Raw genomic sequence first — 220,625 nt, 5'->3', positions numbered from 1 at the left:
AACAGGACAAGGGGTGATGGTTTAAAACTAAGAGGTTTGATTTAGATTAGATGTAAGGAAGAAGTTTTTTACAATTGAGGTGGTAAAACATTGTCACAGGTTACCCAGAGAGGTTGGGATGCCCCATCCCTGGAAATTTTCAAGACCAGGGCTGGAAGAGGCTCTGAGAAAACTGATCTAGTAGAATCCATCCCTGTCCATGGCAGAGGTGATGAACTAGACAACCTTTAAAAGTCTCTTCCAACCCTAATTATTCCATGATTATAGGATTCTGTGATCAGAGGCCAGACCTCCACAGATGTGGGTGCACCAAGCTGTTACACAACAGGCAGGAGATGCTCTCTTGGTTATTTTGCAAGCCCAAGCCCTTCCTGATGACACCACCTTTTTTTTTTTTCCCTCTGCACATCAAGGCTATAATTTTGGCAAACCATCAGTGAGGACTCCAGCATCTTTTTCCTGAGCTGTAATAGCCAGCTTAAGTTCAGCCTCCCCTGTTTTAGATCATATTTCCCTATCCAGGTCACCCTCTTTAACTACACTGAAAGGATTGACCTTCTGTTTTTCCTTTTGTGAGCTACACTGAGAGCTGCACTTAGCAAAGTTCCACAGAGTACATCAAATATCCTTTCAGCAGTCTCCTGCAGCGATGGAGCATCATCTGACTTTTCTGTCAAAAGCTGAAACTGTGCAACAGCAGAGTTTTGGTCCCTAATCCTGGGGGTACAGCTCTTTGTTATATTCTTCCTTCCCCTGTCACAGTGACTTCAAGTCAAGCTGCTGGGTGGACACAATTCAATGAAGATCTATCTGAAAATAGTTAAAGCAGAGTTTTTCAGTCAGGGACACTTTTTTTACTCCTTGCACCAGGATCAAACAGAGATAGGGGAGCAGACCGTGCCAGCTCTGTGCTCTCCAGAGACTTTTGCACATGGCCAGGAGGATCCCAGCTATGGATTTATGGAAAGCAATACAGCAAAATGTGCATTGCAACTGCTCATCCAGAAAGCTTTTAGACATCCCTCAATAGCTGAGCAGCTCAGTGCCTTTATTAATAGTAGAAAAGTATTTATCAAAATCCATGGGTCAGCACTGTTAAAGCTCCATAAATCCAAATTGCACAGGCCACCATTATTTATTTTTCCAGGTTGTTGCCTCTAAGAGGGATACTTCTAGTATATAATCCAAACTTCTCCACAGGCCTATTTGAAACACTGTAGGAAATAGATTCTCCAGAGCAGGGTCTTCCTCTTTTGTCTAACTTCCTGATGAAGGGCTGTGTTCAGGACTCATGGACCAAAGAGCAAGAAGCAGAAGTGACCAGCCCTGGCCATCACAGGGACACCGACACCACATTCACAGTGTCACTGACAGACAGCTGGCCCCAGCACAGCCATGGTCCCTCAGACACAACCCCTGTGTGGCTTTCTGAATCCTCTGGGCTCTTGGTGCCACACAGGATGAGGCAGATGCCACTGCAGATGTCACTGCAGCTGTATCTTCTGCCTGGCTGCAGGTCTTTGTGATCCACCTGCAGCATTGACCAGGCAAGTGGAGCTTCTTCAGCTTCTCCAGCTCCAGCTTCAGCCCCAACTCCAGCTCTGCAGCCAAAGGAGACCCTCCCTGGCCCAAACTCATCCCTTCTGAGGCTGCAAGGCTGCTCAGCCTAAGGGAAAAGGAGCAGCCCAGGCAGCCACTAAGCCAATGACAACATTTGCATGTCCCCATGTGTTTGGAGCAGCTGTCAGTCTGGAGGTGGCATGTCCTACATCCACACAGTTACAGTGAACACTGGAATGCTTCTCTTGGGAGCAAGCAACTCCAAGGGACCCAAGCTGTGAAAAAAAATAGGTGCTGTAACACATTCTGGATCTGACTCTGCATTGTGTTAGATAAGCTTAATTTATGCTCAAGTCTTTGAATTTTTTTTCTCTTTTAAGAGGAAAATAACTAGAAACAGCATTTCAAGAAAGTAATTTATAAGGGCTGATTGGAGATGAGCTGATATCTTTAAAAGTAGAGTTGAAGGCTAAATTAATGTAGAATGGAGACAGAAGGGTTTATTTGTTTTCCTCTTAGAAGAAGAGCTCTGAAAATCCAAGGATAGTATCACACAGGGGCAAATGGAAATGAACAAGCAGTGAACAAATTTAGGCTGGAAATTAGTAGAATATTCCTTTCCCATCCCTTGAGCTTTATGTGCTCAAGCTTCTAGGCTGATTTCAGGGAAGTCCTCTCCAAAATCAGGTGAGGACATTGCCAGGATATTGCCAGCTCTGAGCACACAGCCTGCTCTGACTGGGATTTTGGTGATGTCAGAACTCCTAGAAAATGACAGGCACTTCCCCAGGGGACTTCCTTCCCATGCCCCAGGAATTTATTACAAAGATTAACATCTTGTGAGAGCAAGCAGCAAAGATTTTGAGCTCCAGAAGTAGAAACTCCTCCTCCAGGGAGTTTGTGGTTGACTGGAAACAGGTCTGAAGTCCTCAGCTAAGGAGGACTTGACTGGTAAGGGAGTGGTGGGATTTTTGCCTGAGCAAGGACTCTGAGATTGTCCCCAAGCTGCACTATTTCTGCTGGGGAACATATCAGAGATATCCCAAGGAAAACGCAGATAAAAGAAAATCCTTGACTCTTTTGAAATCAGCTGGAAAATCAGAGAATGAGTTGACCGTGCCTATGAAAGCCACATCTCCCGTGTCCTATGAACATGGCAGATACGTGCGAGCAAAGAAAGCAGTCGGGCTTTGCAGGAACGAGCATTAAATCACCCACCAGCTGAAGGGCTGAGCCTCCCCAGTGATTTCCCGTCAGAGCGGGGACACGGTGCGCTGGCCGGTCATGACCGAGACACTTATGTCCGGTTATGACCGAGGCACTTATGTCCGGTTATGACCGAGACACTTATGTCCGGTTATGACCGAGGCGTGTGCACGTGTGTGATTTCAGCTTCAACCCATCTCCAGCTACCACCTTCCTCGGCCTTCAGGGCGCTGAGAAGCACACCCGGGAGCAGCACCGGCACCTCCGCAGGGCGCTCTGCCCCGCGCCCGGGATGCTGCGACCCGCCGGGCGCATCCCGGGGGCTCGCAGGGCCGGGGCGGGCGGCGCGTCCCGGCGGGAGCTGCGGCCCCGGTCCGTCCCCCCCGGTCCGTCCCTCCCGGTGCCGCGGGGGCGGGCCGGGGCGGGCCGGGGCGGGGCGGGCGGCGGAAGCGGCGGCGGCGGCGGCGGCGGCGGCGCTGCGGGGCGGGCGGGCGGCGGGCCCGGGGCAGCAGCGGCGGGCGGCCATGGCCGGGGCAGCCGGGCCGCCGCTGCCGCCGCTGCTGCCGCTGCTGCTGCCGCTGCTGGCGCTGCCCGCCGGCCGCGCCGGCCCCGGTGAGTCCCGGCGGGACGGAGCGCGGCGATGCGCGGGCACGGCGGGGGCTCGGGGGGCAGGGGCGGCGCTGGGAAAACGGGGGGTGATGTTGAGGGGAGCCCCGGGAGCCGCCCCGGGTGCCGCAGCCGCTGCCGGGGTGGATCTGCAGTGACTTCGGGCTGGCGCCGCGCTTTCCCGGGGGAGTCGGGGGCTCAGGAGCATCCCCGGGGAGCAGCGCTTGTGCCGGCCCTGCAGAGCAGCGGGAGCTCAGGCCACTCGCAGAGGGCTCTGCTGTGTTTGCAGCGGTTGTTTCCCTTGGGTTTGCCTTGTTTTCAGGTTACTTTACTTCCAGTGCATGCCGACGGATGGATGGGAGCGGGGCTCTTGGGAGAGCGGCGGGGCTGGGGACCCGCGGGGATTGCGCCCCCGCTGCGGGGCTGCTCTGGGGTGCGAGGTGCGGGGAGCTGAGGCTGTTCGCCTGCCCGCTCCGTCTCGGAGGTCGGCTCCTTCTGCCCGTGGCTGTCCTGTGCATGGTGCTTATCGCTTCCTCCGGTCGGCAGAGCGGGAGGCTCTCGGGAGCCGCGGGGGACGGGGCCCCGTGCCCCGGCCCACCCTGCCCTGGCATCCTGCTCGCTGGGTGCCCAGCCCCGGAGCTCCCTGGCCCCAGGTGTGCTGCTGGCTTTGTCCCGGCGCCGTCCCGCCGGCGGTGGGAATGCCTCGGTGGGGTTGGTGTGGGTGCTGGCAGGGATCAGCCGCTCCCCAGGGGAGCGAGGGGTCCTCGTTCTGCAACATTTGCAGGTGGATTTTAGAGCCGGGATAAAGGAACGGGATTTATGTTACATTGTAAGTGGCAAAACATCCTGCAACATAGCCCAGTCTTTTCTCGAGTCAGGCTCATCAAGTCTGTAGCTTTAGACAGTGTCTGCTTTGAAATGAGAGCTTCATGCCTTTGATGGGACGCCCTGTGAAACCCGCAGTCAAGGTATTATTTCCTAAAACTACCATGAGATCATCTTTGTACAAACAAACCCGAGCTGAAGCAAGTGACTCTTTACTCTGAAATTGAAATAATGTGTCTCCTCTGTGCATCAGGGATTCTACCACATTCTGTTCCTTGTCTTAAAACACTCCTGGTTTTCACACAATACCTTTGAAATCTGCTTATGCGAGATCTGTATGGAAGAGGATGGAAAACAGCATCCACGGGACAGGTCTCTGCTCAGTTGAAAGCTTGTTTCACATCATGGAACAGTCAAGTGGGATTTTCCAGGTGTTGCCATGCTAGTGTTGAGTAGACTGAATAGATATGGATGGACACAAACAGAGCACAGCACATGCCAGAGAACTCTCTCCTGATGCAAATGGGCTGCCAGAGCACACACTTTGGCTGCAGTGACCTGTCTTTCAGGCTTTCTGAGCTGATGTCCCGCTTATCTGTGGTATTTCCTTGTCACCCTGGGTGGAGGGAGTCACATACCAGCTTGTGGTGCAGCTCTGGGTGCCCAGCACAGCCTGTGAGCAGGGGCTCAGCCCTTGTCACCACAAGAAGCTGTCAGTGGACTTTGCCCACAGCCCCAGCTGGTGCTTACCTGGTGACAGGCAGTGTGTGGGCAGGGCAGGTCTGCCTGCTCTGACCTGGTAATGCTCTCGAGCTCGCTCCACAGAATTGACCAGTCCTTAATAAAGAGCATTGCTGATTGCTGGAGTTTTTAATTTTGCAGTTGGCCTGCCCTGTCCTCCTCTAAACCCACACAAAGGGAGCTTTGGCTTGGTGAGGACGTGCAGGATGGGTGGTGGCCGTGGCTGACAGCTGGTGGGCTTGGGGAAGGCTGTGGGTTGTCTGATGGGACCTGTTGCATGGAGAAGGACCAAGGCTGTCCCAGCTCTAATCACGCTTTGTGTCCCTGCCTACCTCCTCCTGTGCCCAAATGTCTCCATGGACTGCCAGAAACGAGTGTGCCAAGTGTGTGTGGAGTGTGCTGGGGGTACAGACACCACTGATGAAAGCCTGCTCCTTTCCATAGCCCCGATGAGGGAAATGTCCCTGGGCTGGCAGGGATCACAGCCAGCTCTTGTCCACAGTACCCACGCGCTGCGCTGGCGTTTCAGCTGGGGAGCAGTGGTTTGAAAAGCCCTTTTTGTGAGCAGTGTGACCCCAGCGTGGGGACTGCAGTGGGACAGCTCTGCCCAGGGGCTGTGGCCTCTTGGCCATGCTGCTCAAGGCTCACTTTTCCCTGTGGCCTTTCCTGACTGTGCATGAAGGTGCTGCCAGCTCTGCTCCCTTGCCTGTCCCCCATGGGTCCCCTGTGGCAAGGTCAGGCAGCTGAGCTCTTCCTCCAGGAGCAAATCCTCCAGCTGCCTTGTGTGGCTGGTATTTCTGGCTTTCCTGTTTCCTCCTTTCCCTGCTGGCTTGCAGGATGCCCGCAGGCTTTGGCTTGGTAAGTTGCCAAGGAGTTAAGCCCATGATTACCATTCCTGTCTCCTTGCAGTGCCGTGGGCCAGCGTCCTCCTTTGGGGCACGAATAGTAGTTCCTGCTAGGATTAGATTCCTCCCAGCAGGAAGTACGTCCCAAGGATCTGCTCCTGCCTAAGGATTGTTTTCCTCTTTCTTTGCTGTCTTTCTTATACACAGTTGGGTCCTCTGTGTTTGCAGCACGACCCTGTGCAGCTTTGAGGGAAAGCAAGTTAGCTCACCCTCACTGCTATTCTATCATAGAAATTAGGAATCTGCCTCTGAAAAGTGCCACAGTTTCTCCCCAATCCAGGGATTCCAAAGTAGGAAAGGAGCATCAGGAAACACTCCACAGGCACGTGAAGATATAACCTTCTACCCTTTTGCTGAGTGTTACAAACGTTGGTTTTGGATGGCCTTGACTCTGCTGTCTCTGTGCAGTTTTTCCCTTTCTCAGCTGGTGTGATGCTTCTTTCCAGCCCCGAGCTGCAGTTTGGCTGGTTTGGGTAATGTATATTTTGCTGGGTGTGATCTGTAGGTGTGTAGCTGGGCAGAGAGATGGAGGATCTAGTTTGTCACTTTGATGGCACTTTGAGTAGCTGTTGTCCTCTTGCACACCCTTTCAGCCTACCTGGGGCTGTTCTCACTATCCCAGCAGCCTTTCTTCCAGCTAAGAAAACCACTAGGCTTTAAAAGGTATGTCTGAAAGAGTGACATTTGCAGCACATGAATTTGCATAGTGTTACGTGTCACAGGAGGACAGCACCTGTGTCCTGAGCTGGGTAAATGGATAACCACAGAATGGTTTGGGTTGGAAGGAACCTTTACAGATCATCTCATGGGCAGGGACACCTTCCACCACACCAGGTTTCTCCAAGTTCCATCCAACCTGGCCTTGGACACTTCCAGGGATGGGGCAGCCACAGTTTCTCAGGACAATCTGTGCCTCCTCACCCTCACAGGGAAGAATTTCCTCCTAACATCCAATCTAAATCTCCCCTCCTTTTGTTTAAAATCATCCCCACTGTCCTTTTACTCTCTGCCCATTTAAAACATCAGCCTATATGCTCAGCAGGAGACAAGGGCACAGCTCTTCTTGCCTCTTGGCACATGAACTCTGCTGGGGCAGAGGGCACCCATCTGCTCTGCACTGTGCCCAGGGCTTCCTGCTGCCTATTCTATCACCTTTCCTTCTGCCATCAGCCTTTCCTCCTGACCTTTTCCTCCTCCTTGGTGTCTCTGGTGACCTCTTATCTTCAGGGCACGTTTCTCAGAGTGAAGTTTAGGCATCTGTTAGTGCTCTCTGGTTCAGGGTGATGGTTTTATAGTAGGCATGTGGGTGGTTCTGGCTGGAGGAGCATGGATCACCACATACCTAATGGGACTGGCATGAGAAATCAGGGACACAGAGTGCACTGTTCCAAGAAACATGAAGCCTCCTATGTGCTTCTGTGGGTGGATAAAGCCCTGCAGCCTGCCCCCAGCAGCTCCCCTACCAACTGCTGTGCTCTCTCCCTTCCAGACTCCCTCTATGTCTCCGAGTACTTCTCCCAGAGTGCACAGAAGCTCTCCTTCTACAGCTGGTATGGGAACGCCAAGCTCTTCCACTTCCACGTGCCAGAGGACACCGTGCTGCTGCGCTGGCTCCTGCAGGCATCCCGGGGGAAGGGCCCCGAGTGCACCAGCATGGAGATCACTGTGTACGTATGTCCCCAGGCCAGGCCTTGTCCTTGTGGACTTCTTGTCCCCTTGTCCTGGTCACTCGTGGCTGGGGCTGGTTGGTTGTGGAGGCTGGGCAGTTCCTCAGCAGCAGGAGCTGTAGTTTCTTTATACAGCAGCACTAAGTCGGTGTTTAAACCTGTAGGAGTGTTTTGTGTTCATCTTACCAGCCGATCTGGGGCTGCCTGTCAGGTGTGGTGTCCAAGAGACCCCTTAGGACACTGGAGAGAGCTTCACAGTGAGGCAGATGTGCTGCTCAGAGGTGCTCCTGGCCTGGCAGAGCCTGCACACGGTGCCAAACGATGTGGCAGCACTACAAGGGACCTGAGCAGAGCCAGACTGGCTGGAGATGGGCAAAAACTGCCCAGTGCAGAACTGAGGAGATTTGGGGGCACTTTGTGAGGGGCATGGCCAAGCGTGGAGCAGAGATAGGAGAGGAATGTGCTGTCCTGTGGGCACAGGAGCACAAGAAGATGGCAAACTCAATGTCAATTAGAGAAATGCTTTTAAAACAGTACTTGACTTGCTGAAGGATTTGAGATCCAAAACTTGTCAGATTTTGAGCTTTATCTTTGGAGAACACCAAGCTTCCTCAGCAGGTTGTGCCCATGGAGTCACACGGGTCTCTGGCACCCATTCCACAGAGATCTGGGAGTGACTGAAGCTGCTTGGCTTGTGCCTCCCTGGTCTGTCCTGGGGAGACTGGCACTCTTAGTTGCTCCTGAGCAGCCTGTCACAGATGATCTGCCTGCTTTCTCCTTCCCAGAAAGGTTTCCAGTAGTCTGAGGACATGAGGGACAAGGCAGCAGCTAAACAATAATCCAAGAAATGATGGCTAACCCAGATAAGCTCCAAGGGCTGAGAACATATCACCTGTCATGTCTGCTTGCTGGACCTGTTGCAGTGCAGTCCAAAAGCAATCAAATTAAATGCCAAATTGACTGAGTAAATATCTCCCACGTTCCTCAGCTGTGTGTGTTTCTGCTACTTCAAATGCTGGGCTTATCTAGAAAGCAGAAGTGCTGCTGTTCTGAAGTCTGTAATATGGGCCTTCCTTGGAAAGTGTCTTTTTAGTCTGTCTGTTTGCCTTCCTTAAAAGAGGAAATGGGAAGATGCAGATCTTAGCTAGAAAATTAAAGTTCTTTGTGGATTATTTTCCCTATATGGGAATTTGCTGATGGTTATAAGGCAGTAGTCTGTGGGTGGAGCTTAGCCTTAGCAAGTGTTGGAAATTTGCTCCCAGGCTTGATGGAACCATGTAAATCTTAATAAGCTGCCAAGTTAAACCAATCTCTAAATAAATCCCAGATAAGCTAATAGCAGCCAGTCCTCACCAGGTGAAAATGATGACTCCACTTGAAAATGTGGGGTTTTCCAGCCTGCTCCCGTTGCCATCCCAGGCCGGTTTGTACCCCAGTTTATCTTGGCGGTGTCTGTACCTCCCTGAGTTTGCTCTCGCCGTGGTTTCTCTCGCAGGCACTTTCGGCACGGAGCCCCTCCCGTCATTAACCCTTTGGGCACTCGCTTTCCTGCCAACGCCACCGTCCGTCCCTCCTACAACATCAGCATCACCCTGAGCAGTGCCGTGCAAAACACCACCTTCGTGAACGTCAGCAGCCCCGCTGCCGGGGACTGGTTCATCGCTGCCCACCTGCCCGAGGCTGCGGGCAGGATCGAGGTGAAGGTGAGGGGCCTGCCCAGCGCCTGCCCCGCCCGTCTCATGGCAGCCACAGCTGACCCCTGTGCTCTCCCCTCCTGCAGGGTTTCTCCACTCCATGCCCCTATATGTTCCAGGCAGATATGTTTGTGCTCAGACTCACTGATATGCCTGTCCTGGAGCCTGGTGTCCCCATGCCACACACCGTTGTCTCGCCTGCTAAGCCACTGCATGTCAAGTGAGTGGGAGCAGTGGGTGGGCGACCGAGGGCACGGTGGGGTGGGACTTCCCACTTCCCTAAGCTGCTTAGGGGAAGCCAGTGTTGTTCCCACGTGGGGCTGGAGCTGGGGGGTCTCTGAGCTCCCTGCAGCAGTGGCAGGGTCTGCACAGGGAGCACACGAGCACCCTTCTCTGACTCTTCCCAGGTGGTCATAGATTCAACTGCAGGAGTTTTAGTGCTTCCAGATGTTTGCCTTGAGAAGGATTTTCACAGCACCAACCAGGGCAGTCTAGCTCTTGTCACAAAGCCCTGGGGACCTGGCTTGTGTTGGGAGTACAGGCTCTGCAAACTGCTGCTCCCTCCCCCTGCAGGGTCTTCGTTCCCAAGCACGCGGCGGAGATGCGGTTCCAGCTGAGCAGCTGCGTCACCAGCAAGCAGAGAGCCTGCACTGTGCGGGTGCTGCTGGGCTCCATCACCCTGCCCCAGTCCTTCCAGAGGAGCCTCACCTGCACCGGGAGCACCAACTGCAGCCTGGCCCTGGAGTCGCCCCCCTGGGAGAAGTGGCTGCAGATCATGGTGGAGAGTCTCGGCACTGCCAATGCCAGCGTGTCGGTGGAGATGCTGGCTTCTTTCACAGGTGGGATTCCGTGTTCTTTAGCAGTGGGGGAAGGACCAGAGGGAGCTCTGTGTGTGCTGTGCCACCCTGGGTCTTTGGGTGCCTGGCGGTGGTGGCCCATGCTCCCCATCATGCTGGTTGCCACCTCTTGGACACCTTAGTTCTTGCTTTGGGGACAAAATTGAAAGCTCCAGTGTTCACCCCAGAGAGACTTCTGCCAGAGCTGCCCATTTGGAAACACCTGAGAAGTTCAGTGTTATTTTTCTAAAGGTTGTTTGGGAAGCAGTGGCTGGCTTAAAATTTGGTGGGAAAAATAGTTTTCTGTGGTACACCAGACTGAGGCTGTGTTGACTACTAATTGGCCAAGAGTGGGTAACAGGCAGGAAACCACCTCGCAGAGGTTTACTTGGGAAATGTCTGGAGTTGTTGTGAGGGGGTGTCACCATTTCCAGTGACTGTGTGGCTCAGGTGGTCACAAGGTCCTTGTGGCTGTGATAGGCACCTTTGCACCTATTACGTGCCTGCAATCCCTGTTTGACTGCTGGAAGCTCACCAACTATATACATTTTTAAAGTTTTCTTCTGCTGGGGGTTCTGCCACCTCCTCTTCTAAGCAGAGCCTCATCCTGTGTGCTGGAAGACCTGGCACTGGCAGCAGAGGTGTCAGAGGGTAGCACTGGAGTCTCTGGGAGCAATGGACAGTCTCCAGCAGTGGGCCTCCAAGTGTCCCATTCTGCTCCATCTGCCACAGTGTGCCCAGCTCTACTGGGCTGGCTTCTCCCTCCTGCTCAGCTTTGTTTGCTCATATATGGGGAGCTGGGAGAGGCTTCTGTGCAGCTTTGTGGCTGGGCTGTGGGACAGCTGAGTGCTGAGCTCTGCTGGTGGTGAGCGAGCACTCCCTGGGCACCTTGGTGGTGCTGTGTTATCCCTTCTTCTGTTCCCCCTTCCCTGCAACTCCAGGGTGCTCCCACCCACTGTGCCACTGCCTGGCTCCCAGCAGTGTCCCAGCTTGTGGATGCTCCTCCTGCAAAGATGGCACCTCAGGGACAGTTCCTGCAGGACATGAACCACCTGAAACCCCCCAGTTTGTGCTGCCCCTTGGAGCACTGCATCTGTGACATTTCTCCCCTCTCAGCCCCTAAATTATCAGGCTAGCCCAGAGATGCGAGACCTTGAGGGGAAGAAGATCAGGAGATGGGCAAAGATTCCAAAAGAGGCTCTTACCCCAATGTGGTTTTCCAGCTCTTTATTCTGTGATGTCCAGGGGAAAGAGAGGGGCAAAGAGAGAGAACAGGAAGGGTCAGGGATTTATCCAGGCTTTGGACAGGGAGGGCTTCTCTGGCTCTCCGCCAACCCCGCTGGGGCATGAAGGAGGAGACCAGGCTTATCTGATCAGAGTCACAGGGGCCCCGGGGAAAGGGGGGAAAACATGGCCTGAGTGCACTGTAACACATCTGCTGGGACCCTGCCTGGGTGAGGTGCTAGACCTGGCTGTGCTGATTCCTCTCCTTTTTGGCTCTAGTTTGCAGACCAGGAAGCGCCAGTTCCTTCCTTAACTTCATCAGCCTAAACCAGAGCCAGGCTGGTGCCAGACCAGGAGCAGCAGGCAGCTCTGCTCCAGCTGCAGGAGAGGCTCCAGGCAACGTGTCCGGCCAGAGGAGCTCCTGCCTGCAGAGCCAGCCCGTGGTGAGGGAGGACCTGGACGTGGTGTCCGTGCGCTACCGGCTCCTGAACGGCCCCGGCGTGCCCGTGACCTCCCTGTCCCCCACCCTGCTCCAGCTCAACCTGAACACGGGCATGGACAGTGGGGGATCCCTTGTGGTCAGTCTGCTGCTCAACAAGGTGAGCAGGCTGGTGGACGGGGTCGTGTCCCCTTGGCAGGGCTTGTCCCGGCTCCTGCATGCTCCAGAGGTTGTAGGAACCAGTGGGACTATTTCTCTTTTTGTTGTTACAAAATACTCCGAGCCTTTTTTAGCTGCTCCCAGCATGTCCCACCTGCCAGCTCCAATTCAAATGCCACAGCCTGCAGCATGGGGCGGCAGTGACGTAGAGGAGACAAAATGGAAAGCAGCTGCAATGCCATCTTCTCCATGGGAGCCTGGCACCTTGCCACCAGGAGAGGAGGCTGAGCAGGGGAACCCAGGGATGTTCCTGTCCAAGTCCCTAATTCCCAGGCTCCTTCAGTGACACCCCACCACCAAAATAACCCCCTGAAAGTCCATGAAACTTCTTGAGGGCTGGCCCAGGGCTCAGCCCTGATGTTCTGCAGACTCTGACTTCCGTCTCCCCTGGGTTGGTTGAAATGATGAGTGGGTATCCCAGTTTTTGGGGCAGTTCCCCTGGCAGGGTCCCCCACAAGAATGCCTCTCAGTTGTGACACAACACAGTGGTAGCACAAGTGAAATAGAAACCTTCTGAATTGGTGGGTGACTTGACCTGAAGGATTTATTGTCCCTGGCACTGTGGGAAAGGAATGGTGCAGGGGGATGGCATTGGGGCACTCTAACATGGGACACTGCTCTGTTTGCACAGACATCTGTGAGCCTGGCCAATGCCACCGTGGCAGCCTGTGTGAGTGCTGCTTCTCCAGTGCTGTCACTGAACGCCACACAGAACTGCAGCACAGGTAGGATTGATGCTGGCACTGCCACCAGCTCAGCTGTGTCACCTCAGGGCTCTGCTTTTAGACCTGGCAAGCTGTAAACTGACTCAGGACTTCGTGGTGTGTCCCAAAGAATCCGATTTTTGCACAAACCCTTGTGAGGTCTTTGTGCTGGCACATTCCCCGCGTGCTGGGGTGCAGGTGGTGGTCTTGGCACAATGAGATAGCCTCCACCAAAGGAAGGTCTGGTTACCAGCTGGGGTTCTTCCAGCCTTGTTGGCACGAGCTTTGGGGATGGTGAAGGTATTGCTAGTGTGCAAGCAGCTAAGCTGTACACTGGAGAACCAGCCAAGACAACAGGCTGTTCCAGGTGCCCCGTGCTGCCCAGGAACTAAGATGACAGAAAAAATTGAGATCTCAAGAAATAGGATCTTGAAAGCAGGGGTCCTCCCCATGCCCCTGGTGCCTCCTGAGCATGGGAGCAAGGAGCCACTGGAGGCAGCTGATTCCTGTGTGGTCAGTCTCAGGCTGGGATTGCTGTAGGCCCTTCTCCTCAAGCCCTGGCACATCACAGCACCCTCCTTTTTCCAGCTTTCTCCCAGGGCTACCCTCTGAGTGTGAGCACGTCCTCTGCGGAAGCGATGCTGATTGTCCTGTACCCACAGACCGATGACTGGTTCCTGTCCCTGCAGCTCCTCTGCCCCAAGGGACAGGGGTGAGTCTGGGTGTCACCCTGCTACATCCCACTGCCCTTGGCTCATGTGAGCAAACCTGACCCCCTGTCCTCCTGTGTGGTTGTGGGCTCCTCTCACCTGGTGGCAGTTGAACTGTGGCTGCAGAGGGACAGGGAGGTGGGTGGCCCTGCTCACTTGATCCTTTGTGAGCACCCAAGCAGTTTGTTTGATGCTGAGCTGGCACAGCTCACGTAGACTGCAGATGGCAGAGCCTGCTTGGGTGAGCTTCAGATCCCCAGGTGGATTCAGAGGTGATAAATTGGGAAATAATTGCTGCTGTTACCCTTCTGGGAGCTCTCTAAAGTGCAGGCAGCTGTGCCTGAATTCCTGCAGTTTGCCTTCCTGCTGGTTTCCTGTGTAAGGAGCCAAGTGCATAATGCAAAACAACACTGGTGACACTGGTCCTGAGGACAGTCATGGGCACTGGGGTCTGCCATGGGGGTCAGGGGAGAGCTGACACCCACCTGGACATCAGTTTGGCAGCCCAAGTGTCAAGGGAGCAGGCTTTGCTCCTGGCTCTTGGGAGGGATGGAGCAGATCCTGAAATACCAGGGAGCTTGCAGGCAGGAGCATGGCCTGGCTTTTGGGAGCAGGGCAGGGGCTGTCCCAGGGACTGTGGCACCAGGGGGGTGTGCTGTCCTTGCAGGGAGTGTGCCACAGGGTGGGGGCTGTCCCAGGGACTGTGGCACCAGGGGGATGTGCTGTCCTTGCAGGGAGTGTGCCACAGGGTGGGGGCTGTCCCAGGGACTGTGGCACCAGGGGGGTGTGCTGTCCTTGCAGGGAGTGTGCCACAGGGTGGGGGCTGTCCCAGGGACTGTGGCACCAGGGGGGTGTGCTGTCCTTGCAGGGAGTGTGCCACAGGGTGGGGGCTGTCCCAGGGACTGTGGCACCAGGGGGATGTGCTGTCCTTGCAGGGAGTGTGCCACAGGGTGGGGGCTGTCCCAGGGACTGTGGCACCAGGGGGGTGTGCTGTCCTTGCAGGGAGTGTGCCGGTGCTGAAGGCAGAGTGACGGTGTTCGCGTACCTCACGCCCTGCTTCAACGACTGCGGGCCCTACGGGCAGTGCAGCCTCCTGCGCAGGCACGGTTACCTCTACGCTGGCTGCAGCTGCAAGGCTGGTGAGTGCCTGTCCTGGGAAGCTCTGCCATCCTCCCCGAGGGGACAGCACCATTTAGAGTGGTGGTGCTGGAGTGGGCGAGCCTGGCGTTTGCTGTGGGTGGCAGCGTCAGTGCCTGGGGAAGCACAGTTCTGGGATGCACCCAGGGCAGCCCAGGGGTGATGGGGAGTTGGGATGAGGACAGCTTGGAGTTCCCCAGGGCTTGGAGCAGTGCTCCTGAGCATCCCAGAGAGATCAGGGTGCCTGAAAATGCCTGTGTCAGAGCCTGTGCCTGTCAGGAAGGTTTGCAGTGTGGGTTCCTGGCGGTGCCTGTGTCTCCTGCCAAGAGCCTGAAACTCAGAGGTGCCCCTGGAGGAGGAATATCTGTGTCAGCTCCTAATTATCTTAATGGCCTGGGAAGTCTGTGGTGTAGGGAAGATGAGCTCTGCTGTGCTTGGGTGGGTCTGTGCACCTGTTCTCAGCAGAAGGACAGGGCAGAATGTGACTCCCCGCTGCTCTGGGCCTGAGCCAGGACCTCCCTGCTGCAGTGCTGATGATGGGTGAGGAATGAGATGGAGAGCAGCATCCCAATTTCCCCGAGGGCTGCCAGGTTCTGGGAAGCACAGAGCACCTTAAGGGAACTGGAGAATCAGGCTGAGGACAGCTTTCTGCTGAATCACTCCGAGCAAAGTGCCCCATGTGCATATTGGTGACCCAGAAATAAGCCAGAGAGAGTAGGTTCCCTGGGCTCTGCCTGGCAGGGAGCCAGCACAGGGGGCAGAGCTGCTGCTGTGGGTTCCAGTGACTCTGCAATGGGACGGATGCTACTGGTAACTCTGCTTCTGGACCATGGAGTGCCTGCACATACCCCAGCTGCCCTGTGGCTGACCTCCTTTTCTCAAAAGGAGGGCATGGGCATCCTAATCTTTAATTAAAATAATTTAAATAATTTTTCAAAAGAAGAGGCAGATTTGTGTTAATAGAGATTGCCTCAGTTCAGTCCTCAGTATCCAGTCAGAGGGTGAGAGCTGTGTTTTGTGCCAGGCACTGTCCTTTGGGAAATTTTCACTCCCAGGTTCCTGTGCAGCCCTGGATGTCACCATGGGCTGAGGCAGTGGGTTTGTTCAGCCTGTGGAAGAGGAGCTGGAGTGGGAGCAGTCACACTTTCTGCTGCCCAAAGGTTACTGGGACCATGGAGCCAGCTATGCAGGATGAGCACAGGGAAAGGGCAAGAGGCCACAGACACTGGCTGCAGCAAGGAAATTGTCACCTAAATTGAAGAAGACACATTTTCTCCCCCTTCAGAGCTGTTTGTTTTTGCACAGGTTCCAGGTCTCCATCCTTGGAGATCTTCAGAAGTCAGATGGGGAAGGTCCAGAGCAGCCTGACCTGGTTTTGGGTCTGCCCTGCTATGCCAGCTGGTAGGAGAGGAGCCCAGTGGCTTCCTCAGTGCTGAGGATCATTCTCCACCTGACTCCTGGGATCTGTAGGGATCTTGCACCCAGCTTACACCACCACGTGAAGCATCTGAACCTTGAGTGCTTGATGTTCCACCAGCAAGTAGCACGTGTGTTGAGTTACTGCAGGGATGGAAAGTACCAGTCTGGATGTAGGATGGGCTCTGCTACATGGGGACAAACAGGGGAATGTCCTCAGGGCAGCAATGGGGCTCTGCTGGGCTTCCCCAGCTTCCCACAGCAGAGGAATGAGACAGCCTGAGAGCAGGAGCATGAGAGGCTGATGGAGAAGAGGCTCAGGGACAGTCTGGGTGTGGGATTGCTCCTTCTCAGGCACCCCAGGCTGCTGCTGGTTGCTGTGGGAGGACAAGGCAGGGCCTTTGAGATCCACAGAAGCCTCTCTGTCTGCAGGTTGGGGTGGCTGGAGCTGCACAGATGACACCAAGGCCCAGAGCGTGGGCACACAGAATTTGGCCACGCTCCTGCTCACCCTGAGCAACCTCATGTTCCTGCCCGCCATTGCAGTCGCTGTCTATCGCTTCTACCTGGTGGAGGCCTCTGTCTACACCTACACCATGTTCTTCTCCACGGTAGGGACTGCCTTGTGTCCCCTGACACCTTCCCCTGAGCTCTGGGAATGCTGTGCTAGAATGAAGTCCTTGGAGCAGCCCATCCTGGAGCTCACACGGAGCTCCTGGGATCATTGGACAAGCTCCTCCAAGGGCACATTGTAGTATCCAAGAATGATAAGGGGCTGGAATGGACCTTAAAAATCACCTAGTTCCATGGACAGGGACACTCCCACACTAGACCTGGTTGCTCAAGGCCTTATCCAGCCTGGCTTTGAATATTTTCAGGGCTGGGGCATCAACAACCTCCCTGGGGAACTTGTTTCAGTGTCTCACCATGCTCAGAGTAGAAATTTCTCCCTAATATCTAACCTAAATTTCCCCTCTTTCAGTTTGTACCCGTTAGTCCTTGTCCCATCACTCCAGTTCCTGACAAGAATCCCTCTCCAGCTTCCCTGTAGCCCCCGTCAGATGCTGGAAGGTGCTGAGTTCTCCATGCAACTTTCTCTTCTCCAGGCTGAACAGCCCCAGCTGTCTCAGCCTGTCTTCACAGAGCAGTGCTTCAGTCCCCTTATCAGCTGCATGTCCCTCCTCTGGAGCTGCTCCAGCTCTGTGTCCTGCCCTGTCAGAGCTGCTGGGACAGCAGGATGCCTGCTTTCACTCCTTCCATAATGCCACAGCAGTTTGGTGGAGCTTCCTGGAGCCCCTGCAGGAGGGATCCTGCCTGTGGGCTGAGCCCTCTCCTGCCTCCCCTCCCCAGAGAGCCACATGGAGCTGCTGGCTCCACACTGACCTTTGCTTTTGTCCCGGCCGCAGTTCTACCACGCGTGTGACCAGCCAGGCGTGGCCGTGATGTGCATCATGGACTACGACACGCTGCAGTACTGCGACTTCCTGGGCTCCGTGGTGTCCATCTGGGTCACCATCCTGTGCATGGCCCGCCTGAAGAAGATCCTGAAATACGTGAGTGCCAGGTGTCCCCACAGACCCACACGTGGCCACGCTGAGCCCTCTCACCGCTGTATTTTAATGACAGCTGGGTGACAAAGCCTGTTTGTCACCCAATGCCACCCTGGGTTGTTTTGTCCCAGCAGTTTGGCTCATGCCTGCTTGCTTGTAGGGGCTGGGCCTGAAGATTTCCCCTGAGATTTGGGGTGAAGGTTCACGGGTTCTGTGGTTTCTCCTTCTTGAAGGTGTTTTTCCTGACTCTTGCGTGGATGCAGAGCTGGGTAGCCAGAAGAAGAGGTTCCTCTTGCCTCTAGCATGTCTGGCTGTACTCTCTCAAAAGATGAGCTCCTGCCAGTAGTGGTGGTGTCTCTTTTCCAGGTCCTTTTTGTCTTGGGGACCCTGTTGATTGCCATGTCCCTGCAGCTGGACCGCAGAGGGGTGTGGAACATGATGGGTCCCTGCCTCTTCGCCCTCCTCATCATGGTTACAGCGTGGGTAAGTGAGGGCAGCCAGGCAGGACTGCTGCCCTTTGCTCCCCATGGGGAATGGTGGTGGTGGAGCACACCCAAGGCTCCAGCCCATCCAGAGGCATGGCTTGAAACCCTGAAACACCCAGGTGGAGGGGGCAGGGCAAGAGATTCACCTTCCAGCCCTGCAGTAGCTGAGAATCCCCTGGTTCTGGGTGTCAGACCTGGAGCTGCAGTGCTGTCCCAAACACGGGTTGTGGCTTGGCCCTGGGCAGGAGCTGCAGCACCTGTGCCATACTCTGTGCCACAGCTCCCAGGGGCTTTTGCAGAGCAGAGATGGGCCCAAGCAGCGTGGGGGCTGAATTCCTCAGGGACAGCAAGCACCCTGGGAGGCTGGCAGATGCTCTGGGGTCCGTTTCCCCCCTGCCCCAGCCCCTGCTGGGCTGCTTAACCCCCGTGTGCTCTGTCCCCCCCAGGTTCACCACGGAGCAAAGCGCAGGCACTGCTACCCCTCCTCGTGGAAGCGCTGGGTTTTCTACCTCCTCCCAGGGATCACCTTGGCTTTCATTGCCATCTCCGTGTACGCTTTCATGGAAACCAATGAGAACTACTACTACACCCACAGCATCTGGCACGTGCTGGTGGCTTGCAGCGTGGCTTTCTTGCTCCCTCCTCGGGACAAGCATAAGAAGCCCTGGGCCTGGTCCCAGAAGCTGACGTGTCGCTATCAGATCTGCCAGAACGACCGTGAGGAGCTCTATGCTGTCACCTGAGCTGTCCTGGTGGCAGGGTGGCAGATGGGGAAGCTGCCCTCGGCCGTGGCTGCCCCTCGCTCGTCAGTCCTCTCACGTGCTGCTCCCCTGGACAGGAGGGTGCAGCGTGGAATGAGTTTAAAGGTGAAGATGGTGTGGGCTGGTCTTCTGGAGGCAAGTTTGAGGCCACCTTTGCTTTTCTGTTGGGGTAGGGCAGGCTCTTCATGGTTCCAGATCAAGGAATAGCTTGTCCCCCACCTCCCCACAGCCCTGGGGGAGATCGCCAACCCTTCTTCCCCCGCTGCTGCATCCACACTGAGCTGGAGCCAAGGCTTTGGCTGCTGGGCTCTTCTCTGCACCCCGTCCTGGTAGAGGATGTGGGACAGGGACCTCCCCTGCCACCCTGCAGTCAGCACTTGAACCCAAGAGAAGAACATGTTTCTTCTGTTCCTTGGAGCAAATGCTGCCGAGTGCCCTTGGTGCTGATGGGGAGGGAGGGAGCTGATCCCAACTCATGCTGGGCCCTTGGCTGCCATCTCCTTGGGGGTCTGGAACCTCTCTCCCTCTGAAACAGGTGCTGCTGCTCTTACCTGGTCCTGATCCTGTGGGAGAAGAATGAGGCTGGGACTTGGGTCCTGGATTCAGGATCAGATCGGGCAGGAATGTGAAAAACCCTGTGTTGGGGACATGCCAGAGGCAGCAGCAGCACCTCGGCCAGAGCTGTGAAACCCACAGCAGTGCAGGGCTTAGTCTGAGTTTAACTTCAGCTCTGGAAGGAGCCAGGCTGATGGAGTTCAGGGATTCACTGTTTTCCTCCTTTTGGGGGGTTTGGCATGGGCAGGGCTCCCTCTGGGGTGGCACAGGTGGTTTGGGGTGGTGCCACAGCTGCTGCTGTGCCTCGGAGTCTTGGAGCTGCAGGCTCCTGAGGCCTCAGCAGTGTCCCAGCCCAGCCAGGAGCATCACCAGGGGCTCTCCAGGTGGCCACAGTCTCCTTTGCAGCGTGTCTCACCTTAGCCTTACTCCAGAGCACGCAGAAAGCAAGGGCAGAACTTGGCAACCAGGGAAGTTGTCTTTGCCCATCGTTCTTCTACAGATAAGGGCTCAACTCCATCCTTCCAGCTGTGTCAGCCTGGTGGGTGCTGCTGGGAGCCCCTCCTCAGGTGGCTTTGGGGAGGAAAGAGCTTTTAATGAAGGATTTGCCTCCTCGGGGTTCTTTCTCTGCTTTGAAGAGCACCCAGCTCAGCTGTGCACTTTATCCCTCTGCCTCCCCCTCCTCTGCAAAATCCCCCTTTTTAAGCAGGCTCAGGACAAGTGAAGGACACTTGTCCACACCCAGCAGTGTCATCCCCCTGCCATCCGTGTCCCCTGCCTTTCCTTGTGCTGCTGCCATCCAGGGAAGCACAGCAGGAAGGGGGACATGGGGCCATCAGGGCTTCCTCCAACTTTTACCACTTTTAGGCACTTTTTTTGTCCCCTGTCTTGGATTGCACAGTGCTGCTGAGGCCCCAGCACCGTGGCAGGGGACCACTGCTCCTTCACAGCCATGCCGTCCATGCCGGGCCACCGGTGGGACCTGGATGCCACCAGTGGGACCTGGGTGCCACCGTGCTGGTCTGGGTGCTGCCAGTGGGACCTGACTGCTGCCAGTGTGACTTGGGTGCCACTGGTGTCACCTGGGTACTGCCAAGGTGAGCTGAGTGCTGCCAGTGTGACCCAGGTGCTGTTGGTGTGTCTCAGGTGCTGCCGGTGTGGCCCAGGTGCCAGCAATGTGATTTGACTGCTGCCAATGTGACCTGGGTGCTGCCAGTGTGACCTGGGTGCTACCAGGGTGGCCCAGGTGCCCCCAGTGTGACCCAGGTGCCCCCAGTGTGACCCAGGTGCCAGCAGTGTGACCTGGGTGCCACCAGTGTGACCTGATGCCACTGATATGGCCAGGTCTTGCTGGTTATCATAGAAAGCAATAATTTCTCATCGGGCCTTTCCCTTCAGGGATTTCCATGCTGGAAGCAGAAGCTTTGGGGCAAGAAATCCCACTGATGTGATTGTTTATTTTGTGTTTGATCATTCATTTTTGCTTTGCCCCCTCCCTGCTGATCGAGCCTTAGTGCCTGCAGGAGGGAGGGTTAATTATTTTGGGTAAAATCTAAGCAAATTCTGGTGTCTGGGGGGGGAAAAAAAAAGAAAAAGTTATTTTTTTCTTTGCTGTTAATACTTGTGATTATTTTATATGGTAAATTTTAAAGCTTACGGTTTTATAATTTAATAAAGGTGACGGTATTTGCGGGCAGACACCTGGTGGCTGCAGTCACACAATCCTGGAAGGGGCCTCATCTCATGCCCAGGCAGGGTCAGGTGGAGCCACAGGAACGTGTCCAGGTCCCCAGAGAGGGATGTTCCTTTGGGATGTCCCCAGACAGGCCTGTTCCTTTGGGATGTTCCGAGGGAGGGATGTTCCTGTGGGGTGTCCCCACAGAGGGATGCCCAGAGAGGGATGTTCCTGTGGGATGTCCCCACAGAAGGATGTTCCTTTGGGATGTCCCCAGGGAAGGCTGTTCCTTTGGGATGTCCCCAGAGAGGGATGCCCAGAGAGGGATGTTCCTATGGGATGTCCCCAGACAGGCCTGTTCCTTTGGGATGTCCCCACAGAGGGATGCCCAGAGAGGGATGTTCCTGTGGGATGTCCCCAGGGAGGGCTGTTCCTGTGGGATGTCCCCAGGGAGGGCTGTTCCTGTGGGATGTCCCCAGGGAGGGATGCCCAGGGAGGGATGTTCCTTTGGGATGTCCCCACAGAGGGATGCCCAGAGAGGGATGTTCCTTTGGGATGTCCCCAGACAGGCCTGTTCCTTTGGGATGTTCCGAGGGAAGGATGCCCAGAGAGGGATGTTCCTGTGGGATGTCCCCACAGAGGGATGCCCAGAGAGGGATGTTCCTGTGGGATGTCCCCACAGAGGGATGCCCAGAGAGGGATGTTCCTTTGGGATGCCCTCCCCAGGGAGGGATGCCCAGGCCTTCCCTGGGTGGCTGCTCCAGGGCGCTGCTCCCTCCATGTGCACGAGGATATCCCGAGTGGGGCGGGACCCCCAAGGCCCACCCAGCCCAGCTCCTGCCCTCCCAGAGCCCCACCAATCCCACCCTGTGCCTGAGCACTGCCCAAACCCGGAGCTCTGGCAGCCTCGGGGCCGTGCCCATTCCTGGGCAGCCTGGGCAGTGCCAGCACCCTCTGGGGGACGAACCTTTCCCAAAATCCCGCCTGACCTGCCCTGGCCCAGCTCCGGCCCCTCAGCCCTTGCCGGGGCGAACCGCGGGCGCGGCGCGGCCCCTCCCGGCCGCCGTCTGCCCCGGCCGCGCCGGCCAATGGGCGGCGGCCGCGCGGGGCGGAAGCGGAAGCGGAAGTGGAGGCGGTGCCGGTGCTGGTGCCGGTGGCGGCCCCGGGGCGATGCCGCTGCACCGCTTCCCGCCGCGGCTCTGGGCCGCCATGCGCCTGCGGGACGGCATCTGCGCCCGCCTGCCGCAGCACTACCTGGCCTCGCTGCAGGACAGCACGCCGCCCACCCCCGTGCACTGGGAGCCGCACGGCCTGCGCTACCGGCGGAACCCGCGCACCGGCGAGCGCGAGCGCGTGCAGGACGTGCCGGTGCCCGTGTACTTCCCGCCCGCCGCCAACGAGGGGCTCTGGGGCGGCGAGGGCTGGGTCCGCGGCTTCCGCTACGCCCGCGACGACAAGGTGAGCGCCGCGCCTGCCCGGGCCGCGCCGGGGCCCGCCGGGCTCCCGGGGCTGCCCCTGACGGCCCGGCCGTGCCCAGCTCTCCACCAGGCTGCCCAAGACCTGGAAGCCGCAGCTGTTCAAGCGGCAGTTCTACAGCGAGATCCTGGACGCCACGCTGACCATCACCGTCACCATGCGCACGCTCGACCTCATCGACGCCGCCTTCGGCTTCGACTTCTACATCCTCAAGGTACCGGCGGGTCCCGGCCGTGCCCCCGCTGCCCTCCGCCCTGGGCTGGCAGGCACGGAGTCCCGGGATTAGGCACAGGGAATCCCACGTTGGAATAGACCCCCAGGGATCATCCACTCCCACCCCTGTTCCTGCACAGACACCCCAACAATCCCACCTGTGCCTGAGCACTGCCCAAACCCTCCCGGAGCTCTGGCAGCCTCGGGGCTGTGCCCATTCCCGGGGAGCCTGGGCAGTGCCCAGCACCCTCTGGGGAAGAACCTTTCCCAAAATCCAGCCTGACCCTGCCCTGGCCCAGCTCCAGCCATTCCTGTCCCTGTCCCAGAGATTGGAGCTGCCCCTGGGGAGGAGCTGCAGCCCTGCCGAGCTCTGCCCTCTCCTCCAGGCTGAACAAGTGCTCTGTTAATGTTTTAGCACAGGTCTAATGCTCCCAGCCTTTAACACCCTCTCAAACTCATATTAAAACAGAGCTGTGACCAAATTGTCTCCAGAACAAATCCAACTGTTGCCCCGATTTTTAAAAGTGTTAAGTTTTCTTTTATAGTTCTTTTAAAAGTCTTAAAGTTCTCATAAAACTTCTTCAACCTTCTAATCTGTTTACATATTTCTACCAGAGTTCTCACACAATGTTCATGTAAATAATATTTGTTTTACATTCTTCTTTATAAGAAGAGAAAATTAATAAACTGTTAGTCTAACAGTGCCTGGAGAAGTGGTAATTCCATCCTGCAATCCACAGTCACCTGTACAATTCTATAAATATCAAATGTTCAAATAAAACACTCTCCTTTTAGCCTTTAAACTTACCAAATGTGAAAAACACCAATCACTTGGTTTTTAACATTTTAAAAGTTTAATAATAATAAAATGGTTATAAAAATAAAGTTTAGAGTTAGGACAATTACAAGATAATAAAAAGTAAAGAATTACCAACGTCCGAATGCTCCCGGACACTAAGTCACAAAAAGTATCACTTGTGAACAAAGGAATCACCCTTAAAACAATACATTTGTTGCATATTCATGTATCTTTCATGGTTATGTATACATTCTATTTATGCATATTCATGTATCTTTCATGGTTATGTATACAGTCTAAGAAAATCTGTCTGTTGTATGTCAGCTGTTTCTTTTAGTCTCTATGGCATCTTTGAGTTTGAGCAAGGCCTGAAGAAATTAGTTTCTTCTGATAAGAAGCTATAAATTCCTCTTCTTTGGAAGATTTAGGTGTTCCTCGAAGCGAGTATCTTATTCTTAAAAAAAAAACCTCCCCCCACTTGCAGTCTCTATTTTAACATTATGTTGGAAGCTAAAACTGCACTTAACACCCTACTTAAGAGAATTAATGCAGCATAAAAACTACATTTAACACCCTACTTAAGAGAATTAATGCAGCATAACTTTCTGACATTACACACGTAATATTCATTGTAATATTTGCTGAAAAGCCAATCATCAGTGATGCATTTTTCACACCAAACCTTTGTGTACTTACTTGGTATCCAGTCACGACATCCAGCAGGCCTTTCCCAGTCTGTGCCGGGTGTGTGTGAAGGGCGTGTGCTGGGTGTGGGTGAAGTGCCAGTGCTGCCAGGCTGCTGGGGCAGTGCTGGGGCAGTGCTGTGCCCCCTGGCACTGCTGCCTAAGCCCAGCTCCCGTGCAGACCCCCAGAGCTGACATGTGCTCCAAGCTGGGCATGGATCTGAAGAGGACGATGCTGCTGCGCCTGGCGCGCCGGGACCCCGCGCTGCACCCGGGGGACCCAGCCCGGAGAGAGGCTGTCTATGACAAGTACAAGGTGGGTTCTGTCACCTTGGGCATGCATTTCTCATTCAAGAGGGAGGGAGAAACGTAAAAAAATAAATTTATAAAAAATTTAATTTATAAAAATTTCTCAAAGCATAACAAAAAGCTCACATAATATACAAATATATATATACACATCTACATACAGACCTTAAGATAAGAGATACTAACTTAAAAACACCATAAGAGATACTAGCTTAAAAACACCATAGAATAAGAAAGATTGTTAAGAGAACAGAACTAAAAACACGTTTCAAGAGATAGCCTTACAAATAAGAGTAAATACTTTAGAAAAATAAAACTATGAAAAGTACATTTTAAGACCCACAAAGCAATTTTAAATAATCAGGTTTAAAGCATTTACAACATAATGTAACAAAAACCAATAAACCAAAAAACACTTTATCATAATAATTAATATTATTGATATAATAATATTTATTATTGGTAAATAGTAATTATTATATTATATTATATTATATTATATTATATTATATTATCATTAACTTCTGATTATCATAGCATAATTTATGACGTCTATATTGTCTCACCCTTCACATGAAACTGAGAATAGAGTCAAAGTTTTTAAAACACCTCTCAGTTACCCCATCTCTAGGTGAGAAAAGGGATTAACCCAACAACCTGTCCTGGTATTTGCGGTTTGGATGGTCACCCATCACTGGTGTTGGTGTCCTGGGCTGTGGGAGTTTTAGGTTTTTTTTGGGGGGGGTTAGGATTCAGAGTGAGAGATGGAATTTTTTGTTTGACAGTATTAGATGTTTATTCATTTTTATTTATATTCTTATAAACTGTCAGTTTTATAGTATTTTATTTTAACAAACTAAAAAATTTAGCTATATTTCTCTCTTCATAAGATTTTTTAAAGGATAAATTGTCTAATTAAGAAATGTCACTTAAATTATTTTTACTTTTAGCTTAATAACTAACCACTTGTGGTCTGCCATGTGGACTTTTTATCTAATTATACAATAGCACCTAAACTTATTAAAAAAGGTGAAGATGAAGGACTAGCTTCTGTTCTAAAATTTCGATCTTGTTTTATAAACATTACTATATTCTAAAACTTTCAGGTTTTTACTATGTAATATTATACACTTCTATTTAAACTACACACTTCTAATTTTAGTTCTGTCATTCAATTTTGGAAGTTTTATCCATGGCCTCAGGTCAAATGCAGTGTTCTCTTGGGGTCAGTGCCTGTCAGCACAGAAAGTCTGAAATTCTCAGTAAGCAAGGTTCCAACACTGGGCATAGAGAGGATTTGTATCTTGGTGACCTGCAAAGACTGTGCTGCCTTCTTCTTTTATCACAGGAATTTGTGATCCCAGAGGAAGAAGCTGAATGGGTTGGCTTGAGTTTGGAAGAAGCCATTGAAAAACAGAGGCTCCTGGAAAAAAAGGTGATTTCCTGAGTGCTCAGCACTGTGGCTGCAGCTGCTCCGTGGGGTGTGTTCAGCCACGTGCTGGGTGCACACTGATGGCAGGCAGCGTGGGGAGGGAGGGAAAGGAGCAGGGAGGGAGGGAGGAAAGGGATCCTTGGGAGCTACTGATGATCCTCATCTGCTGTCAGAACAGGGGAAGCTGCTGAATGCTCCACACAGTGCCTGCCCTCTCTGAGGGACGGTAACATGTTGGAACTCGAAATGTCCCTCAGACATTCTTGGAGGTTCTGGGCCCAGGTCAGAAGCATTTGAGACCCTGGCAGGCAGCTGGAAACAGCTGTGATTTTGGGTTTGAACCATGGAATGATTTACCAACCTTGCAGGAAGAACAAGATGTCACAAAAGTTTAGATATTATGGTAGAAGTAGTTACAAAGTAAAGGGAAGAATTTTTGAGTGCTGTACAGGGGGGTTTTGGTTTTGTACATGGGGGTCAGAGGTTTTATGATGGAGGGATCTGGGCCTGCCCTGTCCTCCCTCTTTCTCCTTCCTTACCTCCATGTTCTTGGTGATGTTGGCACTCACAGATTGGTTTAGAGTAGAAAATCACCATTTAATATAGGTAATAGGCATTAGGGAAAAACTGTAACCATGGAACACGTAATGTCCCATATAAAAGAGAGCAGCAGCCCTGGGTGGGAGAGAAGAAGCAGTCGGGGTCAGAGAGGATGTCAGGGTGTGTGTGTGCCTCTGCCTGAGCTCTGAGCAAACCACAGCAGCCCCAGGAGAAAATCTTTTAGATAACTTGCAATAAACTGCCTTGAGACCAAACAACAGAGACTGCTGAGCCTTTCTTTGGAAGCTCGGGTTGGAGGAGAGACTTTTCCACCACACGGAGCCCCTGAACCAGGCCTGGGTTCCGTCAGTCACAGAGCTGAGCAGCAGCTGTGGCACAGCACCTTGCCTTGTTCAGCCCCTGAATAAAACCCAGTCACATCTTCCTTTGGTTTTGGCTGCCAGCACTGCCTGGGCTCCCCATTGCACTTCCCCTTGCTGCTGCTCAGGTTCACTCCTTTCACATGGTTTATCTTCTGCTTTGTTGCAGGACCCTGTCCCCCTCTTCAAGGTGTATGCTGAAGAGCTTGTCAGCCAGCTGAAAGAACAGCAACAGGCAGTGCAGAAGCAGTAGAAAGAAGAAATCTTGGGAGCAAAACCCCTGCTGCAGAGAAAGCAGGGGGGTTCAGGGGCTCTGCTGCCTGAACCACGCTGCTGGGGAAGGAGCCACGTGAGAACCACGTTGCTAAAGTGTCGTGACAGCCTAAATGCAGTGAGGACCTGTTTCTGTGGGCTGAGGAAAGAGTTTCTGTGCTGTGGCTCTGAGAGTTCTTGTCAGACTGACTCAGTGTGGATCTTGTGCCTGTACAAGCAGTTCTGTTGTTGAGAGCCCACTTGTGATACAAAATACACATTTTAGTATTAACAGCAGTGAACTTCTCTCTGATACTTGTTTTATTAGTGTGTTGTAGCAGGGACTGTGAGACACAATGTAACTTGGATCAATCCCCAGCTTCATCCACCTCAGATGGTTGTGCTCCGGAAGTGTGACCCCGAACCCCTCAGCAGGTGGGCCTGAGCTCCCCTGCACAGCTCACTAACCCTTGGGTTACAGCCCAGTTTCTGTTGTGAGTTGGTGACTTTTAATCTTATTTTGTAAAGATGTAGTTGAAGTGGGTGTTGAAGTCTTTGCTGCTGTCTGGCAACAAGGGACTGCAGAGCACTTGCCATAATTACAGGCTGAGGAACAGCACTGGGAGTCCCTGGTGTTGTCTGGCAGCTTTGTGGTGGTGCAGTGAGTTTCTGGGTGGATCAAAATCAGCCTCTGCCCTTTTCCCCTCATCTCTGAGGTGAGGGACAAGCACAGAGCCTGCAGGCTGAACCTTGTGTGGGTCGTCTCTGTGGAAGAAACTTTGCCTTACCCCTGTCTTGGGCTTCCCCCTCTCTGGCACATCAGGGGAAGTGCACTGCCTTGGTTTGTGAGCCACAGGAGTGAAGAGAGAGAAACTGGGCTTGTAGAGCAGAGTGTGGCTCAGCCCCTCTGTGCTGGGATGGAGCAGGACCACAGGGGAGTGCAGATTGGCAGTGCCTCGAAGATTTGGGGGAGGAGTGGTGCAGAAGCAGCCACTGGGTGAGCACAGAGCCTCACAGGACCGTGCTGGGGGTTGGGTGAGGGAGGTTGTGGAGTTGAATGGGATCTAAAGCAGTTCATGAAAACCAGATTTCTCTGCTGCTCTTTAGGACAGAGAAGGGGCTGGAGTCCCAATAAGGGGTATTTGAGCCTGGCACAGGCTGGTAGGGCTGGCTGGGGCTGCCAAGCAGGGCTGTGCTGTTCCTGCAGGGGCACAGGGGGAGCAGGCTTGGGTGGCAGAAGCTGGGATGTTTCCAGCCTGCCTGTGTGTTCCATCCCCAGCAAGTCCAGCTTCTCAAGAGCAAACTGGCACAGAAGGTCGTATTTGCCTAATTAATGACTCTGCAGCTAGGCCAGCATAATGACATTTGGTTATCTTCTCTCTCTGCTGCAACTGAGCTGAGTGAGAAACTGCTGCCCAGCTCCTCGGGGACCCTGACACTCTGCCCTCGTTAGAGATAATTAGCTGGGACAAGCTCCTTGTTTGACAGCTCTGCTCATCATTAGGGCCAGCTCAGCTCATGCGTTTTAATGCAGCTCCCAGCAAAGCTCCAGCCCGTGGCTCTGCCCTGGCCCCTGCACAGCTCTGCTGGAACGTGCCCGGCCCCGAGCCCGGCTGGCACCTGCCCAGATCCTGCCCAGCCCCATGGGGGTCCCCGGGGCCTCAGAGCTCCTGGGCACTGAGGGAGCTGCTGCAAGTGGCTGAGGGGACAGTGAGCAGCTGCTGCTCTGTCCCAGGGCTGGGAGGTTCTGGTTCTGTGGAGCTGAGGCTCTGCTTGTGTGTCCTCCCACGGCTGGAACCACCCAGCCTGATCTCCAGAGCTGCTCATTGAGCATCTGCAGGATCTGCTGCCTTGGGAGGGCTTGGGTGGGCTTTTGGGGAGAGCTCCTACCCTGCTGGAGGTGAGGGTTCTAAGGGGGACACTGCATGAGCACAGCTGAAGCTGCAGGAGGTTCTCTGGGGAATCTATTTGGGATATGATGAATCCTGACTTTTTGTCATCCCTCCTTTGTGGATAAACATTCCCCTTGCTCCTTTCCTTATACCCATGTTGGATGAGGCCCAGAGATGTACTCTGATGGATTACTCTGCTGCCTTGAGGGAAGCTGCAAACTGGGGACCAGGGGTGCTGCAGCCTCAGGGGAAGCAGAGTTGGAGCACACAGGGCTGCTGGGCACTGCAGCAGAGGTCTCGAGCTGGGGAGGGAGCCCCTGTGCAGCATTTGGGGTAGTTTGCACTACAAACCCCCCTGCCAGGTGACCTTGAGGAGGTGGAGGAACAGCTCAGGGCTCAGTGTTAGTCCTGTCCTGCTTTTACAGTGCTGGCTGCAGCTGGAGAGTTTGGTGTTGCTTAAGGGATGGTTTTTCCCTGTTTAGCTGGGCTCAGTCTGGCAATAATGGTTCCTTTGCTGCCCTGACAGGGGGATCAGAGGAGCTGGTAGTGTGCCACGACAACATGTTCCCAGAAAGCCACAGATGCCACAAACCCACAGGTGCAAGTAGGGTGCTGTCAGCTTGAAGTTGAAAATCCACCCCTGGACAGGGGAAGGGCCTGGCTGCCAAGCACTGCTCAGATCCCAGCACTGCCTCAGGCTTCTGCAAAGCTCACCAGGCTCCTGCTCCTGGCCCAGAGCCAGACACAGGCACGTGGAGCATGGGGAGGATCCAACACCAGGCTGGCAAGGACTTGGCAGCCCCCAACAAACTGCCAGAGCCCAGCCCAGGCTCACCTTGGATCTGGCAGCGTTAGCCCAGGCTGGGATAGCAGTGCTGGGAAAAGGGAATGGTGAAAAATTACCTCATCGAGGCAGCAGTGAAAGGGTGATGGATGAGAGGCTGGGAGAAGCATGTGTGCCGTGTCAGCCACCAGCACTGGGAAGTGGGACTTCAATCCAGGACTGAGGGATTCCTGTTTAATTCATTCCTAAAATACCAAAACATGCCACTCTCTTTAATAGTCCCAGCAAGCCACAAATATTAAACTGCCCTTGGAACATGAAATTTGGGCCCATGTTCCAGTTGTGAGGGAACAATCACACCCAAACCCTACACTGCAAAGTAATAAAGCAGAGAAAAGGGTTAAGTGGGGAAAGCATCCAAGGAGGAAAGGCCTTGGGTGGGATGGCTGGACTAATCCTGCTGTTTGGCACTTGCTGGTTCTGAATTCTGGTGTTTGCTCATATCTTGAAACAGTGTTTGGATTTTGCCTGTCTCACTTGGTGTTCCCAGCAAGTTGCAGTTGCTGATCCAAAACCCAGCTTGAGATTAAGGCTCTGCTTCTCAACAAATTTTTTCTTACCTGTTTACCTTCAGGAATTAAAACAGATTTCCCTTGTAAGTTCTCAACAAGCCACTCTGTATTCAAACAAAAGGGATATTTGGGGAGCAATAGCACAAGCAGCACATCCTTTCCTGCTGGTCTCATAGGTAAGCCTGCCTTTCCCTCCTGGCTTGGAGGCTCTTGGTTTGGAATCACTGTTGCAAAGAGGTGTTACTTTTAGGAGTGCTGTGAATCAGCCCAAACTTGGTGTCAGCAGAGGTCAAAATGTAGCCCGAAGTCATCCCCCATCCTATGGCATTAATCAAGGAGACATGAGATTTAGAAACTCGTTTGGACAATTCCAGCAAACCCTTTCAAGTATCACTGCAGTGTTTGTTTTCAGATCCACAGGACTCGATTCCTTCCACACAGCTGGGCTGGGATGCTCAGGCTGTTGGAGCTGGGAGTATGTGCTGTGCTTACTCCCCACAGCTTTGCTCTCTCCCTGGAATTTGCTCTGGGCATCAGGAAATGGGAGCAAATATCCTGGTGGCTCTGCCCATGAGTGACAAACCATTCTGGGTTTTGGGGATCAAGATGGAGCTGGGATCGTTGCAGAGGGAAGAACAGGAGACCGTGGGTAGTGAGAAACACTGGCTGGACTTAAGATAAAACTTCCACAGGAGGGTGGTGCAGTCCTGGGACTGGGTCTGGAGAGGTGGAGGTTTTCAAAGGACAGGGTGAGGCCCTGAGTGACCCCTGGAGCCCTGCTCAGAGCAGGAGCCTGGGCTGAGACCTCCAGAGGTCCTCCCAAGCTCACAGTTCTGTGCTGCAGCTTCCGAGCTGCAAAGCAGCCGGCCAGGAGGGGTGAGCAGCAAGAGCAGCTCCCAGGGACTTCAGTAGCTCTGTCCCTCCCTCCTCTGGGTGATGGACAGTCACCCTCCTGCCTGAGCTCCTTCTGCTGCCACGTCCTCTTCTCCCATCCACCCAAGGAATTGTCTGTGTGCCAAACCATCCCCTCTGGGACAGGTGGCTGCAGGCAGGGATGGCAGGATGGAGTCACTGGCCATGGGCTGGATCACTTAGAGCCCAGTGAATGGAGCAGCAAACAACCTGGTTCTGTGTGAGCATCCCTGGGGTTGTCACCTCGGGTGCTGGCTGGCTGTGGCCAGCAGAAGGTCCTGGTGGCTCTCCAGGAGTGACCAGTGGCTTTTCCAGCCCTGCTGGACACGCTGCTCATGCTGGTCAGCTGCCCCAGCCCTGCAGGGGATGAGGTGGGACAAGGCATGGCCGAGCAGGGCTGGTGGCCTGATGGTGGCAGGGCTCTGGGGGCTCTGTCTGGGGTGAGACCCTTCTGCAGCCAGGCAGGGTCTAACTGAGCCTGAGCAGAGGTGGACAGAGTCATGGGGGCTCAGTTGTTACAGTAAGGAGTCATAATGTGGCATTCACATTCTCAATCAGAGACATAATTCTGTCTCTCTCAGGGTTTTTTCCTAGAGAAGCACAGAGAGACAAGGTGGAAAAACACTGCTTGCAGACTGTTTATACTAACAAGTTATTACATTCTTACCAACTCCCTAAAAATTCTCACAAGTTACTGTGAGAAACGATTGTCATTTCTCTCTCCCTGACCAGGCTGCAATCTACATCATAAGAAAGAAAAAAAAATTTTAAAAATTAAAACCACTAATAAAATCTCCATATGCAAATGAACTGCCAAAAGCTCCCTGCCGTGTTCCTGCCACCATCTCTCCTGCAGCTGTGGCTGAGCTGGGCTGGGCACATTGAAATGGGAGATGGACACACAGAACAGGGGCAGGCAGGGGGAGTTCCCTGCATTCCCACTCCTGCCACACGCCTCAGGTGAGCTCAGGAGGCTCAGCTCAGGCTCCTTGGCTGCAGGAGGAGCTGGGAGGGGTGGCCATGCCAGCTCCAGACTGGCCACAGGGGCCTTTGCCTGGCTGGACTGCTCTGAGCATCCATTGCACACATTTTCCAGGCAGCCATTGCCATGGTAACATGGAAATGGGGCTGGTTCGGGCCAGCCAGAGCACTCAAACACAGAAAATGGCATTTCTGAGATGGGAACAGGGCTCTGCTCACAGGGCCTCTGTGAGATGTGGCTGCTCTGAGGTCCTTGTGCCCTGATGCCCCCAAGGATGTGTCCCCCAAGCAGAGGTGAAAGGAGGTGGAGGGAGCAAACAGGATGGGAAATAACAGGGAAAAGGGAGCAGCAGGAAGGGGATTTCTCTGGCAGTACTCCAGGCATGGATGGGGCCAGGATTTTTGTGCTTCAGCCCGGTATTTTTTCCCATGGAGACTGCTCACACATTCCAAGGTATTTTAATTTCCTTGACAGCCCTTTCAATTCCTTGACAGACCCCTCCTGCATGTGTTGTGAGACCCAGGTGGACTTTTCCAGACAAGTCTCACCTGCCCAGCTGGATGTGAGGTGACTCTGCCCCCACAGCTCGGAACTCCTCAGGATGCTGTCCCTTGACTTTTGAGGCTGGTGGAAAACCTGAGCTTCTTAAATCCTTCCCCCTAAAAGTCATGTATGTGAGGTTTCAAGGGGTGGAAAGTCTTTTCTCCTAACTCCAAGCTGCCTTGCTCCAGCTCTGGGAATGGAGCCTTGTCATGCTCTGCTCCCAGTGCAGAATTTCACCATCCATGGGATTTTCTCCTCTTTCTTGCATTTTATCCTCTCAGCCTATTGAGCTTCAAGTCTTGCTGCTGCCATTAACTGTGTCTCTTTCTTTTAACTGTGGCTCTTTCTTTTCACAGCAGTTCTCTACCACTGTTTTTAAGTGTAGAACCTGTGTGCCAGCACCAAAAATGGAGGGAAATCTCCTTGGATGCAGGAATTAGGCTAGTAGGTTTCCACCTGGCCAGGTACTCCTGGGATGTGTAGAGTTGAAAGTACTGTAAATCACTCATGCCCAGACCCACTTGTACTGCTGAGCTCCCTTCTCTTCTTTGAATGCTGTGTCACCTTTTATTGTTTTTTTTTTTTCCCTGTCTTCTGCGTGATATGCTGAAGAACAAGGTGAATTAAGGCCTTTGAGGGCCTCTGGGAAAGATACTTTTGTTGGAGGGTCTTGTGGAGCCACTCTCTGCAGTGGGAAGCAAGGCAGTGCCTCCTCTGTGGGGGGGACCAGCAGGTCTCGGTGGCAGGAGGAGATGGCTTGTGGCAGGATGTTGGAACCCCATCCTGGTTCAGGGGTTCTGTGTGGTGGAAAAGTCTCTCCTCCACCCCGAGCTTCCAAAGAAAGGCTCAGCAGTCTCTGTTGTTCGGTCTCAAGGCAGTTTATTGCAAATTATCTAAAAGATTTTCTTCTCAGGCTGCTGTGGTTTGCTCACACCTCAGGCAGAGGCACACACACACCCTGACATCCTCTCTGTCTGCTGTCTTCTTCTTCTCCCTCTCTGCCCAGGGCTGCTGCTCTCTTTTATATGGGACATTACGTGTTACAGAAGTTTTTCCCCAATGCCTATTACCTATATTAAATGGTGCTTTTCTACTCTAAACCAATCTGTGAGTGCCAACATCACCAAGAACATGGAGGTAAGGAAGGAGAAAGAGGGAGGACAGGGCAGGCCCAAATCCCTCCATCTTAAAACCTCTGACCCCCATGTACAAAGTAAAACCCCCCCTGTATAGATGTCAAAACCCCCTTGTACAATACTAAAAGATTCTTCCTTCTACTTTGTAACTACTTCTACTATCATATCTAGACTTTTGTGACTTCTTGTTCCACCTGCAAGGTTGGTAAATGATTCCATGGCTCAAACCCAAAATCACAGCTGTTTCCAGCTGCCTGCCAGGGTCTCAAATGCTTCTGACCTGGGCCTGGAACATCCAAAAATGTCTGAGGGACATTTTGACTTCCAACAGCAGGAGAGGGTGGAAGGTGAGAAGAGCCTGGCAGGGGAGCTGGCAGTGGGTGTGTGCGGCTGGAGCCGCGGTGGCTGTGGCTGAGGCTGTGATTGCTGAAGCTGTGATTGCTGAAGCTGTGATGGCTGGAGCTGTGATGGCTGGAGCTGTGATGGCTGGAGCTGTGATGGCTGAGGCTGTGATGGCTGAGGCTGTGATGGCTGAGGCTGTGATGGCTGGAGCTGTGATGGCTGGAGCTGTGATGGCTGAGGCTGTGATGGCTGGAGCCGTGGTGGCTGTGGCTGAGGCTGTGATTGCTGAAGCTGTGATTGCTGAAGCTGTGATGGCTGAGGCTGTGATGGCTGAGGCTGTGATTGCTGAAGCTGTGATGGCTGGAGCTGTGATGGCTGGAGCTGTGTGGCCGTGGCTGAGGCTGTGATGGCTGGAGCTGTGATGGCTGAGGCTGTGATGGCTGGAGCTGTGATGGCTGAGGCTGTGATGGCTGAGGCTGTGATGGCTGCGGTTGTGATGGCTGGAGCTGTGATGGCTGAGGCTGTGATGGCTGGAGCTGTGTGGCCGTGGCTGAGGCTGTGATGGCTGAGGCTGTGATGGCTGGAGCTGTGATTGCTGAAGCTGTGATGGCTGGAGCTGTGATGGCTGGAGCTGTGATGGCTGGAGCCGTGTGGCCGTGGCTGAGGCTGTGATGGCTGGAGCTGTGATGGCTGAGGCTGTGATGGCTGGAGCTGTGATGGCTGGAGCTGTGATGGCTGAGGCTGTGATGGCTGAGGCTGTGATGGCTGGAGCTGTGATGGCTGGAGCCGTGTGGCCGTGGCTGAGGCTCGGAGCTGCGAGCCGGGGTTGCCATGGGAACGGCCGGAGGATGCTCGGAGGGCAGCGCGGGCTCCGCGCCCCGGCCCGAGCGCAGCCGGGAGCTGCCCTTGCTGGGGAGCCGCAGGTACCCGCGGAGGTGCCAGCTCGTCCTCAGCGCACAGAGAGCGATCCCCGCTCCGCCAGACCCCAGAGCGCTTCACAGAGACGCTGCCCTTAGCAGACAGAGAGAGCACAAGCAGGAGAGCAGCCCCAGGCAGGACTGGAACAGAGAATCTCTGTGCCGAGAGTCCCATCCCTGAGTCCCAAAGCTGCCCCCGTGCCCAGCAGAGCCCGGAGCAGCCAGCCCCTGGCCCAGAGCACAGCTGGTGCTGTCACACCGCCCTTAGCATGGCCCCACTCGCTGCACTGGGGGATGCAGTGCTCAGCTGGATCGGGGCTGGAATGTTTGAGCTGAGCCTTCCTGACCACCCTGAGCCAGCTGCTGATGAGCGTGGGTGGGCACCCACCCCTGGTGCCTCCTTTTGCTTGTCCTGGCCCCAGGTGGGCTCTTTGCCCAGCACTGGGACCAGCACTGTTGGCAGCAGCTGCTCCAGGCACCAGCCAGCCCCTTCTCCTCCATTTCTCTGGAAGCCTTTGGTGACCACATTGTCACCAGCCCTTTGTACACCCACGGGAGTTTTACTGTGGGCTCACAAAATCATTCATTGCTGCTGCTCCCAGGAGACAGGCCTTCCTTTACAATAACCCTAGTTTCCCAGCTGGAGGGTATTTAGTGCCCACAGAACCCATTTCCAGGAGTGCTTCTGCCAACTCACTGGTACTGCTATCGGGGTCAGTGACCTGCCCTTTCCAGGCTCTCCCTGTGATATGTGAAAAGGAAATTAATTATCACATCTGCCAGGCTCCAGACAACTCTTTCTGGCAGTGGGTAGGTAGGATCTGTCTGAGGATCAGCTGGTTCTCCCCCAGTTCCTTCAGAAGCCCTGGACACACCTGCTGCTCCATGGCTCCTTTCTGCTCTCTTTTCATCTAGGTTCGTGTTGACATCTGTGGTCACCTTTGTCTCCTCTCTGCTCCCCAGGCCTGGAATCCCCCAGCTCTCCCAAGAAAATAATGAGCTTGGGCAGAGTCTCCTAGTGCTCCTCCTGCAGCTGCCCTGAAGGACTTCACTCTGGATTGCTTTGAGAAGGAAATGGGAAGATGACCTCAGCTTCCTTTCCCTCAAGCCCATGCTTTCATCTCTTGCCTTGTTGCCCATTTTCTCCAGATCTCTTCAGCCTTTAGATTCTCCCTAAGACCCCTTTTTCCCCCACTTTCCTGGAACTGCTGTTTGGTGCCAGAAATGACCCATGGGAACAGAAGTACATTGCAGGTCCCATGCTGGTGTTCCAGCCAGCTGGGCTGGGCTGGGCTGTTTGCTGTTCTCTGGCTGCCACAACCATCCCTGGACCATGAGGGTGGAGCCAGGACCACATTCTCACCTGCAGGACCCACTCAGCCATGAGCAAGAGCCCATGCCCAACATCACAGGACTGGTGTGCAGCCCTGTGCTCTGTCCATCACGGATAACACCCTCCAGAGGAGTGGGAGGCTCTGGGCCTCGCAGACCTGGCTCAGAGCACACAGCAGGAAGGCAGGAAGCATCCTTAGGCTCCAGGGATGAGCATGGCCAAAGGTACCACTTCCTCATTCCAGCCAGCCCCACGAGGCCAGGAAAAGGGATGGCTGATCTAGGCAGTGCCAGTTCCTGGTAGAAAATGCCAGTGCTGTGAACAGGAATCATGATGGCAGCATTGGGCAAGGAGGGAAGAGCTCATAGAGGATGGTTTGGCCCCATCCTGGCTCTTGGGATGAACCAGGGTGGAATCCCCAAGGGAAACAGAAGAAATGGCTGGTAGGGCATCGTGTGTCTGCACCCAGCACCGCTCCTTGGAGGAGGAGGATGACGAGGGTTGACAGTGATGAGCCGTGATGGTGCGGGAAAGCCTTGGCACTGAGGCATTGTGCAGCGGGAGCGATGGGAAAGGCTGGCCGAGGGAGGCACTGCTTTCTGCAACAGCCTTCAAAGAGTTTCCTTAAGTGTTGCTGCTCTTCAGGGCTTCCTCCTCCAAGAAAAAAAAAAAAAAAAAAGTAGGGAAAAAAGGAGATGAGGAAGAGCAATCTCTGGGTGCGGGATGAAAGCGGCCTGTCTTGACTATTTACCCAGCAATTATAAGTAAATCGGTGGTGCCTAACGGGGCCGGTTGCCATAGTGACGATGGGATGGAAGGACCAGCATTTGGTCCTGGCTGCAGCCAATCAGGCTGGGAAGCCCAAGCTGCAATATAAAGTAAAGATTCCCATCTTCCAGCCACGCACTTGCCAAGAAAGGGAAATAGGTTCAAGAGTCTGGGGAAAAAAAGTGCTGCGGCCGGCGGCAAGCAGGGCGGCTGCTCCCGTCATGGCGGACTGCGAATGCCCGGGCAGGTGAGAATCCCAACTCTCCCCATCTCCCGCTCATTGTTCTCCCGCGCCGCGGTCCCTCTGCCGCCCCACCCCACCCACGCCGCCGCCCCGACCCCCTCGCCCCGGCACCCACAATGGAACCCCCCTTCGGGTGGGAGACAAAGAGAGGCGGGTGGAGAAAGGCTCCACCATTCTCCCCAAATTGCCATCGTAGGCCTTTCAAATCAAATTTCGCAAAGCAGCTTCATCAAAGGCCCCCGGCTGAGAGGCACGAGCCCCATATTCCTGCCCCCCCGGCAGGTCTGGGGTGGTGCGGTGATCCCATACAAAGTCGGCACCGCTCCAGAAGTGTCTTTGCAAAAAAAAAAAAAAAAAAAAGAAAAAAGAGGGAAAAAAAAAAAAAAGGAGGGGGATATGGAGATAAAAAACGCAAGTGAGAAAGAACGGCGCCTAAATTGCTCATCGTCTCCCCATCTCATTACTGGCGACTTCTGAGGACGGATATTTCCAAAGGCTGCAATGAAAGACTTGTGAATGGAGCCCCCCCCGGATGAGATCAAAGCCCAAGGCTGGGACGCCAGGGTGTGCCGGAGGAGGGGGCGAGGGCCGGCGGCGCCGCAGGATGCTGGGGGGAGCCTTCCTCCCCTGCTGCCACTGCCCTCCATGTTTCCCGGTGTCGCTGCCGCTGCTGCCTGACCCATCTTGCAATGGAGACCAGGGACAGTGGCCAGATCCCAACAGCTGGAACCGAGACGAGCAAACCCCATTGGCTCACAGTTCAACAACTCTCCCAAAATTCGTGGTTAATAAAGGAGCTTATTCCATCCGGGACCTCTCCAGACACCTCGACTTGCAGATGAGCAGGTGGATTCCCCACCGCTGGAGCCCACTCCTTGGGTCTCTTCTCTCCTCACGCCGCAGCATCGCCAGCCTGGTGAGCCACCAGCAGAAGGGCCGAGGACAAAGGCAGGAGGACAGAAGTTGTGCCACTTTCCCTTCCCGCCGCCTCCCTTCAAACACGGGCTGCTTTCTCCTGCTCAGCGATAAATTTGGCTCCGGGCGGCGTTCCCACCACCGGCACCACCGGCAGCCGGGCGCCCCATCAGCGGCACGGAGAGCAAACTCACAGATGGTAAAATAAGAGAGTCATGTAGGGTTCAAAGAGACCTTCAATGTCAATTGTTATATTATTAGGTAAACTCCAAGAAGAAAATCTTTTAATCCACTGTGGCTAATCCAGTCCACTTTTGTTGGCCAGGACATATTCAGCATCAACAAAAGGCTCTGGCCGACGGACACCGGCATACATAATGTATTGATAACTGCGGGAGCCGGCTCGGCGGCAGAAAGAGCCACTGCTCGGGCCAGCAGCAGGGGCCAGCAGGAGGATTTGCCCGACTTTCATCAGTTTTATTTTCATTTCAAAGAACACGGCTGATATTTGCACTGCGCTGCTTACCAGGGGAGCACAAAGAGGGCAGGGATGTTCCCAGCTCCAGCCAGCCCTGAAACCTCACCGGGATCCTGCCAGGACCTCAGTGGGACCCTCACCCCTCACTGCCTCCCCAGGGCAGTGGTGGCACAGAGGGCTGCAAGGCCAGGTTGGTTCCGGGCCTGGTTTTGGGGTGGTGGTTCCCATGGGGAGTTGGCAGCTGGGGTGGCTCCCCTTAAATTAGCTATTCCCTGGGACTTACCCTGGGATGGTGCTGTTGCCCTGGGATGGGGGAATCACCTTCCTTTAAGGACATGGGATACAACTGATGTGGAAATAGAAGTGTCCACGTTGTGATGAACCGGCGCCGCTGGGGAGGAGAAGTGGAGATCACACCTGGACTCACCTTGTCTTCCCAACACGGCGCAGCAGAGACCAGAGCCGAGGAACCTGGAGAGGAAATAAAACCAGCAGCAGCAAAGGGCAGGTGGGACATGAGTGGGGCCCATGTGGCCACAGCCTGGCTGATGGGGGTGTTTGGGCAGGAGGAGGTGGGAGCGGGTGGGAATGAGCTGAAACGGGGTGAGGTGGCAGCTGTGGGTGCTGGAGGTGAGCAGGGCACCCCAGCCCCCCCAGGCCCTGGGTATGGCCTGTCCTGAGCAGTGGGCTCCCCTAGGGCAGTTCTGGGTGAGCGTGGACACCTGGTCCACAGCAGGGCAGGAGGGCATGGACAGCCAGGCTGGGTCCTGGGCTGATTGAAAACAGCTCTGAACGACATGGCTGGACAGGCATTAGTGGCCGTGGGATGAGGATGGGGCTGAGCCAGCAGGGAACTCTGCACAGCAAGGGTCTCTGGTGGGTGTGACCTCACTCAGGAGCCCCTGGCCCTCCCAGGATGCCACTGAGCCCAAAATGTCCTTATCCCTACTGTGGGTAGCTCAGTGCCATCCAAGGCCGGTGGCTCATGTGTAGTCATGAGGATCTTCAGTAAGAACATGGAAAGGAAAGAGCAATGGAGAAACCAAAAGGACTCATTTCAAGGAGCCCAGAGGGCTTGCCCAGGGTTTTGTCCTCATGACAAGGGACAGCAGAGGAAGGCCTCTCCAGAGGGCGGGGGGCTCACTGCACCCCCAGATGCTCTCTGAGGTGGGCACAACCATTCATCTATTGGGACAGTGCTTACAAGGCACTGACAGGCACAAGTGACCCAGGGAGGAAACAGCCTCACAGGGATTTGGTTGTTACTGTAAGCCTCAGACCAAAGCTGTTCTGCCCTTGCTGCACTCACAGATACTGGGAATCCTCCAGAACCACAGTCCCCCTCCAGTGGGGTTAAAATGGCCAATGCCAGAAGCTCCTGCAGGGAATGGATGCACAAACAGTGATTAAGCTGAGAAAGCTGTGAGTCACCAGCCCTGGACAGTCCATCCTGAGATCCACCAAGGGATCCAAGGGACAGGATGCAGGGCTGTGGATGCCACCCTGAAGCAGAGGCTCTTTGGAAGGCTGAAGCGCAGTGGGGGCTCACTGAGCCTTGCTGCCCAACCCAGACAATTGCTCTGATCATCACCAAGGCATTTCCAAAACTCCCAACTGCTCCACATGGTCCATCGAGAGGTCTGCCCAACACAGAAGCTACCAGGCCACATTGACACATGAGGAGCACAAACCACCTGGGAATTCAGATGAATTCAATGAGAATTCAGGCTGAATAATTCATTTCCATCAGGCACAATTTTCATGGTGGGGAGCTCTGGGCAGCAGTTGAATGCCAGACTAAGATAAACAGGCTGAGCTAAAGGTGTTCAGCTTTGGAGACTTGAAAATACCCCTCTGTTGGGAAGAGACATGAACCTCCTGGGCAGACACCTCTGCTCCATGTCCCACTACAGGCCAAAGCTCAGGTGGGCTGGGATAGTTTCTGGCATTGACTGGTGTCTCGTGGGTGGTCACCCAAGACCATGGGCACTCACCTCACAGCCCTGGGAGAGTCACAGCAGTGTGGGAAGAGGAACCAAAGTCGTCTGTGACACATGTTCTCCATGACATGGCCTTGGCACACTGGGGAAGATGCTGCCAATAGGAAGAGTCTAAGGTCTGGAAATTCTACAAGGTCTACAATGTCTATAAGTCCAAGATTTGGAGTTGTACATCTGCTTCCAGATGTGTTTTCTCCTGTTTTGAGGCACCGTAACTATAAAGAATTAGGATGAAATACAATACAAGGTTAGATTTGCTCACATTTGCCAGCTGTGGGTCCTCTGGAGGCTGGTCACTGTGCCAGCCAGCGTGTGTCCGTGGAAGGACTTCTGACACGAGGTGCACTGGTAAGAGAATGCCCAGCAGGACAATCAAAGTGGGAATCTGTTCTCTGGGAGAACACCAGGAGAGGCCTGAGGTGAGATGGCCAAGGCAGCAGGGGTCTGGCTGCTGTCAGCCCCCAGGGTGGGGAAGAGGAGCTGCCCAGGCTGAGGGACACAGCATGAGCACGAGGAGTGTAAGATTTGGACATGAGATGCTTGGACACGACATGGTTGGACATCAGGTGGTGTCTCCAGCCCTGCAGGGCAAGGGAGTGGCAGGAGCCTCCATGTCCCAATGGAGACAGGGGACAAAGTGCTGGGAAGCAGCTTCTATGGAAAACAGCCCAAGGCTTGGCTTCTGGAGGAGATGGGGCACTCAAAGCTGCTTGGCCTGATGCTCACATCTCCAAGGAGCAGTTCTGGTAATCTCTTCCCCAGGGAAGTGGGATGCCATGGGATGCTCATGATCACAATTCCACAACTCCCCCTGCTCCCAGACATTCTGTCCTGGAGAGCATTGGTTCTGCTGTGGTTCACCTGCCTGGCACAGGAAGGGGAGATTTTAGGAGAGAGGCAGCCAGGCAGAGAGTTGCCAAGTGGTGAGCATGGGTGACAGGCCCAGAAGCGCTGGCAGAAGGGGACAGGGATCCCATGGTTGACATCCAGTGCCAGTTTGCCTTGGCTGTGGAGCAAGTCTTGAATCCCTCCAAATACAGAGATGCCCCCCTTCTCTGAGCTTCCTCACACAGTAAATGATTTTGTGAGCAATTTCTCCAGTTTCTGTCAGGATAAGACTAACACTTTCCATATCTGTCCACCTCATGCTGGAAAGCCTCGAGATGAGTCCATGCCAAGTCCTGGGCTGGGCTTGTGCGAGGGCAGTTAAAGCAGCAGAAGAGTTTGGACACTCTCCCCTAAGTGTTTGGATAAATGGCACCCTCAGCTCATCAGCCAGGACTGTTCCCTGTAGGGGGAAGCAGATCAGCCCCAGGCACTGCTGGCTGTGTCCAGCATTTTGGCTGGTCAGGGCCTCAGCTGGTGTCCATCAGTGCCGAGCCTTTCCTGCCCCACTCACTCCCAGCATGGAGGAGGAACCCTCCAGGGAAACCTCCAGTGACCCTTGGGCAGGTCACCGGGGGTGGAGGGGCTCCAGGGCTTGCTGGTGCTGAGTCCTGGCCACCTTCACTGGGTGCTGGTGACACACCAGTGTGGGGATCCCATCCCCCAGGGGTGGCCCTTGCTGGGGAGGTGGCACAGGATGGTTTCTCTGAGGAAGGGCCACCTCAGAGGGAAGATGGCCAAGGAGGGCAGCCCCGCCTGCAGCTGGGTATTTCCAAGGTGCTGCTGGGAAGCAGGAGGTTGGGAAAGGTGTGATGGAGGCTGGAGTCTCTTTGTGGGTAGAGAAAGATCCTGTGGCTATCCTACCAGAGAGCTGAAAGAGAAGAAGCTCTCAGAAGTGCCCCACCAGGACTCTGGGTCCCCCAGCTGGGGCTGGCCAGTCCCCCTGGCCTGGGATACAGGGGATGCTGCAGCACACACAGAAGGGCCCAGCATGGCAGACTGTGACCTCCTGCCAGCACAGCTGTCCTGCCTGGCACGGACAGCCACCAGGAGCCTGGAAATAACCTTGGCAATAAGCTGCCAGTGGCAACTAGATTCTGGCAATTGGGCTGCCTGGTCACCCAGAGCCAATGCTTGCCCAGGGCATGGGATCACTCAGAGGAGCGTCTGGGGCATCTCCTGCCCTGTCTGAGGAGCTCGAGGCTGAGGAAGTCATTCTGCAGGCGAATTAAGGAGTGGAAAGGCTGTAGGGCTTCCCTCAGCAGTGCCCCATGTGATCACAGGAACCCTTTGCCCAGGGGTGGCTGGGGTTTGGACCTCAGCAAACCACCACAACCTCAGCTGTGGCCACTTCATGGGCTCAGATCTCTCCCGGTGAGGGACAACGGTGAGTTGGACCTAAACTGTATTGTCAGGCACAGTGCAGAGGTAAAAGTATTTCTAGAGCTTGCCCTGGATGCATGAGCGTTTCTGAGATGTCCTCACAATTCTCCCTGCACGCAGCAAAGCCGACCATAAAGCCGTGGGCCACTAGGTGGACTCACAACAAACCAGAATTGCGGGACAGAGCAGCTCCCTGACCGCCTGCCCCATCTCCGGGGAAAGCCTCGTCAGAGCAGAGGCACCGCCAGCGAGAGTCGTGCCAGGAGAGAGCAGAGAGACAGCAGCGTGTGTCCAACTGGCCACTGCCTGGTCACCGGAGGTGGAAAATTAGCCAAAACATAGTCACCAGGCTTTACTCGTCACAAAAATTTTGCCATCTCCCTGGGGGAGCTGACCCCCCAGGAGGAGTGAGCCAGGAACGTGGGGACCAGCTCTCCAAGCTGCGCTGCTGATGGAGACCGTGTCCAAGGGTCACACTGGAGATCCTGGGGCTGCAGGACACACACCGAGGCACCACCGAGCGCTGAGGTGGCTCTTGCCAGTCGAGCTGGTGGCCACAGCTAAGCCAGAAGATCTTGCCCAGCGTTACAAAACAGGTCTGTGAGAGCGGAGCAGCCGATATTTCCGCACTGACCAGTCTTTCCCCAGCTTCCAGTAGCTCAGGTCACAGTCACTGATGGCTGGGTAAAGGAAATCCATCTTTTCCAACATAATCAAGCAGGTTGAATTATCATATGCTGCTCTGGGACAACCCTGCTGCAGGATCCAGATGTTTCCACACAGCTGTTCCTCGTGTTTTTCTCATCCCATCCCACTGTGGGCACACTAGAGCAGAGGGCAAGCAGTGGCCTGGGCAGGTGGGTGGGCCCTGGCTCTGCAGTGGGGCTTGGGAACCAGGGGCAGGGTTGTCCCCTGACACTGCTGCTCCCTCCTGCCTCAGCTCTGGAGGCTGGGACCATTCCAGCAGGAATAACCACTCCAGAGGCCCCGTGCCCAAGACAGAGCACACCCTGCCCCAGACATCTCCCTCTCACAGAGAGGCAAGATGTGAAGTGTGTCCTTCAGGACCATGGGAACAGCTTCCACTCCTGAGAGTGGGGAGCACAGGGTGTCCCTGCCTGGCCCAGCTCTCCTGGAAACATCTCCTGGGTAGGGTGGTCCCAGCAGGGACGAGCTGACATCTCCTCTTTCTGCAGAGCGGCATTTCTGGGATGTGTGTGGACAGCATCCCACCCCTGGCACCCCAAGAGGAGCAGCGAGCCTGGTGGTCTGGAGCATGGAGAGGCAGGAGTGCAGGGCACAGGCCCGGGCTGGACCCCAAAGGTGGGTGCAGGAAGGTGTGTGGGGTGTCCCTGGGGGTGCTCACCTTCACTGGCTGGGGATGAAGAGCACTGGGAATTGGTGGTGCTGGCTGAGCTCCTGTGCCATTGCTTTTGGCAGAGGAGGCTGATCAAACCAGGGGAGCTGCAGGCTCTGGGATGTGGCAGGGTCTCAGATCTAGCAGGGGCCTGTGAGGGTCTCTTTGCTCTGCCAGATACAGAAAGCTCGCCCCAAAAGCAGCACAGAGGCTGGGTGGGGAGGGTTGGGGGACACACCAAGGCCCTGGCACCCCTATCAGTTCATACACTTCCATGCCACAGCCCTGAGCTGGGATGGGAGCCCAGGGCTTATCTGGGGTGGGACAGGAGTGAGAAGAGAAGCCCATGTGAACAAACTGGGCTTTGCCCAGCCAGGGCAGAGGAACTTTAGCTGATATGGTCACTGGGGTTATGAACGGTGCAAACCAAGCAGAGGAGAGTGGCCATGAGCTGCTGTGACTCTCCTTGGGCTGGTTGGAATGGAAGAGAAGGAGTATGGGGAAAGCTTTGCCCAAAACTCCAGTCCTGAGCCCAAAACATGAGGCTAGAGGTGGCTGACAGTCAGAAATGAGCTGTGGTGGTCTGTGAGCTGGTGGCAGGAGTGTCACAGAAGCGTGGGAAGACAAAGAAAAGTTCATGTCAAGCTCCTTTGTGAGGAGGGTGCTGGGTGAACAGCACATCCACAGCTTCCCAAGGCACAGCATGAGCTTGTCCATAATCTTCGTGGTTTTTTTGTGGTTTTTGTTGTTGTTGTTGTTGTTGTTGTTGTTGTTTGGTTGTTTGGGTTTTTTTTGAGGAAACATCAGGTTTGAGGGCTCTGTAATCCAGCAGGAAGGGCAAAGCAGAGCTGGGGGAAAGAGGTTGATGCCAGGGCAGGCACAAAGACAAACACCTGGAGATAAAGGTAGAGCAGACCCCTGGGAGAACAGGCTAGGGTGCTGGGACACTGCAGGGGCTCAGGGTTATGTACTGGGGCTTCCATCTGCCATTTGGGCATCTGCACCACCATGGGCAAACACTGGCAGCTGTAAAACCCAGTCCAGAGAGCTGCTTTAGCTGGTCCAGGCCCTTCTCCCCCTACATTCCTGGAAGAAGGTCACCCTGGCTACAGTTTTTGTTATTTTTGATGTGAGCAGTAAAGGTTTTTTTCCCATCTACCCACTCCAGGCCTTTACCCCAGCATAAACAGGGGATTTGCAAGCAAGCACCCATGTGGGAACAGGAGTGAAGAGGGAAACTGGGATGATTTTTCTGGAGTGGAAGGATCTGAATGCCCAGAGTAGCCAAGCCCTGTAACCTTCCCCCTGCCTAGAACAGGCTCCACCATGGGCTTTATGAAAGAGGAGGATCTGAGTGAAAAGGCATAAACCTGGTATTCAAACAGTGCTTTGTCCTTTTTACCCAGCATTAGAAGCAATGTGTTTCTCTCCTTGGGGAATCCATAGAAGCAGGCACACCCAGGATCCCTGTGGGACCTGCACCCAAAGCTCCATGGATGCTTTTCCAGGCTGGCATGGCCAGGGTGGGCAGATATCTTTAGGCCCTGCAAAAAGGGATGCTGTGGTGGTAGAAATCAGCACTCACTTCCACCCTTGCCCCCAGCCCTGGCACAGCTGTTTGTGGGCATCCTCACTGCCCCCTCTGAGATCTGCTCCATCCATCCCTCCCAGTGAGGGAGGTGCTCTCATCCAGCCCCCAGCCCCATCCATGGCCACTTCTCTGCTTTGTTCTCCTGCCAGCCATATCCTGTGGCTCTGCTTGCTTGTCCCCTCAGTGGCAGTGCTACTGGGCTGTTGGTGCCTCATCCCAGCTGGGCTTTTTGGGATACTCCAACTTCCTGGTGCCACAACACCAATACTTCTATCTAGAATGCTAATACATTTTCTTCCTCCTATTCTGTAAGCATCATCTTGCCAGTGGTCCAAGAGAGAGCTGTCAGTCACCTCTTGCTACTCAGGACATCATTTTCTTGGCATAATTTTTTTTCTTTAAATCATTCTTTTCTTCAGCCATCATTGGTCACATAGTCAAACCCCGGATGAGGTTTGACTACCCTGAGGGTGCTGCAGGCCCGAGGTGGGAGGCAGCACATGCCCTTTGCCTCTGTCAGTGATCAATGTAGGACCTCATATTTCAGAGTATTTCTATTTATCCCTTAGTTCCAAAAAGGTTTTTGAATAAAACCACCGAATTTCGGCATCGCTGATGACCTTGCAGGAGCCTTTTAAACGGCAGCCAAAGGTTGAACAGCACCATCTAGTGCACTGCCTCCCGAATCCGGCAGCGCCAGAGGGACGCCGGCTCACCCCCGCACATCCCTGCCTGGAGGGGAGCGCTGCGCGCTGGCAGCCCCCGGGCATCCCCCCGGCACCGGCTCGGGCACACCTTGCTCTAGGAGAGCCACAATTCATTTGGGGGGACTCCAGTCAGTGCCGAAGCCGATCCAGGCGGTTTCAGGCTCTGCAGATGGGATGTTGGAGAGCTTGCGAGTCCCTGCCTTGGCAGGAGGGAGGTTGCTACAGAACACATCCCTTTGCAAGGAGGCTCTGGAATTGCACTGCACCAGCGCTGCCTGCATGTTGCACAGACTCTTCCGAGCAAAGGCTGAGAGCAGCTCCTTTTCTCCAGTGTTTGCTGTTTGTTTCTTCCAGGCAGAAAGGAATGTGTGCATTGGGAGCTGGGAAGTGTCCAGCACCCCAGGTTCACATGGGGACAGCTTCAGTGCCAGGGTGACACCAGGGGTACACAAAACACCACTACCTTTCGGTGGTGTCAGCTTTGGTGTAAGGGTGATATTTGGGGTGAAAGGCAGAGCTTCGTGGTCAGCTGATGAAGAGGGAAAAATAACCAGGTTTGGTTCACTGGCTTCAAATCTGAGATCTGCAGTCTGATTCCTCCAGCACACAGCCAGGAATGCTCAGTGTGGTTTATCACCTGTTTGATGTTATCAGATAAATCTGGAAGTGATTTTGGCCCCTGGTAGAGTGCCGACGTACGCCTCCTTGTCATGAGCCACCTGAGGGGTAAAATGCAGGGAAAGGGCTCCAGAGGGAGCCCATGGCTCTCTCAGCCCCAAGCATCCCTGCTAGAAGACCAGAAAATAATGAGGCACCGTGAGGGCTTGGCATTGATCTGTGGAATTTGCTTCTTGTGGCCTAGGAAGGGGCAGCTGCCTGGCTGCCTTTGCTGGAGCAGAGCAGTGCTGGCTCTGCTTTCCCTGGGAGCATGCACAGTGATCCTGCACTGCTGGAAGGGACGTGCTTGTCTGCAGGTCCCCTGCCTCTCTCTGTGCCTTGGGGGTGGGATGGGGGCTGGTCTTCACTCTGGGCTGTGACCCCTGAGCTGGGGGAATGTGCCAGGAGCTGGTGGGAGCAAGATGAGCCTTCAGCACTTCTCCCACATCCCCAGGTTCAGCCCAACCCAAGGAGCAGTAAAGAAGGTCAGGGAAGGATGGCAGCATGAGGGAGGACATGTCAAGCCCCAGCACTTCAACCACCTGCATCCTGCTGCACCCAGAGTCGTTGCCCACCACCTCAGGCTCTCCCCTGCCACGGAGAAATCTTGCTCTAGTTTCTCAAATGAACTCAGTTCAAGCCATGAATCCTGCTGGGCCTTCCTCTGGGAGATGAAAAGCTCTCTAACACCTGATCGTCTCTCACCCATGAAGTGGCTGAAGTGCTATAATGGAGATGCCTCTGGGGCTCCTTTGAACTTGCTGGGGAGGCTGCAGGCCTCAGCTACCCCCCCCCTGCAAAGCAGGACTCATTTTTAACTCTCCTCCACCTCCCGATTTCTCAGCATCCTTTCCAAAACACAGATGCTGGAACCCTCCTGCTGTAGCACTCAGCCCCATCCCAGCTGGACGTCCCCCACGGGGAGCCTGCTGCTCCCACATTATCCCTCCTGCCTCCTAAACTGTGGTAAACACTAAACTCCCCCCGATGTGGTTTTGCCAGATCCCGGGTTTCCAGCAGAAGGGCCCTGTGTTCAGTGGACAGACCCTTTCACAGCTGCTCGCATTCAAGCACGTTTTATTTGCCAGGCACTCGGCTTGTGAAGTTTTCTACAGCTGTCTTGACCTCGTCCATGTCTCCTGCCCCTCTCATTTCCCTCACCCCAGCGTTTTTCTCAGCAGGGCTTTTTAATCTATTTCTAGACCATTGATGGAAACATTGAATAGCACTGGGCTTCCCATCCAAGCCTGGACACCCACTGAGCGCGCTCCCATTCTGCAGGGATTCCCCATTGATGGCTGTCGGTTTGCCAGCTCCCAGCCCCTTTAAGGTGTCCCTCTTGATGTTGTATTGTGCTAATTTTTAATCAGAATAGTATATGGATTAAGTCACATGCCTCAACAGAGCCCAGGTCTTTTATTTCTATGCCATAACCTTTATCAGCCAAACTTGTAATCTCTTCAAAGGATGACATCAGAGTTTGACAAGAGCTATTTTCTGGAAACTAGGCTGATTGCATTAATTATATTCCCATCCTTTAATTCTTTACCAGCTGAATCCCACATCAGCTTTGCTATTATTACGCCTGAGATCAGCATTGCACTGCTACGTGTAAATCAGCTCCGAGCATCGTTCACATGAGAGACTGCAAGGAGCCACATCATCCTGCCAGACTCTGTGCTGGGGTGGGATGGGGAGTGTCACTGCCAGAGTGGATATTTGGGAACTTCATAAAACTGGAAAAAGAAATGTTACATTTCCAAAAGTTTTCTCTAAATGCACTGAGGCAGTCAACTGTGGCAGCATCATCACATAAGAAAGGAGAAACAGTCCCTATTGGAAACTATTTTGTTATTTCTGATTTTCAGAGGACTGTCTAGTGTCTTGTTTGTATGTTCAGCCTGGCTCGGAGTCTATCACTGCTTTCCAGGGAAGACACGCTTTTGCACTTCCCTGTCACGCTACTCTCATTTGATCTCTGCATCTGGCAATTCACTTCTTCTCCCTTCAGTGTCCCCATCACTGCAGCCTCAGAGCTGGTGCACCCTGCTGCACAGAACCCAGCATCGCCTTGGGAGTCTCCAGGCGGTGTGACCCTTCCAGTCCATGCAGTGCCACCTCTTGGCCAGCCCCTGCTTTCCCCCAGCGGCAGTTGCCCAGCTCAGAGAAGCAGGACACACACTGCAGGTTCCAAAGCAGCTCTAGTTGTTGTTGGAGGCAAGAGCAGCTGGTGCACCGGTGCCCCTACATCCCCAGGCCCACGGTGCGTGGTCCAAAAGTGACAAAACTCGGGTGTGTCATGGTGTTCAACGCGGACAGCACCGTGGAGCCTGGTGGTGTTTGAGGGTTGATGCCTTCCCTGGGCAGAGCCCTTCCACGAGACCCCGGAGGTCTCCCAAGTTTCTCTGGGCCGTCTCTGCCCGGGATGCTCACGGGCTGCCCTCATCCAGGGCCGGACGAAGCCCTGGAGCCTCTCAGCCCCTGAGGCGCCTGCCCAGCCGGGGCTCTGCGGGAAGCCGAGCCCGAAGCCTCGGCCATGTGCCGGAGCTGTCCGGGGAGCTCAGCCCGTGCGCTCGGCAGCGTGCTGCGGCTCCCGGGGCTCGGTGCCTCCCCCAGCCGGCACCCCCGCGCTTCCCGGGCCGGCCCCGCAGCGGGTGCGGGGCCTGCGGCCGCGCCGGGCCCGCGTGCGGCCGCGCCGCCTCCCCGGGCCGGGCCGGGCCGGGCCCGCTCCGCCCCGCTCCGTCCCGGTCCCGCAGTACCGGGCGGGGGCGCGGGGGGCGCGGCTGAGCCGCCGTGCCGGGCTGGGAGGCAGCGGCGCAGGCGGAGCGGAGCGGAGCGGGGCTCGGCTCGCTGCTGCTGCTGCTGCTGCTGCTCTCGCTCCCCGCCGCCGCCAGCCGCCTGCGGCCGCGGCCATGGGCGTCCCGGGCCGCCCGCTTTGTGCCGCCGCTGCCCCTCCGGGCCGCCGCCGCCGCTGAGCCGCATGGGCCGGGCCCCGCGCCGCCCCGGGCCGCCGCCGCCGCTCCGCGCGGGTGAGTGAGGCGGCCCCGGCCCAGGCCCTGCGCCGAGGCCGCGCCGAGGCCGCCGCGGGCGGGAGCGCGGGGCCGCGCCGGGGCCGCCGAGCCGGGCTAGGCCGCCCCGGGCGCGGGGGGAGGCCGGGCGGGCCGGGAGGGGAGCGGGGCCGGGGGCGGCGGCGGGGGGGCGGCGCGGGCCGGGTCCCGCGAAGTTGCCCGGGGGGCGGCGGGGGCCCCGCGCGGTGCCCTGTCAGCGGCGGGGCCGCCCCGGAGCCCACCCGGCCCCGCGCCCGCCGCGGGTCCCCTCCGGAGCCGGCCGGGCGGCTCGGCCGGGCGCCTCGCGTGTCCTCCGGGAGCTTCCTGGGGCTGCCCCGGCCGGGGCGAGGAGCCAGCGCCGCCCCGCCGCAACAATGCCCGGCGTGGCTTTGGGGCTGCGGTGCCGCTGCCCCGGGCGTCCCCTTCACCCGGCCGGGGGTCACCGAGGACCTGCACCGCACACGGGGGGCGAGTCCCGCTCTCGCTTTCCAGGAGCGGGGTGAAAACCACCCAGAACCGCCCCGTGGTGCCAAAGCCCAGCCTCGTCCCGCGGTGCCGGGACAGGGGCTGCGTGCCGGGGGCTCGGGCCGGGCGTGAGCGCGGCGCTGGCTCCTGCCGCGCTCCTCGCGGGGCCCCGCCACCCTCGCTGGCCGCTCCTGGGCTCGCTGGGTTGTTTCACGATGCACAGGTGGGCTGTAAGGACAGGCACGGCATCGGCGGCGGTTCTTGGTTTAGCCAGGATCAGGAAATGGGGGGTCAATGGTAAAGCGTCCCAAAGATGTTCGTTGTTGTGGGGTTTGTTTTGAGAGGGAGGGCGAGCTAAAATGTGTCTTTCTTGCTGTGTTTTTACGTGCAATTGAGTTAACCCAGTGCAAGGAGTAATTTATGAGGCTGCTGGTGCTCTGCAGTACTTGGGGCTTAGAGGCTGAGGCTGTTCTGTTAACACAGGGCTTTTGCTACTTGCTTTAAACGATGAGGTTAATTTGTTGAGCAGCAGAAGTAGCAACCCAGGGATTGCCCTTTTCTTCCTTCCCTGCCTTCCCCATGCCTTCCATCCTCCATATTGACTCATTGCTCTTCTTTAAAAACACCGTACTTGATCAGGTTTCCTTGTCAAGGTGGTTTTCTCATCTTCCTTTGGTGACCTGAAATTTTCCCAGGCTCGTAGCATGCAATTCTCTTAGCGTAAATGAACCTTTTCTCAACGGCTTGCCTACAAAAAGCAGTGCTAGAACTGAGCTCCTGTACTAACATGCCCATCTGAAGCAAGAATGCAGTCCAGATGCCCAAAATATTAGGGTCAACGATGCATCTGGATTCCCCTAGAGCTAGACGAGGCGACGCGGCTTATTTCTGAAACGCAGAGATTTGTGAGGAATGTGGCGCTGGTATGTCACTTGAGCTACGAAAGCCACCTGTGTTTGATTAAGGTGCAGCCCTGCTTTCAGGACTAACTGGATGTTTTTTAATAATAATTTTCACAAGCCTTAAATTCCTGTTTAAGGGTAAGAATTTCCTAGATCCATAGCCAGATAAAAACATGTTGCCTTAGTGTGATCTGGTATACGTCCTGTCCAGGTAGGCAGTGCAGAAGAGCTGGTGGCAGTGCAGAAGGTGGCATGTGTCCTGTAGTACCTGAGTATGGATCTTTTGGATGTGGGCTGCCACATACCAGGGTCATGTATAAACCACCGTTGTTGGGAAATCTGCTGGTGTTTTAGCATAGCATCAGTTGTATCAGTGATGCTGAATTCTGGATATAAAATTTTGGGATGTTCTGTAAATGTGCTTGTTAGCCTCTGTCTGATTTGAGCTCAGTTCTGTGCTCTCAGAAGTTACCAAGCCATTGATCCTGTTGAAAAAGAGGTGTTAGTACATTAAAGGTGCAGAGCATAACCTCTAGTTTGTTGTCTTAGAGCGTTTATTTCCAGTGATACTCGCTTATTTTTTCCTTATTTGTTTCAGCCAAACAAACCTGTTTACCTTGGAGCTACAGATATTGGTGACTTGAGGTTAGCGCTCATCTCCCACTGTTCCCACGCAAGCAAGGACCAGAAAAATGAATATCCAGGGGAAAGGCTTCCCCTTGGACCTCGGAGGAAGCTTCACTGAAGATGCTCCAAGGCCACCGGTTCCTGGTGAGGAGGGGGAGCTCGTGTCCACAGACCCAAGGCCAGTTAGCCATGGTTTCTACTCTGGTAAAAGTGATGTGGTCAGAAATGAGACGTCCACGGCAACACCGAGGCGCTCCGATTTGGATTTGGGGTACGAGCCCGAGGGGAGTGCTTCGCCAACTCCACCCTACCTGAAGTGGGCTGAATCACTGCACTCCTTGCTGGATGACCAAGATGGCATCAATCTCTTCAGGACTTTCCTGAAACAGGAGGACTGTGCGGATCTGTTGGACTTTTGGTTTGCCTGCAGTGGCTTCAGGAAGCTGGAGCCATGCGTGTCTAATGAAGAAAAAAGACTCAAGCTGGCAAAAGCCATTTACAAAAAATACATCCTCGACAACAATGGCATTGTGTCCCGGCAGATCAAACCGGCCACAAAAAGCTTCATCAAAGACTGTGTCATGAAACTGCAGATTGACCCTGACATGTTTGACCAGGCCCAAACAGAGATTCAGTGCATGATAGAAGACAATACCTACCCTTTGTTCCTTAAGTCGGATATTTATTTGGAATACACAAGGACAGGTGGGGAAAGCCCAAAAATTTACAGCGATCCGAGCTCAGGGTCTGGGACAGGTAAAGGGCTACCTGGTTATCTGCCAACTCTGAACGAGGATGAGGAGTGGAAGTGTGACCAAGAGGCCGAGCCCGAGGCCAGCAGGGACTCGGCGCCTTCCAGCAGGCTCACGCAGAAGCTGCTCCTGGAGACGGCCACGCAGCGCGCGGCCTCAGCCCGGCGCTACAGCGAGGGCAGGGAGTTCAGGTAGGTGGGGAGTGGCCCGGGGGGCTCCCGTGGGCGTGGGGGTCATGGTTGCTTGGAAGACTATGGTTGCTGGGGAGCATCCACATTGGTACAGGATGGCATCGCCGAGTGGTTTGATGGAGTGCAAAGCTTTGTTTGAAATTAATCGCAGGTTGTTTTAAAGGTGTCTTTGGCTGTTCCTGTCTGATAGTGCCAGATCATTCCTGCAGCATGTATTTCACCTGGAGAAACTGCTGCTGGAGGTGTTTTGGAGGCAGGTAGGGCTTGGTGGGTAGTGCAGGGCCATGGGTAGCCCTCGTGCACATGCAGGTGGCTGGGCAAGCTGCAGTGCCAGGTTTGCCATACCCTGCACCAGCAGGAGGTCAGTGTTCAGGTACTGTAATGTGGGCAGGTACAGCTGGTGGTGACACTTCCTGTGTAGAAATTGTCATGAGCCACAATTGGGAGCTCAGGAGATAGATACCCTCACCTTGGTGATGTGAGTAGGAGTGAAACAGCATTGATGCTGCTCCCTGATGATGCTACTGCTTTGCATATGAGATTTCCAGCATTGAATTCTAACGGTGTCAGTCAGAATCCCCAAATCCAGTTAAAAACATGCCCTGCTGAAGCTCTTCCCTTCATGAAAGTAATTGCTGGGTTTTTTTTAACTGAAGGACTTGTACAGTTCTGCAGCCTGTTTTTTTTCTGGGTCCCCCACCCACTTCCAGCCAACATGGATTTTGAAACTTGCTGAGAGCTCAGTTAAAATTCCAGACAATTAACTTAGCAGGGAGCTCTCTGGGATCAATAAGCATGTGTGTGTCTAACCCTTGCTGAATCAACAGAACCCAGCCAGAACACATTCCTACTTTTTCCCCCCCTTTTTAAAATAAAATCTCCTTGTTTTAAGACCTGCTTAGGCTAAAATCTGACACTTTGTGAAGATTACGAAATGAAGTAGCTGAACTGTCCTCTTCAAAGCCTCCTGCCTTATGAAAAGCATTTCTGTGTTTAATCTCCCTGAGCCGTCCCTTTAGGCTGGCAGCTGGAAGCGCATCCCGCCCCACGCAAGGTCTCGGCGCCTTTCAGCTGGCAAAATGTTCTCGGTTTGATTCTTGTTTTCTTACAGATTTTGAGGAGGGGATGTTGCATGTGAAACTCATGGGGAGGGGGGAAAAAAAGGGAATTCATGTGGGCTCCTGCTGTTTTAATCAGGAGTCAGAAAAAAAAATCCCAGTGTCTTGGGACTTTCCCATGGAATTAATAAAAACCTTGAATGTGTCTTGAAGTGCATTTCACTGAGCAGTTGGGTGCTCACCATAAATGAAGGATTAGAAAAGTCTCTGATTTAAGTATCTTTTTATTTAAGCATTAATGGTGTTAAGATTGAAAATAACTTACTTGAGGGTCAGCTGTGTTTAGTTTCCTTACCAGACCAGGTAGTAAATCCTGTGTGTTATACTGAGTTGTTTAGCTCCAGCTTCAAGAACAAGGTGCACTTCACCCATTTTCTGAATATATCTGTGCCAGGTTGTAAAATGGTTTAAGAAATGTGCTGTGAAATAGAAGTGTTTTGAAGAAGAGTTCATCAGTCCTGGGCGTTTTCACAGGAGGTTGGAACACCGTGAAATAAATCTTTACCTGGAGGATGGAGATCAGAGAAAACGTGTGGCTATTAATTTGTAATGTCCAACAGCCTGTCATTGTGGCTGCTGACACTCTGCTGACCTGTGGGGTAGGGAGGCAAGGAAATGTTTGCCCTTCTCACCAGAGCAGGAGTCACTTCTCAGCCTGGAGTAGCTAAAGATAAGGGATTTATTTTATTTTTTAAATGCTGGTCTGTCAGCTTCTATGGTGTCCAGAGCATTGCCATGGAAGATGCTGCTCAACTGCATACACTCTGCATTTTTTAATTGTAAAGAACTGCTCAGATACTAATTTATGAGGTGATTGTTCCTCTTTGAGCAAGATCTTGTGGTTGAATTAACTTTCTTCCTGGATGTTGTAAAGCAATAGCTGTCTTGAACAAGCTGGTTTTTAGGGACTTCTAGTTCATTTACTTTCTCATCTGAGGAAGTGTGCTGGAAGATGGGGAAGCTGCTTGCAGCAGGAAGCAATGGCTGTGTGCAGCATTTGAAAAGCTGGGTCCCAATTTATTTTGAAAATTTCCACAAACGTCTTTTTTTTTTTGGCGTATGTGTGGAAGAATTTCTCATTTCTCTTCTTTGGGGAATGTTGAAATAAGCTGTTTTGCATTATATCTCAGGGCCTGTTTAATCTTCCCAAGATTTAACTTCTATTCCTTGGCTTCCATGGAAACCCTAAATAAAGAGGAATCTAAGCAAATGCAAGAGAAGCATTTCTCTGTTAGCAAATGAGCATCTTGAATCAGCTTCAGGTTTTTTTCAGCAGAAAGTTCATAAATCTTGATGCAGTAGCTCTGCTCTCAGGAGAGCAAATCTAAAAAATTCCTCAAATGGCAGAAGACAACCCGTTATTAGCGCTGGGTATTTTTGAAGGTGTGCAAATGTGCAGGGAGATTTGAGAATACCCTGAAGCCAAAAGCATCGCTGTTACCCACTGTGTTTTTGTATGCATCGGAAAAGGCCAATAGTCATTATCGTTAGGCTCCTGCAAATTAATTGGACATTGGTTATGGATCAGTGAACTTCAAAGAGGGTAACCCCCGAAGATCTCGGGCATTAACTCGCAGCTTCCGAAAGTGACACTAACGTGGTTGTGAGGGCGGCTAAATCGTTCATTAACCTTCTTCCGACACGCCGGGACAGCGTTCCTCGGAGCTGGAGAGCAGAAATTAAACCTGTGCCTGCAGCCTGCTCCTCGAGTGCTCCAGCAAAACACAGCCCCTGAATCTGTTGGAAATTTGGTGCTTGGTGCTTTGCTCGTGTCTTGTGCTGGGGTGAGATTCTTGCGCTCTCTCTTCAGCTCTGTGTGGGAAGGGGCTCCCATTCTCAAAGCATCGGGGAGCAGCGCTCTCCTAGGCCTTGCCTTTGCTTTCTTCTGTGGTGGGAAGTGAGAATAGCATGTGGTGCTGCCTGCCAGCAGATCTGCTGTCGTCTCTCCTGAAAAGCAGGCAGAGATTTGTGTTAGTTCTGCTGATTGTTTTGGGTTTTGACCCGTTCCATGAAGTGTACAGTATTGAAGAGGAAACCTGGATGATGGTGATTAGTGAACACGTGGTGGTGGGTGAAGTCTCCAGTTGTTGTTGGATTTTGAGGAGTGGTGGTGGTGGAGCTGCTGGACACAGATGGAGAAATTTCTCAGCATGGGATATACACAGGGGGTTGTTTATTTTTTTAAAGGAGCTGGCTTCAAGCTTTAATTTCCACAGTGCTGAGCTGACTAAGCTCACCGCGTTTCACAAGTGTTGGTGGTTCAAATGAAAAGGGTGGGTGATGTGGTTCTCCAGGCTGGTAGGAATCACCAGGAGAGTCCTTGTGCCTGTGCCCACATGCTGGCAGCCTCTCTGGACACGTGGGAGAGCAGCTCTCCCCAAAACACACAGCCAGCACTTCACGATGGGGTGTGCAGAGGAGGCAAGTGGAGAAAAGCTGAAGAAGCTTTAGAGGGATGTGACAACCTCTGGTGTGGGATAATGTGACAAACTAACGTGTAGAGGCTGGTTCAGGGAAAGCACAGGATCTCTCTGTGGCTTAGGGAGCATAAACGGTCCAGCGGTCAGAAGCTGGGGCTGCACCAGGAAGGAGCTGGCTGAAGTCTAGCTGGCAGCCCTAATTTTGAGGTTGCCTGCTTTGTTCATAATTAAATATTAAATTGCACACCTCTGACTCAAGACTGTGTGGTGTTGAAGGAATTGGTGTTAATTGTACTGACCAGTTGGAAAACTGAGGATGCAAAATCACAAACACTGGTGCAGGAGCAGTCATATTTAGAAAATGTAAAGATGTGTTACCCTCTTACTGACATTTCTTTTAGCTGGAGAGGCAGCACATGCGTCTTGGAGTTGGGCTGTTGGAGCTTGTTTGCAGGAAGAAATCAGCTACTCAATGTTAGGCCCATATGTAAAGTTGGGAATGCTTGTCTTGAATTAAAATTGCTGGGCCCGCGGTATCATCTGTAATCAGTACAACCCTGTTTGGAATCCTTGTAGAGCAAGGATTACTTTAAAACTGGCTATTTCCACTTTTAAAGAAAATAAGTTGCAGAAGAATAGTTTGGGCTCTTCACTGTTCTTGAGAGAAATCGGTGATTCCAACAAGGCAGTGAGTCTGGTGCTAAGAGCTCTAAGTGGTAATTTAGTGGCTGAAGCACTCTAAGATATACAGGACAGAGACTGATGGTGTTTTTGCACAGAAGTTAACGCCAGCTTTTTAAAATATATTGTTAAGCTGATGAAACTTCTGCATGGAAATGCTTACATTACATTAGCAGTGTAAAGTATTTATTCTAGTGGTTGCCAAGTTTTAAAACAGATTTTATTTGAAGAATACCTTTTGTGCCCATAGCTTTGCCTCCACACAAATCAAGATGAAGAAGTGGTGTGTTTGTGTTTGGTTATAGATCAATGCTTTGGCTTCTTTTTAAAGACAGGTAGTTAAGCTTTTAGCACTCTAATTTGATACATGAGTAGTGTTTTCTTCCCTCTTCCAGCAAACAAAGCTTTGTTTTGTTGTGATTGAGTTTTATTTGGGTTACAGAATATTTTCTCTTAAAAGCCCAAGAGGGAAGTTATGTCCTCCTTTTTGGTCCTGGGGAGATTCAGGTTGGACATGGTGAAAAAAAATCTTGGGAGCATGAGGGGTGGGAATCTTTGTCCTCGGAGGGCCTCGTAGCTGGGTTAGACAGAGCTGTGGCCTGACTGGTCCAGTCTGGTGATGATCATGTTTTGTTGTGTGCTTACAATGATGGCACATATAATGAAATTCTATATTTTGAGAAGACTGGTTTGAGTTCTGCCTGGTTTCAGAAAGAATGGGGTGCTAAAAGGCTGAGTGGGAGCTGAACCAATGCCAGGATGCTGAGAATTGCACCCAGGAGGTGGCCACAGGGTGGGAACACCTTGGTTTTGATCTGCCGTTCAACTTGGCTTTATGTTTTAAGAGTTTCTTTGTTGTTACTATAATGGACTAATCCCTTGAATAATTAGTTGCCATTGGACATTTAAAAAATGACTGCCTCTTGGATGTTTTTCTTTAATAGTCTGTTAGATTCTGGATTTATTAACTATTGAGACAGACTGTGAAATCCTGTTAGGGCAGACTTTCTTGGTGGAAAAGGGACAGAGAGTGGTGTGGGGGTGCTGGGGGAACACACGCTGGCCCCATTTTAGGTTTGAGCTGTTGACTTCCCACCTTCCCAAGAAGTCCTGGCTGTCTGCTGGGCTGGGTCAGTGGCTGCTGGAACACATGATGGTCCTGGGTTATCCCTAGATTTGGGGTTTCAGAAGGTGCTACAGCACTGTAGCTGCCTGGTGCAAAGCCAGTCATGCAGTCACCACCCATTTAAAATAAGTCATGGACCTGGTTTTATTACTATTGGTGGAAAAATCTGGTTTCAGAAGTGACCATGTGTAATGCAGAAAATTGCTGTGTTTAAAAAAAAAATCAGAACAGAGGTGCTGATACTCTAAATCAGTTCCTGGATATATCATTGGATTATTAGGCTCATCCTTAAATCCATTAAGCAAATTACAGTTAATCAGTCAAATAAAAGAAGAAAGATCTTTTGCGAGGCACTGTCTTTTGAGCCATGCAGAAGCTGTAGTAATATTTTAATTTTCCATCTGTCAGTGAATGTATTCAGTCACTTTGCTTCCTTATGTGGAGGATTTGAAATTAGAAACTGAGGTTAATTATCTGCATTAAATGAAATATGTGAAGACCACAAAAGCAAAAACCTTCACAATTTGGTATGGTCTGTTAAGCTAGGCAGGCTGCTTCAGAAGGAGAGGGGTTTTTTTCCCTGGTTTTGTTCTGTTTGAAGGGTTTTAGTCACAGTAATTGAATGATTAAAAAGTCAAATTGCTGGTGAATATAATTCTGAGCATCTCTCTGAAAAGATGTGACACTTGGTTGAGAGCAGGGGTTTGCTCAGCCTGGCCTGGCAGTGTGGAACAGCCCATATTGTGCCACCCCAACGTGAGTGAGGCTGATTGTCCTTGGTGCCACTTTATCCACCTCTTCCATGACAATGGGATGTTGGAGCTCTGCTGCAGGGTTAGTAGAGATGATTTGGAAGTGGAACAATACCAGATCAAAACTACACTTTTGAACTTACCAGATACAAAGTATATCTGACACCATCTATCCTAATGCTATAAATTAGATAATTAATGCATGCTTCACTTGGAAGTGCAGCTTTGGACTCTACAAAGATCATGCTCCTGGAAATACACATTCCCACAGCAGTCAGCTGGGTTTGAGGTGATTTGTTTGTGAAAAGGCTCATTTTATTCCTCATTTGCAGTACACACATGGCTCAGGTTTGAGTTCCTCTGGGGGACTGCAGTATCCATCTCTGTTCATCAGGTGCAAAGCTGCCCCTTCTTTCACTGGTGCAGTCCTGAATGCCCAGCTTGGGGAACTTTAGGAAAGATCTGACTCTTCTAGAGACACAGATCTTGTTCCCCTCCTGTGTACCAGAGTGAGCTGCTTTGCCTGAAGTCACACTCAGAAATTAAATTGTTGCAGGTCACGCTTGTGTGTAAAAGCAAAGCCATCGTTCCTCACAGCCCTGGTCTGGATCCTCACTGTTGTAAGCCAGTAATGAATTTAAGTAGAACCGTTGCAGTTTTAAGTCAGATTATCCGAATTCTATAAAACCCGCATGGAAATTGGATTTTACCTTTGAAGACTCCAGATTACACTTTTGTGGTAAGACCTGGAATTTCTTGGTCCCCTGGCTCCCAAGATACAACCTGTCCTCGAAATACCAGTTTTTTTGAAGGTTTTCATCTGATCTAAATAGCTAATAGACTAAGAGCTTTAATCTACCCTGATGATAAGCAGTGGAGGAAGGCAAAGCTATAGCTAGAGGAAAAAAGCTTTTTGAAATGCCTGAGTGAGACCTACTGGTTAGCAGCACAGCCTCATGTTAGTTTCTGGATCTACCTCCAGAGCTAATGACCAGCGACTACTGGGTTTTATCCTTCACCCCTCCCACCCCCACATATTCCCTGCCCTGTTGTAGACTGGAGAGTCAGTCCTCTCCCTCTCGCCATCTTCATTTTCCTTCTTTTCTGGAGGTTCAGTTTTCTGTCCTTTATCTCCAGCATATGTTTGGAGGAATGCTGGTGCTGGAATGAGAAGAGCAGTATGACTGGGCAGGTAGGATTGCCTGTTTTCCAGCACTCCATGATTAGGTTGGGTTAGGTCTGCTGGAAAACCATGTCTTTAGTGTTTAACAGATTTGCCCTTTTCAGTCATAAATTTTGGTTGTTTTCTTGTCTGGCAGTCAGCCTCTTGGACTGGGGGAGATTTATCTGGAAGAGGAGCTTCCTTGTTCTGCCATTGCTGCCAGCCTGGTCCAGGCTGTAGCTTTGGGACCTCTGTGGGATTGATTGCTTGCACAGCCAAGGACCAGGCAAGCTGTGGCTGCCCCATCCCTGGAAATGTTCAAGGCCAAGTTGGACGGGACTTGGAGCAACCTGGGATAGTGCAAGGTGTCCCTGCCCATGGCAGGACGTAAAACGAGATGAACTTTACAGTTCTTTCCAACCCAAACCATTCTGTGATTCTATCACCTCTCCAAGATTTCACAAGCAAAGTATGAATCAGAGCCAAGTCACTGGAGAGCTCCTAGGAAATACAGGTAGGATCCATGGAGAGAGGTGTGGGGGCTCAGGATCCAGCTGTAGCTACTGCATTTGATCAACTTTGTCCTGGCTCTGCTCCACAGAAGTAAGAGCTGTAAAACCATTTGGCACTAGACATGCAAATGAGAGCTGGGATGAAGCTACTGTTACCCTCGAGGATCCCAAAAGAGAAATCAGCAAATAGAAATTATTCTATTAGCAGGGGCAAAGTTCACAGGTTAACCATCGTGTCAAATCAGTGAAATACAGCCTTGATCTCCTGCACAAGGCCCTTATTGTGTACAAATAAAGACTGCCTGAGCAAAGACAGCAAGTTCTTGCACTGTAACATTTGCAGTATGTTGGAGAAAGGGAAGCTCTGTACAGATGGCAGCACGAAATGTCTCTGTCGGACATTGGCTTCATTCCTGCTTCAAAAGATTGTAAAACATGACCCTGGACCCTTCTTACTCTCCTTATGGCCCTACTCAGATTGGATTTCCAAGGGCATGTACTTTTTAATTTTTTTTCATAAAATTTGGGGTCTCTGGCTAAGGGGTCTGGCCTTTGTACTTTTAATTCAGTCCATGTGACTGTCGTAACATTTATTTCTTAGGAAATGAAAAGTGTTCCTTCTTGAGCAAAGCCACAGACAGAAGCTGTTGGGTAGGCTGGCAGCCTCAGGTATGTGCAGCATGTGTCTCCTGCTCATAGTGCTAAACGAAGACCATCACCACGAGTCCTTTGTTGCTTGGTCCATGACTCTACCAGGAAAAACAATGATAGAAAAGCTGCCTTCTTTGTTGTGGAAATACTGAGATTTCATGTGTCTCTGAACATCTGCACATTCGGTGGAATTTGGCTTTCTTCTCTTGGGAAAAACTACTTAGAAAAGGCTCCTTGAACTTAAGACAGACCAATGCTGGCAAAACGAGATGGAAATGGGTAGCAAAGGATGTGTGGATGTGTCACTACAGCAAAGGGTTTGTCACGTTGTAAAACATCGTGCTGATCTTCCCCTCTGGATATGTGCAGTGAAGTTTGTGACCCGGGGGGGTTTGAGTGCTGCCGGCTGGGGAAATTAGCCCAACCCGAGAATTTAGGAAGGCAGAGCACCCCACTGTCCCCAAGCATTGATCTGTCTTTGGGCCTTCCCCAGCCAGGGCTGGCAGAGCCTGTAAAATTGATCCATATAAACCTTCCTCTTTCTGAAGAGGGAAAGCTTTCCAAATGGGCATGGGAAAAACTTTCCTTTGGTAATCGTGGAGATAACAGGTCATGCAGCTTCACCCAGTGATCCTTGCACAATAACTTGCGGTCAGGCTGAAGTGTCTATTTTAGAAAGGCATCCAAGTGATGGGAGGGAGGTCATGCAGCATTTTTGTTATCTCTTCCCGTGGTTAGTTACTCAGTGTTCCCAGTGTGTTCCTTATTGCTCACTTCAGTTTTTTCCAGCTTCAGATCTAGCTGCTCTGTTTTGGTGTTCTGTGTTCTCTTTGGGAGCTCCAAAAACCTCTGCACGTTTGAAAAAAGCCCTGCTGAATGGGTGTGAATGTTCTCCTTAAGTGGCAGCAGCTTTGTTATGGAAGGCCTTTTGGTTTTATTAGACTTTTCAACACTGTTCAAGACTGTTAAACAAGCTGGAGCATGTCATGGTTGACAAACCTTCGCTCTGGTCTCAGACCTAACCTACCAGTTTAAAGGCAGTATTCTTTTGTGTGCAGGTTTCTGGGTGGGGACCATCGGGCTTCTAAGGGAAATTAACTTGTGGCCTCTCTTTATCCCCCCACCCCCCTGCCCTCCACCTCAAATAAAGTGTTGTGCTAACTGTTCTGTCACTTCCAAAGGCCGGAAAGAAACGTCAGCCTTTAGGCTTTCGGCTACCTGAAGTACTCTGCTGCACACTGAGAGTGCAAGTAGGTGGGAATGTGTAATTACATTATAAACAAAACAGCTGCACGATCAGTGTCAGCAACTGAAGATAAAATGTAGGAAGTTTTTTTCAAGTGATTCATCCATAATTATTTAAAAACATGTTGAATTTATTCTTAAGCTTTGGAGGAGAATTCTTGCAAGGCTGGCATTTGCTGCCCGTGATGTTTATACACCTGAGTAAATGCCTGTCTCAGCAGTTTGTCCATGTTGAGTGCTCCAGATCTAAATCCTTTCAGAGGTAAGCCCAGCACACCTTTGTCTCTGCTGGCCTTGCCGTCTCCAGGCTTTTCACTGGTGAGGTGCAATCTGTTGTAGCAGTGGCTGGCACTAGGATGGGCAGAGAGACAAGGCTCACACCATTTTAATATTTGTTGTAGGTTTGTTGTCTGTAGGTTTAGGTGATGACAAAGGCTGGATGGCACAAACACACTGATGGGCTAGTGCAGAGGTGGTAGGGGAGCAGGCTTTATGTGCCCACAGCCACGACAGCCAAGCTGCATCTACTTTCCTCTTTCTTCATTCTTCCAGCAGTATCTGTTTTGTGAATTGTAGGAGTCTGGGGGAGAAGGGAGGGAAGTTCCTTTGGATGATCCCTCTCAGATGCAGCAGTCTCATTTTAGAGGTGCTGGAAGTCATGGTGCTTTTCTTCTGATAATGTCATTGCAGGTGCTGGTGGTTTCTGCCCAGCTGGGCAAAACTGAGTATTTTAATTTTCATCCCCGTGTTATTGAGTAGAGGAGTATTTGTCACATGCTTCTCTCTCTGTGACTGCCAAGAAGTCGGAAGTACGCTGCACTGAACTGAAAGCAGCTGGGGGTTGTTGTTGTTGTTTTTGTGCTAACCCAGCACTCTGCCCGGCTCACCGGCCCAGATAACATCCACCAGGGCAGGGCCCGTGCCCGCGCGGCCGGGAGGGCAGCTGGCACCGCAGTGGGTGGCACTGCCGAGCGACAACGCCTTGCAGTTTCATCAGGTTCAGGGTGCGTTTTCCTCCAGCCAGGGGCGCGGCACGGGCGCTGCTCCACCGCAGCAGAGCTGGGAGAGGAGGGGAAGGGTCTCCATGACGGGCGCCTCGAGTTGTGTCTCTGCCCCAGAGATCAGAGGGCACCCCTGGTCCCTGGGACACTTCACCAGTCCCTGGGACAAGTTACCAATAAAGCTCCACTGCTCCGTCATGCTGCGTGCTTGCTGGAATAGATGAGCAAATCTGAGGAAGGCAGAGACTCCAATGCTTGTTCTAGCCCCTGTCCTGCCAAACCTTACTGCTAGCAGCTCCAGCTTTAGTCAAGAACTCAAGGAGGCTTTTTAGTCTCCTGTGGCAGCCTAGGCAGAAAGATCAACTGGCCCCACCTTGGTCTGTTTTCATTTCTAGATGCAATGCTGAGTCTCTTTCCTCTAGACCTGACTACCCTTTCCAAACACCATTGACTTGGGTGCTCCCCACCTGAATGCTCCTGTGCTTGCTGGAGCTCTGGAGAGTGAGCTGATACCCCACTGGTCTTATTATAGTGAGGGTGCTGCCCACAGCTCTTCCACATGCTGAGGAGTAGATGCATCCTGCAGCTCACTGGATTTGCCTCCCCAGCAGTAGGATGTGCTTGACAGGCAGTAGTTGCTTGGCCTCAGCAAGGTCACCTGGGTTTTGGTCTCTGGTGGTGACGCCCTGAGTCAGCTCCACATGAATTGCTGTGTTTCTCACCCTGTGTAGGTTCTTCTGTCCAGAGCCATCAACTACACTGCCAGCGGTCAAGCTACAAGCAACTCTTTTCCTGTGTTAATTGCTGCCTGTGGCTTGGCACCAGCAGTGTCAGAAACCCTCCCAGGTAGCCCATCTTGGGATGTGGACTTGGGTGTAGTATGTTGCCTCGGGTGGTACAGAGTAGCATCATCTTCTCACTTCCCAACTTTTGAAATGCTCCTGGAAGCTTGAGCTGAAGAAAGAGGGCGGGACTGGAGCCAAACCTCTCCTGCCAGATGGGACAGTAGTGGCAGGAGCACCTATTGTCCACAAAAACATTGCTAAGCCACAGGAGGCAATTAGCAGGGGAGAAAAATGTTGTTCCTTTAAAATTTGAATTTTAAAAATAGTTATTATTTTTAATTTAATGAATGCACATTGATATGCCAAGTAAAAAAAATTGAGGTTTTAAGAGCAAGCATCTGAAATCATCTAACCAGTGTAGTTACTGACTTAATAAAACAGGTGGGTTTGTCAAACAGGAGTGTATTCAGTCCTGAGCAATAGCTGAGTGTGAACAGGGTGTAGAACATTGAGTTGCTCTGCCTTTGGCACAGAGGACAAGGAAAACAGTTCTGCAGAAGGGCTGAGGGATCTCGTCCTAACCACATTTTTACCAATGCAGTTACGGTAGAGATAGAGTTTGAGAATACCTTTTTCCTTCTTTTAGGGTCTCCTGTTAGTGTTGCAGATCTAAACTTTATATTAAGCTGTCAACCCCTTCATGCCTTCACAAGGTGTCCATGAGGTTTCCCTTTGATACGGGGGACCCTTCTGCACCAAGCCTCCTCTCCAGCTGACTTTGCAGCCATGTTTTATATTCGTGTCAGGTTGCTGCCTGTCCCAGGCTCTTTCAAATGCATTGATAGCTTTCCTGGAGTTAATCCTTCCTCCTTGCTCTTCCCATGCCCTCTATGATGCAAGATCACAAAAGGTTGTTTCAGTATCTGGCCATAGCTAATCAGGGTTTTACCCCTCTCACCACATTTCTCAAAATATTCATGTTCTCAGTAAGAAGATCAGCAGTGGTCACCTTACCTGGTATAGACAGTAGTCCTACTTCAGACTGGAGGTTAGACTACTCTGCTCCTCCAAACCTCCTTTTCAATGAATACCTCTGTGATTTTAGTCCTTTATTGACTGCCAAGGAGATCCTGAGAGACTTCCAACAGTTTTTATGCAGCAACAAGCCCTGCAGAAATTCATATGCTTCTGTGGTTAAGTAATGGCATTAACAGCTGAATTGGTGGCCAGGAGACAGGGATCCATCACTGCAGAGAACCTTGAAATACTATATGAGAGCCTTGCTCTGAGGTAAAACTCCAGTTCCAAAAACCCATATGAGCAAGGAAAACCATTCCCCTCCCCCCAAAAATATGCATTGAAAGTGAGGGATGAAATCACTGTACTAAATCAACCTATCTACATTAGGTTTCATCCTTATTTGTCTCTCCTGCTCTGTTCCTCTTGGGATGCTTTTTAGATATCCTGTCTAAAAAGTTGTAAATGAAAAAGGCATGTTTCTTTTCCTCTCTATCATTTATTGGTTTTTAATTTGTTGTTTGATCCTGGTTCTCCTGCCTTGACTCTGTGCACTATTAAAATCAAGCAATTTTTCAAATAACATAAATAAAAGGAATAGATATTTCTTATTGTTGCTTAGACTTGGTATGTATGTTATGATCCTCGCATTCTTTAAATGAGCTAAAATGTGTTCTGATAGTTAATTTGTCTTTGCACTATGGTGACCAGAGTCCTACATCTCACCTTCGAGGCCAGTGAAGGTAGAAATAGGTAATGAATTATTTTTAGCAATCAGCAGTGCTGCATTCTGGGAATTCCTGCAGTATTTTTCAGAACCAAGTTTGCAGGTTTTGAGCACAGATAGGGAAATATGTCATCTGTGTAAATTGCTCTAAATTACCTGCAATTTGTTGGGAGTTGCCATTTCTAAGTACTTATTGCAACTCTAGATATTTGAGGAAGCTTTTGATTATCCTGCACTTGTAAAATGTAATTGGCGATTTCTTAATTGTTGTTCTCTGTGAAGTGTAATTACCTGTAATGTAGAGCTTTTTATTTGTCAATGCCGCAAACAGGAAATCAAGAGTGTCTGATTGAGATAAGTTTGGGGACTCCACCACAACTTGTAATTGCATCAGATGACCTGTTTGCTATGGGACTGGTCTCTCCTGTAAAGTTCTGGAGGCCTTCAAAGAAACCTTAAATACCATCTTTATGTATTGTGCAAAAGTCTGGCTTGTACTTTTCTAAAACGTTCTTCAGAGAGCTGCTGTCTTCTTAGCAGGGTAGTGGCATCTCTTTATTCAGTCATATTGCATGAAGTTTCAGGAGGAATAGACTGATTTAGAATTAATTTCTTAATGCAGTTAATCAGATGTTGTAGAGCTTGCTGATGTTCCTGAATACCTTAGAGAAGTCAGAGTTTAGCAGCCTGAAGGAAGATGATAGAGAATCCCAATCCTTGTTGGTATGTGATGGTACCTGGATGTAGAGAATGGGGTCGTACTGAACCTTGGTGTGCTGCAGGTTAAAGGCATGTCTGATCCCAGCTGGACATCTCTGCTCAGGGATCTGGTCCTTGTGTCCCATCTGCTGCTTGGCTGCTCTTGACCCAACTGTGCCAGCATTCCTCTAGGACAAGGGCATGTGTGGGAATGTCTTGGATCCTGGGGTGACCTGGGGTTGGGGGGTATGTTGCATGACCAAGGTCTAAACTCTTGTCTCACTGGATCTGAGTTATGCGCAATCGTGCTGAAGCTCTTGTTGTCATCTTCCCAAGCTGCATCTGTCCTGGCAGGGACATTAAACTTTATTACTTAATTGAACTTAAATGAGGCTGGGAACTTACTGGGAAATTTTTTGAAGTTCTGGGTGGGTTTTGTGTTTTACAGCAGGAATAGAACCATCAGACCAGGTGTGTTCACCTCTCCTTTATCTCCACAGGCTTGGCTGTGTTGACCCAGTGCAGTGCTGGGGAGCAGCATGGGGAGATGTAACATAGACTGACACATCCAGGCTGGGGCTCTACCTTCTCTACAAGGGGTTGCTGAGACAAAAAGGGAAATTAGGAACCCTCTCATTGCCCACTGCAGGCCTGGGAGGTGCTGTGCCAAGGCAGGCTGGTTTATGAACAGCTCTGCTTCTCTACCTGGGGTTCCCAGAGCTTTTGTGTATGTGTGTTTTCCTTACATGCAGTTTGTGGGTTTCAATATCCTCCTCACTGTGCCTTTAGAGCATGACTGAGAAGTGAAAGCCACTTGAGTGTGCCCTCCAGGAGTTCCTGGCCAATTCTGCCACGCAAAAGCAGCAGCATAAGCTTTCTTTGGAGGAACCTCCTGAAAACAAAACCTTAAAATAAAATCCATCTTCTTGCTAAATTAACTGTCTGCAAACACAGAATTATTTAATTTTAGTTGTGCTCTTTTGATGGTGATCTGGTGCCGAACAGTTCTCAGGGAAAGCAGTGAGTCAGCTTGCCCAACAGTGACTCTATTGATAGATGGAAGGAGTGGCCCTCAAGTCTGTCTAGTCATTGTTGGTGCTTGGCTGGAGCGCCAGGGGCTCTGAGGGCAGGCTCAAACACCTCTCGCCAGCCTTGGGAGATCAAATGCTATGAGTCAGGCCACAGAAAATCATGATAGGGCCCAAACTAATTAAACCTCTTTTTTTTTTTTTTCCTTTTTTTTTTTTTTTCAATCTCTGTTTTGGGAATGGGAAGGAAAGGACACACACGCACTGGGGTGTGTGGGACCTGCCAGTTCATGTGTCCTTGCAAGGTGACTTTTCTTGGGCCTTTCAAGTGTTCTAATGGAAACTCTGCCTAGTCCCTTCTCTGCTCTGGAGTGATGGGATCTGCCAGCTTTCTCCTCTCTTGATATTCTCTCATTTCTCAACCCTCTTTTGTAAGGGCATTGAAGCAGACCTGGGAAATAAATGCTTAGCAGCAACACACCACTTTTATGTATCCCAGCTTCTGGTTATTTTTTGATTCAAAATGCACATGAGCCCAAAAAATGTTTTAAGAGAGGTTTTAATTATTTTGATTTTTTTTTTTATATAATTTTGATCAAGATGGGAGAGGCAGGAAGTAGCCAGATGGTGAGAAGTGCAGCTGTGCTTCAGCCACACCAACAACCTTTCCTTTGGGTTTTCCCATCTCCTTTCCCAAGACAAGGCTTGCTGTTAAACATGAGGAACCACATCCATGAAGCCCACAACTTCCAAGAGAACTTTGACTATAAACCAAACCTTAGAGGTTATGGATGTGAAAGACCATATCCTATTAATGTCACAGGTCTTCATGCTTGCAGTGCTGTCCCATGCCATTCCTTGAGTTGGTACTGTGCTCTGAGCAAGAGAGGGTTACAAGAGCCTCAAACTTCACTTTGGGCTATTAAATTCAAGTGCCACACACTTCAATACCTCAGGCCATACTGCCCCAAGCTTTCTTCAGGTGCTCTGAACATGTGGTGTTCGCCTCCCATCTCCCAGGCACCAGGAGCAGGCCAATTTTCAGCATAACGCACAATCTCAACTATTTTATTGCTTAATTTAGGCCATAAAGTCCCTTTGATGTGTTGTGTAATGCAACGTTCATTCTGAAAAAGTGGGTGGAGTAGCTTTATGGTATTATAAAAATAAATAAAATGCCTGGCAGGATTTTGAAACCACATGGTCATTCCTCCTCTCTCTGCAGATAAGTTGATTGTTGAGAGAGAAATCTTGCTTAATATCTAACTTTGGGTGATTTATTTCTCCAGAGTCCTTTCATCTACAGCATGTATTGGGTTATCTGTGCCTTCTAATCTGGTTGTTTTAAGTGTGATCAAAGAAACCAAGAGAATGCACTTTATTTTCCCACTGTATGAACAGAATGCTGTTTGTACAGTGCATTACATCACCTGTTCCTGCTGCTCCTGAATCCTGCACCAAATGGCTGCGGTATAAATAGAAAACAGAATGGACTTGTAGGGGGTGATGAAATTTGTTCCACTTGCTGAGTAAAATAGAGTTAACTCAATGAATGCTTTCTTCACACCCAGCTCTACCTCAGCACACAACAACAGGGGATGAAAATGCTTGAAATAACTCACTCATGTAGTGTATGGAGCTGGCATTTGGCAGCCTCAAGAGCTGTGCTGAGAATCCATGGGAGATGGCAGGCAGGGAGACTGCCCTGTCGTTGAAATTGCTGGGATTCTTTCCAGGCTATGCAAAGGAAGTTTGGGTTTGCATCAGCACCATCATATTGTTGTAGCTGCAATGGTCCACAGGCAGGGTCTGTTGGCAGAGGTGGTTGCCATCCTTGCTCAGGCTTGGTGCTGCAGGATCCCTGCACACGTGGAGGGTTTTGCCATCCCAAACAAACCTCTCTGTCTAAAGCAGCTCACTTTTGGAAGGTCTGAAGGAAGCAGAGCACAGAGACCCACCTGGCTGTTGCAAATTGTTTATTTCTGGGGGATAAGCAGCAAGGAGCAGTTCTGATTCTCATGGGGGCTCAGGTGATGGCTCTGATGTTAAGCCTGGAAGCTGCATTTCTCTGCTTGATTGTAAAAATGCCAAATTGAAGAAAGAATATTTATTTTCTGACATGTCTTAATGCTTCACCACCACGTAACCTCAGTTATGTCAATGGAAGACAGCTCTCCTCTCTGCAGCTTTGCCATGTCTCCCCTTGCTAATGTCTCCTGGCCTTTTCAGGGGCACTGAGCAGGATTTTCACTCCAATTATCTAATTGATTAACGTATTTAACTTGGAACATTTGCTCTCAGCCTGTGTTTGACTTTCTGTTTCTGACTTCTCTTGTAGACCAGGAGGGTAATCTGAGGGCCTGGATGTTTCCTTGCTAGCTTTTCCAAGCAGTAGCTGTTGGCCTTAAAAATTTTTTTTTAAATCCTCTCTCCTTACTGACCTTGCCTTGACACACCTACAGCCCTCATGAAAATCCCACCCTGAGTAAATAGTTCACGTTTTTATTCAGAGGAGAACTGCCATGCATCAAAAGGTCAGGGAAATCATTTGGGAGATAAGGTGTTTTTAACTTAAGCAATTAGTCCTTAGTGTTTGGTTGGGTTTTTTCATTTTCTAATTGGATTGGAAGTTGTTCGTGTGCAGCATGTGGTTGCAGTAGGAATACTGAACTAAAAAAAGGCCTCAAACCTGTGCTCCCCTACCCCATCCTACCCATCCACCCTGTTTGCTGGGAAGCAGAATGCCAGGGCATTTCTGACGTGCCATTCCAGCAGGATGAGCTTGGGGCCACTATCTGTCCATCAGCCTCCGGGTGCTGATCATCTGATACCCATCAAAGTTTTGCCCATCCATCCCTGGGCTGCTGGTGGTTTTCTTTGTAGTCCCCAGGTTGGAGGAGCAGGAAGGAACTGGGGAGAGGACAGAAGCATTGAGTTTTCCCTTTGGATGTTGTCACAGTGTGGGTTAGTTAGGACTAACCAGGACTGCTCAGGCATGGTTGGGTCTCCTCCTTCCTCAGCCATCACGCTGTGCACTGGGAATTCTCTGAGCAAACCAAGCCACTCTGCAGTTTCATTCTAGTGAATTATAGGGAAATGACACTGTCCTTGCACCAGTGTAAGATTGACCAAGGCTTTCCCAGTGTCCCTGTGCTGTAGGAGCAACGATGGAGTTAGCTACACACAGGTCTGTCAGCTCTGGGTGCAGTGAGACGCCGAGCTGGCTCTCACAGACTCACCAGCAGCGCTGTGTTCTTCACCTCAAGGTCATACTGAAAAGATTGCTACAGCCAAAACACTTCTGTGTTGTTTGCACAGTGCTGGTGTTTGGAGGCCCCTGCTCACTCAGCTGAGGAGGGGAGACTCTGGGACTTGTGTTAGGGTGGGGGATTTTCCAGCCCCTGAGGAACAGCATCTTCCTTGGTGAAGGTTCAGCTTTCCTTTGGTGTGATTGCATGGTGGGCAGGGACATCCCTCAGCAGTGGCTGGGAAGCTCCTGTGTCTCTGAGCCCTCATGTGTGACAGGGACTGATTTCTGGGCTACACACTGATGATGATGATGAGCTGAGCTCTCTTTATGGTTGTATTATTGCTGCTGTTTCAGATCTCAGAGGTGTCTGGTTGAACTCTGCAAGCTGATGGACACAGTCCTGCACTGAAATAAACTGTGGCTGCTTGAATTCACCTGTTGGGGTATAAACCCTAACCCATGCTGTGCTCCTTCCATAACAAAAATCTATACTTCAGGGTGATACACTGCTAGATTTTTTTCCCCCAAACTGCCTTATAAAAAAACACTTAACAAACACATCCAGAGGTGTGAATTACAGCTGATGTAATTAATTTGCATTTTTGGGCCTGGCCCCCCGCAGTCTAGCCATCAGTTAAGAAGAACAAAAATCTAATCTCGGAGAAGATTAGGAATTCTTTGACAAAGGTTGAGCCAGGATGATGCTGCCTTATCATTTGTTCCAGTGTCCTGTGGCAAATCTGTAATTTAAGTAGGCAGGTTGTTCCTAAACCAGCAGCATATCTAGTCACCTACCTCGTTTTTTTTTTTTGCAAAACACAAGTCTTAAAAATGGGCATAAAACAAGACTGAGACAACTAGATGCTTGTCACTGCAGAGTGCCCATCACAAGACAGTTAGAGCCAGAGCCTGCTGTCACTTCGGAAGTCTGTCCTTCCCAAGCCCATCTCCAGGCTTGTCCCAGCCCTTCTCATCCCTCCCACCCTGGGGTGAGTGAGCAGCACAAATACTGTACACTGGAGCAGAGCTGGAGAGGAAGCAGGCAGGGAGCAGGCAGGCCAGATCCAGCAGCCAGCCTTGCCTTCCCTGCGGGCTGCCTTGGTGTGCTCAGCCCCAGCCTGGCTACAGCAGGATTTAGTCCCAGCACACTTCCAGCCAGCATGTCATGGCAAGCTTCCCCAAGCAACAGTTCCCACTTTTCCTCTTTGGTGTCTATTGTTTTCTTATTTGGGGAACTGGAATCCATGGTCGAATTGGAGATGTGGTAGCATCAGCCTCTGAAGCAACGGGATCGGTTTTTTCCTTTCAGATTGGTCTGAGCCTGAGCACATCTTCCCGTGCACAACTCAAAGGCTGCACAGCTCTCCTGTGACCCACACACTTGGGCAGTGATGCAGCACTCACTGTCTTCACTGCTGAAAGACCATCCCATTCAGTCTCAGGAGAGCTGCAAAGTGCTGGCTTGGGCTAAATCAGGCAAATAGTCCCTTGGTCACAAAGTGAATTTCCAAAATGAGGAGGTTGCCTGAGTGCTAATGGTTTAAATTTAGTTATTTAATGCATCAGGAATAGGCTACATTCTGAATTATTTTTATTTCAGTCTAATGTCTTAATAACATGAGTCTCTTTGAATGAAAATGTATTTCCAAGTTGATTTAAGTATTTGCTAGCGCAGTAAGTTGAACACATATGTGAAAGAAAGGGCCATCTGATGAACTGCTATTGTTCTCTTAATTCAACCCACCCCATTTGGGCCAGTCGGCATGAATGGCTTTGTGTTTGCTAATAAAACCATGCTATGTTCCCTGCAACATATGTTCTGCATGTCCCAGCTAGTCAGCAGCAGTAAACCCTTATTTTTATAGGTTTATAATGTTGCCTTCTCAACTGTGGCTTCTTTTAGATACAGCAGTGCTTCCAGGTTTGGCTTTGGCACACTGGAGCACACAGGGGTGGCCATAAGCCCGTGTTTCTGGCTCATCTCCCCCTTTCCCCTGGCACCTCAGGGCCTTGCTCCCTGCCTGGCTCACCAGTGAGTGTGTGCACCTCCTCACCTACAGGGTGCTGTGTCAGCAGCCACTGGAAGAGAAATAGGAGTGTTCTCCTTGGACTGCATCCTCCTCTCCCCAGAATGTTTGGATGAGGCCAGGTTGCTTCTTGGACTGTCACAGAGAGTGGCTGTGGGCTCCACAGCCCTTTTACCTGCTAGGCTTAGGAGACACAAAGATGGGAAGTGCTCTGCTGCTGCACAATCCCAGGAGAGCTGCAGCCATCCTAACAGTCTCTTTGGGCAGTCCCTAAGACAGAGGGATGAAAATCCCCCTCTGTCTTAGCACAGTATCTCAGAGAGGGCTGCTCTCAGCAGTTGGCTGGCAGTGGTCCTCCACAAGCTATGTCCAAGCTGCAGGGAATCAGTATGCAGAGCAGTTGCTCCCTTTTCTTGGCACATTGTTTTTTACGGACTCTAGGGTAGAGGGGATTAGACCAAGTTCTTGGGGGAGGAGAATAGCCAGCAGGGGATGGCTGGTCATTTTTGTTCCCTTTGTAGCACAAACAATCTCTCCCTTACTACTCATAGGGCTCATGAGTCTTTGTGATATTTATTTGGCTGAAAGATTTGGAGACCTCTGGTCTAGATAGCTCTCCAGCTGAGGAGGGGAATTTAGGCACTTGTGATAGTGTGGCCAAAGAAATTGCAATAAATATTTGGGAGATTTTAGTGTTGGCATTCATCAAGAATGGTTTAGCAGAACAAAATCTTTAGTGGAAAGGATGGAAGTCCAGCTGAAATGACAAAGATGTGCCTGGGCTGGCGTTGGCACATCTTCCACACTTCAGGGATTAGAAGGAATTGTGTAATAGCAACATAATGATCTGCAGAATTGGCTCATTTAAACTTCAGCTGCTTTTGTTTAGGAGATGGACTTAAAATCTGAAACTGGGTCAAAATCTTTTCTTGCTCTAGAACTAAAAGTTCTACACGTTTTAGACTTAAGTTCGAAGAGCCCTCTCTCTTACTGCTGTTCAGCCAGCCCTCCTGGGCTGAATTTCAGCCAGACAGGTGACCTTGCCCTGCTAGTTCTTGTCACTTGGGGAAGTGTTGTTGATCTGGATCAGATTTTCTAGGGTCTGATGATCTCCAGCACATCCTCTCCTGGTGATGGAATCATGGTCCTTGGTTCCTCTTTAGGACTGATAGAAATGTCTTCTCTCTAAGGTGAAGAGCTGAGCAGGCACAGTTCTGGGGGTATATTTAGTCTCCTGGATTCTTAACCACGTTTTCACAGAGTTTTGTCACTTTGTGAACTTGCCCTAAACTACCAGCAGGACAGAAGTCTTCCTCAGCATTGGCATTCTCCCCAAAAACAAAGCCTAAGTTGTTGAGAGCTGTTGTAGCCCTGTTTCTCCTCTGTTTGCAGCAGAAAACAAAATCCCCAATACTTTTTTTTTTTTTTGAGTGCAACTGCATTCCCAGCAGTAGAAGAGGATTATTATTGAACATTCCAGGGTCAGCTTCTTGCAGACATGCATGACCTTCTCATCTCCTGGGGTTGGCCCCAGTCAAGGAATTGTGCAGATATTTCTTTGCTCCAAAGTTCCCTAGCTTTTCCCAGATAATAAAGCCTGCAGGGAGAAGGAGGGTTTGCAAGGTTAGTGTCAGGAAATAGGTGCTTGGGGAAGTCCTTTTCTTTATTCTGGATAAAGCAGTGTGATAAATTACTCTGTCTGCTCACCTGGACTGGGGTAGGCAGTCCCACCAGGCAGTCACCCTGCTGCTCACAGGAAAGGAACAAAGTGATCCTGCACATGAAGAATCCACGGCTCCAAGTCACCAACAGTAGAATTCATAAATTCCTTTATTATTTGCTACAAGCTGCAAATGCATCTGCAGAATACACAGATATCTGTTATCATCTCGAACGAGGAGATTATGCCATTGAATGTTAACAACACACACACAGACACACACAGCTGCCTTACAGTGTTTTTTACATCACCCTCTGGATGTACACATAGCCCAGAAAGGTTACTACTAGAATAAAAACCACTGGCAAATACTGTCCTCTCTTCCCTGGATGTGACAAAGTACGAGCAGCAAAGGTTGGCAGCAGTGTCACTTTGCTGTCACATCGTGTGACACAGGAGTCCTACTGCTGCAGCTGCAGATGTGCAGGCTCAGGGAGACACTGGTGTCACAAGCTCTTGCATGCTGTGATTAATTCATCTAGAGTTTTCATACATGGGTTCAGGGACGGCTGCTTTCATCAACTTTGTGATCAAAATGCGTGCCAAGGATATTACGAGTCATACTCCAGACTCACTCATAGTTTTAGAGAGGGGATTAATGGGGATGTTATAATATTGCTCATTGATGCTATAGGCAGAGCTGGCAGCAGTGGCTGTAGTCATGGTTGCCCAACATTCCCCATTATATAGAACTTTGTTGTAGTTGCTCATATCTTTATCAGACTGTGTTGTTTGGTGTTCTTCCATGCTGAGACTCTGCCTCAGGCTGAATTATTTTGGCAAATTTTAGTAAAAACAGAGAGGGAGGAAATTACATTGTTTTGTTCCTGTCAGAGTCTTACAATTTACTTTACATTGATAACCTTCCAGTTTTCCCACTTTGAAGCCAGGGTTTGGCAAGTGGGTTGCTGGAGGTGGGAGGGATGCTGGCAGCTTGAACATGTATTTTACCATCCATGTGAGAATTTATTCAATATGACTGAATTATAAGCTTGTGAAATGGCACAAGCTCTATAGAAGATGGTTTAAAATTTTGGCAGTCAGAGTATCCAAAAAATGTATTTACTGTGACGATGCTCATGGCTAAGACTTCAGAGACAGGAAACTGCAGTTCCTGCTGCTGCTGATCATGGAGCCTTCAGCACTCATTGTTAGGTGAGCCAGCTCTCTTCTCACAGCCTCCAGAAAAGGAACTCACAAAAAAAATGTTTTTTATGCAGTGGTGGGGAGGAGGTGAAGAGGGGGAGTGCCTCCAGCAGTAAGCAGGTGGTGTTGGGAGCTAGCAAGAGACAAACTGTACAGGGTGTTGGAACTGGAAAGGGATTTTCCAATGCCTCCCAGAGCTTTTGGGTGCTGTAGCTGAAACTGCCTGTACTTCAGCCTTCTTGCTTTTTCCATGCATGGAGTGGCTTGAGCCAGAGGAGCCAACAGAGCAGGTAGGAAGAAAAGTGCACAGGGCATCTGCATTGCCTCTTGTGTCATTGAAAAGCCCTGGAGTAGCAGAGACAGAAGATGCAAGCAGCAAAACAGAGGTACTTCTGTGCTGGCTTTTGCCAGAGCAGTGCTGGGAGTCAGCTCTTCTCCCTGGGAGAGAGTCACTGTGTGTGCCTCAGCTTTCTGTCTGCTACTTGAGACCCAGATCAGACTTGCTGATATGCTGAGCATGCATCAAGGCAGAAGTCTTTAAAAACACTGTGTATTAAGCCCAGAGCATTTCAAATTGAGGACCCACGTCTTGAGAAAGTTGTGACAATTTCAGCGTTGCAGTTGGCTTTTTGTGCATTAGAGAAAAATGGCTTTTCCTCCCTCCAGAACAGCAGCACAAATGAATACACTTGTGGAAATTGCCAAGAGGAATCTCCAGCAAAGTGAGTAATGCTGCACTCAGTATAAGATTTGGGTGATGTTAAAGTGCAAAGAGGGGGGAAAATAAGGATATGAATCAATTTACCCTACGCCCTGAGCAGATGAAGTTCTACAGAGAGGAGATGGTGATACATGAGCAGAAGAGATATGTTTTGAGCAGAAGATATATTTTTTTCCTACTCACAGATTGCTTTTCCCTGCTGTCTTAAGGAGAAAACATCTAGAGCAATGATGCATTCCTGTAGTACCTACCTGGTCAGTGAAATTCTGTCTGGTGTGGCCCACATGCACTCAGTAACAGATGGTGGGTTTGTGTCACACAGATGGGCTCCGCTGTTTCACAGCTCTTGTGCTCCAGGCCATACACAGAAAACAGCCTTTCCCTTCATCTGTGGAATTTCATTTCTGGTTATGACACGTGGGATGATTGCAATGTGGCAGTGGGTCAGACGAGCTCCAGTGCTCTACTTCTGCTATAGAAGAAGAAAATGGTGTCAGCGACATGTCATGTCAACTGAGGGTGACTGTAGGCCCACACACTGCCATCCAAAATGCAGAATTAAACCAGGTCTCACCTCTAGAGCTACAAAAATGTGACTTTTGCAATGGTCCTGTGCTGTATTCAGTGTCTGGAGAGTTGTCAGCTGGAGCTGGAGCATTTGAAGTGATTGTAAGATCTTCTTTCCTTGCAGCTTTTCTGCTGAGATCAGTTATTCAGAACACTTAAGAGTCCCTCCACACTGCCCCATTTTCACTAATTATCGGTGTCTCTGGGGCCTCCCTCCCCTGTTGAATTTGGTTGGGTGTCAGCAAGTACCTTGTACTCAGATTTTCTGGAGGGATTAAAAAGGCATCAATGGAACACACAGAATTTGCTCATCTAACCTTGTGTCTTTAAGAAACTGAGGTAAAAACCAAATACAGTCATCTTTTATCTGAACAGTGGTTAATTTGTTTAGAACAAAAAGCACATTGCTTGCATTGTCACTCTTCTTGAGTAAGTGTGGAGCTGTCAACTGGTTTTAATTGTAGAAAGATAAGCAGGAATGGTACAAGGCTTCAAACAGTTATTTTATAGCACTTGGAGTGGACATGGTACTTCATCTATATACCACAATAATGCATACCAGATGAAAAGATATTGTGGAATTTGTGCAATAAAGGTAAAAGCCCATATATCTGCCTGTTCCAATGGATGAGAATCAAAACAGAAAAAATCTTGAAGGCAAAAATAACAACAAACCCCAGCACAGTTCTTGAAGCCAAGTTTTGCTTGCTGTGAAGTGCCCCCAGGGAAAACAAGCACAGGATTTGCCCAAGCAGTGGCCAAACCTCTTAAGGGGATGGACCACAAGTATCAACCTCCCAAAGATTTAAAGGTGTTTCACCTCCCCCCAGGTCTAGAGTTTAGCTGGACCCTTTGGTATTGCTGTGTCCCAGGAATGACCCTGTGAGCTCCTGTGCAATTTTCCTATGAGCAACTCTTTTATTTTTAATTTTTCCCCCTCCCTTCCTCCTTCAGCTGATTTTCTCAACGTTTTAATGCATGTTTCAATGAGGTGAACTGGTTCTTGCACCTTGGATTATATAGAAGGCCTGTGGAGACGTGTCACCCTCAGCAGCAGAGCATATCCAGCACACAACCTTGGAATTACAGTCAAGGAATTCCCAGTAAACAGATCACTGACCCACCTGCCCTGGCTCCCTTTGGATTCAGGTCTCCTCCATCTTTCTCACTGCTCTGAAATTCTTTGCTCTTGGATTGCCAGTCAGACACCAAATTTAGATCCATTTGTTAAAGAACAGCCATGAGAAATGGGAAACTGAGTCCACTGACTTCATTCTTCCTTTTTAGATATGCAGCGATTGATGGTTTGGCTTCCAGGTCTGGCTGGAGATGCAAGGTTTGGTGACTGTCCCAAAACTAGGACTGTGAAAGAATACTTCATGCTCACCATCTAAGGAAAAGTTACTTTAATCTTTGTTTAAAAGGAGGGCTGTTTGTAGCAGCTTCACAAGACTTTCTTCGTTCTCTATGTCTATTTTCCAGGAACAACAGCAAGTTGTTTCCTCCTAGTCTGCTAAACTCTTAAAAAAGAAATAAAATAAGTATCTCTAGAAAAGGAAATACCCTTTTTAACAGCATGTGTCTCCCTTAAACACAGTTTCTGTGTTTTACAGTCCTTCTGGTGGTTGTTATTACAGGTCTTTAGAGGACTTGTCATTGCTGTCAACCTCTAATAGATCATGTCAGAAGGACAACATGACTTGTCCACACTCCTCTTGCCCCAGCCCCTGCATTATATTGGCCAGGTCGGCTTGAGCTGTGAAGGGAAAGTCAGATTATGAGCTCCCAGTAGTGACCAGGAGACTGAGTTAGGATTTATACTTTTGTTGTGATCTCTTCAGAGCTGAGCAATAAATAATAGAGCAAGTTTTAAAGCTTTTTGCAGCTTGCCAGTATGTTGTTGTTGATTCAGCCTGCCGTTTGTTAACATCCAACAAGTATCCTTTAATGACCCCATTTGGGGAGCCTGTGTGACTCCAGAGCACTGCTAGAGAAGCTCTGTTTCGTGGTGTTGTGCTTCTGAGACCTGCTTATCTGTCATGGTTGCAGTCAGCTGTTGCTTATGAACTCTTGCTCATTATAAAGTACTGATTGGAGGCAGAAGTCTTCTGCAGGGGTACTTATTTTCTGTCCCAATCTAATGGTCTCTTGACTTTAAGCTTGAATGCGTTTCTTAGAGGGAAGTAAAGTTAAATAAGACGTTGCAGGAATTTTTAATGTGAAGGTATGAAACGTCTTTGTGAAGGTCTTTTGCTTGACTGACTTGTTTTTTCATGTGCTGCCAATATCTGATCCCACTTCTTGACCTTTAATATACACTGAGAGGGAAGATTAGGATGCTTCTAATCAGCTGAATCTCCCCTCTGGGAGCACTATTAAATCTTGACTCTCAGCTTTATCTCTGCCAGGTCTTGCCAGCCCTCCGTGGTTTTGGTTTTGTTAACAGCTGAGGTCAGAGTTCATTCACCTCAAAGGTTCTTGTTCAATGGGAGAACTTTCTTGGATCATTTCTGTAGGAGTCAAGACACCAGTGAGCAGCTCTGCTTGGAGGCAGACCCCTTCTCTTCATGTGCCTTGTAAGCCAGACCTTAATCAGTGAAATAAAGTCTTTTATTTTGTGCAGGATTACTGCTAATTCTGCCCACCTCATCATTAGTAGGGCTTCCTCAAAGGTCTTCATGAGCAAAGCTGAGTGTTTTTGAGGTGCTAAGTTAGGTGCCTCATAGGCATTCAAAATACTGCCTCAGCTGGTTTCCTCTGCCATCCAAATTTGTAATTTCATTAAAATTCCAAGTTTGTTGGCAATGAATTGGTAATGAGTATTGAGTTTCATACCATTGTTTTGAGGGGAATTCAAGTGAGGCTGGCAAGTCTGTGGTTGTGCAGCTCAGCTTATGTTACACAGCCCAGTGGTACAGGCAAATGGTTTAATGTCAAAGCTGCAAGTAGTCCTTGTAAAACAGAGCCCCCCTGAGCTGCATATCTTCCCCTTTCATTTCAGCCATCTGCAATACCACTGTTGTGATTGAAGTATTGGGAAATTTATCCCTGAAAGCAACACAACAATGAATAGCAGTGCTGGGATTGATGCCCTCCTGAAAAACTTTGGTGGTCCAAGGAAGGACTGAGCACCCATGGTCTTATTTAGCCTTGGATTCCAGTGGCTCCCATTCCCCAGTGTGGTCCGTGTACCTGTGGATGTCTCTGCCCTGTTGTACCTTTTTGAGCACTCCAGAGGCTCTGTAGGTATGTAGGAAGGCAGAGAATGATCTGGAGTCATTGGCCAAAGCTGCATGCTTTGTTTCCATCCAGAAACTTACTCATTCTACAGACCTTGGTCTTAAGTTACTGAACTTGCAGAGAAATCTGCTCATAATTTCTTTCTTGTAAGCCCTTTCTTGTTGAGCAGAAATTTTGGCAGAGAAGAGTCAAGTCACTGGAGAATCCCCAGTTCTGCCTGGTTATACCAGGCCTCCTCAGATCTTTCCTTGGAACAAGCAGGCGAGAGGAAATACTTTCCATTTCAGAGAAGCGTGGACAAACAACATTGCTTCAGACAGAGAAGAAAAGTGGCAGACAGAGTTAGAGTGCTGAATCCTGCTGGCCAAAAGCATGCTCTTGCCTTTATTCAGTCATTCCTGGAACACAGTGTTCTTATTGTATTCCTCCTCACCCCGCTCAGTGCCTCTCCTTGGGCTCAGGGCTCAAAGATGCCCCGACCACGGTGCTGGCAGGTTTGAGGGAGTTAAAAAAAGCATCAAACACATCTCAGCAATGGAACCTCTCCCTCCTTGTCTGACGTTGGGTAAGCGTGTGTTCTGAAAACCTGGATCCCGTTAGAAACGTTCCTGCTGTCTGGAAAACAAAGTACTCGCTCGCCTGGTTTAGTCATTAAGTAAATTTGTGGTTTGGTTGAGACAAAAAATAATGAAGAAAAGCTGTCGAAATCCTGGGATTAATTTGATAGTTTGCAGGCAGTGGTGTTTTTAAGTGGAGCTGCTGCCTTCTTTATGTTGTGAGCAGACCCAGGTACAAACCTGGGCTTCCCTCTTTCCCTGTGCCTCAGAGCCAGGCATTTGGAAGTAATTTGTTCCACGAAGGCCCTCGGTGCGGGCAGGGGGCTGCTCTGGGCCCGGAGCCGCCGTGCGTGGGTGTCGGCACAGCCGGGCCGGGCTGGAATGCCGGGAGACGCTTTGGGCTGCCTGTTCCATCTGCCGAGGGAGCAGACCCGGGCTGCAGGCAGGGACGGGTGGTCGCTGGCTTGGCATGACATGGGAGGCTCTGAACTGTCGGGAGGTTCACTGCTGTTATTCCATCTGTGACATGGTGGCCCCTTCTGGGAAGAATTGTTTCCTCTGGACCTCCTTTACATCTCCCGGCTGCCCTGCCAGCCTTCCCAGGGAAGCAAAACCATGGGGCTAAAAGCAGAGAGGCCCATGCAAAGACCCCCACAGCACTTTGCAAAGTGTTTCCCCTCTCCAGCAGCTCCAATTTACCTGGGACAGTCACCAAGGAAAGCAGAGAGCAGGGAGCTGGCGCTGAAATGCTGTCTGAAATGCCTGCTCTGTGTGTTCATCCACTTAACCACACATATATATGTATATATATGAAATCACTTGTGTTAAACATAGATGTCATTTCAGTCTGAGAAGCCAATTAGCAGAGTGGAGAGCTCTTGCCAATCATCCTCTTGCTGAATTTTGCCCAGCTCTCAGTTTAAGCAGGGAAAAGGAGACTGCATTACGAACCCTCTCTACCTGTGTCCGTGCTAGTGATCCTGGTGCCCCAGGGACAGCACGTTTGGAGGGTCAGAAAATCAGGGAGGAGGACTCAAGTCCCACGAGTTTCAGGGGTTAATATGCTCGGATGTTCAGAACATCCCTGCACGAGCTTGATTCTGTCCCTTCCAATAAAATACTAAAAACAGTTCTCCTGTGATGTGTTTTCTGGCAGAGGCCAGGACGTGGAGGTGAGTGTGGCTCATGGGTGGCAGCAGTGTACCATGGATATCCAAAATGCACACACACTGCTGGGTCTGCCCTTCTTTTGTAGCTTTTGAAGTCACTACAGCAGCTTTTGGATAGCTGATGCAGCCTGGCTGCTCTAAAGCAGTGAGGTTCTTGTTCAGTTACAATTAATACAGCCAAATATCCTGTATATTTTGTAGAAAATGTTACTAATGTCAGCCTTTCATGGCAGATAAGGATTCATATGAATCATGTCATCATTTAAAAAACCAAACAAAACTACTATGTTATGGTATAAGATCAGGCTAATATATTGAAATTAATCTAGGAAGATACCTGTTATTGTTAGATATGGAACAGAATGTTCTGCAACATTTGCTTTATTTCAGGAAGATGATCCAATTGTTCTGTTAATTGTTGTGCAGACATTGTGTTGCCCATTTTTTTTTCTTTTTCATTTTAATGATTATCTTGTGCTTTGAGCTATTAAATAAATGAGGTTTGTGGTCTTATTCTAGGGAAGACATGCATTGTTTTTAGGAAGGATTTGCTTTTATTGTTTATCACACTCAGATTTTTGCAGTTTTGATTTTAAACCTGTAACTAGAGGACAAAATCCTTTATTACATTGGGCTGATGAATGAGCACAGCCTCCCCCTCCCCTGGGAAGGAGGAGCTGGGAGGGCTGGTTTGGAGATGCAGTTAGATGAAATCTTGAGGGACTTGTTCTGCAGTTTCCTTGGAACACAGTGGTTTCATCCTGTTGTCTGAAAGCCTTTCCTAAGAAGGTTAGGGTGGCTATAGGGCAATACAGCCACAATATTTAGCCTATCTAGTCCTTATTTGCCTCCTAAGGCAAATATTTTATTTCCTGTATTTCAACTTCCTTCCTAGAACCTCTCCCCCACCTTGCTGTATCCTATGATCTAAATTACTGGTTGCAATTAATGCATCCTCTGTACATTAGTCCTGCCTGAGAAGTAGCATGTCCTTGGTAAATGCAAAGGAGTTAGAAACTGGAAACTCAGTCCGTTAATCTTGGATTTAGCTTTTGTAACTGTGCTTTAATGCTTCACAATAATTGCTGAAGCTCCCCATAAAATAATCTCCATGTAGTCCTAAAATGGAATTGAGTGCCTTAGAATAAAAGAGAAGAAGAGCCCTTATCTGTACTTTTAGTTACATTTTTATTTATTTCCCTTCTTCCTCTGGTGTGGGAGGATGAATACACAGGGAAGAAGATACAGATTTGCAATGCAAGGAGTGCTAAAGAGCGTCGTTTTTTTCATCAGCTTTTAAAAGCCAGACTGTAATCATAAATTCCCTGATAGCTGGAGCATGCAGAAGTCGTCTTTAAGCCTACAAGTGACAGGCTGCTGTTGCTTTTCAAACTTCAGATTTCATTTTTTTGTAAGACACAACTTTGATCTGGTTCCTTTGTAATGCTCTGCAGAGCGCTGGGGCTGCTGCGCTCGCCGGCTGCAGAGCTGGAAGTGAACTTTCTTGGCAAGAGCCATCTGGAGACCTCAAAGAACAGATTAACTTGTCCAGAATTGATGTGATCTTTGAAGAAGCTGCCCTTGCCTGGAACACATGTGATTATCACTGACATTGGCAGTGATAAAGTTGAGATGCACAGCAGTGTCTGAGTACCCAGAGTAATTGGGAAGAGTGTTAAGTGGAGCAACCCCAACAATCTGCTATCAGATTATCAGGTAAATCCCCAATTTTAACCTCTTGAGCCAACTTTGCATCTTTAGCATAGATCAAATCCAGTCAGGAGTGAAGGTTTTCAGCTTTGCATCTTCATAGACATTTTGTTCTTAGCTCCAAAATGTTCCCGTGATCATGGTTTGGGAGAAGCTGTACAATGCTACTTCTGTGATTGTTGTTGGTACCATGGACTGGAAACAGACTTTTCTGTTCAGGTGGTGGATTAATGTAATCTTGTAAATCAGAGTCCGTGGTGGATGCTGTTGTAATCCCTTGTTTAAAGGTGACCCTGATGCTGGGACACTCTTGTCAGCACATGTTGTTTAGACATGCTGAAGGGATTTGCTTCAGCTCGGGCATCATAAACCAAGATGTGCAGCTTTTAATTTGATTGACTGGTTGTGATATTGGAATGTGGAACTGCATGAAGGATATGACAATCACCTGCTTGTTTGGAGATGTAAGTTTTGGAAGTAAGTGGCCAGCTGGAGACTCAGCAACCTGTGATTCTAGAAGGAGTTTTTGTTTCTTGGATGGAAGCAAGTAACTTTTTTAATTACTTTTTTTCCCCCACGCTGAATAAATGGAACACGTCAAAATAACGAACTGGAAGGATGTCACAGCGTCCTCCCAGTCACAAATGCAAAATGACCAGAGACAGCAAATCAGAGTAATGCTTAGTGCTGGTTTCCTAGAAATAGTCATCTTCAGAAACACAGGACTGCAAAAGTTTGAGCTAATTTTTCAGAAGTTGGTGTGAAAAAGCAGGGTGGGAGCACAGAATGAGTAGTTGGGTCCCACTGAGTTGCAGCCCTGATCTGTGGTCTCAGGGCACCATCCTTCAGCCCAAACAGCACTCGCCAGAAGAGGAAAGGAGGAGTTGTGTCCTGCTGTGAGGTTGCTCACCACAGTGCAGGAGGGAGGGCATCTCAGCTCCTCCACCTGCCATCAGCTGTGGTGAGACATCTGGAGCTTCTGCAGAGCCCGTGTTGGGGTGTCCTTCTGTGGGACTTGCCAACATCCCCAGAACTCCTGCAACTCAGAACTTTCCAAGGTGATTCATAAAGTTGGGGTGGTTTTGGCATCTGGAAAATGGGATTTCTCCCATGTTGAAAATGAGCTGCTCACCAAAGTTGTGGTGACCAAAGCTTCGGACTATGGCATGGGAGGAAAACTTCTGCAAGAGCTGTTTAGAGAGAGTGCATTGGAATTTTATGGTTGTCAGCTTCATGAGTTTTTATCTCTTTGATTTGCTAATACTGTGTCTCAAACAGCTGCTTCCTTGGTAGTGCAAGGGTTTGGAGGAGCTCCCTGTGCCACCAGGGATTTTGGAGTTTTTGGGTCAGGGAGGTGCGGCACCCTTGCAAGAGGAGGCCTGCCTGGATTCTATCACAGCTTCAATTCTTTTGAGGAAAAATTTTCTTCCAGAAAATGTCAGTGCCATAAAAATTTAGTGCTGGAGCTGGAGAAGGTGGTAGCAATGAAAACTTCAGATTGATCAGCTTCCCTGTTAAACTGGGAGCTGTTCCAGCTATGCTGGAACTGCTAGCTGGCTTGGAAGGACCATGTCTCTCAGACCTGCCAGTAGAGCATTGTGCAACTTATTCCCTCCAGTGGAAATTTAAATTCTACAGAAATTAGTTGCCTAGAGGCCTTTCATCTTCAAGGAAGTTTTCTTCTTGCCTTAGTGGTTTTTTTTTCCCATGCATGATGAAGAATATCAGTGAAGGAGGTACATAACTGGTGAAAACCAAAGGGAGTGCCACTCAGATTTGGGTTTGGAGGTGGGATCAAGTGAGCTCTTCCTCCCACTGTGGGTGCTGAAGATGATGCAATTCTTCCCCAGAGCACACCAACCCTGGGATTTTTGCATAGAGCAGAGTAGCATGTTTGGCAAAGTTTGGGGACTTTGCATCTTTGATTTAAAATTTAAATAACCATTGGGGGAAGTTGTGTGAGGGAGACTGGGGTTCCCAGGCTGGAAGGAAAAGGATGCCCTTAGGGACTCAGGATGCAGTGAGAACTCCACATAGAGCAACAGTACTGAAGAGGACCTCACCTCTCTGCTCACTTGACACTCCAAGATCTGATGGTGCTGAGGTCCCAAGTGCTACGTGCTTAGAGGAGTGAGAAATCTGGGGATGGATGGGATGCAGCCAAGATAACACACCAAATAAACCCAGAACAGATAGAAAGAAGCCTTAAAGAGATTCTTGCTATGTTTCTACAGCAGTTTAGGCCCTTGTCAGCATTGCCAGAATGTGCAGAGATCAGCAGAGGGCTACATGCAAAGAAAAGGCTGCTGGTCAGGCTGACTTACTCAGGTCGCTGTAATCTCTGTTATAATTGTTCCCTATGTGATTATTTTGAGGGCTGAGCAACTAAGAACTGCAGAAGAGACATGCAGCTTTATTTCTGCAATGTATGAAATGTTCTGTGTTCATTTCAAAAATGCTCATTGCTCTTTCTGTCTTAAAAAACGAAATAAAATTCTGGAAGGCTGCAGGAATTTTTGTGAAGTCTAACTTTAAATGTTCACCTTTCCTTTTATCGCCCTTATCAGTGCATAGAGCTCGGTATGTGAGGTTTTTAGCTGACACTTCAAATCGCTCTGAGGGTGCCTGAATCCCTTTTAAAGCAGCCTCCCCTCCCAGATCAGAAGTGACCAGTTTTTTTTCTTAGACTCCATGTTCCTTTAATGTTTTCCTCCTAATAGATGTTGAAAGCGTTCTTCAGAGGCACGGCACAAAACATTCAAATAGTGATATGAGCCAGCTGAAGAGAGTTGTCAGGGAGAGAGAACATTAGGAGAAGGATTGAATACAGATGGATTCCTCAAAAGTAATGTAACCTGTTATGATTGCTTTGAAATCCTATACCCTTTCCATCTCCTTACGCTTACCAAAAGTTTACATTTGCATTGATGTATTAGAGGCAGAGCTAAAATGGAAGTAATCCCTGTTGTATTCATGCTTAAGTGTGTAATTTTAGCTAAATACAACAGTTGTGACCAAACCTGCATCCTCAGTGAGGAGACCACAGCCAGGGAGTGTTGTGGGAGAACCCAGCCATTCCAGCTCCTCCAGAGGTGTCAGGGACCTCCCAGGACACATCTGCTCAGTTTTGGTTCCTTCAGCCATCACAGCTGCACACCCAGCAACTTCTTCAGGTGCTCTCTGCTGCTCTGTCTTTGTATCAACAGATATAAAGGAGAAATTGATTGCCCTGTGCATTTATTCTGTATATCTGAGTGCTTCCTTAGTATACTGCTAGAATAATCCATGCCTCTTGCAGAGAGTCCTGGCGAAAGGTCCACTAGATGGTGGTGCTATATTTTAATTGGATTGTCCAAAAATCATCCTCGTCTTTGCCCTCAGGGAAGGCCTGAGCTATCCATCATTCCTGCCTCAATTTAAGAGGTTGTCTCAGCCTCCATCACACCACTGTCATGTTGGATTTGACAGGAGGGTTGCACTGCACAGCACTCCTTTAATGTTCAGAACTGACCGTTCTGCACAGGGAGAATGGCTGAAGGGGGCTGGTAAAGTTTTCACTTATTATCCCTTGCTTTTTAGGGTGAACTTGTTCCAATTATTTCCAGTACTTGCCCTAGAAAGCTGTTCTGAAATCTGATGGAATATAGAAATGAGTTTGCTCCAGTGCACATCTGCAGTGACTGACAGAAAGTTTGCATGCTAGAAGGTGTCTGTGGTGACTTAGCATCCCAAGGCATCCCTGTGCTCATTCCCAACTAACTCTGTATTGTACCTGAGCATGGAGAAACCTCACAAAGCTCCCTGCTGTCAAACAGTAATGAAAAGCCTCAGCTGACTCAAGTTTGAATGCTCTTTGCACCATTCTGCAACTATGCTAAGCTTCATCATCCAAGAAGAAATAGTTTGGAGTTTTGTTTGGTTTGTGGCAGAAAGAATAGTTTTCTCTATCTGAGAGTAGGAGTGTAATTTGTTTCTAACTGACCCCATAATGGACCTGAAACAATATGATTTTTCCTAGTGACCAGTGAATATCCATGACTCCTTGAATTACAAGGAAATTAGTTTGTATGCTGAGGACCCAAACAGCTGGTAAATAGGAGCTGGGTGAGCAATGCATTAGCTGAAGGTTGTAACCCTGTCCAGTTCAGGTTTTAAAATACTTTGGTAATGCTTCTGTCCTGGTACACCATGTACCATATTTTACATAACAGCATCCAAAAACCTCTGCCTTAAATGCGCTCTCTGCCACTCCCAGTTCATGCAGTGCCTGTCCTGCATTTATACTCCGTACAGATATACAGAAACTGCCAGCTTTACCCTTTGCTGGTGTCTTCCTCACCTCTGGTTCCTCCATCTGTGTGTTTCTCATGGGTTTCCTTGTCTTGTCTAAATGTAAACTCATTGGGGCAGGGGCTGTTTTCTCTTGTCTGTAGGACTTCAACCACTGCAGCAGAACCAGAATCCCTTTTCTTGGCAGAACAGGGAAGCACACATTGCATGATGTGCCTTCCATGGAGGTGTTTGCAGAGGGCCCATTGCAAATCACATCCACCAGGTGCCGATTACTGAGTTGTTAAATAAAGAATGATGCTGATGAACTTTGTGATCTGAACTGAAGCAGGACTCTGATTTTCAGAGTTTTAAGGTACAGTGCTATGAGCAATAGTTGTTTCTTGCTTCTCCTCCTTCTCTCTGCAAACACGTTGGAGGAATGTTAAAGTAAGCATAGAATGTGTGAGCTCTGCTACACATCCCTCCCTGATAGAAGAGCAGAATCCTATTTTGACTAATAAAAATGCTGTCTTACTGTCTAGGTATTGCTTTTAGAGGCTCATAGAATGACAGCGCTAAGCAGCTAACCCATGGACTCCATAAACCCTGATGGAAACAGGACTTCTTCCATACAGTCTCATTCCCTCCCTGATCTCTAACAGTGTCATCTTCATTACTCCATGAATTCCCTTCTTCTTCCAGTTATGAGTCAAATTGTTCATGGCTCTCAGTGCAACTTAGTGTGAGCACAGCTTATTCTGTGTTCATTCAGTGTGAACAGATTTGAGAACAGAGAATTGAGGCTGGGGCTCCAGGCAGAGTCCTTCTGCCTGGTGATGCAGAGCATGGTCAAGGTTGTGTCCTTCTAACTTGACTCATTTTTCTCTCACAGGCATGGGTCGTGGAGAGAGCCTGTTAACCCCTACTATGTCAACACGGGCTATGCTTTGGCACCAGCCACCAGTGCCAACGACAGCGAGCAGCAGAGCATGTCCAGCGACGCCGACACCATGTCCCTGACAGACAGCAGCGTGTAAGTAACTCCTGGGGGACAGCTTCTTGTGTCCTCAGCACTGCTTCTCTTGCCTTGTTCTGGAGGAGAAGCTTGGCCACAGCTGGGGTGGGGGGGAAATGTCTGAATAGACCATAGTCAAGATCATTCTCACTTTATTTTCAGTTACTTTGTCACTGTGTAGGATACTCAGCCTTGCCAGTTCTGTGAACATTTGCAGCATAAAATATTATTGAGCAATCTAAAATAAATGGTATTTGGTCAGAGTTTCTGCAGTGTTTTTTAAGCCAGGTGCAAGAATTGGTATTGTTGGATGACTTTGTAGTAACTGATTTTAGATACATTATCTTCTGAGTGTTAGACAGAGCCTCCTAGTTACCTGGGTATTTCACTTGAGATTTTATATTTCCAAATTCTCAGAATCACAGAATGGGTCGGGTTGGAAGAGACAACAGTGCGTTATCTGGTCCAGCCTCCCTCCTCAAGCAGGGTAATCCTAGAGCAGATTTCACAGAATTGTGTCCAGATGTTTCTGAAACACCTCCAGTGAGAGAGACTCCACAGCCTCTCTGGACAATCTCTTGCAGTGCTCAGTCACTGCAGAGGGAAGAAGTTCTTCCTCATGTTCAGGTGGAACTTCATGGGCATCAGTTTCTGCCCATTGCCTCTTGTCCTGTTGCTGGGCACCACAGAACAGCCTGATCCATCCTCTGAAACCTCCCTGCAGATGATGGCCATTGATGAGGTCTCTTCTGAGCCATCTCTTCTTGAGGCTAAACAGGCCCAGTTCCCTCAGCCTGTCCTCATAAGAGATGCTCCAGTCCCTTTGTTGCTCTCCTCTGGATTCACTCCAGGAGCTCTGTGTCTCTCTTGTCCTAAGGAGCTCAGAAGTGGACACAGCACAGCAGATGGAGTTACAGCTCAGTCTGTGATTGCTCTGCAGTAGGATTGGTGGCTGACCAGTTCTAGTTTGTCTGGTGACCACTGCACTTTAACACAACTTGTGCTGATAAGCCCCAGCCAAATATATTTTCCCTTTCTGTCTCTCATGACAGCACCATGTATCTCACCCACGAGATGCCTTCCTTAAAGATGGTTTGCAAAGAAAGAAAAAAGGGGTTACAAGATTTTGTTGTGACTGCATCTCTGTGATAGAAAAAAAAAGGATTTGGGAAAAAATATTCACTGTTTGGTCTGGTTTTAAGTAGTGCAAATGCAAAGTGTCTTTCTGTAGAGTAGAAACCCTTTGATTCTTCAGGCGAGAGATGACAGGTTTACAGAATTAGGAGAAGATTTTATTAATGGCAGTGCTGTAAACACAGAGTCCTCCAAGAGGCTCGTTTAGTGTCACTGAGAGTGTCAGCAGCTGTCAGACCTTGTTGGAGAAACTTTCCAGCCTGTGCCATGGATGCTGTTAATGGGTGCTGCCACAGTTCCCCACCTGCCCAGAGTTCATCCAGCGACACAGGGAGTGTGCAGCCTGGCCAGGGGTTTCTGTGTCTGTGGTGGTTGCCCTGCCTGAGCCAGTAGCTTGCTCATCTCTGGCTCCACGGAGGCTTGGGGCCATGTAGGAGCAGCTGTGAGTTCATTCTGCACCCTGACACCAGCTCCTCACACATTATGCTCCAGTCCTGTTGTAAAACTGAGGAGGCAGACCTTGGCCAAAGGGGCCTGGGAGGAGGAGGATGCCCCAGGACAGAACCCTGTAGACAGCCACTAATTAAAGGCTCCATTTGATACAAATCCAGCTACTCTGCCACATCCTTCTGCAATTCTTCATATGCATCAATTTATATGGAGCTAATCTGAAGCTAGCAGGAGTCTTGTAACTTCTTGTTATCAGGAGAGACAGATGTAAGAACTCTTCAAAATTAATTAGCTTTTAGCACTTCCTCTCCCACTGGTCCAGTGGGCTCATGAGACTGCGCTGATGGTTATACCTGTGATATGTTGTGATCATTTATGCCAGAGTTCTTCACCCTCCTAATTTTTATTTCGCTAGCCACAGTTTGTTTTTTTCACAGGCAGAATAATTTCTTACTGGCCATCCTGTGCTCCTTTTTCCTTTAGGCATTTTAGCCCTCCTCTGCCCACCATAGGTCGCTTCTAGGACTTTAATTACCACCAGTATGTGCACTGCCTTCTGCTAATAACTCACCCAATCCTAGTGGTTCATTTTAAGTAAGTTTTGAACTTCATAAAGGGTGAACCATTCTTTCTATGCCTCTCAGACTGGATCCATGCAGAATCCAAAATTGGGATTCTGGATGTACAGCCTTGACCTTTGGCTTACACAGATTCTGGCTGTTTCCAGCACTTGCTCTTCATTACATGCTTTAAAATTCCAGCACCAGATTTTACTCGGATTTTACATGGCACTGCTGAACCTATCTGCCTCCTGAGTTTCAAAGGAATTTTTGCAGAATTGCTCAAGGCAGCAAAAATGAAGAACAACCAGATGAAGTTAAAGAAGGGACTCCTGCTGCTTGACAAGACTTACATGTCTCAGTGCTTTGAATTTAGGCCTTCTCTGAGGAAAATGGCAATAAAGGCCTCGTTTGCTGATGAGCAAGGTTCTTCCCTCTGTGTGCTGTTTACACAAAGCAGTCACACTCAATAATGAAGAAATCTGGCTTCTGCTCCAAGGCAGCACATGAATGAGGGTTGATCCAAGGCACAAACCTCCATCAGACCCTCCATCAGAGGAAAATCTGTCTGGACAATCAGGATGCAAACACTGGCTAACAGAAATGCTAATAAACCAGGAGAGCAAAGCATGATCTTCAGTGCTGGCCAGCTGTGGCCAGTGGAGAAATCAAGCACAGAGCATTTGCTACACACACCAGTTCCCTCCCAAGCTTTAATGTTGGAGTGATCCCAGCAACATGGAGGGTTTGGAAATGGCTGCATGCAAAGCCTCTAGCACAGACCTGAGCGATGCTCTGCCTGTCTCAGCTCCTGAGCTGGGACAATTTTTTGGGAGCAGCCAGCTCACCAAACAGATTGTAAAACTGTGATTTACAAGCACACTTTCCTAAAAGGCCAGCTTTCAACAGGATGTCTTTCCAAGCACTGTTAAATATTATTGTAATGGGTTGAATTTATATAATGAGTATGTTATCAGTCCCTGTTGTTTGAGTAATTTGCGTTTTGAGTGGCTTAAAAAACATTGCTCTTAAATGCCTGCACTCCACTGATTATTTTTCAGTCTTCCTGTGTCATAGGAATTCCTCTGCCCTTATAGGCAAAACAGCTCTGGTCCTCTCTGCTGAAACCTGTTTTTATAATCAGCAGGGCAGCTGTGTTGTTTTAGCTGGTGTGTGTGGAGGCAAGGTCTGGGGAGGACACTGAGAGGCTCTGGTGAGCACTGGCCCGGCAGTGCCGTGGCCACAGGTGGGGTCGAGTCACTCACCGCTGATGTTCGGTGCAGGGTCAGTGGTAAGTCAGGGATCTGGGGCTCTGCCTGCCCCGTGGGCTGCTCAGAGCCTGCCCCAGACTTGCAGCAGCATTTCCAGCATGGTCCTAAGCTGCTCTTGGCTGTCTCAGATAACCCTTCTTGCGCAGAGCATCTTCCCAAGTGGAGGAGGTGAGTCTGCAGGTGGGAGGGGTTGTCACAGCAGAGATGCTTGAGGAGAGTTAAGGCAACTGTAGGTAGGAAGGCAGCAGCTGAAGCCATTAAATCTCCATGTGATGCTCCAATTCAGATGCAGAAACACATTAGGTCCATATCTATCTTGATTTCTTCAAGAGCTTACATGGTAAACAGGAGATAGTGCCTCCTCTTTAGCCCCATGTTGTGCTCCAGCTGAACAATACTCCTTCCTCTTCTTATCAGGTGTCCTGGCTTATCTTAGTTGGGAGACAGCTTTGCCTTCCCCCAGGCACTTGGGAAGCCCTCGGTGCCTGTAGGCTTGGCCAGAGGGATGCTCCTTCTTCCCCAGTTCCAGTCAAACCTGCTCCAGAGTAGTGATGGCCAATTCCCCAAACAAAGGAGTTTAGGACAGTGGTTATCCCTTCAAAAAGTCTTGCAGATTAAATGCTATTCCTTGGAGGACTGGCCTTTAACCAAAATTCCTGGTGCTTTTCCTATCATGCTTCTTTATGTGAGAAAAGTCTCTTGTGACAGAGGTACTTTGATAAGAGTAATTGGTAGAAAATAGCAGTCTGGCTGTGCATTTGTTTCCTGTCTTTCTTAAGGCTAATGATCCAGAATTACTCCAAGTTTTCTTATATTTAAATAAGTTTATCAGCTTTTTAATTTAAAAGATCCCAAACAATGATTTCTAATGCATTAGACATAATGGTTGGGTTTGAAGCCTGTCTAGAGGAGTAAAGACATCTCTTGTCAGGAGAGTCCAACATGCAGAGCCACAGCCAAGCCATTGCTCACCAGAGGCTCTTGCAGGTCAGTTTGGAGAGGGGAGGAAACCTCCACATTTCCCCAATAGTAAACTCATTGCATTGTCATTACATAAGCAATTGAAATACTCTTCTTCCCTCGTTGCATTTCAGTGCTGGGCTTTCTGGTGCTAAAGAAAATCACATGATGAAACAAGGAAAAACAGTTTGGGAAAGTTTTATTTTAAAAGTAGATGTGCTGTAAAAAAAAGTTTAATTTTTTCCCCTATATATATATTATTTCTCTATCTATTGAAAATATCTCAAAGCAAGCTACCTGACAAAAGGAAAACAAAAGTATGGTATTGGTTTTCCTTGCTTTCCCCCCATCTATTGAATAAGGTTTTGTTGGGATAAAATTAAAGTGCTTATCTTTGAATTTGCTTCCTCTGGTTGAGTTGGCACAGTACATTGAACGAAGGAATGTTCCAAGTTCAGAGGTGGCATTGGGGAATCTAGTTAAAATGACATCAAAGGCAGCACAGCGGGGCTGAACATGTGTTTGAAGCCGGATAGATTAGAGGCCATTATCAGCCTTTCGCTACTGTGCTGGGAACAAAAGTCGCTCTTTCCGCTGGGACTGCTGCTGGGGAGAATTAAAAAAAAAGAGAGAGAGAGAGAAAGAAAGAAAAATTGCACTTTCTAACATAATGCCGCGTTCCCTGTGTTCCCTGCGAATGGCCGTGTGGCTTTAGTGTGCGAGTTGTGTTCTGGCACCCGGTTTTTGTGCACTGGTTAAGCTGAAATGTTGACTATTGATGCCGACCAGCAATGGCTAAAATAATCCCCCAGTTTTTTTATTTTTCCCTCTGAAAACTTGCAGTTGTTTTGTTACCATCCAGCCTAGAAAAGGCCACGTCACAATGCGGTGAAACTCTTTAACCGTTGTGATTCTCATCATTAAAGAAAATTAAGCCACCTAATGAACATTCTCATGATGCCTATACAGCAACATGGGGAAGTTGTCCTGCTCCCAGGCTGGGTCACTGCAGGCAAAGCAGAGATGATGCTCCCAGCACACTCTTCCTCCTCCTCCTGCATTACCTGCAGCCACTCACCAGAGCTGTAATTAGCCTGGCTCATTTTCTGTTCCCTCATTTCTCTTCGTGCTAAAAAGCACTTGTTAATCATGGGGTTTGTTTTATTTTATTTTAATGGTGTTGCATTTTGAATGCCTGGGTTGTTGCATGAAATTAGGTTCTTCTGCTATAGGTTGGTGGTGATTCTGCCTGCACCTGAATTTCCAGGGAGCCAGCAGGGCAGCCAGCATGATGGGAATGGGAATGAAAGCTGGTGGGGCCATCCTCACACAGACTGCTGCTTGAAATTCAGGAGGTTTGCAGGCAAAACACCACAGTAAATTGTGTTTTTCTTGCCAAATGGCACCTTGACTTAAAAAATCTGTGGGTGAGACTGTTTGGTTTATGTTCTGGAGAAACAGCTGGCGGGGGGAGGGGGGGGATAGGTGTTAAGGACATTTGGCCTGTGCAAACATCTCGTGTTGTGAGATGTGTCAGAACTGGCTCATTTTCACAGCTCAGAGGGGTGCAGGGCTGGTAGATGTGCCTAGGAATTACATGGTAACTGGGAAAACCCAAATCCCTCCATCCATCCACCTCTGTGGCATTGCATGATCCTCCCAAGCAGTTACCTCTGCTGAATCAGGGAAATTTGTAAAATGAAAAAGCTCCAAATTGCCAAGTTCCAAGCTGGCATTTGTTTTTGAATTTGTTGATTTTCACCAATTAATACAAGGTTACCAGGAGATGGGTCTGTGTACTTTCATAACTGGGCTCCACTCACTCATCTTCTGGTCCTTGGGTGTGAGCAGGTGGTGACAATGGTGAGAATGAAAATGCATTTCCTTTCTTTGCCTGAAGTCACACTTAGGCAGTGATGTTTTGCCGTTTGGGGTGCGTAGCAAAGCCTGGTGCCTCTGACCCACTGACCCCTGTGTACCAAGCTGGTACAGAGGGTGGTGGCTTGTGGCCACCACTGTCTCCTTCCTCGGCAGAGACCTCTGTCACCACATCTCTCAGCACAGGCACAAGGCCAAGCAGAGCTGGTTCACTTGGATGTGACTGCCCATGACAACCCTTCCTAACCTCATCCAGCCTCCTCTGGGGAGGGGGCTGGTTCTTCCTTCCACCAACTCCAGTATCAAGCCCATCATTTCAGACTGAACTAGAGATCGCCTTCAGGAGCAGTGGAGCCTATACGTCCTTTGATAAGCCATTCAAGCAGTTGTCAGGCTCTTATATATACCTTGTTCCCTGGCTGAGCTCCCCTTGGAGTATATGCTCACTGAGCTCCCACTCCTCCTTCTCCCCCCTCTCTTAGCCTGCCCTGTGGTTTAATGTGTACAGTACGCACTCTTTATAGAAAGCAACCAACTATAAAAGGTACCAGGATGCAGTCCAAGTCCTTCTCCCTGCCCTCTGCCTTGAGCAGCACTGGAAGGAGCCGTGCCTCACTCTGCTCCTGGTGGATGCTGTGTAAGTCCTCCTGGCCCCCATGCCCGAGCTTTTTTTGGTTTGGGGACCTGCGTGAGCATCATTGCTGCATAGGTCCCTCTTACTCTGGGCATGCAAGTGTGAAGGGGTTTCCGACCAGACACTCTGTGTCAGCAAGGCTTGAATGAGCATAACGTGTCAGAGAAAGGCACTAAAGCAGGGTGTGTTGTTGTTCTATTCCTGCAGAGATGGGATCCCACCGTACAGACTCCGAAAGCAGCATCGCAGAGAGATGCAAGAAAGTGCCAAAGCAAATGGACGTGTGCCACTACCTCACATTCCTGTAAGTAGCACTATCTCCTTCCCAGGGGTAAATATGCAAAATATGTGAGATCTCTAGCAGCCAGTTGCTCTGCTGGTGCTTGAATTTAATCCCCCTTAGTGCTGTATTCGCTTTGGGGGTGCTTCAAGATGACATACATTGTGCTAAGAAAAGGCTTGGAGCCTTCTGCCATCCCGGGCTGCCCAAAACACAGAATTTTCTTTAACCATTCAGTCAGTAGCTGATTGTTTCTCTTGGATGAGAATGGAAGTGATGGCTGGCATTTATCTGCAAGCAGTTCCATGCCCTCGGGTGAGCAGGAGGTGTTTGTGGGAGGTGTAGGAGGCTGTTGGACATGGAGGCTGATGCAGCTCTCAGCCAAGGTCATCTGGGGAGAAGTGCAACCGTCTGCACTGAGCAGCCAAAGGACCTGTGACCTGTTCCCAAGAACTCAGCAAAGCTCACCTGGGGACACAAGGCAGGAGAAAAAGGAAAGGTGCAGGAGTAAATATTTCATTTATCTGACACTGTCTCTTTGGTTGCTCCAGGTAAGCAAATAGCCTTTGGAAGATGAGCACAACTGCTAGGGGTTTGCATCACCATCTGCAGCTCTGCTTTTTATTGTTTTCTTTTTCTGAGAAGTTACAGGTGACATTTAATATCTACTAGGGAATAAAGGTGCTTCTTTCCCCTTTGGGCAGCTGGACTCCAGCACAAATCAAATAGTGAGAGAAAAAGCCTCCATCTGTTTTTTTCCAGAAGTGCCTTCAAACTTGACGCAGCTGTTCCCATCCTGCCTGCTCAAAGCAGCACAATACCAGCAGAAATACACCCTTGTTTTAATCTGATTTAAAAGAAAAAAAACTCACACCAAAACCACCACTCTTTGTTTTGCCTTTTAAATTAGATTATTTTCCTCAGATTTAAGAGGGTCTCCTGTGCTTTGATCACTGGATTGACAATAAAAGCCCTGGCTGCAGACGCTCATAGCCATCCTAGCTCAGTCACCTCTCTTTTCACACAGTTGCTTTCACAGTGTGGTTGCTGTTGAAAAGGCTGGCTGGGTGCCTTTTTATTTCACTTGATGCCGTTTTTACTGTAAGCATGGCTTTGTTAGAGTTGAAGTTTGAAAGCTTGGCCTTTATTTTTTGTTGTTATTGTTGTTGCTGTTCCCCAACAGTGGGAACTACTGACTGAATATTCTCTGACTTCAAAGCTTGTCAGTGGCTTTACCTTTTGGATAAAAATAATAGTGGCTTTCTGTTGATGGTGTGCACTGGCAATGCCTCGATGAACTGCAGGTTATAAACTCAGAGTATGGAGCATTAAATATGTATAGTGAGCTCTACTTTAACGAACTTCCATCTGCCAAACATTTCTTTTGTTGAACTGAATAAGTGTCATTCCAGCAGCAGTTCCTTGCAGGCTAATTAGTTTTACTTAGCATTAAATTTTACCGACCCTTTTGGAAACCAGCTTTAAAAACGGGGTAAAAAACAAAGTTTAAATTGCCCACCTGCTGCTTATAAATTTTTATATTATCCTACTTACCTACACAGTCTTTTAGAATTACATATTCCTCCTAAACTATACACAGATGCTTCACAAGGATTTTTTTGGTGAAACATCCACTCTTCCCATTAGGTTCTGCACTGTAATTTTAAGCCAGGGGGAAAGGCATCTTGACACATATTTATATGGGAACTAAGGATTGAGAAGTTGAGTTAGTTCTAGTCTTTCTCCAGGGAATAAAAATTTAGTTCAGACACTCTGGCACCTCCTGCCAGCCAATTACTGACACAGAATTGGCATCAACTTCAGAGAGGCACTGTTCTGCCCTCTCTTATCAATCAGCCAAGAAAGGAGAAGGTAATTAGACAATGTGTTTTGACAACACCAGTGTGAAATGTTACAAAGTTACTCTTTCAAATTCAGCTCTAACTGCACACTCTTTGAATTAAAGAGCACAAATTAGCAAGGAGCCATGCAAATGTCTCTTCAAGTGTTGCTTTCCAAAGCCCATGGTTGGGCTATCCCACAGCCCGTGGCTGAATCAAGCTGGACCTGGGGTTAACTGCTTCCAAAAGTGTGGCAGTGATGAAATCACAACCTTTGAGTGAAGGTCTTTATGGACTCCTATCTGCAGCATAGCCAGAGTCCATGCTGATAGTGCCTGCAGAATGCACAGCAAGTTTTCCTACTGATAGTGGGGAACCTCCTACTTCCGAAAGTCATTTCAGAAGTCCTTTATAGACCTTCCCCTGACAAATGAGTTATAGGGCTATTATGCAAAATTCTGAAAGGACTAATACTGCTTTTAATAGCAGCACTTGCAGTTAAGTCCAGAAGCTATAAACTGCAGTGATTATATGTTCAGAGGAGGCTGCCCGCTGGTCCCAGCAGCTGTGCTGCCTCCAAGTAGTGACAGCCAGCATGTGCTGGCTATGTGGAACACCCTCTTCAGCTGCAGGACATGTGTGGATGGTCCTGATCTGTATCTTCCACACTTAGCAGCTCACATCTTCCACACTTAGCCAGTCACCAATGCTCTAAGTTTGGAAAAGTTGAGTTCTGTGAAGTGGCGCTCTGCCCAAGAATGCAGTGGGGGAGGATCTCCAGCAAGCAGTGAGACCTCTGGTTTGTGCCTCTGGCAGGAACACATTGCACAGAGAGTGAGTGTTGCTTTCATGTGGTTTTCCATCTCTCTCTTGGATTTGAGCAGAGTCTTGGAGCACCAAGGAAGGAAAGAGCAAGCAAGTTCCCAGAGAAAGGGAGGAAGCCCAGAGCACACAGGGCTGTACCTGGCTCTGGCATTCATCCATTCCCAGAAGAGGATGGGAGATCCTCCTTTTCCACAACAAGTTCAGAAAAATCCAACCTCAAGCATTAAGACCTGATGTATGGTTGGTTTGTTTAGCTGCATAAAGAATCCATTTTGATGTTTTGCTATAGCTTGGTCATGGGGTGGGAGCTCTCTTGTCCTGACTCACAGTCAAGGATGCTGCAGGGTGGCTTCCGTGGTGTTCCTGAGTGGAACAGAAGTTGTGAGTGACCACTGTGCTGTGCTGTACAAGTGAGGAGTGCACAGGAGGAGCCTGGTCTCGTGCTGCCTGGATAGCTGCAGCTAAATGAGCTTTATGCTCCTGTGAGTTGGGAACCTGCTCGGAATTCCCACCGGCTGTTTTATGCCTTTTTCCTCAAATGTTTTGCTGCAGCAGGACTCCTTGCTAATCCCTGAATGCTGCTAGACTGGATGCTGAAATCCAGCTATCTGTGAGCTCTGCCACTAGTGTTTCTAGTATGGAAACACCATTTATCAGTTAAAAATTTATGTCACAGAGGAATGCATTAATCTAAGAAACATGGAGGTTCAGAAATTCTTTTCTCTTGGCTTCTCTAGCCTGTCATCTTCCTTTCATTTCTAAGACTGACTTGTGATCTAACAACAGCCCCTCAGGCATCATGGAGGCATCAAACCTCTTGTAGAAGAGGGAGATTTACCAACACAGAATTCTTTGGCCCAGTCACATCTGTCAGCTCAGCCCAAACCACAGATCCCTGGAGCTGCTTAGCAAACCTCTACCCAGTGTAATGTTGAAAAACTTCCTGTTTCATCTTAGAGCAGTTAAGGCTGATGCTTCCCAAGGGGAACCTGCAAACTGCAGTGAGATTCTTCCCTTTCAGCCTTCTCACATTTTGGATGCTGGTGTGTTCTGATGTGCAGCTTGGTCCTTTAAACCTCTGTTTCTCAGGGAAGGTGAAATCCATCAAAACCCAAAAGCTGCCTCATGGAGCAAAATCCATGGAACTCCCACTCCATCAGTTCCAAGAAAAGGGGAAGATGTGAGAGGAGCTGCCTAGTGGAGCTACTGGAGCTCTTGTGTGTCTCCCATGTTCTTAGCAGGCTGCTTCTTCACAAAGCTATGAGAGCTTCAGACACTTCATGTGTCAAGAACAATGTTCTAGTGATAGGTACCCCAAGAAATCCTTCTTCAGAGCTGTCACAAGGAAAGATTGCTCCATCTAGACCAGGTCAAGCAATTTCTATTTTTCCCAATCGACCAGGCATTCAGCCTCCTGTCTGTTGTCCTCTGCAGCCTCCCCAGCTCCATATTGTTTGGTTCTGGACAGACCTATCTAACTAGTGCCATCAAGTAAAAGTAGATAGGTAACTAAATCAAACATTAGACTAAACAGTACTTTGAAATGAAGCACTTCCTTTCTAAATTGTTGATGTAGAATGTCCAGAGACCTCATTCTGGTCCAGGCTGAAGGGCTGGATCCTCAAAAACCAGCAAGCTCTTGGGTAGTGCTGAACCCTTTACTTGGAACAAAGGCATTTGGAGCCTCTCTGATTTCAGAACAATAAGCAGATTATTTACAAATCCCTTGGCAGGATGTTGTATGCTCATGGGAAGCTGGGGGCAGGTTCAAAATCCTGAAGCCCTGAAGGCTCCTGCTCTGGATACAGGCTCAGCCTGGCTGGTCTTTGATGGAGCATATTTCCCCTGTCTCTCTTCTGAAGTCAGGCCCATCATTTGATAAAGGCTTCAAACACTTTGTTGTCTTAAGTCTTTTGAACCAGGTCAGTGCAATCCATGTTTGCTGACTAGGGAGGCAGAGAGAGTCCTCAGCAGTTATCTGTACTGTTTCAGCACAGGGAATTTGCATTCGTTATTCTGCAATACTGTTAGTTTGGGGGAAGTCTGTGTAGCTCATCCTTTGAGCTAGGAATAAAGTCAGACCATGGTGATGTTCAGGACATTGTCCTGCTCACCAGCTCTCTGAGTTACCCTTACAGGTACCCACCAGGAGAGCAGGGGGTGTGTGCAGCTGGTATCCATGGGGTGAAGTGAGGTTTATTTCAGTTGCACTGATCTTGGATGCTCAGTGACACCCTTGCAGAGGGAGCTGCATCTTGCACCCTCATGCAGGCTCCTGAGGCCCTCTGCAAGCTGTTGTGCTGAGTGGGAAGCTCCAAGGCCAGGGCAGTGGGTTTTGCAGATGCAGCAGTTTTTCAAAGAGAGAAGAAAACACGTTAATCCTAAAGATTCTTGGATTCCATTATTGTGGTTTCTGTAGCTGACCTTCAGTCACCTCCAGAGTATGAGAGACTGTGGATAAACATGCTGAGGTATTAGTTGTAAAAGACCCAAAATCACCTTATTTTGAGTTCCTTCAATGCAGCAGTGATTCCAAATATCTTCAGATCCTCAGCATTGTTTGGCCTGCAGGGAACCACCTCATGGTGACAGGACTCAGACGCTCCAGCCCTTGTACCCACTGCTAGCACAGGTTCAGGAGAGACTTTGGTTTGGGATGCTGCCCTGCAGCAAAGGCTAAGGAAACAAAAGGCAGTTCTTTCCCAGTTGTGCTTGTCTGCGGTAGCTGCACCAGGGAGACCCAAGACTGTAAGTGCTGAGCTCTGAGCTGCCTCTCATTAGGCTCATTAAGTGTCTAACGGAGCAGGGCTTGGTGGTGCCATCCACAAACAACCGCAGGGAGAGTTGGCATCTGAGGTGGCAGGAGGGAGGGAACACGTCACCCAGCAGGCTGGGACTTGTCAGGCAAGGGAGAGAATTCCCTCCTTGGGAATTACTGCCGTGGCCCCATGAGGAAGGGTGGTGGTGGTGGTCACAGGATTGGGGTTTCTGAAGGAAACAGGATCCCTTAGCCAGAGGTGCTTCCCAGGGCTATGCAGGGGAACAGGGAGACATCCTGAGGCTCCTCAGGGAGTAACAGAGCAGGAACCAGCTCTGCTACATCTTCCCCTGTGCTGGAGCACATCTGGAGCCCATTTCTGCACTACACAAAGGTGAAACATGCTACTTTGGCCCCTCTGCCAATACTTCAAGACTGAACATTGTTTTTGTTGGTAATTTGTGATACAGACCTTTGCTTTGCAGGACTGGAGGTCCCGGTGGCACTAAAGACATCATCCCAGGGTGGTGACATCACCTCCCTCATGTTGTGCCCTCTCCAGTGGCTGCAAGGATGAAGGGAATGGTTGGGGGTGTTCCCAGTTCAGATGGATCAGTGGAATTGAGATTTGCTGGCACGCTCAGGAAGACCCATCCCTCTTGACAAACAAAACAAGCAGTGCTTTTACTGGGACCTCTGCAACCCGGCTGGGGTGTCATGAAAAAGTCTTCAGCTCCTCGGTGCCATCAGTGGGTTCTTGCTGCCTCTGCTTTTCTTCCCTGCCTTCCAGCTGGCAGAGACAGAAAAGCCAATGTGATTTGCATACTTTTGTCAGGTTTTGAGGCAAAGCAGCATTTTAGTGTTCTGCTTTGATCTTCTGTCTGGCCTGGGATAAATTCGGGTGGTCTCTCATCCTCCTTTAAAATTTTCAAGCTCAATGTCTGCTTCTGATGCTGCGTTTGTTCTTTTGCTATGAATTATCTCACATCTTCACATTTAATTTTGTCTCTGGTCCTATAGAGTGTATATTTCTCTCATGTTAGTATTGAAATATTTGAATGCAGAGTTTTATGCTGTTGAATTTCCAACTATTTTCCCTCCAAATTAAATTTTTATCTCTGGTGCGTCATTTAACTTTTTCTACTATTTAAAAAAATAATACAGAAAGAATAAAAATGAGGGGGATAATGCAGCAGCTGATAGCTTCATACTTCACTACACAAACTTCTTATCCCAGAACCCAGGAATTTAGGGACAAAGTAACTCAGCATAAGGAATCAAGAATGTCCTTGAACTGCCATAAATATTCATTTATCCACCCAGAGCAGGCAAAAAATGACACCTCTGTGCTTGTAAGGGTGCTGTATTGATAAAGCAAGCAGGGAATCATTGCACAACTCTGAAAAGCTGAGATGCATCCTGTAGGATCCTCCAGCAGGAGAGAATGCTTTGTGGGAATTGGGACCTTGGGCTGTAGGCTAGATTTGCACACTGAGCCTCCTGCAATAAGCTAAGTAAGTGTGCACCAGAGTCCTCCCTTCTGCAAATGAAAGCATAACTGCTATAAACAGGAGGTTTGAGAGGCTGAAGGGTCTGTACATTCTTTTGCCACCCTTTGAGACCAGGGTATTCCTGTTGACCGTGTGTCCATTGGGAGAAAAACAAGCACATGTTGCTTGTTCCCCGAGTGGAATTTGGTGCCAAAACAGCTTTTTGAATTGCAGCTCCAGAAAACCTTTCCCTTAGATGGGTGATGTGTGGAGCTGGTGCCAGCTGAGGAACTCATGGAGGTGGTGGCTCAGCTCCCAAGCCCCCAGGTCCTGAGCTGCACCTGAGTGCCTGCCAGCCTGTCCTCCCCCAGCTCCCAGCGGAGCGACCGGCATTTCCAGTTATCAAAGGCTCCCAGAGAAACGTGGGGGTTTTCATTCATCCTTTGCTAAGCCATGCTGTGTTCTCCCTGCAGCGTACCTACCGAATGCCAAAGGATATCCACGTGGAGCCAGAGAAGTTTGCTGCAGAGCTGATCAACCGTTTGGAGGAAGTACAGAAGGAACGTGAAGCAGAGGAGAAGTTAGAGGAGCGCCTTAAACGCGTTCGAGCGGTCAGTGATCTTCTTATCTCCTCTGCCAGCCTGGCACTCTGCTTGCCCTGTGGCACAGGGAGCTTTCAGCTGCTGTGCAAACAACTGAGGTGGCCAATTCCCTGCTCCACTGCCGTGGGCATCAGTGGCACAGGGCTGCTGGAGGCTCCTCTAGTCCCTGCAACTTCCACGATGCTGTTCTCTCATCCATGAAGGGTTCTGTGAGCTCCAGTGCTCCCTCCCTGTGTAAAATACCAACTGTGGCACAGCAGTGCCCATTTCTGCCATCACTCAGGAGCTGTGGATGCTCTCCATCACTTTCTTTAGTACCTTGGCTGTCTTGAGTTTGTGAGCAATCCCACTGTGTAAGAGGGGTTCACCTTCCCATAGGAGGTTTTGTGTGATCTGTTTCCCCTACAAATAGTAACCAGGTGATGTTACACTTGGGGGTGTTTGTGTCTGCTATCAGGCCATTTCTACCACAACCAAAAAGTCGTAGAAATTTTGAAAGTGGTCAAGTGTGGCATTGAAAAACTCTCCTGGGCAGAATAAACACACTGACTCCACTGGGATACCTAACCAGTGGCACTGAGTGCTGGGAGCCCTGCTACTGCTGGGGCCCCAGACCCTGAGGATTTGTTAGATGAACCATGGGAAATGTGCAAGGCCTTTAGCTCCACAACAAGCTCCAGGAGAAAGAGAGTGAGGTCCTGTTCATCTGGAATTACCTGTGTGAGACCCCTGTTCAGCAGTGTTCACACCATCGCTTTTCTTCTGAGGCACTGCATCTTATGGGTACCTGCACATCTTGTGGTGGGGATAGAGGAGAGATCCCAGTGGACACCATGGTGTTACTGAACATCACTAGTTCAGTGTAACCTGCTCTGTGACCTGCAGCCCTCCCTTAAAGCAGAGGTGTGCTTTCAGGGAGGTTGAGCTTCTGGGGCTCCAGGAAAGAACATTCAGCCCTGTTGGAGTATTTTAAAATGCTCATCTAGTAGCTCTTTGAACAGGAAAAAGCTGTAGTGTTGGCTTTAAACTGCATCTGCATTTCAAATGCAGAGAACAGAGAAAAACAGATCTTTAAGGTCCCATCCCTCTCCAGGTGTTTTCCTGCAAACTCCCTACACCTCTGCATCCAGCCAGAAAAGGCCAGCCAGGTGCTATTTTGGGATTAGATTCCTGTTCTTCTGGAATTGCTCTGTTCTCCTGTCTGGTGACTATTGCTTTCTAGACAAAGGCAGTGCAATCAGCAGCATTTTCTGCTAACAGTCCTAGAGCACACTTCCTTCTCCTCCTCCTCCTCCCATGGCTCCATTGCAGCCCCCACCTGTACTAAATTACATTATCCCAACCCTCTGCCTCCTTGAAGAAGCTGCCAGTAGCAATACCATAAAATCAGCAAATACCTATGTGCCAGAGAATATATTTAAGTCTGTTTAAACACATTTTTGTGTGACTTAATCTATTTTTAAACGTAGGACTCCCACTAATGCTATATATTAAACCTCTTTGCTGTCTCCAGAATGTATTTCATTGACTGGCTGGCATCTGGCATTAGCCATTCAGGAAAAATTCAGAGTAAGCAATTGTAGCTTTTTTAGGTCAGCACTCAAGGTGCAGGAGCTGCTGGTATCAGCAAGAGGGAGAGCTGGAATCCTGATAGATCACAGGGCTATTTTCTGTGACCTGAACACCAGGACTGCAGGGCAACCTCTTCCCAGGTCTGCATGGCTCACTGCACAGCAGCACAGGGAAACCAGGAGCATTAGTCACACTGGGCAGTTACCAGCCAGAGAAGCTGGAAATATTTTGCAAAAGCCAGGGGAAAAGAATTTTTTTCCCCCATAATGAGCAGCCTGCAGGTTCCCTTTCAAAGCCACATCATGCAGTAACATGGAGAGGGGGCATCTGATTTGAAGCCAAATGCCTTTTACTGAAAAGACTGTCAGGTTTCTGCTTTACAAAAGAGCAAATGCTGAATTCACTAATTATTCTGAGAAACGTGGCAGAGGATTAGAGGATATGCATGTTCCCATGTTAGTTTTTGAGACACTTCAGCCTCATGTCCATGAATGGAATCTGCTGTCACAGAGATCAGTATTGGATCGTACAGATCACTCTGAACTGAACAAATGGAAAATAAGCCCGGGGGAAGCAAAGACAAAAAAAGAAAAAAAAAAATCTCACCAGTGAGATTCTCAGTATTTGAATATGAAACATTGCCTGACAAGAGAGGGAAATCATTTGCATGATGATCGAAGAGGCTCTCGTGCTTAGCAGAGCTGTTTTCCCTTCCCAACCAGCAGCAGCCTGATGGGTGGGACCGGGGGGAGGCAGAGGAGGAGGTTTCCAGCGAGGCATCGCCTGCCTGTGGCTCAGCAGTGCAGCTCGCAGCTCCTGTTCAAAGGGAAGGACACCCCCAGCCCTGCTGGGGAGTAAAAATAGCTCAGCAGTCAGCAAAGTTGGAGCTGCAGCTCCGGCTGCGGCTGCCAGTGGGAGCTGGTGGAGGAGCTCTGTGACAATAATAATAGTGTGTCAGCAAAGCACCATCTAGTGGTGCTGGCAGCGGGCTCCTGCCCGCCCGAGTGTCACCTGCCCGACTGAACACTGCCCAACCTGCCAGGGTCACTGCCCAGCTGTGCCAGGGTCACTGCCTGGGTGTGCCAGGGTCACTGCCCAGCTGTGCCAGGGTCACTGCCTGATGTGCCAGGGTCACTGCCTGGGTGTGCCAGGGTCACTGCCTGGGTGTGCCAGGGTCACTGCCCAGCTGTGCCAGGGTCACTGCCTGACCTGCCAGGGTCACTGCCCAGCTGTGCCAGGGTCACTGCCCAGCCTGCCAGGGTCACTGCCTGGGTGTGCCAGGGTCACTGCCCAGCTGTGCCAGGGTCACTGCCCAGCCTGCCAGGGTCACTGCCTGGGTGTGCCAGGGTCACTGCCCAGCTGTGCCAGGGTCACTGCCCAGCCTGCCAGGGTCACTGCCTGGGTGTGCCAGGGTCACTGCCCAGCTGTGCCAGGGTCACTGCCTGACCTGCCAGGGTCACTGCCTGGGTGTGCCAGGGTCACTGCCCAGCTGTGCCAGGGTCACTGCCCAACCTGCCAGGGTCACTGCCCAGCCTGCCAGGGTCACTGCCCGACCTGCCAGGGTCACTGCCTGGGTGTGCCAGGGTCACTGCCTGGGTGTGCCAGGGTCACTGCCCAGCCTGCCAGGGTCACTGCCCAGCCTGCCAGGGTCACTGCCCGACCTGCCAGGGTCACTGCCTGGGTGTGCCAGGGTCACTGCCTGGGTGTGCCAGGGTCACTGCCCAGCCTGCCAGGGTCACTGCCCAGCCTGCCAGGGTCACTGCCCGACCTGCCAGGGTCACTGCCCAGCCTGCCAGAGTCACTGCCCAGCTGTGCCAGAGTCACTGCCCGGCTGTGCCAGCACCACTGCCAGGCTGTGCCAACATCACTGCCAGGCTGTGCCAGCACCACTGCCAGGCTGTGCCCAGCTCCCTGCCAGGATCTTCCCAGCTTCTTGCCAGGCCTTGCCCAACTCCCTGCCAAGCTTTGCTCATTGCCAGGTCTTGCGCAGCTCACTGTCAAGCCATGCCCAGATCTCCACCAGGCTCATTTCTAGGCTTTGCCCAGATCTCCACCAGGCTCATTTCTAGGCTTTGCCCAGATCTCCACCAAGCTTTGCCCAGCTCATTGCCAGGCCTTGCCAGACCACAGCAAGGTCCCAGAACACAGCTCCAGAGCCCACACAATATGTTGTTTTATTCACTGCAGTGTGAGCACAGTGAAAAGATTCAGCAGAACTGGTTCCTACAACCCTCACTCAAACCATTGCCCTGCTCGAGGAAAGGCAGCAGGTTGGGATAAGCACCCCAATTCCTTCATTCACTGCTGTTGTGTCACTGTTGGGGTGTTCCTACTTGATGTGACGTTGAGGCCAGTGCTGGGGGTAGTGAGGCAGGTCCCCATAGACCCACCCCAGGAGCTCCTGCCTGTGGTTCTGCTTGGGGTCCGGATCTGCTCAGTGACACAGATGAGCTGAGCTGACATGAACTGAGAGAGCCTTTTCTCCCCTTAGCCCATCCTGATCCCAGTCTTGAAGTAAAAGTCCACATTACCTGCAGAATGGAGTTCTAGGCAGCCAGAGGATTTCCCAAATCCCAGGCACCCATTTGGGTGGACCAGCCTAATTCTCACTCTCATACCACCCTGCTCAGGTGTGATGGCACTGCCAGAGTTCTGGGCTGAGCAGAAAGGACATGTTGCCATTCCTCCGGGATCTGTGCCAGGGTCAGGTCCTGCTGTGCACATCAGTTGATGTTTAAACCTGGGAGGTACCAACTCCTAAAGCTTCACAAGTGCTGAGGGTATCACTGGGTATCACAAACTGCTAATAAATGCTCTCCTCAGTGGCAGGGATGTAGTCAGCACATCCCTCACCATGCCTTGTCCCTGAGCTTGGTGCCCAGGACTGGTGGCTGGCGAGCTGTGACCTGTGGCTGTAAATGAAAGGTGCCTCTGAAGTTCTTCAGAGTGATCTGTAAGTGCTGTGTCCCCTCCAGACACCAGCATCATGTCACATCCCCAGGCTTACAGCGCCCGTGCCTTTGGCACTTTGAAAGCCTGGCATTGTCCCTGCTTCAGGCCTGAACCCCCAGGTGTGACACTGGGAGGAAGTCTGTTATTTGCTTTCTTGCTGTGTGGTTGGCAGCTGAGACTTGGAAGCTGGTTAGCAAGTGGTGGATGATGGCATCTGACAGGCAAAGCTGATGGGAGTCAGTGTTTTCCAATAGATGCATTTATCTGGCAGGGCAGAGATAACCCTATGCTGCAACTGATTTCTTTACTGTGCCAAAGGAGGAAAAGAGAAGGATTAAAGGACTCACTGGAATCCTGCTTATGTAATTAAAACAAATAGGAATCCTGACTTCCAATAAAGAAACTTCATAAATACCTGAGTTTATGTTGGAGCGTAAAGTAGTTCGTCAGCATCAAAACTGTGGCTGTCAGCATGGAGGAGTTTAATTCTTCCTGGCAAGGACTTAAGAGTCACTAACAGCATGTCCTAGACCAGTGTGAACTGCAAGAACAAGCTGTTAGTTCCAACCCATTTCTTTATCTGCACGAAGTGTTTCACTCCAGCCTTAGCATGCCCGGGAGAAATCAATGTTTGATTTCCAAAACCATTCATGCAGCTGTCGACCTTCACTTGCTCCCTCCTGTTACAAGCCTTCTCTTGGCTTTGCCTTGTGAAACAGTCATTTGGGTGAGAAAACCCCCCAGTCTCATCTGACTCAGAACTGATTTGCTGCGTATCCTGTAGCTCTGGGCTTTATCTGATGGGCTTTGAAGCAGTGCCTTACCAAAGGCACGTAGGAAGCTGAAGGTACACTGTGGTAAGTTATGTTTCTGCTGCTGGTTGTTGCAGAACCACCTTCAAGGGACTTAGAGTAAGGCTGTGCCTGCTCCAGTTGAGTTGTTAGGCTTGTCGGCTGTGTTTGTAAACGTGGTTGTGATGTGTGGGCTGCCTGGCAGAGCTCCTTGCGTGGTGTGAGGAGAACATTGCTAATGGTGGCTCAAGAAGCAGATACAGAGAGACATGAGCAGCTCTGCTTGGTGGCACCCAGACTGCACAGGCTTGGCTTGAGCATTAGGAACTTCCTGTCAGTCTGGGACAGGTCTGCAGAGGGGTGGTGGATCTCCATCATCTTAAAGGTTTTCAAGATCTGACTGGACTAAACCAGGCCTGGCCTAAGGGTTAACAGCAGTCCTGCTGCAAGAAGGTGGGACTAGGGACCCCTTGCACCACTCTTCTCATTCTCTGATTGTGCCTGTGTTTCTTGCAGGAAGAAGAAGGTGAGGACGCAGATATCTCTTCAGGTCCCTCAGTCATGAGCCACAAGATGCCTTCTGCCCAAGCCTTCCATCACTTTGCTCCTCGTTACGCTGAGATGGGCTGTGCTGGGATGCAGATGAGAGATGCCCATGAAGAAAACCCCGAAAGTATCCTGGATGAACACGTGCAGCGTGTGATGAAAACTCCAGGCTGCCAATCTCCAGGACCTGGCCGTCACTCTCCTAAGCCACGGTCCCCAGAAAGTGGCCACTTAGGAAAGCTGTCAGGGACACTAGGAACAATTCCTCCAGGGCATGGCAAGCACACAGCAAAATCAGGAATGAAACTGGATGCAGCTAACTTACACCACCATAAACATGTCTACCACCACATCCATCACCACAGCATGATGAAACCAAAAGAGCAGATCGAGGCTGAGGCCACGCAGCGAGTGCAGAACAGCTTTGCTTGGAATGTAGATTCACATAACTATGCAACAAAGTCCCGAAACTACAGTGAAAACTTGGGCATGGCCCCTGTCCCCATGGACTCTTTAGGCTACAGGTGAGTCTAGGAACACCCAGATTCCCAAAGCCATAACTTCTGTAGGAAGCTCTTCCAGAAATAGGCTGCAGCATCTCAGGGAAACAGCAGTTGAACCTTTTCCTGTGTGAGCTTATGCTGGGATGTTGTTTGAGGGCTCTCCCTTTCAGAAATTGATATGCCCTGATAACCCTTATAGAGTCCTTTTTATCTCTGTGATCAGGTTCTGAAAGACACCCTCTAACCAGAATTTTTATTGGCCTTGGTAATAAAATAGATTTTCTACTCCTTAAAGCAGTAGAGATGCTTAGTAATTGCAGGTGCTGGTCTACTTCTCCATGCACCAGGAGCTGGATGTTGGGGCTGTGTCTTGAGGTCTGGGTAACAGAAACAGGTCTCTTAAGGTGTTTATGAGGGGACAGATGCCCTCAATTTATTTGTTCCAAAGCTGAACCCATTCATCAGAAGGGCTCCTTTTTCTTCCTAACAGAGCAATGGACACTGCAGTGCTGCCCTTGCAGCCAGTCCCAAGGGGATGTTCTCCAGGGTAGGGCATCGTCTGCCCAGAAAAGCCATTTGGCTGCATTGCAGGCTGTTGTCCATCTTTCCTTGGCCATTTGAATTCCTCCATCCCTTCCATGCTGCAGGGAGAGAGGGGAGCTCAGTTTCTGTGGCAGGTTTTGCTGGTCCTGTTGCTGGGTGACTGCAAAGGTGGGAGTGCAGCTCAGGGCTGACCATGGTGAGGGATGGGGATGGAGCAGCCACAGGGGAAAGCTGTACTGACCCTGAGTGTGTCTGGCTCCCCAGGGCTGAGGCTTTGGGATGTTTCTTTGCAGGGTACCAGGGGTGGGACAGTTAGTGAAGGCAGGTTGGCTGGGTCTGCAGCAGTCAGGATCAGCTTCCTGGGGTGGCAGGAGGGAGACAGAGTGCAGAGGGAGACAAAGCAAACTGCCCTTCAGGAGAGAGAGGCACTTAAATCCACCATGTTTGTATGGGGAAAGGGTTGTTGCTTCAACAGAGACGAGCATGGCCATACTGGGCCAACCCAAAGCCCCATCTAGACACAAGATTTCCTTCTAACAACAGCTACAGTGTATATTTAATGAGATTTTTAAAGGACACACTCAGACCTGTCCTTCCTCTGGCACAAACTTCCAGTTCCTGGCAGTCCCTGAATTAGAAGCTTCACAAGACAAGGATTTGCATTCAAATGGTCTTGTTTGGTAGCCAGCAGTCTCTTGTGGTGGCTTCTCTGACTCTTTGTTGAACCCAGCTGGTGTGCTGTTCCCCCAGCCCCCCATGACTGTGTCTGTGGGTCAGTGCAGAAAACAGCATTATTTTGCATGCAGTGGTGCTGCAGAGCTGCATCATCCCATGTTGGGAGAAGCAGAGACATTGTCAGCTTGCCCTGCCTTTGTAGATCTGCAGCAATTCCTCCCCAGGCTTTTTCCAAAAAAAAAAAACCTGCAAAACTACCCTGAGGGACTGCTGCTCCTCTGTGGTGTTCAGGTTGTTTTTCCTGTGTGTTAGTGAACATGCAGGAGCAAGGTCCTGTGCAGTAGAGCAAGTGGATGATTAGGACAGTGGGAGTCTGATGGAGTGACAGGCCAGCACAGGGGAATTCTGCATGGCCTCCCAAGCATGGGGCTGCTTGGCTGAGCATGTGGCTGTGTGTGCCATGGTGTTCCTGCAGGAGCCTTTGCTGCAGCCACGGGTGTAGCCAGAGTGTTGGCTACTGCCTGGCATCCCTCTGGCTGTGATGGTTGAGGTGGCTGGGCTTCCCCTGGGAGGCAGCCCACCCTGCTAGGATGTGATCTTCCACCATGAGGTGAAGCTCATTCATCTGAGGATGAGAAGCAAACTCTGGGCATGGCAAGTCAGGGTGTGGGGTATCAGTGAATCTCAGGGTGATAGGAAGGACTTGGGTTTCAAGCAATGGTCAGGCATGGAGAGGCAGACAATGAATAACCTAATGCTCTGAGCAACGAGCTGGGGATTTAACACAACCCTTCTCATGGCAGGAGACCTTGCCATGGCTCGTTTGGCCAGAGGAGACCTTCCCTCTCCCCACAGGTTGTTGGGCAGAGAAGCTGCTTTGCTCAGGTCTAGGTAGTCTTACTCTTAGCCTGAACTGTGGCTTGGGTGGTTTGAGCTTTGGTAGAGCAGGGAGCTGTGGAAAATGTCGGGAGATAGATGTGTCTATCCTCTGGTTGACATAAGCAGAGCACTAATGTCCCAAGCTTTGTTCTTGCAGTGGGAAAGCAAGTCTGCTCTCAAAAAGGAATGTTAAGAAGACTGATTCAGGGAAAAGTGATGGTGCCAACTATGAGATGCCAGGATCTCCTGAAGACGTGGAGAAAAACCAGAAGATCCTTCAGTGGATCATAGAAGGAGAGAAGGAGATCAGCAGGCATAAGAAAACAAACCATGGGTAAGGGCTGGCAGAGCAAGGGGTAACCACAGTGTTGTGTTGCATCCCCTGCCCCAGGGAGATGTGTCAACAGGCTGCCTTCCTCCCAGGCATCTTGGGAAGGCAAGAATCCACCACAGAAGGGTTTAGACCCTTAGGAGACTGAGGATTACTTGGGGGCTGTGAGGGCTGTTGTTTCTGAAGGATAACTTGTGGCCATGGCAGGAGGTTGCAGCCCCAGGGGAATCTTAGAAATTGCTGCTGTGGTTCCAAGGTGTATAACACGGCACACGGTAGGCAGGGGAGGTAATCCTGTGGGAGAATGCCACAAAAGATTGATCTTCATTTTCCTGAGTTCATTTTTATGTGTGGGATTGATGAGAGCCCTCACATTAATCTGTGGGGTTTGTTTCAGAGTTGGGCTGCTCACCCTGATGTCTCAGGACTTGCTCAAAATCTTTAGATTTTGATGTTGCACCCCTCTTCTCCCATGAAAGCCGTGCTGTGAGGAACTTCCCAGTGGTGCCTGTGTCCAGCAGCAGGTCCATCTGGGAATGGCTGTGTGCCTGTGCAGAGCATCTCAGTGCTCCATGTGAAACCTCTGTGTTTGTGTGCAGCTCTTCAGGTGCTAAGAAGCCGCAGTCCCACGACGTGGTGCGGTCCCTGTCCATCGAGCGGCCGGTGGCGGTGCACCCCTGGGTCAGCGCCCAGCTCCGCAACGTCGTCCAGCCTTCCCACCCCTTCATTCAGGATCCCACCATGCCACCCAACCCGGCCCCCAACCCTCTCACCCAGCTGGAGGAAGCTCGCAGGAGGTTGGAAGAGGAGGAAAAAAGGGCTGGAAAACTCCCCCTTAAGCAAAGGTATGATATGGTCTGATTCTGTGTGGGAGGGCCGGGAGAGACTGCTCTGAGGGATGTCCATGTCCTCTGCTCTGGTCTCCAGCATGCAGAGGGGTCAGAGAAATCTGCCTCAGTCTTTCTGACATGATGGTGCAAATGCCAAAACCCACCTGGAGGCCATGGGCTTGTGATCTGTGCATGGAGAGGCTGGAAGTGCTGCTGGCAGGATGGGAAGGAGCCGGGCAGAGGGAGCACATCTAGAAGGACATGGCTGGAAGAGCTCTCTGCCCTGGTGCTCACTGGCTCTGCACTCATTCACAGTCACACAATGGCTTCAGAGCTCGGTGCAGGAGCAGAATTCATCAGGATGCAGCAGAATTAAGTGCAGAAGACAAATCTGTCTTTGCTCTTTATCTCCATCTCGCACAAGCTTCCAGCAAAGGCTGTTGGTGGCCTCTGGATGAGAGCTCTGTGCTGGAGCAGCTCTGACTCTGCATGACCATATCCAAGTCACTGCATCGTTCTGTGACTCAGCTTAATGGCTGTTGCAGAGCTCATTTTCCTGCTCTGTTATCTTTCAGGGGGCATCATTTGCAAGGCACATGGAGCTCTCTGGTGAAAAGCGTTTTGGAAGTGTTAGATAATTACTGTTAACAGCTAAAAGCACTTTGTCCATTAAAAACCTTTCACAGCTCTCCAGCTGTCCTCAGAAAACTTGACACTTTGCAGTCTGACTCGTAGAAACACAAATATAATTTTAAAAAGAAGCTCTTAATTGACAGGCTCCAGTTATTTTCACTTGTAGTGACCACGTAGCAGATTTCTGTGTATTCATGTCAGAGCATTGATTGAAAGCCAGGTAATTAGAGGGCTTTCCCAAGCCAGGTTAAGCCAAGTTTATGTGATCTACCTTTAGTGTGTACAATTGGATAGGGTTTATTAGTAGAGTCATTTTTAGTTGTACTAAATTCATGCACCTTCCCCAGAAATGTCTGTACACACTTTGAAAACAGCAGCCTGGGCTCTGCAGTTGATATTCTGACACGAATTTGGCCTGTATTTTGAGTGGCTTACAAGGGAAGCCCATGGTGTGTGGTAAATGCCAGCCATGCCAGCAGCAGGATGGGCTGAGCAGTCCCAGTGCTGGGCTGCTCTGGTTCCACTGCCTCTCCATGAGGTTTGGCTCTTCTCCCAAGGATGCAGCAATCCCCCAGCCTGTCCCATGCCTGGAAAACTAGAGTGACATTCACCAGTGGGGAACTCCTTATGAAAAGTAGATGTGCCTGTGTCCAGTAGCAAGCAGAAATGGATGCAGTGGTCTCCAGGGAGCCAAAGATTTCTGGATGTTGAAATCTCTCTGCTGGATTTTGATAGAATGGCTGCCACAACTGAAGCACACCTGATCTGGCAGTTTTTAGAAAGCTCCTGCTCTGGTTGGCCCAGGAGCTCACCTGGAAATAGATCCCACAGCTCAGTGAGAACAAAGTTGAAACTGAGAGAGGAGCTCCCATGAAAACACCATTTATTTCAGTCAGGAGCTTTGAAGAGCTCTGGGAAATTGGAGCCAGTGTCCCAGGTTTGTCAATAGCCTTGGGGAAGCACAGAGAGGTGGAGGTGAGCCCGGAGGTGTCCTTGAGGCTCCAGTTGAGCTGGCTGTGGGTGGAGAGCACGCTGTGCCAGCTTTCTACAGCCAGATTGGCCTTGCCAGCACGGTTACCCTGCTCTGCAGCCACTCCCCTCTGGCACAGCCCTCCAGCGTGGCCTTCCCCACCAAACTGCCCACTGCCAGCAGCCTGCTCCCACTGCACTGCCCCACTGTAAATCAGCGAGGCACCTGCAGTGACCGTGCTGGAATTGTAAATATTCTTCCAGAAAAAGCATTTCTGTCCATTTTTCACAGCATTTGGAATAACTCTGATCTCTGAGATAGCAACCTGGCTGCTGCTGGCAAGCAATTCAGGATTGACCATCCAGTGCTAATGACCTGCAGATCCAGCAGCACGCCAGTGCCCAGCATGGGTGTCCCAGTGACCATCAGGTTTTCCCATGGACAGACAGGTTTTGAACCATTTCCTGTAGCCCAGTCTCACATTTCACAGCTGGATTGAAGTAATTAGTACCAGCTCCTCAGAGAAAGGATTTTTTGCAGGCAGGGAGAACATTTAGCATGAGATCACTTTGGAATCAATTGTGTTGGCCCAAGACTGGAAGAGGGGCAGAGCCTGTGGCTGGGACACCTGCTGAGGTAACATGTCTTGGGTGCATTTTGGGCTTTCCAAAGCTCTCCAGCCCCAGGGCTGAGTTGGAGCAAGCTGGACACCTTTGCAGCACAGCAAGGTTGGATTGGTGCTGCAAACCAGACATGGGCTCCCTGTCCCAGCAGTGGTGGGATGCACAGCTGTGGGACAGGACTGGGATGCAGATGCAGTGAGGGGGATGAGTGCTGTTGTTTCCCTGCTGGATGGTATTTTGTGCTTGTGACAAACACAGCAATGGGAGATGATCTCAGAAGGGGCAGGGCGTGGTACCTGGCAGTATTTCTGGGTCACACTGACACCCAGGAGATGGGTGCAGGTGGCAGATTTAATGAGGCAGGGCTCAGAGTCGGTCTGATGGCCTTTATGTGCAAGCCAAAGTCTCAGGAGATCTCTTGGCAGTGACGAAAGTGGAGACAGTTGTGTTGTTTCATTCTCCTTAGGGGAGCTCTTGGAAAATTACATTGTCAGTGATTCCATATTCATCAGCTCTGCTTCAGCCTGCTAGAGGTCTGTGGCTGCAGTTTGGGGTGTGTGTGAGCTCTGCTGATAGAATTAAAGCAACAGGAAAATCTTCTCTTGGTACATTGGTGATAAAAGGAAGACTGGGGAAAATGTGGGCCCTGTGTGGGAGGAAATGGGAGAGCTGGTTACCTGGGCCATGCACAAGGCTGAGGTACTCAATGGCTTTTCTGCTTTGGTCTTCACCAGTGAGTGCCCCAACCACAGCACCCGAGTCACAGACAAAGGCAGGGACTGGGAGAAAAAAGAACCACCCACAGTAGGAGAGATGAGGTTTGAGACCATGTAAAGAACCTGAAGGTGCACAAGTCCATGGGACCTGGTGAAATCCATCCACAGGGCCTGAGGGCACTGGTGGACGAAGTGTCTGAGCCACTATCCATCGTATTTGAGAAGCCATGGCAATCTGGACAAGTTCCCACTGAGTGGAAAAGGGAAAGCACAGCCCCCATTTTCAAAAAGGGAAAAAAGGAAGGCTTAGGGAACTAAAGGCTGGTCAGTCTCCCCTCTTTATCTGTCAAGATCATTTTTGGGTACTGCTTCAGGCGTCATTTTCAGGGCACATCTCACTGGAGCCAGGCTGAGCATGTTCAAGAACGGCCTTTCAGATGTGAAGTGCACAGCAGGAGGAAGGACACCCCCAGCCACTGGCACAGTTTCCCCCTTGCTTCTGCCACAGCAGAGCTCAGGGATGTCCTGTCCTCTCCATCTCCCCAGGCAAAGGAGAACAGCAGCCCTGAGGAAGCAGCTCTGCTCCTGTGCCAGGCTCCTCTCTGTGTCCCCAGGCACACAGCAGCCCTCTCTTAGTTGTGACTTGTCTCTAGAAGGATTAAGAGAAGCTTAGGGACTTGAGGTTTTCCAAACCCCTTCAATTAACTTCTGGCTCGCAGAATTCACAGAATTTGCCTGAATTTATGACCCATTTTTCCTTTAAATGCCTTATATTTTTGTTTCCAAGGATGACTCAATTCCTTAATGTTTCCCTAGCTAAAGGGCATCCTGTATTTTGATACAGGGATGGGAGAGGCTCTGAGAGCTCTGCTGGCACCAGGAGCAGACCCTTGCCTCTCAGAATGCTGCATCTTCTCCAAAGGTCTCACAGGCAGAGCAGGCACCCAGAAGATTGTTCAGCTGAACTTTGGACCTCTCATGCCTGTAGGGAGAGGTGGAAAGGCTGTGTCTGGTGTTGGTTTGCAGTGCCAGTGTTTATGTGGGCACACCATGAAAAGGTGCTCTGCCCGCCAGCCACTGTTTAAAGGTTAAGGTCAGAGTCATTTCCAAAACTGCGATTACCTCATGTGCTTGGCAGATTCTATGGCTTTTACAGCAACTTTCCAGTCATGTAAATACAAAATCATCTTTTTTTATCCAATGTGCTTTTAAAATAATTTTTTTTAAAGCTGCCAAATGTGTTTTATGTGACTTTGAAAGGGAAGGCTGCCTCTGGCTCAGACCACGCATGCCAAGGTACCAATTTGTGTAGGCTGCTCCAATGTTTGTGCAGCGTTTTCAGCACCCCAGATGAAAGGCTCTGCAGAAGGGCAAAGTACCCTGAGCTGAATTACTGTTGCTTTTGTTTGTCTCTGAAAATGGGGTGAGGGCTGGGCTGACAGTTTCAGCCTAGTGATGGCACCACATAGCTGAACCTGGTGTGTGGGCTGGAAGCAAAGACCAGACTAACATTTTGAGAGCTGGGAAAACACAGGAGGTGTAAAGTCACTGAGGTTTTGGGGATGGCAGCTGCCTTGGCACCCTGCATGGACAGGGCAGGCAGCAGAGTCTCCAGAACATGCCATGCTGGAAGCTCCATCCCCTCAGACCTCCACGTACTCTGGGAGAGGTGTCCAGGGGAGCTGTGGGGTGCAGGAACATCCTGCCTGCAGGTGTGGGCCACTGCAAAGTCCTGCTGGGCTGCTCTGGCCATGGTGACAGTGATCCCAAGCAGTCTGGGCACTGTCTGCAGGATCATGCCTTGTGCGATGGTGCTCCAGCCCTGTGTGCACCAGGAGCATGGTGAGATGGTGATGGAGATGATGCTGACCTGGCTCTGCTGCCTTGGCCTGGGGTGCTCTGCCGGTGACTCCCCAAACTATGCTGTGAGGAGGGCCGTACTCTCAAAGCCTGGAGAGCACAAAGGAGCTGAGTTAGATCCTGCACCCTCCTTGTGGCTGTGTCCTGGCCTCATTCAGCCTTTCCAAGTGCTCCTTGACCACTCTTGGTGTGTGTCTGCATGCCCAGAGAGCTGTTGGTGGGAGCAGGCGATGCTCAGGGGACTGCTCTGCATTTCCACCAGCCCATCTGGGGGGCCCTGACCTGCTCCTCTCAGCCAGCAGCCCCGAGCCCTGCCAGGTACCCAGCAGGATGGTTCTGAGCCCCTGGGCTGGTGCTGAGCAGGTGCCTGGTGTCTGTCCCAGCAGGTTGAAGCCCCAGAAGAGGCCGGGCGGCGGCGCGGCGCAGCCCTGCGAGAACATCGTGGTGGCCTATTACTTCTGCGGGGAGCCCATCCCCTACCGCACCCTCGTCAAGGGCCGCGTGGTGACGCTGGGACAGTTCAAGGAGCTGCTGACCAAGAAAGGGAACTACAGGTAAGGGCTGCTCCCCACTGTGAGAACCCCAGGCTTGGTCAGGGGTCTCGTGTGGTGGTAAAGTCTCTCTTCTAACCTGTGTTTCCAAAGAAAAATCCCACAGCCTCTTGTTGTTCGGTCTCAAGGCAGTTTATTGCGAGTTATCTAAAAGGTTGTATTCACTGTTTGCTCAGCAGCTCAGGCAGAGGCACACACACACCCTGACATCCTCTCTGTCTGCTGTCTTCTTCTTCTCCCTCCCTGCCCAGGGCTGCTGCTCTCTTTTATATGGTACATTACATGTTATATGTTTACAGTTTTTCCTCAATACCTACTACCTATGTTACAAGGTGCTTTTCTACTCTAAACAAATCCATAAGTGCCAACATCACCAAGAACATGGAGGCAAGGAAGAAAAAGGAGGAAAAACAGGATCAGTCCACTTTCCTCCATCTTAGAACTTCTGACCACCATGTACAAAGTAAAACCCCCCCTGTACAGGTGCTAAAACCCCCCTGTACAATACTAAAAAATTTTCCCCTCTGTTTTTTAACTACTTCTACTATACTATCTAACTCTTTGTAACTGTTTGTTCCACCTTCAAAGTTAATAACTCATTCCATGACTCAAACTCAAAATCACAGCTGTTTGCAGCTGCCTGCCAGGGTCTCAAATGCTTCTAACCAAAGCCTAAAACCTCTAAAAATGTCTGAGAGACATTTTGAATTCCAACACCCACCTGTAGGAAGCTGCCAGCAGCTGTTGGTGACCCCTGGCAGATGGCACTGCCAGGACACAGCGGCATTGCCCCACAAAGGGGAGGGTGGGTGGAGGTGGGTCAGGAGGGCTTCCCCAGGGCTGTGCTGTGCTGGGGATGTGGCAGCATGGCCAGGGCACCTGGGCTGGTGAAGAGGCAGGTTAGCAGGGGGGAGAGATTGGGTTTTGTAGCAGAAATGTCCTGAATCATGGCTTGCACCTCCAACAGGAACTGCTCCTGTTCCTGGACAGGTGCACTCAGTGTTCAGTGATGCTGGGGGGACCCTCTAAATTCAGAGCTGGTTTTGCTCCTCTCAAAGTTCCCTTTAGTGAGGACAGGGAGTTGGGTCCTCCCAGAGTCCCAAAGCAGTCAGACATGGGGCATGGAGCTCTCCAAGTTCCCACTTCCAAGTAGGAGCTGCCATGGGAAAGCCTACCTAAAAATGCTCCACCAACACAAGGGCCTCTGCTGCTGCTTTTGGGCTTTGAGTGGGCTTGGATTCAGGGCTGGAGCTGCTGACCATGCTGACATGGATCCTGACCACTTTCTGTGGTCACTGTTGAGGGCAGGGGCAGGAGTGTGACCTCATTCTCCATGTCTGGGAGAGTAGCCTCCTGTGCTCCGTGAGCTCAGAGCCTGGGTACAGAGAAGGGCTGTACCCACGTTTGGGGATCATGGTGCCCTGTGACCATTCACATGGGTTTTTTTCCCTTCTCCCCCTTCCACATTTCTGTTTTTTTCAGGTATTATTTTAAGAAAGTGAGCGACGAGTTCGACTGTGGTGTGGTCTTCGAGGAGGTGCGGGAGGATGACACCATCCTGCCCATCTTCGAGGAGAAGATCATCGGGAAGGTGGAGAAGATTGATTAAGCTCCAGGGCAGCGAGGACAGGACTGTGAAGGACTCTGGGACCGGAGGAGAAGGCCTGGGGCAGATGCTGGCAGTGCTGCCACCACGGGCACCAGGCAAGCCCAGGGCAGAGGGTGGCAGCTCCGCTTTCCAGCACAGATCTGGGCAAGCTCCAGGATGCCAGTGGATGCCCTTTCACCCCACAAACCTGCCAGTGGGAGCCTGGCCTCCCTCTCCATACCGAATATAAGTGTAATGTAGCATTGTACAGTGCATTAGAAAGTGTAATATGACCTTGTTTACTAAAGCTGCATATTTTTGATATATTGTAATAAAAGGAAAATATTTCCAATGTCACAGTGCTCTTATGTAAATGTAAAACCTACAGGTACTGCAGAACTCACCCAAAGTGTACAGCCATCCATCAGACTCCGGCTGCTCCGCGCTTTCCCGGCACCCTGCCCCGTTCTCCCAGCATGGATGGCTCTGGAGCACCATGGGGTAGAGCTGCCCTCACCCCACCAGTGGGGAAGGGGCACAACCCCACTCCAAAGGGGCTGTGAAGATCCTTGAGCCATTTGGAAGGAGTCACCTGTGGCCTCCTCGGCAGGCTCAGCTGCTGGACGTGGTAGGATGGGTCTTTTCTTCTCCTCCTAAGCTTCCTTGCAACTGAGTAAACCCCCAAGGGATAGAAGGGTCAGTGCCTGTTGGGACTGGGGGCTTCCCGCAGAACAAGGACCAGCTCAGAGCCAGGGTGGCAGGCTGGGTGCTGGCATCCCACAGCCTGCACCTCCTCTGTGTCCCCTGTGTCCCCGTGGAGAAGGGATTGCTTCCCAGGATGGTGCTGCACTTCTGCTCCTGTGTGCCTGGTGCAGACATGCCCAGACCCCCGGGCCAAACTCTGGCTTTAGGCAGGGCTCTCTTTAGGAGAGCCATAATGGGGAAGCAGACATGAAAACTGAAGACAAAATACGTCTTTTTATGAGTCCTGCATCTTTGTCAGCTTCTGTGTCTCCGGGGAAGCAGCAGGAGGGCACTGCACCAGGGGCTCATTGATGCCTTTTGTGGCTCATGTAGGGCCAGCAGCAGCCCTGGGAAGCCTCCTGGGCTTACTCAGCTGCAAGGAAGCCGGGGCTGTGCCGGTGCTGCCCTCATCCTGTCCTCGCCAGCCCAAGCCCTGCTGCTCCAGCACAGCCACGGCTCTGTGCCAGCTCCTTCTGAGAGCCCTTGCCCACCCACCCAGGGGTGGCCCCAAAGAGTCCACGGTGGCGCTGGCCCTGCCCAGAGCCATCCCCAGCCCCAGCAGTGGTGGAGCTGCCGGACCCCGTGGCACCAGGCCGGGATGGCTGCGCCTGTTGTACATGTCACCGAGTGCCTTTAATCACAGTTCTGGACTTGCCTGATACACTCTGTGAAGTCCAGCAAAATCTGCTAATGTTTTCAGCCCGGGAACAGTGTCAAAGAGGGGTTTTACTCCGTTTTTTGAAGTTCTGATGGTGGTGTGTCTGGTGAGGTTTGTTGGCGTGCCCGGGATTTCCGTCCCCCTCTTTTTTTCGGGGGTCCCTGTAAATATGTACAGTGGCCATGCAGCCCCGGCATTTCCTCTGCATTCTCATGTGCTGACTTGTACAATGATCTTTTCAAAGGTACTTGGATAAAATGAAATAAAACCCCACATCCCACTGCCTGCTGCTTTTTTTCCTTCCCTGTGGAGCCGGCCCAGGCCCTCAGCAGCCTCTGGGATGGACAGAGGATGAGGCAGGATTGGCGAAGGGCAGAGGGTGGGACTGGGGCTGCTCTGGGTTCCCTGGAGGGGTGGCTGAGCACATCCTGGCCCCACAGGACCAACATATTGCCCCTGAAGGAATGGGCCAGCAGAGAGGACAATGCTGGAGTTGCCAGAGGCTACAAGCCAGGCTTATGTGCAGGTAGAACCCCGTGTTGCCTGCCTTGACTGTGACAGCAGCTCCTGGGTCTTGTGTGTCATGAAGGAGAGACCCCAGCTGGTCTCCCATCAGCTGAACGGCACCAGTGCAGCACGAGGGCCAGCACGGAGAGCTCCTTGGCTCCCTGGTGCCATTGCAGGGTTGCCAGGATCAGTGCTGTGGCACAGCTGCCCAGGGGGACAGAGGCCCTGCTGTGTCCCCTAGACAGGTGAGTGCTCCCAGCACATGGACACAGACACAGACCAGAGCCCACATTGTTTCCAGGTGGTTTATAGCACATGCATGAGTAGGACATGGCTCACAGCTCATCCCGGGATTCATCTGTCTGCGGTGTACTTGGACCCTCCTTGCCCGTGCTGTTCCCAGGGGCCTTGGTCACCTGGAGAAGGCAGCAATGAGGCATGGATGGGCACACAGTCCCTGCCTGGCCCTGTCCCCATCCTGCAGGATCCATCCCCTCGCCCAGCAGGGGCTGGGGACAGCCCTGGGTAGGGGGCTGTCCCCTGACCTCACTCACCGGAGGCTCCTCAGGCAGTGTCCCCCCATTTTCCAGGAACTTGGAGAAGGTCTCCACATCACGGCTGCTCTTGTACTCAACCATCTGGAGCCATGGGAGCGGAGGGCGCTGAGGGTGCCACCGGCCCCCAGGTGCTGGTGACCCCACAAGTGCCCACACCTACCTTCCTGCCCGGCCCCGCGGGGAAGTAGTACAGGGTGGGGTAGCCGTGGATGGTGATGTTCTCCAGCTCGTTGGCCGTGGAGTCCATCTTGGCGATGACGATGTCCTCGTGGTCCTTGTAGCGCTCGGCCAGCTCCTCCCAGGCGGCCTCCATGGCCTGGCAGTGGGGGCACCACGGCGCGTCTGCGGGGCGGGCGCATTGACCAGGGCTCTGGGACAGGGCTGGGGCTGTCCTGGGGGGGCTGAGCCCCACAGAGGAGCTCAGGGAGGGACATGCGTGGCCCTGGCACTTACAGAACTTGACAAAGACGTTCTTGGTCTCATCGAAAGCCACCTGCTCAAAGGTCTTCCCCACCAGGACTTTAAGAGGCTGTGTGTCCCAGTCCTCAGGGGGCTCTGCACTCAGCAGGTGAGGCTGTGGGGACAGTCAGGCTGGGGCAGGGGTACGTTCCTGTGCTGCCTTTTGGAACACATCTTCCCCTCTGCTGCCATCCCAGCTCTGTGTGTCTCCATGGCAGCAGTCTCCTGCCCCCTTCCCCAAATCCCCAAGCCTGGCAGCAGGACTATCAGCATTATCTGGTGTTCACCACACAACAATCATCCTTAAGCTTCTGAGCCAACAGCCCGTCTCTTACCACAGGGCAGAACCCATGGGTGCTGGCGGGCGCCGTGCTGCAGCCCTCATGCAGCCCTCACCTTCACCTTGCCGTCCAGCACCGCGCGGACGAAGCTGCGAACGGCCGAGTCCGAGAAGTCGTCCTGCTCCATCTGGTACTTGCGATTGTTCTTCATCCTGACCAGGCGCAGGGTGGGGGCATCAGCAGCGGTCATGCCAAAGAAGGGCAGGACACTGGCGCCGTGGCCGGCTACGTCCACCACCACGAAGAGCACCTGGGCAGGGAACGGGGACACTGAGGCTGGGGAGTCCCAGAGCCACCCCATTGTCCCTTCCATGGCGCCGCCTCACCTCGCCCCGGAAGTCACCGGCAGCTGCCCTGAAGCCGTCCCGCAGCGACAGCTGCTCCGGTGAGGACTTGTTGAGGAAGAGCAGCATGTGATGGGGGATCTTGGCCCCGAAGATCTGGTCAGACGTCTGGGGAGGAGGAGGAGAATGAGGGCAGCCATGGCCCTCAGGGGACAGTGGCAGGGCTGGGGACGGGCTGTACCTCCTTGGTGAACTCCATCACCAGCTGCAGGCTGTGGGCGCGGAGCAGCCGGGTGATCTCAGCCGTGTCCAGCCCCCGTGCCGGGTCCACAGGGAAGTTTGTCTGTCTCTCATCAAACTGCCAGGGCAGGGGCCTGTGAGGGCTGAGGGGAGGACAGGATGGCCCCACCACTCCCCTGCCACCCCCTCACCTTCTTGAACAGGCAGACGGTGTCGGCTGACAGCCCGTACGCCTGGAAGAGCTCAGCTGCCTCTGCCACGCCGAACGTCAGGTCCACCATCTCGACAGCCACCTCGAAGAACGCCTGGGCTGCCTCACCCCTCAGGTCCTGCACAGCCACCCGTGAGTGCCACGGCACAGCCACGGCCCTGGTCCAGCCCCAGCCCGCCCCAGCCCACCTTGAAGAAGCCGATGACCACCAGGTCCTGGGAGTTGATGAAGGCTGCGATGGTGTCGGTGTCCTGCAGCAGCGTGGCGCTGGGGCCAGCCCGGCGCTGCATCCAGCGCACGATGCCCTGGCTGTCCATGCGGCCTGGCACACAGATGTCACCTGACACCCCTCTCCAGCCTGCCACCCCTCCCTGTGCCACCAACCTCAGCCACCCACCACCAGCACCGTGGCACTGCCCGCCATCATCACCTCATACATGACACTGTCACCTGTCTGTTATCACCACCAGGACATTGCCACCCCTCTCACCATCACCACCCTGTGACCCCCACAAGGACAGTGCCACCCTCGACCATCAGCCCCTGCCACCCACCCCAGCCTCATGGCAGTGTCCCCCTGGACGGGTGCCAGGGACACTCTGTGGTGCCACAGCCCTACCGGTGTATTCCAGGGGGTGGGTGCGGTTGCCATCACGGAAGAGCTTGAGCGTGGGGTAGGAGGTGATGCCAAACTCAGTGGCCAGGGCTGTCTGTGCCGTGGCATCCACCTTGCCCAGCCGGGCTGGGCTGGACTCATTCCTCAGCTCAGTGGCTGCCTGGGCATAGGCAGGAGCCAGCCGCTGGCAGTGCCCACACCACGGCGCGTCTGTGGGTAGGGGACAGCATTGATAACAGGGACAGGTGTGGGGACAGCCCAATGGCTGTGTGAGCCCACTGGGCCCCAGCTTGTGCCCCTGTGCCACACCCACACCACGTGTCCGTGTCCTGTGTCCCACAGCCGTGCTGCACACCCCTCACCCCATGCTCTGCCTGTGTCCCTGCTCTGCGTGTCCATCCCCATCCCATGTCCTGTCACATTGCCTGTGCTCCTGCCCCTCTGTCCTACAGCCTTGCCCCTGCCCACCCCACGTACCGTCCCTCCTGTCCTGTACCCTCCTGTGCCTGTGTCCATGCACGTGTTCTGCCCACACGCAGCCACAGCCAGTCCCTCCTGCCAATATTCCCTACCCCACATCTGCCCCTGCCCACACCCCTGCCCGCGGTGGGGCACTCACAGAACTCCACCAGCAGCAGCTGGTGCTCACTCAGGGCACGGGCAAAGTTGTGCTCATGGAGCACCAGGACATTGTCCTCCTCCTTGATCTCATCTGTGAGCACTTCATCCTCTTTCTCCTCCTTTTCCTCCTCTTCTATCACCTCTTCATCCTCATCCTCGCCCCCCAAAGCCGGGCCCAGCCAGGCCAGCGACAGCACCAGCAGCCAAACCAGGCGGGACCCGCAGCCGCGCATGGTGCCGGCGCTGAAGATGTGGTCCAGGGAGGAGGCCGAAGATAAGGGACCTGGGGGCGGGTTGTGCCGGGCCCCGGGGCTCGTGGCCCTCCGCTACTGGCTGCCCGGCCCGCGATAAGGCAGCGGGACCAGGTGGCCGCTTTCCAGACGCTCCAGGGAGACCTGGCCCCGCCAGCGGGATGGGGACAGGGAGCAGGGGGACAGGGAGCAGGGGGACAGGCGGTGGGGACACAGACACACCAGTAAGAGACCAGTCTGTAGGGTTTAATGGCGATGGAAGAGCACAGCCTGCGGCCGGGCGGGCACCGGACACGGCACCACCGCGGCAGGACCACAGCCCCGGCCCCAGCCATGGGGACGCCGTGAGGACCAGGCGGGCGTCGATATTTTAAAAAAAAAGAGCAATTAAAAATAACTTTGGTTGCGAAGACCACGACCACGGGCTCTCACTCGCTAAGGGACCCCCCTGAACCCTTCACGCGACTGGGGCAAGCGCGGCGGTGCCGGCGGGGGCTCCCCGGGACGGCGGCGCCTCGTCCCCGGGCTGGCGGGGGGAGCCGCGGTGCGGGGCGGGCTCAGTCCTCCCAAGCCTTCTTTATGCAGAGGCCCCACTCCCAGGAGAGGTGCTCCGTCTTGTCGTCGTCGGTGACGAGGGAGCGGACGCGGTAGGAGCCCCGCGCCAGCCATCCCCGCGGCGCCTCCTCCGCCGGCGTCACCACCTCGTACTCCTCGGCCCGCGGCGCGTAGCTGCCCACCATGAACACGTCGCGATCCACTGGGCCAGGAGGGGACAGGAGGGACGGGTGAGTGCGGCCAGGGGAGCCTGGGGGCCCCCCAGCCCCGGCCCCCGGCCCCCAGCCCCACTCACCGGGCCGGCCCCGGCGGTAGGTGAGGTGCAGGCACCGCAGCCCGCAGACGATCTCCCTGTTCACCTGCGGGCAGAAGGCAGGGGGGATTCGGGGACTGCCCCATGGCATGGGGACCCCTGGCATCCTGACATCCAACTCTTCCAGGATCCAGCCCCTTGCCAGAATTCAGCATCATCAAAGGTGGCAGGGACTCGGAGATAACAGGGATCCCCCTCAGGAGGAGCAGGGACCTCTAAGAATCCCTTGGATAGGCAGCATTGCTGGGATCTCTGGGACAAGCAATGATTCTGGGGTGGCAGGAACCATGGGGTGGCAGTCATGCTGGGGACAGCAAGGACCCCCAGGGTGGCAGGGACCCAGGAGACTGGGAAACTCAGGGTGGGCAGAGACCCCCAGAGGGGCACGGACCCCAGGGGTAAAGGGCAGAAGCAGATGTGCCAAGGCAGGAACCCTGGGACAGGCAGGCACCCATGGGTGGCAAGAGGGACTGCAGGGCAGAATCCCTTGGGGTAGGGAGCCCGTGGTATGAGGGCAGCAGGGCCATGCCCAGCCAGTGGGCACAAGGCACCACGCACCTTGAAGGACACCTTCACTCTGTAGTCCACCCCTTCCTTCAGCACAAAGGCCTGGCCTCTCAGCTCTTCCAGATCTCCTGCACAGGTAGATAGATGGTCCATCAGCTCAGTAGCCCTTCCTCCGCCTCCTCCTCCTCCTCTTCCCCCAGTGTCCCCAGGGCTCACCTGTCAGGTCCATGGTGATGGGCCCCGGCGCCTGTTCGCACATCAATGTCAGCTTTGTCACCTGCACGTTGGGCACGCTGGCATCTAGGGACAAGCAGCAGGGCCCAGACCTTACCTACCATGCCCAGTCCACCATCACCTCCATCCCAGCGAGCCAAGGGGCCGCCCCTGGCCCTGTAAGGGAGGGAAGGGCCGCGGTGTCTGTGGTGGGGGTGTTAAAGCAAGTGAGTGCCAGGCAGCCAGGCAGGGTGCCGGAGAGCAGGTGCATCTCAGGTCACTCCACCACTGGCACAGTGCCTTTTGGGGTAAAAAATCACATTTAAAGGACCCAGACACTGGTGTTTCCCAGGGTGTACCATTCCCTGGCTCAGGAGCAGAACAAGGGGAAGCAGAGGAGGCGGATGCAGCGTGCACAGCCAAGGCATCCCTTGAGGTGGGCCCTGGTCTCATTCACCCCACCAGCCCAACCTGCACAGCCCCCAGCTTTCACACATACCACGGTGCATCCCTCATGCACCCCACTGCTTTGCAAGCCCTCCCTCCCTCCCAGTTTGCACCCTCCTATTTGCATTCATGGATGGACACCGGGGTGCTGGGCCCGCGGAGCCCCCCGGGGACCCCCAGTGCAGACCAGCAGCAGCCTGGGGTGGGGGAACCCGTGGGGGCCCTTACCCCGTGTTCCGCCCCCCCGCCCCCGCCGTTCGCTCCTCTCAGTCATCCCCATGAATTTCCCGGTTCCCTGTAGCCGTTCCTATGGAAACTGCGGCGGTGATCCCGTAACCACGGCAACTGGGGTCCCCGGGCACCGGCGCTCTGTCGGCAGGGAATGCCGGGGTCTCTGCGCGGGTGGGGGGCGCAGGCGACACCCACGGGAGATTCCAGCCGGGATGCGCCCTCCCTGCGGGGATGCCCCACGGGACGCTCCCTGCTCGAGCACGCCCGAGCTCCCCGAGCCCGCTGAGGCTGCATCCCCCGGCTGGGCTGCCGGGGTGCCGCGGTGCCCAAACCCGCCTGCAGCCCCAGCCTTACCCACGGCAGCAGGGATGGCGCCCAGCAGTGCCTGCTTGTACTTCCGCAGGCTCTCATCCCCTGGGTCCAGCTCCTGGATCTCCTGCAGGCTCTTCTTCTCCGGCGTCTTGTACGCCAGGGCCACGTCGGCATCCTCCTCCTCCTCCAGCGATAGCGTCACCCCCTCCTTGTCAGCCATGATGTCTGCGGGGGACAGGCGGTGGCAGCTCCGGGGACACCCCGGGGGACACCCCCTGCCCCCAGCACGAAGGCACTGGTGGGCAGGGGGTGGCTGGGCTGTGACATGGGAAATCCCCGTGGGGAGGCCAAGCTGGTCCCGGCTCGGAGCCGTGGGAAGGCTGCCAGGCTCGGTGTCCCCGGGGCCTGGTGGCACAGCGGAGACCAGAGGTGTTGCCGCCGGCTGCATTTCCGCACGGTCATGGAGCAAGGCGAGCTGGTGCCTACGCGGTGTGCTCGGTCTGGGGGGTGCTTGCAGACCCCTCCAGCCCCCAGGGCCCCTTCGTGTCACCCACAGAAGTCCTTGGCACTGCCCTGCAGCCCCCTCCAACCCCACTGGGCAACCTCCAGCCCCGTCTCCCACCCCAAATCCAAACCACCAGCAGCTGCAGGGCAAAGAGGCATCACTGGGATGGTGGCTCCGGTGCTGCCAGACTGCCGGGGGGCACAAGTGTGGGTGATGTCCCCACAGTCCCTGGCTCTCCCTGCCCATTGCATCACCACCCCGCTCTTGTGACTGCAAGCACCGAGCTCCCCAGAGCCCCTGGAGCTCCATCCCTGGGGACATGCTGGGAATACAGCATGGGGCAGAGGACGCTGCCTGCGCTCAGCCCCGGGGCCGCAGGGCCAAAAGTCTGTGTCAGTCTGGCCATGATGTGGGCCCCTCGGGGCAGTGGCAGTGACGGGGACACAGCAGTGGCCCTGCTGCCCCTCTGGCCCCCCACCAAGGCCCTGCCCCTCGTCTGTCACGGCAGCATGCGGGCACTCCCAGCCCAGGGATGCACCCACTCGGGACTCGCCAGCTGCCCACGGGCGGCAGGGCAGGGCGGCATGCGCCAGGTGCCACAGGCTGCGAGGTGGCAGGGGGACAGCGGGGATCTCCCCCGTGGGGATCTCTCCCCGGGGATCTCCCCCGCGTCCCCCTGCCACCTCGGGCCCGGGGTGCTGCTCACTCATGGATGCACCGGGCGCCCGGGGAACGCTCACTTACTGGGGACTCGGAGTGATGCTCACCCTCCCTCCCCGGGGCAAAGCCCCCCGCCGCCCCCGGGCGCTGCCCCCCGGCCGCCGCCGCTCACCTCGGTAGCACAGCGCCAGCCAGAGCAGCTCCAGCAGCTGCCCGCCGGCCTCGCACACGTCCAGGCCGAGCATGGCCGGGCCGTGCCGGGCCCGCCGCCCCCGGGGCCGGGCGGGGCGGCCGCTGGCGGGGCCCGGGGCGCGGCTCTGCCGGTGCCGGCGGCTCCTCCCGCCCGCTGCCGCCGCGCTCGGCGGTGCCGGCTGCTCCCGAGCGCTCCCCGCTGCGCTTCCCGGCGCTGCCCGGCGCGGCCCGGCGGGGCGGCGGCGGCTCCCGCAGACGCGGCGGCTCCGCTGCCCGCCCCCGCCCGCCCCCGCCCCTCGCGGCTCCAGCCCCGCCGCTCGTGGGCGGCGAGACTGCAGTGAGCTCATCGCCGGGCGCGCCCGCCCCGCGCTGCCCGCACCCCGCGAGCCTCCTGCCTGTACCCTCAGTGCACTGCGCGCCTCCCAGGAGCATCCTACCTGTACCCTCAGTGCACTGCCCGCATCCCAGGAGCATCCTCTGTGTATCCTCATGGCACTGCCCGCATCCCGCGAGCATCCTCTGTGTACCCTCAGGCACTGCCTGCATCCCGCGAGCATCCTCTGTGTATCCTCATGGCACTGCCCGCATCCCGCGAGCATCCTCTGTGTATCCTCATGGCACTGCCCGCATCCCGCGAGCATCCTCTCTGTACCCTCATGGCACTGCCTACATCCCAGGAGCATCCTCTGTGTACCCTCAGGGCACTGCCCGCATCCCGCGAGCATCCTCTCTGTACCCTCAGGCACTGCCCGCATCCCGCGAGCATCCTCTGTGTACCATCAGAGCACTGCCCGCATCCCGCGAGCATCCTCTGTGTACCCTCATGGCACTGCCCGCATCCCAGGAGCATCCTCTCTGTACCCTCAGGGCACTGCCCACGCCATGGCCGCACCGCCCGCATCCTGGCCAGCACCTTGTCCACAGTGCCCGCACCATGACCGCGCCGCCCGCAGCCCCGCACGCTGCCGGCGCGTTGTTCACCCTGCCCGCATCCCTCGGGCATCCTTTCCGCACCCTCAGCGCACCGCCCGCACCCTGCCCGCGCCGCCATCCAGCAGCCACAGCGGGGTGGTTCCCCCCCGGGCACCGGCTCAGCCAGGGCACCCCCCGGCCCCGGGGGGCTGAGCGGGGCGGGGGGGACCGAGGGGTGCCGGGGGTCCCGCGGGCAGATTGACCCCGGGGGTCGGGGCCGGGGTTTGGGGCACCCGGTGGGGACGGCGGAGCCGCGGGGCGGGACCGGGCGGGGCCGGGCGGGACCGGGCGGGACCGGGCGGGACCGGGGCGGGCCCGGGCAGCGGGGCGCGCACCGCGATGACCATCGGCGGCCCCCGCGGCCGGCACCCCCGCCTCCAGATGCCGTGCCTGCGCAAGGTGAGCGACACCGGCACCGGCAGCCGCCCCGCGGGGAGGGGGCACCGCGCCGGGGCCGGGCACTAGCACGGCGGAAACGGGGCACCGCCAACCTGGGGAGCGGCACCGCTGGCGCCCGGTGCCGGGACCGTGGGGGTCGGGCACCGGCATCGCGGGGTGGGGGTACCGAGCGCACCGAGCACCGGCGCCGTGTGGATCGAGGACCGGGCGCTGGGACTGTGCAGACCGGGCACCGGCACCGTGGGGACCGGGGACGGGGCGCCAGGACCGTGGGGACCGGACACTGACACTGCGTTGGGTTTCGTGGACATCGGGGGCCGCCGCGGCGCGGGCGTGGGATCGCCGGGGACCAGCTCCGCCCAGCGTACGCGGGACAGCGGCACCACCCCGGTCCCGGTGCCGCCACGGGGCACCGGGAACCTCCCCACGAGGGAATACCCACGGGCAGCGCCCCGGAGCTGCGTGCTCGGCTCCCCCACGCCGCGCTGGGGTGCTGCCAGAGCCGCGGCAGAGCTCACTCCCCAAAACCGGGGTTCCCCGGGCCAGGGATGCCCGGAGGATAAGTGTCTGCAGCTCCAGCATCGCTCGCTCGCCCGGCTGTTGGGTGCCTCGGTCAGGCTGTGGCATGCCAGGCTGTCCCTAGGCTGGACACAGGCTGCCCTGGGGCACTGCGGAGTTCCAGGCTGTCCCCAGGCTGGGCACTGGGTGCCTCTGTCGGGTTGCAGGGACCCAGGTCACAGGGTGCCCGGGGTCACAGTGAGGGGACCCAGACTCTGTCCAGGCTCGGTGCCGCTGTCGCGGGGCTGAGCACGGCGGCTCCTTGCCCGGCAGATGGAGCGGATGATCGTCAGCATGCAGGACCCCGACATGGGCATCAAGATGAGGAACCAGCGCTTGCTCATCACCGTCATCCCCCACGCCATGACAGGTGGGTCCCCCGATGGGGTCCCCCCGAGGCGCGTGGGGACTCCCCGGGTGTCCCCAGCCCTGCAGCAGCGGCCGCCGCCGGCCCCGCGCCGCTCCTCTCCCCGCACCCCGGGTGCTCGGCGCTGCAGCTGGGATCGATTATGCATCGGCTGCGCGGGGCGGGCAGTCCTTGGCAGGGCCCCCGTCACCCTGCGTGACCCCTGGCACTGCCATGCTGTGCCAGGTGCCCCAACCCAGAATCCCCCCATGTCCAATCTGGGGAACCCCACTGCCCCCCACTAACGCAGCCTCCGTCCCTAGGGAACGACATCGTGGAGTGGCTCATCCAGAAGTACGGCATCTCCGAGGAGGGTGAGTGCCCTGGCACAGGCAGCTGGCACCGAGGGGACAACTGGGGCTGCCGAGCCCCCACGCAGGCCCCAATCCCATTTCGCAGAGTCGCTGCACCTCGGCAACCTGATCGTGAAGCACGGCTACATCTACCCGCTCAGGGACCCGCGCAGCCTGGTGCTGCGGGCCGATGAGTCGCCCTACCGCTTCCAGGTACAGCCCAAGCGCCGGGGCTGTCCCCGCTGGGCACCGTGGCACCCCATGGCACCCCATGGCACCCCATGGCACCCCATGGCAGGTTCCTCAGCCTCCTCCTCCCCCACAGACCCCCTATTTCTGGACCAGCACCAAGTGGCCGGCCACGGAGCTGGACTACGGTAGGTGCCGCCGTGCCGCTGGCACCAACACGGGCTGCGACCACTTCGCGGCCCCCCTGAGCCCCGCCGCTTCTCTTGCAGCCATTTACCTGGCCAAGAAGAACATCCGCAGGCAGGGTGATCTGATCGAGCACGAGAAGGTGAGGGTGCCCTCCCCACCCCTGCGGTGAGCCCGGGGAGTCTGGGCTCACACAGGAGCGGGTGCTCACCCGTGGCGGGGACACCGGCTGTCCCTGTGCCGCAGTGGCAGCAGGAGCCGGGCAAGGGGACAGGTGCCGCACCGCGTCTACCTGTCGCTCCCCAGGACAACTACAACCTCCTGCACAAGCGGATCAACCACACGTGGGACTTCGTGGTGATGCAGGCACGGGAGCAGCTCCGGTGAGTGCGGGCACGGCCGGCACCGCTGCGCCCCGGGGAGCGGCCGGGATGGAGCCCCCCTGGGTGCCGGGCAGGCAGGGTGCCAGCACCTCCCCGCTGCCTCTGCACGGCCAGGGCAGCCAAGCAGCGGCGCAAGGGCGACCGCATCGTCATCGACTGCCAGGAACAGGCGTACTGGCTCGTCAACCGGCCCCCGGTGAGCGCGGGGCGGGGGGGTCGGGCTGGAGGGTGCGGCCCTGGCACCACGCACGGCCCCGGCCTGGGCAGCGGGGCTGAGGGGCGCAGGGGGTCCCCCCAGCCCCCAGCATGATGCTGTCGTTGCAGCCAGGAGCCCCTAACGTGCTGGAGCAGGGTCCCGAGCGCAGGAACTGCCACACCACCCGTGTCCAGCTGGTGAGTGGGGCTGTCCGGGCACCCCCGGGGCTGTCGGCGGGCACAGGGCACACCCAGTGCCTGTGCCGGGGTGTAGAGCTGCCCCGGTGGGTGCCCATCCGTCTCACCCCAGGCTGTGCCCACACTTTGGGGTGAGGGGTGAGCCCCAGCTCTGCTAACACCCGTGTGTCCCCCACCCTGAGCATGGGGGGTCCGTGTGTTTGTCCTGGCACCCAGCACCCCTCTGTGCCAGCGCCTCTGATCCCTGCAGGGCAGCTGTGCTGCAGGGAGCCCTGGCACCCTGGGGTGCCAGCAGCAGCCACCAAGCCCTTCCTTGTGTTGTGACCCCACTAATGCTGCCCCAGCACCCCCAGGCTGTCCTCACTAACCACCCACTTTCTCTTCTCTGCGCCGTGTGCCGTGTCCTCTGCCACGTAAGTGTCACTAACCTAGGATTGGTGTCACACTGGGGTGGGAAGGGGGGGAAGCACGGGCTGTGCTGGCTGAGCCAGGAGGGCTGGGGGAATGAGGCTGGAGGCCACAGGGATGGGATGCAGAGTCCTGGGGTCGGGGACTGGGTGCCTGCATTGTCCAGGGTGGTGGTGGCAGGACAATGTCCCGGCCTTACCGTGCCCTCACCCAGCCCCGTGCATCTCTTGCAGACCAAGAACATGGATTACTACAAGCGAGAGGTGAGTGGGGCGAGGGGTGGGGGCAGCTCCTGGGGGGCACGAGCTGCCAGGCACCCCAACATGTCCCCTGCGCCTGGCCCCAGATCGAGTACTGCAAGAAGGCCATGGCCAGGACCAGGGTGAAGTCCTCCATCTGCCTTGAGGGGTGAGTGGCAGCAGCTGCCCCAGCCACGGGCTGGGTCCCCGTCAGGGTGACAGGGGCACCCACATGCCCGCAGCTGGTGCTGGCACCCCCGCCCTCAGCAGGGAGTGGAGCTGAGGCTCTGCACAGCTCGGGCACAGCCCCACCATGTCCCATCATGTCCCCATGGTGGCTGGGGTTGGTGGCCCTGGTCTCCTCCAGCCACCACTCCTGGCAGGTACATCAAGTTCAACGAGCAGTATGTGCCCCACGACCCCATCATGTCCGGCTGCCTGCCCAGCAACCCCTGGATCACGGATGACACCACGTACTGGGCCATGAATGCCCCCACGTAAGTGCCCCAGCCCCAGGCCCCCAGAACCCCAATCTGCAGGACAGGGCTGTGGGGTCTGTGGGGTCATGCAGGCCGCCATGTGCTGCCAGCCCCAGTGCCACTGTCACCCACAGAGTGACCATCCCCACGAAGCTGCGCGTGGAGCGCTGGGGCTTCAACTTCAGTGAGCTCATCAACGACCCCCTGGGCCGGACACAGCTCCTGGAATTCCTCAAGAAGGAGTTCAGTGGTGAGTGGCCCCAGCCCCAGCCCCAAAACACCTCTGTCTTGGCACCCCAGACCCACCACTCTGACCGAGCACTGCCAAACCCAGCATGTCCCAGTAGTGCCAATCCCAGTAGTGCCGATCCCAACACCACCAAACCAACTCATTGATGTGTCCTGCCATTCCTCAGCCCACCACCACATCCCCCTACCTCCCAGCTAATCTGCCCCAGTTTCCCTGGTTCCACTGCCCCTGCTGGCTCTGTCCCACGGGGACACACGCCCAGCCATGGTGGCCTTTGGGGGTTGCCCATGAGGGGTGCCCAGTGCCGTGTCCCCCTCCCCAGCTGAGAACCTGAGCTTCTGGGAGGCGTGTGAGGAGCTGCGCTACGGGGAGCAGTCCCGCATCGCCGAGATCGTGGACTCCATCTACCAGTGAGTGCCGGTGGGTTCGGGAGGGAGGCTTTGGGGTGGCCAGGCCACCACGGTGCTCTGTCCCAGGCCAGGGCCGGGCTCAGCGCTGTCTGCGACTCCCCAGGCAGTTCCTGGCTCCCGGGGCCACACGCTGGGTGAACATCGACAGCAAGACGATGGAGCGAACGCTGGAGGGCATCAAGACGCCCCATCGCTACGTGATGGACGATGCCCAGATGCACATCTACATGCTGATGAAGAAGGTGGGTGAGGGCGGGGCTGGGCAGTGCAGGGCTGGGCAGGATCCTGACGTCTCTGCTGGCCCAGGACTCCTACCCACGGTTCCTCAAGTCGGACCTCTACAAGAACCTCCTGGCCGAGGCCATCATTCCCCCGGAGACCAAGAAGCGGTGAGGGCAGGGGCCGAACCCTGGGGCCCACCAGGGGTGGTCCCCGCCGGTTCTGACCCCGTTCTGCCCGCAGGGTCTTCCCCTTCATGCGCAAACAGCGGCACTCCAGCCCCAGCCCGGCCCTGCTGCTGCCCGCGGGCGATGCCGAGGAGAGGAGCAGGAGCCCTTCCACCGCCCCCGTGCCCGAGGAGGAGAGCTGAGAGCCCCCCGGCAGAACGGAGCGCCCCGACCCAGCACACGCAGCCCCGCCGCAGGACCCTGCCGGCAGTAGCACTGAAGGACAGAAGCCATATCCCCCCCAGGCCCCCCGGAGCCCCCCGCTGACATCCCCACAGCCTCCTCTCCCTCGGGGGAGCCGCACCCAGCCGGCCTGGTGCGGGGTCACCCCCTCCTCCCACCCCCACCCGGGCACGAGACAGTAAAACCCCACGGGAAACACCGGTGGCTCCCGTGGTTTTTGGGGAGAGGGTCAGGGAAGCATCGGCAGGGTGGGAGGTGCACAAAGTGCTGTCCCCTTCTCCGGGCTGGACTGTGAGCTGGAAGCGATGGCCTCCCATGGCAGCCAGCAAGGTGCAGAGCCGGGAGGGGACAGCCATGGCACAGCCAGCACCCACGATCTGCTCGCTCCGAGGGGCAGCACCAGCCTGGCACGGCTGAGCTGGCACTCAGGCCTCACTGGTGTGCCACCCACACCCTGGGAGGGACAAAAAGGCCTCTGGAATGGGGCTGGCCCTGTGGGCTGGCAGGGGCACCGGGAGCAGGGCTGGCAGCTGAGCCACTCTCCTGTCCGTGCACTGTTAATCTGAGCAAGGCTGAGGATCACTGGGCAGGATTATTCCCTTCCCGGGAGCACAGCCCCAGCTGCAGAGGATTATCACCGATGGTTACATAAAGGAGAGGGGGGCTGATGCCCAGCAGTGCTCAGCCCTGGAGCCCAGCCTGCTCCACACGTACCCACGCAGCAGAGCTGGGCACAGCTCCAGCCCCAGATGGACAAAGAGGTGCCATCCTGTATCCTGGCTAACAAACACAGGATGCTGGGGATGACCCCACCCTGCCACAGAGCCTGGCACAGAGCGAGGGGCATTCTCAGCTCCGTGCTGGGCAGACAGAGCACCCGGGGCAGGGGAAGCTGCTGGAGCCCTGGTGACAGGATGGAGTGACCCTCGGTGCTGGCAGCCACAGGGCAGTGACAGATGGTCCCGATGCAGGAGACAGCGCCCGCCACGCGTCTCTCTCCAGCTTGATCCAAATCCAAACCCCGGCATGAGATTTTCGTGCTGATGGACTGCAGAGGGAATCTGGGGTGTAAAAGCAGGTCACAGCCCCAGGCAGGGGGTAGGGATGGGCTGGCCCAGCCTTGTTATCTAACTCCAGCCTCTCTCCACACGCTGCCTTCTCCCTTTCCCATCACCTGCCCGCAGCAGGCAGCACCTCAGCCATCAAAGCATCACCAGCACTCCTGATCCCTCCAAGGACAGGGGTTCTGCCTTGGGCAGGTCACTCAAGGGGCTGTCAAAAAATGTCCAAGTCTTGTGTAACAAGCAGGGCACCATTTACAAACAATGCAAAAGAGGATTTATTGAAACCATTCCGGTTAGAGCAAGTCCTGTACAGCACAATTTGCAATAAGTTAAAGAACCAAACCAAACAGTCTCAGTGTTAAAAACCACACTAACATAACACAGTGATATAGCCATTGCCACCCAGTTGAGTTATTGAATCAAGGCACAAAGTCATTCATTAAACACTGCAAAAAAACCAATTACACAGGAAATAAGCTGAAAACAGACTGGTTTTGTTAAGAAGGTGCTGGTTTGGCACTGATGCATTTCATTGAGCTGCCATGGCAAAATCTGCATTTCCAAACTGTCCAGAAACATTACTGGACAACTTAAAGCCAGGAAAGCTCCAGAGCTGAAAATCCAGCTCCCCTCAAGGAACATTCAGTGTGCCTATGGGAGGGTCAGGTCTGGGTAGGGATCAGAGGAGGGAGAGTGCAGTGAGAGTGCAGCCCTGGCTGTACCCCAGGCACTCCCCTTGCTCCTGGCCACGGGAATCTCAGCAGGAAACAATCCACATCCAGCACTCAGGCTGGACTACAGTGCAAGCCTGAGGGTCCCCTGCCCTGTGCCCTGCCCCAGCTGGCTGAAGGGCAGCCTCAATCCAGCCCTCTTATGGCTGCAACACTGGCACAGAGACCTGGGGGGGCTGTCAGGCCTAAGGTGCTGAGCAGAGAGGAAACCCAAGCTGGGGGACACAGCTGGGGAACCTCCCTGCACTCTACATTCCCTCAGAAAACAGCTGGGAAGAGAGGCAGAGGGGCAACCCCATCATTTTGAGCCCAGGGTGCTTTGAAGGTTGGGGAGCACTCTTGAGAGCATCCCTGGCTTCCTGCACAGCTGGACACCCCAGACTGGCTCCCTTGACTGCCCAGGATATGGGGCAGAGGGAGACAAGGCACCCTTCAGGCAGCCACAGCTGGAAGCAGGAGGTGTCCAGGCAGCCCAGCTCCCTGTGCTGCCAGCCTGGGAGGGCTGGGGCTGTGCTGTGAGCTGGTGACAGCAGCTGCCACGGGCACCTTCGGGCTCAGCAGTGGCTGAAGAGCTGATGCCTGATGCTGCACATTCCCATCCTACAGTGTTTCTACACATCCCCCATTGTCAGAGTCAGAAGGGAGGGAGGCACTGGCCAAACCCCCTCTAGCACTGCAGAGCCTGAGAGAAGTTATTATTTTTAGGCCTATTTTTATTTTCAGGACTGAGTAGCTGGTTCAAACTCTTTTCAAGGCTCTGCACCTTGTTTCTACAGCCTGCACTGGCACCCAGCAGGACAGGGCAGAGCAAACACCTCACGGTGCTACACAGATCTCCAGGACAAACATGTCATCTTCACACAGCAACCAGTCCCATTCCCTCGGGATACCAGGTGGGGCAGAGAGAAGAGAGCTCAAGGATCCTCACCCAGCATCACTTCAATTCCAAGGGCAGGGAGGAGCACAGAGCTCCTGCTCACCTCCTGGCAGCAGGAACAGTGCTTGGAGAAGGCTCCTCCGCAGCTGCAAAGCTGAAGGAGCAGGGTGCTGGCACTGCCACTTGGGGACAGGGCTTCCCAGAGCAGCAATCCCAGATCCCAGAAAAGGTTAAAGTGCAATTCTACTCAAGCCAGATCCTCTGGAGAGGTGGTGGTGGTACCTCCAAGGACCAGCCAGCCTGGGCTCAGGGTGGATCTCTCACCACCTATAAGCAGACTGAGGGAAGGGAGGAACATTGATGCATCCATCAGGTGGGAGACCAGCTCCCTCTCAGTGCCACCAACACTGCACAGCCTGGCTGGGAAAGAAGCAGCAGAGGACACAGACACAAGTAGGCTGGTGACTGCAGAGTAGGACACATGGGGCTGTTCTTGGGAGAAAAGGCCATTTGCTGAGTAGAATGACACTTTAACCTGTGCTTTGCTGGCCCAAGTGGCACCAGACACACCACAGCCATGGCTGGGGTCACCACACACCCCCTCCACTACTGAAGCACAGCTCAAATCCAGGAGAGGGTAATTGCAAATCAACTTGCAGCCAAGCACCCCTCCCCAGCCAGGACAGCTGACTCAGAAAGGAAATCTAACAGCAAACAGCACACAGCAAACTCCAATTCCCAGACATCCAACTCCACTTCTCAGACATCCCAGAAATCATCAATTCTGGCACCTCAGCAAGTACATGTTTTCCTCCAGACACACTCCTGAGTCAGCACAGTTCTGCAGGCACAGAGGGATGGAGGGGAAAGCCCCCCTTCCTGAGCTGATGACACTTGAGTGGTGGCCAAGCACTGAAGTCCCATCAGCTCTGAGGATGGACACTCTGGCAGCTGCCCCCACAGCAACACTGGGAGTGCTTCCCTGCCAGCCACGCTTTGGTTTGCAGATGAAGAAAGGCAGCTTCCCATGGGAATGCAGGCTCTGGGCTTGTTGAGAGCACGGCTGCAGAGCAGGGCAGCCTCTCCCCGTTCCCCGCCCCTCGGCCAGCTCAGTCTCGGCTCTGGAATCGCATCCTGTAGAGGCGGTCCCGCACGTGCTGCTCCTCGTCCCCCGTGGGGCGCAGCCAGACCACCCTGCTCACTGCCACATCCTCCTTCAGGTTCCTCTTCATCAGGGACACGGGGCCTGGCCCCTGGCCGGGCCGGGGGCCCCGCAGCAGCACGTAGCAGGCGTGGCGGCTCCGCTCGAACAGCGCCGCTGCAACGCGGAGCACACGGAAACCCAGGCTCAGCCTTCCCTGCCTGCACAGCCCCCAAAGGGGCCAGGAGGGACCAGTGTCCTCCTGCAGCTCCTCACTGAGGGCTGCAAGGAGGGGACTTACCAGTGAAAGCAATGATTTGGTCGGTGCTGTTGCGGAGCTCCAACAGGACAGTAGTGTAGGAAGGATGGAAAAGGTACAGCTTCTGGAGAGGAGCTCTGTGTCTCTGCAAACAACAGGACACTGTCAGGACATGGACTCACACATTATCCCAGAGACAACACCAGTACCAGGCTCAGCTATTACTACACCTGACAGGATACACCCAGCCAGACACTCGTCCGTGCCCAGCTCATCCTGACCGATGCCATTAGGACAAGTGCTGGGATTTTGCTTACTGCTCTCCTTCCCACCCCAGGCTTCCTGCAAATAGCTGGCCTGCCTGCTGCAGGCAGGAGGCAGATTTTTGCCTCATGGCTGGCAGAGCAAGCAAGGAAAGCAGAGGAAGCTCAGCTGGTGCTTCAGCAGCCTCTGAGACACGAAGTGTCACCAGTGCTGCCTGTCACTGCCCCGAGGGCCCTGCAAGCAGCTGAGCTGTGCACTGAGGCTGCCTGGGGCACAGAGAGGACATTCACACGGCCACAGAGATCACTGCATGCAATGCTGCCATGGGAGGCTCCCAGGGAAACAGCAGCAACTCCAGAGGTGCCAGGCCAGAAGCCTCCCACCTCACCTACAGTGCCACACCAAGGCAGGGCAGTGACTTTGCTCACAGAGTCACCAATTCCATTTTCTCTACGCAACCAGGCTGAGGATGACAAAAGCTGCCGGTGCCACCACCTGCAGGGACACAGCTGTGGACACTGACCCCACACCCAGTGCCCGAGGCTGCAGTGTCAGTGGCACAGAGAGATGGAATTACCAACGCTGTGAGAAGGGGTAACTCCAGCCAATTCTGGCCCAAAGCCTGGAGAAGAGCAGCCCTCAGCTGCAGCACTCACTGTCTCATTGCCTGGCTCCTGGAAGTCTCCCCACATGAGGAAGGCAGAGCGGTGATCCGCAGTGGAAAGCGTGGCTGGGCCAGGGCTCCCTGGTCCCGAGTTCAGCTTCAGCTCCCATTGGACTGCTCCAGATTCACTCTCAACAATCATAACCTAGCAGGGAAGAAAGAAAAGGAACTCATGACAAAGGCATCTCACGAGCCATGAGAGAGAAGTCAGGTCAGCTGTCTCTCCTCACACTGTCTATGGGAAGAAGTATGTGACACATGGGAAGATGAGGAAATATGTGAAGCAGAGCATCACAGAGCTGTGAGACCTGGGGTTGGCCATGTTAGAGTAAAATCACAAGTTTTGCAGCTACTTCAAGGGGTTCAGAGTTCTGTCATTGAAGCCTCTTGCTGAGAAGAGAATTAAAGTGCCTGAGCTGGCTTCAATAACCTGTTGAAAGAGATCCTTTCACAGCTTAAAGCTTCCTAAAATCAGCCAGAGGGAACACATCCCACCAGCTGTCCTTGGCTCAATTCCTGCTTGAGCTGTGACATAAAGAGAAATGGGAAGTTAAAAGGAAGGAATCCCAAACCTTCTTCCTGTTGGGTCCAATTTCACTCTCCAGGACTACAACATGGGCATCAGGTTTGTAGTAACCGAGCAGCGGCTCACTGGGGGAGAGAAAGAGCAGGGACACATCTGAACCCACCCTGATGGTTGAGCACACTTTGCCTTCCCAGTTTCCTCTATCCTCCCACACCTGCCCTGGTAAGAGACTTGACTGCCACAACATTGAGTTGGCCTGGTACCACCCCACCTCTGAGCCCAGCTACACCACAGCAGGCACAAAATGAGGAAGCAAAGTTCCTCCCTCCTGAAGCAGCTCCTAACACAGCGAGCAAGATCAAGATATGACCCAGGCCAAAAAAAAATTGCATCTGCCAGGACACTGCTGTTGCTGGGAATCTGGAAATGCCACATCTAGCCCACACTGAGAACACTACCTCAAAAGACGGGACACATTGAGGGTCCACACAGTGTGGAGATCTTTTGTGTTGATCAGTGTAGCCATCTCCGAGTCCACAACCAAGATGTTGTCCCTTGAGTGCCCAGGAACTTTTGCCAGGTAGTGAATGTTTTCAAATCTGAACAAGGACAGAGAAATGATTAAGCTTAAATCCAAATAGGAAACCTCAACGTGCTTTCTCTGCTTTTCTGTGAAACCCTGATGAAGCCATTAACACCAACCCTTGTCCTGAACTCTGGATGTGCTCCTAGTCCAAAATTCACACAGCCAGGAGAGAACAAAGTCCCACCAAGCCATCCTGTCAGGAACACCAGCACCCCCCACTCCACCAGCCTCCAAGACAACCTCACACCTGAGAGGGGATAAGCGGTGCGTGGTGTGGTCAACGTGCTTCTCCCAGTGAGAATCTGGCTGGAAGTTGAGGTGCTTAACCTCCACCCCAACTACTGTTCTGCACAGATCTTCCAGGGAATATGCATAGAGAGAGTTCTCTGTGTAAAAATAATAAATAAAAAAGAAGCAAGAATGAGAGATATAAGTTATACTGCCCTTGCTCTGAACTCTATGATTTTCCAGATCTGTCAGATCAACTTTATTTTTAGGGCTTGCATCATAGAGTTGTAGTGGTATTTTGAGGCTCAAGCCTGCTATTGAATGCTTTTAACATTTTATCTGTTCATAATCCAAGTGTTCCACAGTAATCATTTGCTATAAATGACTGCCTAATCCTTTCATGCTTGACATTTGTTAAATAAAATCACTACAGTAGATAACAAACTGCAGTTTAAGCAGAAGGCCCCCCCTTCTCCCAGTCCCGAACAGCTCTTTGACGAGGTGAAAGCTCCACACAGCTTGTAAGAATGCAAAACACACTCTCAGATGATGTTTACTACCCCTGCTCTCAGCTACAATCACTCTTGCAGACTGAGTTCCCAAGCAGAGCTGTACCTGTGTAGAAAAGGAAGTAGGAGGAGGAGCGCAGCTGCAGCCTGACGTAGCGAGCGATGCCATCCACCCTGAGGCTGCCCACGGAGCCAATCTGCTGGCCAGTTTTTCCTGAATGGATGGAGACCTTCACCTGCACAGGGAAGGGATTAAAGACAACCAACAAGCTTAAAGCTGGTGCTGAACAGCAACTGACTGGGAGCAGCACAGGCTCGGATGGGAAGTCTCTCCCTGGTTTTGGAGGAGTGAGCATGAGTTTGGTGACAGCTCTGCTCTGAATTCTTCTGGAAGTTTGAAAACCATTTCCAGCACAGCCACCTGCTCAGAGAATTTGCTACCTCTGTCACTCACCCTCCTCCTTACAGACTGAGACTGTGGCACAGCAGCCCCAGAAAAGATCCATTCAAGACTAAGATGGAGATGACTTAATGTCAGTAACAATGCAGCATATGGACATGGGAAACCTGGCTTCAAATGGCAGCTCCACTAAATGTTTTAAATGCCCTAATCTACTCCTCCTTAGACTCCAAGAAGAGAAAAGAGCTGATAGGTTTTTTTCCTATTCTTTCTTAAGGGTAAAAAAAAAAATCCACTAAAAACCTTTCACCCAGGAGAATAAAGGTTGAAGTCAGGATCAGATTTTAATGTCTGAACAACAGTCAGAGTCTGGGGAGTGCATGGACTTTAGGAACAAACAAAACATCAGACCAAGAGAAACAGCATCTATCAGACATGCTGAGTCAGGCAGGAACCCTTCCCTCTACCTTGAGAGGGAGGGAGGGACTGGGAAAGCAAAGGAAATCTGCTGCTCCCAAAGCAAACCTGGAGTCTGGTAGGTGACAAAGGGACAATGAGAACACAACTGGAGAGGGAGAAGAGCACATCCACCAGCTATTCCCAGCCTCCCGCACTGGGAGGAGACACACACCAGCTCTGGTAGATCAGCTGCACCTTCACTGGTCCAGTGGCTGCCCCAGGACAGTGACAGCCAGGGGTATTTACAGAGGGAGTGAGAAAACACAACATTTTCCTTGCTGCACTGCCAACCCCTCTGGGCTGCCACAGGAATGGATCCCGAAACTGGCACATATTCTGGGATGTGTTTGTGCTGAAGCTTGAAGCAGGTAGGAGTCACTGGGACTCTCTGGAAATGCTGCATCTAACCCCCTGCACACAGACCCTGACCCTTCAACTGCAGCCCTTGATAGCAACAAAGCTCCTCTACTTGAGTGCTGAATCTCCCTTCTGACCAGTCCTTTCCAAGCTGCAGAGCTCCACTCCAGCTCCTACATTTGCGTGATTTCTCAAAAGAGAACATACTTTCCTTAAGTTGGCAGAGTGCTTGCCAAATCCAGAGGGAGGAAGGGATTTCATACCAAGATAGCAAGAGAGCTTAAATGGAAAACAGATCAAAAGGAAGTCTTGCAGAACAGAGGCTACATTCAAACTTTTCTTGGCTGCCTAACATTAAAAAAAACAAAAGTCTTGAGATAACTGGGATAGCAAAAGCAAGGAGGAAAGAAAACAGAGAGAACTGTAGGAGGTGGAGAAGATAGAATTTCTGATGACTCTGGCAACAACAATGCCTTGGACATAAAAACCTTATTTTCTTATGGAAGACATTGGCCAAGAATGGCATTTGGCTTGTACCAGCCATAGGGTGGCCAAGGAAGTGCTTCTGCCTTTGTACTGGGCACTGGTGAGGCCACACCTCAACTGCTGTGCCCAGTTCTGGGCCCCTCAATTCCAAAAGGACACTGAGGTGCTGGAGCAGGTCCAGGGAAGGGAACAGAGCTGAGGAAGGGTCTGGAGCACATGTCCTGTGAGGTGGAATTGAGGGAGCTGTGGGGGGCTCAGCCTGGAGAAAAGGAGACTCAGTGGGGACCTTCTCAGTCTCCATAACTCCCTGACAGGGGGGCAGCCAGGTGGGATCAGGCTCTGCTCCCAGGGGACAGGGATAGGACGAGGCAAAATGGCCTCAAGCTGTGCCAGGGGAGGTTCAAGTTGGACATCAGGAGGAATTTATTCCCAGAAAGGGTTGTGGAAGAGGCAGCCCAGTGAGGCTGTGGAGTCACCATTGTGGAAGGTGTCCAAGGAAAGCCTGGAGGTGGCACTCAGTGCTCTGGGCTGGGTGACACGGCGGGGATGGGTCACAGGTTGGACTCGATGACCTCAGAGGGCTCTTCCAACCTTAATGACTCCATGGCTCTGGTATGAGGACATGGGGCTCCCACTGCTCCCATCACACCCAGAGGGAGCTGTAACTTGTGTGCTTTGGACAGGACAGACTGGGCATGCAGACAATGCTGTCCCTCCATCATGGAAGTAGCTGTTTTAGCAGAAAAACTGTTCTAGCTACATGACTTTCCTCCTCTCAGAAATGGGAAAAGCAATATTTGGAGGGAGATAATACCACCAGCAGCTGTTTCACTAAATGAACTCGGATCACAATAACCAGCACAGTGACACTGGGAAGAGCAGTGCAAAGCAGACCACAGGTAGAGAGAGAGAAGGGATCAGAAAAGGGCAGTGCTGGTACAAAAGCACTGACTGTCAGCTGTGCTTTGATCTAAGAGCCAAAGCTGTCAAGGTTTGTTCCCTTCCACTTCTCTAAGCAGAGAAACAGAAAACTGCAAGCTCATCTTGCCCCATCTCACTCCCCAGACAGCACAGGAACATGCAGTGAGGAGAGCACACTGAAAAGGGGGAGGGATTACTGCCCAGCTCTTTGATTTATCTCATTTTTTTAAACCATAAAACACTTGTACTGATTTGGGAGTACATCTCTGGAGGGTGGGAAATAACCCACCCCAAACCCAGAGAAACCAGAGGCCTCTAGACACTCCTCTGAGACTACAAGGTGGAAATAAACAGCATTCCTGCCATCCTCTGTGGCAGCCATTGGGCTTATCAGAGCTTCAGGATGACATACCTGGCCTTCTTTAGTAATAAAGATTATCAGGTCCTGAACTTGATCATTATCCACATCTGGAATCACTGATAAAGGAGTCAGCACAGTATAATTAGCTCCAAAGTCACGGGATTGCCTCCACAGAACTTCCCCTGGAACACAGTGGGAAACAGTCATTAAAAGGCATCTTAGGTTGAAAGGTTATTAATGCTCCTGTTCCAGCCCATCAGCACCACAGACCAGCCACATTTATGCTGATCATGTGGTACTTCCCTGCTTTTCTGCATTCCCAATGAATCCCAGTATCCACAGTTTCATCTTACATTGGAAAGCAATCCTAGCTGCCTGCAGGAATGCACCCAAACACCCTGGCACAAAGAACAGCTTGCTTCCCTTGTGCCTTTGGTTAACAAGCTTCCCAGCAAGTTCATGGCATGGAGAAGCCTTTGCTGTGATCTAAATCCCTACTGCCGTGCACTTAAATCTGCACAGACATTTTGAGACCATAAAGCAGCTGAATTCTGACCAGTGCTGCTGCAACTCCTGACAGAACCTTCTTTGCTGCAACTTGCCTCCTGCAGATGTTCCTGCAGATGTTTCCCCACTGACATGACTAGCCACAAGTCAGGCCACATCCCACCTCTCCCTTGTTTGAAGAACACACACACTCAAACTTGCTTGTAAACTGAGGTAACAAATTTTGCTTTTTGAAGAAACAGGGGGTGGCTGGTGTGGGTTTCCCTTCAACAGCTCCAGCCCAGTTGAGTGGATCAATCTATCCACTGTCCATGGCTGTGGGCCACTTTCCAGTCACTGACCAGTGGAATTTGCAGTGGAATCTGGCAGGGAGGACATTGCTGGGTTTTTTTTTCTACTAATGAACACTTCGGTGCCTGATTAGGTGCTCCCAGGGCAAATGTTTACCCTCCCCTTTACCCAGCATCACACACAGCAATTATCATTTCAGGAATGCAAAGTAATCATCTGTTCTTTGTCAGGAAGGCAGCTGGACTGAAAGCCAAGGAATTACTACTTGATGCTGTCTGCAATAATTTAAGGCAGGCTGTATTTCTAGTAGGACTGCTCCAAAGCTTTTACTGCAACACTGCAAAAACCACATGGATTTGTTACTATGACAACAGATGTGAAGTGAAGAGAGCAGATTTCCTAGCTTCCTTAGGAAATCATGGGAAGGCAAAGAATTTTGCCCTCGAAGAAAATAAGCAGGCAGAGGAAGAAGAGAAGTTTTAAATTACCACATTCTAGCTTCAGGACTGTCTGAAGGTACAAGAGTAAGACCAGGCTAATGAAATTCACTTGTCAGTGCAGAAGGCTCTAATCTTTGGTGGTTAGACAGCAGAGTTTGGGAGAAAATATCTTATTCTCTTAAAAGAACAGTCTGAGTTAAGAGAAACAGGTGACACTGAGCTGGACTCAACACCAAGCACTTGAGAAGTTTTCCACACTCTAACCCAGCCCACAGAGAGCACAGAAAGCAGCTCCCTCCTGCTCCATCAGCAGGAGATGGGGCTGCCACGTGTGACATCTGCAGTGCCACGGCGCTTCCCCAGAGCCCGGGGTCACCGCACCAGCACGGCAAGAGGAGCCAAGATGGAAATCAGGCCAGTGCCTAGACTGCAAATCTAACCTGGGTGAAAGGGCTGGGTTTTTTTGGTCTGGAAGGAATAATAAAATCAGAACTCAGAAGACTGAGCTCAGCTCTCGCTTATTCAAGCTCTCACTTATTCAAGCAGATACAGACTTTTCTCCCTGACAGACACTCTCCAGGTTGGAGTTCTGTTTTATTTCTTTAGTGATTTCTCACACAGAAGCAGTTCCATCACCTGATCATCACGGTGCCCTTTCTGCCCAACCCCTCAGGAGACCAGAACCACCCACAGGGCTCACTGTTCAGGCTGCTGGAGGATCAGGTGAAGAGAGAAGGTGGAACAGAACTTTTACTCCTGTCCTCTTTCTTGAGACTCTGCCTCAGGCTATGGCAGAGATGGAACAATACACAGCTACAAAGACTTTTGCTTTGACCTGGAACAGCTAATCTTAAGCTCCTATGTGTCCCAGTTTGCTGGTAAGATAAACAAGCAGGAATGTTAGATGTCCCACACAAACAGGAGCATGCACTCCTACACTTCCCTTCCTGCCCACTCTGGTCACTCCTTGTGGCAATGAAGAAAGCAGGACTTAACACAACTTCTACTGATAAAAAAACCACTAACTTTATCAGCATTTAAAGATCAAAACCACATCAGACACATTCAGATGATAATCTGCCTATCTCTCCTTCAATCTTCCTACAGGCAGGGGCTAGACAGCCTGAGAGCCCTGGAATCTCACCAAATCCTCTCGATGATGAATCATTAACAGCTAAAGATTGTGCTGGCTACTGTTTTTAGCACACTGTGATGTAAGTTAAGACTTCACCTCTTTGAATACATTTAGCCTATTTAAATACATTTTATTCTGCTCTGCCCTCCTAACCCCCAGTCAGCAAAGCTCAGAAACCATTTTTAACCTACTTAATAGCAAAAAGGCATTAAATACATAAATTCCTGGGTTATTCACGTTTCTATCTGATGCATTTTTCCTCTCTTGCTTTGAAGTTATCTATGGAATGTTTTCTTTGCTGTATTACTGTGACCTGTAGCTTAGCTTAGCTCCTTCTCCCCACACTTGCCTTTATGGCTGTCTTTAGTTACAAGCCTTTGGCTCCACAGCCAACTTTCTACACTTTGACCTGAAAGTAACTACTTCATTAATAGTCTAAAAATAACCTGTGCTAAAGCATGAGGGAAATGCTGATAAGATGTCTCTGTTGGTACAGAAACTTTCTAGCTCAATGTGTATCTACACTTCCATCTATACACTGGAAATTAAAAGCTACAGCAGATTCTCCTCGGATTTCTTAGAACTGTACCTCTTGCTATTTATTTTTTCCAATTTTTGGAAAACAGGGTGTGAGGGGTTTAATATCAGATACAAAGGATGGGATCCTAGGGAGAACATATATTGTTTGGACCTTTGAAACAGTGGCCTCCAAAATGGAAATGTATTTTAGGCTTCATCAGCAAGGAGGGTTCAAGGTGCACCAGATGATCACTGTTCCTAAAGTAGTACAGGCATTCTGTACTACTTTAGTACACCCACATTAGGCAAGATGATGATGATGAATTCTCCACCTCTAAGTTTAGAAAGGAAGAAACCTTTCCAGAGGAGCTAGAATTGTAGACTACTGAAACAGACTGGCAAGCACTTATCCCAAGTGCTCTCCTTGACAACTTCAAAATCATAAATGCCTAGAACTCCCACTCCTCCTGCCACAGCAGGCACTCCTGGCAGGCACACACAGATAACTGGGAAACGTTGCAGGTGCAGGTTTGTGTCTAACCCTGGAGAGTATAAAATAACACTCACAGCTAGTGACTGCTCCTCCTGTTTCAAAAGCTGTTGGAACACTGCTCTTATGAAACAGGGGCTGGCACAAACCCCCACCAAACCCCTGGAACAGCAAGGCTGAGGGCACGTGCTCCCCCACGCCCAGCAAGCAGCTCTGGCAAGGCTTCCAAGATCATAAATACCCATTGTTCATGTACCAGGCAGCCATGCCACGCTGACATCCCCCCTGCAGGTGAGGAAATCAAGTGGCCCATCCCCTGCTGGCCCTCACCTGTGTGCAGGCTGAGTGCTGTGAGGAACAGAGGCTTCTCCACCGCGAGGCAGCCCGGGGCCGCTGCCGTGCCCAGCTGCTGCATGCCACACTGCAGCCACTGCAGGTCCTGTGCAGCAGGGCTCTCCCAGAGCACGCTGCCGTTCGTGCCAGACACCGCAGCAACGACGGCACAGGGAGATGGCAGCCCTGGGGACAAGAGGCATCACAGGGAGCTGCTCCTGCTCCCACCTTCTGCCCTGCACCACCCAGGAGCCGGCACTCACCCAGCTCCTCTCCCCACCCAGTTTTCTCTCCCAGTCACTAACTGGGACTAGAAGAGAAAGGACAGCCCTCACTAGAAGGCATTTTTGGATCAGGTACCTTCATCTAGACAGGACATGTTGAATCTGCTGCTGCCACTGCTGGATTTGAAAGCAAAGAGCACATCTTGGACTTTGTCTTCATTCACATCATCCATAGCAAGGAACGGATAGGGCACTGCAAGAGAAAACAAGCCAGGCTCTGGTGAGGATTTTCTTAGCCCACAGCACAGAAAGTTGAAGCAAAACATAAATTCCTAGAGACCTACTCACTGCCTCCATCCTGGACAGTGTAACATCAGGACAAATTGGCTTTTATAAAAAAAAAAAAATGTACACAAGTACCAAGAACAGGAAGTTAGTGCCAAACAATTTTTTCAATTTGCTATCCCCCAGAGGATGTCTTTTTTAAGAGGCAAGCAGCCAGAATTTGAACTATGCTGAACAAAGAACAGCTGTGATCTTGGAGTGGGGCTGTTATTCTCAAAGTATAAAGAAGCCCCACCCAAGCCCCACAAAACCCAGATACTCCATCCTTCTATCAGCTAAAAGCAGCTTTCCTGAGCTCAGAGTAGCAGCACCTGGCATGTCTGCAGCACCACACGCAGCTGAGTCCCTGCTGTGAGCACTATCTCTGCAGTTACAGCACATCCAGCACAACCTACTGCACACAAGATTAAAGAAAAGCTCTCCCAGAAGCGACTGCAGAGCCACTGGGGAGCAGGACCCAGGCTGAAGAGCCAAGTAAAGCAACCAGAATAAAAATAGCTATAATAACTACAGGGCAATTTATTAAAAAAACAAGATGGAATTATTCTTCTCCCCTTCCTGTTGGCCATGGGGAAAAGGGAGAAAATCAAAGAGACAGAGGAAAAAATGTCTAATTGCCTCCAACCTCAGGTCAAACTCTAAGGGAACATTTTAAAGAGCAAACTTCAACAAAGGTCTATTCCCAGATACCCTTTTTTTTTTTTTTTTTTTTTTTTTTTTTTTTTTTTTTGTGATTGAGGCCAGCCTGCTACCTTGTTACCACTTCAGAGCAGTATCTAATTTCTCCACTAGATCCTGTAAACACCTCTTGGAAGGCCACTCCAATTATGATGGGCCATTGCTTATCCAGGTCAGGTATTCACAGCTCTGGCTCCCAGGGGCTGCATCCCTGCAGGTGTGGCTCCACGTTGTGCTTAGGTAGAGGCCCACAACCCAAATCCATGGCACAGAAAGGAAAAGGACTCTTGGTAAATATTTATTCTGCTGCAGCAAGCTCACCTGCGTTGTTGTAGTACTGGAACCATGTTCTTTCTGAAACTGGCCTCTCTGGGCAGGGAATGATGAAGGAGAAAGCAAAGACAATGATCAGGCAGAGGAACAGGGAGATGAAGAAGGCAGCAGTACGCCACCGGGACAGCCGGGACAGCCCTGAGGACTTGACAATCCTCCTCTCCACGTAGTGCTCATGGTTCTCCTGAGCTTTTACATCCTCAGTCTTCAGAGGGTGGATCTCAGCTTCTGAGTCCTTGTTATCCATCACAGCTCATTCATCGGTATTCAGACACCCTTCTCCCCCTTCAACTGCAACAATGGAAAAAGAAGTTAAAATATATTTTAAAATATATTTTTAAAACACCAATTAAAGGATTCTGTTACTACCTGATATTCACACTGGAAACATTTAATGGGAGGTGAGCAAACCAATGTAGTGTCACAGAGCTGGATACAACACACTGCTGGTGCTGGAGGTCTCCCACACAGAGCAATGGAGAGCGTTCGTGGAATGCAGGAACAGCACCAATTCTTCTCCAGAGGAGGAAATCAACTCTGCTAGAGCTGGACAAAGAAGGCTACAGACCCCACACTGAAAGGACTGACTGGTCTGCAGGTCTCCCTCAAGAAAAACATCCCAAAAGCTCCTCCTGTTGCAAAGACTAGTTGACACCTCCCATGTATGTCAGCCTGACTCTGAGCTGGAGAGGTGAAAGGAAACACTTGTGGCCTTTATTTCCCAACATAAGGCTGTTCTCTACTGTAATGTGCACTTGAGCTTCCCCAGGAGAGAGAGAAACAAACACCAGAGTATTCTGTATAGGAGCAAACCAGAGCTCTTCAACACCTTCTTACATGAGAAACCACTGGGTAAGTTCAGCAGCCCAGCCCTGCAGGAGGCAAAAGAGTGATGACTTCCCTCCCCAGAGGAAAAACAAGGCAGGAACTGAGACTGAAATCAGGCAAATCTGATTTCATCAGACTGGAAGAGTTAACAACTGCTATTTTAGCTTCTCCTGCTAAAAATCATATCCTTGGGCTACAACGACAATAAACAGAGGGGTTCTGTGCTAATTTGCTAAAAAAAAGAGGGGGGGGGAAAGAGCCCTAGTCAGTTAGAGGAGCCTGTAAGTCATTACCCACAACAACAGTAAAAATCCATGTTTTATACAGATTCTCTGATAGGGCTTCTTTAAAAAATACCACAAGGGAAGAAATAAAGAATAACACATTCCAGTAGGCTTGGAAAAAGCTGCTTGACAGTGTTATGAAAAGTTATATCAGAGTAAATAACCACGACAACCAAGCCAATTTTCCATGACTGTGTCCCAGCAGTCACATGTCTGGGTTGTCCCCTGCAGCCATTTACTTCCCCAGCAGAAAAAAGCTTAAAGTCAGCACCAACACAGTACAGAGCATAGGATTTCAACTCCAGCAGCAACAGGGCTCGCTGTGTCTCATGTTTCTACCCAAACTCATTTACAGGTCCTGTGAAACACAAGATGAGTCACCCTGGGAGGCTCAGATCCTTCAAGCAGCTCCCCAGGCTGTGCCTGTCCCACTGCAGAGGCTTCTTCTCTTCTGGGTACAAATCACAAGGGGACAGATCCACGGCAAGGCAAGCCTGAGGCACAGAATCAGCAGGTCAGCCTGGCACTGTCAACCCTTTCACCTCAGAACCTGCTGGACTTACAAGCACTTCCTCCAGCCTAAGCACTGTGGCATTTGTTCTGCATTAAGTACAGGATCTCACTCCAGATAATTTAATTCAACCTGCACAACACCATGCAAACGAATCAATAATGCAGAAGTTGCATGTTATTCCAAAGGATTTAATCTGTCCTTCTCATCAGCCCACCAGCCACACCAGGGACACCTACACAAGCCTGGCTGTTCCCAGACCAACAGCAGGCACCTGATGGGTAGGAAGGCTCCAGATGGAAAGTGGAACAACAGATCAAGTGATGCTTTCAGCCTCTGCCCCGAGCTGAGCGTTGCTCTTTTACCGCACCAGGCTTTGAGCAGGTTCAAGGTATGAGGCTCCAGGCACAGGCTGAGCAAATGATTTACTGGTGTGGAGCAGCCACAGTGATGGGGACAGTGGCAGGAGTGAGTTATGTGGCCTCCCCTGTGTCAGGGCAGGTGGCTCGTGTGTCCCTGGAGGGTCCATCTACAGCAGCACAGAGAGGGGGATCTTCTCAAAACCAGCACCCACAGCATGGGCTGCAACAGGGCTCCAGCACAACCCCACCAGCCTCTCCAGCAGAACCTCTACAGCCTCCCAGTACAGAGCTGGGAAAGATCCAGGGCATACCAGCACCTATGGGACTTCCCAAAAGGAACCAAACCCAGGTTTCTCCTCTCTCTGTCCAAAAGGGACACCACCTAACACAGCATTGATGGCATATTCTTATGACTCACTACAAATCTCAGCACTGTCATCTAGACTGGGATGAGAACAATAAAAAAGCTGTAATTATCCTGCCAACCCCAGTAATTCCCCTCTTTTTTGCAGCGATGACCCTACGGAGCCACCGAGCACAAAGAGCTCTCAATGCCTTTAAAGCAATTCTCTCTCTTTTCTTTCAGGGTTTGAATAATGCCCTTTGCACCCCTGCCAGAGCAGAGGAGGTGCCAGAACGAGGACCACAAAGGTCAATGGCCAAGGCTCAAACAATGCAGGAAATCCCAGTGCCTGCTGCTGCCAAAGTACATGCTGGCAGCATGTGGAATGGCCCGAGCTAAACAACAAAGAGGGCTGGTAATCAGTTTAATTGAAGACAAGCAGAAAATTATAGTGTGCATCTGAGATGGTTTTACTGTCCTTTAGCAGCTGACATCTTGTCTCCTGCTGGAAGAGGACACAGAATAACTCAGCTGGGAAGTTCAACCCATCCAGGCACCTTTCAGGGGAGCAGAAGTGACAGGATTCTGTGTTGCTGCAGTGTAACACACACTACATGCAGTAGATCTGGGGACAAGAGAAAACATGGGAGAAAGACCTTGTAGAATGAGAAATAATTAGAAAACACATGTGACAAACCCAAAGTGAACCCACACAGGCCAGGGAGTGTGGCAGCACAGCCAGGATCTGCATCTCAGACTCCAGGGTTCCCAAGCTTTAAAAGTTGCTTCCCCCAGCCATGGGATGAGCTGGGAGCAGTCCCCAGCCCAAGCAGAGGGAGAACAAACACCCCTTCCTGTACCACAGTAACAACAGGGACAGGACAAACACAGCTTTACTCACCTTCACTGTCCTGTTTCCTGAAGCCACAGTGCAGATTTACAGATCTGATCTGCCTCAAACCAGAGAGACTTGCACAGCTAAACCCAAGGGACAAACCATCAGCAGCAGTCAGACAGAACTGCCTGACAAGCACAGAGAACCTCAGTCAGTCAGGTGGATGAAGACTGGTGACAGAAACCATTTAAGGATCCTTGCACTGGAAAGGTTTAACTCATTTTCCACTCATAAAACACCAAACCACATCACCTGGAATGCCAGCAGGCACCAATTCTTCACAGAAAATTTCTAGCAATATACTGTAACTTAGATTTGATGTTCAATGTGTTTTTATCTTCCACAGAATGATGAAATCAGGTTCTGAATGGACATTTTAGGAACACAAACACGTCATTTGGCTGGTTTGGTTCTGTTTGGTTGGTTAGTTCAAGTACCTCCGAGATTTCCTTCCTGTGAGCCAGAAATTGTTGAAGCCCCAAGCTGCAATCAATAAAAATAAAACAGCCAGGTTTTGCTCTGAATAAGATGCAACATTCCCATCACAGCTATTTTCCATGAGCAGACTGTTGGGTTTTGATCCCATGCATTCTGTGACACTGCAGCAAGCTCGCTGGGCAGTCACCTGCTGTGACATTCAGTCTCGGGTCATTTGTTCCTTTTTCTGCAGTCCCACTTACATCAGGACAAGAAGAAATAGCATGTAAGATTTCCCACAATGAGCTTTGCTCCTCCAAGACATTCAGGCTGCACGCTGCACTCAAGCTTGTAATTTTGCTGGGTCATCTGCAGCTCACAGGTCCTCCCTGACGTCAGGTCACAGCCAAGGGCTGGCTGGGGACACTGACCTGAGGAGACCATCCCTGTCTGACACTGGGCACCTCTGCTCCTGGCATGTCCCCAAGGCCTTTCTAAGGACACAGCCTGTAATCCAAACCCCACCAATGAGACTGGTGTGGCCATGGCACAGGATTCCCAGAGAATCTGTGGCTGCCCCACCCCTGGAAGTTGGGCAGGACTTGGAGTAACCTGGGATAGTGGAGGGTGTCCCTGCCCATGGCATGGGGTGCAATGAAATGAGCCTTAGAGGTCCCTTCTAAATCAAACCATTCTGGGATTCTCCTGCTGGAGCTGTCCTCAGGTGCTTCTGAAATGACATTTAACCCTGCAGTGCAGACACAGCACGTGCCACAGAGCACTCACAGCACGGGCATTAGAAACTCCTCCAGAGCACAACCACCTTGCACTGTGATACATCTGTCATTTGTAGGAGAAAACTCTTACCCAGGGCAGTTTTCACTACAGACAGGAGTTCAAATACAGAAACTTGAACTGTTTAGGGAAGAGCAAAACAAAACCCAGTATTATTTCCATGAGAGCAATGGGAAGATCAAAACTCTAAGAGGAGGAACAGCATTAAAGCTGTGTGGAACTGATTACAGGTCAGGCCAGCAATAACTGGGCTGCAGAAACACCAATCATTTATCATCCCTGGGCTTACAAGCTCCACAGCACCCAAGCCACTCCTCTCACCAACTGCTGCACATCCCTTGTGCCAACTCCAAGGGCAGCTGTCAGCAGGGTGCTTGAACCTCCCACATCTCGGATACCCCCACCTCACCCACAGGGTTCCCCTCTTGCCTCAGAAGCACAGTGACATCCCTCACTGCCAGAGACTGGGTGCACAAGGGACATTGGAGAGATCTATGTGCATAAAAACCCCCTGGAAAAGGCTGTGGTCATTTCACGTGGGTTTAGTCAAAAGACAGAAAAAGTTTATCTTTTAGGTGAGGCACTCACTCCACAGGTCAGAATTCCATGCTGCCTCCTGCACAGCCTAGAGAGATTTATGGCAGCATGGAAAGAATGTTGAAAGGCCAGGTTGGATGGGGCTTAGAGCAACCTGGTCCAATAGAAGTGTCTCTGCCCATGGAGCAAGATAATCTTTATGGTCCCATCTAACCAAAACCATTCCATGATTCTGTGAAACAACAGCCTTCCTCCAGATGCTGTAGTCCTTCACAGCCACCTTCAAGAGAAACTACTTTGGTCCCCGCAGAAATGGAATTTTTCTTTCTGTCACACACACACACACACAGAGCAAAGCTCCCCCATCACACATCCATCCCAGGGGAGCCTCTCAGCTCCACAGGCAGTCCAATCCTGCCCAGGAAGGGCTGGCTCCAGTCCCTCCCTGCAGGACAGACTGCCCCTCTTGCTCCCAGCCGTTACACAAGAGGTTTCTGCCTTACAAAATCAGGAGAAAAGGCTGGGAGTGAGGTTGGAGTTGAACCCATCGCAGTATTTTCCTTTCGGCAAGAAGCCCTGTGCTTGTGGGCTCCCGAGGGCAAGAGCAGCAGGATTTCACCCTGTCCAGAAGAGCGCTGGGGCTGTGGGCGTGTGAGCTCTGCAGAGGCGAGGGGCTCGCTCTGCCTGCAGCACAGACCGTGAGCAACTGCCCGGCCTCGGGATAAAGGAGCTCGGGTCCAAGGCAGCAACGGGGCTTTGGAGAAAAGGATTAAATTCTCTCCCGGGCTTCCCGCTATGGTCCGGGGACACTTCTTGAGCCCCTCCGTCCCGGCAGGGAAGGCCGCGGGGCTGGGCTGGAGCGCTGACAGCCGCGGGCTCTCTCCGGGCCGCCAACAGCCCCGCTCCCGGAGCCGGTTCCGCCGCCGAGCGCCCGGCGACAGCGCGGGGACAAGGCCGGGGCCGCGGCCGGGCTCTCGGTGCGCACCCACGGAGGCGTGAGGAGCCATGGTGCGCCGGGAGCGGCCCAGGCCACCCGCGGGTCCCCCCGCCCGCCCCGCTCCGCACTCACCCCGCGCCGCCGCCGCCGCCGTCACTTCCGCCTCCATCCCGCCTCCGCCCGCCGGAAGTGACGTCAGGCGGCGGGAGCGCGCTTCCGCCGGTGCGGCGGGGCCCGTCCGGTGTGGGCGGCGGCGCGGGCGGAGAGCCCGCAAGAACGAGTCTGGGCAGCAGCGGGAGCCACAAACACAGATCTTTAATGCGCTCAGACCGCGGGAGAACAGCACGGGCGCGTACGGGCACCCCGAGCGCGCGCCCGCCGCCCCCCGCGCCCCACACGGAGCTTACAAAAACAACACGTGAAACCGCGGGCTTGTCGTAAAAACGGACAGGGAAGGGGGCATGCACTAGGGACTGACACCGGGGAGCCGCGTTCGGGGGAACGGGGAGGGATGGAGGGAGCGGGCACGGGAACGGCAATTACCGGCGGCGGTTCGCCGCCCCACCGGCGAGCGAGCGGCTCGGGCCTGGCGGTGACGGGTGCCGAGCCCGGGGGCCGCGGCCGGGGCTGGCACAGCCTCCCCGCCCTCGCGGGAAACAAACCGAGGCACAAGCCAGCGAGTGGCGACAGGCAGCGGCTCCCAGCGCCCGGGACACGGCCGGTGCCGCCCTCCCGGGAGCGGCACGGGCTCCATCCCGAGTCGCCTCCGCCCCTCGGCACGTTCTGCCCGACTGGCCTGGAAAACAACAACGCTTTGTCTGCAGGTCAGAGAGCCCCGCGGGAAGCTCTGACTGCAGAGCGCACAGTACATAGGCAGAGCTGTGGCTGTGCTTCTCGGGAGAAAGCAGCCGGCTTTCCCACTGCTTTGCTCACACCAACTCATCTATCTGAACTGTAAAGGTACTAAAACCAGACTTGAGCCCAGCTTAGAAACATGTTTCAGCTCATCTGGTCATACTCAATGACAAACAGCTTTCAGAATAGATCAGGGCCAAATTTTATCTTTTTTGCCTTAGCTGGGCAAGTGAGGCAACTCTCAAGTACTGGAGACATAAAAATGAGGTGGCTAAGTACTAAAAGGAATAATAAAAAAAAAATCTGATTTTTTTTTTTTAACATACATAAACTGAAGGAAAAAAAAATAATTGAGAACCAGTGCTACTGGTGTGCTCACAAAGGGTCAGGTGGGTTTTTTGGAAAGGGCTGAAGCATTACAAAGGTCAGGGCAGCTCAGGGCTCCAGGCACAGCGTGGCCCCGACCGCTGCGCTCGCTGTGTCAGGACAAACGTGGGGTGTCCACGCTGGCCTGGACTGAAAACCATCCATCCAGATTTATTTATTCCTACTAAAACAAAATCCTGTTAAACAGTACGTAACTCCTGTGTCTCTACAAACTCACAGCTATCTGCCAAACAATAAAAATCCCAAACTACAAAAGATGAGTTGTATTCAGTAAATATAAATGGGAAATTTAGGCTTTGTGTAGAATGTTTATCAGACTATTTACAGTGCAACACAGATCGTTTGAGTTCAGATCTCGCCAGCTTCTCTCTCTTCTGACCTCTTGGAACGAGATTTGCCATTTGTGCTCTCGTGCCGCCTCTCAGAAGAGCTCTTCTCTTTCCTCTCTCTGTCTCGGGACTTTTCTCTTGAAGATCGATCTCTAGAAGATCTGGAGTACAAAGTAAACCATTGCTATCAGCTTCACAACTAAAAATTGTCAAATACCCACCGAGCAACATCTTTCCCTAGCAGGGCTGTGGATGCAAGTTCCCTACAGGAATGTGCCTGGGTACTGTGCCACGGGGAGTGGGTCCCCCATGACAGCAGCTCTGGGCCCTCTGCGAGGTTTCTGTGCACAGCACAGCCTTTGTTCCTCCTTCCTCTGAGTGATCCTTCCAAATTGTTGCCTACAGGGGCTCTCTCAGGTGTTTCCTGTGCCCCTTATTATTTTTCTGGGCATCCTGAAGTGCCTACAATTTCTTCCTCATCTCTGACTCAGCTCAGTTCATGGCTTCCAGAGCAGTTTTTCATTACGCCCTAAGCTAGTGGCTTTCTGCTCAACTGCTTTAAATACCAACTGGATTCTTTGCTGGCTCAGCCCTGGGCTTCTCACTTTGCATCCTGACAAATGCTGGCTTTGGCTGCATCCCGGGTTCAAAGTCAGGATGCTACAGATTTATATTCAGGCACATCTTTTCACAGCCACAGATTTTCAGCAGCGCTTCCCTGTGTCAGCCCACGCAGAATTAAACAGGAGGCTCCACATTAGGTCTAATCTGAAAGGCTGTTTCTTGTGTGATTCCTGCCAGCTTAGGGAATAGCAGGATTCAAAAGGAGCTGACCCTGAGGGAGCTCAGAAGAGGCTCTTAGATTTTACTTCAAAGCTCAGTACACAGGGTTTTTTTACAGTCACAACAGAGGTTCCACTTTCATTATTGTTGATTTTAAGGCTTGAAAATACTGCAGAACTGATACACCAAAACCCAACAGCCATTTCATTTTCATTAAACTGTGTCATTCAACATCAGTTTGTCTGATGACATTAACTCTCTACCTTTTCCACAACAATGCCTGCTGCCTGCAGACCTCCTGCCCTGAGCTCTCCAGATCCTGTGACACTCACCATAGTTCTTTCAGCAAATGAAACCTCAGCCCAGCAGAACCTGAGGGCAGGTTTCATTAACTTTCGAGGTGAAAACAGAAGCTACTCTCTTTCAAGAAATAGGGTTTTGCTGTTTGTTCTCTTGTTTTGGTTATGTTTTCTTAAGCTGATCCTGGCCTGTCCCCGGCTCTCAGCAATTTTGTGCAGGTGTGTCAGCTGGCCAATCCCCCTGCAATCTCAATGGGCTGTTTTGGATGTGTTCAAGGGTTCCGAAGTAATCCCTTACCTGCTCTTTAGTAATAGTTATTACAGGATCTTCCTCACTTCCTAATTGTCCAAACTTCTTTTCTTTATTTTTCATGTTCAAGACAGATTTAAAAAAGCACTTTAGTATCTCAGCCATTGGAGAATCAACAGTATTTACACCCCCCCTCAATTATTAACAGACTTTTTTTTCAGACCATTATTTCCCTCCCCTTCACCAGGTATCTTTAAAAGAAAAGCTTTTCTTATCCCTTAGCCAAGCTGACACAAGACACACAACAAAAGGTTTGTTTCTAGCATTGTACTTGAGTGCTGGTGCCTTATCAGGTGACAGTGCTAAAGCACTCCCCTATTAACCAGGAGGCTTTAAAAGAATCCAGATCTAACCTCAGCAAGCACCTGGAGGCAGACTTACTCCTGGGCTTAGAAGGGCTGTAAGGGAACACAGTGATTCCAGTCAATTTTTCTAATACCCTACACACACTTGCCTCATCCTTCCTCCAACACAGAGGCTGTTTTGCTGAATTTCAGAAAAAACTTTAAGCCCTTCTTTGGACTACAGTGCTTCTCCTCAGAGACAGAAGAATGGTATACTCCTCCTGTATTTCTTTTTCAGGAGGAAAAAGCGCTGATTCCTAAAGAATTCTCTCTCTCAAGCAGCCTTCTAACAGAAGACTCTCCCCAGATCTCAAATCACAGACTCCTTCCCAATGCCAGCACTGAGAGAAGGAATCTGGGAAGCAGAAAATAACTACAGAAGTGTAACATTCAAACTGCCTCTCAGGCACTTGGCTTTTACAGGCCCAGGGAAGCTCAGTTAGCTCAGGGAGGCTTCATGCTGCTCGAGGCTCAGCACTGCAAATCAGAGAACCTGTTCTGTCTCCTAGACTCTCCTCTCAGCTGGAATCTTGCTGTGCAGTTTCTGCCCTCACGTGAGGCCACTGGGGAATCCTGCTTTGGCCCAGGAGCTGGCACAGGCCAGCACAGCTGCTCTGGAGAACCCTGCCACGCTCCTGCTCACTCTATGGGCCAGGGAGATCACTGTGAGCCAAGGACTCCCCTTTCCAAAGCACTCCTGGTGGGAATACATACTTGTGTTTTGAACTCCTGTCTCTGGAGCCCCGGCGGTGACCTCTGCTGTGGCTGCGGGAGCGGCTCCGGTGGCGCCTGTGTCGGTCCCGGGAGCGCGAGCGAGACTTCCGCCGCTCCCGGGAGGCTGATCTGGAGCGTCTCCGCCTCCGCTCCCGAGACCGTGATCTGCAGGGAACACAGACTGCCTCAGTGCCTCACATCTGCACCCTGAGCTGCCCCTCAGCCTCTACTGAGTAACAAACACCCAGAGCATCAACACAGCCCAGCCCCTGCCCCCACATCCCTGCCCACACCCTAGGCTGATCCCCCACACCCTCAGAGTGGGCGGCTGCCTCCTCCTCCTCCCGGGCCTTGTGCTACCAACAAAACTCCAGTGGGTTATTCAGTTTGCTGGAGAGCTTATAGAAAAAGCTCCCAACGTTATTGTAAGCATGTAGCAAGGGCCAGAGCAGAGCTTACAACCCTGCATTGCTCACAAGTGAGGCCCATGTAAGTAGAAGACAGGCAAAAGGAAGTGCCCTGTGAAATTACCATAACCCTAAGAGAATCTTCCATGTGAAAGTCTGGCACTTTAGAAGCAGATTTATTTCATCCTGCTCTAAAAATAAGAAAGATGCCAAAGAAAGCAGTAGGCAGGAAGATCTCCAGATCCATTATCATAGAGAATGATGCCATAGCATTAAGGCAAGCTCTTCCCAGAGATGTGGGGGTTTTAATCTCAAATCTCTGTATTTTCACATCTGAGGTATTATATAGATAGCAGATACTCCAATCGTGGAAATGATCAGGTATTTATTGAAAGAGGCCTTGGGGACATCCATGGGCTCACCCTGGACTACACAGAGCCCATCCTGGCCAAGCTGCTCAGCACCTGCTCTACAGCCCCATGAGCCACACCAAGCTGAACAGCACCACTGAAGTGCCCATACTGCACTTCCCATCTTGTTCAGGGAGCAAAACAGACACTGAGGCACTGAGTGAACTCCATTGGTGAGACCCAGGAAAAACCTCAGAGGCTAGAGAGAAACAAAAACAGGCATTTGGGAGAAGTGCAGAACTGGGCACTCACCTTCGACGATCTCTATTTCTTGATCCAGACCTAGAAAGGAGAGGAGAGTTAAGTGAGAGAAGTTATGATACAGCCAGTGGGTTTTCAATAGGAAAATTCATCCACCCTGGCAGCTCTTCACAAGAATAACCAATACCTCAAATGATATATTACTTAAAAAAAAAATAAATTTGGAAATGAAACATTTAGTTAGTGTCAGTTTTAGGAGTGAGAATTTGTCAAAAACTGGGAAACCTGAATTTCTGCACACTGAGCTTCCTGTCACTACAGAAAATGTCTACAAACCAGATACTATTAATAAAACACCTCAATGAACCTTTCCAACTAATCTTCTGTGCATATTTGTTACATACTTTTTTACTCCCTGCAGTCTAACACCAACTGGATCAACTAACATTTTCAAGAAGTGCCACTCTCCAATCAGAAAGACATCTGCCAGTTTTCTGATTCTGGTTCCTCTGAGGCAGTTGCATGCTAAAGGGGTTTTAATAAAGAAAGAACAGCCTTTTTTCACTCCTTGTATTTGTTTACCCAACATTAGAAAGAAATTTGTATCAAATTTTTTTCCCTTTTGGGAAAGATAACTAGGAAAAAACAGGCAACAAAGCCACAAGAGAAGAACTATTACTGACATGTGACAGAGATAAACTGAAAATCCTTAGAAAGCACTAGAGAAGAATAATCCAGGCCTTGCTATCCTTTCTCACATTCCAGGAGCCTCAGAGCTCCTGTGTGGCAATCTGAGCTTACTGCTGTCAGCATTAGCTCCTGACAGCTTGTAAATAACAACGGCAGAATTCTTTCAACTTCAGCAGCACCATTACTCAGCACCACTTAAAATACCTCTGCACATGGAAGCTGCACCCTCCCTCTTCCTCCGTGGCCACATTTCAGAGCCAGCTGAACATCACACACCATCTGAACAGTCTTGTTTTGCTTTAATTAAGAAGTGGCTCCTCTCCCTGTTTAGTGACTTAGAGACTCACTCCTGTAACTGCTCCCCACTGCACACAGACTCACACACAGGTTTCATTTACATCCCACAGAGCTGTTCTGGCACCCTGACATGAAAGCTACACACAGACAAGAATTTAAGAAGCAATAGAGAAGCATCTGTTTTAATAACATTATTTAAAACCATGCCTGGATAAGACAAGATTAAGAAAATCTACATGCACTGACATTTCTTCAGTGAAACGGGATTGTTCAGCCATGGTAGAAAGCTAAAAAAGCTCCCAAAATTAGAAAGGAATTCAGGTAAGGACTGTAAACAAAGTGGAGGTGAACTTGGAGTCTGCAAATGAAATATGCACTGTGGCAACACACATGACCAGCTGAAGGAAAAGCTGATAAACCAGGAGAGCAAGGCAGTAACCACACACCTCCATTCCCACGTAACAGAACCTGACAGAGCTGCAGGACCTCCTGGAGATACCTGGCAGGCAACTGGATTTTTCTGATAGTTGTAATTACTCCAAGTTCTTACTGTTCTTTTTCCTCCTGACCACTTTGTTCTGAACCGCCAGTGCACACATCCACAAAAGCCTCTCCACATCCCCTGAAAAGCCTGGCTGTCCTTCCATGCCTATCATCCAAGCAGGGGGATGCACAAAAAACATCTGATAATCACTCCCTAGAACCAAACTTCAGAATTTAGGAAGTATCCAACAAAACAGTATTGTCCTTAGTAGCCTGAATCATTGTACAGCAGGAGACAAAGAAGTCTGCTCTCCATAGGAGCAAGAGGACTGAGCAAGTCTATTTTATCTTTCCTCCTTTTTTATCCCTCTATCGCAGAGACTTTCTGCTCAGTTTCATAACCTGTCTTTTGTCCAGCTGGACACAAAGGAAATCCATTTGGCACCTCCACCAGACTTGTTTGCTGGTGTACTCTGGAAGCAAACACTGAGGTCTGCACTTCCCAGCAGGCCACTTCTCCACAGAATTCCAGTCTCAAGAGATTACTGGGTACCCAACAGCCACCAGCAACATCCCACAAGACTTGTGTTTATTACCACTAGGGCGGCAATCCAGTTCACTCATTCCTATGTGGAATCCCAGTTTATTGACAAATTAATTACAGCCGTGAGAGGCAGAGTTTCACAAGGGAATCCACAGGTTTGCAGGGATATCACAGTGCCTGTCAGTCACTAAAGACTCCCAAAGTCAAGCCATACTGTCTCTCTTAACTAAAGTAACACCATGAAGGTGCTGTATAGAAGGATATGACAAGAAGAGCTCTGAAGGGAACATGTTTCTTGTGGTTCCTAAAAGTACCAAGCTCTGGGTAAGAGGGGCTGGCTGGAAGGTGGCAGACATCACCAATTAGTTTTTGATGGAAAAATGCCTCTGTGAACATGGTGTGCACAGCTCCCAGCAGATAAGTGACTGAGAAATGTGGTCTCTAACCTCAGTTCTGACACTGAGTGTCCACTGGGATCCTCTCTCAGGTCAAGTTCTCATTTTGGAGAGACAACTCATGTATGGCACTCCTGACTCCATAACACCTTCCTGTGGAGCACACAGGTGCCTCTGCACAGAGCCAGAGCAAAGGCCAGCCACAGTCCCTAAGTACTGTCTTATGGAAACAGCAAGAACTCAGACTTTAGGCCAGCTCCATGCAGTTCTTAAAGAAGCTTTCCTATTTTAAGCCTTAAATAAACATTCAAAAGCAGCTTTCAAACCCCCTCATCAGATGCATCCACATATGGACTACCTATGAACACAAGAGGCTCTTTAGCTCTCAAGAATTGAGGGTTTGAGGTTGTTTTTTTTTTTAACCACTAAAACAAAACGACAGGCACACCACAGGAGGAAGAAAACCAGCATTTTGAGAAGATGTGGATCAACAAAAAGATCCAGAGGGTTCTTCCTGAACAACTCTGTTGACAAATTTTTACAGAGAAGTGACCTCCGGGAAGAAGATGCTCCATGGAGACAAGCTGAGTCCATGTTAGGCAGGGTCCTGCTGTGGGTCTGCCATGAAGCAGCTGCATAAGAAGACACTTCCCATTTCACTTCCACATCTCTGACCACAGCAGCAGCAACAGCAGTCCCTTTTGATTAACTCCTGCACTGGAAAGCTACTTCCAGATCCTGCAGCTCCCAAACTCAACTGCATTACAGTTGCACGGATAACAAAGTTGTGAGGCTCTCCATGAAGTGCTACAATTCCACAGAAAGCTGTAGCATGAACTGCTCCTCCATATCACACCAGGCAATCCCCAGAAAAAAACCCACATTAAACACCCTAACTGGAGTTATACATAACATTCATAAGGCAATATGGATAATTAACAGTTTGGGGCTCAAATCCTCATAATACACTAAAATCACCATGCTGCTTCATTTGCCAGCAATTCCAGCAATGTATAGCCAGAGCCAGCACCATCTTAGAGTACACTGCAGTTATAAATCTCATATTCCCCAGACAAAGTCACTCTTCAGCTGACTCTTGAGTTTCAAAAATAGCTCTGCACAGGCAGCAAGGATAGGGTCTTTTTGATGCAAGATGTACATGAGGAGAAACACACAAGGTAACCAGGGAGATGCTGTGACAATCAGAACAGCATTCCTATCCAGCCACTTCCTCTGCCTGACCCCTGCAAATAACCACACCAGGCTGCCTAACTGAACTGTTGTTACATACAAGATGCCTCTTCAGCTTAAGTACAGAAGAAATTTTTTTTTCAGTTCAGCTAGCAAGATGCAGAAGAGCTTGTCCTGAGAAAACCAATGTTCCAGCCCCTCCCACTGCTCAGGAATTAGACATCTGACCAGAAAGTGACACACATAACTACAACAACCAGAAACAGCCACTCCTTGGGATCCCTCAGCTTCCTTAGGAAATGCTTGCCAAAACACCTCACTTATTGTAGAAAAGTTACATGCAGTCCACTATTGGCACAGGGACACCAGCCCATTTGTCACCTCCAAGACTCCAAGCAGTGAGGAGGGCTGTCCAGGGAATTTCTGCATCACTACTGCCTTTTGAGCAAGCCTAATCCTCACTCATCTTAAACTTTCCCACTCAGGTGCTCTGGATGAGGGTATTTTATTCAGATTCCCTAAAACAGGGATTAGACCAATATAAACATGAAGACTACAGGGAACTCCCACCTGTCAGACACACAGTGAAGGTCAAAATACATGTACAATCACTCTAAGGTGGAGGAGTGGAGGATTTGTGAATCCCAAGATGCTCACACAGCATCTGGAGCACATCCAACAGCCACTCCAGAAGCAGATGCTGAACTCCTGCAGTGCTCATGTACAAGGAATCAGATACTTCTAAACTTCACAGACCAGTTCCCAGGTCTCACTCACCGTCTGCCCATCCTCTCCTCTCGTTCTCTCTCCTCTCTCCGTCTCAAACGATCCTGGTTTCTCTTCTCTTGCTTTTCTGCCACTGTTTTCTAGGGGAAAAAAGAAATCCACATCATATTTCAGCAATACAGTAACAGCCATTATTTACAGTCATACAGTAACAGGTCAGATCTGCAGGAAGACCATTCCAATAGCAAGACAAAGAACCATTGCACTGCATTTTATGTGCTGAGTTAAGATCTCTATCAGGGTCCTCATTTTTCTCAGTTGAGGCACTGACCTCAATGCACTGTGAGTGAGGCACAGGAATCACAACTCTTACTCAGCTAAAGGTCTCTGTTTGCAAGCAAGGTCAGTACCACAACCCATTTCAAACTATTTCAGAAAACTCCTAATGGCTTCAGCCTGTCAAGATCTTTTCACTGACAGAACCAAGTGAAACTTCAGTTCTAACATTTCATTAAAAGGTTTCAAAGTCAAAAAAAACCCAGAGTAACAAATTTTCATGTTAATGAGAATGACTGTACCAAAGCTCCAAGGAATAAATTATAGCAGTGCTCTGGTTTGGCTGATTCTGAGGGTACATATTTAGTTACCCAGAAAAGACAGAAGAGAACCCAAGACGAGGTTAAACAAAGCTCTGTTTGATGCTTTAGGAATTCTGCAGTTGGAAATTTCTGAGCTTTTACAAGCCCTCTGCAAAGAATTCTGTATTAATTTAATAGAAGTGTTCAAGGTCTTCAGAACTACAAAGAGAAGGTTTAAAACAGAGAGAATTACCCTCAGCTGATCCAGTTTCTCACGAATCTGAATGAAACCCAAGTGTAATTTGCCTCCAAAGTGGTCAGCAAGACGCCGGTCGTTGTCATGGAGACCCAGATATGCGGAACAGACTTCACACACACGCAGCTTTTGCTGCTGGAAACTGGATGCAGGCATTGAATTTCGGTATTCTTCCTACAGGAAGGCAAGAAAGCCCACACAAATGTCAGGGAACTCTTACACAGACACAACCCTCCAAGGAAACCCCTGCAAAGAATTGCTTTGAAGAATCAAAGCCCACCCTCACACAAAGGAGGTGCCACACAAATGTTTTGTGGGCACAGCTAACCCAACAGTTTATCCCTGCAAGGGACTGGTAACCAAATATTTCAGAGGACGAAGCCCTCCCCACCCCAGGCAGCTCCCTACACTAGATAAAAGTTTCTAAAAATCTTTTCATCCACCTGTTTGCTGGCACATGGCTGGAAATGCAAAAGGAGGTGCTGGCACACAGGAAGAGGCAGAAACCACCCAGCCTAGTCCAGGCTCCTGTGACAACCCAGAGGAGAGCCAACACCGTACCTCTGCCTCTTTCTTTTTCGCTCGGACTTTCTCCACTTCCATCAGGATCTTTTGAGACTCATCAACATTTCCTTCAGCTCCCAGCTGTTCAGCTTTAGCTAGGAGTTTTCCAATATCTTCATTCAGCTCATGGACTTTCTCTGCCTGAAGAGAATAGTTAGTTTTTAGTAAGACAAAAATGTGATAAAGCTTGCAGGACAACTTTTCATTTTTTTAAAGAAATACTGTGTAATGAAATCGGTTGTTGGAAGATGGCCATGAATCTCCAAAGGGACTGGTGGACCAACATCAACACAGTCAGACATGTGGCAAAGAGAGAAACTGGATGTAGAGAGATCATGATCTGCCAGTCATTTCTGGCTTACAGGTCAGCACAGAGGCCACAAAATCTGCTTCAGAAATGTCTTGTATTGGCCCAATTAGTCAAGTTCCCAAAAAGGAAACTCCACGAGCATTTGTTAAATGAAACAAAAATCATGGGATGATGGACTTACTATCCTAAAATATTATGGTAATATTTCATAGCATGGGGAAGAAACCAATATGCTTTACTTCCATGCTAAAGGCCAATACCTTTGCAGACACTTCAGCACTGATCTCTTCCTGTGTCTCAGCCAGGCGTTTCTTGGCCAGTTCTGTTCTCCTGTCACACTCTGCAATGAAGGATTCCAGGTGATCCATCGCCTGCATGATCAGACAAAGAATTGTGAAATGAAGCTGCTCTCCGTGCCAGATGCAGCTGTGACAGTCATAGCTGCAATCCTGTATAATGCAAAACAACCTCAAGAAGAGATGCTTTGAGAAAAAACCCAAGTGACACTTTTGCAGAACAACTTATATTTGACCCCTGCCCTGTAAGCCTGACCCAGTTCCTTTACTCTTGACACATCAACACAGCTTTGCACTACAACTTCCTTCCTATGCAGGAGCAACAGGCACAAAGACAAAAGCACCGAAGTAACATGAAAAGGAAAGACAGAATTGTGCTTCCCCTTGATATGTTCCATCACAGAAAAAAATGAAAGCTAAATCTGACAAAAGTTAAACTACTGAGCAGAAGGCTTTTAATGTTAAATCTTTCTGGGACAGTGCACCAGGTTACAAGAACCTGCAGCAGGTGTGGGATCCAAGGAATGCCAGGGAGCCTCCCAACTAGCTGGGCTAATGGGGTGGCAAAGGCCATAATTACTTCTGCATTCTCCAGTCAGCAGTCAGGCTGACATTCAGGAAGGGGCTGCATTCTGGACAGGTAACACATCAAGCAACATGATGAGCCGAAATGGCCACTGAGTTTTACTGTTCAGCCCAGTAACTTCAAGAAGCAGTTTCCCCAAAAGTAAAATTTCTCCATACTTACATCCAGCTCAAAAAACAGGTCTCTCTCTTTACTTGCAATCTCATAATCTGCTCGCAGAGCCAAGTCATGGATCTTTGTACATTCTCCCAGGTCCATTCGCTGTTAGAAGAAAAAGGAGAACCCACATAAGAACCCTCCATTACAGCAACAAGCAGCAGATGTCTCTTGCCAACTGCATCATATCAAAATAAAGTATTTTCATGAAAAGCAGCTTTCTCTTAACCTCTCAGTACCAGAACCAGCCAGAAGAACCACATGCTTGTCAGAACTCGTTTTGTAGATGTCCTGGGAACATTAAAACAGCCCAAATGCTTTAAGTCCAGTCCTACCCCTGCTTCAAGTCCCAAGACAGCCTCAGAAATGGTTGGGAGGGTCCCCTTCAATAGGCACCAACTGCAAATGCCTCCTATCCTAGAGCCACAGCCCAGGAAAATATACCTGTTTAAATCTCCTCTGGAAATGCACATCTGTGTCAGGATGAGCCCAAATAACATATGACATACCAAATTGTAGGATACACACAGAATACTTCCTATCAACAACAAAAGGACTTAAAAGGATTAAGGGCTACAGCCAGCTGAAATGCACAACCCCACACTCAGCAACAACAGACAGACTGTGTTATTAATTCCACAGACAGACCCTTCCCACATCCAGCTGCAGCCTGGAATTTGAAAACCTGGCCCGCAAAGCAAAGTCCTACACATAAGCCCATTTGATGAGAGACTTAAGAGCATCTCTCTCCCCAGAAAGCTGCCCTTCCCTCCCACTGCACTCCAAATTATTTGAATTTGTTATTTTTTCTCCCACCTAGTAGTTAACAGCCACATGAATCCAAGTCAATTATGCTCTCAAGACATGGAAGCTGCATTTCAACATTATCAACTTGTAACAAAGAACCTTTATCTTATTCTAAGAGTAGAAGAAGAAAATGACATTTTGAAAGCCAAAATAATAAAAGCCCTAATTGTGAGCCACTGGAGGAATGGCAGGGTACATGTCATTGAATGAGGGAACACCCCAACCCACCACTTCTCTCACTCTCACCACCAGTCCCCAGGAGCCCAAACCTCAATGTGCACAACAGGTGTCAACTCAGTGAACTGCAGAGAAAACTGAACTGGGATAACTCTCAATCCCTGCGGAATATCACAAACTAAAGCTGGGGATGCTTACATGAAACAATGCACTCAGCAGTGTTTAGAATGAAGCAAAGCAACTAAAGCAAACTCTACCAGTTTATGCTCAGGTTTTCAGCAGGTGCCCATTACTGGATTTTCTCTTCTAAAAAAGGAAAAAAAAAATCCAAACTATTTGCCACTATTTAGCCTTCCTCATTTTGCTCGGATTTACCAGAACCAGGAGGCCAGAGGCAGCAGGCTACAGAAACAGACACTGCATCCAGAATGCTCCTGCTGAGCTCTCTAATGATACAAATGTAATGCCTACAAAAAAAAAGCATGTTGGTACTTTTAGAGCTTGATCATGTTCAACTTCAGGCAAGCCACTTCAAAGAATGCTAGAGAGCTACTGTTATTTTACCACAAAAATAACTTCCTGTGATGTGACACATCTTTCATTTTTCTGGTCATTCTACTGAGATCATTTCCCAAGATAGGGAGAAAATAATGGTATTGGATGTGATTGTCACAAATTGTAAATATTCTTATCTGAGCTCTCCCTTCAAGCTGAGCCACTAACCCCAGTTCAGAGAAGGGGCTCTCACCACTTTAGAACAGCCAACAATGCTTGTTCTGAAGTTCCCTATTCCTCTTCCTGCTTGTTAACAGACAACAAATCCCTTGACCTTCCACAGGGAAGAACATTCAGTTCTCACTAGCTTATAAACCTCAAATCTTCCCCCATGTCCTTTGAGATGTTCAAGAGCAAGGAGACTTCCACAGGTATTGCTCACTCGGGGTAAGACCACCAGCCCTTCTGCCTCAAAGCCTCCTCTCATCCCAAGGAGGGCTGTCATAGAACACTCACCCTTTACACAGAGATCATGACCTGCTCCTGCCAACACTGGCTGGTTTACAACACAGGTATGTGAAACAGGCAACCAGCAGACCCTGAGCAAAGATTTAACTCCACACACACACAAAGACTGAAGACATTTAGATGTCACTGATAATTAGTCCTGCTCCCATTTGCTGAGAAATCCACATTCTGAAGTACCTCTTATGATCTCCACTCAACTGGCAACTCACCACAAAATGAAATTTCCACAAAGATGCTTTAACAGTGATCAGAGATGCAGAGTTTCATCCAAGTGAAAAAGGAAAGCACAAACCCCCCCTCTCAACCCACAAAAAAACAATTCTAGAACCTACAGATTTCAACTTATTTTCCCCAGCAGGGGACACAATTAATTCTCTGGATGTAATTTCCAAGGTATGCTCGATCTGGGCAGCTTTGAGGCTCATTTGTCCACCTCTTACTGGAGCTGAAATTCAGGAGAACTGCCAGCTGATGCCACCTCTCAATGTGCTACCATACTTTCCCTGACAGAAATATGTTTACCATGAGCTGCAGAGAGAGCTCAGCACTCACCACAAACGATGTGGATGACAAGGGCCCTGGTAACAGCCCACAATCTCACTAAACCAACTCCTGTTCTCCCAGAATGTTCCTCCTTACCCACAGAGACCAAAGAGAACCACTGTAGGTTATTTAGTGGCAAGTTTAGATAAGTTTCTGGGGCCAAAAACAGAATAACCACCAACTTAAAATGACAACTCTTACAATCAGGAACACTCATGCACCTCAACAAAGCAAACATCAACAGGTCTCCTGCAGCTCTCAGGAATATTCCAGAGCTTTGCCTACAGTCTGGACTCCTTTTCTTACTCTGCTCCTGAAGGTCAGTGAGTGGGACTCCATCACATTTCACTGAGCACAGCTCCCCAAGGGATCAGCTTCCTGCTTGCCTTCAATCAGCTTCCCACTAAGGAATAGCTGCACACATTAAGGATGCAGCAGTAACAATGCCTTAGGGGAGGACACAACACAGCAAGCACCAAAAGGCTTGGAGCATCTGTTGGAAGTTTCCAAGAGGTCCAAGATCCTGATTTCTGCAGAAATACACCCAGAGATGGATTATACCCCACCCAGCTGAGACAGATCCACCCATACAGCTCTTCCTGAGCAGAGCACTGTAAAGTGCCAGTGAAGCTGGCTGAGAACACGAGGGAAGACTGCACATTCCAACTAGGTTTCACTCTGTACTGGCAGCAGTGACAGCTGAAATGCTCTTCCTGTTCTGGACATCACATGTTCTTTCAACACAGATCTGCAGCACCAACACTTGCTCTGGCCCCAGTAACCTGCTGACAGAGGTGTAGAACTGCACACCCACTTCCAGGCTACCACACAATCATGTGAGTGAGCCACAAGATCACTTGTGCAGGAGCAGTCTTTCTTCCTGCTCCTGCAGTTTCTGAGCACAACTTCCACAGTGAGAGGGAAAGGATAACTCAATCAAGACAAGTAAAAACAGAAGAAATAAATTCCTCAAGGTGCTTCTCTGGCCCAGGAGACTCACAACCCACCTGAAACACTTCAGACTTCCTCCAACTTTGGCAACAGCTCACACACATCACTTCTGCTGAACTACCGCTTAAACTCACCATTTACTCTCTTTCTGAAAACCTGCCAGAAGAGGTAGAAGGCAGCCTTCATCTTCAAACAATGCTTTGGGCTCCAAAAAACTGTTCTAGAATCTCGTGCCAAAAAACACACCCTGACCACAGTGACTTATACAAAGGATTGTAAGTTTAAAATTCTGAAATGGAGGTGAAGTCATATGGAGGCTGATGGAACAAGCACTGCAAAACACATCTGAGCTTCAAATTAATTTCAAAAAACAGAGGTACAGAGATTGGTATTCAGCTTTTCCAATCTTATATGCAAAGGCAGCCACTGAGCAGCTTAAGTCTGAGTGCTCAGAGCAGAGGCAGCTTTTGCTACAGCTCTTTCTACCAGTGCTGCCACACTGCTGCTGTGGCAGTGACACAAGCAGGGGCAGCAGTGCCAGCCCTCCCTTTGCTGAAGATCCACTGTGCCAGCCAGCTCCCTAACGAGCAGCAGGAAGGGCTATAAATAACCACAGCATCTTTCAACAATCTGGTTAAGTGGACAGACACTGAATTGCCACAGTATTTCATGCAAACAGCAAGGGCCAAGATGGATTTCAAACATCCACATTCACCTCCATCCTGTGACTGCTGCACAACGATGGTGACAAGAAACACAGTTTTCTTTCCACAGCCAGGCTGCAGCTTTCATCTGGGAGCCTCAAATGAACACTTCCTCCACACGAGCTCGCTGTTAAAGCCCACATCACCTTCTGCTCTCTGAGGCAGCACGTGAGCCAAACCTTTGAACACTGGCCAGCTCTGTTCCCACAGGGAGCAGCAAAGGAGCTGAGACAAGTGTCTGAAACCAGTCAGGCACGGTGACACAAACAACCAAGCAGCTCAAACAACCAACACTCAGCCAGAGATGTAACCTGCCACCATCACCACAATAACAATACAAAAGCTGCTCTTCCATCAGGGCTGGGGCAAGGAGACTACAAATCTCCAAGGATTAGTGCAGCTGCTAAGAAAACACTTGCTAACCTGAACATGCAGCAGTGAACCAGGGCAGCAGCCTAGCTACAGGCTTGGAACCACCACAGGACAAGTTGCAAGCTCTGACTTATCTCAAAATGTTAAGACAAATAATTTTGCAACTTCTCACAGGATTGTGAAAGAAAAAGCATCTCGGGTGAATTCTGAGAGCTCTTAGTTTGGTTCTTTGTTTGGATGGTTTTGGGGTTTTTTTTGAGAAGTGACAGCAGTTCCATACATGGGTCACAGGAAGTGGAATTAGGTTTATGACTGCTCTCTGAGCACAGAAAGATCTCTCCTAGAAGTCACCCACCCTGCAGAGACAAGAGCTGTACCAACACCCTCCTCACCAGAATCCCTTATTCCAGATGCCACACTTACTGTTCCAGCCAGGATATCGTGGGGACAGCAATCCAGCAGGTGACTCTTGCACACACGATCGTCTGTAAACTTCACCCTTTGTCTGGTTTCATCTCCTGAAATTCATGTGTGGTTTAAATAAGGAGACATTAGAACACCAAGAGAACATAGGCATCAGCATGAACATTTCACCTCAAAATGCAGATTAAAATATTTGGTGCTCCTGCTCCCCAAAATTACTCCAAAAAAAAAAAAAAAAAAAAAAAAATAGCTTAGAGGGCAAGAGGATATTCTGGAACACTTATAATTGGCAACAAACACTATTTTAGCATTTATTCATCCAGGACACCATGTTAAACACAGTGCTGGCGAGCCAAGCAATGTCCAAGGCCTGTCATCCACATAAAGAAGCAGCACAGCCAGAGGAGAAAAGGAGACAGACAGGCTGGCTCCCAGCCAAAACCTGTTATTTTTTTTTTTTCCACCCTTTCTTTTTCTTACTGTGAAGAAGGGGCAGGAGATACGAAACCCCATACTATCAGATCATAAAAGAGGGCTGTGCTGGGAAAAATTTATAGACAACTGCTCTTTGCTCAGGCACTAATTGAACCATCAGTCCATTTGGTCTGGAACCCAACTATGCAAGGTGTGCTCTCCCAGGCCCTGCAAGGAAGGAGCTGGCAGGTCCTGGCCTGGAACACACCATGTGCTCCCACCCACAGCCCACCCTCAGAGGACATTTTACACTCAGGAGCCACTTAAACGAGACAATATCAGAAAAGCAAAAAAATAAATAATAAAAAAAGAAACAAAGTTAGTCAATACACACTGCGAGCTCCAACACATACTATACCCATCTGCATTCTTCAAGACCTCAGCTGCAGAATTTTATGCCCATTGTTGAAAAGTTTTAAAGGAAAAGCTTTCTTGCCCACACCTGCAGTAAGGAAGTCAGGGGAATGATACATAAAAGTAAAGGCAAAGTGGTAATGGTATGTGACAATTTTAAAGCTCATCTGTGCATATGACACAGGTATGTGTAATACTAAAGTATGAATATAGTTTAGGATTCACAAGCATCCAGGAATAATGTTGTGTCTACTGAAATTTTTTTTAAATTTTTTTTTTCTTTCTAAGCTACACTTTTAAAGTTACTTGTGAAAAAAAGCAAACACTTTTTTTTTTTGTTATAACAGCTTTAAAAATTGGTTGTGACTCACGGCTCGATGAACATGAGGCTTTTCTGCAACTCCCTTGCAGATTGATGTAGGCAGGCAAAGATACACTGAACCTTTATAAATAAAATAGAGGGGCCACAATTGTTCAGTTTGTATGAAATAAAAATATGGGAAGCAATTCAATAGCAACTCAATACACAGAGAAAGAAAAGCACTTATTCACTTACGAAACAAAGTGCAAAGTGCCTGGACAGCCCTGTTAACGTGCCAAAGGGAATTTAAGTACCCAACGAGTCGCAGAAGGGAGACACAAACCGCAGCGGGACCGTACTTTGCACGGGCTGTCACATTTCTCGTCTCGGACAGCACCCGGCGCTGCGGGCACACCTACCTACGCGCCGCTGGACGTGCGGGCACGGAGCCGGCCCCGCGCCTGCCGGCGGCCCGGAGCGGCGGGGGGCGCCGGGCGCTCTGCGGGGCCGGGGCGCGGCGGGATCCCCGCCGGCCGGGCGCGGGCCCTCCCGGGCTCCCTCCGCCCCGAGCGCCGCCAGGCCCGGGCCCGGGCCCGCTCCGCCGCGCCGAGGCTGGAGCCGGGCGGGCGGGGCCGGATCGCGCCGCGGGTCCGGAGCGGCGGCGGTGGCCGGGCCGGGCCTCGCGCGGTGAGGTGGCCGCCAGGCCGCGGCGTTTCCTGCAGGCCCCGCCCGCCCCTACTCACCGTCCCGGGCCGTGCCCATCAGCTGGTCCAGCAGGGCCCGCATCTGTGCCTGGGCCGACATGGCGGGGCCGGTCCGGAGGCGGCGGCTCCGACCGAGACCGGGAGCGGGGCCTGGGGCGGCGGCGGCTCAGCGGCCTCAGCGGCGGCGACGCGCGGCGAGCGCTGAGCGGAAGCGGCCCCGCCCTGCGCCGCGCGGCATGACGGGAAGGGTAGTCCGCCAGGGGCGGGCCCAGAGGGGCGGGGCTGCGGGTGGGGCGAGCCTGGAGGGCGTGGTCTGAGCGGAGCGGCGGTGATGTCAGAGGGGCGTGGCTGCGGTGAGGGGCGTGGTCTGATTGGGCGGTGATGTCAGAGGGGTGTGGCTGTGGCGAGGGGCGTGGGCTGATTGGGCAGTGATGTCAGGGGGCGTGGGCTGATTGGGCAGTGATGTCGGGGGCGTGGGCTGATTGGGCAGTGATGTCGGGGGCGTGGCTCTGTCGGGGGCGTGGTCTGATTGGGCAGTGATGTCGGGGGCGTGGCTCTGTCGGGGGCGTGGTCTGTTCGGGCAGTGGTGTCGGAGGGGCGCGGTGGCGCCGAGGGGCGGTCGGGGATCGTTCCGGCCCCGCCGCGGTGGAACCGGACCCCGACACCGCCCTGGTGCCGCCCCGGGGCTCGCCGGGCGTGGGCACGGTAGCCAGACCGCAGCGGCGCCGGGACCGGCTGGTGCCCGGAGCAGGCCCGTCCCCGCCGCGCTGTGGCAGCCGCCGTGGGGAAGGTGGGGCGGGGAAGGTGGGGCAGGGAAAGCCCCTGCCGGGGTCGGGGTGATGGGACACACGGCCGGAGCAGGCGGAAGCAGCAGTAGGCAGGGTGGGCGCACGGACAAGGGGACGAACCCCCCTGCACCCGGGTACAGCCCGGAGAGACCGAGGACGCGGCAGGACAGGAGCGGACGGCCCGTGGCTGCTGCTGCTCTCCCAGCTGCTGGGAGGAAGATGAGGCCGTGGTTTCGCAGGAGCTTGGGCTGTTGCGGAGCTTTGCCGAGTGCTGCGTTCCCTGCCTGGCTTTCTGAGCTCCAGCTCGCACCACCCCCATGAGTTTTACCTCTTGTCTCTTCACCTTGAGCTCCCCGCCCCGGCTGCTCTGGATGCTCCCCTTGCCGGAGAAATCCCACCCGCTCTCTTTGCTGCCGCAGGGCTCCAAAGGCAGCGAGGTTAGAGCCGGAGCGCTGCTGCAGGATGCTCCTTTGCCACAGCCATGCCTGGCTTTCCCGCAGCTTTGAAGCTCCGCTGGCTTCCCGGGAAAGGCACCGTGAGCCAGCCCCGGCAGGGCCCCGCTCCGCTGCAGCATCCCGGCTCAGCAGAATCAGTCTCACCTCCGAGTGGGGTCTGCGACCTCCCTGCTTGTCTGCGGGGCTCTCTGCAAACAGGAGACCCCTTCCCTGTGGGACAGGAGCTCCTCATGCCCGGCCCTGGCAAAGTCTGGAGCAGGGATAACCACCCTGGGCACTCGAATGGTGCAAATGCTGCAGGAGCAGTGGCGTTGCCTCTCCCTGCTGCTCGCCCTTGGTCCTGCCGAGCCCTGGGTGTTCCTTAAGTGCGTGACTCCTTCCCACAGAGGACGGACACCTCATCACTCCCAATTCTGTGAGCCAGCAGCCAAGACATGTGCTACCCACACCTTGTCCCACACCCGGCCCTGCTCGCCAGCACGGCCAGACCCTTCCCACCTGGCCAAAGGGTCAGGGCAGCCCTTTCCTCCGGCCGGACTGCCCCCGAGGCTGTGTGCCCATCTCCTGCACTGCGGGAACAGGGCCTGGGACACAGGTGGCTGCGGGCTGGGGATCAGGGTGGCTGGCCGGTAGCTGTGCCTAGCTGTGCCATGCCGGGCCGTGCCGGGCGGGTGGGTGGCAGGGAGCAGACCGAAGGGTGCCCGTGGCTAATGAGCTGCCATCCGTCCGCCGTGTTTGCCCGGCAGTGCCCGGGTGGCTGCTGCTCCCGCCGCGCTGCGCCACTGGGTGTTCGGAGAGAGGAGAGGGAGCTCAGCGGAGCCGGTGCCCAGCCCTGCCCCTGCAGGGAGCCCCAGGGCTGCCGGCCCGGGGAGCGGGCGGCCGACAGCCCGGCCAGGCTGGGACACTGCCCTCGCCAGTGCTGCACCCTGCCCGGAGCTGGGAGCCCCATCTCAGCACTGCAGACACCTCAGAACACGGTGCTCAGGGCAGGGGGCAGGGAGGGCTCCGAGGGAGAAACTAGGAGCTGTGGTTACCCCAAAAACAGGAGAGCAGGGCAGCTCTGGAGCAGGACTGTGGCTGTCCCCAAGCCCAGTGGCTGGTGTCCCACTCCCTGAGTGTCCCCAACACATGACAGGGTCTGGTGCTGCGTCAGGCTCCTGCCATCCCTTCAGTTCTCAGGGGCAGGCTGTCCTGTGCCCTCTGGCCATCCTGTGTCCCCAGTCACTGTGTCCCCTGGCCCTGTTCTGTGCTGACCCTGCTGGCATTTCCTGCTGCCAGGGCAGAGATGGCACCTCCAGCACAGCCTGTCTGGGACCTGAGCTGATTGCCATTGTCCCTGTCCTCACAGGGGAGCCACGCGCCATAGCATGGGGTGAAAATGCTGTCATCCAGGTCTGTCCCCACTGGCCCAGACACTCTCCACATGGTATATCCACCTTTGCATCCACAGGTTCCAAAACCCTCCCAGGCCTGGCTGGGAAGTCCAACATCCATCTTGAAGGAGCACAAGGCTGGAGATGGGTGGTCTGAACCTGCATGAGGGTGGTGGAGTAGCAGCTGGGGGTACCCACAGAAGGGCTTTGCCCACTGCAGCGGCAGCCCCTGTTTGCAGAGGCATGGCTCGATAAGCAGTATGTTCTTCAGAAGATCCCTACTCCAGGAGTCAAAATAGCATGAAATTTAATTTTACGCCTATTTGACAAAGCTTGATTTCACCTCCAATCAGCAGGGAGATAAGAGCCCTCGGCACAAGTGTGCGGGCAGTTCGGCAGCTGGGGCTGCCGATTTAATAGGTGAATTTACAGGGACAACACTTGAAAATCCCCTGGCGAGTGAACCATTAAGGTGAGCCCTGCCTTCCATCCCCGCGTCCCTCCCCGCGCCGCTCTCCCGTTGCTGGGTGCTAAAGCAAACCCCGGCTCTGTTTACCGAGTCTACTATTACAATACGGCTACCAAATATTTGCCAGCCGTCAGCTCGCTGCTCCGCTATAAATACTTCAGGCCCAGGTGGAGGGACGGGCAGGGGGAGCGGCACGGGAGCCTATGCATGGCCGGGCGGCAGCGCCAAGGTGAGTGCGGAACCGCGGCCGGGCAATGCCCACCTGGCTCGGGGGTCTCTCCGGCTGAGGGGGGCTCCAGGGCAGGCTGTGGTGGCCCTGCTCCCCCCTCCCCGCAGCCCAGAGGTGAGGCTGAGCCCCCCGGGGCAGCACCGGGGGTACCGCGGTGGGGATGGCGCAAAGAGGGACACGGAGAGATGGAAAGGATGATCTTAGGCTGGGTGCAGGTCCTGGCACCATGCTGGTGTGCCAGGGGCAGGATTGGTTCCCCAGGATTTGGTCGTGCCCTGAGACCCTCGCAGTATGGCCAGGGGTGTTCTGCAGCAAGGCTGGGGACCCTTCAGCAAGGGAGCATGAGCTAGAAAGGGGCCAGGTCCACCTCAGTAAAACCCAGCTGTGGTCAGAGCCCACCCAGGCAGGGCAAGGAGGTGGTGGGCTCACTCTGTCACTGGGAAACCCAAGGGCCCATGGTGTGGGCAGGGCATGGGGCTCTGTGGCGCTGAGCTGCAGGGTGGGTGCTGAGCCCCCATTGACCCCCATGCACAGCCCTGGGGTGAAGGGGAACATCCCTCTGCCCCACAGCTCTGGAAAACATCCCCACTGCCCTGCATCTCATGACTTGGTGTGGACACCCATGTCAAACAGCCTTGCTGCCCCACATCCTATGATTTAGGGACACATTCCCATTGTCCCACACCACATGGCTTGATGGGGACATCCCTGTTGCTCGATGTCCCAGGGCTCAGTTAGAACACCCCCACTGTCCCATGTCCTGTTGCTTGTAGGGGAATGGCATCTCTGCTACTCCATGTCCCACGACTCAGGGTTATGCTTCTGCTGCCCCAGATCCCATGTTTTGGTGGGGGCACCCCTGGTGCCTGCTGTGCCAGGGCTGAGTGGGGATGTCCCAGGGGGAATACCCCCACTGCCCTCTTCCCCACAGCTTGGTGGGTACATCCCACACCCCATTATTTATGGGGAACATCCCTGCTGCCCTGTGGCCCCACCTTGGTCACGGCATGGCACAACATGGTCCCTTGCCCTCTCAGGGTTGCTGGGCAGTGGGTCAGGGTTGGTGCCAGGGTTGGTGTCACCCTGACCCCGCTGTCCCTGCCCACAGGGTGACTCCTGGGGGTGCCTCTGAGCGCTGACATGGCTGCAGGAGTCATCCAGCCCCTGGCCGAGCTGCGGCTGCCCTCGCCCTTCCCACACGGCCTCCTGCTGCCCACGCACCCTGAGCCTGACTTCCCTGACCTCTCCGAGGAGGAGGAGGAAGAAGAAGAGGAGGAAGAGGAGGAGGACGTGGACGCAGTGGAGGAGAGCGTGAGGCCGGAGCTGGCCGGCGTCTCCAGCACTGCTGAGACCACGCTGCGTCTCCTCAGGTTTTCGGAGCTCATCAGCTGCGACATCCAGCGCTACTTCGGGCGGCGGGGCCGGGAGGAGGCCGCCAGCAGCCGGCCCGTGCCCCAGGACTGCGGCTCGCCCCCGAGCGCCGAGGCTGTGCCCGAGGCCCCGCGGGGCAGCCCGGGGGCCACGCACAGGCTGGGGCCGCTGGCCGAGCTCTTCGAGTACGGCGTGCACCGCTGCCTGCCCGCGCGGGCGGCCGGCGGCAAGACACAGCGGCTGGAGAGGAAGTACGGCCACATCACCCCCATGCACCGCAGGAAGCTGCCGCCCTCCTTCTGGAAAGAGCCAGGCCCAGGTCCCGCCAGCCTCCTCCACTCTGGCACCCCTGACTTCAGCGACCTCCTGGCCAACTGGACAGTGGAGCCAGGCCCAGAGCTGCCAGGCGCTGGGCGGGAGCTGCTGGGCCGCCCGGGGCTGGAGGCAGAGCCCTTTGCTGGGCTGTGACCCCGCTGTGGCCCCGGGGGCTCTGGTCCTGCCACGTGCCACCCAGTTAATGATAAACCCGGTGGCCCCGGTGCCAGCACGGGGCACTCAGAGCTGCCGGGCCGAAGCCGGTGATGGGACGAGTGAATAAATGACTCCCTCCCGCCAGGCAGCAGCGTGTGCGGTGTCCTTCGCCACCCGCCACCATGGTGTCCCTGCTGCCAGAGACAAAGGGCACGGCTTGGCACGACCCTCGGGGGCTGCTGGCAGCAGCGGGAGGAGCAGGGAAGCGGTGCGGGCAGGAGCCAGCAGCCAGCAGCCGTGTTTACTCTGCGGCCCAAGTCGGAGGATCCCATCCCCTTATCTCGGCCGCGCCGGGGCAAAGGGCGACGCGGGGCCTCATAAAGCACCCGGCTGTCAGCACGCAGGGGGACCCAGCACTGCCCTGGGGACCCACTGTGCCCTACAGCTCCCCTGCCCCAGGGTAGGACCCACACAGGAGAGCAGGGCTGGCTTTTCCTCCCCACAGCTGGACCTGGCTGTTACCAGGGCATAGCCGAGGCATCCTCTGCTTTGTGGTGGCTTTGTGTTGGTGTTGAAAGGGAAAAGAACGCGGGAAGGGGCGGCCACCCCCTGCCTTGAGCCCAGGGTGCAGCTGCCCCCCACCCCCCAGCCTGTGCCCTCCCAGCAGCAGGAGTGGGGACAGGGCTCGGTTCAGCCCCAAGGGAAGAAGGGAAGTAAGAGACAGGCAGCACCACAATAAAAGTACAAACAGACTTTATTTCAGCACAGATCCTGCAGTCAAAAGCCTCTCCAGGCACCAGGTGAGGAAGGGGCAGTCCCAGGGCAGGGCACAGGGCAATGCCAAAGAGAGGAGCAAGGATGGGGGAAGATGGGAGAAGTGAGGTGCCAGGGATGGCTTTGCTCCCACCCCCAAGCAAATCCAGGACTGGTGGTGGGGTTTGGGGTGCCTGGAAGGCCCAGGCTGCTGGAAAGGGCCAGAACATGGCCCAGGAGTGACTCTGTACCCCAGTGTGGGAGCAGCAGTGCTGAGAGGACTGCAGGAGTGGCAGAGGGGCACAGGCTGCAGGACCAACATCTCCCCAGTACAGGCAGCTCTCCCTTCCCCATCCCTGCCCCAAATCCCAGGGGTGTTTCCCCACACATGGTTTGGGGTCAGAGTGCCCGAGGGAGCCAAGAAAGAGCCAGAGGCGGCAGCTGCAGAACCAGGGGAGCCCTTTTATTGCACAGCCAAGCAGGGCACATCCCCCTCCTCAGTCCCAAGGAGCAGGGAGGCAACCCCAGAGCTCAGCCCAACCCAGCAAGCAGGACCACAGGGCACGAGGGAACAGGGGCCTGGGGGCAGGAGGGAGCCCCATGGTGTCCCTCTGCTCCTCTCACAGGCCCTGCAGCCAAAGTCAGGGCAGGGCCAAGTCCCAGACAGCCCAGACTGGGTGGATGAGGCAACAGAGGCCACGTATGGTGTCAGAGAACTGTGCCCAGCTCACTAGGGCAATCCTGCTCCCCATGGAACACTCCAGCCTTCACCCAACCTTCAAGGAGAGCCTATTCCAGGAGCTAACAGAGCCAAGGGTGACTTTTGATCCCTCAGGGAAGCAGAGGAAGGGGTGACAAAGGGAGGCAGTAGACGTGGGAAGGCAGCAGCAGGCAGGAGGGCCAGGGCAGCACGGCCATGCCAGTGCTCCAGGCACTGTGATGCCTGCAGGGGCTGGCCCAGTCCTCTCCCCACCTCCTGCAAAAGGGGGTCCCCAGCTCCGAGGGGCCGGGGCACATCTCTGCTGGGCCACACTGCCTCACGTCTGTGCCAGCGACAGCTCCTCCAGGCCCTCCTTGCCCAGCCGGTACCTGGCGAGGTCCTTGCGGGTCACCATTCCCACCACCTGCCAGAACAGGACAGGGTACAGCCTGACATGGGCACACAGCCTGGGGACAGCGTGTCCCTGTCCCCCGGGGAGCCCAGGCTGCTTGGACACAGCCAGCAGGGACTCACCTCGTTGCGATTGTCCACGACCACCAAGTGCCGCAGGCCCAGGGCTCGGAAGAGCTTGAACACCCGCGGCAGAGACGCCTCCTGCGAGGCAGAACAGGGCTGGGGGGCTGCAGCACCCCCAGCCAGCCCCCACTGCCCTCCCTGGTCCCCAGGGAGCTGTGCAGAGGGGCCCTGGCCATTACCTGGGGCACGGTGTAGGGCGAGGGGTTCATGAACTCGCTGAGGTCAATCATGCACTCGCGCTCGTCCTGGGAGACGTGAATGGACTGGATGGGGGGGAAGCGGGGGTAGGCGTCCCGAAAATCCTTCAGCTTCAGCCGCCGCTGCACCAGGCTCCTGTTGGCCCTTTCCACAAAAACCTGGGGAGGAAAGAGATGCTTGGGGACTATCCCACATAGCTCACAGGCACCAGGACAATGCACAGGGCCAGGGAGGGAAAAGGGCAGAAGGGTGGGACAGATGGAGCATCTGCAGAAGCACAGCCTGCTTCCCGCTCACTCAGGGCTTGTGAGCCCAGTGGGGTGCAGGATGGTGCTGGGGTAACCCCACCACCAAAAGGCAGCACCCATCCCCTGGGTGAGCTGAGGGAAATGACAGGGACACTCTGCCAGCTGAGCAAGGCAGGCAGCAAGGGGCCTGAGACAGGGACAGCAGACACAACCCAGTCTCCAGGCAGCATCACCCACCTTGTGCTTCAGCAGGACGATGAGCTGGGAACGCAGGATCAGGCCCCGCAGCCCGGCAACCTGCAAAGGGCACCGTGTGAGAGGGTCCCACGCTGCAGCCAGCCCTTGGTGGCCACCCCAGCTGCACCCCCGCCCCAGGGCCACCCAGGCTACCTGCGTGGTGTCAGGGTTGCTCTCCACCACGGGGAAACCGTTGTGGTTGGAGGAGGTGTCACTGAGGATGTCCACGACCGTGCCCACGCGCTCGATCCTCCGCAGGCAGGTGACAGGAGTGCTCATCACCTCCCTGCAGGGACAGCTCTGGGTGAAACACAGCCCACATCGAATCCTGCAATCACACTGGTTTGGTGGGAAGGGACCTATAAGCTCATCTCGTTCCAAACCCTTTCCACGGGCAGGGACACCTTCCACTATCCCAGGTGGCTCCAAGCCCTGAGCAGCCTGGCCTTAGACACTTCCAGGGATGGGGCAGCCACAACTTCTCTGGGCACACTGTGCCAGGGCCTCAACACCCTCACACCCTAAATATGCCCCAACACACACAGCTCTTCAGTGCTGATGCCTCCTCTATCCCCAAAAGCTGCCAGACAGAAAGGAAGGAACACACTGCAGATCACAGCCCTGCTGGGGAAGAAGCTGAGCTGTGGTACCAGGGTACAGCAGGCTCCTGCAACCAAAAGGTCACCACCTCCACTCCCAGCTCAGGCTAACAGCATGGTCCAAAGGCTGCTGCCACAGCAATGCCCAGCCCACCTACCTGGCTGTGAGGGAGTGGGATGTCACTGGGGCCTCCCAGTGCAGGAATGGGACACTTTGCAGCTGGATGTGCATGTCATACAGTCCCTGCAACAAGAGCCAAGACATCAGGAGAAGCCTGGTGAGGTGGCAAATGCCACAGCCAGGCAGCAGCTCATCCCTTACAGCGAGCACATGCCTGTCCTGGCCCCCCATGGCCCCCCAGTCCTGGGGAGCACACCAGCCCTCACCTCCACAAAGTAGTCTCCCACAATCTTTGCTGTCATCAGCACCAGCATGATGGGGAAGCCATAGGTGACGTTGCCTGTTGCCTCCATCATGATGACTGTGAGACTCAGCGTCATCCGCACGATCCCACCTGCCAGAGGCACCCAGGGGGTTTGGAAGGGCAAGGAAACACAGAGTGAGGGCATCACAGAACACCTGAGAGCCCTGGATCTCTCAGTGATCCAGGACTGCCCACCCAGGGGTGCCCTGGCTGAGCCCAGCCCTCACTGTGCTTGGCAGGGTGATTGGGAAGCTGACAGCCAGGCTGGGCTTCAGCTGGGAAGGAAGCTGTCAGGGAAGCAGGGGGTGTTTTCCCACGACATCTTTACCCCAACCAACACTGTGCCATGGGGAACTCACCCAGCTGTGCAGCAGCTCCCATCAGGGCATACTTCCCAGGATCAGCCCAGATCTGAGCACAGGAAAGAAAAGGAGCAAGTCACCTGCTGGCTCCAGGGCATTCAGAGATAGTCAGCAGAGTCCTGGCCCCCAAACCCTCCTCCAAAGTGTACAGAGGTGCTTGAGGCTGCCTGAACAACCCAGCTGCTGGCAGGGCTCCACTGGGATGTGGGGAGGCCCAGATGCAGCTCACAGAGACATCAAGCAAGGAGCCAGCCCACTTCAGAGCTTTCAGGCAGCTCCAGGCACGCTGTCTGAACATGCCACCAGCCCAGCAGTGAGGAAGGAGGGCTGGGTGCCAGGGCTTCCCAGGCAGGACTCACCGAGCCCCTGGTCAGGTAGGACAGGGAGATGCCGAAGAGCCTCCCCCAGGCTGCCCCGATCAGCAGGGAGGGGATGAAGACCCCTGCAGACACTGTCAGGCCATAGGTCCAGCAGGCCAGGAAGAAATACATCAGTGTGAACATGCCCAGTGTCATGGGGTTGTAGGAACCTGGGGTGGGGACAGAACAGAGTCTGTGATGGGCAGCAGCCACAGATCAGGCAGCAGCAGTCCCACAGTACACCGCCAGCAGCGAGAGCCCCTCTTCTTGGGCTGCACCTCCTGCTCTGGCTGCACAGGTACAGCCTTTCTAACTGGCTCTTCAGGATATTTCTGCCCCCTCCAGCACCGCCTACCCAGCCAGTGCCACCCCAAGCCCTTACATCCCATTCCTCCATCTTGTGACTCGTCCCCTTCCCAGCTCTGTGCTTCCCAGACTCCCACAATGAAAGCCCCAAGGGAGGGACTGCCAGGGCTGAAGGATAAGGCTGGGAGGACAGAGGTCCCACTGGCAGCTTTGGGATCAGCATGCTTTGCAGAGCATGTCCTACAAAGTCCCTCCCATCTTGCAGCTCCCACAGCTGCTCCAGCCAGTGCCATGCTGTCCCACAGCACAGGCTGTGCCATCCCACAGAGACCCTGCTGACCCCACAACCCAGCTAAGTGCTATTTTGGGATTGCTGAGCAGCCCAGTCTAGTTTAAACAAGTACTTTGCAACCCCTCCTTCAGCCTTGAGTCAGGGAGGACCCAGCACTGCAGAGAGCAGCCCCAAGACAAAGGATGGTCATCTCTTGGCTGCAGGTGGCCAAGCTGCACCCTCTGGGCTGAGGATCCCTCTGTTCCCCACCCACGTGCAGCTGAGCACAGAACTCAGATTCCAGAGAACACAGATTCCATCCAAGAGATGCTGGGGTTATACCAGGTCCAAGGAAAATGGAGCTGGAACCTGGGAACCAAGTTGCATTTCTCAAGCAAATCCAAACCCCAAGATCCACCTCCACAGCCTGCCCAGAAGGTAAAGTCATTATGGGGCAAGTGGCCCTGCTAATTAAGAAAACATCCTAGTGACATTTCCAGAACAGACTTCAGACAGACAGCAAGGGTCAGACACACTCTCACACAACTCAGCAGCAACACAGCCTGCAAATGTGCACAAACAAAACCAGGTCCATGGCCCCACAGCCTCCCAACAGCACAGCCCTTTGGCCGAGCTCAGAGGTGTCACCAGGCACAGCACCCATCCTCCTTCCACCACTGCAGCACAGTGTTTTGTGAAGCCCTCTTGGGCTGATCACCCTCTGCCTTGTCCCAGCAGTGGCCAAGGACCACGTGGACCCTTCTCTGCTACGTCCAAGGCCTCACTGCTGGCTGCACTGACCTGGAGGGTCATGGAAGAGGTTGACAACGCTCTTCTCGGGTGTGTTGAAGAAGGCAGTGGCCATGGAGTTGTACTCTCCATCAGCACAGAAAAGCTGAAAAGGCAAGATAAGAAAGGGCTAGAAGTGGCAGGGAAGGCTGGGGGATGTGTGCCAGTGAGGAGGCAGCTCTGAGCACAGAGGACACCTACAGCATTCTTGGGTCTCCAGCTCTGCCTGCACTGGAGGGCATCAACTGTGAAGGTCCAGTGTCCCAAACCCAGCAGGGTCCTGTCTCCCTGCTGAGCCCCCCAGGCTCAGGGTGCCCCCCACCCTGAATGCTGCTCTGCAGCACATCCTACCTGCAGGGGATATGCCACGGAGCTGCCCTGGATGGGCTGGCAATCTCTTGAGCAATAAATCATGACAAACCCCACGGTCGCCGTCACTGCTGCCACCAGCATGGCCTCAACCACCTGGAGGCAGGGCCGGTGGATGTACCTGTCAAGAGAACAGGGGAATGACAGTGGCACCCAGAGGTGTGGGCAGCATCAGCCCAGCCTGCTTGGGCATGTCACATCAGGCACATGACAGTCTGGCTGCCTCTACTCCCTGCCCAGACCCTGCCAGGCTGTCCCGCTGCTTGAAAAGCTGATGACAGGTATTGGCTGGGCCACATTGGTCTCAGTTGGCTTTAGCAGCTTTCTCCCTTCTCTTAGTCCTCTCAGAGCACATGACAGTCATGTCTGCAGTGTCTGCATCTCTCTGGGCCCTCCAGTCACTGGAGGGAAATATTTGGCAGGATCAGAGCAGTGCTGGGATGCTGTGGGTCACAGCCACAGGCAGTGAGAGGCACGTGGCATTTTTGAGGAACTGCTGCTGCTCACATTAAATAAGAGATTAAATGGAGCCTTGCTCCATGTGGGAATGCCACTTTGAGGGCATGCAGAAGGCACCAGCCAACCCACATCAATCCCCTTCATTACCTGTGGGCTCTTACCTGATCCGGAACATTGTCAGCCAGTAATTGAGGGCATTGAACAGGGCTCCGAGGATCCCACCTGCAAATGTGAGAGAGGAAAAGCTCAGCACGCAGGTCCCAGGCTGCCCACAACACAAGGAACCTCAGAAGATCATCCACAACCCATCCAGAGTGACCAACAGCCCTGGGACAAGTGGATGCTGTCCCTGCAGCCAGCCAGGACCTGTCACCTGTCTGGTACCAGATGCAGGTGGCCAGGGGCCAATGTCACAGTGCTGGCACCAGGCAGGCAAAGGACAGGCCAAATCCATGGGGATAAGGACAGCTCACATGGCAGCAAGGGACTGCCCAGGACTGCAACACATCCTGCTCATGGGTTAAAGGGGCTTGACTTTGCTACTAGAGCTGGGACAGGATCCAGCTCTCATCCCTGCATAAGCCCCACAAGCAGGCGCTGCTCCAGAATTTAATGGATTCCCCATTTTCCCCAGGAAACTGGACACCAAAGCTTTTTAGACGCAGACAGAGAACAGAGGAAATTATTCAGACTAATCAAATGGAAACAGCAGCGTTCTCTTACCAACCACTCCCATAAAGATGAAGATAGGAATTTCCTGGATTGTGTATCCCATTTTCTGCAAGCAAGAAAGATGTGGGTTTCAGATCTCCTGGCCCATCTGCAGTCCCACAGTCAGTCACTGACTGCTGGGACAGCACAACTCTGCGCTGGCACGAGAGCTGGCCCAAAGTCTCCCCTGAACAGCCCACAGCCTCCAGAAATTCCTTCTGCTGGGGCTGGTGGAGCTGAGATCTGGCCAGACCCCACAGCCTGCTAAGGCAGAGTCTGCCTCAGCCTCTGGCCGAGGTTATAGACAAATTGATGTCCCCAAAGCTGCTAAGGGCTGTTTCTAACCCCTCCCCAGAGCCCTACATGGGGAATACCTGTGCCTACCTCGCTGTCAAATCTGCCAAAGTTGATAAGCCCAGGGCTGGAGAGATCCCAGGCATTGCCATGGTAAACGCTCAGGACAGAGTTCAGCGTGAAGGTGGAGATCATGGAGGCAAAGAACTGGAAGGAGATGCAGCCCAGAGTCACTGCTAAGTGCCTCCAGCCCCATTTCCTCACCACATTCCCTGTGCACTACCCCAAACCATCCCCAAGACCCTTGGGCAGGGCTTGGTGCCCATGGTGTGGTGGGGACAGGAGGTCACATTCCCTGTGGTGGCACTTTGGGTGCACTTTTGGGCAGCTTACACTGACCAGGGTCTCACTTCTCCTTTTGCCCCTCTGCTGCCCGGGGGCACAGCTCAAGGCAGATGTCTTAGAAAGGAGCTGGCAGCAGGATGGAGCTCAGCCAGACCCAAATTCAGCCCCTGAGGAGCAGGGCACGGGAGGGGAGCTGGGATGCTGCTCCCTGGGATGGGTCCTCACTGGAGCAGGGCTGTCAGGAGCCCTGGGGCCATGGGGCACCCAGAAAAGGCAATGCCTCACAGCAGAACCAGCAGCTCCCCACTGCTTTCCAACACTTACAATTCTCCATGTCAGGAACTGGTTCCAGAAGGAAGCCCCTTCCTCCAAGCTGAACAGGACACCCCCTGCAACACAAGATACAACATCTACACAAGGGGCACGTGCCACAGCCCCAAGACTGACCCCAGGCCATGTGCCCACACTGCCCAGACCCTCTCACAGGCAAGCCCACCAAGCCATCAGTGATGTACTGAGCAAAGCAAAGCCCCCCACTGCCATTCTCCATCCCAGGGAGGCAACATCTGGGAGGCAGATGAGCCCTTTGCCCTTGGGCAGGGCCAACATCTGCATGGCATGGCAGGAAAACTTGGAAGGCCCCTGCAGTGCCCTGTGCAGATCCCAAGAGCTGCCTCCAAGCAGGCAGGAGCAACCTCCTGAGGAAATCCATGTCCAGGCACTGCTCAGTGCCAGAGAGCACCAACTCAGAATGAAATAGAACAGACTCAAGACAACGTTGTCACTGAAGTTCAAAATACTAGACTAGAAATTTCAACATCAAAAATACAGGAAATCTCACCCTAAAATATCTAAAATAAAAGATGACATAACAAACAATCAAACCACAAAAAACACAACTTCAAAGCAAAGTCAATGCCTTACAAAATTTACAGCAGCTTTTAAAAGAGATCAATTAAGTTCAATCTGTTTTAAGAATTGCAAATGATCAACTTACTCCACTTTTTAACCTACTAAGTATAACATCAAATCTTGGAGAACTTTGACCTTTAAAACTCAAAACCCCTTTAAAAATCACAAACTCTTAAAAAAAAACCAAACACATTGTTGTACTCCAAAAGAAACCATTTTCCTCACAGAGTTAAAAAAAATACAACTTTATAATCTCCTATTTCAGTAAGACTCTTCTGAAAAAACTCCTTTGCTAATAATAAAGTAAGACACACACCCACGGGAGCACCAAAAGCAGCTGAGACGCCGGCGGCAGCTCCGGCCGACACAAAATCCCTCTTTTCTGTGTCTCTGCGGAAGTACTCGAAGATCTGAAACAGGAGTGAAGGCAGCTTCAGGGCTGGCCATGGGCTTGATTTTAGGCAAGACTCAGGGTATGGACAAGGATGATGCCCAGCCACCAGTGGGACAGCCTGGGCTGGCACGGAAGGGCACCGGCAGCACGGCCCCTCGGACCCCAACACCAACCTTGAAGTCTCGCTTTAAGGACGTGGATCTTCCCTGGGAGATCCCAGCAGCAATCACGGATCCAGAGTGAATCATGGGTCCTTCCTAGGGGCCAGAGAGCAGAGTCAGGTCGGGGAAGGAAGAACAGGCATGGCTGAATGCTGCTCACCAGCTTGCAGTCCTGAAGCTGGGTGTATTTCCCTCAGGGAAATACAGACCCTGACATTTTCCCCCTTCCCATCCCAGAGGTGTTCAAGACCAGGTTGGACAGAACTCTGAGTAACCTGCTCTAATGAAAGGTGTTTCTGCCCATCTCATTTGGAATGAGATGATCTTTAGAATCTCTTCCAGCCCAAACCATTCCATGGTTTTATGAAATCCTTATCCTAGCATATGCCTCCCTTGCCCACCTCCTGTTCCCACTAGCTGAGGAAACAAGTGTTTCCCTTGCCTGCCTTCAATCCCAGCAAGCCAGTAAGATCCCAGTGGGGTACCCAACTCTCTCCCATCTACTGTTTGTAGGGACAGCCACTGATGGACAGGGGCTGCTGCTCTCTGCCCTCAGCCAAGCCACACACAGGCTGGCACAGTGGCACCACTGGGGCTCCCCAAGCTTGGCAGTGCCAGTCACCTTGGCCAGCAGACACCAGGAATAACACTGGGAGGTCACCGTGGGGCCCCCAGCACCCTGTCCCCAGCACAGGACCGGTGACAGGCTGTGACAAGTGCCAGCAGCGGGGACCAACACGTCAGCAGCGCTTTGTGCACATCACCTTCCCAACAGCCAGGCCGCCGACCACCGAGAGGATGACCCCGCAGACTTTGATCACCAGGGTCTGCACAAGAGAAGGGCACAGCACGTCACAGGGGCGGCATGAGGAACACGAGCATGGCAGCCACAGGGGGCACAGAGCCAGAGGGCCCCAAGGCACGAGAGGAGCCAACGACCCCAGGGAATTCATGATTCTCAGCCCCAAAATTGTGGCAACAGGGCTGGTCAATTTTCTTCTTGGCCAGAGCAAAAGTCTACCCAAAGCTGCTGTTCCCAGGGCCAGCTGCTGCTCCCAGGGCAGGAGATTTAACCTCTGGGCACTGGGGGAGAAACAGCATTGGAGCTGGGAGTTCATGCCACCTCCTGCTGTGCCACACTGTGGGCAGGGACTACTCCAGTATGCCCAGGCCATCCCACCACCTTCTGCTTCCTACCTTGAGCCGGACAACGTGTGGAATCTTCACGCCATTGAGGTAACATTTGATCTGGGGAATGCCACTGCCAGCTGCCACAGGCTGCAGGGAGCAGGGAGAGCTGTCACACACAGGATGGGGACACACCAGCCACCTTAGCCCTGTCTCTCAGCACCAGGGCACACAGAGCACACCCTCAGGGTGGCTCTGAGATGAGGCCAAAGCTTATCAACAGGCTCTAGAGATGGGCTTGAGGGAACACCAACTTCCTAAGGGCAAATGTGCCAAGGAAAAAGGAGTTGGATGGGTTCTTGGGGACACTCAGGTGTTCCCCTACCCTGCCACAGGTACAGAAGGGGGAGCCAGGGAGAACAAAGGCAAAGCCACAAGGAAGACACTGGGGATTAGAGTGATCCATGAGGACTCCCAGACTCTGGTTTGTCCTCCAGAGGCTGTAGCTGAGGCACCCAGCCAGACTGGTCTCTGCTGGTGCACCCAACACACCTTGGCCCTGATCTAGGGCCAAGGCTTGGGAGAGCTGCACCCCTGCCCAAGGCAGGAGCACAACCTCAGCCCCAGGCTGGCAGCACAGCTCCTGGCAGTCTGCCAGCCCCACAGAAACCCCACAGCACAGATGGAACCAACGCCGAGGAGCTCGTGCTACCAGGAGCCAAACTGGCAGAAACACATTCACTGCTCAAAAATTTTGCACATTTTCTGGAAACATGACCCTGCTTTGCCCGTTTGAAGAACCCATAAGAGTTTCAAACTCTTACCTCTATGAAGGCAACGATCAGAGAGCCCACCATCACCACGCTGGCATTCAGGGTGGCCCAGAGTAACAGGGAAAAAGAGAGGCCCCCTTTGGCTGTGAACTTGTCAATGTCTGGGGCAGCTGCTCAAGGAAAAGCCAGTATTGCTTGGGTACCATCCTCCCCACCACAGCACCTCACAGAATCACAGGGGGGTTTGGGTTGGATGCCACCTTAAAAACCATCTAGCTCCAACTCCCCATGGGCAGGGATGCCATTCACTAGACCGGGTTGCTCCAAGCCCCCTGTCACTCAGAGCATCCAGGGCAGCTGAAATGAGCCTCCTGTGCTACAGCTAGGCACAGCTCAGCCCTGCAGAGCAGCAGAGTCTGTGCCACCAAACCGGAGCGAGGAATCGCTGCCCTCTTCCCCCATGACCCCTCTCTGACGGCTCCCAGAAGATCCCAGAGGTCCCAGCTGGCCAGCAGCCCGTGCCCTGTGAGGATACTGTCCTTCACCACCCGGTACTTGAGCCCAGCCAGGTTCTCCACCACGATGTCGATGAAGCAGGCGACGAGGCCGGTGAGGATGCCGATCATGGCGCAGATCACCCAGCGCTTGATCTCCACCGTGCGGAAAGCCTGAGGGGCAGACAGCACTCACCCCCTGCTGCCATCCAGCCTGGCTTCGAGGGGACCCCAACACACCTGCCACACTCCCAAGCCTGGGAAGCTCTGTGGAGAGCCAAGGAGCACCAATGCTGGCTGACCCAGCCAAGCCTGAACACAATTTATTGATTTTAAGGAGTGTTCTTGATCCTCTGTGGGATCCCTAAGGTGCTTTTCCAGCTTGCCTGCCTCCATTAGGCCCATCCTGCTGGGATTCTTGTGTGGAACTGATTCCCAAAGCCCCCAGGGCAGATGTTTCACATGACTCCAGAAGTCCCTCTGCTCAAGGACCTGCTCCATACTCCCAGGCAATGCCACCATGTGCACCCAGATTAGCTCGCATTCCAACCACCTCACGCTGGGTCCTTGATCCTGTGGTTTCACAGCTTGTCACAAGCTGGTCAGTGCCCAAAAACCCACGCCAGCTCAACCTAGGCTTTAAGCACAACCTCCTCTGGCACAGAGGAGCCCTCAGCAGCCAGGCAGGGGGAACAGCTTCCCTTACCCACCCCAGCTGAGATGATCTGTGGGCAGCCCAGCAAGACTCACCGCATGGTTTATCCTCCTCTCCTCCTCCAGGAATAGCTGGTTTTCACTGTTGTCATAGTCCAAGCTCTAGTTTGGGAAAGGGAGATGCTGTTATTGTGTACCACCAGGTGAAGAGACCCCCATGCAGGGGAGTGCTACCCTCAGCCCTTCACCCTGCTCCTGTTATTGTTTTCCTTCCTCCATTCCACTCCTTCCACACTGAAACCACCTGTGAGCCCTGGCCCCTCATGCCTCACCTGCTGCATCCCAGAGGGCAGACCCAAGAAGGGGCAGATGGGCACATACCTCGTACTTGAGTGACAGCAGCTTCTCGTTGTGGGGGATCTCGTTGGGACGCTGCCGAGGCACCTCTGTCTCCTGTGGGATTGATGCACAGCTTAGGATGGCCAGGTCGGAGTCCAGCCCTCCCACCCACGTGCAACTGTTGGCTTAACACCTTTTGATGCTCAAGAGATGCACAGAGGACTGCAGGTGCCAGCTGCCTGGCAGGCAGGGATCTGGGATGATTTTCCACCACTTGGTGGATGTGTGGGATTTAAGGCAGCTGGACCAGCTGTCAGGGGTGCACCCTCACCAAGCACCCCTCCACCCGCAGGCAGGATGTCCCCAGTGGAGGGTTTGCCCAGCTGGGTACCACACTGCCACGTTGACCTGGCACTGAATCCATGTCCTGATGGAGGGCAACCTTTCAGCTCAGCAGGAAATTCCTTAGGCCAAAAGCAAGGAGCTATTTCAAGCAAACCCACGTTTTTAGGCAGAAACCAAATTTAGTTTCCCAAACGCCTTTGACCGTGCAAGCTGTTCCCAGAACCGAATTAGGGCATTTACTGAGGATCCCAGAGGGGCCCCTGGGGCAGCAGCAGCAGCAGCTGCCCACGCCACAGAGGTCACCCAGCCCAGGAAGAAGGGCTGGAGTCCTCATGGAACAAGGGGAATGTGAAGGAGGGAACAGCAACAGCTGTTAGTGGAAGAAGGGAAGGGGTCTCAGTAACTGTGGGCTCCTCTCTGCCACTCACCAGCTCATGGATGTCCTCGTTGAGGTCCACATTGCTCAGCTGCCCGATGCGCAGGAAGGAGGAAGGAGTGAGCTGAGGATAGAAGGGGAAATCAGTTCAACTCCTGAATGCACTTCAAATCTCTCAGGAGGATGGAGCAGGCGTGCAAGATGCTCGTGCTCTGCCTCTCTCACAGAGCTCTGCCCGCCTGCCACCGCCAGAGCCCCCAGAATGCCCCCCTGCTCTCAGAGGACACACCAAGGAGGTGGGATCCAACACCCTGGAGGGAACCCGAGGCAGCAGCAGCCTGCCAGGATTTGGGTGAGCTGCTCCAACCTGCCAGCTGGCAGAGCCAGCTCACCAGGGGAGGTGCCATCCAGCAGCGGCTCATGGGCACTGGCCACCACCAGCCCCTGGCACGGAGCGCCGTGCCGACAAACCTGTGCCGAGCAGCACGTTCCACACCCCCCTGAGGCTGGGGAGGGACAGAGCCCCTGCACAACGTGCCACCTGCACAGCCACAAGCTCACCACGACGTGCCCTCAGCTGCCAGGCCCAGCCAGCAGCCAGGGACAGCTGAGGGCACGTCTGGCTCTGCCATCTGCTCCATGGCAGTGGCTCCCAGCTGGGAGCAGCACATCACATCAGCGTGTTTGTCACCCCCAAGGCAGCTGACAGCCAGGCTGGCTGCCAGCCAGGAGACACAGGAGGAAGTGGGCACACTGTTCCTGCACAGCCCTGGGGACTCTGATGTCTCTCTCAGCCTGCCCTGGTGTGATGCTGGGAAGCAGCATTTGCATCTCCCTCTGGGGAGCAGCTTCTCCTCTTCTCCTTTCACTGGTGATCACTTGGGGATTTTAGTGGCAGAGCAGTTGCATAGCACAGGATTTTTTTTACTTTTTGGGCACCTCTGTCTCCTGGATGAGGCAAGGAGGGGCTTGGGCTGCAGCTGAGCAGTGCCACAGGGGGACCCAGCTGGAGCAGGTGTGCTGCTGTCACCCCTCCATCGCTGCAAAACACAGGGATGCACAAGGATGTGAGCACTGTCCCCAAGAACAGCCCAAACATCATTCCTCAGCATTAAGATCTTCCCCTCCAGAGCCTCACCCCTGCCCATATGCCAGGTTAAAGAACTGGAGGGCAAAAGAGGGATGGTGAGCAGCAGCAGGGCTCTGGCACGTTGGTCTCTCTCTGCTGGCAGGTCCCAGGTCGAGCCCCTCACTGCTTTAATCCCACAATCCTGTCTGGAACATGCAGGACAGAGCTGCTGGGAGCCCTGCACGTCACTGCAGAGGAAGACTATCCCTTTGTGTTTGCAGCCTGACCTATTTTCCCATTTTTCCCTCTGCTCCACACTCTCCTTCACTCCCTGACCTGCAGATGGGTTCTGCCCCAGCTTCTCAAACCCTCTCTGGTGCCCTTCAGCCCCCAGCAGCTCCAGCCCACAGTGCTCCATGCTAACATTTCCAGACACTGGTTTGGCAAAGACAGCCTGGGCTTTGCTTCTGGTCCATGATGGCTCCACAATCCCAGTGGGAAGGATCCAGGTGGAGCCTTTTCCCAGCAGCCAGAGCAGACCACAGTGGACTTCTAAGAGCTGGGTACACACAAAGCTGTCACCTCCCTGACCTTAGGGGCATGAGTTGGATACAGGAACTGTTCCAGTGCCTGCCAGTGCCGAGCTGCTCTGCTGGCAGGCTGAGGTCCCAGCCAGGCCCCCACCATCCCAGGGAAGGGCAAGGACACATTCCTTGCCCTGAAGCCTGGGGGGACAAAGCTGACACCTTGCAAAGGAACACACCCGCACCAGGACTGAAGAAGCACAAGGATTTAAGGCTCCCGTTAGGTGCTACGTATCCAGGGGCAAGATCAAGGCAAAGAGATGGAAAATGTCACTCATGCTGTCCTTTGTGCAAGACCTCAGGCAGGACCAGCCCTTCATGGAAAATTCTCCTTCTGTTAGCAATGGGGTCTGCAGACAGACCAAACGTGGCTGAACCAGCGACACCCCACCCTCTTCCCTCCTTCCCAGGAGAAAGCAGCCAGGGCACAGCAGCTCAACTCCCCATTGACTGAGCACCAGCAGGACACAAGCACAAATGAAGGGAAGGGAGGTGCAGTGGAGCCTGAAGCTGAACTTCCTTAGACAAGCAGCATATTTTTAATATCCTCCCCCTGAGTCCTGGCACCCCTCTGGCATCTGCAAGCAGAGGCCTGGCTTCTGTCTCACCACCACAGGCATCACATGCCAGGAGGGCAGGAAAAAGCTACTTCCAGCAGCACCCAAAAATGATAAGAGAAAAAGGAGAGATTCAGGAAGCCTGGAGCCAAGAGAAAAGGTTATTTGTGCACAGCTCAAAGACTCCCTAAGCAATGCCCTCCTTGGGATGTTTTCAAACTCAGCCAAGGCAGCTGCTGATCCTGGGTACGTGTGATGTTGGTGTGACTGTGCTGTGATTATCTCCACATAAAAACATGCACTGCTGCCAAAACCCAGAGGGCACAGATGGGTTAACAGCTCTCCTGCCCCAGGAGAGGCTCTGGGACACGCTGAGCCTCACTCTGCCAGTGGCACATGAGCACCCAGCCCTCAGCTCATTTGGGTGATAATTTCAAAGAGATAATTGCAAAGAGATGTCTGGAGCCTTGGTCTGAATCAAAATAAGTTATCATCAGTGTTAGTGGGCAAGAATGTTGGCAGGCAGGGTTGCTCCTCCAAGGAACTTCACCAGGCTGCAGGGAAGTCCCCAAATTCAACAGAGCCAAATCCAAAGCCCTGCACCTGGGATGGATGAGTCCCAGTGGTCAGAAAGTAGCTCAGAACAGAAAGTCCTGCAGCAGCCTGGTGGGTGAGTGAAGAGGTGTCAGTGGTACAGACCTGGAGTGGAGGTGGTCAACCCCCTCCTGGGTGGTGCAAGAGCACTGCCAGAAGGTCTGGGGAGGGAATCCCATACCTCCACCTGCAATAGCACACCTGGGGCTTGGCATCCAGTTTGGGCTTCCTGGGACAGAAAAGGTACAGAAAGTGAGAGCAGCAAGAGAATTAGGGGCTGGAGCACATGACAAGATATACAAGGAGGAGCTGGTGCTTCTCAGGGAGTTCTTCATGCCATCCCCAGACACCCAATAAGAGGTTACAGACAGCACAAAGCCAGACTTCCCTTGAAGCTTTGCATTGATGGGACAAGGAGAAGTGGAAAACTGCAGTAAGGGAATTTCTGCTTAGATATCAGAGCCAAATGCTCACCCTGTGGCTGGTGACACACTGAACTTGAGACCAAACAGGGTGCAGAGTAGTTACCCAAAGCTCCTCTGGATGTGTCCCTCAGGGATCTGCTCTTGGCAGGGGTTGGACTAGAGCCCCTAGCTCTAGCCCCCTCAGGGACTCCTGAGGTCCCTTTCCCCTTTGTCATGCTGGCACCCACTCTGAGAGCAGCAAGAGTATATTGAAGATCAACCTCAACATGAAAAAAATCTAGCAGATCTCAACCACCACCTTCCACTCCTGGCCTGGATGCATGATCTCCATGATCCAACCCAGGCTGTGTGCACAGCCACCAAGCCCCAAACATTGCTCTGAAGAACCATCAACAGGGAGTGTCTGCCTCTGCTCCACAGCCCATTTCCACAGGGATGAGCCAGTGAGGCTCCTCCCTGCAGGACATGACCCAGCATGAGGAGACTCCCCTAGACACTGCCCCTTGTCACCATCCTGTGCTCAGTAACGAGCTGGCAGCACATGACTTTCCATTATCTGTGAGATGAAGCCCAGCACAGACCACAGAAGGAGCCCACAGAAGCTGTGGGAGGGAAGGAGGATTTCCAGCCCCCAGGGCCCCCTTGGCTGCAGAACACTCTGCCCCTCGTACCAGCCTGGGTGGAAGACTCCAGGCTGTGTCACCGGTGTGTCACCAGCATGAGAACCCTGTCACCAGCTCTGCCAGTGAATGGGAGAGATGAGCTGCAGGGCTTTTGAAACCTCCCCCCCTCTGAAACACAGCCACAGCTGAGAGAGGCTTCAAACCCACCCAGCATCATCCCCAAAATGCTTCACAGCAGGAGAGAACAGGGCTCCTCACCTCCAGGCTCATGACAGGGGAGAAAGCACCTGGACTCTCCCCAAGGTGTCACCACTTGGCTTTTGCTTCCAGGTTCCTGCTGCCACTGCCAGGGCACAGCTGCTGCTTGACCCTCACCTCCAGGAGGATGGGAAATGCTGTCCTTGCCCTGGCCTTTCCCTTGGCACAGGAGCAGCACAAGGATGGAGCTGCCACAGTCCCCCATGGCTTGAGCAACCTGCAGAACATTTCCTGGGGTTCCAGTGTTTGGGGGCAATGGCTCTCCAGGGCAATCACCTCCAGCCTCACAAGCAGCCTCTCTGCCAGTAACTTGGGGTGTGCAATCTGCAGCCCATCTGCCAGGAATCAGGGTTCACCCAGCACTCATACTTCCCTTTTTCTGCCTCCTCCCACCAAGATTTCTTGATTGCAGCCTGGCTGCTTTCGTGCACCTTGTTACTTGAGATTCAAGGAAACGAGACCAACAACATCCAGAATAAACACACAGGGGCTCAGAAGCACAGCCTGCCCAGCAGCAGCCTGGCCTTCATGATGGTGACCCCTTGTTGCAGGCACCCTTTGAAGCAGGAGCATTAAACCAATCCCAAAATCAAGGCACTTCAGCACAAATGTCTCACAGCACATCCTTGATGGTAGCAAAGGGGAAACGTTTTTCCACAAAAAATGGTTCATGATGGAAATTGGCTGCTCTTACTAACATTTTCCACCCACTTCCCAGCCTGAGAACCAACACACGCGGCTCAAGAACACAGGGAAGGGACAGCCCACAGCAGGTAGGATGCTCAGACACCCAGGCTGGCTCTCACTCCTTGGGGTGCTCCAGGCACCAGAAAGTCCTGGTGAGAGGATGAAGTCAGCTCAGCTGGCCCCAAAGCAGAGCAGATCTCAGGGACAGGCCTCTCACACCCCCTCCACAGCCACAGGCGAGTTTAGCCAGCCTCTCCTCACCTCCTGCCCACCAGAACTTGATCTCAGTCCCTTCAGCTGAGGAGCTACAGATCTGTGTTTCCTCTGGTCACCTTAAGATCACTTTCATTTCCATTAAACAAGCACATGACAAAGGGAAGAAGTGATGTTAGGGGACATTTTTATTGTATTGCCACAACCCAGGTTTAAATCCCCCCTGAGCTAAGCAGCCCAGGCCTCTCTTTATTTCTCTCCCAAAGCTACCCTGCCTTCCTGCTTCAATCCACACAACTGAAAGGCATCTGGGGCAAAGGCAGAGGCAGCTGCCTGACACCAAAATACAACCCCAGCCCTAAAGAGACAACCCAGCTGCCACTGCCAGGGGCACGTGTGGTCTGGAGCCCCAGCAAGGGACTCCCCCTCCTCCCTTGCCAAGGAAAATGCCACGTAGTACCATGTCACCAGCTGGGACCTGCCTGCACTGTGCAGAGACACAGTGACAATAAATCACATTGGTAGGGCTGGGTGTCCACCTCCAGCTGCCCCTGCTGCAGCAGGCCTCAGGCACTTCTTCCAAACCTCCAGGAAAACCCTCTCCTAATGACCCCCAGCCATGAGATCTGGTCAATCTCGACTCTAACACCCTTCAAACCCCCAGAACTCCCTATGTGCTGTAAAGATACAGGGTCCTGTTGCACTGCCTGGGAAGATTACTTTTATTTTCACCCCAGAACAGCTGCCACAGCACAGCTGCCCCCTTCCAGCTGCCATTCCCTGCTCCCAGAGCACTACACAAGGCTCTTCCAGCCTAACGAGCCCTGCATTTCCCTCTAATTAGCCTGCTGTCCTGACTTGCCCAGGAGCAGGCAGCACAGAATCGTGCTGGGCCAGACATCCCTGCTAACAGCTGCCAGAACCTGGCACCGCTCCTCCCTATCTAAGCTCAGGTCTCCAAGAAAACTCTTCACAACAAATTCCAGAATGACACCTAGAAGCAATGCCTGTCCCACCTGGTGCTGGCACAAAAGTGCTCCATGGTCCCGTCCTGACATCCCACCCACACCACAGCCCACCCACCCTCAACTGAGTGCCTCAGCTCTCTTCACTGAGCTGCATCAGGAACAGCCTGAGGGCACACTGGAGAGAAGTTCTCCTCACTTAATTACCCCAAATTAACTTGCCAGAAGGAACTGGCCTCCCTCTGTGACATGGCCCACCTTGTTCCTGCTTTCTGTCCCACAGGACACCCTGCACCACTCCAGTGTCACAGGCTCTTGTGTCTGAGCCCTACCTGGTGATCAGCAGCAGCAGGTCAGGCTCTCACAGAAAAACATTTTTAGCAGAAATTCATTTAGCACAAATTAATTTTATATGGACAGGTACAGACAAAACAAAGGAGAATGGCTTCAAACTAAACAAAAGGAGACTAGAGTAGATGTCAGTAGGAAACGAGGGTGGTGAGACCCTGGCACAGGTTTCCCAGAGCTGGTGGCAGGAATTGCTCCAAGCTGGGTTGGACAGGGCTTGGAGCAACCTGGTCTAGTAGAAAGTGTCCTTGGGTAGAACAGGATGAGCTTTAGGGCTCTTCCAACCCGATCCACGCCGCGATTCTCCGGATGAGCAGCGCAGCCCCAGCGGGCAGGAGCAGGGTCCTGCTCAGCACAGGGTGCTGCTGGCAGGGACCGTCCCGCGGCGGAGGAGCAGCGGCCGAGGCAGCGGCAGGGCCGGAGCCGCTGGGCCCTGCCTCAGTCCCGCTCACATTTTCCCCCACGAGTGCCCCGTGCCCGGCCGTGGCTGCCCCGGCCCTCGTCCCGACAGCTTCTTCTTTCCCAGCCCGGAGCGACCCCGGCCGCCCCCGCCCAGCCCGGGACAACCAAGGCGGTGCGGTGCGGCACGGCCGGGGAGGGAGCGGGGCGCACACGGCCCCGGCCCTCTCCGCGCTCCCGCCGGCGGTACCTACCTGCCGGCCGCTGCCCGCCGCACCCGGGCCGGTACCGTTGAGCAGCGGGGTGGTTTCGCCCGCACGCCCGTCCTCGTCGTCGTCGCGGTCGCGGCCGGACCAGGACACCTTCTTGGCGACGTTGGCCATGCGGGGCGGCGGCGGCGGCTGCTCCGCCGGGCCTGCCCCGCCGCGCCGTCATGTGACCGCCGTCACGTGCCCGCCGGGGCGGCGGGGGAGCCCCGAGGCACCATGGGAGTTGTAGTTCCGGCGGGGGCGGCGGGACGGGACAGTGATCTAAATGGTTATAATTTGCGCCTCTGAAATATTGTTATATTAAATGTGGCTCACTATATGAAATGATTAGTTTAATGTAAAAACACACGCCGATGCTGAAGCCAGCCACCCCACCCCCCCATATTCGTGTTCAGCCTAAGCCAAACAATGTCTCATTTACAATCTAATACATGCGGCTCGCCCGGAGATGGGCTGTTCCAGGAACTGATACCGGGACCCTGGAAGTTGATCATCCCGGTAACGACTCAGATCGAAACCTCTGGAGACCTCCGGGCTGATACATCTGAAAGCCGCAGTTCCTGTAACTTCATCAGCAAGATCATCCACACCTGGACTTGGATTGTTTGGACTTGGCCTAGAGAAAAGAACTTCATGAATATGGGGAACTCTGAATGGAAGAATAGGCAGATGGCGGAAAATTTCCTATAAGAACCACGGGATCCGAGAGTGGTGTGGGTGTCTAGAGGAACCTCTGCTGTGAGGTGTCCTGTCGGTCACTCACCCAGCGCCGAACCCGGGCTCGGCCCTGCCTTTTTCCTTGTGGCTGGCGAGATAGACTTTAATCATAACTAAAATTATTTTTATTTCATTTTTAATTTGGCTGGGAAAAAATTCATTTATAACAACAGGATTAGGATAGGATAAGGATAGGATAAGGATAGGATAGGATAGGATAGGATAGGATAGGATAGGATAGGATAGGATAGGATAGGATAGGATAGGATAGGATAGGATAGGATAGGATAGGATAGGATAGGATAGGATAGGATAGGATAGGATAGGATAGGATAGGATAGGATAGGATAGGATAGGATAGGACGGGCTGAGCAGGACCCCGGGGGCGGCGGCCCGAGAGGTTGCGAGGCTTTGCCCCACGCACACCCAGCCGGCAGCACGGCCCCGCCGTCCCCGGGAACACGGGGCATAGCCGGAGCTGCTCCAGCTCTCCAGGCACAGAATTCCTCAGAGCAGACGCTCGGGAGCGAGTGTGCTTCGCCTTACGGAGCAGCACAGCTCGGGCCAAAGCCTGTCCCGCCGAGGAGCCCCACGGGCGGGGGCAGCGCACGGCTCCGGCGGCGCTGGCTCGCCCCGGTCGCGGCTGTCCCGTGCTCCGCTTCCCCTGCTCTGACTCGGGGCAGGGAAGGAGCAGCGTCACCCGCTCCGGCTGCCCGTGCTGAGCAGCTCCTGCCCGGCTGTGAGCGGCGCCGAGTGAATGAGCAGGACAGAGATAAATTGGGTTTCTCTCACGTTAGGAGCATTTTAATCGGAACGATGGGCAGGCGACCTCTGGCTTTGGTCCCACCTCTGCCGTACTGGCTGCCAAGACCCCTTTCCCTTTTTTCCTCCGCCGGTGGTGCTGGTTCTGAGACGCTCTCCCTGCTGGGTGTCCCATCGCCCTGGGAGGATTCAGCTCGTGTCGGGAGCGGCACCACGAGCCAGCCGTGACCGCTGGTAGCCGGCACCATTCCTGCCGTCAGCCTCGTCAAAGGCAGCGCTGGAGGCAGGGACACGCCACCCTCCGCACCCCGCCCTGCAAGGAGGCATCGGCCAGCGTGAGGAGGGGGCCGCGGGGCAGCCCCCGCCCGGTCGCCATCCTGGCCACCTCCCCGGGCAGGAGAGCCCTTCTCCAGAGAGCGAAGCCAGCCAGGTGACCCACAAAAACTTCCCCAGTGCCCAAGTCCATGTTAGGGCCGTCCTGCCCCCAGCTGAGCACCAGCGAGCCACCAGTGGGAATTTCATAGCCCTGCTGGAAGCCGGAGCCGGCAGCCAGCAGCCTCCTGTCCACGTAGAAGCGGTACTGGCCCTGGCCGGAGGACCAGGTGAGGCACAGGTGGTGCCATTTGCCATCCAGGAGCGGCGCCACCGGCAGCTCCCGAAATTGCCCGTCCCCCACGGCGAAACGTGCGGAGCCAGGGCGGTCCCCACCGTGGCCGTGCACGGCCAGCTCGCTGTGCCCTTCCCCGGTGGCGTAGGAGAGGAGAGCCCCGAGGCGAGGGGCTGGGGTGGCCAGCCAGGCACAGAGTGACATCGCCCGCAGGCCCCGGTGTGGCCCCAGCCCCAGGACGGCCCCGTGCTCAGCGGAGGTGTTGGGGAAGAGCAGAACGGCGCCGGTGCGACAGGCGGGGGAGGTGGGCACCGGGGCGGGGGGGCCGTACCTGGCCTCTCCTGGCTGCCGGGGGGCTGGGGGCTGCTCCTGGGGAGCCGTGGTTACGGTGGGGAGCACCGCTGCCATGCTCTGGGGTGCTGGTGCTGCATCCCGAGGGCTCTCCTCATCCTCCCCCGGCGCTCCACCGGGCCCGGCATCAGCCGGCAGCCACTGCCCTTCCTCCTGCCGGTGCTGCTGCCACCGCCTCGCCTTGGGGCGGCGAGGGCTGGGGGTGCTGCGGGCAGCCTGGCCCGGCGGCCGCTGCTCCAGCTGGCCGCCCCGGCTCCGGGCAGCGTCTGGCAGACCCTGCGGTTTGGTGCCAGCCTCCAGTGCGGCCGGTGGGTGGGTGAGCTGGCCGTGTGGTGGGCTCAGGGCACCCACTGTCTCCTCCAGCCTCTTCAGCCTGCGGCGTAGCCGCCGGCCAGCAGTGGCCAGGCGGGCCAGCTCGGCACCCAGGGCGGCCCGGGCAGCGTCGGCCGCTTCCGCCTGCTCCGCCAGTGCCTGGAATCGTCCGTCGATGTTGTAGGAGATGTTGTAGTTGCTGGCGATGCTCTGGAGATGGTTCAGTGTCACCTCCTGGAGCCGGAGGAACTGCAAGGGAGTGGGATGAGTGCGATGAACCCACGTCCCCATGCCAGGTCCTTGCCCAACCCAAAATGCTGAGTGTCCCCCTGGCACAGGCTGGGCAGCAGCCGCTCCCCGCCCCGGGCACCCACCTGCTCCTCCAGGCGCCGCAGCCGCAGGAGCAGCGGGCCGGGGCGGGCCGGGGGCCCCGGTGCCCGGGCCAGGCCGGGCTGCAGGGCAGCAGCGAGGATCAGGCACAGGGGCAGGGCCATCCCCGCCATCCCGCTGCCGGACGCTTTCTGTCCGCACGGCAAGGCCGGCCCTGGCCCCCGTGCTGTCCCCTCGGGCAGCCTTCGCCGCTGATGAGATCCACAGCCGCCCTGGCGCGGTCCAGCCCCGGGGCTCCCAGCGCCGAGGCCCCGGGCCAGCGCTCCGCGGGGGCGGCTGGCCCCGGGCCAGAGCTCCCGGGGCTCCCGGGCAGGGGCCGGGCCCGGGTATTCGGCTGTGAGTGGGGAAAGGTGTGGGGGGATCCTGGGCATGTGGCTGGATGCAGGGCAAGGGGGAGGCCGGGCAGTGACGGCAGGACAGCACAGGACAGGGCAGGGCAGGACAGGACAGCACGGGGCAGGGCAGGGCAGGGCAGGACAGGACAGGACAGGGCAGGGCCGATTGGATGGAACTGTCAGTGCCGGCAGGACATCACAGCACAGGACAGGTCAGACGGAGTGGTCAGTGCTGGCAGGACGACACAGCACAGGACAGCACAGGACAGCAGACCACAGCACAGGACGGCACAGGTCGGATGGAGTGGTCAGTGCCGACAGGACAGGACAGCACAACACAGCACAGGGCAGCACAGCACAGGGCAGTACAGCACAGCACAGGACAGGTCAGATGGAGTGGTCAGTGCCAGCAGGCAGTGCCAGTGCAGGACAGGGCAGCACAGCACAGCACAGGGCAGGACAGCACAGCACAGCACAGGACAGGGCAGCACAGGACAGCACAGGGCAGCACAGGGCAGCACAGGACAGCACAGGGCAGCACAGGACAGCACAGGACAGCACAGGGCAGCACAGCACAGGACAGGTCAGATTGAGTGGTCAGTGCCAGCAGGACAGGGCAGCACAGCACAGCACAGCACAGCACAGCACAGCACAGCACAGCACAGCACAGCAGAGGGCAGGGCCGGTCGGACGGAGCGGTCAGTGCTGGCAGGACAGCACAGCACATGACAGCACAGCACAGCACAGGACAGGACAGGACAGGACAGGACGGGTCGGGCGGAGCGGTCAGTGCCGGAGCGGTCAGTGCCGGAGCGGTCAGTGCCGGAGCGGTCAGTGCCGGAGCGGTCAGCACCGGCAGGACCGGGCGGTGCCGCAGGGCCACCACGAGGGGGCAGCAGGTGCGCGCAGCAGCGCGGCCGTGGGCGGGGCTCGGAGCCGGCCCCGGTTCCCGCCCCGTACCCTTGGGCCCGGCACAAGATGGCGGCCGCGACCCTCGCCCGCCGCTTCGGCCGCTCAGGTGCGCCCCGACCCCGCCCCGGCCGCTCCCTGCGGCGGGCTCGGCGTGTCCCCGAGCCCCCGCTGCCTCTCTGTGTCCCGCCCTTACCGTCCAGGTGCTCCACGTGTCCCTCTGCCGTGGGTTGGGGTGTCCTGTATCCTCTCTGAGCGGGTCGGGGTGTCCCCGTGTCCCGCCCTGTCCGTGCAGAGCGGTTTTGGGGAGCCACCCCACGCTTGTGTGGGCTGTGCTCCGCCCGTCCTTACCTGTCCGTGTCCCCCAGGTGTGCTGCCCCTGTGCTGCCGCCTCCCAGCGTGGGACAGGGCCGCCCGGCCGCCCCCCGGCCCCGCGCAGCCCCCGGGCCTCCCGCTCGCCCCGTGCCGCTCCTTCAGCAACAACAAGATCCAGGTGGAGCTGGACGAGAGCTCAGGTACGGCCGGCGGCACCTCCGCAGTGTCACCTCATCCCACGGGCACTGTGGGGCACAGGCAGGGTCCCTTCCGCCCCTGTGCCGTGGCATGTGTGGCTCTGGGCGCAGAAAGTCACCAAAGCTCCGGGTGTTATAGCTACAGCTGCTCAGGAGCCTTGGGGAGGAGTGTTGGGGTTGGGAGTCCCACCAGTTGTGGGCACTTCTGGTGGTTGGTGCTACAGACAAGTCCTGGTTGTCATTGTCCTCTCTCTGGGGGTTGCTGGTTTGGGCACCTGGTAGAGTGGCAGTGCTCCGTCAAGGAAGAGCTGTTGGGAATTTCTGTGACTTGGCTACCAGGAATATCTGTCACAGAGCCATGTCCCTGCACCGAACAAAGGCACCTGTTCTTGTGGCTTCCCAGTCCTGCTTTCAGGTGCCTGGGTGCATCCTCGTGCTGTTCCCAGCTGGGCATGGCTGCAGCACTCAGGGAGAACCTTCTGGGTAGGGCAGTGTAGTTTGGGCAGGGACAAGGGTTCAGAGCCCTTCCCGTGGTGCTGACAGGCTCACGAGGATGTGTGACCCCCTGGACACAGCTGTTTGCTGTGACAGAAGCTACAGGCTTGACCTTCCCCACCGAGCTCAGAGAGAAGGGAACAGCTGGGCTTTGGGACACGGGGTGTGCACCACACATGACCTGGTCTGTGCTCCAGTCCACCACCTGCTGAGTGACCCTGCCTGTGGGTGGATCTGGGCAAAGACAGGACCTTGCTCTTGGCTCTGCTGCTCTGGAAGCTTCAGCCAGGAGTGCTGTTGAATGGGAGTGGGAAGACACAGTTTGGTGAGGGAAACAGGGAGGTGGGTGAAGCTCCTCTGGGCAGGGTGGTGTGAGCTGCTGTTGGGGGTGGTCTGATGTCCCTGTGTTTCCCCTGCACAGGCGTTGCCATGATGAAGTTCAAGAGTCCCCCAGTCAACAGCCTCAGCCTGGAGTTCCTCACAGAGTTTTCCATAAGCCTGGAGAAGCTGGAGAACAACAAGGCCTGCCGGGGTGTGATCATCACCTCTGTAAGGGCTTGCTCCTGTTTGGGTCACTGGTCACTGGCAAGGGAGGGCCCTCAGGCACCTTGGACTGGCTCATGGAGGAGGGGAGGGGGCTCTTAGAAGGGCCATGATCTTTCTTCTGTGCCCTTTTCTAGCAGAAGAATGACAACCAAGTGCTGTGCTTTGTCATGAAAATCAGATTTGCTTATCTGCCAACCTGATACATCCTGTGTCTCCTGGCTCACCCACAGGGAGCTGCTGGGAGATGCCAGTGCTGATCTTCTGATGTGGTGTGGGGACAAGGTGACAATGGGGCAGGACAGTTTTTGTGCTGTGTGGCTGATGTACTCACACAGGGACCCTGACCCTGTCCTGCTTATGTTGCAAGGAGAGGCCCAGCACTGCATGCTATGGTAATAGCATGTGGGGGCACTGGGGAGATATTTTCAGAACCCCAAAAGACCCTGATTTATATCACATATTCATCACTTTCCCTTCCTCCAACTTTCAGGCTGAGAGCTGTAGGGTCCTTCCTTGGCTGTGACTCTCAGTGACCTCTGCCTTTTCCCAATTCCAGGCCCTCCCCAAAATATTCTCATCTGGCCTGGACATCACCGAGATGTGTGGGAAGAGCATAGAGCACTACACCGAGTTCTGGAGAGCCGTGCAGGAGATGTGGCTCCGGCTCTACGGCTCCAACATGGTGACAGTGGCTGCAGTCAATGTACGTCCCTTGGGCCCACCTTCCTCAGGCTGGGATTGTCACCTGCTGTGGCTGCTCTGGGCTGTGTGGGCAGGGACAACTGAAAAACCAGGCCGAAATTCATCCAGGGATGTATCTTGCCGGGGTGTTCAGACAAAACTCGTGTCTGTCAGCTCTGTGGGGTGTGGGAAGGTGTGGGAGCGTGGGATGCTGCAGGCTCTGTGTAAGCTGCAGGCACTGCTGGGTTACATTTCAGCATTTTCCAGCAGGTTTTGCTCCTCCAGCTGGGGTTCTTGGCCAGCAGGGAAGTGCTGCTGGAGTCTCTGTGTCCATGGCCAGGTCATTACATTTTTGGTGTCTTGTTTTCATTTTCCAGGGCGGTGCTGCCCTGGCAGCTCACAGTGGTGTCTGTCCACAGCCCCCCGTTGAAGGCACTTGGGTTTTCTCTCAGGCATCCTGTGCAGGGCTGAGCAGCACTGAGACATGGAAAAGATGGTCACAAATGGAAGGGAAATCTTCCCTCTGAGGGGGGTGAGGCCCTAGAACATGTTGCCCAGAGAAGCTGTGGCTGCTCCATCCCTGGAAGTGTCCAAGGCCAGGCTGGATGGAGTTCTGAGCAACCTGATCTAGTGGAATACGTCCCTGCCTGCAGCAGGGGGCTGGGAATGAAATGGGCTTTAAGGTGCCTTCCTACCCAAACCCTCCTGTGGTTCTATGAAACCCTGATAAAGATCAGAAATCTTTAGGAATCAAATCGGGTGATCAGAAACTTGGGGCACATCTGCTCTGTCTTCCTGGTGTCTTCTGTGCTCTGGAGTGATCAGCAGGGCTGGGGGGTGTTTGTAACCATGTCCTGGACTCACTCTGTCCTTCTCTCTGCCAGGGGTCCAGCCCGGCTGGGGGCTGCCTTGTTGCCCTGTCTTGTGACTACAGGATCATGGCAGAGAACCCCAAATTCAGCATCGGCCTGAACGAAGCCCAGCTGGGCATTGTGGCTCCCTTCTGGTAGGCCAGTGCCTCCCACTTCTAGTATCATGCGTAAATCTCTAGAAAGAATTCATCTTCAAGGAGTTAATTTGTCAGTTCAACTGGTCATGGCGGTGTGGTTTGTGTGTCAGGGATCAGGTATTTACAGCTGCAGGAGATGACACCTCATGTCTGTCCTGTCCTGCAGGTATCTGAGAAGCTTTCAGGCTCTAGAATGTCCTCACGTCCTTCACCAACAAGGACCTCAGTTCTGGCTCTGCAATTAACTCCAGAACTAGTGCTGGGGGATCTCATGGCTCAGTCTGAGAGTAGGCATTTTCTGGGTACACACAGTGTACCTGCAAAATCCCGTGGTGTGGAGATGTCTGAAAGCACGGGGGCACTAAGACACTGACACATAGGCCCTTGTTTGCCCTAGGAATGTATAAATGTACTGTTGGGAAGGAGCTTTCAGTCACAGCCAGTGAGTACCCACAGGCATTGAGAGTAAAAAGAGCAGTTTTCTTACAGAGGAGGGGGAACTCTCTTGGGATACTGCAAAAAATGGCTCTTCTCACACATTTTCACGTAGTGACTGAACCTGAGGAGTGGGACCAGGATGCTCTCAGAGCCCTGAGCCTGGGGAGTGGGACCAGGGTGCTGTCAGCTCTTGATGTCTGGGTGAGCTGCCCCTGAGCGTGGCTTTCCCTCCCATCTCTTGCAGGTTTAAGGACACGTTTGTGAATGTTGTGGGACACCGAATTGCTGAACGCTCCCTCCAGCTGGGCTCCCTGCACCCTGCACCTGAGGCCCTCAAGTTGGGCCTGGTGGACGAGCTGGTGCCAGAGGAGAAGCTCATGGAGAAGGCTGCAGCTGTCATGGCACAGTGGCTGGCCCTTCCTGGTAAACCTGTGGCAGGAGAGGCGGGGACCTGGTCTGAGTGGGAAGCACAGATGCCAGGGCTGGTGTCTGGGAGCTGTGTAACAGCTTCCATGGAAAGGGGAGGTCTGGATTGGCTGGGAGGTAGGAAAGCTCAGCCCAGCAGTCCCAGCAGCCTTGGGCTAATGGAAAGGGACACTGTACTAATGTTCAGGGCACATGGCTCCAGCTCAGCTCATCCTGTCAGCCCTGCTGAGTCAGTCTGGAGGTGTCTGAGCTCCAGAGACAAAGCCAATCTCTGTCTGTGAGTGGAGGTGTTAGTCCAGGAAAGCTGCCATGAAGCTGAGTGAAGAGGCTGGGTGAGAGCTCCTGGGTGGCTGCCAGGCTGCTTTCGTGGTCTGAATCAATTCTTGGCACTCTGGAGGCAGTGATGGGGGTGGGGATGAGGACAGGCACAGCACAGGCATCGTGTGTTTGGGCTGCTCCATGCAGCATGAGGTTCCTGGGCTGGGAAAGGGCTCGCCACAGGTCTGAGCTGTCCCAGCCCATGTCACCTCTCATCCCTGCTCTCCTGGTGTTAGAGTGACACCTCACCTGCCAGAACAGGGAGCATATCTCAGCTGTGCCCTCTCCTGACTTCCAGGGGGTCCTGTGAAGATCCTTCCCCTAAATCAGAACTGTGTCTGGGTGGAGGTGGCTTCAGCACCCAGGTGCTGGAGCAATTCAGCGTTCCCAGTGTGTGGATGGAGGGGGTCAGTCCTCATTTCATTGTCACTAAGTGCATGAATAAAACATCTGTGCAGCTGATGTGCTGCCACATCACTGCACCTGGCTCTGTGAGGGTGTGAGCAGATTTGTGCTCAAGGCCTTAGTCAGCTCCACCAGCCCCTGCTGCTCCAGCAGCATCCACATATCCGTGTGGAATGGCACAGGCCCAGGGATGAGCTCAAGGGAAGTGTTGCTGGCTTTTGTACAGCATGGTTGGCAGGAGCAGACTGTCTTGCAGGGATTGAGTGAATTGGTTCAGGGGATCTTAGAGCCACAGCAGTTTCAAATAAGAAGGAATTTTGTTTGGTTACTGGTATGTATTGGAGGTGGATATTGGGCTCTAGAGGGCAGAGAGAAGGAGGTACACAGCTTTCTGTCATCTTTGTCAGTAGATCAGTCATTTCCCAATTGAGCAGTACAACCATAATTTATTGTATGAGAATTTATCCAGTTCAGCTCCCAGCTGGTGGATTTTTCTTACCCCTTTCTGTGCCACTTTCAAGAGTACTTTGCAGTGTGAACTGTCCCATTAGACCTGCATTTGGTGGCATTGAGAGCTGGTCAGGGGTGAGAACAGGGCGTGTTCCTCACCCTTGCTGTCCTCTCTGCAGACCATGCCCGCCAGCTCACCAAGACCATGATGAGGAAGGCAGTGCTGGACCGCCTGGTGGCTCACCGGGAGGAAGACATCAAGAACTTCATCAGCTTTGTCTCAAAAGAGTCCATCCAGAAGTCCCTTCGCATGTACATGGAGATGCTGAAGAAGAGGAAGAGCTGAGGATCCAGCTGATCCCTGGGAGGTTGAGTCACCCTCTGAAATGCTGCAGTAGCTGTTGGTCTGACAGCGAAGCCACCTGCAGTGCCAGCAGTCGGTGACGTGCCACCTGCTCCCACGGCTGCCCAGCTGCCCCTTCCCTTTGAGCCTGTAGAGTGCCTGACACCACTGCTGCCTTCCCCAAGGGCAGGGAGAGCCCACCCAGCCCCCCAAGGAATGGACAGGGACATGGTCTCAACACGCTGTGGCCTGAGCCTGACGGTCCTTGGATGTCCTCCCTCCTGTCCAGCAGTTAATCGTGAAGTGAGGTTTGTCAATAAATCTTCAATGAGGTAGGAGATGGATGCTTTGTTCATGGCTTGTCTCTGGTCGCAGTGTCCTGGCTGGTGGCCTGTCCCCAGGCTCTGGTTCATGGTGGGCTGGGGGTCTGGGCACAGCCAGCTGCCATCCTTCTCCAGACCAGGATCTGGGGCAGCCCATGCACACAACTTGTGGATGGGGCTGAGTGGAACGCCTTTGTGGGGATTGGTGGTGGGAGCTGGAGCTGGATCCTGGTCTGTGGCTGCAGGAAGAGCTCAGGCTGCCAGCTTCACCTCGACTGGGTAGTGGTCACTGACTGCCAGGGCCTGGAGGAGGGCAAGAGGTGGGAGATGTTCAGTCAGCTGCTCACCCCTTGCTGTGCTGCTGGGGCTTGCAGGGCAGTCAATTGCCCTGCCAGAACCTTCTGCCTGCTGGAGGGGGCACACTGTGCCCAGCCCCAAGACACAACACACAAGGCTCTCAGGGAGAGATGCCTAGTTGTGGCTTGGGGTGGGCACTGGCAGGGGGCCACCTCCCCTCCAAGGCCCCATGTCTCATCTGGGGCCTCTGTGCCAGTGATGGGTTGTTGAAGGTTGGCTTGGGTTACCCCATACTTTGGGTCCTGCCCATGGAAGACAGTAAAAAGCCCTGTGCATCTCTTCTCTTCCCAATGGGGACAGGCAGGAACCCCAAATCCCCTGTCCTGTTTCCACCCTTGGGTCCCTTGTCACCCTGAGCCCCTTGAAGAGACAAGGACAGCCCTGCAGCCTGGGCCAGCTCAGCTTTGGTGCCTGCTAGACCCCCAAAAGTGGCTCACCTCCTCCTGGTCCAGCTGCAAAGCACGCTGGAAATTGTAGATACCAGCTGAGTTGGACAGGATGCTTCTCTTCAGCTTGTTGCCACATACCACGATCCTGCAGGGGAGATGGTGGATGGTGGGTGCCAGCCCTGCCCCTGCTGGCAGTGCAGGGCAGGCAGGGGGCCACCAGGGTGCCAGGGAAGGGGACAGGGGTGCCGTGGTGGCAGCGCTGACCTGTCATAGGCACAGTCAGACTTGCCCACCGTGGTGTCGGCGCTGTCGGGGATCAGCCACTTGAAGATGTCGCTGGTGCGCAGGCGGATGGATGACCAGTCGCCCGGCTGGACGTAGGAGCAGTCAGCATTGAAGTCCCCCAGGAACATCAGGTTCTGCAGGGGAGATGGGAGATGTGGGTGTGAGCTGTTCCCGCCACCAGCTGTCCCACGGCGGTGGCAGGGACCACCCTGTCACAGGGCAGGAGCAGGGTTCTCACCCCACCACTCCTGCACCAGCTGTGCTCACCTTGAAGCACGGCCCCAGTGTGTGCCCAACCTCTGTGTCCCCCCCAGAGCTGGTGACACTCACATCAGTCCCCCACTTGTTGATGATGGCCAGGTAGACGTCGTAGAGCGCATCAATCTCGGCGACAGCATCATGTGGGGCCGAGTGCAGGGGCACCAGCACAAACTCCTTCACCTCTGCCAGGGGAGAGGGATGTCAGCCCCACGGCCACCCCATGCCACAACCCATACTTGTTCCCCCACTTACTGGTGCTGGGTGCTGAGACTCTCAGGATGAATGGCTCCCGGCTGAAGACATCCTGGGGGTCCTCATATTGGTAGGTGTCCACCACAGACACCACATCTGTCCTGTGGCAACAAAAGGATGGTGACCCGGGGACTTGGCACAGCCCCTGTGTCCCCTTCATGGTGCTGGTGGCCCTGCAGTGCCATGGCACAGGGAGCAGCACTGCCAGCCCCATTACCTGTAGATAAACAGGTACATCTCCTTGTAGTTCTCCCGTCCCAGGGGGCCACTGATCTTGTAGTCATATGGGGATGTGGATGCGCTGCAGAGACACAAAGGCAGGACAGTGACATGGCTGGGACCGTCTGGATTTGCTTTGGCATGTCCAGGAGCTGGGTGGCCCCAGAGTTTGCACCAGCTGGTCCTGCTCCAGAGTCCCTGTGGGTCACTGTGCCCTGGTTGTGGGGTGACATGAGGCATAGCAGCTCTGAAGCCCCCAGTGCCTCTCCCTGGTGGCTCCTTGGGCACAGTGTGACATGGGGTGGCTCCTGCCACGCTTTCTCTTCAGGGACATTCCTCACCTTCATTTGCAGCAGAACTAAATTAGGTCAGTGAGCAGCCTGGGGCTTTGAAGCACCCAGCGTCACCCTCCCTGCCCTGGCTGCTTTATGGCCTTGCTGGAGGGGACGCGGAAGGGGCGAGGACATGGGCTGGGCACACCTGCTCAGGAGCACCAGCTGCCTTTCAACACTGCAGCAGCTTCCGCATGGTCCCGAGCCGTGCCCTCTCCCAAAACTGGGTCAGCACCCAGTTGGTGGAGGGGCTGCTACCCTGCTGTGTCCAGTTTTAGCCCACCTCAGCAGCCCCTTTTCCTCCTAGGGTGCCAGAACCACCCCCTTCAAAGCACCATCCACTGCTGGGCCCATCCTGGGGTCCCCATGCCATTCACAGGGTCTTGGGGTGCAAGGTCTGCCTGTCCCTTCCTCCCCCTCTGTCCTGTCCTGTTGGATTTTGGGAACAGAGCTTGCCAGAGCTGTAGTTCCTGCATGCTCTGGTGAGCTTACAGCTTTCAAAAGATATTTGTATCACTTGTATCTCCATTCCCTTTGCTGGGTTATTCCCAGTATTGTTTCCAGTGCCTCCTCCTTGCCCCAGCACGTTTCTCCTATTCTTCTTTCCAAAAATAAACTCTGTTGATGGATGGACAGCTTTGTTTTGCCTCTTACTGCTCAGGCAGCCTGGCTTTCCCTGCTGGTGCTTTATCCCCATCCCAGCCCCTCTTGTACCTGTTGAGCTGCTCCATGAGCTCGGTGACGGCGCTGAGGTCGGAGTCGCGCACCTCCTGCACCAGCACCACGTCGTAGCGGCGCAGGACCTGCGAGGCCAACGGGGACAGCTCAGGGTGAGTCTCCCACCCATCTCCCAGCCAGGGACATAGTTCCAGCTTCAGCACCATGGGGACTTGCATGTCTCTTGGGGCCAGGGCAGATGTCCCCAGGGAGGGCTCAGAGGGACTGTGGGTTGTGCCTGACACCCGCCACATCCACCCAGGCTGTCCCCAGCACTGTGATGCCATCCTATCCTCAGCCACATCCCCACGTCTCTGGCACAGGAGCCCTGTTGGGGTCTGTCCCAGCACACAGCCCATCCCCATGGTGCACTGGCTGCACTCACGTTGATGATGATCTCTGCCACTTCCTTGTTGGACATCTTGGTGTCACCGAAGGCCTGGATGTTGAAGGCACCGATGCGCAGCATGGCAGTGGCTGGGCACAGGAGAGCCACAGCCAGCAGGGACAATCCCAGTGTCACAGTCCCCATTCTTCCAGGATCGATGCTGGGTCACAGAGGTGCAGGGATGGGAGATGAACTCGGAGCACTATTTTGGATTTGGAGTAGAGGAAGAAACATGTAGATCCTTCCAAAGTCCTGGTGTGTGACAGTGTGTCATGGTGGGCATTGCCCAGAGCAGGCTGCAGAGCTGGTGTGGGCAGTCTGCCAGCTCACCAGTCCCAGAAGATAAATCCTGTCTCACTGCTATGAGTCTGCCTCTTCCAGCTCCAGGGATCACCCAGCTCCACTCCCCCACCAGGATGTCTTCTCTGCCCACAAGCCCCATCCACCACTGCCAGCATTCCAGGCACCCCAGGTTGTTCCACATCCTTAAACTTCACCACAGCCCCCACTGCTGGGGCAAGGGGTGACTCCTCATCCCAATTTATCCCAGTTCATCCCAGTCCCACCTGGTTGGCAGTCGAAGGAGCTGAGCCCAAACCCATCCTTACCTCACTGAATGTGCAGCACCTCTGCCCTGCCGGCAGCAGGATGGGCGGCTTTATTCCCAGCGGAGGTGCCGGCAAAGCAGGATGAGTCGGACACCCCCGTGGGGGTTTTGACATAACTTTGAGCTCCTTCCCACATTGGGAAACCAAAAATCCCACAGGGCGACAGGGTGGGGCCAGCCCAGCCATCCCTGTGCTGACACAGCAAAGGACAGACAGGGAGACATGGAAATGCTGGGCATCCCTGTGGGACTGGATGGGTATGTGGGACTTGGGGGGCTGCCATCTGGGGTAGCACCTGGACCACAGAGTGGGCATGGTGGCCAGGCAGGAGGTGAAGGGCGCTGGCTTTAATTGGGTGATTCAGGCAGTGTAATTAGAGGGAAGAGAAGGAAATGGCCAGTGTCTGGGTCAGACAGGTGAGCACCACCAGCCACGGCAAGAGGGGATGGCTGCGAACCCCTGCAGCAGCCATAGTATCCCCCAGAACAGCCCCATTGGTGACCCAAAGTAGCCCCAGGAAGGCTGGCATTCTGGCATTCCCTAATGCCAGTTCATGGCATCACCATGACCCGTGACATCACCCCAGGATGACAACGGAGCAGCTGGCTCTGGTGGCTGTTCGTGCCAGGACTTGCCAGGCTCTCATGTGCACTGCCAGGTTTTGTATCCTCACACCCAGTCTCGGGATGAGTTCCGAGTCCCTCGGTGTTGTGTCGGCACCGAAACCCCCTGGGAAGCACCAAGCCCCCTGGGAACTGACTCACATCCTCCCTGCACCTTGTCAGCACCCTGTCAGCAGCCCCGCAGCCAGGCAGGCTCTGTCAGGATGTGGCCCTGTGAGCTGGCAGAAGAGCGTCCTGCACCCTGGAAAGCCTGGAGCCCCCCAGCCCCTTCCCAGAGTCCTGGATTTCGCCATCATCAGCTGAGAGGGAAGCAGTGCTCACTACCCCATGCATCCAGGTCTCTTGATGGCAGGAGGTCCCCAGCCCTGGGGCTCTCTGGCAAGGGGCTGAGGAGCCAGCGGCTGCTGGGGATACTGAAGGGACCTCCCCAGAGTTGCAGAGGCAGGAAAAGGCTCATTTTTAATGGAAGCAGAAAGCAAAACACTTCCACAAGGGCCCAAGGACTCCTTGCAGAGACAGTGGGCAGCTTGGCTGGCACCAGTGGCATGTGGGCTCCCATGAGGGATGCAGGTGTGTGCTGAGGTGTCCTGGTAGCCACTGTATGGGGACAGGCTCAGTGGGCTTTCAGGGTCACCTCCACTGGGAAATGGTCGCTGACAGCCAAAGCCTGCATTTGAGGGAGAGCAGAGTCAACCTGACCACAGTCAACTCATAAACCCTGAGCTCATCTGGACCCACTGCCACTGTCATGGCTGACTGGGACCCCAACACTCCACTCCAATCCTCAAAATTTAGACCATACCCCAAAATGCTCAATCTGGAGGGTTGATTTGGTACAACAGCTGGGCTCAGGCTGCCCTTAGGTGCCCCCTTGGGAACAGAGAGCCCTCCCATGCTCCCAGGAGCTATGGTGGGGAAATCCCAATGCTAGTGGGCTCATGCCCCACCCAGCCCCTCACTCACATCCTTCATCTGGAGGTGGAATTTCTGCTGGAAGTTGTTGACGGCGGCAGAGCCAGGCTCAGTGCCTTGGCGCAGCGCGGTGCCGCAGGCGACGATGCTGCCGAGGCATCACGGGGGTGTTAGTGCCCGTCAGTCCTCCCCATGCCAGCCCCCCGTGCCAGCCCTGGCCGCGGCACCCACCGGTCATAGGCACAGTCGGTGTCGGCCACGGTGGTGTCGGCGCTGTCGGGGATGAGCCACTCGCAGGCGTGGAGGGAGCGCAGGCGGATGGACGGCCACTGGGAGCTGGTCACGTAGGAGCAGTCAGCGTTGAAGTCCCCCAGGAAGATCATGTCCTGCAGGGCAGAGCACTGAGTCCCTGCCCACACACCTTACAGGGCAGCAAGGGCCTCCCTGAAATCTTAAGAGAGATTTCTTAATCTACAAACCCCCCTGAGGTGACCCGGTGTGCAGGGATAAGCCCTCAGGAGTGGCAGGAGAGCCATCCAGCAGCTCCCTGCCTGGAGACTGCTGGGGTGGCACCTGCTCTGATGGGTACAGGAGGCCTCCCATGGGACATGTTCATCCCACCTGGCTGCCCTGGGGAGGAGCCAAGTTCCCCAACGCTGCTTACGTTAGTCCCCCACTTGTTGATGACATCGGTGTAGACATTGTAGAGCGCATCGATCTCCTGTGCTGCATGGCTGGGCTCGGAATGCAGAGGCACCAACACAAACTCCTGTACCTCTGCTGGACAGCTGACCATCAGCCCCTGGGGTGCAGCCCCTGAGCCAGGAATGGGAACCCCAGGAATCCACCCCAGGGCAAACCCCAGCTACTGGCCAGGAAAAGCAGTTGAAGGGAAAGGATGTGTTGAGTTTGGTGCTCTGCCTGTCCCTCAGACTGGAAGTTCCACTGGGGAGCTTCATGCTTTTGTGCACTGTTTGGGCTTTGCTGCTTGTTTCCCATTAGCATTTGCAAGCCAGGATGGTTTTGGGCAGGAGGTGGGATGGTGTGTGTGCCCTGAGGAGGTTCTCAGGAGGTGGAGGTGATAGCACAGGGTCAGCAGTGGAACAAAGTGGGAAATGGGACATGATGGGAGATTGAAAGGATGGGGGATGACAGGTGATAGGAGGTGGTACATGACGGGAGATGGCACCCAGCCAGAGGAAGCAGACAGTGGGATACAGCACAAGATGGGAGGTAGCAAATAATGGGATGTAGGACAGGATGGGAAGCAGCTGGAGATGTGAGATGGCACACAACTGGAGAGAACTCATGGTGGGAGATGACAGGTGATTGGTAGGAGATGGCACATCCTGGGAAACAGCAGGCGTTGCTGGCCATGCTGGGCAGGGACATAGGACCCCTGGGCATCCATGGGTGGGACCCTGGTGGAGGGTTGCAACCCCCTCTGTGCTCAGGAGGCACAGCTCTGGGCTCAGCCCTGCGTGGAGGGGACCCTGTGCCAGGTCTGGGCATCCCCCAACATTGGCTCTGCTCACGTGTGGTGGGTGAGGAGAACTTCACAATGAAGGGCTCCCTGCTGAAGGTGTCGCTCCCGCAGGATTCGCAACCATCATCGTAGTAGTAACTTCCCAGCACGGAGACTATGTCTGACCTGAGGGAGGAGAGCAGGGCAGCCCCCAGCACTGCTCCTGCCACAGCCAGGACCCCCAGAAGTACCCATCCCCTTTGGGGGCTGCTGGGGAGGGCAGCAGGTGACGACTGGCAGAGCCCTACCTGTAGATGAAGAGGTACTGCTCCTTGTAGCTGGCCCGACCCAGGGGCACGCTGACCAAAGAGCTGTATGGGTGCTTCCCAGCACTGGGAGCAAGTTGTGGAGAGAGTGAGAGGAGGCTCCTGGTGCTTCCCAGCATCCACCAGGCTCTCTCCAGCTGAGCCAGAGGTGCCCTGGCGTGGCTGGAATCCATCCCAGAATCCCCTCTGCAGTCACTCCCACACCAAGCTGTGGGGTCACCTGTTGAGCTGGTCCATGAGGTCATTCACGGCACTCAGGTCGGCATCCCGGACCTCCTGCACCAGAGCGATGTCGTACTCCGACAGGACCTGTGGGACAAGCTCAGAGCTGCTCTGCCCTGGCCAGGAGCTGCTCTGGGGGCACCTCTGGTTGCCTGTTCTGGGCTGCAAAGGCTCCCAGGCTGGCAATGGGAGGGCAGCAGCAACCTCAGGGCGAGGGAGGAGACCCCTGTGTTGGTGTGCTCTGGCTTGGAAGGGCCCTGTCTGTCCACCACCCACCCACCCAGCAGCTGCTCCAAGGGAGGAGCCTGGGCAGCATCAAATTCACCCAGCTTTGGCTGGGATCAGCAAGGGTGGAGATGGCCTGAGGTGGGAGATGGTGGTTGGGGAAGAGCAGATGGGTGGGTAGATGAAGGGATGGATGGATGGATGGATGGATGGATGGATGGATGGATGGATGGATGAAGCAGGTGTCCCACTGCCCAAGCTGGCTGCATCCCAAAGAGCAGAGCATGTCCAGGCCTGCTCCTCCCCCCACCACTCACAGAGGTGATGATATTTGCGATGGTCTGGTTGGACATCTTGGTGTCCCCAAACGCTTTGATGTTGAAGGCACCAATCTTCAGCGTGGTGGCCACGTGGAGCAGGAGGGCTGCGACCAGCAGCGACAGCACCAGCCTTGAGGTTGCCATCCTGTGCAGAGGTGCAGGAGAGGCT

General features: G+C 53.0%; 14 protein-coding genes across 22 annotated transcripts; 6 read left to right on the top strand and 8 right to left on the bottom strand.

The window, feature by feature from the left end:
* Nucleotides 1-3,290: 3,290 nt before the first annotated feature.
* Nucleotides 3,291-20,937, top strand: PGAP6 (post-GPI attachment to proteins 6). The gene is made up of 13 exons (XM_077786812.1): nt 3,291-3,378; nt 7,333-7,510; nt 9,006-9,213; nt 9,291-9,424; nt 9,778-10,043; nt 11,544-11,863; nt 12,554-12,647; nt 13,215-13,338; nt 14,339-14,475; nt 16,322-16,500; nt 17,296-17,442; nt 17,806-17,922; nt 18,371-20,937. The coding sequence occupies exons 1-13, from the start codon at nt 3,291-3,293 to the stop codon at nt 18,665-18,667; spliced, it is 2,289 nt and encodes a 762-aa protein (XP_077642938.1). The 3' UTR covers nt 18,668-20,937.
* A 1,105-nt stretch (nt 20,938-22,042) lies between these two features.
* MRPL28 (mitochondrial ribosomal protein L28) lies at nt 22,043-27,293 on the top strand. Its single transcript, XM_021548602.2, has 5 exons — nt 22,043-22,370; nt 22,450-22,602; nt 24,265-24,399; nt 25,741-25,827; nt 26,914-27,293. Exons 1-5 carry the CDS (start codon nt 22,083-22,085, stop codon nt 26,995-26,997), a joined length of 747 nt encoding a protein of 248 aa, XP_021404277.1. The 5' UTR covers nt 22,043-22,082; the 3' UTR covers nt 26,998-27,293.
* A 23,063-nt stretch (nt 27,294-50,356) lies between these two features.
* On the top strand, nt 50,357-122,624 carry AXIN1 (axin 1). Of its 2 annotated transcripts, none has more exons than XM_021548599.2 (10): nt 50,357-50,423; nt 52,407-53,378; nt 89,574-89,714; nt 96,791-96,887; nt 104,251-104,388; nt 110,211-110,764; nt 112,998-113,174; nt 113,771-114,016; nt 119,190-119,357; nt 120,837-122,624. In XM_021548599.2, the coding sequence occupies exons 2-10, from the start codon at nt 52,501-52,503 to the stop codon at nt 120,961-120,963; spliced, it is 2,526 nt and encodes an 841-aa protein (XP_021404274.1). In that variant the 5' UTR covers nt 50,357-50,423; nt 52,407-52,500; the 3' UTR covers nt 120,964-122,624. The 2 variants fall into 2 exon arrangements, with proteins under 2 accessions (XP_021404274.1, XP_021404273.1); XM_021548598.2 differs by having other exon boundaries at nt 119,187-119,357.
* A 562-nt stretch (nt 122,625-123,186) lies between these two features.
* PDIA2 (protein disulfide isomerase family A member 2) lies at nt 123,187-126,637 on the bottom strand. The gene is made up of 11 exons (XM_031506117.2): nt 126,179-126,637; nt 125,563-125,769; nt 125,132-125,265; nt 124,924-125,061; nt 124,734-124,850; nt 124,535-124,660; nt 124,264-124,458; nt 123,862-123,982; nt 123,569-123,750; nt 123,406-123,489; nt 123,187-123,267 (listed from the first exon to the last, which is right to left on the bottom strand). Exons 1-11 carry the CDS (start codon nt 126,411-126,413, stop codon nt 123,187-123,189), a joined length of 1,620 nt encoding a protein of 539 aa, XP_031361977.1. The 5' UTR covers nt 126,414-126,637.
* A 19-nt stretch (nt 126,638-126,656) lies between these two features.
* On the bottom strand, nt 126,657-130,463 carry ARHGDIG (Rho GDP dissociation inhibitor gamma). Its single transcript, XM_021548597.2, has 6 exons — nt 130,347-130,463; nt 129,052-129,234; nt 128,023-128,106; nt 127,858-127,934; nt 127,282-127,345; nt 126,657-127,188 (listed from the first exon to the last, which is right to left on the bottom strand). Exons 1-6 carry the CDS (start codon nt 130,417-130,419, stop codon nt 126,989-126,991), a joined length of 681 nt encoding a protein of 226 aa, XP_021404272.1. The 5' UTR covers nt 130,420-130,463; the 3' UTR covers nt 126,657-126,988.
* Nucleotides 130,464-131,628: 1,165 nt separating this feature from the next.
* Nucleotides 131,629-136,759, top strand: RGS11 (regulator of G protein signaling 11). Its single transcript, XM_021548587.3, has 17 exons — nt 131,629-131,737; nt 132,569-132,665; nt 132,965-133,015; nt 133,101-133,207; nt 133,320-133,371; nt 133,453-133,511; nt 133,676-133,752; nt 133,867-133,948; nt 134,077-134,145; nt 134,793-134,816; nt 134,900-134,961; nt 135,176-135,289; nt 135,406-135,521; nt 135,844-135,931; nt 136,035-136,173; nt 136,238-136,320; nt 136,394-136,759. Exons 1-17 carry the CDS (start codon nt 131,678-131,680, stop codon nt 136,518-136,520), a joined length of 1,407 nt encoding a protein of 468 aa, XP_021404262.1. The 5' UTR covers nt 131,629-131,677; the 3' UTR covers nt 136,521-136,759.
* A 1,116-nt stretch (nt 136,760-137,875) lies between these two features.
* Nucleotides 137,876-157,780, bottom strand: FAM234A (family with sequence similarity 234 member A). 4 transcript variants are annotated; one of them, XM_077786810.1, is made up of 13 exons: nt 157,730-157,741; nt 155,349-155,394; nt 151,677-151,979; nt 150,469-150,585; nt 150,106-150,294; nt 146,445-146,575; nt 143,516-143,645; nt 142,920-143,058; nt 142,545-142,685; nt 142,133-142,211; nt 141,553-141,705; nt 140,675-140,777; nt 137,876-140,550 (listed from the first exon to the last, which is right to left on the bottom strand). In XM_077786810.1, exons 3-13 carry the CDS (start codon nt 151,933-151,935, stop codon nt 140,342-140,344), a joined length of 1,650 nt encoding a protein of 549 aa, XP_077642936.1. In that variant the 5' UTR covers nt 151,936-151,979; nt 155,349-155,394; nt 157,730-157,741; the 3' UTR covers nt 137,876-140,341. The 4 variants fall into 4 exon arrangements, with proteins under 4 accessions (XP_077642936.1, XP_021404267.2, XP_077642935.1 ...); XM_021548592.2 differs by lacking the exon at nt 155,349-155,394 and having other exon boundaries at nt 157,730-157,780; XM_077786809.1 differs by lacking the exon at nt 157,730-157,741 and having other exon boundaries at nt 155,349-156,679.
* A 112-nt stretch (nt 157,781-157,892) lies between these two features.
* On the bottom strand, nt 157,893-176,758 carry LUC7L (LUC7 like). 5 transcript variants are annotated; one of them, XM_077786808.1, is made up of 11 exons: nt 176,581-176,758; nt 175,908-175,978; nt 174,709-174,803; nt 169,715-169,813; nt 168,931-169,041; nt 168,358-168,501; nt 167,794-167,970; nt 167,014-167,102; nt 162,688-162,717; nt 161,619-161,783; nt 157,893-159,329 (listed from the first exon to the last, which is right to left on the bottom strand). In XM_077786808.1, exons 4-11 carry the CDS (start codon nt 169,808-169,810, stop codon nt 159,188-159,190), a joined length of 954 nt encoding a protein of 317 aa, XP_077642934.1. In that variant the 5' UTR covers nt 169,811-169,813; nt 174,709-174,803; nt 175,908-175,978; nt 176,581-176,758; the 3' UTR covers nt 157,893-159,187. The 5 variants fall into 5 exon arrangements, with proteins under 5 accessions (XP_077642934.1, XP_077642933.1, XP_021404263.1 ...); XM_077786807.1 differs by having other exon boundaries at nt 175,541-175,978; nt 176,581-176,595; XM_021548590.3 differs by lacking the exon at nt 175,908-175,978 and adding an exon at nt 160,549-160,610 and having other exon boundaries at nt 159,241-159,329; nt 176,581-176,752.
* Nucleotides 176,759-179,788: 3,030 nt separating this feature from the next.
* PERCC1 (proline and glutamate rich with coiled coil 1) lies at nt 179,789-181,845 on the top strand. The gene is made up of 2 exons (XM_031506118.2): nt 179,789-179,855; nt 180,964-181,845. Exon 2 carries the CDS (start codon nt 180,996-180,998, stop codon nt 181,692-181,694), a length of 699 nt encoding a protein of 232 aa, XP_031361978.2. The 5' UTR covers nt 179,789-179,855; nt 180,964-180,995; the 3' UTR covers nt 181,695-181,845.
* A 1,047-nt stretch (nt 181,846-182,892) lies between these two features.
* CLCN7 (chloride voltage-gated channel 7) lies at nt 182,893-202,387 on the bottom strand. Its single transcript, XM_021548600.3, has 25 exons — nt 202,212-202,387; nt 195,288-195,359; nt 194,557-194,628; nt 194,272-194,337; nt 193,563-193,695; nt 193,079-193,188; nt 192,324-192,404; nt 191,891-191,953; nt 191,139-191,222; nt 190,888-190,981; nt 189,984-190,048; nt 189,405-189,521; nt 189,033-189,087; nt 188,471-188,531; nt 187,833-187,971; nt 187,494-187,587; nt 186,116-186,285; nt 185,754-185,805; nt 185,357-185,484; nt 185,128-185,213; nt 184,524-184,656; nt 184,371-184,430; nt 183,867-184,043; nt 183,685-183,765; nt 182,893-183,574 (listed from the first exon to the last, which is right to left on the bottom strand). Exons 1-25 carry the CDS (start codon nt 202,338-202,340, stop codon nt 183,488-183,490), a joined length of 2,409 nt encoding a protein of 802 aa, XP_021404275.2. The 5' UTR covers nt 202,341-202,387; the 3' UTR covers nt 182,893-183,487.
* Nucleotides 202,388-203,726: 1,339 nt separating this feature from the next.
* Nucleotides 203,727-205,736, bottom strand: PTX4 (pentraxin 4). Its single transcript, XM_021550060.2, has 2 exons — nt 205,350-205,736; nt 203,727-205,224 (listed from the first exon to the last, which is right to left on the bottom strand). Exons 1-2 carry the CDS (start codon nt 205,734-205,736, stop codon nt 203,971-203,973), a joined length of 1,641 nt encoding a protein of 546 aa, XP_021405735.2. The 3' UTR covers nt 203,727-203,970.
* Nucleotides 205,737-206,666: 930 nt separating this feature from the next.
* ECI1 (enoyl-CoA delta isomerase 1) lies at nt 206,667-212,570 on the top strand. Its single transcript, XM_021550057.2, has 7 exons — nt 206,667-206,718; nt 206,978-207,124; nt 208,038-208,165; nt 208,719-208,865; nt 209,728-209,849; nt 210,535-210,713; nt 212,069-212,570. The coding sequence occupies exons 1-7, from the start codon at nt 206,679-206,681 to the stop codon at nt 212,233-212,235; spliced, it is 930 nt and encodes a 309-aa protein (XP_021405732.2). The 5' UTR covers nt 206,667-206,678; the 3' UTR covers nt 212,236-212,570.
* Nucleotides 212,571-212,807: 237 nt separating this feature from the next.
* On the bottom strand, nt 212,808-215,923 carry LOC110481454 (deoxyribonuclease-1-like 2). Its single transcript, XM_021550058.3, has 8 exons — nt 215,753-215,923; nt 215,365-215,453; nt 214,317-214,400; nt 214,100-214,200; nt 213,917-214,029; nt 213,566-213,720; nt 213,350-213,446; nt 212,808-212,858 (listed from the first exon to the last, which is right to left on the bottom strand). Exons 1-8 carry the CDS (start codon nt 215,897-215,899, stop codon nt 212,808-212,810), a joined length of 837 nt encoding a protein of 278 aa, XP_021405733.2. The 5' UTR covers nt 215,900-215,923.
* A 1,544-nt stretch (nt 215,924-217,467) lies between these two features.
* LOC110481455 (deoxyribonuclease-1-like) lies at nt 217,468-220,600 on the bottom strand. The gene is made up of 8 exons (XM_021550059.3): nt 220,454-220,600; nt 219,910-219,998; nt 219,672-219,755; nt 219,434-219,549; nt 218,563-218,675; nt 218,130-218,284; nt 217,950-218,046; nt 217,468-217,653 (listed from the first exon to the last, which is right to left on the bottom strand). The coding sequence occupies exons 1-8, from the start codon at nt 220,598-220,600 to the stop codon at nt 217,600-217,602; spliced, it is 855 nt and encodes a 284-aa protein (XP_021405734.1). The 3' UTR covers nt 217,468-217,599.
* Nucleotides 220,601-220,625: the final 25 nt, after the last annotated feature.

The sequence above is a fragment of the Lonchura striata genome, chromosome 16 (genome assembly GCF_046129695.1).
Source record: "Lonchura striata isolate bLonStr1 chromosome 16, bLonStr1.mat, whole genome shotgun sequence".
Taxonomy (NCBI): Eukaryota; Metazoa; Chordata; class Aves; order Passeriformes; family Estrildidae; genus Lonchura; species Lonchura striata.
This window is presented reverse-complemented; position numbering and strand designations above follow the sequence as displayed.

Coding starts and splice junctions, on each gene's coding strand:
- LOC110481454 (XM_021550058.3), bottom strand. CDS start 215,899: ATGGGGACTGTGACACTGGGATTGTCCCTGCTGGCTGTGGCTCTCCTG. Junction 214,401..215,364: donor CTCATGGAGCAGCTCAACAG/GTACAAGAGGGG, acceptor GTGTCTCTGCAG/CGCATCCACATCCCCATATG. Junction 213,447..213,565: donor TCTGACTGTGCCTATGACAG/GTCAGCGCTGCC, acceptor TCTCCCCTGCAG/GATCGTGGTATGTGGCAACA.
- LUC7L (XM_021548588.3), bottom strand. CDS start 176,641: ATGTCGGCCCAGGCACAGATGCGGGCCCTGCTGGACCAGCTGATGGGC. Junction 167,971..168,357: donor CGAAAAAGAAAGAGGCAGAG/GTACGGTGTTGG, acceptor GCCTTCCTGTAG/GAAGAATACCGAAATTCAAT. Junction 161,784..162,687: donor AGAAATAGAGATCGTCGAAG/GTGAGTGCCCAG, acceptor TGTTCCCTGCAG/ATCACGGTCTCGGGAGCGGA.
- MRPL28 (XM_021548602.2), top strand. CDS start 22,083: ATGCCGCTGCACCGCTTCCCGCCGCGGCTCTGGGCCGCCATGCGCCTG. Junction 22,603..24,264: donor TCGACTTCTACATCCTCAAG/GTACCGGCGGGT, acceptor GCTCCCGTGCAG/ACCCCCAGAGCTGACATGTG. Junction 24,400..25,740: donor CTGTCTATGACAAGTACAAG/GTGGGTTCTGTC, acceptor CTTTTATCACAG/GAATTTGTGATCCCAGAGGA.
- PERCC1 (XM_031506118.2), top strand. CDS start 180,996: ATGGCTGCAGGAGTCATCCAGCCCCTGGCCGAGCTGCGGCTGCCCTCG.
- FAM234A (XM_021548592.2), bottom strand. CDS start 151,935: ATGGATAACAAGGACTCAGAAGCTGAGATCCACCCTCTGAAGACTGAG. Junction 143,059..143,515: donor CTACTTCCTTTTCTACACAG/GTACAGCTCTGC, acceptor ATTTTTACACAG/AGAACTCTCTCTATGCATAT. Junction 140,551..140,674: donor CCAAATCATTGCTTTCACTG/GTAAGTCCCCTC, acceptor TCCGCGTTGCAG/CGGCGCTGTTCGAGCGGAGC.
- ARHGDIG (XM_021548597.2), bottom strand. CDS start 130,419: ATGCTCGGCCTGGACGTGTGCGAGGCCGGCGGGCAGCTGCTGGAGCTG. Junction 128,107..129,051: donor CGCCATCCCTGCTGCCGTGG/GTAAGGCTGGGG, acceptor GCTTGTCCCTAG/ATGCCAGCGTGCCCAACGTG. Junction 127,189..127,281: donor CTACCGCCGGGGCCGGCCCG/GTGAGTGGGGCT, acceptor CTCCTGGCCCAG/TGGATCGCGACGTGTTCATG.
- LOC110481455 (XM_021550059.3), bottom strand. CDS start 220,600: ATGGCAACCTCAAGGCTGGTGCTGTCGCTGCTGGTCGCAGCCCTCCTG. Junction 219,999..220,453: donor TCGCAAATATCATCACCTCT/GTGAGTGGTGGG, acceptor CTTGTCCCACAG/GTCCTGTCGGAGTACGACAT. Junction 219,550..219,671: donor CAGTACCTCTTCATCTACAG/GTAGGGCTCTGC, acceptor CTCCTCCCTCAG/GTCAGACATAGTCTCCGTGC.
- PGAP6 (XM_077786812.1), top strand. CDS start 3,291: ATGGCCGGGGCAGCCGGGCCGCCGCTGCCGCCGCTGCTGCCGCTGCTG. Junction 9,425..9,777: donor GCTAAGCCACTGCATGTCAA/GTGAGTGGGAGC, acceptor CTCCCCCTGCAG/GGTCTTCGTTCCCAAGCACG. Junction 16,501..17,295: donor ACACCATGTTCTTCTCCACG/GTAGGGACTGCC, acceptor TCCCGGCCGCAG/TTCTACCACGCGTGTGACCA.
- PTX4 (XM_021550060.2), bottom strand. CDS start 205,736: ATGCCCAGGATCCCCCCACACCTTTCCCCACTCACAGCCGAATACCCG. Junction 205,225..205,349: donor TGCGGCGCCTGGAGGAGCAG/GTGGGTGCCCGG, acceptor ACTCCCTTGCAG/TTCCTCCGGCTCCAGGAGGT.
- ECI1 (XM_021550057.2), top strand. CDS start 206,679: ATGGCGGCCGCGACCCTCGCCCGCCGCTTCGGCCGCTCAG. Junction 208,866..209,727: donor TGACAGTGGCTGCAGTCAAT/GTACGTCCCTTG, acceptor TCTCTCTGCCAG/GGGTCCAGCCCGGCTGGGGG. Junction 209,850..210,534: donor GGCATTGTGGCTCCCTTCTG/GTAGGCCAGTGC, acceptor CATCTCTTGCAG/GTTTAAGGACACGTTTGTGA.
- CLCN7 (XM_021548600.3), bottom strand. CDS start 202,340: ATGGCCAACGTCGCCAAGAAGGTGTCCTGGTCCGGCCGCGACCGCGAC. Junction 195,360..202,211: donor CGGCGGGCAGCGGCCGGCAG/GTAGGTACCGCC, acceptor TTCTATCCTCAG/CTCACTCCTTCCTCCTTCCT. Junction 184,431..184,523: donor GCAACCCTGACACCACGCAG/GTAGCCTGGGTG, acceptor TGCCCTTTGCAG/GTTGCCGGGCTGCGGGGCCT.
- PDIA2 (XM_031506117.2), bottom strand. CDS start 126,413: ATGCGCGGCTGCGGGTCCCGCCTGGTTTGGCTGCTGGTGCTGTCGCTG. Junction 125,266..125,562: donor CCACCCCCTGGAATACACCG/GTAGGGCTGTGG, acceptor TCTGTGTGCCAG/GCCGCATGGACAGCCAGGGC. Junction 123,490..123,568: donor CCGCGGGGCCGGGCAGGAAG/GTAGGTGTGGGC, acceptor CCATGGCTCCAG/ATGGTTGAGTACAAGAGCAG.
- RGS11 (XM_021548587.3), top strand. CDS start 131,678: ATGACCATCGGCGGCCCCCGCGGCCGGCACCCCCGCCTCCAGATGCCG. Junction 134,817..134,899: donor TGGATTACTACAAGCGAGAG/GTGAGTGGGGCG, acceptor GCCTGGCCCCAG/ATCGAGTACTGCAAGAAGGC. Junction 134,962..135,175: donor TCCTCCATCTGCCTTGAGGG/GTGAGTGGCAGC, acceptor CACTCCTGGCAG/GTACATCAAGTTCAACGAGC.
- AXIN1 (XM_021548598.2), top strand. CDS start 52,501: ATGAATATCCAGGGGAAAGGCTTCCCCTTGGACCTCGGAGGAAGCTTC. Junction 53,379..89,573: donor AGCGAGGGCAGGGAGTTCAG/GTAGGTGGGGAG, acceptor TTTCTCTCACAG/GCATGGGTCGTGGAGAGAGC. Junction 114,017..119,186: donor AAACTCCCCCTTAAGCAAAG/GTATGATATGGT, acceptor TGTCTGTCCCAG/CAGGTTGAAGCCCCAGAAGA.